The sequence below is a fragment of the Salmo salar genome, chromosome ssa18 (assembly GCF_905237065.1).
Source record: "Salmo salar chromosome ssa18, Ssal_v3.1, whole genome shotgun sequence".
Classification (NCBI taxonomy): Eukaryota; Metazoa; Chordata; class Actinopteri; order Salmoniformes; family Salmonidae; genus Salmo; species Salmo salar.
In genome coordinates this window covers 7,566,595-7,854,952 of record NC_059459.1, presented here as the reverse complement: position 1 = coordinate 7,854,952, position 288,358 = coordinate 7,566,595, and the positions used below count along the sequence as shown (strand labels likewise).

Sequence of the window (288,358 nt, the reverse complement as noted above, 5' to 3'; positions counted from 1 at the left end):
GCTCTAAACAGAATAGAACGAGGAGTGGGAGGCCCCGGTGCACAACTGAGCAAGAGGACAAGTACATTAGAGTGTCTAGTATGAGAAACAGACGCCTCACAAATCCTCAACTGGCAGCTTCATTAAATAGTACCCGCAAAACATCAGTCTCAACGTCAACAGTGAAGAGGTGACTTCGGATGCTGGCCTTCTAGGCAGAGTTCCTCTGTCCAGTGTCTGTTCTTTCGACCATCTTAATCTTTTATTGGCCAGTCTGAGATATGGCTTTTTCTTTGCAATTCTGCCTAGAAGGCCAGCCTCCTCACTGTTGACGTTGAGACTGGTGTTTTGTGGGTACTATTTAATGAAGCTGCCAGTTGAAGACCTGTGAGGCGTCTTGGCAATTTCTCGCATGGCATAGCGTTCATTTCTCAGAACAAGAATAGACTGAGGAGTTTCAGAAGAAAGTTCTTTGTTTCTGGCCATTTTGAGCCTGTAATCAAACCCACAAATGCTGATGCTCCAGATACTCAACTAGTCTAAAGAAGGACAGTTTCATTGCTTCTTTAATCAGAACAAAAGTTTTCAGCTGTGCTAACATAATTGCAAAAGGGTTTTCTAATGATTAATTAGCCTTTTAAAATGATAAACTTGGAGTAGTGTAACTGAATGGAGCTGCTTTATTTTGAAGAAATTAGTAGAGTGGGGACCAAAAACAGTTTCAGTGTCCGACACATTTCCCTGTGGAATAGCCACAACCATTATGTATTAAAAAAATGACTAGGGTAAAATGTCTGTGGTGGAACCCCCCAATTTCACTTCAAATAAATCCACAGGCCACGTCATTGGAAGCTTTTTGCCTCCCTGAAAATGCATATTAGAGGCTACCCAGACCCCTCTTTAACGGTGCTGCTACTCTCTGTTTATTATCTATGCAGTCACTTTAACTCCACCTACATGTACATATTACCTAAATTACCTCGACTAACTTGTGCCCCCGCACATTGACTCTGTACCGGTACCCCCTGTATATAGCCTCGCTATTGTTATTTTACTGCTGCTGTTTAATTATTTGTTACTTTTATTTTCTATTTAACACTTACTTTTCTTAAAACTCGTTAAAGCATTGTTGGTTAAGGGCTTATAAGTAAGCATTTCACTGTAAGGTCTACAGCTGCTGTTTTCGGCGCATGTGACAAATAAAACGTGATTTGATATGAGGGATAAACATAATTCCCTGCAAACTGTGATGGTCTGAATCTCGAAAAGAATGTTGAATAATATTGTTCGTCGAGGCCATTCTGCTCCTGTTTGTTTAACCTCTTTGCTTCGCCTGCTGGAAGTAATACGATTGATGCCTTCGCTGTGAGAAAAAGGGGTGACATTTGCACAAATCTGGCCTTTGTTCAGAACTGCTATGACAAGCAATTGGGAAATTACAAAGGCAATGGTGCAAGACAACCACGCAACTCATACATGCTAATGAGAATGACGGCTTCTCCGTATCCTAGGCCTAGTTCATACAAACCAAGGGTATGTTGATTGCAGAAATGTAGAACTAAGAAGAAACCTCACTCAAAATACAAAGTCAACATTTAAACCACCTCTCAAACAGCATAGGTGTTCTGGCAAATTCCACAATTCCTTAATGAGCACCACCTCTGACTGTCCAAGCTTTAGCCTACTTCTGTCATGGGAAAAGTGGACAGAAGGTGGACAGGGATTATATTTTTTGCCCTAAACTGTCCTCAGACTGAGTGGCCAAAGAACCGCCATGGCATGGGCCTCTCTTGGTCGAGCTAGTCTAATTCCCATAGTAGTGGTCTCTGTCCTCCGGAGCATGATCTAAGAGCCACACAGCATGCTGCTGAGAGGGGGCCAGCCCTGTACTTCACATGGGTGTCAAGGCCAAGATAAACCTCCCTCTGCCTGGAACCACAATACTCCCACTCTACCCAGACCGCTGGGAAACTCCTCACAATCAACAAACACAGGTGTGCGATAATTAGGGGCTGCCTACTCCGATGTCAAGATGGACTCTCCTCCCCATGCGTCTGCTTGAAAACACAGCGAACGGACACAGCTAGCTAGCAAACCTGGAACTGCTCCAGTATATGGATATGGTAGCACAAGAGTAGGCTTAGGCCTCTGGCTCATTCTATGCAAGTCAGTTGTGTTGATGACTAAATTCCAGTCCATTGACATCTCCACAACAGCTCTGTACTTGAATAACTGCAAACCCTGGAGGTGCATCAGCTCTGGCACCTTAAATAAATACAACCATCAACAGTTGATTATGACATATCGCAATTCACCCCAACTAGCGGGTAAAGAGGAAGTGTGGTAATGTGTTTGCGTGATGAAATGTACTGATGGCTAATTGACACCAGATCCTCCAAACTATGTTCCTGTTCCTCTGAGCAGAACGTAGGCTTAGGCTTCTCATCATGTAGGCCTAGCTAACTACAACAATTTGTGCAATGGTAATTCTACACAGCCAAAAATAACTTTATGTAGCGGCCTGGATTGGGTGGAGCTGGTGTAGTGTTTTTCTCCATACATTCACACCACTGGAAAAACGATTATAATTTGAATCAGAATTAGTAACAAGACATGTCTGGCCAGCTCCACCACATTCATTTAACATAAGCTAATACCCAAAGGGACACACCACAACATTCAGCCGATGCCATGTCCGTAAATGCCAGTTTACCATCAATTCCAGTATAAGGCAAGAATAAGCAAGGACATTTGTTAATTGTGTGATTACTGGAATTGAGGTGGAACAGTTTGCTGTATTAGCACCTCCGCTGTGACAAGACACAGAAATAATCTGATAGCCTGTTCACTGCTGTTCTCGCTGGACTAGTTCACCAACTACAAAGACTGCACCCAAGTCAACTCAATTACACCATGAATGGCAGCCTATTCTCAAAAGACTAACCTCTTGATTCATTATCAACAAAGCCCATTTTTCAACGAACACAATGGCGTAGCCTATGTCACAACAAGACAGATGTACTGGCAACCTCTGTTTGGGGCCAAACTTTGGACCTAGGCTAAAGTGGCGAAATGGAGGTGGTTTTGAATTTAAGAATCTTTATTTGTACAATTATGCCCGCATAAAAACATGTGGAAAGCTGACCACATACTCTCTGTGTGTGACCATTTTCCCCACAACATCAGGTGATCTAGGCTAGTCTACCCTACTCTCTGAATCATATTCCGAAATATGAACATGTTCAATGGTATTTCTGCAGTTTAGCCACATAACATGAACGAACAAGACCGTTCTGCAAATCCACCCTCTTTCCTACTCTTTGCTGTTCCTGAAACATCAAACAGAGAAGTAGGGAACCAAAGGCCTAGCACTGTTCAATGTGACTAGGGCATCTTTGTGGCCGGTGTGTTTGTGAGTGTGGGGTTGAGATCAGAGCAGAAGACAAATTTCCTATTTAACAGTTATACAGTTGTACTGTACTCAGGGTATCTGCAGGGTCCATGAAATTGAATTTAAGACTTTTTAAGACCTTTAATGCCACTTGGAATGCAATTTAATACCAATTTTGAGGTCTGTGCACGCCACACACCTGCTAATATTTCCCTCCAGAAATGAGCCCATGTTGGGAAAAAGTTGTATTTTCAGGGCTGGTTCCTTCCCCATAGGCTATAGCCTAGATGGCTCATATTATCAGGCAGGTGCGCTATTTTAGCAATGTGCGTTCTCCTGTAGCTTAACGGATTTGTGGCATAGTGGCTAGGCTATAATTGACTGAAGGATGGGGTGGCTCATCTGCATTTGTTTAGGCTACCCCAATGGGCTAATCATTAGCTAGATCACAAACTCTAAGCGTTTTAGAATTTTGCCTTCGATACCATTACAATACCACAAAAATGTCTTAAAGTAAGATATACAGCACTGTTACTGTATAAAACAGTGCCAACTCTCCATGAAGATGGCTCTTTTTCTTTCATTTTTTCTTAAAACTGCATTGTTAAGGGCTTGTAAGTAAGCATTTCATTGTAAGGCCTATACCGGTTGTATTCGGCGCATGTGACAAATAAAATTTGATTTGATCTAGAGAGCCTCGCCACTGGGTGTGCAGGTTTTTGATCCAGCACTGCTCAAACACCTGAGTCAGCTCAATAAGGTCCTTCTCTCAATCAGTGAATCAGATATCAAATGGCTATCCTTCAAACCGAGGTAGCTAAGCGGGAGGGCTTTTTTTTTTTTTAACAATACAAAACATACACATAAAAAAACAGCAGCATACAGATGTGCACAAACATCAATGACATTACACCTGCCCAGACCCACCTGCTCACACCCCCATCTATAGCACCCGCATTACTCTCCGCCACATGGCCTCAAAGTGCACCATTTTGTCACCCACCTACTTTCAACATTTAGATAATAAAGCATTTGACCTTTCCATTGTCGTAACAATGGAGGATTGGTGGATTTCCTGTTAAGTATCATTTTCTCCAAGATGATTGACGAGAAAAGGATCGTCCAACCCATTGGGTATCTCACTGCACCCTCATGTGCCATGTCTTGAAATAAATATGCAGACAGACGGATTAAAATTAAATGTACATTGTAATACTTCTGACAGCCAACATTGTAACTCTGCCCATAACATTTGTTTTATAGCATTCCCAGAAGGCATAGATTATTGAGTCACTGCTAGTTTTACACTTAAGACATGACTCTGCCGCTGTGCTGTAGAATTTGTCTCTTGTATAACACATTTTCTACATTAGTTTATACTGGATTAAGCGCAAACTTTCGTTAACTGTAATTTCATTACTTATGTTCCAACATTCCCTTCATCTTGTGCCAATATCAGTTCTTTTTAAGTCTTGGTTCCAATAGTTCTCTCTTTTCTTTTTTTCTAAGAGATTGTCAGTTGGATAGGCTCTCTGCGAGGTTTTGTATATCTTATCATCATATACATATAATTTTCTGACTCAAATAGTATTCCCTCCAGACTGCTCTGATGTCCAAAATATTTCAAATCATAATTTCGTGATATGAAACTTTTAAGTTGCATGTATTGGAAAATATCTACATTGGTCTGTCCAAAATTGCTTTTTAATTCTGTCATAGAAATAAATGCATTTCCTATTACCAAGTAATTTATGGTTTCTATGCCTAGACTGACTTTTTGCAGTGCAAAGTAAGACATAAAAAAGTCAGCTAGTCCATCTGAAATGGCGCACAGAGGTGGAAAGCTTTAACATCTTGAAAGTGTGCCTCGAGTATTATTTGATGTTCAATTGTTTTTATTTTTACCACGGTGGCAACAATTACGCAGCAGCGCAACATAACGGGAACACTGTAGTCAGTTCTGTCACATTTAAGACTCTTGAAACAGAATTTAAGACATTTAAAGACTCAAGGCCTTTAAATCAGATAAATTCATTGAAGTTTAAGACTTTTTAAGGATCTACGGACACCCTGTGTACTTTTGTTCTGAAACTTCCTTGAAAGGGAAAAACATTATTTAGTTTGATTAGTTGGTGATACTTACTCTGTTTTCCTTCGCTCCTTGTTATCAAAAATATCATTGAGATTGATGGTACTCTGGCCCAGGAATTTATCCATCCCCACCAGGGACCTGTGCATCACGATAAGGCATAATTCATAGATTTCTGGATTGCCCTCCAGAAGCAGACCAGGCAGTTCAAAGGAGGCTTCTTCTCTCCACACTGGATTGAGTGTTTTCTCTGCCACAGATGTCGAGTACTTCTCTTTGCCCAGCTGGATGATAGCGTAGGCGTCGTTGGTGCCATGTTTACCCTTAGCTTGTAGGTCAGTTGCTTGGAGAACAGTGGCTTGGACATGAGTTGGGAACCACGTTTGTGACTGCTTTGCTAGCGACATGATCAGCTCTGTTTATGTGTGGTTAGTCATTCAAATGTATGTGCAGGTGAATTGACCTTAAAAAGTGATGACAGAGCATGCAAATATTAACAACTTATTTGTAGGGCCATGTTGATTAGTGATATGTAGGTGTAGATAACTTACAGTGCTTTTTGGTCATATATTTACATGTACAGCTAGTAACATCTCAAAAGTCTGCAGCTAACTAATTCCTTCAGTCCATCTTACACACTTGTCTTTTGTGATTAACGTTAACATATCACAAATGTCCAGGCCACTGTAAGGCAAGTCATCTGAAAGCAAAATGGGAGATAAGAGTTACACATTGTAAGAGGTCGTGCAGGTTGACTAGATAACTTATCTACTACAGATGTGCTAGCTAGCTATGATTGAAGCTAAACAGGCTAGCTAGTTAACGAGCTAAACTGCTGACGTCAATCACCATTTCCAGCTTGGCTGAAGTAAACTAAATAACTATGCAGCAGGGCTCTCCAACCCTGTTCCTCGAGACCTACCGCCCTTTAGGGTTTCGCTCAACCCTAATCTAGCACACCTAGCTAATTCTAACAATTAGCTAACGTTAGCTGATTAATAACTGGGCTGAAGCGAAAACAAACAGGAGGGCAGCTTTACAGGGAAAGGTTTGAATAACTCTTGATATACAGCAACAACAAAAAAGCATGTTCTTCAGTTCTGTTGCATTTGTCATATTGTGACACACCACCGGTTATTATACAATAATAACGTTGCAAAGTAGTGGTATTGATTACTAGACGTTCATTAGATTGAACATTGATGTTGGCAAGCGAGCGAAACAAGCTTCCTCACTACTGTACCTCGTCATTTTCTCAGAACTTGTGACATGTTGCCATCCTGTAAATCCACTCGATTGTTGTTGGACATATTTCACAAATAACACATTACAAAATGATTTATTGAAGCTTAATTTCGTTATTTTACAGCCTGCTAGCTAGCGGTACCAGCCCAAACTAGCTAACTTCCTTGTTGGTCTACTACATCCGCCACAATCACAGGTGAAAGTTCAAGCTCCTCCTCTGTTGCTGTGGAAACTAAATGTTTCAGGAGCACGCGCCTTATCTTTAATGTGTCATACAAGTTGTGCCTGCCCTACGTACACAGTAGATTACACAGACTTTGTTCATAACCAGAAAAAAGTCCAAACCATGGAAGAAGAATGTGTATTTTTTGAAAAAGCAGGTAAAACATATCCGTGTGATACTCATGTAGGCACAGTATATAGGCACTTGATTCAGTGATTCAGTTTTCTAAATTTGGAGAGTTTGTTCATGCTGAAAACGCTAAATGAATGCGAAATTGCTCTACAAATCAAGTTTTTGGTTAGAGGAGTGAAGCCTAAGCATATAGTAATTTGCAGTAATTAATTAAAACGAGGTAGATGTAGAAGGTTGAAATTATGTCTTTATGATTCACACCCCCAAATCTCTGCAATGTAAATATCTGGTTGGTTTTGCTCCCATAAAATTAAAGGAGAAAAGGAGGCCCTGGCCAATGGCATTCCATGGGGTTCAAACGCCTCCTCCCTCTCACCTGTGAGGTTTGTGGGTGTCTGGGGGGTGGAGGGGAAAGAGGGTGCACTGTAAAGAGGTAAATCACAAGAACATGGGAACTGCTTTGTCTCCTGAGTGGCTGCATGTAGGTGCAGATAAGAGAGTTCATTTGAATGAATATAGACATGCATGTCACCCCACTTGACAAGTACATCTTAACCAAACACACCTGCCTATGTTGGTTTTATCGTCCTGCCATGAAAAGTGCAGTGTGTACATACCACAATCCCAGGGATGGGGCTGGGCCATCCATCACAGAGAGATTATTACTCTTATCTAGAGTGCATCTCTAAATGAAATGCAATGGCTTAGTGAAATATTGGGCTGTAGCCCAATAAAATGTGCTTTAGGCAGCTTTAAATAAGGAGGCACCATTTCAACTTGCAATTTTGTGTCAAGTCTGACTGCGAACACCAGAAAACAGCAGGGGAACCATTGGAGTAAAATGTAAGATGGTGTCCAGAATGACAAGGTGAGGGATAACGCGTAGTATGCAACTTGTTGAGTAATAAAAGCTAGCAGAAGACCATACACTACAAACATACAGTATAATGTTACACCCAGTATAAGAAATCAATGTTTCTGAGGACTAGGCGAAGATCTTCTTGACTTGAAACTCAATACACGTAGGCATATAAACTACATGATTTACCAACCAGCTGCTTTCCCCTGATCGATTCTGTTCTATGTTCATGCTTGCTCCAAGTGTATTATATATAATATATAATATATACAGTGCATTCGGAAAGTATTCAGACCCAAGATTGCTTATTCATAGTCCAAGATGGTGCAGCAGTGCAGAGGTGGTTTGTCGTTCTCCCGTGTACATTTTGTATTTTTTTTGTATACATTTCAATTTCTTTTCAATATCTTTTCCATTTTTAAATTAAATATACCTTCCGGCAACCCGCCCAATGTGATACGGATCCTCTATTTTTAGACCTTATAGCCAGAACCTCCATCAGAAGCTAGCCATCAGAAGCTAACAAGCTAATTAGCTACTAGCTATTTAGTCATTGTCAGCCACTGCAATCGACCTTTACCTTTTGCACAGACACCAGCCGCTTTTAGCCTGGATAATACTTGCCAACCTGCCAGTATCGGACTGTTTTCTCCACTACAACGCCAGATTCCTGCCATAAGCCCTGGACCATTACTCCTGATCATCACAGCTAGCTAGCTGCCACCGAGTGGCCCAGCCCCGAAGCTAGCTTTGAGCCAGGCCCACCTCCCGGACTGCTCAGTGATCACTCGGCTACACAGCTGACGCCTCCGGGACTCTTCATCAACGCGACTAGAATCCACTACTCCACCGGATTCTTGCCGTAAGCTCTGGACCTTTGCATCGGATCATCGCTGCTAGCTAGCTGCTACCGAGTGCTTATAATGGCAAAAGCCTCTGTCCCGAAGCTAGCACCAGTTAGCCACGAGCCAGGCGCATCTCCCGGCTAGCAAACAAAATTACTCCAGCTACAATACCTCTTTTGCCAACTGGCCTTGACCCTTTGTCAACACGGATCCCCGCCGTTCCATCAGGACTGGTATGCCGACGTAACTCCATCCGTTGAGCCCTAACCCAGCCTTTGCCGGACGTCGGAGCAAATGCTTTTACTAGCCCCGGCCTGCTAACTTTTTATTTTATTTTTTATTTTATTATTATAAAAAAAATAATTGGAACGCCATGTCTCTCGCTTGCTAGTGTAGTAACGACCACCCAGCGGCTTCCCTGTTTCATCTATTGCTGTTCACTGGACCCTATGATCACTTGGCTACATAGCTGATGCCTGCTGGACTGTTCATTAATCACGGTACTCCATTTTGTTTATTTTTTGTTTGTCGGCCCCAGCCTCGAACTCAGGCCCTGTGTGTAGTTAACTGACCCTCTCTGCCCATTCATCGCCATTTTACCTCTTCTTGTTGTCTTAGCTGATTAGCTGTTGTTGTCTTACCCATTGTTGTCTTAGCTAGCTCTCCCAATCAACACCTGTGATTGCTTTATGCCTCGCTTTATGTGTCTCTCTAATGTCAATATGCCTTGTATATTGTTGTTTAGGATAGTTATCATTGTTTTAGTTTACTGCGAAGCCCCTAGTCCCATTCAACATGCCTCAGATACCTCCTTTGTCCCACCTTCCACACATGCGGTGACCTCACCCAGCATAACTAGTGTGTCCAGAGATGCAATCTGTCTTATCGCCACTCAATGCCTGGGTTTACCTCCACTGTACCCACACCCTACCATACCCCTGTCTGTACATTATCCCCTGAAATCTGCTCCTTTTATTCTCTGTCCCCAACGCACTAGAAGACGCACTAGAAGACCAGTTTTGATAGCCTTTAGCCGTACCCTCATCCTACTCCTCCTCTGTTCCTCGGGTGATGTGGAGGTTAACCCAGGCTTTGCGTGTCCCCAGGTGCTCTAATTTTTTGACTTCTGTAACCGAAAAAGCCTTGGTTTCATGCATGTTAACATCAGAATCCTCCTCCCTAATTTTGTTTTACTCACTGCTTTAGCACACTCCGCCAACCCTGATGTCCTTGCCGTGTCTGAATCCTGGCTTAGGAAGGCCACCAAAAATTCAGAGATTTCCATCCCCAACTACAACATTTTCCGTCAAGATAAAACTGCCAAAGGGGGATGAGTTTCAGTCTACAGCAGAGATAGCCTGCAAAGTTCTGTCATACTTTCCAGGTCAATGCTCAAACAGTTCGAGCTTCTAATTAAAAAAATTAATCTCTCCAGAAATAAGTCTCACTGTTGCCGCCTGTTATAGACCCCCCTCAGCTCCCAGCTGTGCCCTAGACACCATATGTGAATTGATTGCCCCCCATCTATCTTCAGAGTTCGTTCTGTTAGGTGACCTAAACTGGGATATGCTTAACAAACTGTTATAGACCTATATCCATCCTGCCCTGCCTTTCTAAAGTCTTCGAAAGCCAAGTTAATAAACAGATCACTGACCATTTCGAATCCCACCGTACCTTCTCCGCTGTGAAATCCGGTTTCCGAGCTGGTCATGGGTGCACCTCAGCCACGCTCAAGGTCCTAAATGAAATCATAACCGCCATCGATAAAAGACAGTACTGTGCAGCCTTCTTCATCGACCTGGCCAAGGCTTTCGACTATGTCAATCATAGGTTTCTCTCAATCATTGGTTTCTCAACTGACTGCCTCGCCTGGTTCACCAACTACTTCTCAGATAGAGTTCAGTGTGTCAAATCGAAGGGCCAGTTGTCCGGACCTCTGGCAGTCTCTATGGGGGTGCCACAGGGTTCAATTCTCGGGCCGACTCTTTTCTCTGTATATATCAACGATGTCGCTCTTGCTGCGGGTGATTCCCTGATCCACCTCTACGCAGACGACACCATTCTGTATACATCTGGCCCTTCTTTGGACACTGTGTTAACAGACCTCCAAACGAGCTTCAATGCCATACAACACTCCTTCCGTGGCCTCCAACTGCTCTTAAACGCTAGTAAAACTAAATGCATGCTTTTCAATCGTTCGCTGCCCGCACCCACCCGCCCGACTAGCATCACTACTCTGGACGGTTCTGACTTAGAATATGTGGTAAACTACAAATACCTAGGTGTCTGGCTAGACTGTAAACTCTCCTTCCAGACTCATATTAAACATCTCCAATACAAAATGAAATCTAGAATCGGCTTCCTATTTCGCAACAAAGCCTCCTTCACTCACGCCGCCAAACATACCCTCGTAAAACTGACTATCCTACCGATCCTCGACTTCGGTAATGTCATTTACAAAATAGCCTCCAACACTCTACTCAGCAAACTGGATGCAGTCTATCACAGTGCCATCCGTTTTGTCACCAAAGCCCCATATACTACCCACCTGTCACGTTCTGACCTGTAAAGATGTTATTTGTTAGTGTTTAGTATGGTCAGGATGTGGCAGGGGGTATTTTGTTTATATGTTTCGGGGATTGTTAGTCTATGTGTATAGACAAGGGGTGTTTGATTAGAGTGGTCTAGAGTTTTGGTATATGTTCTATGTTAGGGCATTTTCTATGTTTATTCTAGTCACTCTGTTTCTATGTGCAGTTTTGTTCTTGACCTTCAATTGGAAGCAGCGGCTCCTCGTTGCTTCTGATTGAAGGTCCTATAATTAGGGGTTTGTTTGTATTGTGGATTGTGGGTAGTTGTATTCTGTTTTGTGCTTATCACCTGACAGAACTGTTAGTGTCGTTTCCGTTAATTGTATACGTGTTTCATTTGTTTCTCCTTCTTCAATATTAAAAAAAGAAGATGAGTATACACTTCCCTGTTGCGTCTTGGTCCTCCACACACAACACGCGTTACACCACCACTGCGACCTGTATGCTCTCGTCGGCTGGCCCTCGCCAGATATTCGTCGCCAATGCTGCAGACATTTTTTGGACCCTTCCCTAGATCTGTGCCTCGACACAATCCTGTCTCGGATCTCTACGGACAATTCCTTCGACCTCATGGCTTGGTTTTTGCTCTGACATGCATTGTCAACTGTGGGACGTTATATAGACAGGTGTGTGCCTTTCCAAATCATGTCCAATCAATTGAATTTATCACAGGTGGACTCCGATCAAGTTGTATAAACATTTTAAGGATGATCAATGGAAACAGGATGCACCTGAGCTCAATTTTGAGTCTCATAGCAAATGGTCTGAATACTTATATAAATAAGATATTTCTGTTTTATATTTTTGGTTAATTTTACACAAATTTCAAAAAACCTGTTTTCGCTTTGTCATTATGTGGTATTGTGTGTAGATTGGGGGGGGGGGAACTATTTCATCCATTTTAGAATAAGGCTGTAACGTAACAACATTTGGAAAAAGTCAAGGGGTCTGAATACTTTCCAAATGCACTGTGTGTGTGTGTGTATATATATATATATATATAAAAACAACATGTAAGCATGTAAGGTGTTGGTTTCATGAGTAGAAATTAAAGATCCCTGAAATTTTCCATATGCACAAAAAGCTTATTTCTCTCAAATTTGGTGCACACATTTGTTTACATCTCCGTTAGTGAGCATTTCTCCTTTGCCAAGATAATCCATCTACCTGACAGGTGTGGCATATCAAGAAGCTGATTAAACAGCATTATCGTTACACAGGTGCACCTTGTGCTGGGGACAATAAAATGCCACTCTAAAATGTGCAGTTTTGTTACACAACACAACAAGACAGTGTGCAATTGGCATGCTGACTGCAAGAATGTCCACCAGAGCTGTTGCCAGAGAATTTAATGTTCATTTCTCTACCATACGCTGCCTCCAACATCGTTTCAGAGAATTTGGCACCAGCCTCACAACTGCAGACCCCGTGTATGGCGTTGTGTGGGCGAGCGGTTTGCTGATGTCAACGTTGTGAACAGTGTGCCCCATGGTGGCGGTGGGATTATGGTATGGGCAGGCATAAGCTACGGACAATGAACACAATAGCATTTTATTGATGGCAATTTGAATGCACAGAGATACTATGACGAGATCCTGAGGCCCATTGTCATGCCATTCATCCGCCGCAATCACCTCATTTTTCAGCATGATAGTGCACGGCCCCATGACGCAAGTATCTGTACACAATTCCTGAAAGCTGAAAATGTCCCAGTTCTTCAACCGCCTGCATACTCACCAGACATGTCACCCATTGAGCATGTTTGGGATGCTCTGGATCAACAAGTACGACAGCGTGTTCCAGTTCCTGCCAATATTCAGCAACTTCGCACAGCCATTGAAGAAGAGTGAGACAACATTCCACAGGCCACAATCAACAGCCTGATCAACTCTATGTGAAGGAGATGTGTCACACTGCATGAGGCAAATGGTGGTCACATCAGTTACTGACTGGTTTTCTGATCCACACCCCTACCTTTATTTTAAGGTAGCTGTGACCAACAGATGCATATCTGTATTCCCAGTCATGTGAAATTCATAGATTAGGGCCTAATGAATTTATTTCAATTGGCTGATTTCCTTATATGTACTGTAACTAAGTAAAATCTTAGAAATTGTTGCATGTTGCGTTTATATTTTTGGTTAGTATATATGTGTGTGTATATATATATATATATATATACACACACACACACACACAGTGGGGGGAAAAAGTATTTGATCCCCTGCTGATTTTGTACGTTTGCCCACTGACAAAGAAATGATCAGTCTATAATTTTAATAGTAGGTTTATTTGAACAGTGAGAGACAGAATAACATCAAAAAAATCCAGAAAAACGCATGTCAAAAATTTTATAAAAAGATTTGCATTTTAATGAGGGAAATAAGTATTTGACCCCTCTGCAAAACATGACTTAGTACTTGGTGGCAAAACCCTTGTTGGCAATCACGGAGTTCAGACGTTTCTTGTAGTTGGCCACCAGGTTTGCACACACCTCAGGAGGGATTTTGTCCCACTCCTCTTTGCAGATCTTCTCCAAGTCATTAAGGTTTCGAGGCTGACGTTTGGCAACTCGAACCTTCAGCTCCCTCCACAGATTTTCTATGGGATTAAGGTCTGGAGACTGGCTAGGCCACTCCAGGACCTTAATGTGCTTCTTCTTGAGCCACTCCTTTGTTGCCTTGGCCGTGTGTTTTGGGTCATTGTCATGCTGGAATACCCATCCATGACCCATTTTCAATGCCCTGGCTGAGGGAAGGAGGTTCTCACCCAAGATTTGACGGTACATGGCCCTGTCCATCGTCCCTTTGATACGGTGAAGTTGTCCTGTCCCCTTAGCAGAAAAACACCCCCAAAGCATAATGTTTCCACCTCCATATTTGACGGTGGAGATGGTGTTCTTGGGGTCATAGGCAGCATTCACAGGTGCACCTTCAAACACGGCGAGTTGAGTTGATGTCAAAGAGCTCCATGCTCCATTTGGTCTCATCTGACCACAACACTTTCACCAGTTGTCCTCTGAGTCATTCAGATGTTCATTGGCAAACTTCAGACGGGCATGTATATGTATTCTTGAGCAGGGGGACCTTGCGGGTGCTGCAGGATTTCAGTCCTTCATGGTGTAGTGTGTTACCAATTGTTTTCTTGGTGACTATGGTCCTAGCTGCCTTGAGATCATTGACAAGATCCTCCCGTGTAGTTCTGGGCTGATTCCTCACCGTTCTCATGATCATTGCAACCCCACAAGGTGAGATCTTGCATGGAGCCCCAGGCCGATGGATACTGACAGTTCTTTTGTGTTTCTTCCATTTGCGAATAATCGCACCAAATGTTGTCACCTTCTCACCAAGCTGCTTGGTGATGGTCTTGTAGCCCATTCCAGCCTTGTGTAGGTCTACAATCTTGTCCCTGACATCCTTGGAGAGCTCTTTGGTCTTGGCCATGGTGGAGAGTTAGGAGCACACCCTTTAAACGTGTGCTCCTAGTCTCAGCTCGTTACCTGTATAAAAGACACCTGGGAGCCAGAAATCTTTCTGATTGAGAGGGGGTCAAATACTTATTTCCCTCATTAAAATGCAAATCAATTTATAACATTTCTGACATGCGTTTTTCTGGATATTTTTGTTGTTATTCTGTCTCTCACTGTTCAAATAAACCTACCATTAAAATTATAGACTGATCCTTTCTTTGTCAGTGGGCAAACGTACAAAATTGTGTTGAGCTTTGTCAGTTTGTACTTAGTGAAAAAGCATGATGTTGCATCCAATGGTATCCACTAGGGTCATGACACAGATCCTCAATTTGACAATTTGTCAAACACTTTCATGTATTACCCTATTGGAAACAGTACCTCAATCTCTCCATCTTGTGCGGGACGTAAACATGAAAGGCATTGCATTCCAACATCACCTGTATCCTTTTATTATTTTCCTCTGATAGAGTAAAAACCGGCATATATATATATATATATATATATATAAAAAAAACATCAAGTCATAAATTAAAGAACAGTAACGTATGGCCTCCGTCTATACTTTCCAGGGGAACAACACTGAAGCCCCATAAACTGTCCAACATGTAAAGGGAACCTCTATTGCATGGCAGCCAGGTCCACATGTTGAGCCATATTAGGCATCCCCTTTAAAGGCCACAGTCTACCAAGGATCTCTCGCCACAGTCAGGCAGATGGTTCTGGTTTAGCCTCCTTTCTTCAACACTATATAGGTTGTATTACATTTATTAAACACTTTAAAAAAATCTCTGGCTGCAAGATTGTCCATCTGTTGGGGGCAACACAATATACTATGAAGGAGGGTATGAAGACCGGTGGGGGGAGGGGTAATCATTGTGATGTCAGTGCTGCTCTTAATGTGGTGCAGGTCTAAGTTCGGGATGGATGATTGATTTAAAAGGGCCCGCTTTTAGCTGAGCGAACATTTAGATCACAGATGAAAATTTAATAAAAAAAGGAGAAAGGCACACAAATCACCCCTAGCTTTACTCTCTGGAATGTTTTTGCGCACAGATTTGATATATAGTGGTGCAGATGTGCGACTGGTGCGTGACGGAAAGAGCTAAAAGAGTTGCTAAACCAGCGGAATGTGTCAGCCTGGTGGTTCCCAAAAATGCATTTTCTTAATAACCCCTGATTCAATCGTGTTTATCGGGGAGGCATCCCTATTCTATTTCACCTTAAAATGCACCTTTGGTGTGGTGGCAGAAATCGGTGCAATAAAGGCCAACAAAATGATGTTGATGCACATAGAGTAGCTTTGGTCATGCACAATTCTTTTTTTAAATCCCATGAAAGGCTGAAAATGTCCACTGTCATGTTGTATATTCCCATGTGCAAGCACACACACATTAAACAACTATTTAACAATTTTGAAAATGCATCAAAAACATAATTTAATACATATGGGAAACTGACCAATGTTAGGTCTAGTTGAGGTAAGAATAAGGAAAGAAGAGTTATAGGACAAGTTTTTCTGTAACCAGTTTTAACATGAGGGCTTCCACCATTTTAAAGTAGTCAACTGGGCAGGGATTCCTATGAGTTGGGAGCAATCAGCCAATGAAGACGAAGAATATTGACAACGTCAAAATGGAGATGGCCTCAATGGCACTGCCCATGTTGTCACAGACGCTATAATGGCACAGACACAAAGATGAGTCCTATGTCTATCTATATGGCCTGTTGTTCATATCTGCCCTCTCATTGGCTAGAATGGTCCCACCTGATCTCGCCTCCTCCCGCCTGCCTTCCATCTTTGAGGACATATATTTCCATTGTTAGAGCAGTCAATCGACTATCTTGTCAATATAATACACAATCTTTGCTTTAGTTCCGTTTGTAACACAGCATAATGAGGTTTCCTTGAGTTTCTACCCAGTAAGTTTCTATAATTTGCAGGAAATGCATTTACCAGTCATCTAATTTATTGTGCAATAGGTCTTTTCTGGACATAAACAGAATACTTAAATATGTGTGTTAGTGTACTAATAGTGGTATCTGTAAATAGTTCACAAAGGTTTTCTGCATCATACTGGCCGCCTACTTGTTGAATTTTTCGATTACCTACCATTTAGGGGCTTACCTTCCACTGCCCTCATCTCACTAATAGTGGCATACCTGGAACTCCCTGGTGTTAGGCTGTGTCTCAGTATCTCTGTGTTATCTTATCTCTGCCATGATTAGCATGGACCATGTTGTGTGTTCAGGACTTGAGTAGCCTATGCTGTCAACAGAGCACTGTTAAATTCCAATGTACCAATAGTTTTCAGTGTTCAGAAATTTGTCAGAAGGTATTATGCAATGGAATCCATTTCATTGGTCCTGATTGAGAAATTAGCAGTGATAACATAGTTGTTGACATATGCTATATATTGTGTGTCTTGAATTAGTTTGCGTTGTCTTCATCATTGTTGCAGGTATTTTCCCCATGCATCAATGTGTGCAGATTTGAATTTGTGTAATTCAGATTCCAAACTCCAGTGGATTACACGCAGTCTAGGCGTTATTAGAATGGTGAAGTTATGGCATGGCTTGGCATTTTATTTCCATGGCAATTTCCAACCGTCAAGTAGGGGCAACGTAAATGCCTGTTACCATCTAGTAGGCTTGCAAGGAGCTAGGGCGTTGGGGTTGGGGTTGATCCCAGTGCTAGGCTCAGGTCATCGCAGGTTCAATCCCAGTGCTTGGCACTTGTTTTGTCATTTTGTTGGTTTGTTTTTATCCTAACCCAAACCTTAACCAGTCAAAATTATATGTGTGATATGCATACATTTAAACCTACATTTAACTCTGCGTTCAAATTCGGTTTCACTTTTGCACAGTTTGACTGACAGCTACAGTAACAGATAGCAACACACTCCATAATCTACAGACGGCACCACACTCCGTAATTGAAAGGCAACACACGCCATAATCTCTGTTGCCTGCAGTTACTACAAATGTCTCGATTTGCCTTAGAGGTTATATTGATCTTTTTTTTATACTGCAATTACTGTACTTCAGTTCTGTATACATTAAATATCTTAGCATCCATTTAGGCTAGTTGTAAAGAGAGATATGTAAAGATATGAGAGATAAAAGATTTTGTCAACAAATTACACAAGTTACTTATTTTATTCTCAATATCAATGACAAGTGTATTTCTGAGTGATTTGTAACAGAAACGTGTCTAAACATATGGTCATTAATGTACTCATACATATGGTCAAGACTGCAAATCTGGTTGAAGGAGAATATCACTGACATGGCCCTGGACTGGAGGTCTGGATGATTGAGTTTATAGTGAAACGGCTGCTCAGGATCTGACACAAAGAATGGATAAGCATCAAGCCTGAATATACAATTCATGTAATGTGCTTTTTGTTCTCTTGCCACCTTACTGACAGCATTGCTTGCTGTCTTATTGTGGGATATCTTACACAGTCAGTCTGAAAATGGCGATCCGCTGTACTGTACCATTGCATATCTGAGTTGGGCAGAATGTCTCCAGCTCTACAGTCAGCCATGTGTTAAACAGCCACGATGCCTAGAGATTGACAGAGCTCTGAGGTCATGTCTTGTGGGGGCAGGAACAGGTGTCCTTCCTGCTCCAGTTTAAAGAAGAAAATCTACCAGGGCCTAAAGGAAGCTAGCAGGCAGGCCCACATGTGTGTGCCCCACGGTCTCTCCCAGCCTCTTACAGGATGAAATGATCCTTCAGTACAGTGCTGAGGAGGTATTTGAGGTGTAGAGTTCAGAAGCATGCTAATGACAAGTACATGTTCGGAGAGAGACGAAAAACTGCCAGCTTTGAATAAATTGGGGAAGGCATCAAGGGAGGTCATGTCATTAGGCCCAAAAAAAATTGCTGTACTAGAGGGCGCTTGCAAAATAACCCGCTGAGATTGGTCGAAATAGCCTATGCCTCAAAGACTTCAGGATGGCTGTTGTCCCCTGTCTGTTGTTGTGCGTCGCTACACTACTGTTGCATGGTGGATATATGCTTCATACAGTATTTATGTCAAGAGACTAGCTCTCAAGCACAAGTATATTTGTTGTGATGAATAGCTAATTACATCCTACACTAATCACTTACATTCAATACACACTGTGGTAAGAACAGACATTTTTCCTATTTGTTCTTTATATCCTTACAATCTGAAAAAATAAATATGCATTTTTTTAAGAAAATGGCTCATTTTCACATAGCTTTTAAATGTTCAACATTATTATTCCATCGGATTCTACATAGCCTCAAGTGGAAGATGTAACACGTTGAATGAGTCGTTCGAAATTACCATTGGAGAAGAAAAAAGGTAGGGACCACATTTGCATACTATTGACATATTTGAAGCTATGCCTACATGCAAGAGAGAATATATTTATATGAAAGCAAGTATACATTTAAGGTGATCATGTATTTTTAAAAAACAACAACATAGTATTACCTTGGCATGAAAAACCAGGAGTGGGATGTATCATTACGTCTCCTCAGCTTCAAAGCGGTAAAGCAGAATTGAATAAACTTATTACCAGTCACTGTAGGGATGAACATCCCACTCAACAACTTAGTCTGTACATGTAGTAATTTGCTTACATTAAAGCAGTCAAAAACGTGATTTCCTGTGTTTTGTATATATTTCCACACTGAGGTTGGAATAATTCTGTGAAATGGTGAAAAGCATGATAATGCCCTTTTAGTGTAAGAACTGTTTGAAAAGATAGCCTGACATTTCAGCCTGTTTTGGTGGGATGGAGACCACTCCCAGACAGTCTTAGCTAAATTCTTGCTTGAGAAATTGCTCTAGCTAAGAAGCTATTTTTGTTGATTTTTGACCATTTTAATTGAAAACAATCACAGCTGCAATGGGCCTTTTAAGCATTGCATTTGTATCATATACAACATCTAAAAAATAAATGCTTGACAAAAATGCAAATATTCCAAAATGATAGTGGATAGTCAGGTAAGTGAAGAGATTATTTGAAAGGAGAAAGAGAGAGAGAGAGAGTTTATTTCCCACAAGTCATTGTTGCATTAATGTCACTCGATAGAGCAATTGGATACAAAAAGGTTGATATTTGGCCATTAAACACTATCTACTGTAGAGTAATGTCAGTAAGGTCACCTGAGATAAGATAATAATGCTCCTCCTATTGCTAACGCTTTACCAAATTCATAGCCTTGAGCCAGAGTCTAAGTCTCGCTCTAGCTAGCTAATGAAAGTCGGCCGAGAGAGATTACCAAATTGATGACCTTTGCATGCACGCTTATGCTAAAGGCCATGCACGTGTGTTCACGACCTTGAAGGATATGTTTCACAGATAACACCATGGGATGACTTGACGTGCACTTCCAGTGTTACGTCATAGTTTAGGTAGTGTCAGAAGCACAGACCTGGATGTTTTTAGTAACTACAATGGTTACACAGTATGTCACAATTTTTTCATATTGTAATGAGAGTATGTTGATCTTGTGAAATATAGTGGATTAATAAAACATAATCATGCAGAATGCTGTTTATTCCACTCAATGCAAACACATTTTTAGAGGTGTATGTTTTTATGTTTACAAAACTATAAACGCAACATGCAACAATTTCAAATGTTTTACTGAGTTACAGTTCATATAAGGAAATCAGTCAACTGAAATAAATTCATTAGGCCCTAATCTATGGATTTCACATGACTCTCCCGAGTCTGTACGGGAGTTGCAGCGATGGGACAAGACTGTAACTACCAATTGGACACCACGAAATTAGGGAGAAAAAGGGGTAAAAAAATAAAATAAACAATAAATGCAATTGTGTTCGTTGTCCATAGCTTATGCTTGCCCATACCATAACCCCACCACCATGGGGCACTCTGTTCACAATGTTGACATCAGTAAACCACTCACCCACACAATGCCATACACGTGGTCTGCGGTTGTGAGGCCGGTTGGACGCACTGCCAAATTCACTAAAACGACGTATGGTAGAGAAATTAACATTCAATTATCTGGCAATAGCTCTGGGGGACATTCCTGTAGTCAGCATGACAATTGCACACTCCCTCAAAACTTAAGACATCTGTGGCATTGTGTTGTGTGACAAAACTGCAAATTTTTAGAGTGGCCTTTTATTGTCCCCAGCACAAGGTGCATCTGTGTAATGTTCATGCCGTTTAATTAATCAGCTTCTTGATATGCCACACATGTCAGGTGGATGGATTATCTTGGCAAAGGAGAAATACTCACTAACAGGGATGTTAACAAATTTGTGCATAACATTTGAGAGAAATATTCTTAGGATCTTTTATTTCAGCTCATGAAACATGGGACCAGCACTTTACATGTTGCGTTTATATTTTTGTTCAGTGTAGTATATATTTGAAATGTTTTTATGATCAAACTCAACCTGCATGTCCCATTATATTTAGCAAAGAACAAAACTGATATTGGATATATAAAAATTGTACCAATAAGTGGGAGATGTGTGTACATTCAATACGAACCTAATGTTTGCAGTCTTTGTACATGCCTCTTGTATACATGAGGTATCTGGTCATTGCTCCCTAGAGCCGTACCTTGTGCAGGTCATAGAGACATACAGGTCTCTGCTGGTCTGTCACCATCACTCTTACTCTCCCACTCTGGGACACGTCAGTGGTTCACTGTAAACTTACATGACCATAGTACAGCAATAATGGATTTTCCAGATGTTGTTATCAGGTGTCTATGTGACTAATGTACTTTTATACTACTATCTCTTAGAATGATCTTCACTGTACTGTATACCTTTTATTTTATATGTACATGTATGTTAGTGAGTTTTGCTAGCCTGGGTGCCAGTCTGTTTCTCTGAATTTTCATGCCAAAAATGTTTTTAGCTTGACAATGACAATGGAGTTGGCAAAAGCACAAACTGATCTGGGACCAGGCGGAGTTTTGCATGCAAATGGTAAAAAATATATAGATATTGACACAGTATTACAGATCTGCATTGCATGACAGGCGAGGTGACAAAACATGATGCAGTTACTAAGGAAATTATTCTCAAAAATAGTGATGTTTCTTGTATCCTTTCAGTAAAAAGGGCATGCCCTATTAGAGTAGCATGATGATGAAGTAATTATGCAGTATTGTCTGATTCTAAAGTTGGAAACAACAATTATCAAGCTGAAACTCAAAAAAGACTGAATGTAAGCGCCGCGCATAATACAACCCAGAAGACAAAGACTATATTGCAGATGTTTTCAGAAAGAAAACATTTTATGCCCAACGTCATTGACGAAATCAGTGACGTTGTGGAAAAACATGTGTCCTCTGTAGACCATCCCAGTAACATACCAAGCCCAGCACACAGCACCCACTGTTCCTTTAGTTTAGTATAGCGTTTTTTAAATTCCATCTTCACATCAGCTATAGGGCTGTGAACTCTAAGCTTTGTCGTCAGTGTGCTCGTAAATAAATCAAATAGGATTATAATTAAATCTTTTCTTATTGGACCAAATCATAGTCCCTGCTACCCAAAGAAACGTTTTCAATTATAAAACGTTTAAATCTCAGCCTTATACGGAAAATTCACCCCAAAATAAGCCCTTTGCCATACATGTGCAACATTCCATTAGAAAGGCCCATTTGATGCTGATCATGTGACCTTGTTGTGTGATACCTCGAGCAGTTCAAAGAAAATCAATGCAAAGAGGGATTACATATTTCAATATTTTGCTAATCATTTATGAAATGCTTAATTATCTCACCCACACGTTGAGTGGATTAGACTACATTGATTTTTTTTCTTTCTCTGTAAATAGTACTGTACCTAAACCTGACAAACTATGTAATAGATATTCTTGTGTATGATAAACATAGTTGGCAGAGCGTCATTGAGGTTCATATTGCATGCAATGGGAATGTCTAATCCTTGAAATGTGTGGGTGGGGTGATTAAAACAGACAGCAGCACTGGAAATATGTTTGCTTTGAAACTCTGAATATGATATGACTATGTCACTATGAATAATTGGCAGAGAATGGGAGCTCACTTAGATTTAGAACTCAAATGCAGTTTATGACTAATTGTGTTAAGTGAAAATAAAGTGCACTTTTGTTCTTGGGATAATTGGCTGTTTTTAATGTTACACGAGTGATTGTGGCACACTTGGGCTCCAGTGCTTTTGGAGTGAACCCTAGCTCCCCCAACGGGTAACATCGCTTGTTGCACACCACTTAGAAGACAGGAGTTCAGCATCATATTATAGTAAACATTATGGAGGTATTGCTGTGACAAAATGTGTGTATCCAAATAAAACAATTCTAATTTTCACAAATTAATTCAAATGTTCTTACCACAACATTTTAAAGCTGCAGGGTATTGTTCATGCTCCCAAAGTGAACATGTAGTGGGCTCATACACTATGTTTATTGATTGTACTAGTTTTATAGTGTTTGGATACATGTTCTATGGATAATACCTAGCATCCATGGAAATGATCTCTTGTTACCAGTTTCCATAACTTTTAAGGGAGCTACTAATTTCTGAACCAGTCTCCTTTGGACGTCGTCATATAACCATTCGTTTACGTGTTTGAAAAGTACTTTGCACATTTGTCATTTCATTCACCACTGTGTTATTAGATCCCCACTGGCGACCAACGTAATATACAGCTTTGATGCTTGTATATTTTAGTACCCATCATGAGCAGAGAAGGTGGATAACGCCGAAGGTCTGCAGAGTTTTTTTTCTCATGTTCTCCACACACCCCATGCTCGATCCCAAAAGTTTGGGCCAGAGCTGGCCTGCTCTACCTGCCTGCCGACCGACCACTCGGAGCCTGGGCACTGGATAATTGGAATCAGTTATTCAAAACATCTCTAAATGTGATTTAAATGGTGAGGATTTCATGAACGTAGAAGGAAACCATTAAAGCAGGAAGGCAAATTCCGATTTAGGAGCAGAAGACGACGAGGAACGAGGAACGAGAAAAGAGTTGGGGGGGTGGGGAGTGAAGTAAGGGGGAGAAAGCAATTACTCGATGTAAAGGCCACGAACAGAGCTCCTGCCGTCACTGAGAAATCAAATCTGTCAGCAATTAGGAGGATCTGAGGAGGCCAAGCTGCACTCACCAGTGGACAATGGGGCAACGGGAGAGGGGGTTAGCAATTATGAGAACTGATAGAATAGCTTTATTTATCTAAACAGCAGGTTAGTCGCCCAATCGCCTCTTTTGTCACTTGCTGCACACATGGGAAAGGGGCACCACTTAATCCGAATGGTGTTCCTTGTCGCAGCCAATCGGTATTGTACGTGGGGGTAAGAGCTGGAGAGGAGATGCTATTTCTTTTCAACGCTGGGTCAGAGTAACCCATTGGGTTGATCTAATGCTCTTGCAATGCTTCCTTCACTCCCAAGAGCTGATCCGGGATCCTTTACATTGGAAGCTATTTATTAAAGGGTTGGGAAGAGGGGGCACACTCCTCTAAAACATGTACTCAGTATCAAAGACTGCTGCTCCTTGAAGAGGCCAAAAGCCTCACGTTGAGGACAAGTCTTAGGAGGGGTATTGAAGGTCTGCGGTGCTTACCTTGCACTTGAGACCCTACTGCAGACAGGGCACACTAATAACTACTCAGCAGCTCGCAGCATATAGGATGAGCTCACAAGCTCGGGGAGATTTCCCTTTCTTTAACACAACAAAAGCTTGCGAGAATCTTTGCACAAATGTAGCATCATGCACGTAAAAGCATCAGCATAGCTATTTTCAGTCTAGATCATTTCCCTTCTTTTATGTTCTAATTTGGTAAGGAAGTTGGTGTCTATAAATATACCAAGTTTGTATTGGTATTGACAAAGGTAAAGGTCTTAACCTAGCCTAATAGTGTCAGTTGTGTCAGATTCAATAGGACCCTCACTAGATTCCAAGATATTGGTATTTAAATCCTAAATGCAGTGTACACTTTCTGACATTTACCATGCACCATTGGTATGTTCAGTAAAGTATGGTCTTGTAATGAATGAAAGGATTGAAAGTTATTTATGGTAAGACATACAGTATGCCTTTGGGTGTCATCTGTTGCTAATGGTTGAAATCTAAGAGGAGAACATCAGAATGATTGGGAAAACTGAGAGGAGACCTACACCTGCACTCGTACATCAAGGATCTTTTATAGTGACTCAAAATCAATGACACGTGCTTTCTTACAATGCCGGCTATCTGCTTTGACACGGGAGAAAAGAGAACGCGAGGGAACAAGTCTATAAAGTGTCAGGAGATTTGTTCTGAAGTTTATGGAACTTCTTTTCTTCTCTCAAATCAGTCCACGAAATGGAGAAATATGTCATTTGCTGATGATGTGGATTCATTTCAGTAATGACGTACAATTGTAATTGAATCCAATTAATATTTCTCTGGTTTGAGTACAGCTGTATTATCCAAAGAAAATGAAACATCTAGACTGATGCACACAATCGGGCGTCATAACTTCATTATCCTGATGCTGACACAGGCACAATTCTAGAAATAGCCCCAGATAGAAGAAAATAAACTTTTCATTTAATGGAGCTCATATCAACATCATTCTTCAAGTGTTGCATTACACGAGGAGGTTCATTAAAAGTCCAATTGGAATTCTATACATTTTAACTAAGTTTATAAATATCAGGAATAATTTACATTTGTAACTTTGAAGTTTTAGTAAGGCGTTTCAGCTACTCGATTCATTTCTTAAAATTGGTCCAAATCAATCTATTCATTGATAATAACATCGTACCGCAAGAAGTCCATGGAAAATGCTTGATGCAGCATAAGCCTAATGCATTACATACAATCTATGTTATTAAGTAAGTCTTCGGTGCCACGGATACTTACAAATACTTCGCAAAGCAAACACATGTCGACTGCTGCTTCTCCAGAGGAACCTGGACCTGCAAGTGAGGTCTGTGAAAATAACTTCTTGATTACAGTACAAGACATGATCCCTTATTGCAATACCTAAAACAAACCAAATGGAAGAAGCATATGAACTCAACAGATCCTCTTGGCAAGTGTGAATATCTCAAACTTACATTTCTGGTTAAGTACATGCTTCACAGTATATTTACCTAGTTGAAATTGACACCATATACTTTTTGAAGTTCACAACTGCGTAAAACTTTATGATTTCACCATATACCAGCCTATTACTTCTGATATATTTTATTACGTAATTACAAGGTACAATTTGTCATCCACATGCTTGACTCTGCAGCACACCTTGCAATGATACAGTACAATTGTCAATAAAGTATGTGGACGGTCCAGTACCGCAGCAGGCAATATCTTAAAATGGGATTCATAAATGGGAACCAGATGTCCAAAAATGAAATCCCATAAATTATCTAAGGTTGATTATCCTTCTTCATTTCTCAATTGAAAAATGTACCAGGGCATCACTCATGGCTCTAAGCAGATTTCCAAAGATTACAGGGCTGCATATTTTCTAAATGGTGCAAGTTTTTACTGTGGTTTAGAACAGAGAACTCCACGGAGCAGGCCTAATAAGCTGCAGAGACCAGTGTCCCATTCTTTAAGTAGACATTTAGGTATTTGCAAGTCTCTCACACATGCTCACATGTGTTCCCCAACTACAACGCTATCATGGTGACATACAGGCCATCCGAGTGAGTATTCATTTGCGTTCGACCTTATGCATGATGGACTCCTTTTCTTATAAACAATATATTACAATGTTGTGTTGGTACACTGTTATGTGTTCTATTTATTTAGATATAGAATTGGAAAGAAAGAGTATCTATTCAGGTCTATTCAGAAACGCCATTACATGAAGTCATATGCTACCCTTTCAAATGTACGCAAACAAAATACAATACTCTTTTCAGCATTCATGTCAAGAGAAATGTGTCTGATTGACAGGCTCGTCAGGGAGAAATAGGTGGGCAAGGAGAACACACAAAGAACATTGTTACCTTTCTTCAAAATGCTTTCACAGCTTAAACAAATTTAATAAGACTCTTTCGATTGACAGGAGCGAGGTCTCCCACAATGTCTTCTTTTTGCTCTCACATTCCTCCGCAGCAGCTGTGTGCTGTTTTGATCCGGCACAGCTCACGTACTAAAGGAACCATTAACTACGAACCATTTCTTCATATGTGACTGTGCAGTTCAGTTGACTGCATGCTAGTCATGCCTTGTATTTTTGGGGGTATTGTTTTGGGGGTGTGCAATCTTTTATCAAAGTGCTCTTTTCTACAACAACATAAAGGAGCCCTCCAATTGAGAGGGAAAAGATTTTATAGAGTAAAATTCCAAACCGAGTCATTTGCGCGTATCTTTGTGTTGATGTACATTTATCCGGGAGCTATCTAACCATGTATTTGTGTCGTGTCAGACGGAGTTTCCAGCTCTGTGCTGAAGCCAGGCTGAGGGAGTGTGAGTCAGAGGCACTGCAGAGGTCTGTACAGGTGGCATAGCTGCAGAGCCCGCCGGGGCTTCCTCTGCTCCCTCTCCACAGGTGCTTATTAGCACATAGGAGCTGCCATATGTTCCTAGCCAAAACCTGAGGGGGCACAATCAGTCTTTGCCCATAACCTGACCAGGCCTTACTAACAGCGGTACATGATGTAGCATTTATGTTAGCGAGGCAAAAATATAGCTCAAATATTATTATTATTATTATTATTATTTTTGATTTTTTTGAGGTACAGGACAATCTTTCTCTGCATCTCCCGTCTATTTCCATATTCGCCCTGTTCGAGTCAAAAGTCAACTGTGTACCGAACAAACGAATAAAACAACACCTCACAGTACGCCTCTCCACTGTCTGACCTGAATAACTCTTAGGCGTATGTAAAGTATATGTACTGATGTGTGGGTGACTGAATAACTCTTAGGCGTATGTAAAGTATATGTACTGATGTGTGGGTGACTGAATAACTCTTAGGCGTATGTAAAGTATATGTACTGATGTGTGGGTGACTGAATAACTCTTAGGCGTATGTAAAGTATATGTACTGATGTGTGGGTGACTGAATAACTCTTAGGCGGGCGTATGTAAAGTATATGTACTGATGTGTGGGTGACTGAATAACTCTTAGGCGTATGTAAAGTATATGTACTGATGTGTGGGTGACTGAATAACTCTTAGGCGTATGTAAAGTATATGTACTGATGTGTGGGTGACTGAATAACTCTTAGGCGTATGTAAAGTATATGTACTGATGTGTGGGTGATTGTTTCTGGTTCTATTGTTCTTACTTAAAATGTGTGTAGTTCAGCCCTTGACCTCTTCTTGCCTATTGATGTCCTGTATTATGTCACGTTTTATGTTTTGTGTGGACCCCAGGAAGAGATCCGAATAAAATACTAAGAACAGGTAAGAGATATCTATTCTCAGAGGCCCAAAAATGATTCAGGTTCGGCACATTTCATTGCAAAAAAAAATGTTCTTTTAACAGATATCAAACAGCTTTCAACTTGTCTCACACCTGGTCAGCATGACAGAAACCCATTGTCATCTTAACAGCCCCGCCACTTTGTGAAATCTGAATGGCTCCGCTGTTAATATGTGCGAGAGCAAGAGTGTGTGTGGGGGGGGTGGTGGGGAGGATGGGAGCTGTCCGTGTTTGAAGTGGGCATATGGTCGTCGCATTTGCATTTAATGCCCTTCAGATTACTTGTTTTAACTCGTGCTAAACACCTCACTCGGTTGAGGCTAATTTGATGAGGTCATGGTGTGACCCGATGACCCCCCCCTCTCCATGTTCTCTAAGTGAAACCAGCTGAGCCAGAGAGGGCCTCTGCCCCACTGACCATGTGTGTATAGCCCAGGCTACCCCAATCCCCAAACCAACAATCTGGAGCTCTGTGCTCACTTAGCTGCACAGTGGAGCTCTGTGCTGTGTCCCCATGGTGTAGACTTAGACCCTATTCCAACCCCCTAACAGCTATAGAGCTTCACTATCCTCTCGGCCAGCAAAAAAAAGAAAAGAATAGTCAAGCGTAGTCAAAACACATACAATTGATTCTCGAAAAAAATCCTGAAAGCCTCATATCACACACTTTCCACTTTGAAGATGTTTGCAAGAGAGGATTGAGGCTATATACTATATGAGAGGTGGAGAGGCTTGCAGACTTTGCAGAGGAAAATGAGTCCTTTTGAATTGTTTCTAGTCCTCATTCTCAAAGCGGATAACTACTTCAACGGTGACGTTGAAAATGAAAAGCAGTTAATGACTTGTTTGCTATTAAAAGTTGAGCGTGTTCAGGATGTAAAAAGTGTCGATGTTTAGGCATTTGTACAATATGATTTGACAGAACACTTGCATGATGTTTTGTTACAAAACACTAATGTCCTTTCAAAATAACAAATCAAGCAGAATTGACAATATAGTAATTATAATGTTAATTTGACTGTAGAAGTTAAAATAAACATGAATTACGATTTTCATTTTATTCTACTCGAAAGGTGTTTGACTGATGCAGTATATCTAAAAAGAAACTTACAGTACAATAACACTCTGCTTGTGTATTTGCTTTAGATCACAATGTCATCTAAAACACAACACACAGATACACTCGCATGAATGTACACGGACACACATATGAGCATGCACACTCACACACATACATGCCCACCCACACGCACGCACACACACACACACACACAAGCAGGCACACACACACGCACACCACAACATGAAAGTCGCCACATACAGTATAGAAACATGAAAAGCCCTCTTATAGAATTTCAAGGTTGTTGAGGACACCGATATGCAGTGAAAGAGCGACTCCATGTTGCCGGAGAGTAGGCTCAACTGCTGTCCAGAGAACAGTCTGAGGGGCTACGTTTTTCTAACCTCCAAGGCCACCGCCGCGAGGCCGCCTCAAGGGAGTCCCTCTTGTGTCAGAAGGGGAAAGCCGTGCAGTCTGAAGACGGCCTTAGCCTTTTGATCAGTTCACAAGTTACGGGTTTGCTCAGACCTTTTTTCATGCAAATGGGAGTTCATCAAACACAGTGCCGAAAAACATCTCTTTCTTCTGTGCCTTAATAGGACGTGCTCTTAACATGGGGAGTTTTCACAGCCAAGGACTTGCCTCAAGAGTGTACTCAGACTACTGAAAAATAGCCTCAACTTAGGCTACAGGTGTAGACTGGTCCCTTCTAAGAACTTTCTTTGGTCCAAAGTTCTTTCCAATCGTTTCCTTTGTGTCCTTAGCAGACCACATTGACTCTCAATTAAGGGATTAGGTCAGGATAAAGATTATTAGGACACACTGCATTCAAAGACTTTCCCACAGTATCGATAATGATCATTAGGTCAAATTCTTTCCCTTTTGTAAACTTTTTTTTGTCAATGTTTAATAGTGCGACTCTGTTTCTGAATATTCATTTTGTAACCAGTATTTCGTTAATCTTTTTTTGTTTTATTTTTACAATCAATTAATTTTATAGTTTGAGCAACAACTACATTCTATTGGACGATCAGTTCCGGATTTTTATTGGGTGTGTATGTGTTTCATATCATGTGTGTGCATTGGCTCTCCAAAGCTTTCAATTATGCCCCTCTTAAAGTTCATGGTGATGTAAATTGGGAAGGGGTGAGTCGAAACTCTTGTCAAGGTCATGTTCCGACGGAAAGCGCCAACAATGCCACAGCTAATCCCCCCTCCAACGCGGTCTGACCCGGGTCCCTCTGCTTGGAGGACTCAGAGGCTGGTGAAGCCTGGAGGACAAGAGGCCCGGCTCGCTCCTAGTCATCCTCGCATTAGGCATCCGAGAGCCCCTGGATTATCTGACAATTAGCACCAATTGTGGTGGATGGTATTAATGTAATGTTCTATATTTTTTAATACTGTTTCATTTCTGCCCCTCTTTTCTTCCACTCCTTCTCTTCAGCACAATTGAGATTGTCAGCACTCTCCCTCTGCCTTTTCTCATTTAAAATAAAAGAGTTGGGCTTTAATTTGGTATTAAAGAGCGTTGAAAATGCCCTGCCAGTGCTTGTTGGAGAGAGAGAGAGAGAGAGAGTTTGCGTGGAAGGGGAGAGAGAGAGAAGGGAGTAAATCATTTTATGGGGGATACTGTGAAGGACTTGTTTGAACAGGCCCCAAGCCTTCCAGTGTTCCCTAATATTGGTGGAAAAGCCTGCTTTGTGTTGGAAGAACGTGTTGCCTAACTATTGTGCCCCATGTGGTGGTAGGGTTTGGTGAGTTTGGATTAGGAGACTCCATTAATTTACCCTAATAACTGGATCAAGCTGCCTCGTCCTGTGAAACTGATCCTCACGTTTTAGTGCTCATGGCTCGTTAAGGCATTTCAGTAGTTGATCTGAGGACTATTATTACAGAAAGGAAATGTTTGAAACCTACTGAGTTAGCTAGTCATTCTTTGTCTCTCTCTAATAGATGTTGACATATATTGGTATTTTCCATATAAAGTTATGAGTCATATTTCGCCTTTACCCTTAACTTTTCATTTACAAAAAACGATGAATCTCAATATCTGTAACTCCTCTGCATGCTAACACTCAAAACCACTATAAGAACACAATTCATGAACACACATGTACAGTAATTGTCATTTTCGAGACTAATGTAAGAGCATCTCAAGTCATTTTCAACATCCTAAAGTGAGATTGTGGTGCAAATTGACAGCCTTTTTCCCCCACACCTCCGTGATTACTGTGGCAAAATGACAAGAATAGTCGGCTATGTGGGGATTTCCAGATGGGTTGGAACTCTATGCTGCAATTGACTTCATCCTAACTTTAGTGCTACCTCAGAGTATTTACAAAGGACATCACAGTCAAGTACCACCCTAATGCCTCACTACCCAGATATTTTGGCAGCAGTGTGCTGTAAGAGGGAAAATCCTCCTTATGATTGCAAGTCTTTCTGTCTGTGTTTATGGGTCGTTACAGACAACTATAGTTTAGTCTAGTGAGCAAATATCCTTCTGTGTATACTTCTTGATTATGGAAAACTGTACATTTGTGCCACATTCATTCATTACCATATTAATGCTTGCACATTTAAATAGATCAGCATATGATTTTTAAGCAGAATATATTTTTGCTATTTTAAATTAATATTTTAGTTTCTTGGATCACAATTGCATTACTAGGACACAACACACAGGGTACTTAACAAGCTACGGGACATTTACAAAACGTATGCTATACACCATAGTGTAGGTTTGGGTATCATTTAAATATGTCAAATCACATTTTACTGGTCACATACACATGGTTAGCAGATGTTAATGTGAGTGTAGCAAAATGCTTGTGCTTCTAGTTCCGACAGTGCAGTAATATCTAACAAGTAATCGAACAAATTCACAACGACTACCTTATACACACAAATGTAAAGGGATGAATAAGAATATGTACATATAAATATATGGATTAGCGAGATACAGTAGATGCTAAAGAATCCAGTGTATACATATGAGATGAGTAATGTAGGATATGTAGACATTATTAAAGTGGCGTTATTTAAAGTGAGTAGTAATAGCAAATTGGAGTGGGTCTAGGGTGGCAGGTGGGGTGGGGTGGAGGTGATATGATCCTTGACTAGTCTCTCAAAGCACTTCATGATGACAGAAGTGAGTGCTACGGGGCGATAGTCATTTAGTTCAGTGGTGGCCATCTTGAAGCATGTGGGCACAGCGGACTGGGATAGGGATTGATTGAATATGTCCGTAAACACACCAGCTAGCTGGTCTGCGCATACTCTGAGGACGCAGCTAGGGATGCCGTCCGGGCCAGCAGCCTTGCGAGGGTTAAAACGTTTAAATGTTTTACTCACATTGGCCACGGTAAAGGAGAGCCCACAGGCTTTGGTAGTGGGCCGTGTCAGTGGCACTGTATTTTCCTCAAAGTGAGCAAAGAAGATGTTTAATTTGTCTGGGAGCAAGACGTCGATGTCCGCGACTGGGCTGGTTTTCTTTTAGTAATCCGGGATTGACTGTAGACCCTGCCACATACGTCTTGTGTTCGAGCTGTTGAATTGTGACTCTACTTTCTCTCTATACTGATTGCCTTGCGGAGGGAATAGCTACACTGTTTGTATTCAGTCTTGTTTCCAGTCACCTTGCCATGATTAAAAGCAATGGTTCAGGCTTTCAGCTTTCAGCTGCCATCAATCCATGGTTTCTGGTTAGGGAGTGGGTACAACATCACCGATGCACTTGCTAATAAACTCGCTCACTGAGTTAGCGTATACATCAATGTTATTGTCTGAGGCTACCCGGAACATATCCCAGTCAACGTGATCGAAGCAATCTTGAAGCGTGGAATCCAATTGGTCAGACCAGCGTTGGATAGACCTGAGCATGGGCGTTTCCTGTTTTAGTTTCTGTTTATAGGCTGGGAGCAACAAAATGGAGTCATGGTCAAATTTGCCAAAGGGAGGGCGGGGGAGGGCTTTGTATGCATCGCGGAAGTTAGAGTAGCAATGGTCTAGAATGCTACCAGCCCGTGTCGTGCATTCGATATGCTGATAGAATTTAGGAAGCCTTGCTCTCAGATTAGCTTTGCTAAAATCCACAGCTACATTAAATGCAGTCTCAGGATATATGGTTTCCAGTTTACATATTGTCCAGTGAAGTTCTTTCAGGGCTGTCGAGGAATCTGCTTGGGGCGGGGGGGGCATACACGACTGTGACTATAATCAAAGAGAATTCTCCTGGTAGATAATGAGATCGGCATTTGATTGTAAGGAATTCTAGGTCAGGTGAACAAAAGGACTTTAGTTCCTGTATGTTGATATGATCACCCCATGAGTCGAATCATAAGGCATACACCCGCCCTTCTTTTTACCAGACAGTTGTTTGTTTCGGTCGGCACGATGTATGAAGAAACCAGGTGGCTGTACCAACTCTGACAACATATCCCGAGTGATCCATGTTTCTGTGAAACAGAGAATATTACAATCTCTGATGTCTCTCTGGAAGGCAACTCGTGCCCTAATTTCGTCCACCTTGTTGTCTAGAGATTGAACATTGGCAAGTAATATGCTCGGAAGTGGTGGATGGTGTGCTCGCCTTCTAAGTCCGACCAGTAGGCCGCTCCGTCTGCCTCTCCTGCGGAGACCGTGTTGTTTTGGATCGGCCTCTGGGATAAGATCCCACGTCCAGGGTGGAGGTCCGAACAAAGGATCCGCTTCGGGAGAGTCGTGTTCCTGGTCGTAATGTTGGTAATTTGACGTCACTTTTATATCCAATAGTTCTTCCCGGCTGTATGTAATAACACTTGAGATTTTCTTGGCTAACAATGTAAGAAATAATACATAAAAAAACTGCATAGTTTCCTAAGGACCTGAAGCGAGGCGACCATCTCTGTCGGCACGATCTTGATGTCCTGGATATATGTAAAGTAATTGCTTTAGGGAAGGTCAAACGATTTGTTTCTATGCGTTATGGTGTTCTTCTAATGGTCCCAATTGCTTACAGTAGCAGTAGTTCTACATAGCGTCAAATGTATATTTTCTTTGTGTACTGTATGTGTCTGTGTGTCTGTGTGTGGGGGTGGGTGGGTGTAGAGTAAAGGATTCTTATTAAAATGCTAAACTTAGTGCATCTACATCAAAGCAAATTGATGGAGAATGACCTTCATTACAATGTTTGAATATATATTTTTAAATGGTCTGTATGAGAATGCAGTACAGGCATGAATGGATTACGTATAAAGCCCATCTCCTTTGATGTTAACTGTCCAGACCAATTAGGCCTGAGGAAATCAGTGATTTCTGACTGTTTCACGGTTTCAGGTTGCAGCACGAGCTTTCACTGTGCTCATCTGCGCCGTAAAACCAACCAATCTACTGAGGTTTGGCTGAAATCAAAGCAAATATCAATCGCGTTTTTTTATAGAGTTCACCTACTCAATGGAAATCTTGTAAAAGTTGCTATTACAGTAAATCAAAGCAAATCAAATTTGAATTGTCACATGCTTTGTAAACAACAGGTGTAGAGTAACAGTGAAATGCTTCCTTACGGGCCCTTCCAAACAAAGCAGAATACAAAAACAAATAACAATAATAATAATTGAAAAAAAAAAATGGAACACGAGGAATAAATACACAATGAGCAATGATAGCTTGACTATATACACGGGGTCAAAAAGAGTTAGTGAAAAAAAGGGTAAATGCAGCTATTTGGTTAACTATTTAGTGGTCTTGGGGGTAGAAGCTGTTCAGGAGCCTTTTGGTCCCAGACGTAGCGCTCTGGTACCGTTTGCAATGCGTCAGCAGAGAGATCAGTCTATGATTTGGGTGGCTGGAGTCTTTGACCCTTTTTAGGGGCTTCCTCTGACACCGCCTGGCATAGAGGTCCTGCATGTCAGGGAGTTCAACCCCATTGATGTACTGAGACGATGGGGGTCTGGGGGTCTGCTTGAAACATGTAGGTATTGGTAGGATTAGTAGCTGTATTGACACTTTGCTGTTGGATGGTTCGTCAGCAGCCTATAAAACATTGGCTATGCATCCCAGTGCCTTTGTAACTTGTTTTCTGTTCCTATGTTTATGCAACGGATCATGTCTACAATGGAATAGCTCATAAATGTTCAAATAAAACTTGACTGTAAGCAGGTGTAAAGCAATAAAAAGCTGACAATTAAGGGATATCCTCACTTTGCAAGTTGTACGGTCTAAAAGGAATTGTAGTATGTGCATCCACTGTACATCCCTGAATCAAGTTTGAACTTTTGCTCTTTTTTTGTTGCTCTTTCCCAAAGTTATTATTACCAACCTGTCGCTGTATGGCCGGGGTGTTTTGCTCAGGTGCAGCCAGAGGCCAGTGGTGCTATGGGGCGGTAGTCATTTAGACAATCCAGCTTCCCTTTATAGTGTTAATATGGTGTCAGTCTGTGGGCTAAAAAGCCTCGACCACAGCTGGCACATGCAGTGTCTCCATGGCCGGTGTTTTCACTACGTGAGAGAAAACAATCCACCCGCTGTTCCCCCTGGTCCGCTGGCTGACCTTGCCCTTGGGCCACACCACCATACCCAGCTGCTGTCGCTCTGTGGCAAGGGAAAACGGACCAGCGTGTCCCACTTGCAGGGACGTTCTCTTGTCTATGCTGTGGGCCCTTCCCGCAGGTGTGCTAGGGCCCTCTACCTCCCCTCTGTTTGATTACCTCGCAGGCCCAACGCTTAGGACATCTTAGGGCTTCCCTCCACCCCAATCCTCTGACTGATTCAGGACCTCCAAATACCTTTTAGAGCCCTAATCCCAAACACTTAAGCCCTTCCTGATAGGTTTGACTCCAGGTCCTGCTGGTTTAACCAATCCAAAGAAAGCACAGGGGCTACGAGTTCTACCTACCTTTAACATTTTTGTATTATTATTTGCTCTCATAACTTAGTTCTGTAGGGAAACAACCTCTAGGTAGTTACTGTTATAGCGCTCTTATGAAAGTGTCTGTGTGTGTGTGTGCGTGCGTGCGTGTTAGCGCATGTGTATGTATATGGGTGCACTTGTGTGTTTGTGTGTGTGTGTGTACAGAATGTGAATATACAGGTACATTCTGTAAACATATAGTAGTACATGCTTGGACAGCACAGGTTTAAACATGCAAACATAAGAATACAAACATAATACAAATTAACATTTGGCTACCCCTGACATGTCTGCAGACAGGAACACCTGGAAATGTCAGATGCCTTGGACTAAAAGTAAACAATATGTTTTGAACGAATAGTGTGACAGTGTGGAGTTGCCGCATCTACACAAATGAAAATGTAATAGATGCGAAAATGTAAAACAGCGTAACAGCTTTTATAACTTTTTTAAACATGCGAAGTAACCGTCATTTTTTTGTTTGTTTTTTACATTCTTTATTTTCTTTACATATGCATATTTTACCTGTAAGTGCTGCACTCACTGTTTCACACAAGAGGTCCGAGAAATGTTACTGTTTCTTGTGTATACTTGTGTACAGGAGCACCCAAACTGCCACTATCTTATTGTTAAACACTATTCAAGAGTGGTATTTCTTCAGCAGTGCTTCCACCTTTCTCATTTAGTTTGGGTAAATAGAGGTGTCCAGGCCTGCACCTGTTTTGGACTGCTTGAGAAATGGACTTTTCCTGAAAAGTCCCTCGACCTCTGATCTCTGAGGAGCAGGAAGGGGCTGCCAGCGAACCAGTGAGCCAGTGCCCTCCTGTGTGGCCAGCTGCCATTTAACCCCCTAATTGTTACAAGGCAGCTCCTGGCCCTCAAAAACTTGGTTTCCGGAAATCGCTCTTAAACAATCAAATAAACGCACATGCACGGAATTCGCTATGCCCAAGGCTTGAGAGAGAGAGAGAGAGAGAGTTTGTGTGGGCACATTCACTGATTTTCTCAGTGGTTTAACCAGCGAAACAACATATGACAAATTATGGGGGATTTTCTAAAATCTCGAGGCCATTTTGGACAGAATATACAAAATATATTTTGACAGCTTAGTATTGCCGTCCATTTGAAAAACAAATATACAGTTGTCGTGTTCACTAGGCATAGCAACCATCAAGAGTCAGGCTAAAAAAGATTAAGCATAGTTCTAGAATTCACTAGGTGGCACCCAATGTAATGGTCTACTCAGCGTTCAGTTGCCATTTCACACAAATCCTGTCAAGGCTATGAAAACAGGGTTATTACAGTCCTAATGATACATAAATTCAAGGTCAAATAGGGTGCAGTAATATTAAGTTCAAACACAGTGCAGTAGTAGAATTCATACCTTAGGAAAGTGATCAGTTGAATGTTTATCTTCCTTTGTTTGCATTACACCAGAGAAGATGTCTCAAGATGTTGTTGTGAGTTTAGTACTATTGACTCACACCAGGCATCAGAAAGTGTTGTCGATTTCCTCAGTACTTTTTATCATGCTATGTGCTGGGGCTCATCAGGCTCTCTATGTGGTTGGCTGCACTGGGCAATTTTTTTCCATCCCTACACATTTGCTTTTTGCTTTGGCATTCACCTCCGGTGTCAGGCTTAGAGTGTTTCCCAGCAGCCTTTCTGATAGCAGTCCTCATCGTGATTGCTTCCCAGGATCAGAGCAGCGAACGCCAAGAGCAGGCGGCTCAGCATACCACACATGCTGCGAGATCAAAGGTCATTCTTGGAAGCCTAGGATTATGGGGGAGGTAAAAAAATATTTTTTATCCTTCTGCTTTGTTTTTGATCACCCTAGCTGACCCGCCTCAACCTGTACTCCCACGCCACCTCATCTCAGACCTTAGACTCAGGTGTTATTTCTCAAGAGGGGCTCCTGCGGGGCGTAGGGGTTGAGGTTCGGTAACGTAAACAACAGACAAATGCAACGCAACCTTGAGCACCGGCAAATGAGATTCGGAGAGAGTTCTAAAGAGACGCCAAGGTCAGTTGATGTGGGAACTGGTGTTCTGTCCCGAGTCTCCCGGAAATAGAGACCGAATCAAAGGCAGCTCATGACTGATACTTCCACGGAGGTCACATCTCTTCTATTACTGCAAGCAGAAAGTATCAAATATACATTACAGTAGCTAGCATATCCACATTGACAGATTCTGTACATGATACCCTCTTCTTTATTACGGTCTGTAAATGATTGGGTTATCATGCTAGTTACTGTGCAAGTAGCTACTAATGTTTCCACAATTGTTTCAGCAGAATTGTTATTGTAATGTAAAATGTTTCACTTTGTCCCACACTTTTTATCCTAAAAAGTTTTCAAGAATTTACTGTGAAATGCTTGAATATAATGCAATAGCTTAAATCCTTCATGAAATCTATCCAGCCTGTAACTTTAAATGAAATGTTTGAAGCTAAAGAAAGATACTGTTTTTATATTAAAAAGCAATAAAGATAATTGCACGCTGGTAGGAACCCTAAAAGATGATACTTTTTGTGCAAATTGCAAAATGACTTGTTCAAAATGATAAACAATACGATGAGACGTACTTTCTCACAAGACATTCTTATCGCTTACTGTAACTCAGCCTTTACATGTTTGCACATTAGAAATACCCATTATTACTTACAGTATTTACACTAACAATTACGTCGTAATGTTGCATTATTATTATGAAGCCTGAATACTCATACAAAATACATTGTGAAAACAATGTCTGAAATGGTGGTGGATTAATGAAATGCCACGAACAACAGATCTAGTTGTTTTAACATATTAACACCCGTCATATTACCTGCATTGATCAGTCATATAGGCTATCTTTAATTCAAAATGTGCAAGGAACTGTATTAAATGCATATGAAAATGGATTACATAGTATCGCTGTCATCACGACTTACAGTTAATAACAATTATAAGTAATGAGCATGACAAGTGGTAAGTATAGAGTCACATTCTATGCTGACATAAGCCATTTTGAAATAGTTAGCCGTAGGTTTGGATAAGATTTTCTTTGTGTCTTCTTCATTAAAACAGCCCTCACCAACCATAAATCTGTATTGACTAATGTGTATTCAAACAGTATGACTGAGTTGTGAAACGTTACACATGTGGTACATATCTTCATTTGCTGAATGAACATGTTCCGTTCACTATGTACAGTGCCTTCAGAAAGTATTTACACACCTTGACATTTTCCACATTTTGTTGTGTTACAGCCTGAATTTAAAATAGATTCATTTTAGATATTTTTGGTCACTGGCCGACACACAATACCCCATAATGTCAAAGTGGAATTATGTTTTTAGGGATTTTTACAAATTCATTGAAAATGAAAAGCTGAAAAGTATTGAGTCGGTAAGTATTCAACCCCTTTGTTATGGCAAGCCTAAAATAAGTTCAGGTGTAAAAATGTGCTTAACAAGTCACATAATAAGTTGCATGGACTCTGTGTGCAATAATAATGTTTAACCTGATTTCTGAATGACTACCTCATCTCTGTACCCTAGACATACAATTATCTGTAAGGTCCCTCAGTTGAGCAGTGATTCAACCTCACAGATTCAACCTCAAAGACCAGGGAGGTTTTACAATGCCTCACAAAGAAGGGCACCTATTGGTAGATGGGTAAAAAAAGCAGACATTGAATATCACTTTGAGCATGGTGAAGTTATTCATTACACTTTGGATGGTGCATTAACACAACCAGTCACTTCAAAGATACAGGTGTCGTTCCTTACTCAGTTGCCGGAGAGGAAGTAAACCGCTCAGGGATTTCACCATGAGGCCAATAGTGACTTTAAAACAGTTAGAGTTTAATGGCTGTGATAGGAGAAAACTGAGGAAGGATGATCAACAACATTGCACTTACTCCACAATAATAACCTAAATGACAGTGTGAAAAGAAGGAAGACTGTTCAAAATAAAAAATATTCCAAAACATGTGTCCTGTTTGCAACAAGACACTAAAGTAAAAATACAAAACATTTGGGAAAACAATATACTTTTTGTCCTGAATAAAAAGTATTATGTTTGGGGGAAATCCAATACAACACATTACTGAGTACCACTCTATATTTTCAAGCATAGTGGTGGCTGCATCATGTTATGGGTATGCTTGTAATCATTAAGGACTGGGGAGTTTTTCAGGATAAAAATGAAACGGAAAGGAGCTAAGCACAGGCAAAATCCTAGAAGAAAAACTTGTTCAGTCTGCTTTCCACCAGACACTGGGAGATTACTTTACCTTTCAGCAGGACAATAACCTAAAACACAAGGCCAAATCTACAGCGGAGTTGCTTACCAAGAAGACAGTGAATGTTCCTGAGTGGCCGAGTTAGAGTTTTGACTTAAATCTACTTGAAAATCTATGGCAAGACCTGAAAATGATTGTCTAGCAATTATCAACAACCTATTTGACAGAGTTGAATGATTTTTAAAAGAATAGTGGCAAATGTTGCACAATCCAGGTATGGAAAGCTCTTAGAGACTTACTCAGAAGACTCAGAGCTGTAATCGTTGCCAAAGGTGTTTCTACAAAGTATTGACTCAGGTGTGTTAATACTTACAGTACCAGTCAAAATTTTGGACACACCTACTCATTCCAGGGTTTTTCTTTATTTTTACTATTTTCAACATTGTAGAATAATAGTGAAGACATCAAAACTATGCAATAACACATATGGAATCATGTAGTAATCAAAAAAGGGTTAAACAAATGTTCATATATTTTAGATTTTAGATTCTTCAAAGTAGCCACCCTTTGCCTTGATGACAGCTTGTACACTCTTGGCATTCTCTCAACCAGCTTCATGAGGAATGCTTTTCCAACAGTCTTGAAGGAGTTCCCACTTGTTGGCTGCTTTTCCTTCACCCTGTGGTCCAACTTGAATCTCAAATATAAAATGTATTTTAGTGTGTTTAACACTTTTTTGGTTACTACATGATTCCATATTTGTTATTTCATAGTTTTGATGTCTTCACTATTATCCTGCAATGTAGAAAATTGGGAAAATAAAGAAAAACCCTTGAATGAGTAGGTGTGTTCAAACGTTTGACTGGTACTGTATGTAGCAAGGCAGCAACACATGACAACACAGCATGGTAGCATCATAACATGACAACAACATGGTAGCAACACAACAAGGTAGCAGAACAAAACATGGTACAAACATTATTGGGCACAGACAACAGTGCAAAGGGCAAGAAGGTAGGGACGACAATACATCGCACAAAGCAGCCTCAACTGTCAGTAAGAGTGTCCATGTCTTTGAATGAAGAGACTGAGATAAAACTGTCCAGTTTGAGTGTTTGTTGCAGCTCGTTCCAGTCGCTAGCTGCAGCGAACTGAAAACAGGAGCGAGAGTGTACTGTTCTGGAGTGTACTGCACTAACTACATGTGTGCTACAGTACTACTACAGTACTACTAAATCAGAATAGCTATGATGAGCCGGAGCGCAAAGTCATAAAAAGCTATTGTTTTAAAAGGTAAAAAATCCTCTTTGTACAGCTTTCAAAGTAACAATACATTTGAAAAGTAAAAATGTTCATGCCCATTTTAGCTTTCATAAGAAGATCCTCTTCAATATTTCAAGCGAAGATAAAGGAACCTTTCTGTGCTTTCTTCTCAAATTCATTGAAATAACAGTCTATATTTGAAAGACAAATAATGATTTTTCATTATTGAAATGATTTACAATATCACGCTGGTTGTGAGTCCTCGCTGGTAACATAGGATTTCCTGCTGTTTGTTAAGGTCAACAGGAGTAATGGTATAGAGGAGGGGAGGCTCTGGAGTCAGGACTGCGGTAGAAGACAGACACTGTCCCAAAGAACTATGTGTTTCTCTCCCTCTCCTTCTCCATGGCCCCTGTGATTCCAATGCTATCTCAGCGTGCTAGACGGGAGTTGTCAGGCCTGAGAGTGCTATTAAGTGGTGTGTTATTTACACATCATAAGCCATTCTATTACATTGACATCCAGAGGGCCTTTTCACCACTGTTCTCAGTGTGCCAGGGCCTTGCTGCTCTCTGTTTGCTCTCGGCCCCGCATGCTGATTGGGTGATTTTGTGTTATGACATTCCAATACTGTGGACCATGCGTAAGGTCGTTCCTCTGATATAGTCTGAAAGCATTCATTATTTTGGGAAGAAAATAGACAAAAGGTCAGTGATGGGGTGGGATGGGGTGGGGCGTTATGGAGTGGAGGTGGGATTTACAATTGGGTGGGGGATTAAGTTTTCCCTCTTATATCTCTTACTTACAATAAATCCACACGTTTCCATCCAAAAGATCTTGTTTAAACTGGGGAAGTGCATGAAGAAAATCTTTGACTTATTTCAAATTCATTGAGTTCAGCATAACATCGCTGGTCAGGGTGAGCCCTGAGACTCTAAAGGTGACCAGTATAGGGAATATCTCTGATCCAAAATATTGGAATTGTCTTCTCATTGTCGTCCCCAAAAACCATCCTGCCATTTACCGAAAGCATCAAAATATTTGACGTCTTATAATAGGATCTGTAACTAGTGTTGACATAGGTGCCCCCAGGAAAATAAATCTGGTTTAGCTATTGGTGAGAGTGACCCTTGACTGAACCCATAGAAAGCCTTAATTGAGTTGATGGGTTATTGAGTTCCCCAACTACATGTACTCTAGTACCTGGCCACAGATATATTAGTGTAGCACAAATCGGTATGACACAGTATGCAGTGGCGGCAGGTATCCTAGCGGTTAAGAGCGTTGGGCCAGTGACCAAAAGGTCGCTGGTTTGAATCCACAAACTGACTGGGTGACAAATCTGTCGATGTGCCCTTGAGCAAGGCACTTAACCCTAATTGCTCTTGTAAATTGTTCTGGATAAGAGCGTATGTAAAATGTATAACGAATGTCGATACATTCACTTTTATGTATGTGTTGAAAAGCTGCAGAATTTACTCAGCAACACAAGAAGCACGACAATACAAGAACGCACTCTCTCAATGAACTTATGCTGTATTACGCATTATGTATTTACAAAAACAAAAATGACATCCGGCATACACGGGACAGTATCTCCCAGCACCACAAAGGAGACACGCTTGGTAGTGTGTGTATTAACCCTCTTCTAAAGTACTATGTACGTATTTAGCCCATGTGATTTTGCATTATATTTTGCAGTTTATAACAGGTTAATAATATTACTATTATTATTAATAATAATAATAATAATAATACAATTTCAACCTCAAAGCTTTGAGCATTCAGTGTAACTAAAAGTTACAGGTAAATCGAGGGTAATATGCTGTACCACATATGAGACAAAGCTGTCTATATAACTGTAAATGATACGTTTGCAGTTCATTATGGGGAATACACAGTGGTCCCACAGAACCTTAACACCAAATGTGTCACTAGTGTGATGAAAGAGCTCACAGCTCAGACGTAACGCAACAGTTGTGAGCCAAAATTAAAGGACGTGTCAAGTTCCTCTTCTACACCGAGAGTACAGTATGAGTCATTTGAAATCGATAGGCCAACTCCAACAATCTGGTGTTAGGGACAGAAAATGTGCACCAGCCAGCATGTTGTTAAAGTCATTTACAACTGACTTTTATTGGTCTGTCCCTAACAATGACATTTCCCATCTGTAAAGACAGCCATAAAAATGATAACAGTGTACAGCAAGTGCAACGTTTTCATTTGCGGGGGGAAGAAAAAGAGACAATAAATCATGTACGGAACCACGTGAGAAGGCAGATTGGAATCTATCGTAAAGTCTCTAGACTGTTCTCCACTCCTGTCTCTCATCCCCAGGTCTCTCCTCTAGCGAGCAGTACCTCATCAGAAAGTTGGAGTCAGCCCCAGTGGGATGAGTCTCTGTGGTTATCATACACCATCTAGTGGCTACAGCGGGTTAGAGGAGATGCAGCAGGCCACTGTGACCAGCACCTCTCTGTCTTAACGTTGCCGTGTGGAGAGGAGCCGCCATTCATTGAAAAGGAATGAACAGAGCTGGCGAGGACGCACTGCCAAGCCCAACATTACAGCCAGTTGCAGTATTAGGTTCTGTGTTCTAGTTCTATGTTAGTCAAGTGATAGCTAAGAAAACATGTGGTTGTAGAAAACAATTGTTTGGGAAATATTATAAATCACAATAATAGTTATTCACAATTAGGATAAAAGTACAGTTAATCGCCTAAACGATTCACAATTATTTATTTCACAAATGCATGATCAAATTTCTCATGCCATATGGCTATGCCATGCAATACCATGTGCTATTGAGATTATACTGAATTCATTTAGGACTAAAATACAGACATGAAAGGCATTTGTTGCTATAGACACAGTAATGATGTACATATAGGCACTCAGTGAGCATAACTCTCCTAACCCCTCAGCCTGATCACTGTAATCCTAATCTCAACATGGGTTTACAGAATTATAGGTCACCTTGAGTTCAAAGGGGCAAAGGTGATTGAGATACTGTATTAGTTGAGGAGATGAATACAAGGATTCAGTATAGTTTAATGGTGTACGCAGAACGTTGCCTACAGGTTCAAGGGGAATGGTATAAACATGTCAAATGAATGTTATACTTATCATTTTAGAAGTGTTGAGATATGAGATTCAGGTTGTCCAGTCTAGGTTGCTTTGAAGCATGATGTGTGAATTGAACGTGAGCTCTAAAAAGGATACAGAGGAATTGAGATTTGAGCAGAATGTGGTTCACATTACAGAGACACGTTACAGAGATATATAAGAATGTGTGAAAGCAACGCACTCGCAATCCCCTCATTTCACAAGCCTATTATCCAATTGAAAACTGATCCTCAGTGAACTCCCATTGTGTGCCTCTCAAAGAAGAAATGTACAAAATAGATCTCAGGTCTCAAAAGTGGAGGCTGTGGAGTTTGAGTTACAGATGTGACCATTTTTTTCAATGTCTTTTTTTACTAAGAGTTCTTGCACAGATACCCTGTGAGCCAGAAGTGCTCCACCTGTTTCATAACCTTGTTGAAGCTGGAGCACCATTTTATCTGACTACTCTGCCCCGAGAGAAAATGTCTCAGTGTGACAACGTCAAACAGGGTAGGCTAATGATTCATCCCTGTACAGTAAGCATGTCATGGTAAAAGAGCCCCCACTTGGTCGATCTCCCAATGGGTTGTGACTTCTGCTGTCAACGGCTCAGCTACGTGCTCTCTTCCTGTAATTTCCACCCATCTTCACTGTTGACTGATGTGCTTTCAAAAAACGTGTTTACAATAGTTTATGTCAAACCAAGGAAGGGAAATCTATGGTGTTTGTAACAGCAGCTTCATAGAGTGTATGGATCAACTTTTATAGGAGAACCTCTGGCTGATAACTCAACAAACATATTCCCATTTTATGGCCCATTTATGTCACATACTGGGGAAGAGAAATAAAAAAAAGGGTCACAGGACACCTCGTTTTATAGCTGAGAAAAAGAAAACTCGCCACTATTTTTCAAAGGATTTATTTTAATCAGGCCGGAACCTCCATTCCATTTGTTCCTCTGACTGGTGATGCAATCCCTGCAGTCCAAAACCCTCCATTCATTAAATTGTTTTAATGTGACTGAAAGCACTTGTGCAAATAAACAGACAGTTACAGTGGATAGAAAGGTATCCCTGTGTCCACGCATGAACCAACAGTGACTAATTCCAAGTTGTGCCTTTTATCTTATTAATCCCATGCAACGCCGTTTGCAGGTCGTAGAAAATACTTATGAATTACATCTAATAGGCTTCAAATCAAGTACTAATTAAAACTGCATTAACCTTAATGAATCTGAAAAATGGAGACACCAATTTATTGGAGTTGTGTTTATACAACAGCTGGCTTCAATAATACATGACGCAACCTGCTCTTTGGGATGAACTCCCCTTCTTAATGTGAACCTCCTGTGTGTGTGTGTGTGTGTGTGTGTGTGTGTGTGTGCGTGCGTGCGTGCGTGCGTGCGTGCGTGCGCGTGTGTGTGTGTGTGTGTGTGTGCGTGTGTGCGTGCGTGCGTGTGTGTGTGTGTGTGAATGCGGTGTGTTTGTCCCTCCTCATTATAACAAGCCTCGTTAGAGGTTAACTTAGCAACATTAAGGCATCTTTAGAATCAGGAAAACAGACGAAGCAGCATTGTGCCAATCAGCGTCACAGGTGTTCATAATTGTCTGACTAATTGCTTCATTACTTATTTCAAGGCCTGAGCCCCGTTGAGCGCCGTCTGTGGTTCCATCACATCTGCATTTTGTGAAGCCCACTTCAGCTTCCATGGGAAGTCTCTCCAGAGTTTTAACATGTATCTGCTTGTTGCCTTGATTTCCCACGAGGACATCCTTTATTTATTCGCTGATTCCAACTCAAACGCCTTTAATGGAAATTCCCATGGTAGTATATGAGCTATGGGCGATGTGCTTATGACAATTTGTTGTCGGCTATCCCATTAGTAATTGAGAGAAGAGTGTTGTAAAAAGACCACGTAAATGACGCCATTCAAGTCATTGTTTTAGCCCTATTGTTTAGGGTGCAGTGTCCTAGCGGGCTGTAGGCTAATATTGGCAGATCTTTCATGACTGCTGTGAGTTACAGCCTCAGTCTGTTGCTGAGGGGACCCAGAAGAGACCTGCCATCCACTGAGACCTGCCATCCTAATGAATCAGGGACCACAAATGAGTGGAGGACCTGGGGAAACACAGATTTTCTATCACTGAGGCATCAGCATAACCGCCAGCTAATCAGGGATCTGATTTCAACCTATGATATTATCTCGGTCATGTCAAGATGTGTGTAAATGACACAACAAAGCTACTAACTTGTCACCCTTTTGAACTAGAGTGTCTGTGGCCGTCAAAGTATGCTATTCCTTTACGGTCATTATATTTGGAAGTATGAACAGAGCAGAGGTCCTCAATATTAATGAGACATTGAACATGCTGTAAACAGGAAGTACAGTGAGAAATCCCATCTCCTAGACCAATAGGACCCCCCCCCCCCCCTCCAGGCATATGGATACCCATGTGAAATTACTTGAAAAAAGACCCGTCCAACCCGAGCCACCTTTTCCCACCCACATAGGCAATGAGGCAGTTATGGATCCATGCTCATGTCTTCAAGTCTTCAAGTCTGGACTTGTGCCGACCAATTATCTCCTAATCATCAATGGATGTGACCTGTGGCTTATGGCAGATGTTTGTCAATGCCCTTGTGTATCTGTCTGTATTTCAGAGGGATTTGAAGCGATGGCGGGAATGTAAAATCTATACTAACCTCTGATATATCAGTCTCTTCCCAGCATGAAATGCTTCTGGTCAAATGTCATTCATGTAATCTTTGTCTATGCTGGTTATCCCATTGAGATAGCATCGATGTATCCCAAAATGGCAAAAATCTTCAAATTCAAAATGACAATAGCGGCACAATGGCAACGGGTACAATAATGTTCACTTGAAATTGACTCCCATGAAAATACATAAATCACAATAAGTATTCTATATATCCTGCAAACCATCAAATAATGAACTACTGTGGATATTGAATATCTCTAGCAGTTTGCATGGCAATGTTACTATAGTATTAGACCTATCATACAACAAGCCTTGTTCCTCTACATATAGCCCCTTCTATTTATAGGTTATCAATAATAATAGTCAGATAATAATGGCCTGTCATTTCTATGACTTTTGCTTAAGAGATTGAACTGGAAGTTCAAGTTTCAAAAACAGTAAACACATTCATCAAGACCTGAATGCAAAACTTGAAACGTTATGCACATAGGGGCTCACAAAGACAGGCACCGTCCATATTTACATCATCTACACCATCCTCTGAAATAGCCATTTCCAGAGGAAAGAGTTAATTCAATTACAAATCATTTTAAAGTAGAATATCTTTCTTCTCCTTGCCAGATGATGGTGGGCATGTCCAAACTTGATTCTCCCTGACAACACAGCTAATGCTTGTTATAGTCATTCAGGCATGCTTAAGCCTTTAGAGAATTCAGGAGTGTCTCATGTAATGTCAACATTCTAGCCAAAACATGCTATACATGATTTAAATCAGGGATCAAATCATTACAATTATTGTTACGTAGGGGATAATCGTGGTGGAGTCGTAAAGAAACATCAGACAGATTAGACTGAGGCCCTACGAAGTGGAGAGCAAGAGGTTCGAAAAAGAAAAGTCGTTTGACTTTAAATATATTAGATGAAATAATATCATGATCAGTAAGTCAAAGCGTTGTCCATGGTGCTCCTTCAACAATGGATATTTCAAAAACAAGTGGCGAAATATTTCATGTTCTGTGCAGCTTATGTGCAATAGACTTGGCATCAATACAATAGCTATGGGAAGTGATTTATTTTCTTAAAGCAATTAAATGCCTACTTGATCATTTTTCTGGGAAAATATTATGAGAATGTGGCAAACAAATTAAAAGAGCACTCCATGACTAAACCTATCCCTAGGATTGGGTTGAAACATCGCATTTATATGGAAGCCAAACCTTTTAATCTACATTGGCGGGGGGAGGGCGGGACGGGACGGGGGGGGACGGGTAGAGAAAACAATTCTGAAATGTGCATTCTATTTATGTATGCAGACGATTATTAATTTCAATTTATGTAACCCCACTTACTCCCACAGTTTAATTAATGATGCTTGTTATCAGCTGTGTTTAAGAGGTAATGGACAATGTTGAATTTTGAGTGTTTACAGTGTTGGTGAAATATCCTGCTTTGCCCCCTTTGTAATGTATTGCCAGCGAGCAAGGAGATTAACAGTGTTTGTCATTCTTCCTGCAGCTATGTTATAATGCAAACCAAGGAGGGTAGAGGGGAAAAAGTGACGAGCGTACAACTTTGAAATGGTAACTAGAAATATCTACCATGGTCAGAAGAACAGGCATCCCACTCCATCACCTGATCCACACCGTAATTCCTGTTCTAATTGGAGGGAGGCTTTGCGCCAGCTAGGTTCCCGCAAAAACACAAGAGGAGGAATGGATTGTGAGAGGGGAGGAGGGAAAGAAGGAAGGGAAAGGAGAGGGGGGGGGGGTTGAGGAAAACACAGCTGTGTCAAGGCCTTGCAAACCATCGCTGGGGACAAGCTCCGTGGCTGCTACATTGATCTATCATCTTTACCATGAGAGATCATCATGATTCATCTCGTCTCATCTCACTGCAACTTCCACTCAGTGGACAGCAGGTGGACATGAAACCTGATTTCAATTGGCCTCTGTAGTACCACCATGTAGTCTCTTGACACCAACTTGCCTGTACCACTGCTATGGAGCTTATCATATACTGTACAAGTACATTGCAGAAGATTTCATCAGTCAGCACAAAAGTTATGGAAGGCAAAGGAAATAGACAGACAACCCAATAGTGTATATTACCAAGCAATTTTGTTCCCCATCACTTACAGGAATGCAATAGATGCAGGATTGGAGGCCTATCAATCCGAGAATGAACATAATTCAAAGGCAGTGCTGCTGGAATAAAGAACAGCTGGTAAAACAGGATTATTGAATAATCATCAATCACTTCACCAGGGCATAATCATATTATGACCCACTTAGCTCTTGAGTAAAGTATTTTATGGGTACTTTACAAAAACGAACTAATCCTTTATATGCCATTTTTCATTTATCCCATCAAAAATGATTATTTTAACATTAACATCATACAGAGCACACTATATCGATAACAGCACATCGTGAAAGTTGAGATCCTTTCAGTTTACGTCAGTTTACATCCTTTCAATTGACTGGATTGAGAGTATTTAGTCTATTTAGGGTTGAAAAGCATCTGAACAAAGTCAAAATAAGACAAACGTGCTTCCCCAATGATGCAACGACAAAACAATGGAACATTTTTATGACTGAATGAATCTGTAAGCAGTGTAAAGTTTATATTGGATTTCTTCAGCAAAGAAAATCTCATCTAAAGTAATGTTCTTTAACAAATTTAATTAAGTAAGAAATTAGAATAATGTATATTGATTTATACCCCCCCCCCATTCTTCAAAAAAGGCAAAAACACTACATATTAAAAGAGGTAAATGGAAGGTCTAAGAAGCTATCCATATAGATAGCTCTATTCTAGTTTTTCATACTAAGAGATGGCAGTTTACCACTTTCATCCTTTCAGACCTATGTAACACAAATACTATTACAAAGACTAGCCCTTCTTGGCTTCAAAGTGTCTGTCTACTAAAAAAAGATAAGACAGGGGCACTTGCTGAAGGTGCTTTATTAGAATGTGGATGCAACATAGGATGAGGCTTGGTACATATCTATATAGAGGTATTTTATATCCATAACGTGTAGTCTTAGGAAGAAAGAGTCATAGGAATTTAGATGATAAGGTTAACAGTACACGCGTTCATTAAAAACTCAGCAAAAAAAGAAACGTCCTCTCACTGTCAACTGCGTTTCTTTTCAGCAAACTTAACATGTGTAAATATTTGTATGAACATAACAAGATTTAACAACTGTAACATAAACTGAACAGGTTCCACAGACATGTGACTAACAGAAATGGAATAAAGTGTCCCTGAACAAAAGGGGGGTCAAAATCAAAAGCAACAGTCAGTATATGGTGTGGCCACCAGCTGCATTAAGTACTGCTGTGCATCTCCTCCTCATGGACTGCACCAGATTTTCCAGTTCTTGCTGTGAGATGTTACCCCACTCTTCCTGCAAGTTCCCGGACATTTCTGGGTGGAATGGCCCTAGCCCTCACCCTCCGATCCAACAGGTCCAAGACGTGCTCAATGGGATTGAGATCCGGGCTCTTCGCTGGCCATGGCAGAACACTGACATTCCTGTCTTGCAGGAAATCACTCACAGAACGAGCAGTATGGTTGGTGGCATTGTCATGCTGGAGGGTCGTGTCAGGATGAGCCTGCAGGAAGGGTACCAGATGAGGGAGAAGGATGTCTTCCCTGTAACGCACAGCATTGACGTGGCTGCAATGACAACAAGCTCAGTCCGATGACGCCCCAGACCATGACGGACCCTCCACCTCCAAAATCAATCCCGCTCCAGAGTACACGCCTCGGTGTAACGCTCATTCTTTCGGTGATAAACGCGAATCCGACCATCACCCCTGGTGAGACAAAACCGCAACTCGTCAGTGAAGAGCACTTTTTGCCAGTCCTGTCTGGTCCAGCGACGGTGGATTTGTGACCATAGGCAACGTTGTTGCCAGTGATGTCTGGTGAGGACCTGCCTTACAACAGGCCTACAAGCCCTCAGTCCAGCCTCTCTCAGCCTATTGCAGACAGTCTGAGCACTGATGGAGGGATTGTGCATTCCTGGTGTAACTCGGGCAGTTGTTGTTGTCATCCTGTACCTGTCCCGCAGATGTGATGTTTGGATGTACTGATCCTGTGCAGGTGTTGTTACACGTGGTCTGCAAGGACGATCAGCTGTCCGTCCTGTCTGCCTGTAGCGCTGTCTTAGGCGTCTCACAGTACGGACATTGCAATTTATTGCCCTGGCCACATATGGAGTCCTCATGCCTCCTTGCAGCATGCCTAAGGCACATTCACGCAGATGAGCAGGGACCCTGGGCATCTTTCTTTTGGTGTTTTTCAGAGTCAGTAGAAAGGCCTCTTTAGTGTCCTAAGGTTTCATAACTGTAACCTTAATTGCCTACCATCTGTAAGCTGTTAGTGTCTTATTGACCGTTCCACAGGTGCACGTTCATTAATTGTTTATGGTTCATTGAACAAGCATAGGAAACAGTGTTTAAACTCTTTACAATGAAGATCTGTGAAGTTATTTGGATTTTTATGAATTATCTTTGAAAGACAGGGTCCTGAAGAAGGGACGTTTCTTTTTTTACTGAGTTTAGTTTGGCCAACCTTGTGCAAAATTCATCAATTCATCTAATCAGTTTTTTGTTTGTTTACTGAGTTACAATTCATACAAAATGTTTTTTCTTTCAAAGGAAGTTTATTACAATACTATTACGTATATATCATAAAAATAAAGGGCTATTTGCTGGTGGAATTGTTGCATAGAGCATTTTGATATATTGGACAGCTTATCATTTACAACAGGATAATTTGTGCATGCTAGCTGATCCTTTAAACTTCCAGTTATTGCGCTAAAGCTAGTTAGCAATGGCTCCAGAAACTACCTTCAATTTCTTCCAAACTGCATACAGAGACAAAAGGAGGGTATCAATGAATTTATTGACAAAATGTCACACCATCCCTTTTATATAAACTAGAAATATTAAGAGGTCCAAGAATCAATCCCTGTGGAACATTTGATCTCGGAGGAAGTTTACTCTTTTGAAAGTGACAGCTTGCATTCTTCCTTTTAGATTGCTGGAGAACCACAACAAGGACACCGCAAAAAAATCACTCACAATAATAGTATTAAGCTTTTCCAGTAAAATATCATAATAAATGGTGTCAAATGATATGGTAATACTATGTTACAAATGGTATTGTTAGTTATGCTGCCACTTACACTTATTATTACATGGGACCTTCCTCGCTGGTTAGATCCAGTAAACTCCCTGGTGATAACTCCTTGCATTAACAATATAATACTGTACACTGATCCAGGAATAAGATAGACAATGCTTACCAAGGTCAAGGAAGCTCCCAAGCATAATTACTAATACGGCAAACACAAAGGCATTGTTATTGGACAAGTATAATGCCAGACATTACCAGAGCAAAACGGCAGTCTCTATCAGGGAACAGCCTAGGAAGACATAGGGCGGGCATCAATTTAGCCTACTTATCTAAAGTCTCTAATTACTTGGTTTATTTGATAAACAGAACAAGAAAAATCCTTAAATGATTCCGCAAGATCCAAAGGGGATTAATTTCTCACTCCTTGAAAAAACAAATCACGGGTAGAATCCCTTATTTCACTCTTTAATCACACATTAATTAGGAGCAATAGGGGCACCAGTTACACTTGGCATTTTGGAAGATTGGGGGAGAAAAAAAAGCCTCTATTAGCCTCTCCAGAGGAAAAGGCAAACACATCAGGCTAAGACAAAGGCTCCACAATCATACAGAACAGCAGGAAGTGAGGATTGGGGGAAAGAGGATCTGGGCTCATGAAAGTCCCACACAATGCTGATATTTCCTCAATGCAGAGCCACAGTAGAAACCATCAATGACACGGTCTAGAACACTGTTCTATTAAAAATAACGAGCCCAAACTCCAGTGGATTACACGCTGCCCAGCCATTATTAGAATGGTGAAGTTACGGCATGGCTTGGAATTTTATTTCCATGGCAATTTTCAACCGTCCACTAGGGTCAAAGTGAGTGCCTGGTACCATCCAGGGTGTTGGGGATGGGTTTGAGGATGAGCTTAAAACATGAACTACGGCTCTGGGCATTGCAGGTTCAATCCCAGTGCTAGGCATTGTTTTGTAAAAAAACCAACTAAACAATGGTTTTAACCCTATCCCAAACCTCAACCCTAACCACTCCTAAGCTTAAGTTTCGGTTTCAGTTTCAGTTTGACTGACAGCTAACAGATGGCAAAACACTCCGTAGTTAAAGGGGCGACACACTCCGTAATCTCTTTTGCCTGCAGTTATGTCAAATGTCTCCATATGCCTTGAAGGTTGCGTTGAAAATATCTATTTGATTGTGTATATTATGGCCATTCAATTAAATGTATGAATTACTGACTTAATGAATTCATTGATTACCAAGTCACGGATTAGTGAAATGTCTACTCAAAACGTAATTTCTGGTGCAGGAAGGTACGTTATGTGTTCTTGTTCCCTTCACTGACATCACCTTGTGCCTCAATCAGCAACATTTACTTAAATAATTGTAAATGTGCTCCTATTAGCAACTTGTACTGAAAGACCATGTGAGAGTGATCATCTACACCTCTGAAATTCACAAGAGGGTTAATATTATCTTCATTGTATATCGCGCTTGAATATCATATATCGTATACGATATATATATGACTATCGTATAGTATATCGTGATATATTAATTTATCAACTGGGTGGTTCGAGCCCTGAATGCTGGCTGGCTGACAGCCGTGCTATATCGGACCGTATATCACGGGTATGACAAAACATTTTATTTTTACAGCTCTAATTTCATTGGTAACCAGTTTATAATAGCAATAAGGCACCTCGGGAGTTTGTGGTATATGGCCAATATACCACGGCTAAGGGCTGTATCCAGGCACTCCGCGTTGCATCGTGCTTAAGAACAGTCCTTAGGCGTGGTATATTGGCCATTTACCACACCTCCTTGTGCCTTATTGCTTAAGTATATCGCATTTAAGCACATATCGCACTAAACTAGAGTTGATAGAGTTTACAATGGTGGCCACCCTTCTATTCAGCATTTACCTTCATTTTTTACCACTACATCCCTGAATATAGCGTTGTAGAGATGAATACCCAATCTAGACAGGGGAGAACAGTGGACTGCTTTCCCCCAACACCTGGCCAAGCTTCAAACGATAGATGGCTTAGTGATGTCTGTTGACTTGTCATTAGAATCTTTAGTTTGTTCCTTTACAGAAATGAAAAATTGTAAGGGACGGAGCGAAAAACAAGGCTCTTAAGTGCGTTTTGAAATCCTTATGCTCTCGCTCCATTTTCTTATTTCACCAGCTTCAATAAAGAGGTAGCTTTACAAGCAATTTTGGCCTTGTTTGTTTAAGGTAATTACTACTTGTCCTCCCATCCTTCCAGCCCAGATGATGCAAGAAAATTACTGTTCCTCTACTTCAATCAATGCTGAGAAAAGAAAAGGGAGAAAGGGGAACAGAAGAAAGCAGATGGGAGTGGGGTGTTACTGAGAGAGGGAAACTCTGTGAGACACACACAGCTCCCTCCCTGCATGACAAGAAAGGGCACTGTCTCTGATTAATTAGCTGGAGTTGGTAATCAATTGAATAAGTCTGAAGTTGATGGTGAGAGGTCCCGTTTGGCGGGGCCTGGCTAAGCTTAGCGCTCTGTTCGGGGCCCTCTCTTTCTTCCACTGAGTAAACAAACTGTCTCTATTTACCTAAACAGTTGTTTCTTTGCCAAAACTGCCTGAAAGCCTCACACCACTGCATATAAGTCACTTCCAAACTAATATAATTGCAGCCTTTTGAAATATGTATAGGGTGAAGGCACCTCTGGTCACTGGTCCTATAAAGGAAGTAATAGCTTCTTAGTATTCAGTTCAGTTCTCTCCCAATCCAAACTCCAGAAATGCTCAGTCTTTTTCACTCAGTCTGGATGGCAAATCTCATTAAAAGACTTTTGTCAGCTGAACATTGTGGAAAACATTACTTCAATGATCTGCCACAAAGTCTTACACTGCCGTAAGCATAGCATTACACTTGATAGAGCACATTAGGACTGTTATTTTCTTGTTATAAAAAAATTGCCAGTGTGTACTTTGGTATCTGCACTCATCATCATAGATGAGTGTGACGTGGGCATCAAACATGTTCAGAAAGTCTAAGACCACCCAGGACAGCATTATCTCATCCTTTTAAAGATGATTGATCTTCTCTCACGCTCGCTCTCTCTGTCTCTTTGTCTCTGCACTGCATTTTCAAGCAGCAAACCTTGAAATGTCACAAAAGCAAGAGATGGGATGCAGGTCTCTACACCATTTAAGGAAGAAAAATAAACAATTTCTATAAATGTGACAACTTCTTCTAAATGAACGACTTTCAGATCAATCTTGTTCAGACAGGACATAATGCCATAAATCTGTCTTTGAAATATTTTACAATCTAATGTGGGTTCTTGTCTTTATTTACAAAGTGTTGGTAGCGTACATTAACCCTACCATGTCTACTATGCCATGGGCACTTGCCATAAACGTAAATCAGGTTAAATTACATGTTATGTCCTACCCCACGTGGTCTTACATGACAGTAATGTAGGCCTTATGATGGAGAGTTTAAACCATTTTATATTTTGAATAAAAACATCCAAGAAAATCTAACAAAAAAGGATAAAGTGAAAGATGTACTTATATTACTTGTACAACTTTGTGTTGGTTTGAAAAAGTTGTTTATGACATGGTACAGCAGTTGGTTCCAAATCAAACTCACAGCCCCTGATAAGGGACGGCCACATAACCCATGCAGTTAATGATAGTCCGTTGTTACAACACAAAGCCAGTCAAGTAGCTGATAGTGCACAGAAATTATTTAAGCGGTGTTAAGTGGCCTATTGTCATTCAAATGATAAATATGCTTGGCAGAGGTTATAGAATGGCTTTTACAAAGCATAGCTATTGTTTGTGTCGAGACAAGGTTTTAGGAAGTCAGAATTGAGGGAATTACTTTGGAGAGTTTCACGAAGTTCCTTGGGGTTTGAAGACAAATTGGTTCCATGCTCATTAGGCCTTCCCCTAACAGTCAGATGAGCCTTAAACATCACAACCTTCTGCCTTGACAACAGCAGCAAGGACAGGAGTGTCACAAAGCTGCAGACGAGAGTGACGAATGGTTCAATGAAGCACTACATTTTGCACACATTTATTTTCTCCAAGCAGTTCAAGACTACCATAATAGGAACATTTACTTGTGTGTACATTACATCAGTGCTAAGCTAACATTTTAAGGTACACATGTTAGCCTCTAATTTGTAGTTTATAAGTATGTATATAACCAGCTTATAAGGCCTTTATGATGTCTTATTAACCAAATATTAGGCCTTAACTAAGTAATTTGTTAGTCAAACATTAGAAGTCATGTAGTACTGGCCAATCCTTAATAACCTCATCATTAGCTATAATAAAGGTATATTTATAGTTAATAAAGAGCTAGTTAAACAAGAAACAGACTCTTAGTAAGCTTTTCTCAGTGCGGGACTAATATGGGCATAGGACCTCAATATGTGTTCCCTATTCTGAAGTGTGATCATATTTTTGCTTGCAGAAAAATTGTCCAGAAATGACCTCATTGGACAGAAAGGAGCACACCTCCCCTCATATATGCCTTTCAGACAACATTTAATTACAACATTTGATGTGAACAACAAAAGGTCCATATATACTGTACTTCCATATGAATGTCGGCTGCATAAGATTATATTATGAATAGCAAAGCGGCACACCTGCCCACCCCTTGAGCAAAACCATATGATTGGCTGAAACTGAGGATGTGTGTAGTTTGATAAAGGATAAATGGATTCATACAGTATATTCGTCATATAGCCAACACTCAAATCTGATGTAAACAATTGATGCAAACACATTGAGGTACTACGCCCTTATTAGTTCCACATTGAGACAGCTTACGAAAGAGTCTGTTTCTTGTGTAACTCGCTCTTTATCAACTATACACAAAGTGTACAAAACATTAAGAACACCTGCTCTTTCCATGGCAGACTGACTAGGTGCACCAGGGGGTTGCAACTGAATATTAGGAAGGTGTTCCTAATGTTTTGTACACTCAGTGTAATAAACCTTTATTATAGCTAATAATGAGGTTATTAAGGATTGTCCAGTACTACATGACTTCTTCTGTTTGGCTAACAAAGCCAACATGTGTACCTTAAATAGATAATCTGCTTCATCCAATGTTACATTTTTTTTTTCAACGAAACGGTGAAAGACGATACATAGTATTCTTTCAGCAGTACTTGAACAACTCTTGACTGTAGCTGGTTGTTTTCAATCAATCAAAGTTCTATAATTACGCAGCTTGATGCAGGTGGTGATTCTTTCTTTAGGAAGTAGACAACGAATGGCCGCAAACACCAGGCTCACTGTGCTCATTCACGAGACAAATCAAGGTAACGTTAATTGCGTCACTTAAGTTCATTTGAGCAAATCCCCCGGGGCGATTTCTGATCCCTTTTTTTGCTCATTTGTAAGACAAAATAATACTTTTTGCTCTGTCAGTTGCTGCATTGACCTCAAGGTTAGGGTGATGCAGGTGTGTTTTTACTGTAAATGGCTCTTTCTAAGCAATTTATTCTACTCAGTAACTCTGGCCCAATTTCCTGGATGCGTGGTCACTTGACTCTCCCGTTTCCAGTCACAGCATTTCCCAGTAAAAGTCATGTTACATGTTGTTGGATAAGTTTTTCTAAAAGTGGCAAATTAAAGTACATGGTTTCAGTAGAGGTACTAAACAGAACCAATGGGTAAAACATACATATTGCATTATGTTGCATACTACTGACTGTAAAACAAAGCGGGCAGGCAGATCCATGTTTTTTTTTTAAAGCAGGTATTGCTCTGGTGTTGCTTATGATGTAATTACCTTTGTGGGCATTGTTAGATAGTTATTTGAAGAAAAACACAATATTCATACAGATAAAAGGCAATATGCCGTTTGCTTAGTGAAGATGAATGCATAATGACTGCGTGCTCAGCATATTTGTTCTTGAGAGTATTTTATTCCATTTCCAGATAGCAGACAAATTAATTGAAAGTTCATTTTCATTTTGTGTTCTTTAAGTTATGTAAAATGATAATACATGATTTCAAATGCTTTTGCAATTTGCAGCTCATCTAATGTAATAACTAACCCACATAATAACTAACCCACAGTCTTATTTTTAATTATTGTGAAATTGTATTTAAGCATTCCTTTTTTTTTTATCAGATTATAAATGTTATGTCTACTTGACCTCATTCCCATAGCTTGAAAAAGTTGCTGTTTGAAAAAAACTTAGGAAAGTGTTAAAAACAGCTAATCGAAGTATGATACAGTGGGTATATTTGCTTGGTACTTGGCAGCTTGGGTACTGGAATTTATCATGAGTTCCAAACTTCATTTAGTGAAAGAAATAACATACATTCATAATTTGATGTGAAGCTTTGTGGTCACCCAAGAGAACATCTTTTCTTGCTCTGGATTTTACTTGAAAACAGTCATATGAATCTGAGGTCCTCAATAATTACTCTGAGTTAGACAGATAGCATTAAAAAGATAACAGTTTGTATATTTGCAATGTTGTTGCAAGGTATGTACTGGTTTTCTCCATTTTACTTCCACATCCTTATTATGTAGACAATAGACACAGTAAGTGCTAATATGGTCTATATAGACACTGTATAGACCATATTAACACTTACTAATTCCATTGTCTCTCTGATACAGCCTGCAATGGTGTTAAATTCTTTGAGAATGATCTTCATTCTTCTAAAGTAAGCCATTGATTGCTGTTCAATACAGTTCCTTATAGCAGTTTCGAGATTACTATTCCCATGCAGTGAACGAGACATAATAACCTTATTGTAACATAGGTTAAAAGCTGATACAGACTAATAATACGTTAAAAAGCATTATACCTAGTCTTTAAATAAGGCCACTCCATTGGACTGAAAAAGAACAAACAGCCAAACACTGTCAAACAAATCTTTTCAAAGGAAAAAGGGTTATTTTGGCTCAAAGACAAATCTATTTTGGTGTGATTATTAATTGTGACAGATCCATAATCATTTAATGATTGTTGCATTAGAATAAACGGCATGTCTTTTGTGTTATAATTCCGCGCATCTTGACAAACAAGACCCATTAAACAGCCCTATGGCCTTTTTCAAGAGCGATGATTACGCTAATTAAAACGGCAAAACATCTGTGAGGTGCCGTGGACGTGCCAGAATTAAACAGGTCATTAAATCAGCCGGGGGAAATGTCAACATCCACACCGCCTGTCGCTCTGAGACTAGTTCACATTCATCAGGAATGAACGTACTGAATATAAAACACAACCGAACTCCTTCAATAAAGGAAGGGGCAGCATTGACACAAAACGCAACAAAATGTTTTTTATTCGACTACAATTTGAGATAGTAGTCAAATTCAAAAGCCAATGTTCTGTACATCCATCCATCTATGGATGTGCGTGAGCCTACGAGAGATTCTTCTGTTCTTAGAGACCAGTCTATGGTCAAGATATTTTGAAGATTTCCCCTTATCTGTAGCATCTCAGTTGAGACATGGAGATATTTTCCTGGGGTCATATCCCGGAGCTTCTGGAGTTGCGTCCGTTTTTCATATTTGTTTGTTTTTAAATCTAGTGAAACCAGCTAGTGATCCCATTGATATGCTATTACAAGGTACACGTGTCCCTGTTCACGGCAGAACCTTCACAACAATGCACGACGACTACTTTTCAACCATTTAATAGGATTGTTGTTGTTGTTATTCCACTCCTGACAACAACTGCTTTCCCCCGTAAGTGTTTCAACATGTGCCCGAGGAATTTGTCGATGCATTTCACAACAAATCAACATAGGTCAGAGGCCAAGCTTGGCCTGCAGTAAAAACCCACTGAAAAGGACTCCTTAACATGGAGAGAAGGAAACAGGATTTTCCTGCTTAAAAAACAGTATCTTCTCCGCTCAAGGCATTATGTTCAAAGAGATTAATAAACGGAGATGCTATTGATACGGTGGCTACGCCGCTCTAGGCTGTACGCTGGTCATGTTCAATGAAAACACTCGTCTTGCTAACATTTAAATGGCTATATGCAGGCTAAATATTTTTTCTTTACATACAGCAAAAGCATATTCACAGATGCGAATTGCTTCAAGCCATTGTTTTGAGTCCACTGGTTCAACAGCATTATGCCAAGGACACAGGATGAGATGATGTACATATAAAAGGGTCTTTCCAAGAGAAGTTAAACATAATCTGAGAACAGGCCAAATGGAATATCACCCTCATAAAAATCTGTCATTTTCTTTGAGCGTTGGGGGGGTCGTGCAATGTTTAAGAAATGATCCACAATAACCACACAGTGCTAGCAGTGCAAGTTCATTGTGAAACCATTTCAAATTACAGGAAGTAGTTTAAGTTATGATCATCCAGAGTGTTTCGATGCCACTCTTGTGGAAACACTGTGTTGTCATGTCACCAATGTCTAGTGTCAGGAGCCTAACACTTAAGTTATCTTGATTGAATGACTTGCTTTTAAAAATGTATTTCCAACACCCAAAGTGTTGTGAGCTCAACACTGTCAAGTGTTCTTGATTGAATGACTGTTAGTTTTAAAATACCAGTTTCCAAAACAGTGTTGGAAGCCTAACACTAAAAAAAAAGGGGTCAATTTAAGGGTCAACTTAAAATTATAATTTTTTTTTAAGTGGGTGTTAAAATGCTAAGGAGATTTTGCTTAGGTTGCACCCAAACCTTTGAAACAGCTAGGCTTCAGTATTATTGAAAATCAACATAATTAACAATAGTAAATACTGCTTGATAAATTACAAATGTTACATGTTAAAGCAATGTTTTTAGAATGATTTGTCCAATTTGATCTTAGTTTTAGGCACCAGAAATGAACAGTCTAATGTTTTGTGTATGAAAACCATTCCAATCTTTTGCTCTGGTCTCAATCAATATGCATTTTTTAAATAATCGCAATCAAAGTGAGCACAATAACCCATATAGAGCACTTTGAAGTGATTAACATTGTTAAACTCTTTCTCACTAAAGGACTGTTAAATAGATTAATTAGCTCATCTTCATATCTGACAGCCTCTCACACACACAGAGTCCTATATAGTAGGCTCCAGCGTGCAAATTATTAGTAAGTCTTCGCACATTCAGACAATCGTCATCTGGATGGTCTCAGAAACTCAATGAAAACATATACTGTAGAGCAAATGTCTTTTTTCCACAGCAAAATGTCCACCCACAAATAAACAATAGTATCATGTAAAAGTGATTACGAAAACTATTGCCAATGATAATGCCACTTATACACTTAACACTAAAAGGGCCAGTGCAGTCAAAAACATGCATTTCCTGTGTTTTATACATATTTCCACACTATGAGGTTGGAATAATACTGTGAAATTGTGAAAAGATGATGCCCTTTTAGTGTAAGAGCTGATTGAAAAGTTTTTGTGGGATGGAGTTTTGGCCTGACATCACCAGGCAGTGAATTAGTTAATATACCATAAGAGAGTTCCCAAACCCCTCTGCCAATAACAGTTCGTTTTCAGACCACTCCCAGACAGTCCAAGCTAAATTGTTGCTTGAGACATTTCTCTTCGATATGAAGCTATTTTTGTTTCTTTTAGACAAATGTTTATTGAAAATAATCACAGTAAGGTACTTAATTGTTACTCAGAAATGAAAAACAGCTCGTTCTCTTGTCTGTGGAATTCATTGTAGTTCTCTGCTTTTTCAGATGCTCAACGTTTTAAGCCGTTTCGGTCAAGTAAACTTTTTATGCCAGTGAGTGACTGATTCAGCAAGACTATGAGAATAGGATACAGCGTTTGGGAGTGGGTGCACAAATGGGTGAAAAGCAAACAACGGAGGTGGATAAATCCAGATTACCTTGGAGCAAAGCAATCATTTTGCATTGTTAACATAATAATGTAAGGTTATGAATAACGGCAATTAACAGACTTGCTATTTTTCCGCATTAAATTTGAAACGACAATAATGAATATTGCAATCGGCATTATTGGGGGGGGGGGGCATTTGGGAGAGAGGTCATTGCAGATCAAAATATGATCAAAGTGCAAAGAAACTACAAAAGACTGGCATCAAATCTACTGGGTACACAACAACATTGTTAATCATCGCTCAGACTCTTTACAGCCATAGAGTAGGCTTCTCAGAAATATCCTGTGCTTCTTGTTTAAGCCGAGGAACAATGGCATCTTTCTCAGCATGGGTGAAGGCCAACACCAAAGCCTCCGTTTCATGTCTCATACCCTCTCTGTTGACACAATTTACAGTTTATGACTGCTCAGAACAGTTTACAGCAGCCAAATTTCATTTTGCACTGGCAAATCCTATCGCACATTATCCTGTACATTGCATTAGGACCCTAATCTCTTCTTTCTCTACCTCCTCAGAAGAAAGGAGCGCCTTCATGATTAACCCACTTTACAGCAATAAATAAACGCATCATCCAGTAATGTACACCAGATTTAATTGGAAGGAAAAAGGCCCAGAAATGCTCAAATCACAGAAATGTAATGGAAAATAGCACACACAGCAGCCACCATGGAGTGCTCAGAGAATTAATTTGAACATTCCATAATTCTCATCTTATACAGGCTTTGTTTTTTTATTGTTATGTACAGTATCCTGACATTTCCTTTCAAAATTGTACAGGTACAAACATCTTCTCTAACAAACTTTATGAAATTAACTGAGAAATTACACAAATCTTTACAAAAATGTAATTTTCTTTCTCTTCTGGGTTTATGTCACATATATCCCATGTTGCTTTTGGTTTCCCATCTTTGTTTGGCTTCAAACCTGAAACAATATTAAAATACTGATTTAGCAAAAAACCTATTTTGAGTACTTGGAATAAAATTCCTGCAAAATGTATTCTCTTTTACAGAAAAGACAACAATTAATTTCTGTATGAAATATACATATTTCCAAGTTCTTGAGAGCTTGAAATGACAGTAAGTTGAGTGTAGTTCTTATACATTGGCATAACACATTTTACACATGTTCTACCCATGACATCCACTGTGACAGTTCAAAATGGCGTCTATCTAATTTTACGAGACGGCTACAGAACACGCTTTCTCTGTATAGGCGAAACGTAGCATGTACGCATACCTGTGTATGAAATAAGTGGGAAAGAAGCTGGCAAGCTAGGCAAATATGCATAATAAAATGTATGTCACTAACAAACTGCGATGTAATGTAAATTCAGGAGATAATTGTGGGGAGGAGAGCAAAAAGACAACACACCCCCAAGCGATTTGCGTCTTCCTTTTCTGGGCTGCCCGAGAAGCCTCCGCTTCCTGTTTGCTTTGCACAAAGTCACGGCAATCGGCGGCTTGAGCGATTTTCACGGCCAGCTATTGAGAGGGAGACAAAGACAAGGCCCATTAGAGGATGTAAATCAGTCTCTCTGGCAAGCAGAGCTCTTCCGACTGATGTGTCAGGGTGGCTTCCCATGAGTGCCTCCGGTCTCCGTTTTGTCTCACCCCGACCATGATGCAACGACAGTCATGATGGCATAAAGATCCCTGGGTTGGTGAAGAAAAAAAAACATGGTACATACACACAGACAACTGCTTAACAGTAATAAGACAGTCAACCATTTACCACGAACGTGCAAAAATAAAATGTCATGACCTTTACTAAATCGTTTGAATGTACACTAAAAGGAGACCTTGCGCAGTTCTTTAAATGAAAAGTTTAAGGAATGACTGTGACTGCAAGTGGCAAACACATTTTGTTCAAATCCCAGGGAGGAAGTGCATGTACTGTAGAGCAGAATAATCCCAATAACCCCAGTCACATAGAAGTACGAGTAACAAAAGGGAAAAATCCTGTCACTCCCGAGATAGGTTTATTATTCGACCGAAGGAAAAGTTTGATAAACACTTAGAACAAATCACCCTTTCTAAAATGCATAGAGTACAATCAGGGGAAAGAAGGAAAAAAAGTCTTAAGGTAATGAAGAAATGTGCCACCATTTCTTAACTGGAAAAAAAAAACCTGCTGGTGATTTTTTTTCTTTCAATTATAATTAAGTGGGATAAACTTTATTAGAAAGACTAAAACTAAAATATCTCCTAATGCATGCTGGGATTAAGCAGGTCAGAGCGAGCAGCCAGGACAAATGTAACTCTAAAGGCTTTTTATCACCATATTTCAGGAACCAAGGGTGTAAAATGTTCTAATTTGGGATACATTAAAAGCCATAAAGGTCTTTCAAAAAGATTAATGGTACTTTGCTTGGATTTAAGATAAGGGCTTCAGCTGGCTGCAAGTACTGGGCTCTGGCTGGGCCCTCGAGGCATTAATCTATACAGTCACTTGGAAGATTTGTAAAAGCGTCTGCATAACCTGAAGCTAACATACTATGACAGTTTTCTAATTCCTTGCCATTTTTTATAGGTTTTATAGCCAATAAATTATGTTTTCTAGTCGGAATGCTGGAGAAAGGGAAAGTTACAATGGGTGATCATTCTCCTGTTGGGAGTAGATTTGCCAGCAGATAATTCTCATCAGGGCGTTTTGAGCACCATGTTTAAGTGGTGTAGGTACTAAATGCATTTGCTTGGCTGTGGCACACGCTGGGATTGTACATCTAAAGGTTTATTAAATTATTGGTTTATTAAATCTCAGAAAGGCTCCTGTGTTCACACATTTTCCAAAAATAAAGTAATTGGGTAAAAGGCATAGTGTTGAGAGAAAATAAAATGAAATCGGAGGATGCTAAATGGCTCCTTTTGAAGTTTACACCCAGAGATGTATACTCTTTACAACACAAGGATTACCCACATTAACCTGCTCTCCTGTGTGGATCATTTGAAATGCAAAGGTGTAGAAACCACGCCTTCCTAAACATTCTTCCGAAACCAAAATGAAAACCCTCACATTCCCCCCTATTCTCTTCCAAATGAAGCCACTGAGCGGTTACTATATTTAAAGCGTTAAAGGTCTTTAATTTTTTTATCAGTTCAGTCTACAATCCCTGATTGTCTTTACTGGGGCTCAACATTAATGTCAACCAAGTTACCTAGGCGACAGAACAGATCAAAGAGACAAAAAAGCCCTCAAATGTCTGATTAATCAAGCCTGCAAACAGCTTATTTCTTTTAGCCTGCATGCAAGTATGAAAATGAGATTCCGAGAGCAGTACATTGTGCAGATTTGTTCATTCTTATCTGAACAAAGCCAGCGGCAGCTTATTTCATGGATCACTGGCACTGTCAGCGCTGTGGCGCCGAGCAGGTGACGGCTCCTCTTTCTGTGGCGAGAACAAAATTAGCAAAAAGTCGGCACAAATTAGCCTCTCATATTTTCAGTAATATGACATTATTTTTCATTTACTTTTTTGATCCACTTTTCAGGATTTTTTTCTCCCCCTCCTTCTTGCGTCTTAGTGCCAAATCCTTTCACATCACAAGCCAGCAGAAATTAAAAAATGTGCTGCCAGAATAAAAAATACAAAGCTAGAAAAAAAAGGAGACATGAGCCTACACAACAGGAAAAAAACTCATGTGTTCTTTGTTTAAGGCAGTCACACAAGCCAATCCATGTTTCCTTAAAACCCATATTAAAAAAAGATTTAGTGTCCGATACCATCAATTTTCCCCCCAAACCATTGTCTTTCCTTGAAAGTCTGCCCTGAGCACAGCCTCTGTTTAACACAAGGTTTATTCAAAGGATTAATACTGTGACCTTTGGAAGGTTTGCAGGCAGAATATTCATGCTGCATTATACCGCTGCAGCAGCAGCAGCACCTTAGGACCACTAGGCGGGTTAAGACAATAGTAACGCTTTCTGTTGTCACTCATGTTTGGGTCATCATAGAGATTCAAGTGGACCTCCAAATATGGGTCCTCGTTATACTATCTGTCACTTCAGCACAGACCATGTTAAAGATAAGGCTGTGATAAGACATGTCCATTGTATGGACACAAAATAGTACTGAGTAACACGAGGTATTGTCATAGTCCCCCCCCTTGAGCTGACTTGTATACTACAGCATAGCCTACTGCATGGATGTGTCTTCAGTCAATGACATCCCTTCCAAAATAATCAAGACATAGGGGATCATGCCGGTAGTACTACCAGTTTACCAACATGACCGCATACGGTCTTCAGAATGCATAGTTATCAGTAACTTCTGGATCCCTGGATATCCCAAGATACACATTACAAACAACAGCAGCTTCAAAAGACAAATGGTAGGGAGAGAGACGATTCAACTTAAAAACATGACTGCTTTTCTATATGGATAAAATGTTCAAGCTGGTATTAAGAATATGAAATAAATGATGGCTTTAAAGGGAGAAATGGCCTTAAACCCATTCATAAATGTCCTATCCAGGGAAGCCTCTTCCAATTAAAACGAGTGAGAGGTGGATTAACAGGGGCTATGTGGCTTTGCCTCGCTAAATCACCACCCCGAGCTGCTCCGCTGCATTTGACGTGTAAACGATTAATGACCAGCCTAATTCCCTTATCACACTACCTTAATGCCTAAATAATGTGGCCTTAGTCAACTTTGGGAAGCAGGGCTATATAAGAATGGAATGAATATCAGATTAGCAGCTCATATGTAATTTCAATCTAATTTCGAAGAATCGAGGTAGGGAGGAAAAAAGGAAAATGGATTTCTAGTCTGAAAAGTCAGATTGTTATGCTTCAAATTGATCTTGTTGATGTCATGTAAAAGCATTACTGCGACAATGAAGCATAAAGCAGTTTGTCCACTAAATTGCTTTGATGTCATTCAATCTATTTCCAATTATTGGTTGTCCTATCTGTGCAGGTTAAACAAAGAAATGCCTATGCTGATAAGAAGAATTAGGTCTAGTTCAACCCCCTGAAAAAGCCAGGGAGGAAACATGACAGTTAATATTCTGTGTATCTGTGGAAAATATAACATCTGTGATCAAAGTGATAATGGATAACCGAAAGTCTTGACAATGATTTGAGTGAAGTCTTGCTCAAATGGAATGCCTAGGCCTAAAGCTTCACCTCTACGAGTGTTAGATTATGCTGATGTGCTCTTATTTCACTGTGAGCCAAATGGTGTGTAGGGCCATGCAATAGAATGTAGCTAGAAGCTACCTTAAACCAACACCTAGCTACGGTACACCATCAAGAGGTTCGGAGTTTTCTTCTCTGCATAACGGCTACAAAAGGGTTGGGATGACAATCCCATGACCCAAGTCTGAGACCAGGTCAAGGCAACACATGAATTTGGGAATTGGTGTCAGAAGTGTGATGGCGCTACCGTGAGACCATCGAAAGTGTGCCCAGGCATTAGGAACTTGACAAGGAGAAGGAAAGGGTAGAAGAAAGGTAAGTGTAGCAACTTTAACCCAACATCTATTAACTTCGTCAAGAGGTTTGGATCCCTTTGGTAAGCTAAGGTGTTGGCCGCTGGAACCGGTTGAGTCCTGGACGGGGGGTGAAACCTGGTCAATAGGAATGTAACGATTCACCGATACGCATCGGTCCACGGTTCAAATGTTTACGATATGAGTGCATCATTTATTTAGTTATTTAACCTTTATTTAAGAACTAGGCAAGTCAGTTAAGAACAAATTCTTATTTACAATGACGGCCTACAAAAAGGCAAAAGACCTCCTACGGGGACGGGGGCTGGGATTAAAATTAAGAATAAATTAAATAAAAATATAGGACAAAAACAAACATCACGACAAGAGAGACAACACTACCTAGAGAGACCTACGACAACAACATAGCATGGCAGCAACACATGACAACACAGCATGGCAGCAACACAACATGACAACATGGTAGCAGCGCAAACCAGGGTACAGACATTATTGGGCACAGACAACAGGGCAAGAAGGTAGAGACAACAATACATCAAGCAAAGTAGCCAGAACTGTCAGTAAGGGTGGCCATTATTGAGTCTTTGAATGAAGAGACTGAGATAAAACTGTCCAGTTTGAGTGTTTGTTGAAGCTCATTCCAGTCGCTAGCTGCAGCGAACTGAAAAGACGAGCGACCCAGGGATGTGTGTGCTTTGGGGACCTTTAACAGAATGTGACTGGCAGAACAGGTGTTGTATGTGGAGGATTAGGGCTGCAGTAGATATCTCAGATAGGGGGGAGTGTCCATGGGAAGTCCATGGGAACCCAAACTGATCCAAATGTAGCATGCATCAAGGTCAGAAAATCAATTCAAACGTCACGAATTGCCGGTTCACAAAAATGTTTTGCACAAATGACTTTCTATACCTTCGGAAAATACCTCTCATCTTTGGTGACAACTGCGTCTTCTCCTTCAGTGTTGAACTAAGCAAGTCATTAAGTTGACAGTCATTGATCTACAAGTCATTTTGCATGACGAATAACCCCAGGCAATATCAGTGGCCTAGTTGAACTGTGCGCAACTGTGCGTGCTAAACAACGAGAGGTAGCTCTATTCCTGATCTGGCACATGTGCACGTCACCTTCATCATTCACATGTTTGTGAAATGGCTTGCACGATATTAGGCTTTATTAGTTGAGTCACAACCAATGTAATTTGCCAGGTAATTTTTTTCATCAAATGCGCTGTTGAAAAAGGTGTTTTACCAGAAGAAAAATGGCCTAAGCTGCCGCCGGAGAGACAACTCTCATCTGGCTATAGGTAGGATACATGCTGATCGGGGTTTAGCCTAGATTCGATTTCATTTTGATTGTTCAGGTTCACCATCAGTAATAGTTTTGCTTGAAATAATCAGTATATATAGACATTTTTTGGATATAAAGGGTAATCATTTCATAATGAGGACAACAATCACTTTTGCTACCCGCACTGCATGGTCGAAAAGCAGGAGAAGAAGAGTCCATCAAAACTTACAAAAACTGTCTAAACCACTTGATTATGAGATGGGGTGAAATTCAAAGTTGTGCTATACACTTAGTGGTCATTTTATTAGGTACACCCATCTAGTACTGGTTCGGATCCCCCCCTTTGCCTCCAAAACAGCATGAATTCCTAGGGGCATGTAAACATTGCTCAATTGGTATGAATGGACCTAAGGTGTTCCAGGAAAACAATCCCCACACCAATACACCACCAGCCTGTACCATTGACACCAGGAAGGTTAGGGCCATGGACTCATGCTGCATACGCCAAATCCTGACTCTGCATGAAGCAATGTCCGGACCAGGCAATGTTCTTCCACTCCTCAATTGTCCAGTCTTGGTGATCTCGGTGCCCACTGAAGCCACTTGTTCTTGTTTTTAGCTGATAGAAATGGATCCCGAGGTGGTCGTCTGCTACAATAGCCCATCCGTGACAAGAACCGACAAGTTGTTGGTTCTGAGATGCCGTTCTGCACACCACTGTTTTCAAGTAATCCTTGACCTAGAGCGGAAATTCTTGTTACGGTTCCACCTCGAAGACTGACGCAGGCTGCTAATGCATATTCAGGACTTGGGGTGGGAACATTGTGGTGATTTCCACGTGTAGCAGAGAAATAACATATAGGGCACTGACTGACAGCTCTCAGTGTAACTAGCTAGCATGCTAACCTTAGCTAGCTAATGAAAGTTTATGAAGACATTTCAGTTAAGACAGGCAATACTGTAAGTCAGGTGAATATAATTATTTCAGAAAAATAAATACCTGTCAAGCATTGCCGGTTCTAGACCATTTCAACTGGGGGGGCCAAGCTGGGGCCAGTTGTACTGTTAGAGGGGCCAGTTACATTAATAACGGATGTAAAAAAAAAAGAACGATAGCAAAAATTAGTTATGTAAAAATGATTTCATACTCCACATTTAGGGGGGCCACAAGGGGGTCCAAAATTGTTGTCACAGGGGCTTCCTTCCCCCCAGAACCGCTAGTGCTGTCAAGAGATGAGTCTCAGCTAAACCGTGCCTAAACGAGCTGTTGACATATTTTCGGGTTGATGTTTGTCTGACTCTTGCCATTTGATAACTCCAGTGAAACAGTGTCAGATTCCAGACGTCATTCCTATTTGGAAACGCACACCGACATGGTCAAATAGCTACATTCTTTGTTCTCTCTGTTATCATGTCAGCAAGCTAGCTAGCTAGCTAGCTATATATCAATGCATTATCTAAATTGCGACTGCAAATCCACAATAGAAATAGAACGAATATAAGCTCCGGTAATATGGTTAGCCTAACTATTGAACGTTTTGGAGGGAGTATTGAAGCAATGGGCGAGTTCGTTTTGTATGGCCAGGTGCCCCGGGTGGGTTGAGATTTCTCTTTAGGATCAATGAAATAGTAGAAAATAAGCAAACCCTGCACACCTGGCCATGCAAAATTAATTGGCCTAAAACATTATTGCTCAAAACCATTCATCTTGTGGCGACTGGGGGAGCGGGGTTCTAAAATGCAATCATATGACGCAATTTGACATTTATAAAATTATCATTTTTTTAATGCAGACTGGCAACAAAAAAAATGTATTCAACAAATTTCCAAATAGATTACGATAATTTGCTGGTAAAAAAAGGGTAGGTGCGAAAACATTAGTTTGGACAACATTTTTAAATTTGCTCCATGGCAAGGCGGCCAAGTGTAGGTCGTCACTAGTTAACACATTTTAACTACATTTTCTCTACTTAAAATCAGATTTGAAACCTAACTCTCACCATAACCCTAACTACACTGCTAACCTTAGCCTAACCTTAAATTAAGACCAAAAAGCTCATTTTTGTTTTCATGAATTTGTACAATATAACCAATTTGGACTTTGTGGCTGTTTTATCTAGTGGAAACCCAAGAGTAGGCTACAGAGAAAAGCTGTTTGGCTCTCATACGCCTCGCAAATAGGAAGAACTTATCAGCAGGTATTTCTGACTAATAAACATTTCCAGGTTGGATGGTGGTCAACATTTAAATAAAACACAGGCCTGAAAAGAAATGTAGGCTAAAAATAATTTGCACGTCATCTCATAGGAAAAGACAAGTAAGACTTCAAGGCGAAATATATCATACTTTGACAACGATGATGACTTATTGACTTATTGTGCATTCAAAAGTATTCAGACCACTTTACTTTTTCCACATTTTGTTAAGTTACAGCCTTATTCAAAAATGTATTAAATAGTTTTTTCCCCTCATCAATCTACACACAATACCCCATAATGACAAAGCAAAAACAGGTTTGTAGAAATTCCCACATTTATAAAAAAAAACTGAAATATTACATTTACATAAGAACTCAGACCCTTTACTCAGTATTTTGTTGCAGCTCCTTTGGCAGCGATTACAGCCTCAAGTATTCTTGGGTATGATGCTACAAGCTTGGCACAACTGTATTTGGGGAGTTTCTCCCATTATTCTCTGCAGATCCTCTCAAGCTCTGTCAGGTTGGATGGGGAGTGTCGCTGCACAGCTATTTTCACGTCTGTCCAGAGATGTTCGATCGGGTTCAAGTCTGGGCTCTGGCTTGGCCACTCAAGGACATTGAGACTTATCCCGAAGCCACTCGTGCGTTGTCTTGGCTGTGTGCTTAGGGTCTTCGTCCTGTTGGAAAGTGAACCTTCACCCCAGTCTGAGGTCCTGAGCACTCTGGAGCAGGTTTTCATCAAGGATCTCTGCACTTTGCTCCATTCATCTTTCCTTCGATACTGACTAGTCTCCCAGTCCCTGCCGCTGAAAAACATCCCCACAGCATGATGCTGCCACCACCACCATGCGTCACCGTAGGGATGGTGCCAGGTTTCCTCCAGACGTGACGCTTGGCATTCAGGCCAAAGAGTTCAATCTTTTTTTTTTTTTTTTGGTCTTTAGGTGCCTTTTGGCAAACTCCAAGCGGGCTATCAATTTATTTTAGTAGGCAATTATTTTTTCATGATTGCCATTTTATTGCCAGTCTGTCATTAATTAATTAAACTGTTTTTCTTATTAGCTTATAAAACTGTTGATGGTTCATTATTGTAAGTGTGAGTTCAAAGCTTGCTAATAAGCCTTCCCTACTCAGAAGAGGCAAGATAATGGAATATGTACAAAGCGGGCAAACTTTCAGACTCTTTTTCAGTCCCTAAAGATGACAGTATCTAGCATCAGATTATTAGGGAACAGAAAAATAGAGACATGCGTTATACCACTGGCTGTTCGGCAGCATCTTCCCAGGAGTGGCTCTCTTTTTGCATGTCATGTAACGCTGTTTGTCAAATTGGCAGCAAGATTACATAAACCTCTTACACGACTGCCCCCTGAACGACAGTAATGATCATCTTTATTGAGAGAATATGACTCAGGAAATCCTTTTACAGAGGAGTGGCTTCTGTCTGGCCACTCTACCATAAAGGCCTGATTGGTGAAGTGCTGCAGAGATGGGAGGACCTTCCAGAAGGACAACCATCTCCACAGAGGAACTCTGGAGCTCTGTCAGAGTCACCTTCCTGACCAAGGCCCTTCTCCCCCGATTGTTCAGTTTGGCCCGGCGGCCAGCTCTAGGAAGAGTTTTGGTGGTTCCAAACTTCTTCCATTTAAGAATGATGGAGGCCACTGTGTTCTTGGGGACTTTCAATGCTGCATAAATGTTTTGGTACCCTTACCCAGATCTGTGCCTCGACACAATCCTGTCTCGGAGCACTACGGACAATTTATTCGACCTAATGGCTTGGTTTTTGCTCTGACCTTATATAAACAGGTGTGTGCCTTTCCAAACATGTCCAATCAATTGAATTTACCACAAGTGGACTCTAATGAAGTTGTAGAAACATCTCTGGGATGATCAATGGAAACAGGATGCACCTGAGCTTGATTTCGCACCGAATCGTTTCAAACTACAACGTATTGTTCCTGTATCGTATCGGAGCCCATGTATCTAGATATGTATCAAATCGTCTTGATAGGAAAAGATGCACATCCCTATTGGTCAATATACAATTTCAGTCAAATGTTTTCTGATGACAAATAGTCTTTATTCTGTAGGTGTAAAAAAACAAGTCCAAGTACATGAAAGCATAACTGGCATTGGTTGTCTGGTGAGACTATTTGACTGCTTATCTAATCAAAGCCATGAGCTGTATATCCTCACCATATTATGTTCTATTCAATATGCATTGTCATATTCTCTCAATAAAGATGATCATTACTGTCGTTCAGGGGGCAGTCGTGTAAGAGGTTTATGTAATCTTGCTGCCAATTTGACAAACAGCGTTACATGACATGCAAAAAGAGAGCCACTCCTGGGAAGATGCTGCCGAACAGCCAGTGGTATAACGCATGTCTCTATTTTTCTGCTCCCTAATAATCTGATGCTAGATACTGTCATCTTTAGGGACTGAAAAAGAGTCTGAAAGTTTGCCCGCTTTGTACATATTCCATTATCTTGCCTCTTCTGAGTAGGGAAGGCTTATTAGCAAGCTTTGAACTCACACTTACAATAATGTACCATCAACAGTTTTATAAGCTAATTAGAAAAACAGTTTAATTAATGACTGACTGGCAATAAAATGGCAATCATGAAAAAAGAAACCGAGGGTGCTAAGCTTCCACTACCACCAATTAAGGCCTAATTACAAACAAATTATATATGTGTTTTGCTGTGGGCTTTAATTTAAAAAATGGCTTTAATTAAAAGAGAAAACATGCTAATTAATTAAACAGCACAAAAAATCTACATTGAAAAGTATGCTTTGTCTATCAAGTAATTAATGAAATACAATAATCCAAATGAGATTCCCAAGCATTTGATAAAAGCTTAGTACCCATTTCAAAATTAATGGGTGAAAATTTAATGTGAGTCATACAGAGATACAATAAAAGTTCATTCTGTGATAAATTGCTTATGGTGCAGGGAAAACGAACAAAGAAAATACTTTCCTTAACTGTTTCTCAGTCGCCCGGGGGCCTAGCATGGGTAGAGGAAGAGAGCCTCGTGTTCTGATGTGGGGCGGGGACAGCGAAAATCTGATAACGAGTGTTTTCCACAAAAGCAATGCTCATTACATTTTTATTACAAACACGTGGCGTCTTAGGCGAAGGCACTGAGAAGGGAGAACACACAAATAACATTAACAACATGAAAACACTTAGTTCAGCTCTTTGTCTCGCCTAACAAAAGCCTGTTTGTGCCACTTTTGTCTCACAATACTTTAAACAGTGCTTTCTAAAGGGTTTTTGTCAAGGGTGGTTTGGTATTCTTTCGTATATAGCTCTAGTTTCATTGAAATGGTAGAAGTAACGAGGGTTATAATAATCTCAAACCGTTTTGATTGGTATAAGAAGTAGTGATAACCCTACGCAAGTTAGCAACCACAATTTACATGGCTCTAGATCTATATCTCAGACCAACAATGATCTAATGTCAAGTGACTATTAAGTTGGTCCTTTACACCTTATTTAGATATCCAGAGTTACTGTAAGAATCTGGATTGCCACGAGCAGCACCTGGAGATAATTTGGCTTGGATTCCTGTATTCAACTATCTATGGTATATGTTTAATAGTGTCATTTCTCTGGGATCTGTACATTAGTCTACCAGTGTTTAGCCAAGTGGTTATTGTGAACCATGCAGGTGTTTCTTTCCAGAATTGTCTTATTCTTTCGCTTCTGGAATTCATGAAAAGGACATGCGCCTCCCCCCATTGTGTCAAGACTAGAGAGTTTCTGTTTTGAAGTGGTAATGCTACGCTAATAGCTGTGATCAGTGCTAGGGGGAAACTGGTAGCACTAACATGGTGTGACATTTCTTTTTGTCTTGTATTATTCTCTCTTACTCTATAAAGTACTGCCGCGGAGTATTTCAAAGGGGAGCTTACTGCTTGGTTTGTACAGGAAAGGGAAATTAGCAAGTGTTGCAGGACGGATGTCCGCTGAAGAGGCAGTGATTTACAATAAGCATTGGATTAAGTAGTGCATAGCTATTTAACCTACCTACATCTATGGTTGGGGGTAATCTGTTAAACTCTTTAAACCACGTGTGTAATGCATTGTGAATGAATCATAGGCATTTATGAACTTGTGCAGGCAGTTATAAGGAGCCATGAGCTGTTATGAGCAGTTGCTGTACCACTGAATTTCAGTCTTAACTGAATACAGCCTTCGTTTCATTTTCAGGAATGCTTCCTGGAATTCATCTTTCAAATAGAGCTGCTGAATCCTATTAACTCTCTTGACAAAAGGGTGTGCGAGTTATATATAGCACTTAATATTATGCTAATTACGGAAATTAATTACGCTATATGTAACCTACAGCTGTGTAAAATAATGTTCAATAATCAAAGGATGGAGTCGCAAGTGCCCATATTGGAAGACATGCACCACTTAATATACTGAACTAATATTAAGAAGTACTTTAGGGACCAGAAGCTATTCCTAGTATTTTGTGACTTCTATGCCCGGCCTTTGAGAAACAACAAGAAAAGAACGGCTCGGCAAAAGATCAACAAACAAAACTGCACGTGAGAAAAGAAGAAACACTGCCAATCCTATCTGCAAACAATGGTTTTCTAAAATGTAAAAGGTATTAGGGATGAAAACTGAAGGCTTCCTTCAAAACAGGCTCAGTAAGGTACCAGTTAATAATATGAACAGATACCTATGAAGGAAAGTGATTGCTTTGTATCACCTTTTTTTTGGACTTAATACTTAACTTCCAACTTTAAAGAAGAACATAGCTTTTAAAAAGAAGTACTAAAAACAAAGAATTGCAGTCTCTGGAGAATATATTTAAATATATCCTTTAATGAGAACACAATCTCAAAGCAACCGGACAGATGAAAGCGCATGTATCAGAGAATTTTGTAAGGAGCCTTCAAAAAAAAAAAAAAAAGGTTTTACCAAATTGTTTTCATATTCAGATTAAAAAGAAGAAAGCAAAGGCAACAAAAAAAAACATTAATTGATTGCGCTAGCTCAAAACACGGCAGAAACAAACAATTCCTTTATTGGGAGGAACCTTATGACAGGCTTTCTTTCAATCTTCAGCCATTTCACTGTGGTTCAAAGAGATACGTGCAATGCTGGTAGATTGAGTATGAAAATGCTGTGATACATAGTTGTTCACAGTGTACTAGGTTTTCTTTACAAATAATGCCTTGGGGGACAGACACACCCTCTTGAGTACTTCACAGCTGTCTATTCCTTTTCCGTTCTTTCCGTGTTAAAAACCTATTCCTGCACTAAAAGGCCTGCCATAATGTCTCTCAAGTGTTATGACCGTAAACAAATGAAACATATAAGCCATTACATACAGTATCAAATGAGACTCTTCAATAATAACCTTGAAATTGATTCTGGCCCCAGTTGAGAATATTGATGCTGTAAATGTTTTTCACCATAGGACTGTCCTGAATCAACGCTAGTGACTCAAACATCATTGCAATGATGTTGAACTCAAGACAGATTAGACATGTGGGTGTAGAATTCTCCACTTAGATGCACTTTTCTCCCGAGCATGTTTCATACACCCCATGACATTATTTATCAATAATAAGGCCACGTAGCCACCACTTTTAGCCAAAGCGATTTACATTTAGACGTTCGGTTCGAATGCAGGAATTTAAGCTGCAACCTAGGTGCTTCCAGCAGCCACTTGAGCCATTTGTAACAAACTCCACTACTCTCAAGTTTATCCACTCTTTAGATACAGTATATTTGGTCCAACATCCACTACTGAGACTGAGCAAAACATCTTTGAAAAGGGACATTGTAGCAGTAACACATAAGTAGGGTTGGGAAACTACCGGTAATTAACAAGTAATCTATGGCAACTTTGGTCATTTATACTTGAATAACTTAAAAAAATATATATTCATAAATAGTACAATTTATTTATATCTGTGTCCATATTGTCCATTAATTTCTAGTGGATAGACCATATGGTTCAAGAGAAAATATCCTAATGAATTAAAAACATCTAGACAACACGGACATGATTTTTAATTAACTCCGCAACTCTTCCAACTATTGACTTTTTTCACAACTGCCACCAGCTTGGCACCAAAACAACAAAGAAATATCCTTTATATAAAAATATAAAACATATATTTTATGCTGTAAGTCATATTAAACACCAGTGGGATTCATTAAGTTGATGGTTTACATTTAGGATAATGTTTTACAGCTTTGTCTTTCTGTTTTTATTTCTTTATTATTTCATATATTTGCATGTGATAAGGCCACACAAAGGGCCAGAAATAATTAGACACCTGTGATCATTTGAAGTACCCAAAAAGGACACTGTGCTAAAATTCCCTCCAAAACTTGAAAGTTACAACAATTCTGGTAGTTTACAGGTAAAAGTTACCAGTAATATACCCTCTCTTTGCCACCATGAAAACATCAGTAGGCTTGGGTGGTATACCGTATACGGGGATATTTGGAAATAGACACATTTTTCAATACCGTCTAATACATTTGAATTTAAATAGCTACTTTTTAAGTAAACACCTGCAGTGAACTTGTGCAATATGTTAGGGGATAAAGATCACGTTCTTCATTTCACCTGTCACATAATTATTTATTATGAAGCTTACTAGTAGTACCCAGTCACTTGGTGTTTATTTACAAGCACACAACGACGATAGACTGGAGCCTTGTGAGTCACTCACTGTTGTGCAGCACGCCCAGTTGATCAAGTTCGAGTATGGAATTCACAACTAAATGTTTGCCAGCTAGATATCGTATAACTATTAAGTGAACTGTCTAAAATGTGCTAAATGCTTTGCAGTTGTGCATTTGGTTCGCTAATTTAGTAGCTGGTTAGCTATCTAGCGAAGGTTAGCTTTTTCAAAAGTCTGGTTTTGCTTGCCGGTAACGCTGAGAATCCCCTCCTGGATCAAGAGCCTTGCTGTCTAATATTTGTTTTGTACGTGCAGCGAACTGTGAGTAGCATTTTTGAGTTCGGTGTATAACTTTATGAGCTGGGTTGTTTGTTCTGAAAATAGTTTAGGTCAGAGACTGTATAAAATGTTCATAATGCGATTGTTAGCATTCAATATGGGATTTTACATGTACTTGTGCCGGTATTACCGAATATCCCGGTATGGCACAAGGTCGGTATGATAATCTGGATACCGCCCAAGCCTACACATCCGTATCCACTTCTGTACAACATTGTTAACATGCTACAGTAGAATTAATGGTGAAATCTCTATCAATGTCCTACTCATTCACGGTACTGTATGCTGCTTTATTTTCACAAGAAGTAGGTGGAATTTGTAGGTCAGTTGTCATCAGCTCTCATTATCATGTAGAAAACATTTCCCTAAAAAAGCAAGTAATACAGAATAATGAACACAGTCTCTGTCTCACCAATTCTGTTGTACGTGATAGTTCCTTCTGATACTTTGTCCCCCCAAAACTTCAGTCAATTCACTGTTCTCATCATGAGGTAAACACAGCTACAGAGTGAGCTATGGCTGCCAGACTGCTGTCATGCCCATCCTTCATGTTCCTGGCAAGCCACAAGGGAGGTGACAGATAGGCGAAGAACCTCCGCTAAGTCTACCCAAATCCACTAGTGCTCTAAGAGGCTTTCTGGAACTACAGGTGCCACTTTGTCATCCACAAAGCAAGCCATTCAATTTTTCCTTTGGCCACTTGCATTATCGTATTTTATAGTCCATTTTTATATTATGCTGGGTACAAGAATCAGCCTTCAACAAACCGTCTGCTTGCATGTAAAATCAAATCCTTTACTGTGCGTGTCCCCCTTCAACATTTTTAATAGACAACCAGGTTAATGTTACGAGTACAAAGAGCATAACGATTTGCGTGCATGGCCTAACTTTTGTTGAAGTTCATATGTTTAGCTGAACGAAGGTTTAGGTACAGTGCCTTCAGCAAATATTCACACCCCTTTACTTTTCCCACATGTTGTTGTGTTACAGACGGAATTGAAAACGGATTCAATTTAGATTTTTCCTTTGTCACTGGCCTACACATGATACCCCATAATGTCAGTGGAATTATGTTTTCAAAATGTTTACAAATTAATAAAAAAAAGAAAGAAAAGTATTCAACCCCTTTTATGGCAAGCCTAAATAACTTCAGGAGTAATAATAATAAGTTGCATGAACTCACTCGGTGTGCAATAATAGTGTTTAACAAGATTTTTTGAATGACTACCTCATCTATGTACCCAACACATACAGATAATTGTAAGGTCCCTCATTCGAGCAGTGAATTTCAAACACAGATTCAACCAAAAGACCAGGTAGGTTTTTCAATGCCTCACCAAGAAGGGTACCTATTGGTAGATGGGTAAAAATATCAATAAACAGACATTGAATATCCCTTTTAGCATGGTGAAGTTATTAATTACACGTTGGATGGTGTATCAGTACACCCAGTCACTACAAAGATACAGGCTTCCTTCCTAACTCAGCTGCTGGGGAGGAAGGAAACTGCTCAGGGATTTCACCCTGAGGCCAATGGTGACTTTAAAACAGTTACAGAGTTCAATGGCTATTTTTTTATTTCACCTTTATGAAATAATGGGAGATGGGGAAAAAACTAAGGATGGATCAACAACATTGTAAATACTCCATAATACTAACCTTATTGACAGAGTGAAAAGGAGGAAGCCTGTACATAATAAAAAATCTTCCAAAACATCCTGTTTATGACAAGGCACTAAAGTAATACTGCAAAAAACGTAGCAATTAACTTTTTGTCCTGAATACAGCATTATGTATGGGGAAAATCCAATACAACACATTACTGAAGCATAGTGGTGGTTGCATCATGTTATGGGTATGCTTGTAATTAGGGATGCACGATATATCGATGAAGATATCGGAATCGGATGATATTAGCTAAAAATGCCAACATTGACATCGGCCCAATGTCTAGTTTAACCTGTTGGGTCTAGGGGGCAGCATTTGCACGTCTGGATAAAAAAAATGTACCCGATTTAATCTGGTTACTAATCCTACCCAGTAACTAGAATATGCATATACTTATTATATATGGATAGAAAACACTCTAAAGTTTCTAAAACTGTTTGAATGGTGTCTGTGAGTATAACAGAACTCATTTGGCAGGCAAAACCCTGAGACATTTTCTGACAGGAAGTGGATACCTGATGTGTTGTATTGACTTTAAACCTATCCCATTGAAAAACACAGGGGCTTAGGAATATTTTGGCACTTCCTATTGCTTCCACTAGATGTCACCAGCCTTTACAAAGTGTTTTGAGTCTTCTGGAGGGAGATCTGACCGAACAAGAGCCATGGAACGATGATGTCCCATTAGACACCTGGCGCGCGAGTTCATGTTGGGTACCCTCGTTCCAATACATTATAAAAGAGTATGCATTCGTCCACCTTGAATATTATTCATGTTCTGGTTAAAAAAGGCCCTAATGATTTATGCTATACAACGTTTGACATGTTTGAACGAACGGAAATATATTTTTTCCCCTCGTTCATGACGAGAAGTCCGGCTGGCTTACATCATGTGCTAACGAGACGGAGATTTTTGGACATAAATGATGAGCTTTTTTGAACAAAACTACATTCGTTATGGACCTGTGATACCTGGAAGTGACATCTGATGAAGAGAATCAAAGGTAATGGATTATTTACATAGTATTTTCGATTTTAGATCTCCCCAACATGACGTCTAGTCTGTATCGCAACGCGTATTTTTCTGGGCGCAGTGCTCAGATTATTGCAAAGTGTGATTTCCCAGTAAGGTTATTTTTAAATCTGGCAAGTTGATTGAGTTCAAGAGATGTAAATCTATAATTCTTTAAATGACAATATAATATTTTACCAATTTTTTTTAATTTTTTAGTGAAAATCAAAAGTCGATTTAAAAGGTTTGTTTTTATTTAATATGTTTTTAATTGTAATAAAAAAGCCTTCTTTTCCAAAATAAAATTCTAGGAGAGTCTTGTAATGGGGATTGTAAAGGTTAGTGCATCATTTGTATCTTTAATCTAATACTCTAAATACACTTTTTTTTAAAAAATAGTTGTTTTTAAAATTTGAATTTTGACATTTATTTGATTCAAATTTGCCGTCCTCTTGAGATGCACGTGCTGTTGATGGGGCACCGGGCCGCGTCCCACCTAGCCCCAAGAGGTTAACGCTGATGTGCAAAATCGATGTCAAAGCTGACGTGCATACCTATATAACGTAGGTAGTTGACGTAATGACGACACGTAAAATTTGGTGCTACGCGTGCAACACAGCATTCCTAACCTAGCCCACAACGTCTGCTGTGTGGATCGAGCAGTCAACAAGTTGAGCAGGCATTTGAAAGAGTAAGAACATTTCAGCGAGACAACTCGGAAGGCGAAATCCATTAATGCCAAGATAATGGAATTCATTGCCCATGACAATCAACCGTTCTCCGTCGTGGGTGATGTTGGCTTTCGCCGACTGGTCGAGCACCGGTACACACTACCAAGTGTGCTATTTTTCAGATGTTGCCCTACTGGAGTTACACAGTAATAGCATCACTGCTATTAGCCTTCACGACTGACATTTGGACCAGCGACATCAGCCCCATGAGCATGCTGACAGCACAGTGGGTTGTTGAGGATTTTGTACTGAGGAAAGTCATATTTCATGCTCATGAATGTGCTGGTTGTCATACCGCTGCTACCATTTCAATGGCATTTGAGAACATGTTTGAAACATGAACACACTAGCAAGCTCCATTCGAACAACTGACACGACAAATAAGCTCGTCAACTCCGCCTGTAGCAGACACGATACCCTCTGTCATGGCGTTGAAATGCCTGCTCAACAAAACTGCCGACTCAGGCTGTGAACAAGCGATTCGGTGGCATTCTCTTTACTGTGTCGCTACCATGCTCGATGCTATGTACAAGGACCGTTACTTCGATGCAGACAAGAAACAGGGTTTACGAGAAATGTTACATACACAGCTGGACAAAATGGAAACGGACACAGTGACAGTGCGCACCGACGAAGAGGACCCATGACAGAAGAGGCCACGGACAGACAGAGCTGAAACGTCACTGCTTGACATGTATGATGAAATCCCTGTTGAGAACGAAACGACTGAACAAATGAAAAACGAAACACAGCAAGTAAGTGAAAGAAATAGGTTTTGATTATGTTTCACTTGTAATGGGGACATACATAAATGCCAACAAAATAACTTTTTGGTCAGTGTGGTGTGTGTAACCTTTATTTAACTAGGCAAGACAGTTATGAACAAATTCTTATTTACAATGACGGCCTACCCCGGCCAAACCTGGACGACGCTGGGCCAATTGTGCGCCGCCCTATGGGAGTCCCAATCACGGCCGGATGCGATATAGCCTGGATTCGAACCAGAGACTGCAGTGACGCCTTTTGCACGGAAATGCAGTGCCTTAGACTGCTACGTCCATGTGTGTGTTAACTATTTAACTGTACTAGAATGCTTAAAAAGGACACACAATTTTTTATATCGGTTATCAGTATCGTTTTTTGGGCGGGGCAAGGAAAATATCGGATATCGGCCCAAAAATGTCATATCGGTGCATCACTACTTGTAATCGTTAAGGACTGGGGAGTTTTTCAGGATAAAAAAAAGAAACAGAAAGGAGCTAAGCACAGGCAAAATCCTGGATCAGTCTGCTTTCCGCCAAACACTGGGAGATGAATTCACCTTTCAGCAGGACAATAACCTAAAACACAAGGCCAAATCTACACTGGAGTTGCTTACCAAGAAGACAATGAATGTCCTGAGTGGCCGAGTTACAGTTTTGAATTAAATCTACTTGAAAATCTATGGCAAGACCTGAAAATGGTTGTCTAGGAATGATCAACAACCAATTTGACAGAGATTGAAGAATTTTGAAAATAATAAATGGGAAAATGTTGCACAATCCAAGTGTGGAGAGCTTAGAAATTTACCCAGAAAGACTCACAGCTGAAATTGCTCAGTGTGAATGCTTATGTGAATTACATATTTTTGCATTTCATTTTTTATTTACCCATCTACACACAATACCCCATAATGACAAAGTGAAAACACATGTTTCAAATATTTAAATCATGCATTTTGAATTCTGGCTGTAACACAACAAAATGTGGAGTAAGTCAAGGGATATGAATACTTTCTGAAGACACTGTACATGGCTGACAGACTGAAAAGTGTATGCTGTAATGATCAGGGTTGGGTAGGTTACTTTCTAAATGTAATCCAAAATTGTAATCAGTAACGTAACTTTTGAATTACCCAAACTCAGTAACGTAATCTGATTACATTCCGTTATTTTTAGATTACTTTCCCCTTAAGAGGCATTAGAAGACAGAAATGTTACCAATTGAACAACATCTATTGCAGGATAAATCAATGTTAAAGTTTACATAGCTGGCCATATATGATGTTAAATTTTACTTTATGGGTTGGTTATGTAGGCTTCTTCTTACCCATCGCTTTCGACTACATATAATAAATAACAAGATTAAATTATATCTTTACATTAAAAACCAAAGTTAACAGAAATCTAGTCATTCCAATCAATGTTATACCCCTTGATCTTCAAGAATAGGACTTGTAAATATGGAAGTATAAATTAGCCAAATTGTTTTACCTGAGCATGATCCTAAATATAAGGACTTATTAGCCAGCCCTACACTGTTGTTTATGATTTTGTTTTCATGGAGGACTGATTGGGGTCATTGATTCAAGTTGAAAAATAAATGATGCGCTCATGAAATGGCATGCTTTGAGCACTACTGAAAAGTGCTATTTACATGTGAAAAATGTATGCCATATGCTGCATTTGCTATAGGCCTATGGTTTACCTCTTTGTTGGTGACACTTTGATATCTTGATAATACAGTGAGGGGAAAAAGTATTTGATCCCCTGCTGATTTTGTACGTTTGCCCACTGACAAAGAAATGATCAGTCTATAATTTTAATGGTAGGTTTATTTGAACAGTGAGAGACAGAATAACAACAACACATCCAGAAAAAAGCATGTCAAAAATGTTATAAATTGATTTGCATTTTAAATGAGGGAAATTAGTATTTGACCCCCTCTCAATCAGAAAGATTTCTGGCTCCCAGGTGTCTTTTATACAGGTAACGAGCTGAGATTAGGAGCACACTCTAAAGGGAGTGCTCCTAATCTCAGTTTGTTACCTGTATAAAAGACAGCTGTCCACAGAAGCAATCAATCAGATTCCAAACTCTCCACCATGGCCAAGACCAAAGAGCTCTCCAAGGATGTCAGGGACAAGATTGTAGAACTACACAAGGCTGGAATGGGCTACAAGACCATCGCCAAGCAGCTTGGTGAGAAGGTGACAACAGTTGGTGTGATTATTCGCAAATGGAAGAAACGCAAAAGAACTGTCAATCTCCCTCGGCCTGGGGCTCCATGCAACTCCATCTCACCTCATGGAGTTGCAATGATCATGAGAACGGTGAGGAATCAGCCCAGAACTACACGGGAGGATCTTGTCAATGATCTCAAGGCAGCTGGGACCATAGTCAACAAGAAAACAATTGGTAACACACTACGCCGTGAAGGACTGAAATCCTGCAGTGCCCGCAAGGTCCCCCTGCTCAAGAAAGCACATATACATGCCTGTCTGAAGTTTGAATCATTCAGATGTTCATTGGCAGAGGACAACTGGGTGAAAGTGTTGTGGTCAGATGAGACCAAAATGGAGCTCTTTGGCATCAACTCAACTCGCCGTGTTTGGAGGAGGAATGCTGCCTATGACCCCAAGAACACCATCCCCACGGTCAAACATGGAGGTGGAAACATTATGCTTTGGGGGTGTTTTTCTGCTAAGGGGACAGGACAACTTCACTGCATCAAAGGGACGATGGACTGAGCCATGTACCGTCAAATCTTGGGTGAGAACCTCCTTCCCTCAGCCAGGGCATTGAAAATGGGTTGTGGATGGGTATTCCAGCATGACAATGACCCAAAACACACGGCCAAGGCAACAAAGGAGTGGCTCAAGAAGAAGCACATTAAGGTCCTGGAGTGGCCTAGCCAGTCTCCAGACCTTAATCCCATAGAAAATCTGTGGAGGGAGCTGAAGGTTCGAGTTGCCAAACGTCAGCCTCGAAACCTTAATGACTTGGAGAAGATCTGCAAAGAGGAGTGGGACAAAATCCTTCCTGAGATGTGTGCAAACCTGGTGGCCAACTACAAGAAACGTCTGACCTCTGATTGCAAACAAGGGTTTTGCCACCAAGTACTAAGTCATGTTTTGCAGAGGGGTCAAATACTTATTTCGGTCATTAAAATGCAAATCATTTTATAACATTTTTGACATGTGTTTTTCTGGATTTTTTGTTGTTATTCTGTCTCTCACTGTTCAAATAAACCTACCATTAAAATTATAGACTGATCATTTCTTTGTCAGTGGGCAAATGTACAAAATCGGCAGGGGATCAAATACTTTTTTCCCCTCACTGTATGGAGCTGTTTAAAGGGCAAATCCACAAATGAAACATTAACAAAACGGTAGCCCTGCCTCTGTTTTGTTAAAAAGCTGAGGGATGGGCCTGGAGAAATGTAACTACTCTCAGAATAATAGACAGAGCTGTAGACGCAAGGACTGACCATCCATTATATATTTTTTTGTTGTTGGTTTTAACCATGTTATGAGGCTATACAGTGTTCGTTTACATTTACAATATTTAAAACATTGGAGTAAAACAAGCCTATATTTTGGCTTCCCATGGAGTGTGACAGTTGAACTAAGCACATGAGGAATTTATAAGTTATATTCTTCAAGAATCAATGGATATATACACTACCAGTCAAACGTTTGGACACCTACTCACTCATTCAAGGGTTTTTCTTAATTTTGACTATTTTCTGCATTGTAGAATAATAGTGAAGACAAACTATGACATAACACATATTGAATCATGTAGTAACCATGATGAAGGGAGTAGTACACAGCGTTGTACGAGATCTTCAGTTTCTTAGCAATTTCTCGCATGGAATAGCCTTCATTCCTCAGAACAAAAATAGACTGAGTTTCAGAAGAAAGCTCTTTATTTCTGGCCATTTTGAGCCTGTAATCAAACCCACAAATGCTGATGCTCCAGATACTCAACTAGTTTAAAGAAGGCCAGTTTTATTGCTTCTTTAATCAGCTGTGCTAACACAATTGCAAAAGGGTTTTCTAATGATCAGTTCGTCTTTTAAAATGATAAACTTGGATTAGCTAACACAACATGCCATTGGAACACAGGAGTGATGGTTGCTGATAATGGGCCTCTGTAGATATTCCATTAAATAATCAGCCGTTTTAAACTACAATAGTCATTTACAACATTAACAATGTCTACACTGTGTTTCGGATCAATTTGATGTTATTTTAATGGATACATTTCTAAGTGATCCCAAACTTTTGAACAGTAGCATATTATTATATATACATTTATAAATCCAAAAATGGATGTAGCAACTACAGATTAAAACCCTTTAAGTCTATCAAACTTGTGCAAGTTTGAGCATGTGCCCATTAGGCGTATGGATTTTATTTATTAGTATCAATTAGATTGAGCAATAAAAGCCCTACTTTTAATTCATAGGCTGGGATCCACACTATACAGCTGTTGCAAGAGCGGATTTTCCCTGGCTGTCTGTTGGTTACAAAAACAATGATTGATAGGCAGCTTAAACTTCTTGAATTCAACCATTATTGGGTTCAAATACACATTTAGATTTGTGAACAACCGTCCACAACAACCACAATCCGTAAGGCACAAATAGCTAAATGAGAGAGCAGCAGTGTGATTCACATCAATGCGCTATGTAGATATCAATAATAAGTGATATCTGTATCGCCGTAGACTATACCACTGCTGTCATCCTTACCTCCAAGCGTTTATTAAAATTGGATAATCTTTGGATGCCGACAACAGGCACACTCCTCCTTTGGCCATCTCTCCTTCCAGTTCTCTGCTGCCAATGACTGGAACGAACTACAAAAATCTCTGAAACTGGAAACACTTATCTCCCTCACTAGCTTTAAGCACCAGCTGTCAGAGCAGCTCACAGATCACTGCACCTGTACATAGCCCATCTATAATTTAGCCCAAACAACTACCTCTTCCCCTACTGTATTTATTTATTTATTTTGTTCCTTTGCACCCCATTATTTCTATTTCTAATTTGCACTTTCTTCCACTACAAATCTACCATTCCAGTGTTTTACTTGCTATATTGTATTTACTTTGCCACCATGGCCTTTTTTGCCTTTACTTCCCTTATCTCACCTCATTTGCTCACATTGTATATAGACTTATTTTTCTACTGTATTATTGACTGTATGTTTGTTTTACTCCATGTGTAACTCTGTGTTGTTGTATGTGTCGAACTGCTTTGCTTTATCTTGGCCAGGTCGCAATTGTAAATGAAAACTTGTTCTCAACTTGCCTACCTGGTTAAATAAAGGTAAAATAAAAATAAACACGGTTGGCTTCGACTGCAACCTACAAAAGCCTATTCCTGTTCTTTTCCCACAATCCATCAAACACATTTGGTGTGTCATCATAATGGTCTCTGACTTGCGGTCAGATTCGCTCAGGCGGAACAAACTTAAACTTGCGCCTTTTTTCAACGCTGATTTAAATGTCATTGAGAAAACAGAGAAGTGTCAAAGATTCCCCCCCCCAAACATCCTTTCTGAATTCGAAAGTAATCCTCAAAGTAATCATCTAGTTTTTCAAAAGTATCATTAATATCAGTGGTTCTATAAGAGCATCACATCTCTCACTTAATACAATTCAAGTTGTGACAATTGAACATACTGTAATCGCCAACTATGAAAAGTAGTAGCGGTGTCTTCTTAAGCGCAATTATGGGTGTGCGGGCAACTTTTTCTGCTAAATTAGCTTCAAACCGCTTGATCCCCGATGCCTGCCAAGACGAGTGGTTTCGAAACTGCAGGCAGTGCATTTAGGGACGTGTGCACTTCAAAGGTATGAAACTCACACCTTGAGAATGTTTTAACAGTTGGCTTGAAAGCAATGTAGCCCTTCATTAAAAAGCTGAGCCAAAAGTGCTTTTGACACTGCCGAACTCCAAAACTAAGGGGGAGGGCTTTCCATTAACTCAATGGGAAAGGGCTGCAGGACTTCTCAATTGCGGGTGCCTGTGTGTGTTTTTGTTCCCCTATGTCTTGGCAGGAAGAAATGGCCACAGATCCATTAGTTCAATTTGTCACAGCAGGAGCGCCCCAAAGATCTCTTATCCGTACATACCTCTCGAGTGGCGAGTCTGTCGCTCATCTCCTCCGCCTTCCCAAAGTCCCCTTCAGCGATGGCGCTCTCTATGCTCTTTTCTAAGCTGGACTGGAGAGAAGGGGAAAATGTAGTGATTTTAGAAATAGAAAAGGGGGAGAAAAAAAAATCAAAGAGTAACTTCAAAAGTCCCCTGGGCCTTATTTTTAATATGATTGCTATTACTACAAATATGTAGATTTTCCTTCACAAATGAAAACCTTTTTGATTGGATATTAGTGGGGAAATCTTCAAAAATTCTACTGGAGATTACCAAACATAAATGTGACTCTTTAATTACACATTTCCATTACAGGCTGGAGCAGAGGAGGGAGCAAAGATGCCCCTGGTTACTGACGGCAGGGGTGGGTCTCCAAAAAAAAGGAGACTATCCGAAGAAGTAGAGTTAAGATAATTTCTTCAATAATTTCACAGAACACATGAAAGCAAGATGTTGTCATTTTAAATTAGGGGAGCCCTCTCGGAAGCATCTTCATACGAATGATTCAAGGACTCAAGTTGTTTATAGACGCACACTCATCCCTCAAATTAATTTGGACAAAGACAGCAAGCTGAGTCTAATAATGATATGGCAATATAGTAATAATTACAGAAAAACAAATAAGAAATCTACCTCTACTACACCACAACTGTACATTGGTCAATTTGCTGGCAATGTTCAAAATAAAATATTTTGTAAATGGGATTTCAATGTGTGACATTGGGATCAACATTTCAAAATGGTTAAAACATTTTCTTTTAAATGCAGTTCCACATGTGTCCTTACAGGAATAAAAGTGAATATGCCAAATTGGCAAATCACTTTGCCTAACAACAGCATAGATCTAGGACTAGCAGTTATATCCTTTAAAATTGCAGGAGTAGGGTAATATGGACACCAAACTGTATTTGTCATGTCATTTCATAACCTGATCACCAGTTCATATTGTGAATAAGCCCTCCAGGCTACTATTTGTTATTCTAGGTAACACTTCCCTTGACACCCAGCGCCATGACACGGTCAAAACCATGTCATAATACGTCATAACAGCTGACATAACATGGTCATAACACTGTCATGACACATATTTAGACCTGTTGTGAAAATTATGGCTGGTTATGACAGTGTCAAAACCCACAAAGCCTACCACACAAGGCAAAACATTCCATTACACCATAAACACACTGTTGACAAGTAGTCCATGTTATATTAAACTGTCTGAAATGTACCATATTAAATTATCATTGTAATTGCGCACACATTGATGTCAGACATGCAACTAGCCCAATAAAATTGGAACGAACTACAAAAATCTCTAAAACTGGAAACACTTATCTCCCTCACTAGCTTTAAGCACCAGCTGTCAGAGCAGCTCACAGATTACTGCACCTGTACATAGCCCATCTATAATTTAGCCCAAACAACTACCACTTCCCCTACTGTATGTATTTATTTATTTATTTAGCTCCTTTGCACCCCATTATTTCTATTTCTACTTTGCACTTTCTTCCACTGCAAATCTACCATTCCAGTGTTTTACTTGCTATATTGTATTTACCTCGCCACCATGGCCTTTTTTGCCTTTACCTCCCTTATCACCTCATTTGCTCACTTTGTATATAGACTTATTTTTCTACTATATTATTGACTGTATGTTTGTTTTACTCCATGTGTAACGCTGTGTTGTTGTATGTGTCAAACTGCTTTGCTTTATCTTGGCCAGGTCACAATTGTAAATGAGAACTTGTTCTCAACTTGCCTACCTGGTTAAATAAAGGTGAAAAAAAATATAAAAAAAATCTAACTTTATTTGTCACATGCGCCGAATACAACAAGTGTAGACCTTACCGTGAAATGCTTACTTACAAGCCCTTAACTTCTTATGGATGGTGGCAGTATTGAGTAGCTTGGATGACTGACGTGCCCAGAGTAAACTGCCTGCTACTCACTCCCAGAAACTAAGACATGCATATTATTAGTAGATTTGGATAGAAAACACTCTGAAGTTTCTAAAACGGTTTGAATGATGTCTGTGAATATAACAGAACTCATATGGCAGGCAAAAACCTGAGAGAAAATCCAAACAGGAAGTGGTCTGTTGGACTTCAATTAATTCCCTATCCAAACTACAGTGTCTGTGGGGTCATTTTGCACTTCCTAAGGCTTCCACTAGATGTCAACAGTCTTTAGAACCTTGTTTGAGGCTTCTACTGTAAAGTGATGATGAATAAGAGCTACTGGAGTCAGAACACTGCCAGCCTCAGGCATGCGCGCTCACGTGAGAGGTACCTCAGTTCCATAGCATTTTTTGAAGACAAAGGATTTCTCCGGTTGAAACTTTATTGCGGATTTACGATAAAAACATCCTAAAGATTGATTCTATACATCGTTTGACATGTTTCTAAGAAATGTAATGGAAATTTGAGTTTCTGACCTGCGCGTCCTGAATTTGTATTTGTGAACTGAAGGCGCGAACAAAAAGGTGGTATTTGGACATAAACGATGGACTTTATCAAACAAAACAAACATTTATTGTGGACCTGGGATTTCTGGGAGTGCATTCTGATGAAGATCATCAAAGGTAAGTGAATATTTATAATGCTATTTCTGACTATTGTTGACTCCAACATGGCGGATATATTTCTTGGCATGTTTTTGTGTCTGAGCGCCGTACTCAGATTATTGCTTTTTCTAAATCTGACACAGCGGTTGTATTAAGGAGAAGTTTATCTGAAGTTCCATGTATAACACTTGTATTTTCATGAGGCTCTCTGCAAAATCACCGGATATTTTGGAAAATGGCGGGTATCTGTATTGCCTGATGTTTTCTGAGCACCGTACTCAGATCATTGCAAAGTGTGCTTTCCCCGTGAAGCTTTTTTCAAATCTGTCACAGCGGTTGCATTAACCTCTATGGGCTAGCGTCCCACCTACTCAACAGCCAGTGTAATCCCGTGGCGTGATATTCAAATACCTCAAATGCAAAAACTTCAATTTTTCAAACATATGACTATTTTACACCATTTTAAAGACAAGACTCTCGTTAATCTAACCACACTGTCCGATTTCAAAAAGGCTTTACAACGAAAGTAAAACATTAGATTATGTCAGCAGAGTACCCAGCCAGAAATAATCAGACACCCATTTTTCAAGCTAGCATATAATGTCACATAAACCCAAACCACAGCTAAATGCAGCACTGACCTTTGATGATCTTCATCAGATGACAACCCTAGGACATTATGTTATACAATACATGCATGTTTTGTTCAATCAAGTTCATATTTATATCAAAAACCAGCTTTTTACATTAGCATGTGACTAGCATGTGACTAGCATTCCCACCGAACACTGCCGGTGAATATACTAAATTAGTCACGATACACGTTCACAAAAAACAGAATTATTTTAAGAATTATAGATACAGAGCTCCTCTATGCACTCGCTATGTCCAATTTTAAAATAGCTTTTCGGTGAAAGCACATTTTGCAATATTCTCAGTAGATAGCCCGGCATCACAGGGCTAGCTATTTAGACACCCAGCAAGTTTAGCACTCAAAGTCAGATTTACTATAAGAAAAATGTTATTACCTTTGCTGTTCTTCGTCAGAATGCACTCCCAGGACTTCTACTTCAATAACAAATGATGGTTTGGTCCCAAATAATCCATTGTTATATCCAAATAGCGGCGTTTTGTTCGTGCGTTCAAGACACTATCCGAAAGGGTAAATAAGGGTGACGAGCATGGCGCATTTCGTGACAAAAAAATTCTAAATATTCCATTACCGTACTTCCAAGCATGTCAACCGCTGTTTAAAATAAATTTTTATGCCATTTTTCTCGTAAAAAAGCGATAATATTCCGACCGGGAAAGCGTGTATACGTACAAAGAGAGAGAAAATAAAAACATCTCGTGCCCTCGTGCACGAGCCTGAGTCTCAGAGTACTCTGATCGGCCACTATCCAAACGCGATAATGTGTTTCAGCATGGGGCTGAATCGATATCATTCAGCTTTTTCCCGGGCTCTGAGAGCCTATGGGAGCCGTAGGAAGTGTCACGTTACAGCAAAGATCCTCAGTCTTCAATAAAAAGACCAAAGATGAACAACAACTTGTCAGACAGGCCACTTCCTGTTCAGAATCTTCTCAGGTTTTTGCCTGCCATATGAGTTCTGTTATACTCACAGACACCATTCAAACAGTTTTAGAAACTTTAGGGTGTTTTCTATCCAAAGACAATAATTATATGCATATTCTAGTTACTGGGCAGGAGTAGTAACCAGATTAAATCGGGTACGTTTTTTATCCGGCCGTGTCAATACTGCCCCATAGCCCTAACAGGTTAAGGAGATGTTTATCTTTGAATAACAGTTTAATATTTTCTCAACGTTTATGATGAGTATTTCTATAAATTGATGTGCTCATTCACCGGAAGTTTTTGGAGGAAAAATATTTCTGAACATTACGGGCCAATGTAAAATGGGGGTTTTGGATATAAATATGAACTTTATCGAGCAAAACATACATGTATTGTGTAACATGAAGTCCTATGAGTGCCATCTGAAGAAGATCATCAAAGGTTAGTGCTTAATTTTAGCTGTATTTCTGTTTTTTGTGACGCCTCTCCTTGCTTGGAAAATGGCTGTGTGGTTTTTCTTGTCAAGGTGATGTGCTAATATAATCTAATGCTATGCTTTTGCCGTAAAGCATTTTTGAAATCGGACAATGTGGTTGGATTAACCAGAATGTTATCTTTAAAATGGGATATAATAGTTGTATGTTTGAGAAATTTAAATTATAAGATTTTTGTCGTTTTGAATTTGGCGCCCTGCAATTTCACTGGCTGTTGAATAGTGTGTCCCGCAGGTGGGACGGTCACGTCCCACATACCCAAGAGAGGTTAACCTGTTAGGGCTAGGGGGCAGTATTGACACGGCTGGATAGAAAACGTACCCGATTTAATCTGGTTACTACTCCTGCCCAGTAACTAGAATATGCATATAATTATTGGCTTTGGATAGAAAACACTCCAAAGTTTCTAAAACTGTTTGAATGGTGTCTGTGAGTATAACAGAACTCAAATGGCAGGTCAAAACCTGAGAAGATTCTGTACAGGAAGTACCCTGTCTGACCATTTCTTGTCCTTCTTTGCCATCTCTATCCATTACAAAGGATCTCTGCGGTTACGTGACACTTCCTACGGCTGCCATGGGCTCTCAGAAGGCGGCAAAAAGCTGAATCGTGGCTTTGCAGGCTCTGGCTGAAACAAACTAGCGCGTTTGGGTAGTGGCTGGTTACAGTACTGTGAGACTCAAGCTCGTGCCCGCGTCGACCGAAAGCTTTGTTTTCTTTCCTCTGTTTACCTAAAAGGAGATTCCCGGTCGGAATATTATCGCTTTTTTACGAGAAAAATGGCATAAAAATGGATTTTAAACAGCGGTTGACATGCTTCGAAGTACGGTAATGGAATATGTAAAAAAAAATTGTCACGAATTGCGCCATGCTCGCGACCCTGATTTACCATTTCGGATAGTGTCTGGAACGCACGAACAAAACGCCGCTATTTGGATATAACGATGGATTATTTTGGACCAAACCAACATTTGTTATTGAAGTAGCAGTCCTGGGAGTGCATTCTGACGAAGACAACAAAGGTAATCAAACTTTTGTAATAGTAAATCTGATTTTGGTGAAGGCTAAACTTGCTGGGTGTCTAAATAGCTAGCCCGTGATGGCTGGGCTATGTACTTAGAATATTGAAAAATGTGCTTTCACCAGAAAGCTATTTTAAAATCGGACATATCGAGTGCATAGAGGAGTTCTGTATCTATAATTCTTAAAATAATTGTTATGCTTTTTTGTGAACGTTTATCGTGAGTAATTTAGTAAATTGTTAGTAAATTCCCCGGAAGTTTGCGGGGGTTATGCTAGTTCTGAACGTCACATGCTAATGTAAAAAGCTGGTTTTTGATATAAATATGAACTTGATTGAACAAAACATGCATGTATTGTATAACATAATGTCCTAGGGTTGTCATCTGATGAAGATCATCAAAGGTTAGTGCTGCATTTAGCTGTGGTTTGGGTTTTTGTGACATTATATGCTAGCTTGAAAAATGGGTGTCTGATTATTTCTGGCTGGGTACTCTGCTGACATAATCTAATGTTTTGCTTTCATTGTAAAGCCTTTTTGAAATCGGACAGTGTGGTTAGATTAACGAGAGTCTTGTCTTTAAAATGCTGTAAAATAGTCATATGTTTGAGAAATTGAAGTAATAGTATTTCTAAGGTATTTGAAAATCGTGCCACGGGATTCAACTGGCTGTTGCGTAGGTGGGACGAATTCGTCCCGCCTAGCCCAGAGAGGTTAATCGGAATGGCCGATTTAATTAGGGCCGATTTCAAGTTTTCATAACAATCGGTAAATTGGTATTTTTTTGCCACCGATTTGCCAATTTAAAAAAATATATATTTTTTACACCTTTATTTAACTAGGCAAGTCAGATTAAGAACACATTCTTATTTTCAATGACGGCCTAGGAACGGGGGTTAACTGCCTTGTTCAGGGGGGGGATTCGTTTTTGCAACCTTCTGGTTACTAGTCCAACACTCTAACCACCTGCCTTACATTGCACTCCACGAGGAGCCTGCATGGCAGGCTGACTATCTGTTACGCGAGGGCAGCAAGAAGCCAAGGTAAGTTGCTAGCTAGCATTAAACTTATCTTATAAAAAAACTATAAATCTTAACATAATCACTAGTTAACTACACATGGTTGATATTACTAGTTTATCCTGTTAGGGCTAGGGGGCAGTATTGACACGGCTGGATAAAAAACATACCCGATTTAATCTGGTTACCACTCCTACCCAGTAACTAGAATATGCATATACTTATTACATATGGATAGAAAACACCCTAAAGTTTCTAAAACTGTTTGAATGGTGTCTGTGAGTAAAACAGAACTCAAATGGCAGGTCAAAACCTGAGAGATTCCTTTACAGGAAGTGGCCTGTCTGACCATTTCTTGAACTTCTTTTCCATCTCTATCTTTTACTAAGGATCTCTGCTCTAACGTGACACTTCCTACGTCGTCCATAGGCGCTTAGAGCCCGGGAAAAAACAGAATGTCGTCATCCCAGCCCCAGGCTGAAACACATTATCGCCTTTCTCAAGTGGCCGATCAAGGGACTCTGGGCTTAGGCGCGTGACCCGACCGCCCCCGCCTTTGTGATTTTTTTTCCTCTGTTTGCCGAAAAGGAGATTCCCTGTCGGAATATTATCGCTTTCTACGAGAAAAATGGCGTAAAAATTGATTTTAAACAGCGGTTGACATGCTTCGAAGTACGGTAATGGAATATTTCGAATTTTTTTTGTCACGAATTGCGCCATGCGCGCGACCCTTCCTTTACCATTTCGGATAGTGTCTGGAACGCACGAACAAAACGCCGCTATTCGGATATAACGATGGATTATTTTGGACCAAACCAACATTTGTTATTGAAGTAGCAGTCCTGGGAGTGCATTCTGACGAAGACAACAAAAGGTAATCAAACTTTTATAATGGTAAATATGATTATGGTGAGTGCTAAACTTGCCGGGTGTCTAAATAGCTAGCCCGTGATGCCTGGGCTATGTACTTAGAATATTGCAAAATGTGCTTTCACCAAAAAGCTATTTTAAAATCGGACACATCGAGTGCATAGAGGAGGTCTGTATCTATAATTCTTAAAATAATTGTTATGCTTTTTGTGAACGTTTATCGTGAGTAATTTAGTAAAATGTTAGCGAATTCCCCGGAAGTTCTGAACGTCACATGCTAATGTAAAAAGCTGGTTTTTGATATAAATATGAACTTGATTGAACAAAACATGCATGTATTGTATAACATAATGTCCTAGGGTTGTCATCTGATGAAGATCATCAAAGGTGAGTGCTGCATTTAGCTGTCTTCTGGGTTTTGGTGACATTATATGCTAGCTTGAAAAATGGGTGTCTGATTATTTCTGGCTTGGTACTCTGCTGACATAATCTAATGTTTTGCTTTCGTTGTAAAGCCTTTTTGAAATCGGACAGTGTGGTTAGATTAACGAGAGTCTTGTCTTTAAATAGCTGTAAAATAGTCATATGTTTGAGAAATTGAAGTAATAGGATTTTTAAGGTTTTGAAAATCGCGCCACAGGCTTCAAGTGGCTGTTACGTAGGTGGGACGAATTCGTCCCGCCTAGCCCATAGAGGTTAACTAACGTGTCCTGCGTTGCATGTAATTGATGCGGTGCCTGTTAATTTCTCATCGAATCACAGCCTACTTCGACAAACGGGTGATGATTTAACAAGCGCATTTGCCTTTCTTTTTCAATGCCTTTCTTTAAAACCTGTTGGGGCTAGGGGGCAGTATTGAGAATTTTGAAAAAAATATGTGCCCATTTTTAACTGCCTCCTACACCAACTCAGAAGCTAGAATATGCATATTATTGTTCAGGTTTGGATAGAAAACACTCTGAATTTTCTAAAACTGTTTGAATGGTGTCTGTAAGTATAACAGAACTCATATGGCAGTCAAAACCCTGAGACAAATTCTGACAGGAAGTGGATACCTGATGTGTTGAATTACCTTTAAGCCTATGCCATTGAAACACACAGGGGCTTATTAATCGTTGAGCACTTCCTATGGCTTCCACTAGATGTCACCAGTCTTTACAAAGTGTTTTGAGTCTTATACTGTGAGATCTGACCGAACAAGAGCCTTGGAACGGTGGTGGCCGATTAGACTCTGGCGCGCGAGTTCATGTTGGGTACTCTCGTTCCAATACGTTTTAAAAGAGAATGCAATTGTCCGCCTTGAATATTATTCATGTTCTGGTTAATGATTTATGCTATACAACGTTTGACATGTTTGAACGAACGTAAATATATTTTTCCCCCTCGTTCATGAAGAGAAGTCCGGCGGGCATAGATCATGTGCTAACAACACAGAGCTTTTTGGACATAAATTATGAGCTTTTTCGAACAAAACTACATTTGTTATGGACCTGGGATTCCTGGAAGTGACATCTGATGAAGAGAATCAAAGGTAATGGATTATTTACATAGTATTTTCGATTTTAGATCTCTCCAACATGGCGGTTAGTCTGTATCGCAAAGCGTATTTTTCTGGGCGCAGTGCTCAGATTATTGCAAATTGTGATTTCCCAGTAAGGTTATTTTTAAATCTGGCAATCCGGTTGCGTTCAAGAGATGTAAATCTATAATTCTTTGAATGACAATATAATATTTTACCAATGTTTTCGAATAGTAATTATTTAATTTGTTGTGCTGATTGGCTGGCGGTTATTGGAGGGAAACGATTTCCTCAACATCAACGCCATAGTAAAACGCTGTTTTTGGATATAAATATGAACTTGATAGAACAAGAAATGCATGTATTGTCTAACATAATGTCCTAGGAGTGTCATCTGATGGAGATTGTCAAAGGTTAGTGCATAATTCTAGCTGTTTTTCTGCTTTTGGTGACGCCTGTCTTTGAATTGACAAAACATTACACACAGCTATTGTCAATGTACTCTCCTAACATAATCTAACTTTATGCTTTCGCCGTAAAGCCTTTTTGAAATCGGACAACGTGGTTAGATTAAGGAGATGTTTATCTTTCAAAGGGTGTAAGATAGTTGTATGTTTGAGAAATTTGAATTATGACATTTAATTGTTTTCAAATTTGGCGCTCTTGATATTTCACCTGTTGTTGATAGGGTGTACCAGGGGTGGGACGCTTGCGTCCCACATAGCCCATAGAGGTTAAAATCAATACACAAGTATATATTTTTAAACCTGCATATTTAGTTAATATTGCCCGCTAACATGAAATTGTGTCACTGCTCTTGCGAACTAATCTGCCAGAATTTTACGTAATTATGACATACCATTGAAGGTTGTGCAATGTAACAGGAATATTTAGACTTAGGGATGCCACCCGTTAGATAAAATACGGACCAGTTCCGTATTTCACTGAAAGAAAAAAAACGTTTTGTTCTCGAGATGATAGTTTCCGGATTCGACCATATTAATGACCTAAGGCTCGTATTTCTGTGTGTTTATTATATTATAATTAAGTCTATGATTTGATAGAGCAGTCTGACTGAGCGGTGGTAGGCACCAGCAGGCTCGCAAGCATTCATTCAAACAGCACTTTTGTGCATTTTGCCAGCAGCTCTTCGCAATGCATTGCGCTGTTTATGACTTCAAGCCTGTCAACTTCCAAGATTACGCTGGTGTAACCGATGTGAAATGGCTAGCTAGTTAGCGGGTGCGCGCTAATAGCGTTTCAAACGTCACTCGCTCTGAGACTTGGAGTAGTTGTTCCCCTTGCTCTACATGGGTAACGCTGCTTCAAGGGTGGCTGTTGTCGATGTGTTTCTGGTTCGAGCCCAGGTAGGAGCGAGGAGAGGGACGGAAGCTATACTGTTACACTGGCAATACTAAAGTGCCTATAAGAACATCCAATAGTCAAAGGTATATGAAATACAAATCGTATAGAGAGAAATAGTCCTATAATTACTATAATAACTACAACCTAAAACTTCTTACCTGGGAATATTGAAGACTCATGTTAAAAGGAACCACCAGCTTTCATATGTTCCCATGTTCTGAGCACGGCACTTAAACGTTAGCTTTCTTACATGGCACATATTGCACTTTTACTTTCTTCTCCAACACTTTGGTTTTGCATTATTTAAACCAAATTGAACATGTTTCATTATTTATTTGAGGCTAAATTGATTTTATTGATGTATTATATTAAGTTCAAATAATTTATTCTGTATTGTTGTAATTGTCATTATTACAAAAAAATGTTTAAGTTATTTTTTTTGTTATTTAATTTATTAAATCGGCTGAGTAATCGGTATCGGCTTTTTTGGTCCTCCAATAATCGGTATCGGGGTTGAAAAATCATAATCGGTCGACCTCTAACCACAACAGTCACGGGCTTCATCAATAAGTGCATAGACGATGTCATCCCCACAGTGACTATAAGAACGTATCTAAACCAAAAACCAAGGATTACAGGCAATATCTGCGCTGGACTAAAGAACAAACGGCTTACAAGGAAGGGGACAAGGACAGATACAAGAAAGCCCAATACAACCTCCGACGAGACATTAAACATGCGAAAGGACAATATAGGAAGAAGGTGGAATCCTATTACACCAGTTCCGACGCTCGTCGTATGTGTCAGGGCTTGCAGACGATAACGCATTAGAAAAGGGAAACCCAGCCATGAGTTGCCCTGCGATGCAGAACTACCAAACGAGCTAAATGCCTTATGCTCAATTCGAAGAATTTAACACTGTTACTTGAGTGAAAGCCCCTGTTGTTAAGGATGACTGTGTGATCTAGCTCTCCGTGGCCGACTTGAGCAAAACATTTAAACAGGTTAACAAATCACAAGGCTGCCGGGCTAGATGGAACAACAGGGCACGTTGTCAAAGCATGCGCAGACCAGCTGGCAAGTGTCTTCACAGACATTTTCAATCTATCCTTGTCCCACTCTGTAATCCCAAAATGTTTCAAGCTGACCACGATTGTCCCTCTTCCCAAGAGCTCCAAGGTAACCTGCCTAAATGGCTAGCGCCCTGTAGCACTCGCGTCTGTAACTATGAAGTGCTTTGAAAAGGCTGGTCACGACACACATCAATACTATCGTTCAAGACCCCCCCCCCAAACCCACTCCAATTCGCATTCTGCCCCAACAGATCCACAGATGACGCAATCGAATTGCACTTCACACTACCCTCTCCCACCTGGACAAGAGGGGAAATAACTGAGAATATTGTTCAGACTACTGCTCAGCGATCAACACCATAGTCCCCTCCAAGCTCGAGACCCTGGGACTGAACCCCTCCATCTGCAACTGGATCCTGGACTTTGACGGGCCGGCCCCAGGTGGTGACGTTAGGCAACAACACCTCCGCCACGCTGACCCTCAAGATGGGGGCCCCTCAGGGGTGTGTGCTTAGTCCCCTCCTGTACTACCTGTTCACCCACGACCAACACCACCATCAAGTCTGCTGACGATACGACGGCGGTAGGCCTGAGGGAGTTGGTCTTAGCAGTGTGGTGACAGGACAACAACCCCTGCATCAACATCAGTAAGACCAAGGAGCTGATTGTGAACTATAGGAGAAAAGAGGAGGGCACGACCCCATCCAGATCGACGGGGCTGTTGTGAAGCGGGTCGAGAGCTTCAATTCCTTGGCGTACACATGACTAAATACCTAACATAGTCCACACACACCCACACAGAGGGTCGTAAAGAGGGTACGGCAGCATCTCTTCCCCCTAAGGAGGCTGAAAAGATTTGGCATGGGCTCTCGTATTCTCAAAAAGTTATACAGCTGCACCATTGAGAGCATCTTGACTGGCTACATCACCGCTTGGTATGGCAAATATATCGCCCTTGACCACAAAGTGCTACGGAGGGTGGTGCAGACAGCCCAGTACATCACTGGGGCCGAGCTGCCAGCCGTCCCGGAACTCTATATCAGGCGGTGTCAGACACTCCAGCCACCCAAGCCATAGACTGTTCACTCTTTTACCGTCCAGTAAACGGTACCGGAGCATCAGCTCTCGACCCAACAGGCCCAGGGACAGCTTCTACCCACAAGCCATAAGACTGCTAAAAAGCCAGACTGCTAAATAGTTCAGGTACCATTAATTGACTATCTGTACTGACCCTACGCACACTCACTATTTGACCTAGACAATTTGTGTGTATGTATTGTTATGTAGGATACATGTGCCTTTTTTAAATATGACGTAGTTGTGTCCTTGTCTATTAATGTTCTGTATTATGTCATGTTTCATGTGGACCCCAGGAAGAGTAGCTGCTGCTTTTGCAACAACTAATGGGGATCCTAATAAAATAACAGACTATATAAACCAACCATATACACACTCACACTACATTGACACTCCCACACACACAATCAAATCAAAGTTTATTTGTCGCGCGTGCCGAATGCAACAGGTGTAGACCTTACAGTGAAATGCTTACTTACAGGCCCTAACCAACAGTGGAATTATTAGGTGAACAATAGATAAGTAAAGAAATAAAAACAGTAAAAAAAGACAGTGAGAAATAACAGTAACGAGGCTATATACAGTAGCGAGGCTATATACAGTAGCGAGGCTATATACAGTAGCGAGGCTACATACAGGCACCGGTTAGTCGGGCTAATTGAGATAGTATGTACATGTAGGTATGGTTAAAGTGACTATGCATATATGTTAAACAGAAAGTAACAGTAGCGTAAAAGAGGGGTTGGCGGGTGGGACACAATGCAGATAGTCTGGGTAGCCAATGTGCGGGGGCACCGGTTAGTCGGGCTAATTGAGGTAGTATGTGCATGAATGTATAGTTAAAGTGACTATGCATATATGATAAACAGAGAGTAGCAGCAGCGTAAAATGGGGTGGGGGGGGGGGGCGGGACAATGCAAATAGTCCGGGTAGCCATTTGATTACCTGTTCAGGAGTCTTATGGCTTGGGGGTAAAAGCTGTTGAGAAGCCTTTTGGTCCTAGACTTGGTGTTCCGGTATCGCTTGCCATGCGGTAGTAGAGAGAAGAGTCTATGACTGGGGTGGTTGGGGTTTTTGACAATTTTTAGGACCTTCCTCTGATAATGTTGAGGGATAGGTTGTTATTCTGGCACCGCTCCACCAGGGCTCTCACCTCCTCCCTGTAGGCTGTCTCACCGTTGTTGGTAATCAGGCCTACCACTGTTGTGTCATCAGAAAACTTGATGATTGAGTTGGAGACGTGCGTAGCCACACAGTCATGGGTGAACAGGGAGTACTGGAGGGAGCTGAGCACGCACCACTGTAGGGCCCCCATGTTGAATATAAGCGTGGCATAGGTGTTGTTGCCTACCCTTACCACCTGGGGTCAGCCCATCAGGAAGTCAAGGACCCAGGGGCTCAGACCCAGGGCCCTGAGCTTAGTGATGAGCTTGGAGGGCACTATGGTGTTGAACGCTGAGGTAGTCCTCTTGTCCAGGTGGGATAGGGAAGTGTGCAGTGTAATGGTGATTGGATTTGGAAGTGTGCAGTGTAATGGTGATTGGATTTGGAAGTGTGCAGTGTAATGGTGATTGGATTTGGAAGTGTGCAGTGTAATGGTGATTGGATTTGGAAGTGTGCAGTGTAATGGTGATTGGATTTGGAAGTGTGCAGTGTAATGGTGATTGGATTTGGAAGTGTGCAGTGTAATGGTGATTGGATTTGGAAGTGTGCAGTGTAATGGTGATTGGATTTGGAAGTGTGCAGTGTAATGGTGATTGGATTTGGAAGTGTGCAGTGTAATGGTGATTGGATTTGGAAGTGTGCAGTGTAATGGTGATTGGATTTGGAAGTGTGCAGTGTAATGGTGATTGGATTTGGAAGTGTGCAGTGTAATGGTGATTGGATTTGGAAGTGTGCAGTGAAATGGTGATTGGATTTGGAAGTGTGCAGTGTAATGGTGATTGCGTCATCCGTGGATCTGTTGGGGCAGTATGCAAATTGTGGTGAGTCTAGGGTCGGGTAAGGTGATATGCTCTTTAACTATCCACTCAAAGTACTTCATGATGACAGAAGTGAGTGCTACGGGGCACTGCTCATTAAGTTCAGTTACCTTCGCTTTCTTGGGTACAGGAATAATGGAGAGATTGAATATGTCCGTAAACACTACAGCCAGCTGGTCTGCACACGTCAGAGGACGCGGCTTGGCATGCCGTCTGGATCGGCAGCCTTGCGAAGGTTAAGACGCTTGAATGTCTTACTCATGTCGGTCACGGAGATCAGGAGCACACAGTCCTCGTGAGCGGCGGGCGCCCACGTCAGCGGCTAAAGTGTTGTTTTCCTCAAAGCGGGCGAAGAAGATGCTTAGCTTGTCCAGGAGTGAGGCATTGGTGTCCACGACATGGCTGGCTTTCCCTTTATTTATTTATTTATTTCTTTACCCCTTTTCGTGGTATCCAATTGGTAGTTACAGTCTTGTTCCATCGCTGCAACTCCCGTACGGACTCGGGACTGGTGAAGGTCGAGAGCCGTACGTCCTCAAAAACACAACCCTGCCAAGCCGCACTGCTTATTGACACAATGCCCGCTTAATCTGGAAGCCAGCTGCACCAATGTGTCGGAGGAAACACCATACACCTGGCGACCGTGTCAACGTGCACTGAGCCCTGGCCCGCCACAGGAGTCGCTAGTGCGCGATGGGACAAGTAAATCCCTGCCGGCCAAACCCTCCCCTAACCCGGACGACGCTGGGCCAATTGTGCGCCGCCCCATGGGTCTCCCGGTCGTGGCCGGCTGCGACAGAGCCCGGACTTGAACTAGGATCTCTAGTGGCACTGCGATGCTTTAGACCACTGCGCCACTCGGGAGGCCTCGCATTCCCTTTATAATCCATGATTGTCTGGAGTCTCTGCCACATGCTTCTTGTGTCTGAGCCATTGAATTGCGACTCCACTTTGTCCCTGTAATGTGGTTTTGCCTCTGATTGCCTTACGTTGGTTGGATTAGTTTTAATCATCACAGTAGGAACAACATCCTCTATGGACTTTCTGATGAACCAAGTCACAGAGTCAGTGTGTCGACACCATTCACAGAGGCAACCGTGATCAAAACAGTCCTGAAGCATAGATTCCGATTGGTCAGACCAGCGTGAATTTGATTGAACATAGCTATGTTCCCCCCTATATCTTAATGTACTCACATGAAATTGTTTTGCAGATTATTATCAATGACTTATTAACAGCTGTAACAAGTTGTCCGCCGCAGGAAATTCTCACTGGTACCGTAGTTTATAGAAAGACCCAAATAGATTCTAAATGTCTAGCGTGTAATTGACTTAGGCCTAACATCTTTTTAATGTAATGTCAATGACATTGATCATTAATGAGAATGTTTGAAAATGGAGGAGCAAGGCCTTCTCGTTATGTTGACTTCACAAGTTCTGTTTAATTTAGCTTCTTGTTAAATATATCTTGTCCATTCAAAGTAGACTGTTTTTGCTGCAAAACACAGAGCAAAAACTAAATTTGATGGTACTTTCAGATAAACGGAATTTCAGATAAACAGAATTTAAATAACACACAAATAAGCATTACGAGAACTTCCAATTGAATTAGGACAAATTATACACTAATAATAATAAATAAATAAATAAATAAATATATATATATAAACTCATTTGTCCAAGAGTTTCTTATTAGGGTTATTATTAGGACACACACACACACAACAGCTATTCACATGCGCTTTCCTTCACAAAGACGCAAGGCTGAGAGACACTAAAACAAAAGCAGGCGAGTGTCTGATGCCATTTTCTATACACCTTTTCATCAAAATGTAGGCTAGTGCTATGTAGGCTAGATCCATAGGTCTGACAATTAGCTTCTCACACTTTGAATAGCCTATGTTATTGTGCATGTACTGAGTGCACTCTGAGCTTTCCACATACAGTAACACGGTGAGCAGGAGCTGTCAGGTTTCTGTATAGACATTCCGTACAGACACTTCTCTCTAGAGCAAATCTACATCTTACTTTAATCTCAACCAAAAAAAAGTGGAATGGAGAATCATCCCAATGTCAAGATTAAGGTAATCTCATCATTAAAATGTAACACAATCTTTTATATTTTACACAATGTCAGGTTTGAGTCTAGAAACCTCTTAAGCCGCCTGTCATATTTAATAAAACAATGAGAAGTTACACAGGCATGGATACAGAAAGACAGAACATGTTCAATGCTTTTGCCATAACTTGATGGCATTAGACACAGGCAGACTTTTTTTTTTTACCTTGGGAGCAGGCTTGTAACAGGCAGGGGGTTGAAATCTATCATTGACGCCAAAGTACTGCGTCAGCCCATCCCAACGCTTGTCATGCTCTGCTTGAGGCTCTCTGGTGAAGAAGAAAAATGAGTGTTCATGTTTATTATCGGTTCAGGACAAGACTACAGCATATGTTAAGGCTATAAATGGGTGCTAAGTACCAATCAAATTTTTGGAATGCCCGGGTAGAATAGGCTTTCAGTTAGGCCTACACCAACAACAAGGCTATGTCCCGATTCTCCACCCTTTTCCATAAGTGTGGACTTGGACACTCCCTGTCATGGATTTAAAGCATAGGATTGGTGTAGCCTAAGCATTGGCTGGAGGGAATTTCCATACAAGAAAGTGTGCAAGCTCTAATGCGTACTTTGGGAGAATGGTGGAAAAATCGGGACAACGCCTTTGAAGACTCTTTAGTAGTTAGTGAAATACTGTATAGAACTATGTTTGAACAGATGTTGTGATACATTGAGGCCTACGTTACCTTTCATTGTTTGATTCCATGTTCTTAGTCCCTGATTCATCATCTGTTTAGTGACATGAAACAAAGAAATTAATATTGTAAACTCCAAAATCACCCAATTTTACAGTCCGTCGTATTGTGTCATATCTCATGACCTCAGAAATATTAACGTACACTGTGATCATATCCAAAACAGTGAAAAGAGGTAGACTGGCTGACTATTTCTTTCAGTGACATTCAATGAAATTGTATATTATTTAATTATGTTCCACTCAGATCCATTCCAGTTCAGCTTTTATAGGCAAAAGACTAACTCAATTATAATACCATTTTGAATTTAACAAGGACAAAGGACTTTAACGTTAGGGTCATGAGACACTTAGAATTTGGACACGGGATGAACCCTCTTCTTTTCCCATTTCCATTATTTCTGGGATAGGTCAAGTAGGTTACATCTGACCAGGGCAAAGACGTCCTGGATCGTCATCTTTTCAGTGGCTGTGTGGTTACAAAGAAGTGCAATTGACCTTTCTTATGTCGTCGTCTTCCCCGCTGTCTTTTTTGGGGGAGCTTCATTGTCTTGATCTCATCTTTTTTCTTCTGTAGCTCTTTGAATCTCTAAAGAACATGAAGTGTAACCATTCATTTTAGCAATAACAATGTATACAACAAAAGCATTTACCCGAATCATGAAAATCTCCCTTTCAACAGTTGATGAATTGTGTGTAATGTGTATATGGTAGAATAACATACAATGTAGCTTTACAAAGATGAGTATCTTATCCACATTTGACTTGCTTTTGAAAGTGGCGCTGATCCTGGGAAACGGGAATATGTGGTATAGCCAAGCAATGCAGCCATTTTGTTATAACACGTTATTGTTTTCCATGCAGGTTTCATCATTCATGGACTGCCTATCCAAAATTAGTAGGGGATGCTATAGAGTATATAGGCAACATCGCTAACTAGCTAGCTAGCTAACGCTAGCTTGATATGCAACACCTGACTGGGAAGCATAACATGTGTGACATACTTGCCACTTCTCCTCGGAAACCCCGGGTAAGCAGTCCAACGACTTGTCATGTTCTATGACGGGCTGTGCATGAGAAGAACTTGTGTCTACAAGTGTCCCACAGTTTTCCTTAAGACCACGCGAAAGTCCAACTGCACGACATTTGTTTGAGGCTAACGTTTTTTCTTGATTTGCAACTACACTTTGTCCTTGGTCGTCCTCATCATCTGAACTAATTTCTGCATCGCTCAGACCTTTCGGTAAAAGTCCACTATACATCTTGAGAATGGCAAACCAACAGCAACTCGGTTTATAACGTGTTAGTCATAATCCAAAACAAACTGATATCTTAAAAAATGCATCGAAAACTACTTGAAGCGTTGTCAACATTTTCACTTCCTGGTGGACATTGTGACTCTTGCAAAACAACTGCTCCGATTGGGAAAAACAATATAGTCTCTACCAATGAAAACTGTTCTATCGCTGCACTAAAGCCGATGGTTGCGTTTCAGGTCGTCTTTATTACAGTCGCGCTGCGCAGCTCAGATTATTGCTGGGATGTTGAACGATTGTCCCTCTCAGAGTTAACATAATTATAGAGAGATAACCACCATAAATGTGTTGGTATTCCATGATTAGTTTTAAAAGACCACAACCACCATAAATGTGTTGGTATTCCATGATTTTAAAAGACATATCCTATTGCTGCTATTGTATTTTTCAAAAGGTCGGTACATAACATTTTTTTAAAGTAGTTTAGCAGACGCTCATATCCAAAGTGACTTACAGTTAGTGGATTCAAATAAAGATAGCAAGGTGGGACAACCACATATCACAGTCATAGTAAGTACATTTTTCCTCAAAATATCTGTCAGCAAAGTCAGAGCTAGTAAGGTGGAAAAAAGGAAAGTGCAAGTGTTAGGTCACAGAAGGCCTCATTTTTTTATTATTGGGGTGGGGGTTCAGATGATAGGGTGAAGAGTTAGGGTTACAGATGTTTTCTGAAGATGGGCAGGGACTCTGCTGTCCTAGATTTAGGGGGAAGCTGGTTCCACCATTGGGGTGCCAGGACAGAGAAGAGCTTCGAGAGACCAGAGGTGGCAGAAAGGAGTGCTCGGGTTGGAGTGTCGGGTTTGACCATAGCCTGAAAGTAGGGAGGAAAGTTCCTCTTGCTGCTCCGTAGACAAGTACCATGGTCTTGTAGTGGATGCGAGCTTCAACTGGAAGCCAGTGGAGTGTGCGGAAGAGCAGGGTGACATGGGAGAACTTGGGAAGGTTGAACACAGGCGGGCTGCAGCGTTCTGGATAAGTTGCAGGGGTTTGATTGCACAAACGGGGAGCCCTGCCAACAGCAAGTTGCAGCAGCCTACACTATGTTTAAGACACTAGGTTTATTCTATTCAGATTTTTTACTGTTTAACAAAAGCATAGGCTACACTCACTGGTTTGCCAATAATAACTATTTGGCTTTCCCGATCTAGAAATTCAGGTAAAAATAATTTTGATTCGGCCAACAGTATCACCAAGGAAGTTATACAGTGTTAGTAATTGTAGATAAGTGGATTGTTACAACTGGCAAGTAAATCTGTTATTTATGCCATGTTCTCAGGAAGATAAGTATTCTATTTTGTGACCAATGGTTCACAATTTATTCAAACAGCTGAAGGCATTGCATTATCATTAGAATGATTAGCATGCAAATCTTGTATAGCCCTTGGCATTGGCAAAGGAACATCTACCCTTAAATTGCTAATTCAGTAAATCACATCAGTCTTTTTTAGTTGCAAGTGATTGCCAAACCAATAATCTACATGAATTATGTCTATATGAAAAATGTTGCCTACGATGGAGTGTATATGCCTGTTTGTTTCAATTGTATGGAAGGATGTGGCTGACAACAATAAATGTGTGCATATTCTCTCTGGACTATATTGATTGGTAGACAGCGAACATTATTGTTTACAGATGTCCAAATATGCATAACAGGGTGAAAGTCACAACTAATGACCCAGATCTTCCTTAAAGGTGACCCTCAATCAAAACAAAGGTGAATGACCAAGTAATCTCCTTGACCTCCCTGCGCCCTTTGTGGGAAATATTCTCTACTCTACTTTAAATAGAAATGTAATATGCTAAATAAACCAGGGTGATAGAGCTTATGCTATCCTAGTATATTAAAATGTCATTCTGAAAATGTGAAATCTCTATGTTATCCCTTTAAATATGTTACCATTAGCTGATATCACTCACTCAGAATTATTACCCATTGAATTACTTATGTGACAATGTGATGGAAAAAAAGCAGGGTGAACTCTGAAGGTAAACGAGGAACCACAAAGTCAGGGTAAATATTATTTAATAACATGGTGGCAGTAGAAGCTTGAATTATTTTGTATTGATTACCTGACTTTGTGTTCACAGTTGAATTATTGTCTCTCTGAGCTGTCTCTCTCCTTGGCATGTACTCCAGCTCATTATTTCCATAATTTCTTGGTAATTTGGAGTTGGCTGTTTTAAACTTGTAGTCTCTTATTAAGTTTTGGCCATGGTGGATAAGAGGCAGCAGTACTGTAAGTGCAGAGAGATAAACTAATCATCTTAAACCCCTAATTATTAGTATCTTAGTGTGACAGACTGTTTTTGCGAGCTCACCAAATTGAGCCTCAAATGAGGAAAGGCATATCTGTGGAAGTGGTAATAATTTTAAGTAATCTCGATCTGGCTTGGGGTGGCAGAATTCATTAGTGCAGATTAGCACTGTGTGTACAAAGTAAATGATATATCTAATAGCAAACGTGGAGGTCCAGGGATTCATCATTTCCTACCAAAGATGAGGGATGATGTTAAGAGGCGATTATATATATTTTAATATTCTGACTTACCCTATATGGATCCGTGTGTGCCGTTAGCCAGTCAGTTATACTTTATCACCTAACCTTTGACCTTCCACACATAGCAGTCAGCCACTTTGATCGTTGTATCTAAAACGGAAAAATATGAGGCAGGAATCAGATTATGCAGTGTTATCCGACAGGGTATTAAGAAGAATTGTTTTCTGCAAGGATACGGAGTAAGCTAATTTTGTGTGTAAGGAGAAGGTTGTGGGAAAATTATAAGATTACAAAGAATAATTTGCTGATATAATTACACCAAAATTGGGTACACACAATCATCAAATACATGTATTGCTTGACCTGGGTTAGCCAGTGAAATAAATCTTCCTTCTATAGCCTTTGTTAATTTGTTTTTATCATCTCCAAGTGGTGTTTGTGCAGGCAGTTCAATTTGCATGTGTAATTCCACTGTGCAAATTGACAACAAGTAGATAATTCTAGGAAATAGGCTGGTTGCTGGCCCCAGCTATCTTCCCAAGCCTATTCATTTTGAGGAACCGCTGAGGCATGAAACTCATACATCAACTATTTCCTGACAACGCTCAGGCTTATTGTCCCCTAAAATGTCATTACAGACATTATTTATGAAGCTAATTCATTTATTAAACCATATTTACTCTGACGGAATTTGTCACATTTTATCCATATCCCACGCATAGCTTTTGAACAATGGTGTTTTTATGAGTAAAGTCAAATTTCACAAAGTTTTAATTCATCTTAATGGGTTCACACATGGCATTGTTAAAAAATATAAACATGTAAATGGATCACGGTTTTCGAGAGTCTGTTGATGAAAGGTGCGTGCAATCTAACGTCATCCTCAGATAATATCATTATGTTGGTTCTCTGCTACTGTAGTCTGGTCTCAGATCTGTATATGCTGTAGAAAACTCCTCTGACTATCATCGACAATGATATAGTTGAACAAGTTGGCTAAAAGCACATACCGATAAGGCCACCACATGCAAACTTGAGGCCACCATTGAATATAACATTGTTATGTTTGATATGTAGCCCCTGGGAGTTGTTGTTGTGTTCCTTTTGACTCACCGTAGATGTTCTACGGGAGCCACTGTACCTTGGCTGAACAGCTGTTGTTATGCTTGTTCACGAATGTGAGGATCTTAGAGTTGTGGCTAATAAATCCGAGCCGTTTCGAGAGAACTAAGTCTCATTCTTCATCCACCGGTCATTCCCTCTGCCTCCTCCGGACTCGTTTCTGCTTCACCCAGGCGATCCTGTCATTCCCTGGGAGCAATGGAAAGGCTTGTTTGAAACGTACCTCGCAATTATAGGACTGTTTTGTTTGCGACTTGCTGTAACTCTCCATGGTTCTAAATCAATAGTTGTTTAGGTGTCCGAAAATGTCAGAAACATTTTTTTTTAAAGGGGTAGATCAGCTTTAATATTGCAGATAGATTGTAGCTTCCATCAATGTAATTGTCTGCATCACTTCCAATCCTCCATACATTTGTTTGCAAATATATACACTACCGGTGAAAAGTTTTAGAACACCTACTAATTCAAGGGTTTTTCTTTATTTTTACTATTTTCTACATTGTAGAGTAATAGTGAAGACAAACTAAAAAATAACACATGTAGTAACCAAAAAAGTGGTAAACAAATCAAAATATAGTTTATATTTGAGATTCTTCAAATAGCCACCTTTAGCCTTTAGGTATTTTATTAGGATCCCCATTAGATGTTGCAAAAGCAGCAGCTACTCTTCCTGGGGTCCACACAAAACATGAAACATAATACAGAATGACATAATACAGAACATCAATAGACAAGAACAGCTCAAAGACAGAACAACATAAACATTTTGAAAAGGCACACGTAGCCTACATATCAATGCATACACACAAACTATCTAGGTCAAATAGGGGAGAGGCGTTGTGCCGCGAGGTGTTGGTTTATCTGTTCAGTAAAACCAGGTTTCCTGTTTATTTGAGCATTATGAGATGGAAGAAAGTTCCACGCAATTAGGTCTCTATATAATACTGTACACTTTCTTGAATTTGTTCTGGATTTGGGGACTGTGAAAAGACCCCTGGTGGCATGTCTGGTGGGATAAGTGTGTGTGTCAGAGCTGTGTGTCAGTGACTATGCAAACAATTTGGGTTTTTTAACACATTAATGTTTCTTATAAAAAGAAGAAGTGATGCATTCAGTCTCTCCTCAACACTTAGCTAAGAGAGACTGGCATGCATATTATTTATATCAGCCTGTAATTGGTCTGTGTGTAGCTGGTGTGGAGGAGTCAGGCGCAGGACAGCAGATATGAGTAATTTACGTAATTTACTCAAGAAAACAACAAATACACCACAATGAACTAGCCCACAAAAACGGAACGTAAATACATACAAACAATTACTCACAAACAAACATGGGGGAACAGAGGGTTAAATAATGAACAAGTAATTGGGGGATTGAAACCAGGTGTGTAAAACAAAGACAAAACAAATGGAAAATGAAAAGTCGATCGGCTTTGGCTAGAAGGCCGGTGACGTCGACCGCCGAAAGCCGCCCGAACAAGGAGAGGGACCGACTTCGGCGGAAGTCGTGACACAGCCCTCTGATTAGAATTAAAAGCAAAACATGCGCTCTGTTTTGGGACAGCTGCAGCTTAACTAGGTCTTCCCTTGCAGCATTGGACCACACGACTGGACAATAATCAAGATTAGACAAAACAATAGCCTGCAGAACTTGCTTTTTGGAGTGTGGTGTCAAAAAAGTAGAGCATCTCTTTATTACGGCCAGACCTCTCACCGTCTTTACAACCATTGAATCTATATGTTTTGACCATGATAGTATACAATCTAAAGTAACACCAAGTAATTTAGTCTCCTAAACATGTTCAACAGCCACACCATTCATTATCAGATTCATCTGAGGTCTAGAACTTAAGGAATGATTTGTACCAAATACAATGCTCTTACTTTTAGAGATGTTCAAGACGAGTTTATTACTGGCCACTCATTCCAAAACAGACTGCAACTCTTTGTTAAGGGTTTCAGTGACTTCATTAGCTGTGGTTGCTGATGCATATATGGTTGAATCGTCAGCATACATTTACATTTTAGTCATTTAGCAGACGCTCTTATCCAGAGCGACTTACAGTAGTGAATGCATACATTTCATACATTTTTTTCCCCCGTACTGGTCCCCCATGGGAATCGAACCCACAACCCTGGCGTTGCAAACACCATGCTCTACCAACTGAGCCACACGGGACATGGACACACATGCTTTGTTTAATGCCAGTGGCAGGTCATTGGTAAAAATAGAAAAGAGTAGAGAGCGTTGAGAGCTGCCCTTTGGTACACCACACTTTACATGTTTGACATTAGAGAAGCTTCCATTGAGAAGCTTCCTTGATGACAGCGTTGCACACTCCTGGAATTCTCTCAACCAGCTTTATGAGGTAGTAACCTGGATTGCATTTCAATTAACAGGTGTGCCTTCTTAAAAGTTAATTTGTGGAATTTATTTCCTTCTTAATGTGTTTGAGCCAATCAGTTGTGTTGTGACAAGGTAGGGGTGATATACACAAACTAGCCCTATTTTGGTAAAAGACCAAGTCCATATTATGGCAAGAACAGCAGAGCAAAGAGAAACAGCAGTCCATCATTACTTTAAGACATGAAGGTCGGTCAATACAGAACATTTCAACAACTTTTGTTTTTTCAAGTGCAGTCGCAAAAACCATCAAGCACTATGATGGAACTGGCTCTCAAGAGGACTGCCACTGGAAAGGAAGACCTAGAGCCCAAATAAATGCTTCACAGAGTTCAAGTAACAGACACACTTCAACATCAACTGTTCAAGGAGACTGTGTGAATCAGGCCTTCATGGTCGAATTCCTGCAAACAAACCACTACTAAAGGACACCAATAAGAAGAAACTTACTTGGACCAAGAAACACGAGCAATGGACATTAGACCTGTGGAAATGTGTCCTTTGGTCTTTAGTCCAAATTGGAGATTTTTGTTTCCAACTGCCGTGTCTTTGTGAGACGTGGTGTGGGTGAACGGATGCTCTCTGCATGTGCATTTCCCACCGTAAAGCATGGAGGAGGTGGTGTTATGGTGTGGGGGTGCTTTGCTGGTGACACTGTCTGTGATTTATTTAGAATTCAAGGCACACTTAACCAGCATGGCTACCACAGCAACACACCATCCCATCTGGTTTGGGCTTAGTGGGATTATGATTTGTTTTTCAACAGGACAATGACCCAACACACCTCTAGGCTGTGTAAGGGCTATTTTACCAATAATTATAGTGATGGAGTGCTGCATCAGATTACCTGGCCTCCACAATCCCCCAACCTCAACCAAATTGAGATGGTTTGGGATGAGTCGGACCGCAGAGTGAAGGAAAAGCAGCCTACAAGTGCTCAGCATGTGTGGGAACTCCTTCAAGACTGTTGGAAAAGCATTCCAGGTGAAGCTGGGTGAGAGAATTCCAAGAGTGTGCAAAGCTGTCATCAAGACAAAGGGTGGCTACTTTGAAGAATCTCCAAATATAAACTATATTTATCATGATACAAGGCGAGACCCAGATGCAGACACAGGAGGCAGATGGTTGGAGTCTTACAATATTTATTAATACAATAGGGTAAGGCAAGAGAATGGTCGTGGACAGGCAAAAGGGTCAAAACCAGTTCAGAGTCCAAAAGGTACCGAAGGGCAGGCAGAATCAAGGTCAGGGCAGGCAGGATGATCAGGCAGGCGGGAAAGTAGTCCAGAGTCAGGCAGGGGTCAAAACCGGGAGGACTATCAAAAAGAGAATAGCAAAAGGAGTACGGGAAAAACACGCTGGTTCACTTGGCTAATATACAAGACGAACTGGCACAGACAGACAGAATACACTGGGGAAAATAAGTGACACCTGGAGGGGGTGGAGACAATCACAGGAACAGGTGAAACAGATCAGGGCCTGACAATATTTTGATTTGTTTAACCCTTGAATGAGTAGGTGTTCTAAAACTTTTGACCGGTAGTGTGTATATATATATATATACAGTACCAGTCAAAAGTTTGGACACACCTACTCATTCAAGGGTTTTTAATTATTTGTACTATTTCCTACATTATAGAATAATAGTGAAGACATCAAAACTATGAAATAACACTTATTGAATCATGTAGTAACCAAAAAAGTTTTAACATATCAAAATATATTTTATATTTCAGATTCTTCAAAGTAGCCACCCTTTGACTTGATGACAGCTCTGCACACTTTGTGTAACATAGACGCTGGGAGTCGAGAAGCACGTGGTAAGTTTAATATAACAAAGACCGTGGAACAATACATAGGAGTAGTGTCTTGACATGAAACACAGAAACAATACTGCCTGGGGAAAGAACCTAAGGGAGTGCTGGATAAAGGGGAGGTAATGAGTGAGCTAATGGAGTCCAGGTGTGCCTCATGATGAAGCACAGGTGCGCGTAATGATTGATGCCAGGACCGGTGGTTACTAAACCGGCAACGTCAAATGATAGAGCTAAAGTTCTTGATAAAACGGCGGTAGAAGTTGGCAAACCTCAAAAACCATTCTATCCCCTTTTTGGACCAGATGCTGGAGTGCGTAGTCGTGCTGTACTTCGCTCCGTGGGTAATATTACATTACAACGGAACGATTTGATTAGTGTAATGTTAGCTAGCTAGCTACATAGTTGTCTTTGCATCAAGGATAAAGGTGTAACTAAAGGTGTAGGTGTAGCTTTGAGAAACTAACAAAGTTAGCTAGCCAGCTGTATTCGTTCGTTCGCGCCGTTTTCTAAACGGTGTCAACACCACAGCCACTGCTAGCTAGCCAACTTTACCAACTAGCAGTACTGTAGAAACTAAATACATTACAACGGAATGATTTGATTAGTGTAATGTTAGCTAGCTACATAGTTGTCTTTATATTAAAGGTAAACGCAGCCACTGCTAGCTAGCCAACTCTACCAGCTAGCAGTACTGTATCATTTTTAGTCAAGATTTTTGCAACGTAAGCTTAACTTTCTGAACTTTTGAGTTGTGTAGTCCACTTGTGTAACTAGCAGGACTGACTTTGTGTTAGCTAGCCAATGTTTAATTACTTCTGCGTTATGAAAGGAACTAGACACGAATGATCCATTGGTAGTTTGTTGTAAGCAAGTATTGGTGCTAACCGTGTGTTATTGGATGCTAGCATGCTAGTTAGCTACGGCGTCATAGGACACGGTGCACTGGGTGGGTTTCATGGAAGAATTGACCTGTACCACGTTATCTAGCTGAATAAACTAAGTTTGAGCCTATTCCTGGAAACATTGAACCACTGTAGTTTACATCAATTATAATTTCTAAGTGGATGTTGGAAAAGTTATATTTGAGTGTTTCAGTGAATGGTTAGTGAGGGAGGCCCTGCTCTCTCGCTTCCCCGTTGTTTAGTTCATTTTCATTCCAATATCCTTTGCATTAGTGTAGCCTCTCCTGTAGTCTGTCAACTATGTCTGTCTATCCCTGTTCTCTCCTCTCTGCACAGGCCACACAAACGCTTCACACCGCATGGCCGCTGCCCCTCTAACCTGGTGGTCCCAGCACGCACGACCCATGTGGAATTCCAGGTCTCTAGCAGCCTCTGGAACTGCCGGTCTGCGGCCAACAAGGCAGAGTTCATCTCAGCCTATGCTACCCTCCAGTCCCTCGACTTCTTGGCACTGATGGAAACATGGATTACCACAGAAAACACTGCTACTCCTACTGCTCTCTCCTCGTCTGACCACGTGTTCTCGCATACCCCGAGAGCATCTGGTCAGTGGGGTGGTGGCACTGGAATCCTCATCTCTCCCAAGTGGACATTCTCTCTCTCTCCCCTGACCCATCTGTCTATCTCCTCCTTTGAATTACATGCTGTCACAGTCACTAGCCCATTCAAGCTTAACATCCTTATCATTTATTGCCCTCCAGGTTCCCTTGGAGAGTTCATCAATGAGCTTGACGCCTTGATAAGTTCCATTCCTGAGGATGGCTCACCCCTCACAATTCTGGGTGACTAACCTCCCTACATCTACCTTTGACTCATTTCTCTCTGCCTCCTTCTTTCCACTCCTCTCTTTTGACCTCAACCTCTCACCGTCCCCCCTACGAACAAGGCAGGCAATACGCTTGACCTCATCTTTACTAGATGCTGTTCTACTAATCTCACTGCAACTCCCCTCCAAGTCTCCGACCACTACCTTGTATCCTTTTCCCTCTCGCTCTCCTCCAACACTACTCACTCTGCCCTTACTCAGATGGTATTGCGCCGTCGCAACCTTCGCTCTCTCTCTCTCCTGTTACTCTCTCCTCTTCCATCCTATCATCTCTTCCCTCTGCTCAATCTTTCTCCAACCAATCTCCTGATTCTGCCTGCTCAACCCTCCTCTCCTCCCTTTCTGCATCCTTTGACTCGCTATGTCCCCTATCCTCCCGGCTGGCTCGGTCCTCCCCTCCTGCTCCGTGGCTTGACGACTCATTGCGAGCTCACAGAACAGGGCTCCGGGCAGCTGAGCGGAAATGGAGGAAAACTAGCCTCCCTGCGGACCTGGCATCTTTTCACTCCCTCCTCTCCACATTTTCTTCCTCTGTTTCTGCTGCTAAAGCCACTTTCTACCACTCTAAATTCCAAGCATCTACCTCTAACCCTAGGAAGCTCTTTGCCACTTTCTCCTCCATCCTGAATCCTCCCCCCCTCCTCCCTCTCTGCGGATGACTTTGTCAACCATTTTGAGAAGGTTGACGACATCCGATCCTCGTTTGTTAAGTCGAAACGACACCGCTGGTCCTGCTCACATTGCCCTACCCTATGCTTTGACCTCTTTCTCCCCTCTCTCTCCAGATGAAATCTTGCGACTTGTGACGGCCGGCCGCCCAACAACCTGCCCGCTTGACCCTATCCCCTCTCTTCTCCAGACCATTTCCGGAGACCTTCTCCCTTACCTCACCTCACTCATCAACTCATCCTTGACCGCTGGCTACGTCCCTTCCGTCTTCAAGAGAGTGAGAGTTGCACCCCTTCTCAAAACCTACACTCGATCCCTCCGATGTCAACAACTACAGACCAGTATCCCTTTCTTTTCTCTCCAACTCTTGAGCGTGCCGTCCTTGGCCAGCTCTCTTGCTATCTCTCTGAATGACCTTCTTGATCCAAATCAGTCAGGTTTCAAGACTGGTCATTCAACTGAGACTGCTCTTCTCTGTGTTACGGAGGCCTTCCGCACTGCTAAAGCTAACTCTCTCTCCTCTGCTCTCATCCTTCTAGACCTATCTGCTGCCTTTGATACTGTGAACCATCAGATCCTCCTCTCCACCCTCTCCGAATTGGGCATCTCCGGCGCAGCTCACTCTTGGATTGCGTCCTACCTGACAGGTCGCTCCTACCAGGTGGCGTGGCGAGAATCCGTCTCCGCACCACGTGGTCTCACCACTGGTGTCCCCCAGGGCTCAGTTCTAGGCCCTCTCCTATTCTCGCTATACACCAAGTCACTTGGCTCTGTCATAACCTCACATGGTCTCTCCTATCATTGCTACACAGACGACGCACAATTAATCTTCTCCTTTCCCCCTTCTGATAACCAGGTGGCGAATTGCATGTCTGGCAGACATCAGTGTGGATGATGGATCACCACCTCAAGCTGAACCTCGGCAAGACGGAGCTGCTCTTCCTCCCGGGGAAGGACTGCCCGTTCCATGATCTCGCCATCACGGTTGACAACTCCATTGTGTCCTCCTCCCAGAGTGCTAAGAGCCTTGGCGTGACCCTGGACAACACCCTGTCGTTCTCCGCTAACATCAAGGCAGTGACCCGATCCTGTAGGTTCATGCTCTACAACATTCGCAGAGTACGACCCTGCCTCACACAGGAAGCGGCGCAGGTCCTAATCCAGGCACTTGTCATCTCCCGTCTGGATTACTGCAACTCGCTGTTGGCGGGGCTCCCTGCCTGTGCCATTAAACCCCTACAACTCATTCAGAACGCCGCAGCCCGTCTGTTGTTCAACCTTCCCAAGTTCTCTCACGTCACCCCGCTCCTCCGTACACTGGCTTCCAGTTGAAGCTCGCATCTGCTACAAGACCATGGTGCTTGCCTATGGAGCTGTGAGGGGAACGGCACCTCCGTACCTTCAGGCTCTGATCAGTCCCTACACCCAAAGAAGGGCACTGCGTTCATCCACCTCTGGCCTGCTCGCCTCCCTACCTCTGCAGAAGCACAGTTCCCGCTCAGCCCAGTCAAAACTGTTCGCTGCTCTGGCACCCCAATGGTGGAACAAGCTCCCTCACGACACCAGGACAGTGGAGTCAATCACCCCCTTCCAGAGACACCTGAAACCCCGCCTCTTTAAGGAATACCTGGGATATGATTAAGTAATCCTTCTAACCCCCCCCCAAAAAAAATAAAAATAAATATAGATGTACTATTGTAAAGTGGTTGTTCCACTGGATATCATAAGGTGAATGCACCAATTTGTAAGTCGCTCTGGATAAGAGCATCTGCTAAATGACGTAAATGTAATGGTGGTTGGGACTAGCCATGACCTGCCCGCATCTACCTTCTTGACATCCATCTTCACTCCTTGCGGGCTGATTTAGTATCCTAGGAAGGAGACAGCTTCCAGATGAAATTGATACTTCTCAGCCTTGACAAACAGTTGGTTAGTCAGGAGGCGTTCCAGGGCTACTTGGACGTGAGTGATGTGATCCTCCAAGGTAGCCGAGTAGACCAGGATGTCGTCATACCTCATTGACGAATGCCTGGAACACTGACAAAGCATTGGCTAAGCCAGTGATGATGACGAGGGGATGCTCACACCTGCCCCAGAGGTGAAAGATCACGTTACTGTCCCTCGGCTCTCGTGGATCCTGACTTGAGACGTACCGGATACTGCTGGAGTTGGTGCCCTCCTTGACTAGGGTTTGGCTGGAGTAGGCCATCATTGGAAATGAGAATTTGTTCTTAACTGACTTGCCTAGTTAAATAAAATATTTAATAAAAAAATACAATAGAGAGCCCCAGCTGTGTCCGTCTGCGTCGCTCTGCCGCGGGGAGGTAGGAGTCATACACTTCCATGGGTTCAGGCTCTGATCCAAAGTGTCCACTGAGGAAGGGAGAGAAGCGATGAGTGCCGACGCTCCCGAAGTAGGTTATCCAGACAGATGGCCATCGCGATGAGTGTGTCCAAGGAGAGCTTGTTGTCTCGACAGGCCAGTTCTGTCTGGACCTCCTCGCAGTCCTCTTCTGAATAACGTACGATGCACCGGCTCATTCCATCCGCCAAATGCGTATCATAATTTGTTTGTAATCCAGAGAGGCTAGAAAAAGTATCTAGATCCTCTATGAGGCTGTGGAGGGATCCAAATGGTTGATTTAAAATAAATCATCAGTGTACAATGACTCCTTTGTTTTTAAGCCCTGGATTTCTAACCCCTTGATGTTATTGTTGGATCTGATTTTAATAGCTAACATTTCGATGGCCATAATAAATAAATATGCCGATAGTGGACGTCCTTGTTTTACTCCTCTTGACAGTTTAAAACTCTGAGAAGTAGCCATTATTTACAATTTTACACAAGGTTACTATACATGACGTTAACCCACTTTATAAGAGATTCTCCTAAATTGAAATGTTCCAGGCATTTATATATAAACTTCAGTCATACTTTATCCGAAGTCTTTTCAAAGTCAGCTATGAATAGCAGGCCTGGTTTCCCAGATTCTTCAGTGTTCTATTGTTTCCAGTACTTGTCCTATATTATCCCCAATGTAAAAAAAACCTGTCTTATTAGCATGAATAATATCCGACAATACCTTTTTTAAATTCTATGCGCTATACATTTAGCTAGAATTTATGCATCACAACATGGAAGTGTAAGGGGCCTGTAATGGAAATTTTAATGTTTGTGCTTTTCTTACAACCAATGTCTGTGTTCTATTTATGTGCTGCTCTGTCTAACTGTACAAATCACCTATCAGTAGCTGCAATTTGGCAGTACGACCAGGCCATGTTTTGTGAATGAACGACCGTGTTTTGAGAACAAACGAAAGATATATCAGTTTCAAGGTCTCAGCTTAGAGAGGAAAAAATCATTGTGAGGTGTTGGAATGTCACCTGTTATGTAACAGTATTGGTTGGTCACATGAATGAAACAAAACAGTAATGATTAATTAATTATGCTAAATCAAGCAAATATAACTTGTCTGTGTATCGCCTGTGTATAACTGCTGGGTCTGCCCAGGGAGAGCTCCTGATTGACATGTGTACTATGGTGCATTGAGTGGTTGGAACCTCTCTAGCGCACTGACAATAAACAATGATTCATTTAAGATTGACTTCGTGTGTCCCTATGTAAGAATTTTTCCACAACAATTTGGCGTCAACGAACAGAATGATTGATTCTGTCTTCGGAGCTTTCCAATGGTTTCCGATAGTTTTGTCAAAAAAATGTAGTTACAGTGCCTTCGGGAATGTATTCTCACCCCTTGACTTTTTCCACATTTTGATATGATACAACCTTAGTCTAAAATTGATATTTTTTTCCCTCATATTTACACACAACAATCCATAATGACAAAGCAAAAAGCTTTTTTTTGTTTGTTGCTCATTTATAATTAAAATAAATATCACATTTACATAATTATTCACACCCTTTATTCAGTACTTTTTTGAAGCACCTTTGGCAGCGACTACAACCTTGACTCTTCTTGGGTATGATGCTACAAGCTTGCCACACCTGTATTTTTGGGGGAGTTTCTCCCATTCTCCTCTGCATATCCTCTCAAGCTCTGTCAGGTTGGATGGGGAGCATTGCTTCACAGCTATTTTTCAGGTCTCTCCAGAAATGTTTGATCGGGTTCAAGTCCGGGCTCTGGCTGGGCCACTCAAGGACATTCAGAGACTTGTCCCAAAGCCACTCCTGCATTGTCTTGGCTCTGTGCTTAGGGTCGTTGTCCACTTGGAAGGTGAACCTTCACCCCAGTCGGAAGTCCTGAGCACTCTGGAGTAAGTTTTCATCAAGGATCTCTCTGTACTTTGCTCTGTTCATCTTTCCCTCGATCCTGACTAGTCTCCCAGTCCCTGCCGCTGAAAAACATCCCCACAGCATAATGCTGCCACCACCATGCTTCACCATAGGGATGGTGCAAGATTTCCTCCAGATGTGACGCATGGCATTCAGGCCAAAAACTTCAATCTTGGTTTCATCAGACCAGAGAATATTGTTTGTCATGGTCTGATAGTCTTTGTGTTTTTTGGCAAACTCCAAGCGGGCTGTCATGTGCTTTTTACTGAGGAGTGGCTTCCGTCTGGCCACTCTACCATAAAGGCCTGATTTGTGGAGTGCTACAGAGACGGTTGTCCTTCTGGAATGTTCTCCCATCTCAACAAAGGAGCTCTGGAGCTCTGTCAGAGTGACCATTGGGTTCTTTGACACCTCCCTGACCAAGGCCCGTCTCCCCCAATTGCTCAGTGCCTGGTGGCCAGCTCTAGGAAGAGTCTTGGTGGTTCTAAACTTCTTACATTTAAGAATGATGGAGGCCACTATGTTCTTGGGGAACTTCAAACCTTTGGAAATGTTTTGGTACCCTTCCCCATATCTGTGCCTTGACACAATCCTGTCTCGGAGCTCTACGGATAATTCCGTCGACTTCATGGCTTGGTTTTTGCTCTGACATGCACTGTCAACTGTGGGACCTTTTTTTATAGACAGTTGTGTGCCTTTCCAAAACATCTCAAGGATGATCAATGGAAAAAGGATGCACCTGAGCTCAATTTCGAGTCTCAAAGCAAAAGGGTCTGAATACTTATATAAATAAGGTATTTCTGTTTTTTATTTTTGATGAATTAAAAAAAATGTCTAAACCTGTTTTCGTTACATCATTATGGGGTATTGGGTGTAGATTGCTGAATATATATTTTAGAAAGAGGCTGTAACGTAACAAAATATGGAAAAAGGGAAGGGATCTGAATACTTTCCAAAGGCACTGTAAATAGTAAATGTACTCTGGTCTTGGCACGTGCGCTCTAGCCAACAGCTCGCAGATACATTGCAGGTAGGCAGTTAGGCTAGTCTACATGAGATTATTAGAGCGAGAATATTTTTGTCAAACGGCAGTCAAGCATCGATCATCATGTCACCAGAATAAGACCCTCATTATTTAGTTGAAAGGAGAATCAATATCACTGTGCACTTTCACCACCCTGTGAAGTTCGTCATGTCTTATTTCATCTGTAGCCTAATAAACTGCATGGTTTCCCGAGTCGTAGTGGGAGGACCGCACACCATATCATCATGTGACTCAACCGCCATTTCTTGAATAATGAACTTTACCTACACAAAAATATCCCCCATGTAGAACAAATTTTCGGACATTTATAAAATTGTATACGGTATGACTTTACTCACATGGAAACGTGATTAGACATCATGGCTTTCTCGTGTCCCTCTGCAGCTGACATATAGTGCCTTGCAAAATTATTCATCCCCCTTGGCATTTTTCCTATTTTGTTGCATTACAACCTGTAATTTAAATAGATTTTTATTTGGATTTCATGTAATGGACATCCACAAAATAGTCCAAATTGGTGAGGTGAAATGAAAAAAAATTACTTGTTTCAAAAAATTCAAAAAAATTTAAAACTGAAAAGTGGTGCGTGCATATGTATTCACCCCCTTTGCTATGAAGCCCCTAAATAAGATCTGGTGCAACCAATTACCTTCAGAAGTCACATAATTCATTGTGTCACATGATCTCAGTTTATACACCTGTTCTGAAAGGCCTCAGAGTCTGCAAAACCACTAAGCGAGGAGCACCACCAAGCAAGCGGCCCATGAAGACCAAGGAGCTCTCCAAACAGGCCAGGGACAAAGTTGTAGAGAAGTACAGATCAGGGTTAGGTTATAAAAAAATATCAGAAACTTTGAACATCCCATGGAGCACCATTTAAATCCATTATTAAAAAATGGAAAGAATATGGCACCACAAGAAACCTGCCAAGAGAGGGCCGCCCACCAAAACTCACAGACCAGGCAAGGAGGGCATTAAAGACAACAAAGAGACCAAAGATAACCCTGAAGGAGTAAGCAAACACGTTTGTTGCTTGCCAAAAGGCATGTGGGAGACTCCCAAACATATGGAAGAAGGTACTCTGGTCAGATGAGACTAAAATTGATCCCAAGAATATTGCTAAAACAACACTTGGGTGGTTAAAGGGGAAACATTTAAATGTCTTGGAATGGCCTAGTCAAATTCTAGATGCCAATCCAATTGAGAATTTGTGATATAACTTAAAGATTGCTGTACACCAGCGGAACCCATCCAACTTGATGGAGATGGAGCAGTTTTGCCTTGAAGAATGGGCAAAAATATCACACCCTGATCTGTTTCACCTGTCCTCATTATTGTCTCCACCCCCTCCAGGTGTCGCTTGTTTTCCCCAGTGTATTTATCCCTGTGTTTCCTGTCTCTCTGTGCCAGTTCGTCTAGTATGTCCAAGCCTACCAGCGGTTTTTCCCGTTTTCCTGCTTTGCCTTTTCTCCTTTTTCTAGTCCTCATGGTTTTGACCCTTGCCTGTTCTGGACTCATTACCCACCTGCCTGTCCATTCTGCCTGCACTGACCTCGAGCCTGCCTGCCACTCTGTACCTCCTGGACTCTGATCTGGTTATGACCTTTTGCCTGTCCATGACCATTCTCTTGCCTATTCCCTTTGGATTTATTAAACATCTTAAACTCGAACCATCTGCCTCCTGTGTCTGCATTTGGGTCTCGCCCAGTGTCATGATAACAAATCCCAGTGGCTAGATGTGCCAAGCTTATAGAGACATACCCAAAGAGACTTGAATTTGTAATTGCTGCAAAAGGTGGCTCTACAAAGTATTGACTTTTTTTGGGGGGGGGGGGGGATATTTATGTATGCTCAAGTTTTCTTTTTTTTTGTCATACTTTTTGTCATACTGTATGGTGAGCAATATGTTTGCAACATCGAATCACAATAAAATCACAGTATTGAATCACATTACATATAGAATCGTGAGTATTGCTATACATACTGTGTCGTATTTGTACCGTATAATGATGATATCGTATCTGTCACGACTCCCGCCGAAGTCGGTCCCTCTCCTTGTTCGGGCGGCGTTCGGCGGTCGACGTCACCGGTCTTCTAACCATCGCCACTCCACCTTTCACATTCCATTTGTTTTGTTTTGTTTTCCCGCACACCTGGTTTACATCCCCTCATTACTCTATGTGTATATTATCCTCTGTTCCCCCCATGTCTGTGTGTGGTATTGTTTGGTCGTTACGTGTGTGACGCTTAAGGCTGGTTTTGCGCCAGGTATTATTGTAACCCGTGGTTTTGTATTTTGTACTAGTTTGTGTATTTGTGCTCATTTGTTTTCTCCTTTGGGCCGGAGTGTTGTGACGCAGTTGCGTCCAGCTGTTTTCCTATGCCTGATTAAAGTGTGCCTGTTCACTCATCTCTGCTCTCCTGCACCTGACTTCTTTTGACCAGTTGCGCACACGCTGACAATATCGTTAGCATAAGAATAGCATAATAGCATAAAAATAGCATAAGAGGTATGCTTAGATATGCAGGAAAATACACATTTCTTTACATAGAATTAAGCATAATGATTGTCTCTAGACTGCAAGAAAAAGCTGTTTCAAGTGTTTGAAAAAGTCAAAATTCTCCAACTTTTGGCATAGCCCCCCTACAGACCACCCCCCAGCCATTCTTGCTTACTTTGTGCCCCCTCAGATTTTTCGGGTGCATGACGCCCCTGGCAGTATGCCATCTAGACAAAACTGTTTCATACAAAATGGTGGTACATTTCCTGGAGCCAGAGATGGAAGGACAGGGGAAAGAAGCATTGACGTGGTGAGGGTTGAGCTCAGTATTTTGGAACTATTGGTGCTGTGTTTTTTTTATTCTCAGGGTTTAGGGCATGGATGGGCAACTATTTGCCTGGGATCAATTTCCAAAAACAGGGCCCCTGACCCCAAAAATATACTTTTAATTTAGTTTAAATAAAAATGGAATCCAGTCGAATTCACTAACTCTCAACTTACTGTTGAAATGTAGAATGCACAAGGGGCAATTTCAAAAATTGGTTGTGCATCAGCAGTGTTTCTCTTATGTCAGTCACTGACAGTCAATCAGCCATGTCAGCTAACAACTTTTTATTGGTAATTAAGGCAGCCGGATTGGTAAATGAGTTAGCCAGCCATCTAAACTTGTAGTTGTCAAGGCACAGGAGAAGACCCAGATGCAGACAGTTTCGAAGTAACAAAAGTTTATTACAAAAACAGGGAGGCAGGCAAACGACAGGTCAAAAGCAGGCAGAGTTCAGTAGTCCAGAGCAGAGTACAGAACGGCAGGCAGGCTCAGGGTAGGCAGAGGTCAGTAATCCAGGGTGGTGTGACAAGGTACAGAATGACAAGCAGGCTCAGGATCAGGGCAGGCAAAATGGTCAAAAACCGGGAAAGCATGAAAACAGGAACTAGAGACAGAAACGTGCACGGGAAAAAATGCTGGTAGGCTTGACGAAGCAAAAAACTGGCAATAGACAGCACAGGTATAAATACGCTGGTGAACACTCGAAAGGTGAGAGCCAAGAGATTCCCAATACCACTGGAACCTGAGGAGACTTAATTAGCATGAATTGGATAGCCTCGCTGTGGTTCCATGAGACTTGTAGGTTGATGGGAGTGGTATTGTGGGTAACCCAGCCTATAGAGTGCCCATTCAGCACTCTAACGTCCATGGGAATGGAGAGGGGCTGAGTGGGGATGCCCACCTCGGACACCAGGGTAGCATCCATAAAACTCTCATTTGCCCCAGAGTCGATGAGTACCCGGAGAGATTTCGACTGGTTCCCCTCAGCAGGATGGCATGGAAAGTTGTGTGAGTAATGGGAGAGGAAAAGTTCTCCATATGGAGAGTACTCGCCCCTACTGGTGAGCCTGGTATTTTAGTGGACACAAGCATTTCGCTACACTCACAATAACATCTGCTAACCATGTGTATGTGACCAATAACATTTGATTTGATAGGAGGACACAAAATTACCAGTAGTCCCGCAATACAGGCAACTCTTCGTGTGAAGCCGGTGTAGATGCTCGGCTGGGGACAGCCTAGCTCTGCCTAGTTGCATCGGCTGAGGAAGAGGTGATTCGGCAAACTACTGAGACTCTTGGGGGAACAGGGACATCGGGGACTTCCGGGATGCCACGGTGGCAAGATGGAATCCTTGGGCGGGTGAGTGGAATCGGACCCCCTCTCCTTCCTGCATTCCTGTAGCCGCCCATTGATTCCATCTTGCCACCGTGGCATCCCGGAAGTCCCCGATGTCCCTGTTCCGTAGCCGCCCAATGAGCAAGTCGAGATCCATCGGTAGTTCCCAGGCTGCTAGTTCGTCCGTAACCTCCTCCGATTGTGATTCCGGGTTCCAGGCATTCTCAGCTGCCAACGTGCGGAAATCCACTGCATAGTCTGCCACACTGCCGGAGTCTTGCCGAAGCTTGAGTAACTTCCAGACAACCACTCTCCCGGACAATGGAGAATCAAAACCCTTCTTCACCTCTGCACAAACTCCTCCAGACTGAAGCATACGGCCAACTGTTGTAGCCCTGGCGAGAGCCCTCGCAGACATCAGCATGATGACACTACCTTCTAGCGGTTCGAGGGGAAGGAGGAGGGCTGCAGCTTGATGATGAGCGAACACTGTGTGAGAAATGCCCGACAGGTTCCCGACTCTCCAGTGAAGCGTTACGGGGGAGGTAAGCGTGGCTCTCAGGAAACCGGGGTGGCCGGGGAGGCCGCGCTGCTAACAGCCGGGTTACTAAGGGGCTGGGAGGTTACCGTTGTGGTAGGCTGCCTGACAGACAACCTGCGGAATTGCTCCAGCAAAGTGTTCAACGAGCAGTCATGGTGTTCGGTCGAGGTCTGGAACCCTTCCATAAGACCACGAAGCAACTCCTTGTGCCTTCCAATGGTGACTCCTCGAGAGAAGACAGTGTTGCGGAGCTGGTCCGAGTCTGCTGGGTCCGTCATAGCCAGTTCGTACTGTCAAGGCTCAGGAAAAGACCCAGATGCAGACAGTTTCGAAGTAAAGTTTATTATAAAAACAGGGCGTCAGGCAAACAACAGGTCAAGGGCAGGCAGATGTCAGTAGTCCAGAGCAGAGTCCGAAAGGTACAGAACTGCAGGCAGGCTCAGGGTCAGGGCAGGGAGAGGTCAGTAATCCAGGGTGGTGTGACAAGGTACAGAACTACAAGCAGGCTCAGGGTATGGGCAGGCAGAAGGGTCAAAAACCGGGAAAGCAAGAAAACAGGAACTAGAGACAGAAAAGAGCAAGGGAAAAAATGCTGGGAGGCTTGACGAAACAAAACTAACTGGCAACAGACAAACATAGAACAGAGGTATCAATACACAGGGGATAATGAAGAAGATGGGTGACACCTTGAGGGGGTTGCAGACAAGCACAAAGACAGGTGAAACGGATCAGGGTGTGACAGTAGTAATCATGGCTGAATACTGACCAGGCACACATGGCATGTACCCAGGGGCCCTGACCTCCAGGGGGCCCCCATTGATTTTGTTGGTCTCCCTCAGATATCATATTAAGGTGGCAGAAGTCATAGCAAAAAAAATTGAATTTCAAGAAATTAGCGTTAAAACTGCAAATATTTCTCTCCACCGTGTAGAAAAAATTATATAATTGCAGGAAATTAGCCACTAAACAACAACAAAAATGTACTTTTGCCCTGTGGTAAAATGAGTAGAATTTCATGAAATGTTTTATAAAATTGAACAATTTTCTCTCCGCCGCATGGCAAAATGTTTAGAATTGCACAAAACATGTCTTAAAACTGCAACATTTTCTCTACGCCCCATGGCAAAATGTTTAGAATTGCATGAAATTTACTTTAAAACTTAAAATGTTCTCTCTGCTGTCAAAAAGAGTGTGGGTGGGGGGGGCTCCCAACCAATTCTAGCTTAGGGCCCCCAAAAGGCTAGGGCCGGCCCTGGCTACTGGTGTAAGGAATTTAATTAAGTAGTGTAACTGCACAAGTTGATTGATTACACAAATCAGTTGACTGCATGTGTGGGTATAGATGTAGGTACGCAGACCCGCGAGCCACTGCAAATTTTTTGTGGTCCCAAGCCCCATCAAAGTTGCCCATCCCTGGTTTAGAGTTCAATATGTCTAATGTTATGAACCCAGGAGTAGATGTGGCAGGTAGCCTAGTGGTTAGAGCTTTGGACTAGTAACAGAAAGGTTGCTGGATGGAATCCCAGAGCTGACAAGGTAAGAATCTGTCGTTCTTCCCCTGAACAAGGCACTGTTCACTGGTAGGCCGTCATTGTAAATAAGAATTTGTTCTTAACCGACTTGCCTAGTAAAATAAAGATTGCTTACTGCTCTAGAAATAGCATGGCCTTCACACTGACAACATGAATAAATATAAAAACACAAATGGGTAAATCCTATTTTAATAAGGACTCTGATCTATTCCGTTCCGTCAGCCACCTTTCCAAATGAGTGTCTAGTCAATGTTACACACAGACAGCAGTTAAATAAGTGAAGCTAGATGTTTCTTGCACCTAGCTCCCTGGCCTGTTTCTGCTGACTTATGGATATGTCAGTTTAGCAGAGCACATGGCAGTGTGAATAATTTGCAATTGTGAGACATGAAGTAACACATAAGGGGTCACACATTTTTTGTTACATGTTCTCTGGATAATTCCATCATGCCATTCTCCAACACTTCCTTCTTTCAACTCACCTGTCACCCAAAAGCACTTATCACAGCAGCTATGTTGAGTTGTGTCTGAACTGTTTTACAATATTGATTTGGAGGCATGACATTTTAATTAATACCGGGTCTTAGCTGCTGTAGGCAGTGCTATTGGTATGCGTATGAGGGAGATGAGGGGAGCAATGGAGATAAGAATAAAGCACTTACTGTGAAAAGTTAGTAAAAGGGATAATGTAGATGGGAAAGACACATTGATTAACTGTATATAAGGTGTAAAAAAAATAGATATTGCTATCTGTCTGTGTACATCTGTCTGTCCATCCATCAGTATGTCTGTCAGTCAAAGTTTATTCTGTGATGCACAAAAGTCATTGAGACTTAACCAATCAATCTGTGTTTTCTCTCCACAGGTTGCATTTAATGTCTGTTTAAGCAGGGAACTTGGCTGGCCAAGAGAGGGAGAGGAGTGAGAGAGGACTGGGGGAGCTGAGGTAACTTTGCAGCACTCCACTGAACAGCAATAAGCTTTGAGGGCTTAGCCAGCATAAACACATTAAACAGATGAGATTCATCAGCACTCTAGTGTCAAATCCATAATGCCCACAGGCAAATCTCAACAACAGCCAACTGCAGATACAGGGCTCTCCTCAACACACAGGAAAGCTGCCTTCAATTCTGCATGAAGCAAGAAATATATATTTTTTAAAGAAATCGTAAGTAAAGTAAGGCCTAGGCACAGTGACGTTTATGCAGTATTTTTATTTACCAAGTACACTAGCTATACTTATTACAGGAAAATGCGATAGGTTAGGCATGCATGCTAGCAACTGGTTAGGGGTAAGTTTAAGTTTAGGCATGCTAGGGAGGGGTTAGGGTTAGGTTTCAAGGTTAAGGTTAGGTACTGGTACTCCCTGTATGTAGCTCCATTCTTGTGTATTTTATTTTATTCCTCGTGTGTTACTATTGTGTTACTATTTTATAAATATTTTTAAACTCTGCATCTTTGGGAAAGGTTCGTAAGCAAGCATTTCACAGTAAAGTCTACACCAGTTGTATTCGGCGCATGTGACACATAGATTTTATTTAACCATGGCAAAACAAAAACGCCATTGGATTATATCCCCGTAATCCTGTTCCCAGACACTTCAGCCCAAATGAGCGAAGAGTCTAGTGGACCAACGAGTCGCACTCAGCCATCGTTAGCCTATACAGAGGGCCAATTAAATTGGCTTAATCTTCCAACCAATCATCTCCCACAACACCTTCCCCCTAAACCTCCCTCGTATGACAGCAGAGCCACGCACAGAGCCACGCCTCGCAGTAGCGTGATTCGCTAAAATTGAATTATGACAAATACTTTACTCGGTATGTTCCGCCCATACAATTCTGTGGTCACTCCCACTAAGGCCAACTTTGAGTGGTCGATATCCCAGGCTTATATGCGTAGTGCGCAATAGCCTGGAGACAAGGATATATCCCCTGCCACCCCCAATTTGCTTGAAATTGCAAGCCCCGTACAGTAAAACACATGTTTGTCGATTTGCTGAAAGTTCAACACATTTAATCTTTAATTAGTTTAATCGCTGAGCTGCACAGCTGGAGCAGTATATCATACCCTGATAAAATTATACATTTAAATTGAAATATTTATCCTCTGAGGTACTGTAAGGGGGCCCTTCAACTTTATTTCACCATTTATCTGTTGTCTCATTTTTTCCCCAAGTCATTATAGCCCTTTTGGATAGTTTCACTGGAGGCAGCCAGATCAGCATAAAATTAAGCTCAGTTTGAATCTTTACATGCTCCTATAAGATGGGCTGAGATTCAATCATCAGCTGCTTGCCCTACCGGAGTGAGTCCCCTCTGATGAAATGGACAACATATTCCTAGGTTCACTTACATGGTTGATTATAGCAGCAGAGATAGGAGGTACAACCTTTCTTACATGTATACATTTTTTTACATTTCCTAATGTGAAAATGAAGATTTATAATGGCCCTCGTTGATTGAGTCTGGAAGTGTATGAGCGAAAGGGAGGAGAACTCATCTCACATGGTGGATAAATACAATGTGAACAAAGCATCTTGTCTTCAGTTAGTTTACTCCTATACTCTCTGACGTGTTAATGCATAGAACAGTCCTGTTCATTAATTTCCAGTTGCTTAATGTATCATTTACAGCAGAGAGAATGTTGTGTTTTGCTGCTAATTTGTGTTCATGCCCTTGTAGTCATTCCATTGCCTTGTCTGACATAAAATAATGGGAAATATTACCTGATGAATTAATTTACGCGATAGCATCAGGGGTAAGAAGCTTAAATGCCATCTTAAATTACATGCAGGCATACATGCGTAAGAGGAGCACTAAGTGGAGCCTTGCTTCTCAGAGAGGCCGGCCCACTCCCGGTGAAGGCTAATTGATGAAAAAAATTGTAATAAATTATAAATCATATAATTAGTGAGCAGAAAATATTATCCACACTTGTTTTTCTCTCCATGACAGAGGTATCCCTCTCTGTTGTTTGGTCATACTTAAATATACTGCCAACAATTAAGCTATTACTCATTAGCACCAAACTGTTAGCATCGAACTGTGTCACTGGTCCACATCACATGGAGTGCATCATTGTGTACCAATCATCATAAATGGTTATGTTTGTCATGTCTTTTTTCTGTATAACCTCTGACAGGTGAAAATACTCCTTTCAAAAGTGGATTATACAGTATGTGCAACAAGTCACTTTAAGACTTCATAAAGGCATACCAGTGTAAAAGGAGTTGGGTTGTTGTGTTTGGAAAGTGTTTCAGAAATATATCGAGAATCAATTGGGCCTTGTCTTAATACTAACAAAACATAATATGTCTAGTATGGCTGGAATCTTTTCACACAACCAAGTTGAACCTTACCAAACTGGCTGGTTTTACAGCTTGGCTAGGCTTCATAGTGTGAAAAGAGTACAAGTTGGTACCAGTCTTGATAGTGGTTCTCATACATAGGTCACCAAATCACAATGTAAAGCACACAGCACTGAGATTGTATTCCTGCAATAGATAACTGGAAACAAGGCAATTATTAATAAACACATTTACAATGTTCTACTAAATAGCATAAGTGTTATAATGAAATAACTCCTGCCCAGTTTACACCAAATAGTACGTCGAAGGCTTCACCCTATTCATTTAAACCTCGTTTATTTTCCCAACGAAAGTATTGGTACAACAACTTGTTTCATTTCATTTTAATGTCTGATGACATTCTGTTTGAAAATTACTCTCTACAGTCATTTTAATTGACTAACATTAGGGAGGGAATGTCAATTTAGAGAGTGGAAATAAAAAAAGGCTCAGCTGGCTGATATCATCTTTTTAATTTTGGTCAATGGAAATGTTCATCGTCATTCAAATGCCTTACCGCTGGAAAAAGCAGCTATGACAATAATGCTTCTGAGTCTAGCCGTCCTCTTCGTTTTAACTAGGAAATCACAAACAGTTTATGGGGTTGGGAGCCAGAATGTCACTCAGGTGTGTCCATCTTGAAATGGCAAAACCTGCTGAAGTGTATTGGTGTTCAAAAGTATTGTCCCACTGGGAAAATATTTCAGTTATACGTTTAGTTTTGATTTACATTTGATTGAGTTGTCAACTAACATTAATTCAATGTGAAATCAACAAAAATTTGAGCCACGTCATTGGATTTAGGTTTAAATTGCTTAATGTTGACGTTTGCAAATCCAATCAGTTTCCACGTTAATTCAATGTCATGATATTATTTTGAAATGGATTCAACGAGTTTGTGCCCAGTGGGGTACCAATTGTTACTGTATTACCCCTAAGGTATGGTATAATAGCAGCATCCCCAAATGCCTTTCCCTGAGCATTTCCTATTTATAAATTCAAATGTTCTATTTGCCATTTGCTATTCTCAAGTTTTTCATTTGAAGTCCACCCACAAAAGGCAGCCATTCATTCTGTACTCAGAGATGGACAGTTTGGTCAGAGTTTAGACGTCCTACATTTCCTCATTACAACTAGTAGGTGTAATAAATGTTATACATGTACTGTATGTCTTTAGTGATCAACAACAGATCCACAATTGATCCCCGACATTGTTAGCAACATCCTTTGTTCAGAAAAATGAATTATTTCTCTACTGGGGATTCATATTGTAGCTGTTAGTTAGATCCATTGTTGTCGTTTTGAATGGAAACAGAACCTCAGAAGTAGTATCATAGTTTTCAAGTGTTTTGTCGTTGGGAACACTTTCAAAGTGTTTGCTGAAGGATTTTCCGTTTCATTTTTTGTTTAAAAGATCTCTCTGCTAATTTTTCTCACCTGTAGCAAAGTGCTCAGGTAAGCTCTCCGTCATAGCACAGGGAGACAGAGAAAAAAAGCCCCCAGATTGTGAAAATCTCCTGCCTTTAGAGGAAGAGAGGGAGAGGAATGCCTTGCCTTCCTCATTACACTGCTGTCATTTACTCTTCATCCCCCGTACTCTTTAGTGGCATTAAGACGGGATGTAAATTTGACAGTTAACGCTGTTAGAAAATGGCTGGTTCAAGAAGGGCAGGAATTAGAGATGGGCATTAGGCACTGATAAGCTCCTTTCCTCCGCCGTGGCGGCTGCTTAACATTCATGGGAAAGTCATCATCAAACAACGTTATCGCAGCTCTGTTGACGGCCGAGGAACATCATCACTATGATAATTTTTTTTTATAGCTGTGAGCAAAAAAAGCACTCTTTTATTTCAGCGGTTTGTTAATGAGATAGGAGCTTGTTGGTATGGGCAATGCAAACTTGCCACTCTCCAGCATTTGTTTGAGTCCCCCAGTCTCCCGTCCCCCTCTCCAGCATCCCCACTCCTCCCCCTCCACGCTGTTTAATGTTGCACGGAGACATTTTTATGTACTCCAATAGAAGTGTTCTGTGTACATTGACGAAGGAGGGCCTTTATGTGTACCTTCACAGATCAGTTGCTCAAAGTGATATCAGCAAACACTCTAAGCAGCAAGGTACCTGGCATGTGGCACCTGTCAATCACTTACTAGCATATAGTCACGGGTGCAAGGGTGTGTTGTACTATAGGTAACAAGATATACACTGAGTGTACAACACATTAGGAACACTGACCAGGTGAATCCAGATGAAAGCTATGATCCCTTATTAAATCCACTTCAATCATAGTAGATGAAGGGGAGGAGACAGGTTAAAGAAGGATTTTTAAGCCTTGAGAAAATTGAGACATGGATTGTGAATGTGTGCCGTTCAGAGGGTGAATGGGCAAGACAAAAGACTTAAGTGCCTTTGAATGGAGTATGGTAGTAGGTGCCAGCCGCACCGGTTTGTGTCAAGAACTGCAACACTGGTGAATTTTTTACACACAGCAGTTTCCCATGTTTCCCATGTGTATCAAGGGGAGGGGGGGGGGTGCAATTCAATATTAGGACGGTGTTCCTAATGTTTGGTGTACTTAGTGTACTTGTTTGGCCTATAGATATTTTATTTATGGTATATTTCTGGGATGACCAACATAAAGCCTCATTCCCATGTCCCTCACCAACAAAAGTGGTTATTATGATATCTCAGGCCTTTGTTCCGTAGTTAATGCTCCTTTGCTGGATTTCAAAGAGTAAAATGTTATTTAATTGATATTTTGTTTGTTTAGTGCTGATTTTAATTTTACTAGGATCATATCACCTCTGCCTCACCTGCCACCCTAGACCCACTTCAATTTGCATACCGCCCCAATAGGTCCACAGACGATGCAATCGCCGTCACACTACACACTGCCCTATCCCATCTGGACAAGAGGAATACCTATGTAAGAATGCTGTTCATCGACTACAGCTCAGCATTCAACACCATAGTACCCTCAAAGCTTATCATTAAGCTTGAGGCCTTGGGTCTCAACCCCGCCCTGTGCAACTGGGTCCTGGACTTCCTGACGGGCCGCCCCCAGGTGGTGAAGGTAGGACACAACATCTCCACTTTGCTGATCCTCAACACTGGGGCCCCACAAGGGTGCATTCTCAGCCCCCTCCTGTACTCCCTGTTCACCCATGACTGCGTGGCCTTGCACACCTCCAACTCAATCATCAAGTTTGCAGACGACACAACAGTAGTGGGCTTGATTACCAACAACGATGAGACAGCCTACAGGAAGGAGGTGAGGGCCCTCGGAGTGTGGTGTCAGGAAAACAACCTCTCACTCAACGTCAACAAAAAAAAGGAGATGATCGTGGACTTCAGGAAACAGCAGAGGGAACACCCCCCAGCAGCAGTAGAGAAGGTGGAAAGTTTTAAGTTCCTCAGAGTACACATCACGGACAAGCTGAAATGTTCCACCCACATAGCCAGTGTTGTGAAGAAGGCGCAACAGTGCCTCTTCAACCTCAGGAGGCTGAATAAATTTGTCTTGTCACCTAAAACTCGCACCAACTTTTACAGATGCACAATTGAGAGCATCCTGTCGGGCTGTATCACCGCCTGGTACGGCAACTGCACCGCCCACAACCGCAAGACTCTCCAGAGGGTGGTGTGATCTGCACAATGCATCACCGGGGGCAAACTACCTGCCCTCCATGACACCTACAGCACCCGATGTCACAGGAAGGTCAAAAAGATCATCAAGGACAACAACCACCCAAGCCACTGCCTGTTCACCCCACTACCATCCAGAAAGCGAGGTCAGTACAGGTGCATCAAAGCTGGAAAACAGATTCTATCTCAAGGCCATCAGACTGTTAAACAGCCATCACTAACACAGAGAGGCTGCTGCCTACATACAGACTTGAAATCATTGACCACTTTAATAAATGGATCACTAGTCACTTTAAATAATGCCACTTTAATAATGTTTACATATCATATGTATATACTGTATTCTATACCATCTATTGCGTCTTGCCTATTCCGTTCGATCATCGCTCATCCTTATATTTATATGTACATACTCTTTATTCCATCCCTTTACTTAGATTTGTGTGTGTTAGGTATTTGTTGTGGAATTGTTAGATTACTTGTTAGATATTACTGCACTGTCGGAACTAGAAGCACAAGCATTTCGCTGCACTCGCATTAACATCTGCGAACCATGTGTATGTGTCCAATAAAATTTGATTTGATTTGATTAATGGTGGAATTGCAGAATAGACCCTCTTACGTTGCCCATTATTTGTTTTCACTTGCTAGGCCAACCAGATGAGTAACCCACTGGGCACAGACGTAAATTCAATGAATATTCCACGTTGGTTGAACGTAATTTAATTGAAATGACGTGGAAACAATGTTGTTTCAGCCAGTGCCCAGTGGGATGTGAGTGATTTCTGCTGCACATCACTATTGGATTGTCATCCTTGGTGCATCAGATCCTGTATTTTGCCCTATAATTGCCCAGAGCAGAGTTTTTACAGCATTGGAAACCATTACAAGTTGAGCGATGCATAGAGTGTTGTTGCTGCCAGCACAAAGAAGCTCTGTTTTGGATGGGGATGCATACACTGTGGACTGTAGATACCCCAAATCAGATTTTGGATTTATGACTTAGCTTTTGTTTGTTGAATGGTTTAGCAGATATTTGATCTTTTGAGATCCCTACCAAGGGAGCCTACCAAGCATATCTAACTTGCTTTAATTAGTTCAAACATTTTCTGAATGTGAACTGTACTGAAAATTGTGATATGTTATTCGTTCATTCTCATTTCAGATATTCCATAAATCATAAACAATGGACATCTTTTTCGGTATACAGCAATATGCCCTAGTATATACTTTTTACTGTTTGGAACATTACTTCGCAACATTTCCTGCTTTGAACTCAGACTAACAGAGCTGTTATAGCCTAACTGAATGTCTTGCTGGGTAGAGTTGTTTTTTTTATCCATCCCCATGACCTGTTAATTTCCCACCATAAGGTCATTCTATTGCTTTGAAAATAAAAGCATTTCCTCATGGCCTCCAAGTCCACGGCACAAAGCGGCGGGTTTGTAAATTCTCTATTGGTTTTTAGTGCTTTCCTGCTTTTACATTTATTGAACTTTGTAAATCAATTGATGTTTATTTCTTACCAGTTTGTACCCTAGGCATATTTCATAAGAAATACTCTTGAGTGCACCCATGACAAAAGTAGGCTACAATATTTATAAATATTGCTATTCATTTTCTTAAAATGTGCTACATGGCGTTTGTGTCTCATTGCTTTGAAAACATTGACCAGCCAAGAAGAGATTACAAACCAATTTCAATTGGCATTCCCTCTTTAGTGTATCTTAATCTATGTACTGAGTAGAGACTTTTAAACCGAAGACAACTGTTTTAGTACCTGGTTTTATTAGTGTCTGGCATGCCTACTGTAGTTAGGTTTCTTCAATACATGTAACCCTTTGTAAACCAAAAGTCTTTATGCCCAACTCTCCCAATAAGGAAATATTTCAGTAATGCCCTTCTGTTTACAGAGAGCTTGCATTAGAGACCAAGTAGGGTGTTTGGGGGGTTAATGTGGCTTCCACATGTCATGAGACCAATAGGGGAGTGTTTGCCTGGGTTTGGGGGTGAAAAAACAAGCTTTGTTCCACTTGTGTAAAGTCATAAATACCTACCAAAGTGGACTGATAGACTAATGTAGAGGGTTATGATGGGGTTTAAAATTGTTATTTAATGAAAAGTGAAAATGAAGATAAACCCTTTATGAAGCCTAGCTCAGTTGGTAGAGCATGGTGTTTGCAACGCCAGGGTTGTGGGTTCGATTCCCACGGGGGGCCAGCACAGAAAAAAAAATGTATGAAATGTATGAAATTGTATGAAATGTATGCATTCACTACTGTAAGTCGCTCTGGATAAGAGCGTCTGCTAAAATGACTAAACTGTATATACATAATCCATAGTTCAGTAAATGTTGTGATATACAAAGCGGGACAAAGAGATAATGACACATTTAGAGACGTATCAGATCTGAGGGCCTTTTATGTCCTTTATGCTGTGTGCTTATAAATGATTTGTGAAGCATCTATGTAGTGCTTATGAAGACTAAGCCTTACAAGTTGTTTGTTTAAAGAGGGTCCGGTCAACCTTTTCTGAGTACATTTACTTAATTGAATTACTGTTTCTCTACAGTACCCGTATGTTTCAGTAGCCCATTACTTAGTAATCACATTGTCAGAAATCCTCTGTGCCTTTCATCCATCCCACACCCTGCTGCTGTATTTGTGGTCCCTTCTTTCACTCTCTCCCTCTCCCCTGTTCACTCTCGCTGTTTCCCTCTTTCACTTCCCTTGCGTTGGTGTTCAAATTCTGAGGGAATGAATGGATTACTCTTACTGAAATAGCTGTAACTCACATTTGAGGGCAACAGCAAATCCATTTCGAGAAAAAAAAACACACAAATAACCCCACTTTTCTCTCTCGTCCACAGTGACCTGCTTTTCAACAGTTCCTCATCGTGTGGAGCTGAGCCAAGAGCTTAGTGCCACATTGATAGGAGGTAATCTGCAACACTATTTCTTCCCTAATATATTTACATTATAGTATTAGACTAAAATAAGCACCGTATGAGGGTGAGAGGTCGAGTGTTGTTGAATGATTACCTACAAGACTGACAACAAACAGACCCCAAATGAAAATGGGAAGCAATGGGTAACGGTGGAAACATACTGTGATGCAATTCTTCACATTCTGGATTCTAAAGAAAGCCTTGGTTTTGTGGCTTCACAATAATGTGTCTCAACCCTTTCATCAAAAAGCATGCTATAATGCTTTAATTAACTTACAGCAAAACGACAACTTATTCTTGGGACGAGAGGCTAAGGCTATTAGCTGATGCTAATTATGGATGTCTAAACTAGAAGGATGTGATAATAGGGAAAGGGGGATACCTAGTCAGTTGTACAACTGAATGCCTTCAACTGAAATGTGTCTTCCGCATTTAACCCAACTCCTCTGAATCAGAGGTGCGGGGGCTGCCTTAATCAACATCCATGTCTTCAGCACCCGGGGAACAGTGGGTTAACTGCCTTGCTCATAGCCAGAACGACAGATTTTTACCTTGTCAGCTCGGAGATTCGATCCAGCAACCTTTCGGTTACTGGCCCAACTCTCTAACCACTAGGCGAATCACATGTGTTCTTGAAAATGGTTGAGCATAGATCAATAACAGATGAGGTCAATAGGGCAGAATGGCGACTGATATCTGATGGAGGAGTACAATGCCATAGCATGGTATTTAGGGTTTTAAACAGATTTTAGAGGTAAGACACAGGGGATTTGAAATAAGCAGAGAAGGTATAAAAACTTTAGTGAAAGTGCCATTAGTTTAGGGTTATATAGTAGAGACTGTGTCCCTGCATAACTGAATATGATGAAGAGTACATACATAAAGACTTTCTAACACATTCATAATCCATACATAACCCATTCATAAGAAGTGCATCATTCTTATGTCAACAGCTAATGTATTGGTTATATCACAGTAATGGACCTTATTAAATTGCTACAATTATGAACTGCTGCTAATGAATGTGTTATGTATGGTTATGAATGTGTTATGAAGTCCTTATGTAGGCTAGCCTACCATTAAAAGTGTTACCGGTTTTTCTAGGTTATTTATTTGGCATGGCTGAATTATTAATCTATTACAAATGCTACTTTCTAAGAAAAAGACTCCGAATTTGCGTCAGTTCTTGTGATGCACGGGTTCCCAATTAATGTGTAATTAGCAGGCAATACTTCTTAATTGAAACTGATACTGTTTTAATAGTTTTTAGGAGTACAGTTTCAACAGAAACAAATCCACTCATTCAATACAATCAAACTGGTTGCATGAAAGAAAGAAAGTGAAAAAGCAAAGAGCTTGGAAGCCAACGAAGTGTATTACACACATATTAAAGTAATTTTCTCTTTGCCTCCCAGACCTGGCCAAAACACTTTTAAGTTCCCATTGTACTCCAAGGTATGTCATTTTTTTTTTTTTTACTTGTTAACTTTGAAGTAAGCTGGAAAACGCATATAGGTAGAGAGGGGATGGCATCAAATAATCAGCAACTTCAAAAAGCATGCTGCCACTTAGCTCTCCCAAAGCTAATGTCCTCGAGACATTCCGAATGGAAATTATTCAAACTCATTTAGTGGCAGCAAATTGGTCTAAGTTCAATCAGAAAACAGACTGACACTGAACAAGAAGTGCAGCCTAATTATACTTGTTTGTCAAATGAAAATTTCATTTGGGCAGAAATGAAACCTCCCAGCAACTTCTTTTAAGGTGAGCTCCTAGTTGTATTATCAGCTAAATGCAGTAAAATCCATAATCATATGGTGATAATGAAAATGAAGCCAATGTTAACATTCAGGCTTCCATTGCCCCAGGCACACGGCGATAAAAAATTAAGTACCATAGTCCTCTGGCAGGCACGTTGACACCCGGGCTGGTCTTTAGCCGCTTAGATGCGTTTTTTGCATTTTAAAAACTTTATCAAAGCACTGTTGCCTTGTGGAAAATGTCAATGTGAAATGCACTGAAGGCAAATTGGAATTTCATTAATTGTAAAATTATTGCTTTTGACTGATGTATTACTATGCTTGTTAAGAGCTCGAGAGTGGAACGCTCGTCTGTCTGCTCGGCAGTCTCGCCTCCTCTTGTTCCGTGTCATTTGCTGAAAGTTAGAGATCTACTTTCTGACCAAAATGGAAACAGAAAATAGTTGTACTGAAGGGTAAGTATGGCAGATCTAGTCGGGGGACATTCATTTCTGACATATTAGCATTATCTTTGTCTATTTGGATCTAAAGGTTGCCATACAGAGAACAATTACGGGGAAAGAGGAAAGACAATGGACACATGATCAGATATATTGTCTATTTGGATAGAAGTTATGCCATACAGAGAACAATTATGGGGAAAGAGGAAAGACAATGGACACATGATCAGATATATTGTCTATTTGGATAGAAATGATGCCATACAGAGAACAATTATGGGGAAAGATGAAAGACAATGGACACATGATCAGAGATTTGTAGAAACTTACTTACATTAGAAACGTACTGTTGGAGTATATTTTTCTAAATCTTAAACTATTGTGCAGTCAGTTACAGCGTGAGCTACAATACATCACATACATATGGCATTAGACACAAGGGTTGGTCCTAGATTAACCAATGTTATTATACAGAGAGGTGACCTTCCATGGTCTAGTTGGTAATGACCCATATGGTTCACCATGAAGATAGGAGCTCTCTGAATACAGTCTATCAACCAGTGCTACAAAGAGTATTGAGCTGCAATTACAACAAGGCTTAAGAGATGCCCTTGTGTGCAGGTATCAGAGAGTCCACAGAGTGTAGGTATCAGCTGATGTACCTGCCCTCACAGAGCTTGTGTGTATTGATTTACCTCTTAATCCCCTGTATTTCAATGTTGTCAATGATGTAGGAGTGAAGGAGTCAATGAGTTGACTGATCAAGTCCATGAGATTTATCAACAGCAAATGGAGACTAAACATTTTCAGTAAATTGGGTGTAAAAGAATGTTTTGTATGACACATTGACTCTTGATGGATTCGAAACCCGACTCTCTATAAAGTAGTTACAGTACCATGACACAAGTTTGGAAGCCGCATTTATCTTTCATTTGTTCTTCCACAATCTCTGCTTTCTTCTCTCACCTCAAGTTTGCTATTTACCATACACTAGCACAATTGCAAAAGCAATATGCTGCATAGAATATCAACTAAACATAATAAAAATAAAAATAAATATATATGTTTAAACTATACATACAGAATTGTCACACGGCTCATCTCGATTATTCACATCCTTAATTGGATTTGTAATGACGTTTTATGCCAACTTATTTCAAAATACACTTTTTCCAGCATTGGCCTTTAGGATAGACAGAGCTGCACCCAATACATTTCTTGCATCGTTGAGAACAGTTGCAAATGTATTTGCAGTGGAACTCTGACCTCTTGTGAACCAACCAAGTAGTGCACTAGTGTGCTACTTAATCGAGAAATACAGAATGAACTATGAATCATTTTGCCACTGAGAAAACCATCAAAACTCTTTTTGGCAGTTTTTTATGCATCTACACTTTGTGTGAATGCAATGTATGATAGACTATATTTTACTGTATGTGGCAAGATCATTTAACCCATGACTACCCATGTGAAACATTGAAGTCAATTTAGGACTTCACATTATGTGCAATTGGATAGTTTGCTGTTTGACCATGTTTTATCCCCCAAAAAACTGCTTATGTATGTAAAATCATACGTTTCCGACCTATTATCCAGCACTGAGAGCTGAGATTCTGTTTCATGAGATCTCTACAGTACACAAAATACTATTATTCAACACCAACAAATGTTGCTGACAACTACAATATATTCCATACGACAGCGGGGATAATCAATGGATGAAAAGCATACCGCATGCCAGACACGGTTTTATTTTCTCACCTCTGTGGTGCAGTTAGGTATTCTTTACGTTGTCACATGTCAATCTGTTACTCCTTGACATCATTTAATTAGATACTGGATTAAGCAAAAAAAATAAGGCTGTATATAGTTCCGCTTCATGGTCACGAGTTCAAACTGGTGGCCATGAGCTAATGCATTTAATCATACACCTGCCATGGGTGGCACCTTGCTAAACATCTAGTCACTATTTACCCTATTTATAAAAATATACCTCTGATGTACCACATTGTCAAGGATTGCACAAAACGTCAGTACGTATACAGAATATTATGTAGCATTAATCCATTTTCTGCCGTAAACTCTGTACTTTGGAATCGGCTACACTATAACTGAATGTGGACTACCTGTCCACAGTATTCTGCCATCTTTCTATATTGAGATGGGCACGAACAATATAAACACTGTTACCTTTACAATGAGGCCACCCTACAAAACGTTCTATTCAAAATGAAACAATTATCTCCAACTAGACACGCACCGTGCCCAATATAAATAAATAAAGCAGGAATAATCTGCTGGACAGCATGATTAGTGTAGGCCAAGGCTGACATCCAAATTGGCTGTCTTATCATGTCCAAGTGATTCCAGCAGAGCAGAAACAGTAGATGAAAGCCAAATGATCTTTAAATAGTAGTTTAAGATGGTGGCTCGATAAGTTGTTCCACAACAGTTTTGATCAATGAAGCATGCATTCAGTATATTGCCTATTTAGATACTCCAGATTAGGCTAACTGGTCCTTTTAATGGTTCACAAATCATATTTTTTCTCAGTGGTAATCTCTTCACAACTTCGTATTATCAATGTTACTGACAGTAGCATGCAGCAGCTCAAACCTGTAGGAAGTGGTGGAAAATATAGAAATTGTAGACTTGTAGTCTTTATTTTTCTGCTGTTACCAGACCAAAATATACAATATTAGCAGAAACAATTTGTCATAAATTACTGTCAATAGCAGCCACCACTCATTTGTTTTAGTAAAAAAGGTAGTAGAATTGATAGTTTACTTTTCTTTAGGTTTGAGTTTATTTTTAATTTACCTAGGGGTGTTATCATTTCATCCAAACTGTTTTCTAGTTAGTTTGCAGGTTGTTACTAAGCAACATCCAGAATCTCCTGGCTAGCCAAATCTGTCTAGGAAAGGCACAGAGATACTAAAACCTGAACTGAAAAGTGAACTGTGCCTTTAAGGAAGACTTTTGAAATCTAGCTAATTATAATAGCGCAAAATGACTTGGCTAAAACGTCAAACGAAGACAACAGTCAAACGACAACAGTTTAGGAACCACCCCTATGTATTTTGACAATGACAAATTGAAATAGGACCCTTCAGTGGCACACTTATCTTTGTATGACTCTGCCAATGACTACCTAATGTCTAAAAGTCCATGAATAGGATTTGTTGTGGTCTCTTATGAGTAAGCCTCTCAATAGAATGTCCCTGCTGAGGGAAATGTCAATGCTATCCTCCGTGCTAGACAATGCAATGTTTGTTTAAATAATAATTGGAATCTTATCCTGCTGTTTGCTCATCATTTCCCGTGTGTGGTTATTCTCAACCTAAACTCCATTTAAGTTTATAATAACATTTTAGAATACTTCCAGTTCACGTAAACAGAAGGTCTGACGGAGGTAAATTTGATTTATTTCTGGGCTACAAATGGAGCAGTTTTATCAAGGGAAACAAAACTTTGCTCAGGTACTCAAGCACAACATACGGTATAATCTACCTATACGCATGAAAACACTGGGGGAATATAGGAGTGACATACGCTGAGTGTACAAAACATTATGAACACCTGCCCTTTCCATGACATAGACGCATGAAAACACTGGGGGAATATAGGAGTGACATACACTGAGTGTACAAAACATTATGAACACCTGCCCTTTCCATGACATAGACTCCTATATTCCCCCAGGTGAATCCAGGGGAAAGCTATGATCCCGTATTGATGTCACTTTTTACATCCACTTCAATCAGTGTAGATGAAGGGGAGGAGACAGGTTAAAGAAGGATTTCTAAGCCTTGAGACAACTGAGACATGGATTGTGTTTGTGTGCCATTCAGAGGGTGAATGGGCAAGACAAAAGATGGTAGTAGCAACGCTGATGGGTTTTTCACGCTCAACAGTTTGCATGTGTATCAAGACTAGTCCACCACCCAAAGGACATGCAGCCAACTTGACACAACATTGGAGTCAACATGGACCAGCATCCCTGTGGAACGCTTCTGACACCTTGCTTATACATACACTACCGTTCAAAAGTTTCGGGTCACTTGGAAATGTCCTTGTTTTTGAAAGAAAAGAAAATGTTTTGTCCATTAAAAGAACATCACATTGATCAGAAATACAGTGTAGACATTGTTAATGTTGTAAATGACTATTGTAGCTGGAAACGGCTGATTTCTTTATGGAATATCTACAGTACATAGGTGTACAGAGGCCCATTATCAGCAACCATCACTCCTGTGTTCCAATGGCATGTTGTGTTAGCTAATCGAAGTTTACCATTTTAAAAGGCTAATTGATCATTAAAAAACCCTTTTGCAATTATGTTAGCACAGCTGAAAACTGTTGTACTAATTAAAGAAGCAACAAAACTGGCCTTCTTTAGACTAGTTGAGTATCTGGAGCATCAGCATTTGTGGGTTCGATTACAGGCTCATCCCGGAGTCGCCTCTTCACTGTTGACGTTGAGACTGGTGTTTTGCGGGTACTATTTAATGAATCTGCAGGTTGAGGACTTGTGACGCGTCTGTTTTTCAAACTAGACACTAATGTACTTGTCCTCTTGCTCAGTTGTGCACAGGGGCCTCCCACTCCTCTTTCTATTCTGGTAAGGGCCAGTTTGCGCTGTTCTGTGAAGGGAGTAGTACACAGCCTTGTACGAGATCTTCAGTTTCTTGGCAATTTCTCACATGGGATAGCCTTCATTTCTCAGAACAAGAATAGACTGACAAGTTTCAGAAGAAAGTACTTTGTTTTTGGACATTTTGAGCCTGTAATCAAACCCACAAATGCTGATGCTCCAGATACTCAACTAGTCTATGTCACGTCCTGACCAGTAAAGGGGTTATTTGTTATTGTAGTTTGGTCAGGACGTGGCAGGGGGTGTTTGTTTAGAGTGTTTCGGGGTTTAGTGTACTATGTTATTATGTAAGAGGGCTGTTTGTTTAGAGTGTTCCGGGGTTTTTTGGTCTATGTTCTAGGTTAGTGTTTTTCTATGTTCAGTCTAGTTTTTCTACTTCTATGTTTAGGGTTTGTTGATTGACCTTCAATTGGAGGCAGCTGTTCCTCGTTGCCTCTGATTGAAGGTCCTATGTATAGGGGTGTTTGTGCTATGGGGGTTTGTGGGTAGTTGTCTCCTGTTTTGTGTCTGTGCACCTGACAGGACTGTTTAGTGTCGTTTTTTGTTTTGTATACGTGTTTCTTTTGTTTTTCCTTCTTTTAATAAAAATAAAGAAGATGAGTATACATGTTCCCACTGCACCTTGGTCTACTCAATACGACACTCGTGACAGTCTAAAGAAGGACAGTTTTATTGCTTATTTTCCAGCTACAATAGTCATTTACAACATTAACAATGTCTACACTGTATTTCTGATCAATTTGATGTTATTTTAATGTACAAAAAAAATAGCTTTTCTTTCAAAAACAAGGACATTTCTAAGTGACCCCAAACTTTTGAACGGTAGTGTATGTTGATAGTTTGTCATCATTTGTATTACTGTGTTGTATCTAATGATTTATGGAAAACCAGAACAAATAACTGGTATGTCTTATAATGACATACCTAATATCTCGCTGCAAATTACATATCACTTTTGGTGACATATTGGTACAATGATTAAATATCACTATTTTTACATTTTCTAATGAGACCATATTGGGAAATCCTAATTTAAACTCTCTCACCCTGATTGGGTTGAAGAAGTGCGATACTGATCTCAAACTTGAATTTTTTTTTCTGTTCTCGACTCATTGAAGAGTTTATTGTTAGTAGGCACAGAAACATACAGTGTGATCATCCAAATTGAACTACCAATTAAAATAATTTCAAATATGTTATCATATTTTGTACAGCAACCTCTGACGGCAAAACAGATCTCAAAGACAGAAGTTCATTTCTGAAGATGTATCTGTGTGGCCTAATGTGAGTATGTAAATACAATTACCTGAATATATTTTCATTAGGTATAAGACTCCATATGCAGTGCCTAAAACTATTCTCAGATCGTTTTAGATTTCTTTCCATTAGCGTCTCATTGTGTCTGAGGGACTGCTTTCCACAAGTGCTGGCTAGCTGCTTACCAAATGAGGTTATAGTGTTTCCCCTACCAACTGTACATTTCAATAATTTGTTGGAGGGGCCTCTCACTGTCACTTTTTATCATATTATCAATGACGACTCAATTTCGCTCCGGCCACTCCAAATGGAGCGCTGACCCCGGCCCTATTACAGTCCTGTAATGAAGTGCAATGGAGTGGTAATTGGTCCACATTATACCAGATCAGGTAACATTAGACGTATTTCCTTATCACAATGAGCCCTGCTGCTGACTCTCAATGAGAAACGAAACACAGTCCCTTTCTTATGCAGGCTATCATCCAAATAACATTTTAGCTACTAGGCTATACCACCCCTTTCTATTTCAGTTTTGCATTTCAAGATTGCGCTCCACATACTTAGGTTGCAACTTGTTTCTGGTTTCCCTCTCTTCTAAAACTCCTGAAAAACTCCCTTATTACTAATGCAGATATGTGGGAGATGTCTCCAAGGATGGGGAAGTACAGTGAGTGAGCTGGTAACATGAACGTCTTCCTGTAATGTGAGATGTACAGTCCTGGTCTGGCCCATTGTGCCTCTGTGGCTCCATCCATGTCTCCACGCCATGCATTGCAATATTGTTCTCTTATGTCCTGGTGTAAGTAAAATGAATCGGCATAGTCACACTCCACCTTTTTGAAATGATATCTCACTCTACTCTAAGAAGTGTTTTTTGAACAGAAATCCCAACCCATTATGGCACATTTCTGGAAAAGTTCATTCATTTGAGGATATTTCAAGATATCACTTGAAATCCCAATCATATCTTTGAGATGAGAACATATCTCAGGGAAATTCTAGTAAGAGTGAACATGCAGATATTGCTCTACATTTGTTGAGAATGACAGTGGCCTGGGTTCTAATTCTATGAGTCATACATATGTTTAACTTTTCTATTATTTTGTTAAATTATGAATCATGCAATTTCCAAGTTTCCGTCTGCTGGAAAAACTGAGCTGAATAGCACATTTCCCTAGCGTTGCAGTACTAGCGTTACAGTACATGAAACAAGTTTTCCAAATCTCAAACGTTCAACCTTTAGATTATTTCTCCTCTAAATAGCGGCAGGTGGCAGGTAGCCTAGTGGTTAGAGCGTTGGACTAGTAATCGGAAGGTTGCAAGATCGAATCCCCGAGCTGACAATGTAAAAATCTGTCGTTCTGCCCCTGAACAAGGCAGTTAACCCACTCTTCCTAGCCTGTCATTGAAAATAAGAATTTGTTTGTAACTGACTTGCCTAGTTAAATAAAAAAATATATAGAAATGTGACACTGCAAGGTCAGTTACTGCATATCATGTATAGTAGGGTTGAGATCAATACAGTGGAAGGGACAAGATAAATGGAAAGCAGTGACAATGTCTATTATTGTTTCATGTACTGTAATGCTAGTGTGTACAAAGTGAGCATAGAATTGACAGAACAATGGTCCAGACGAACAATGAACTTGCGATTCTGAAATACTGCAGTGCAGCTCCCTGGTCTGAACTGAGTCTGGTTCTCTGGTAAGGTCAAAGCCATGTGCTGAACACTCACTGAGGAATAAAATATAGGAGCAAAATATGCTCTTATCAATCTCAGGCTACAGGGATTTGACTTGAGCCACTTATTAATAGACAGTGGTTTTGAGGGAGTCCAAACAAAAGATAAAGGTACAGCCATGCTAATGGCAGAGTTAAAAGAAATAAGGATATTTCCACAGGAAATTGAACTTGGAGACAGGTCATGGGTCACCAGACTCTTCAGAGAGAGTTACAGAAGTCAGGGGTGAGCGTTTTATTAGAACTATTAAAAAGACAACAGAAGGGGATCAAAACAAAACACATAAAATCTGTTATTAAGCCCCTAGAGTCGATTAACGCACCGCTACGTCAATCTAAGTAACATGATACAAAATCCCCATCAAAATCCGTCCAGTTTAAACTAGAGATGGGGGGGGGTTGCATTGGATGTGTCTCATTCCACTGCATCCGCCGATGAGGTGAAAGGTGGCAGAGCTAAAGTGATTTTGGTCTTTGACAGACCATGAGAAATCTCGAAAAAAATCGGTCTACTCACAAAAACGTCTGTAGCGTCCGAAAGGTTTGACCTACACAACTATTATCACGAACACAATGATGGTCTCCGTTTTTCTCTACGACCCCCACAAGTGTCAGGGGACTTGTCTGAAGTCGATACAGTCGACGTGCCAACTTCTGTTTGTAGCATCCGAACATTTGTGCTACAAACTAATGTGACCCAATCGTGAAAAGGGGAGATTCTCACAAACACAATGACCCCCACAAGTGTCACGGGACTCATCTGAAGGTAACTGGTACCGGTAAAAGAAAAATGGAAGTATTAAGTATATTTCCTGAGCTTTCTTATATTTCCTAGATATAGGACAAACACTTAAAAACCTTGTTTCTTATGATATTTTTTTTTTACTGTATTTTTGGCCATTTATGAATGTGTTATTCAATGTGTTTCTCTGGGCTACAGTAGTAAAGGCCAAATTCAATATTTTATCAAATGCAAATATCCATAGAATCTTAAAACAATTCCATATGTCAGCTTAGAACCCCTCAACGGCTTAGAGTTTTACGAATTAAAGAGAAAAGAGAAGTGCAGAGTGATTCCATGCCTGGGGGCACCAACATTATTTCATATTTAGATAATTCAATAATATGTATCATATAGCTCTAGAATTGTAATTGTGGAACCGTCCGATATTAGGTAATAGAGTAAACATTTTAAAATCGATGATGGGTATGTGCACACTAGCTGGCCAGAAGTATGTGGACACCTGCTCGTCAAACATCTCATTCCAAAATCATGGGCATTAATATGGAGTTGGTCCCCCCTTTACTGCTATAGCAGCCTCCACTCTTCTGGGAAGGCTTTCCAATAGATGTTGGAACTTTGCTGTGGGGACTTGCTTCCATTCAGCCACAAGAGCATTCGGGAGGTCAGGCATTGATGTTGGGTGATTAGGCCTGGCTCGCGGTTGGCGTTCCAATTCATCCCAAAGGTGTTCGATGGGGTTGAGGTCAGGGCTCTGTGCCGGCCAGTCAAGTTCTTCTACACCGATCTTGACAAACCATTTCTGTATGGACCTCGCTTTGTGCATGGGGGCATTGTCACTGTTGCCACAAAGTTTGGTGCACAGAATCGTCTAGAATGTCATTGTATAGCGTTAAGATTTCCCTTCACTGGAACTAAGGGGCCTAGCCAAAACCATGAAAAACAGCCCCAGACCATTATTCTTCCTCCACCAAACTTTACAGTTGGCACTATGCATTTGGGCAGGTAGCGTTCTCCTGGCAGCCGCCAAACCAGATTCGTCCATCGGACTGCCAGATGGTGAAGCGTGATTCATCACTCCAGAGAACACGTTTCCACTGCTCCAGAGTCCAATGGCGGCCAGCTTTACACTACTCCTGCCAACGCTTGGCATTGCACATGGTGATCTTAGGCTTGTGTGCGGCTGCTTGGCCATGGAAACCCATTTCATGAAACTCCAGACAAAGAGTTCTTGTGCTTACGTTGCTTCCTGAGGCAGTTTGTAGTGTATGTAGAGTTGTAGCTGGAGTTTGTCTTTGTATTCAGTGATGACATGCTGCCCTCTGGTGGGCCTGTATTACTGGACTGCAAGGGTAGGCAACCCTGGTCCTGGAGTGCTGCAGGCACGTCATGTTTTTGATTTAACTGACCTGGAAGACCAGGTGTGTTGAATTTAGGAAATCACTGAACTAATCAATTAGCTCAGTTGGTCAGGTGTGGTGCCTAGTTGAAACAAAATCCTGCCTTAACTGCAACACTCCAGGAACAGGGTTGCCTACCCCCGCCGTACAGCATATACAGTTCTGGAATGCCTCTCAGATGTGCTTATGATGGTTGTATGGGTTTGGTATGAGTACGTGATGCCGATACAGTCCCATCCATAGAAATGTATAACAATACAAACTGGTTTTGAAATAAATGCTGTACTGAATAGGCTATTTGAAGCTATGAGATGAGTTGCATGTAAGTGATGTGTGAACGCAAGATGCCTATGACAATATGTAAACTCACACTGTCCTCTCAGTCTCTGACATGCTTTTTGTGATGTTTTCAGGTTGACATTGAAAATCACACACACACACACACACACACACACACACACACACACACACACACACACACACACACACACACACACACACACACACACACACACACACTATGTAAGGAAGTGAAAAAAGGATAATGTGACAACTATCAGGTGTGTGGGTGTGTGGGTGTCTGGGTGGGTGGAAGATACAATGACTGCTTTGTTGTCTTGGTATGTTTGCTCTGTCATTATTGGTTTGACTTGAGGTTTGTTTTAGTTTTAGTTGTCAGAAACCAAACTTTGTGAGAAGAGAGAACTCATGTAAAACATGTCACAAGCACTAGATTATGTCGACACAAATGATAATGTGATACAATAAACTGCATTTCCCTCACACTTATCGCAGGGGCAGGTCTCACACGTCACATCTGTTTTAGGAAGTGACAGAGTGTCACCCAATAGCAGGAAACAAACTGTTTCTATTAATATGACAGTGCAGGGGAGTTATTTGGTGAAAGCTGTTCATGAGAAGAGTCTAAATTCTGTGGGGTAGAAAGAAATGCTTGACTCCAAAAAGTAAGAGCCATTCACAAGGGCAGATGTTTTGTGCTGTGGGGGTGAGTTGATGCAACTGTTCTCAAACTTCACAATTATGGATGGAGTTGTCTCACCCTCAGAATCAGGTAAGCGGTGGTCCTGTTTGACGTCTTACACTTCTTTATTTTTTGTCTGACGTTAGCCTGACAATAAAATACAAATGTTTCAAATTCTACAAACTAAAACAATACTATAAGCATTCACTGCACACTCATGGCTTTAAATAATTGAACGTTTTCATTAAGAAACTTCAATATGATATCTACCTAAAACTGCAATGGCTTTTTTTTGTTTGACTGACATATAATGTAAGACCATTGACAGATTTGGTTTAGAAATAAGGAAGTTAGTGTTTTACTCTTCCTGTAGTTATAGTTGGCAGCTGCATTGGTGACATGTTTTTGCATGTCATCTCAGCAATATCTTTGCAAAACAATGTCTGTACAGTATGATTGAAGCACATTTAGGATTGGGGTTAACCCACTTTTTTTTTTAAATACTACATTTTACTACAGAATACTATAGTACATACTATAAAATTCTATAGAATTCTGTAGAAAACTGTAATATACCATAGAATCCTACACTATACACTGTAATATTCCTTGATCATATAGTGCTTACTTTAGAATTTCGTAGTATACTGGAGAATACTGTACTACACACTGTATTATCGCCCTCCTATTAGGTTTTACAAGGGTGAACTTGGCTTGATTAAGTAAAGTAATGAGTTACAACAAATTACCCGGACCAATGTTGACTCTGGTCAGTGTTTGCTCAGCTACTTATTGACTGTACTCAGTGCTGACATCTCAAACAGCACGCCTATTCATTCTTTAACCACAGCAACCTTGAAATCGCATAGCTCGGGCTGTTGTGGACACCTGGTATCGTGTACAGTTTCTGTGCAACATTAAGCATAATCTCAGCATTAATACCTTGACTTTTCTTTTTCTCAAATAATTGAAGAGAGAAAAAAATATATCTATGAATATAATTTGATATATGAATTTAGGTGTTAAGTACAGTTATACACTGTCCTAAATTATTGACACCCTTGATAAAGATAGGCGAAAACTAAGGATATCAAGGATCTGGAAGGATTCTGTACGGAGAAATGGTCTAAGCTCCTTCCCAATGTGTTCTCCAACTCATAAAACATTTGTGACTGAATTCAGGAAGGTGAGCTTATGTCAAATTTTCAAGATTGGCTTTTTATATTTTTTATTTTATAAAAGTACAGACAGCTTCAAAATGGTAAATGATACACAGTTGGGAGGACTGCATGAGGAAATTATGCTTATTTGAAATTTGATAAACTTGTTATCCCACTATGGGGACAAGTAGCAGAAAAAGGACCATGAATGACTTTCACACTTTCTGGAGAAATCTTCTTTGTTTACTCATATTCATCAACGTTCACACCCTCTTAAGCCCTAGCATTTTCCACCTCTTTAAGAATTCACATGTAAACACATGAGTCGGCATGGCATTGTCCTCCAGAAAGTAGTCCCTCTATTATCACCCTCCATTGTCTCAGCCAATCACGGATCCTGCCTTTCTCCCTACATAGCTCGGTGCTTTCTCCTTGGCTAAACTAGGCTCATAATTGAACATTTGTATTCATATTTGTAATTAAGGCATATGAAAGTTCACATGTTCAAGAAGGTATTTCTGAAAAAATGTCAGTAAAAAAGGCCCTATAACGGCCCTACTGTGAAGTAGGAAATGGCGTCAAACGCCTACATTTTAAGAAAAGGCTTGGTGCTAAAAATGTATTACTTGTTAAACAAAATCTCTTTCTCTGAGCAATTGTATGAGTATAAAATAATTACATTTAAAAAAAAAAAATTGCATACAATAAAGCTCAGTATTTGAAATATTTATCTTAGTCATTTTTGCTTATCTTTATCAAGGGTGTCAATAATTTCAGACCCCACTGTACATAAATAATTAAATTGTTTTTGATAATTAATTGATAAGATATTAAATCCCATAATTTTCTGTCTTCCAGCAATGTCTGGATTCCACTACACGTGTGAGCTGTTGATTGTCCATTCTTGCGAGGCTCAGGAATGGGCTACATATCTGCAGAAAATCTTGAAGTCTTCACGCAAATTTCCCAAGAGGTCTATCGTATTGTATGCAGTTGACCGTGTTGAACAACTACATGGATGCGAATTGAACATTTTCTATAATAGTAAATGCATCGTGCTGCTGCTGACAACGGCAATCCTGGACATTCTAAATGACCCTGAAGTCCTGGGAACTTTTCAGAGACTCCTTCATCCTCCACACAGAGTGGTGGCGCTGTTGTGTGGGATGTCGGAGGATGACATACCCACTGAATGGTTTGAAAACTGGCAGAGCTGGAGAAAACTGTATGCTGAAGACGAACCTGCTCTTTACATCTCCACCATTCTAGAATCCATCGCTGACTGTATGTTCGCTTTATAATATCCATGTTGTTTTTCTGCCTAACGTTGTTTCAAGTTTCAAGTTTTAATGTCACATGCACAAGTACAGTGAAATTCCTGTCTTGCAAACTCAAAACCCAACAATGCAATAATCAATAACAGTCTATTACTAGAAGAAGAAAAAACACACGATAAATAAGAATATGATAAGTAAATTAACTATAACTACTAACTATTAATTATCCCACTTTTGACACCAATGTAATGAAACAACAGGCAGGGAGCAGGTCTCGAACCCTCGACCTTCAAGCCCGAAGTCCGGCATGCTCAAACGGCAGTCGATTTCCGCGCTTATAAACCCAGGGTCGTTACACTACTATATACTGGAAATATTTAAAAAGTCAGTGTCAATACCATTTTTACATGTGCAGGGATACTGGAGTGATGGAGGTTGATATGTAGAGGAGTAAGGTGAATAGGCAACAGGATATAAGATAAACAGATGTCGTGACATTATATTAGTTAATGTGACGACTGTTATTAACTCATCAACCTGGGGCACCATGGGAAAATTAGTTTTATTGAGTTTCTATTTCCCAAATTAACTCAAAGAATATCAGAATATCGATTTTACAACAGTCGCTAATGAATCAATTTCCTCTACAGTCTCATTCTGAACGTCGCATAATCCGGGAATCTGCACAGACCCGGGTCCCACCAATGAGTTCGTACCACACCAATCTTAGTTGATTATTTATTTACTAGAAAGCTAAAATGATGATAAAAGATACACATACACAAAACACAGTCTAGGCTATTGATTAGGACTTAGTATAACGGGCCAACACACTATGGCGCGTGTTACCCAAAATGGGGATTTAAAAGACAGAGAAAAAGAGAAAGTACACGAGAAATATACATTTGGGTGCATTTGTCAGCTATGCTTATTTTAACCCTAGCCTTGCCCCGAACTGCCGCTCTTATGGGTCAGAATATAATGATGTAATTGCGTGTTGGAGGTCTCAGATGGGAAGCTCCGCGTGGGTCGTTTAGGCTTCTCAATGACACACTTCTCCGGCGCAACTCTCTGGTTGTCCTCACGATGTCAGTGTCCTTTTGGCTTAGTGGTCCCATTCCTAGCCCTTGCTCTGATAGGGTTGTCTGAGGACAGACAGCTCAGTAGCTCAGAGCTCACGGCGTAGGAATGAAACAGCGTAGATACCACGATTCGAAGGGGAGTGTAGGCCAGGTGTTCCGGCTTGAGTTCACTCGCTTAGACACGGCTACTCATCCATAGCATGGGTAGAAAAATATTTCTTTGGCTTGTTCCTTGTGTTGCGTTTTGGGGTTCGTTGACCTTTTAGACCTTGGCTGCAGCCTGGGGTCACTTAGTCTGATCTGTTCATTCTTCACTCCCCTGTCTTATACCTTTGGATCAGAAGTGGGCGTAACCGCCTTTAGGGCAATTCTCTGGGCGTACCAAGTTAACCTCTCTAGGGGAGGTGGGATGAAATCGTCCCACACTATTCAACAGCCAGTGACAAATCAGAGCGCCAAATTTAAAACCACAAAATATCATAATTCAAAGTTCTCAAACATAGGACTATTTTACACCATTTTATAGATACACTTCTCCTGAATCAAACCACGTTGTCCGATTTCCAAAAGGCTTTACAGCGAAAGCAAAACATTAGATTATGTTAGGAGAGTACATAGACACAAATAATCACACAGCCATTTTCCAAGCAAGCATTAATGTCACATAAACCCAAACCACAGCTAAATGCAGCACTAACCTTTGATGATCTTCATCAGATGACACTCCTAGGACATTATGTTATACAATACATGCATGTTTTGTTCAATCAAGTTCATATTTATATCAAAAACCAGCTTTTTACATTAGCATGTGATGTTCAGAACTAGCATACCCACCTAAAACTTCAGGTGAATTTACTAAATTACTCACGATAAACGTTGACAGAATACATAACAATTATTTTAAGAATTATAGATACAGAACTCCTTTATGCAATCGCTATGTCCGATTTTAAAATAGCTTTTCGGCGAAAGCACATTTTGCAATATTCTGAGTACATAGCTCGGCCATCACGGCTAGCTAATTTGACACCCACCAAGTTTGGGGCTCACTAAACTCAGAATTACTATTAGAAAAATTGGATTAACTTTGCTGTTCTTCGTCAGAATGCACTCCCAGGACTTCTACTTCAACAACAAATGTTGTTTTGGTTCCAAATAATCCATAGTTATATCCAAATATCTCTGTTTTGTTCGTGCGGTAAGGTCACTATCCGAAAGGTAACGCGCGAGCGCATTTCGTGACAAAAAAATTCAAAATATTCCATTACCGTACTTAGAAGGATGTGAAACGCTGTTTAAAAGCAATTTTTATGCTATTTTTCTCGTAAAATAGCGATAATATTCCAACCGGGCAACGTTGTATTCATTCAAAGGCTGAAAGAAAAAAAATGGAGAAGTCTCGTGAACGCACATCTCAGTCTCACTGTCCCTAGGCTGACCACTTACAAACTCTGCTGTTGTACTTTGTCCAGAGACAGCAGACACCCCATTCCACTTTCTGGCGGCTTTAGAGAGCCAATGGAAGCCTTAGAAAGTGTCACGTTACAGCACAGATGCTGTAATGTCGATAGAGATACAACAGAAGGACAACAAATTGTCAGACAGGGCACTTCCTGTATGGAATCTTCTCAGGTTTTGGCCTGCCATATGAATTCTGTTATACTCACAGACACCATTCAAACAGTTTTAGAAACTTTATAGTGTTTTCTATCCAAATCTACTAATTATATGCATATTCTAGTTTCTGGGCAGGAGTAGTAACCAGATTAAATCGGGTACGTTTTTTATCCGGCCGTGAAAATACTGCCCCCTATCCCAAAGAAGTTATGAGGCAAGGCCTAGATTTTACTCAAATCCAATTTTAGACAACTAACTTCACATTTCATCTTTACCAAAACATTCTCTTTGATTTGGACATTTTCCACACAACGTACAATGTATAAACATCAGGCATATACTGGGAAAACTATTAAAGGTACAATGTTTTCGTAATAACATCATCTATTAACCTTTAATATCAAGACAAATATTACATACATTTTCATATTTCATCTATCGTCATGACCACCATTGTGGCTGACGGAAACCATTGTTCCAAAGTCCCTTTATTGCATGTTTAATGTTCTGAGGCCAGTTCTCCATAGTGAGAGGACAAAGAAATTTGTCTGTGGCCTAAGATTTATCATGGGCGTGAGGGGTCATAAAACCCCCACATCTTCAGACCCCTAGATCTCTCCTCCTCTGTTGGGGGAGAGAGATAATCTGTAGGGTTGTGGTCTCCTGTAGCCTGACCTGATCAGGACAGTCATGACACAGAGTAGCAGCAGCTTGTATGTGAGTGGGTATGCGGGTGTGTAGAGTCAGTATAAATGTATGTGCATATTATTTGTAAGTGAGCAAATTATAGAGTTTGTTTGTGTTGGAGTGACAGTGTGTGTGAGTGTGTAGGGCTCTGTGAGTGTGCATACTGAAATAAAAGATTGATAAAGACACAAGGTAAACTCGGTCCGTGTAGCTATTTTATTAGCTATTTATCAGTCGTATTACTTGGGGATACCTCTTGCCGTGTGGCAGAAAATAAAATAGTCTATGGCTTTGGTGATTGGTGTCTGTAGATTTTCTGGGACTTCTTTTCCCACTGCCTGATATAGATGTCCTGGATGGCAGGGAGCTCAGCCCCAGTGATGTATTGGGCTGTCTGCACAACCCTCTGTAGCACCATGCGATTGAGGGTGGTGCTATTGCCATACCAAGCAGTGACGCAGCCAGTCAATATTCTCTCAATGGTACAGCTGTAGAACCATTACAGGATTTGAGGGCCCATGCCAAACTTTTTCAACCTCCAGAGGGGCAAGAGGTGCTGTTGTGTCTTCTTTGCGACTGTGTGTGTGTATTTGGAACATTTTAAGTCTTTAGTGATTTGGAAACCGAGGAACTTGAAGCTGTCTACATGCTGCACTGCCGCCACGTCGATGTGGATGGGGTCGTGCTCCCCCCCCCCGTTTCCTGTAGTCCACGATCAGCTCATTGGTCTTGCTGACGTTGAGGGAGATGTTGTTGCTCCGGCACCACACTGTCAGATCACTGACCTCCTCCCTGTATGCTGACTCATCATCGCCGGTGATCTGGCTTACCACCGTGGTTTCGTCATTGAACTTGATAATGGTGTTGGAGCTGTGCGTGGTCACACAGTCGTGGGTGAACAGGGAGTACAGGAGGGGACTAAACACACACCCCTGTGGGGCCCCTGTGTTAAGGGTCAGCGTGGTGGAGGTGATGTTGCCTACTCTCACCACCTGGGGTAGGCCCGTCAGGAAGTACAGGGTCCAGTTGCAGAGGGAGGTGTTCAGACCCAGAGTCCTAAGCTTTGTGACGAGCTTGGAGGGGATAATGGTGTTGATCGCTGAGCTGTAGTCAATGAACAGCATTCTCACATAGGTATTCCTCTTATCTAGGTGGGTGAGGGTAGTGTGGAGAGACATTGAGATTGCAGGTCACGGTTGGGTCTTCCTCTGTAATCCGTAATAGACTTTAGCTCCTGCCACATGCCGCGAGCGGTAGAACCTGTGTAATATGATTCCACCTTATTCCTATATTGTCCTTTTGTTCATTTGATGACTCTGCGGAGGTCATAGCAGGCCTTCTTGTGCTTATTCCTGCCTTCGGCCGTAGCATCAGGGTTTTCTACAATAGCTCTGTGTGCGGTAGCCCTGCTCTTTGTCCCGTGTGGCTCAGTTGGTAGAGCATTGTGTTTGCAACGCCAGGGTTGTGGGTTCAATTCCCACGGGGGGCCAGTACGAAAAAAAAAGATTTAAAAAATGTATGAAATGTATGCATTCACTACTGTAAGTCGCTCTGGATAAGAGTGTCTGCTAAATGACTAAAATGTAAATATCTTTAGTTTAGCGCCAACCTAAGTGCTAATCCAGGGCTTTTGATTGGGGAAGCAGCAAACCTTCACCGTGGGTACAACGTGAAAGTATATAGCCAGATTCTCATAACATTCAGAGCTACCATAACTTGATGAGTTTATGTTTATGAGATTTTGTGTCTTTGTTTAAAGTGCAAGAGTCATTTACCATTAGTGTATTATACTCACAAAGGATCACATACCCTCTAGTTGTGAACTTAGTCTTGTTAATTCAATTCACACATTTACCCATATTCAACTGAGAACAAGTGATGATATGCTTTTATTTTGACTTTGTATTCAAAGGTAATACAGAAGAGGCTGAACATGAGGCGGAAGCTACAGAAAAAACAGGAGCAAAAACAGAGCATGAAATCACAGTGGTTATGAACCCCAAAGCTGAGGGGACAGAGGAAGAGTCAGTGACAGAACCAGAGTGTGTCCAGGACGACGATGACGATGTGAGAACAGAGATCCACTCAAACCAGGCAATGAGCCCCACACATCCCACCTGCCTCACTGTTCAACCAAACAAAGTTTTATGCGGGGTAAGAATTGCTTAAACATACATATAGACAACTCTGAAATGGTACTGAACAATGTTCAAATATTTCATCTGGAAAGCACCACATAAGGAAAGATGAATGTTACATAACAGGTACATGATACTGTCATAAGTATTCAAGTTTGTGGAGTGGATAGTGTCGGACAACCATGCCTCTTGGTTACTTCATTTATTTTGTGTTCATTTCTTAAAAAATGATTCATTGATTAATATCAAGGCACAACTTTAAAATCACCCTCAAATTGTAATCAGCCCAGGACAACTTTATTCGCAATGGCAGTTTTTTGAGGAAACAACTATTAAGCATAGAATGCCATTTTCTTTTACCTGTTTTACAGGACCATGCAACTATTTTTATAATCTTTTCTAATAAACTGAACAATCAGTTGAAAATGGAGGTGGTGTTTGCCTCTGAAGATTCAACTGCAAAACGGGTTCTAGGGATTTTGGAGAATGAATACACTATCAGTATTAATGCACCTGGTAAGTAAACTACCTTTAGAGGCCTTCGATCACAAATCTAAAGAGGAACTTTTAGACCACTTACCTCAGTCTTCTATTTCCCTTTTACTTATTATTTTATTTCATTTTCACATTCATATTGTGGACATTTTTTCCACCAATGTGAATAATTTGAAGTGATTTGATAAGCCAATATGCCATACAGTAGAAATACAGGACACTAACTCAGATAACATTTATCTTTCCCAGATATGCCAGCAGGAGAGGTGTCACTCACTCTGTATAGCAACGACTCGCCAGTCTGTTTGAGGCCTGTAACATACTACACAGCCATGGGAGAAATCAGCAGTTACCTTGAACATGCAGCTGCTCCCCTGAACTTTATGTGTCAGGTGAGAGTCAGCTCAGTATAGAGTAAAAATAGGTCACACTTTATTTGGATAGTCCATCTGTAGATGGTCTACAGATGGTCATACTATCAATAAACTATCTGTTGATAAGCAACTGCTTGCTAAGGTTACGGTTAGGGTTAGGTTTAGAATAAGGATTAGGGTAAGGGTTAAGGTTAGAGCTATGGTTAAGGTAAGGGTTAAATTTAGGGTTAACATAAGGGTTAAGGTTAGGGTTAGGGCTAGGGTAGGGTTAGGGTTCGTAGAGAGTTAGTTGAACTGTTACTGCAATTAGTCTGTTAAGCATCTACAGATGGACTGTCCAAATAAAGTGTTACCTAAAAATACAATACTGAATACTGACAAATTCACTTTTCATCAACTCTATATAAATGTATTTTTATTAAGACATTGTTCAATGACATTGAAGGTGTGATCTCACACAGACCAAAGCCTCAAGAAAGCCCCAAAAATATTTGATTAAATTCTTCAGGCTGGACGTATAATATTTTCTTTAATAGTGTGATATTCATTTCTGTGTTTCTAGGCATTCAATTTAACATCCAATACCACAGAGTCACTTGACAATTTGCTGACAGACTCATTACAATGCAGGATCCCTGCAAGTGGACTTCATGTGTTTGGAATCAGACAGCTAGAGGAAGACAATATTGCTGCATGTAAGTGTTAACATGTTTTACAGAAATTATAATGGAATGATACATTTGCTTGTCTACACATCAACAGTTCTACAGCGATGGGACAAGACTGTAACTACCAATTGGATATCACGAAATTGGGGAGAAAAAGGGGGTAAAAAAATAAGTAAATAAATGTCATATTTACATAAGAATTCAGACCCTTCACTCAGTACTTTGTTTAAGCACCTTTGGAAGCGATTACAGCCTCAAGTCTTCTTGGGTGTCATGCTACAAGCACAACTGTATTTGGAAAGTTTCTCCCATTCGTCTCTGCAGATCATCTCAAGCTCTGTCAGGTTGGATGGGGAGCGTTGCTGCATAGCTATTTTCAGGTCTCTCAAGAGATGTTCGATCGGGTTCAAGTCCGGGCTCTGGCCGGGCCACTCAAGGACATTCAGAGACTTGTCCCGAAGCCACTCCTGCGTTCTCTTGGCTGTGTGCTTAGGGTCATTGTCCTGTTGGAAGGTGAACATTCACCCCAGTCTGAGATCCTGAGCACTTCGGAGCAGGTTTTCATCAAGGATCTCTCTGCACTTTGCTCCGTTCATCTTTCCCTCGATCCTTACTAGTCTCCCACTCCCTGCTGCTGAAAAACATCCCCACAGCATGATGGTGCCACAACCATGCTTCACCGTAGGGATGGTATTCACCAGGTGATGAGCAATGCCTTGTTTCCTCCAGACGTGACACTTGGCATTCAGGCCAAAGAGTTCAATCTTGGTTTCATCAGACTAGAGAATCTTGTTTCTCGTTGTCTGAGAGTCCTTTAGGTGTCTTATGGCAAACTCCCAGTGGCTGTCATTTGCCTTTTACTGAGGAGTGGCTTCAGTCTGGCCACTCAACCATAAAGGCCTGATTGGTGGAGTGCTGCAGAGATGATTGTCCTTTGGGAAGGTTTTCCCATCTCGACAGAGGAACTCTGGAGCTCTGTGACCATTGGGTTCTTGGTCACCTTCCTGAACCCTTTAACTGAACTGAACTCTCGTTTTAATATGGTAAATCTAGTCATTTTTAAGTTTCTAAAGAAACATTGAACATCTAAAAGTCAAGAAATAGTGTATTCTTTCTGATCGTTTCCTGGTGTTTTGTGGACGAAAACGAAGCATTTCGAGCATAACACGTCAACCCTGTTACCCATAGATAGTTAGGCTAGGAATGTTTTAACAAGTTCAAATGTTTTGTTAAGCTTGCATTCAATTGCCCCTCCTTATTGCACACAACAAGCTTCCATTCCCCCGGTCACAGGGGGATTTATGGCTGATTTAAGATGAAGTCGTCAACCCTGTTACGGTCAACCTTGTTACGGTCAACCCTGTTACTTTAATTGTCACCTTTTATAGTCATTTTATTTATTTTTTTACCTCTTGAGATGGGAAAACATGGTTATTATGAAGTTGAACATGTGCTCTTTATGATAGTGACATTTTTTGGGGACAAAATTACACTATCCAAAAGGCGCTCGATTAGTGCAAAATTAAGTTATATCTAGTACCTAAAAGGGTTCTTCGACTCTCCCCATAGGATAACCCTTTGACGAACCATTTTTGGTTACAGGTAGAACCCTTTATGGTTCTTGATAGAACCCTTTCAGGTTCCAATGTAGAACCCTTCCACAGAGGGTTCTAAAATGGAACCCCAAAACGTTCTACCTGGAACCAAAAAGGTTATACCTGGAACCAAAAAGGGTTCGTCAAAGGGTTATCCTATGGGGACAGCCGAATAGCCCCTATGGAACAATGTTTTTTTATAAGAGTGTGGAACGATCCATCTAATCATGTACAAAAATCTTATCTGGAGGTCCAAAAATGTTGTTCACACCCATTGACATACTGTATGTTGACATGCAGGGATGTGATCCAAGTTCCAAAAGATCAATAAATGATGTGTACTAGATGAATTGGAAACATTTCACTTTTTTGCAAGTTCAACTTATATCCTGATAGTTTTCAAGTCCTCAAGAATGTTCAGAAAAAGTGGGATAGATTACATTGGTTAATTAGACTTTTTGTGTCACTCAGATCAGCGAAAGGAGGAGCTTCCCACTCTGCTTCATTTTGCCGCAAAGTATGGGCTGAAGAAGCTGACAACAGTCCTGCTCCAGTGTCCAGGTGCCGTACAGGCCTACAGCGTGATGAATAAGAATGGAGACTACCCAAATACACTGGCAGAGAGGAGCGGCTTCTCTGAACTGAGACAGTTCATAGATTACTTTGTGGTAAGTCCATTGTTAGTATTTTCATTCCGTGATGTATTTTTCTTTTATCTCTGAAGTGTGATCTCAATTATGTCAATGGCCACAGCCAGCTGACTGTCACCTATACCAAATGGAATTGCATTATGCTTATACTATGAATTGCACAAGAAGGAATGAAAAGCTACTGGTAAATGTTGTTGTAGCTTTCTGAAAAACATATCTTTAGTGAAGACTATGTTCACGATATCTACTCTGTAGGAGAAAGCTGACACGGCTGAAGAAGATGAGGAGGTGTACGAGTCCATGTCCAACTCCTCTCAAGACATCATGAACGACTCCCTAAACCCTGGGTGTCAAGAAGACATCTATGAGACCATGATCGGGTTAAACCACGACTCCATGGAAGACCTATGTATGACTAATTATGACTAATCACATTAAGTACCATTTATCTTTGATGATGATGATGTTAATGATGATGATGATGTTGAAGATCTTTGAATATTTTATTTCCCTCAGATGAGGACATGGAGAAGGCATTAGGAGAGTCTCATAACCCGGAGGAAGCCATACTTAGACATTTTTTTCAAGGTAAATTTGCTAAATACTGCATTGTACTGTACTGTAATTGGACTTGTGGACTTAAGTATGGTTTATAGTCTAGATATTCAGATCCTAAAATGCCTTTCTCTTTTTTACAAATGATGTGGCTTTTCTTTTTAGGTAAACCTGATGCAGGTGTGCCCCAAGTTGGGGAGCATACAACTAATGAAGAGGTGGGAGACCAGGTGGAAGAACCAGAGGGGTTTGAGGAAGAAGAACTTTACAACATGTGTGTTTCTGATCAAATCTATGACACGGTGGACGAGAATGCAAGCTATCTCCCGGAAATTGTCAACCGTCCACCAGCCCCCATTCCGAGACCTGTAACATTTTCCGAGCCTGAGGAGTCCAAGACCTACATCTCAAGAGGTAGATGGCTAAAGTGTTCTCTAAATATATTAGCTAGTGCATGAGCTGTCAAACCAGTGTAAAGTATTTTAGGTTGAGGTGAATAACAATGATTTTTGATTCACAGTGTTTTCAGCAAAAGAAGAATCAAATCCACAGACGGACCTCAGAGAAACAGAGTCATCCACTGGTATGTATCAAATTGAAAAGCAGATTAGATTATTTTATTTGTCCTGAATCACATCTTCTCCACTAGTTAGTAAACAATGTATGTGCCTCCAAAACCTCCAGTGAGGCCTGTGAGAGATGGAGCCTCCACCTCCTCATCCCACGACCCCTATGCTGAGGTGAAGACCCAAGGCCAGAGGCAGCTCATAGCTTTGCAGGAGAAGGTGAAGGTGGGGGTCCTGAGTGTGGATGATGCTGTCAAGGAATTCAAGGCCTGGCAGTTTGATGAGGATAGGAGATCTCAGTCTCTGCGTAATCAACAGGTACAGTAGTAGATTATAGTTCATACTCAAATCTCTTGGCAGAACACAATAAACATATACTTTCTCTGGCCCAAGCCTAGCCTCTGGGGGTACAATGACAACCTGAAACACTACTTCCATGAGTAAAGAAAAACTTTTTTGTTACAGGACAATTTGAAGAGATTACGAGGCAGCATTACCAGACGCCAAAAAGAGAGGGAGAAGATTGGGAAGGAGATCAGTAAGAAAATTTGGAGACTACTAGCTATACTTTGTCTCTACATGTGATGAGCATAGTTTGTACTTCAATTGCAATTACATTTCATTTGTCAGTTACTGAAAAGTGTTTATTTTGATATTTGACTATGCCTACAATTCTGTAGGTCACAAGACAGCATCAAAGGTCATATTTGATACAAAACATGATAATGTCTTAGCAGTTGCTGTAAAACACTGAATTTGGCTATTTCAGCCACACACGTTGCTGACAGGTGTATAAAATCGAGCACACAGCCATGCAATCTCCATAGACAAACACTGGCAGTATAATGGCCTTACTGAAGAGCTAAGTGACTTTCAACGTGGCACCGTCATAGGATGACACTTTCAGTTCGTCAAATTCGTCAAATTTCGGCCCTGCTAGAGCTTCCCCGGTCAACTGTAAGTGCTGTTATTGTGAAGTAGAAACATCTAGGAGCAACAATGGCTCAACCGAGAAGTGCTAGGCCACACAATCTCACAAAACGTGACCGCCGAGTGCTGAAGAGCGTAGAGCATAAAAATAATTTGTCCTCGGTTGCAACACTCACTTTCCGAGTTCCAAACTGTCTCTGGAAGCAACGTCAGCACAAGAACTGTTCGTCAGGAGCTTCATGAAATGGGTTTCCATGGCCGAGCACCCGCACACAAGCCTAAGATCACCATGTGCAATGCCAAGCGTCAGCTGGAGTGGTATAAAGCTCATCGACATTGAATTATAGAAATGCGTTCTCTGGAGTGATGAATCACGCTTCACCATCTGGCAGTCCAACGGACAAATCTGGTTTTGGAGGATCCCAGGAGAACGCTATCTGCCCGAATGCATAGTGGCAACTGTCAAGTTTGGTGGAGGATGAATAATGGTCTGGGGTTGTTTTTTCATGGTTGATAATGTTACAGCATACATTGACATTCTAGACGATTCTGTGCTTCCAACTTTGTGGCAACAGTTTGGGGAAGGCCTGTTCCTGTTTCAGCATGACAATGTCCCTGTGCACAAAGCGAGGTATATACAGAAATGGTTTGTCGAGATCGGTGTGGAAGAACTTGACTGGCCTGTACACAGCCCTGACCTCAACCCCATCGAACACCTTTGGGATGAATTGGAATGGCGACTGCGAGCCAGGCGTAATCGCCCAACATCAGTACCGGACCTCACTAATGCTCTTGTGGCTGAACGGAACCAAGTCCCTGCAGCAATGTTCCAATATCTAGTGGAAAGCCTTCCCAGAAGAGTGGAGGCTATTATAGCAGCAAAGGGGGGACCAACTCCATATTAATGACCACAGACCATTAGGCTAAATTATGAGGGGGAAATGAACCAAATTATTAGGGTGGGGCACATGGGCTACTAACAGCTTACTACACAACATACACTTAGTATTACTTTCTTAGCTATAGTATGCATATCTCCCCGGCATATTACATCATTTATGCAGCACCATACAAGACAGTTTTGGACACCTTGTTGTGCTGTGCTCACTTGAACAGGACGGTCCTTCATGGCAGTCCTTGTGTGCAAATTTTGTCATTAAAGTCTGGCATTCTCTGGATTTATGGTATTTTCAAGACAACTGAGAACTCTGAAAAAACAAGGTTGAATCATGATGTCAATGATCTTCAGGTCGGAACTCTAGAAAGAGGCCCGAGTACCCGACTTGGAATTCCGAGTTGGATGATTGTATTTTCCCAGTCAGGGCGTGTTTTTTCCCCGAGTTCCCAGCTGTCTTGAACTCACTGAAGTCTGAGAACGTGGCAGAAATCATGCTGGATTGACAGTATGGCCAATGTATTTAACCTTTTATTGCCCATGGTGTTGAATGTTTATCTTTTTAACCTTGGAAAAGATACCTTTATACGCAGACTTGTACCACAAACCCACTCCACTGAATAGCATGCTAGTGATTGCTTTGCAAAGCTTCCAGTTAGCTACTGATTCCTTCCAAACCACTCATTGTTGAATTTGCGATTTCCAACTTGTTGTGTAATGTTTATGTCCAATGGCCCGATGAGCAACGATATGTTTTATGTATAATTTCTCTTTATATGACAAGGATTGAAAAGGATTTGCCAGTAGATTGTTAACTTCATTCATGATGATGACTGCTAGCTTGCTAGCTAAGATTTTGAAAATATGATGTTGAATAAAACATTTTTTATTTAACCTTTATTTAAGTAGGCAAGTCAGTTTAGAACAAATTCTTATTTACAATGACGGCCTACTCCGGCAAAACCCTAACCCGGACGACGCTGGACCAATTGTGCGCCGCCTTATGGGACTCCCAATCACGGCCGGTTGTCATACAGCCTGGAATTAAACCAGGGTCTGTAGTGATACCTCTAGCACTGAGATGCCATGCCTTAAACCGCTGTGCCACTCGGGAGCCCAATCACACATGATCAGTCCAATCAAAGCTACGGTAGATATAGCATGATTTGACGTCATTTTATCTGTAGCCAATGACCTTTAGGCTTCTTGGATGGGCACTAATGTAACTCTATGGCAGCACCCAAGGGGCTGGAAATTTCGAGCTCTACCCGTAGGTTTTGCAGTGATGTAGTGTCTCCATGAGTGACATGGGCGCAACTAGAGAACATTACCAACACCTACTCTCCATATTTTCCGCTAGCTTCCCCACCACTACAGAAAGCACTTAGCAAGGCTGAAACACCTGCATTTTGGTGCTGCCTTACTCAAGAAAGCAAAAAAGAGACCATGTTTGCAAACTGATATGTGACACGTATTAATGCCAAAATAACATGCAAAACAGGCAACAACAATGTTTTTTATTTTTTATTTTATTTTTTATTTTATAGCTAAACAGTTGGAGCTCAGAACCACCTGCCCTGAATGACAGGTCACCACTGGTACTTTGTAACATCTATGAAGGTATGATATTTAGCTTATTGTTGATGAGTGATGCTTATTGTTGATCTGGCCTCTACCCTGTGAGGTCTGGAGATAACCGCCCCACTGCAGAGGAACCTTCCCTGGGCCTCCAACATGGCTGTTGAGTGTTCTGTGTACGAGCCCACCCCTCGGGTCATTGCCCAACCCCCTCCTGTGACCCGGTCAAGCCAGAGAGGCACCTGGAAAACTGGCAGTACCTCCAGCACATCCAGTGAGTACAATCTCTGTCGTTTGAATGTCACTATGAGCCTAAATGGTAGTACAAAATGACAACTGATGTAATTATTAAGTCTGTATTTTTTTTGTCGTTTTGATGTTGTTTATGTTATTGTTATTATCAAAAATCTGTATTAGTACCAAGATAGTGATTTTGGAAATATACTTTTGGTTTGGAGAAGTGATGAAATCTGAAACGCAATTGGCCGTTTGTTTTGCTGATCAACTCTGATTATTTACATATCCCGTATGGTCATTATGTCTAAAAGATGAAAACCTGTAGCACATTACTCTCCCCATTATTGTTGCTCTATTCAGCTCCTCTCTCTAAGTGGCTTTCATCTCTAGCTATTAATGTGCACTCTTGGCTGTTCGTAGCAACCCACCACAAGTTCTTGTTGAAGAAACTGTTTCACAATTACTTGTAGTGTTTCTTCCTTTCCTGAGCTTACATTTTTGACTTTTACTTTCCCCAGGTAGTGGCAGTAACAGACTCAGCACAAATAGTACGATTAGCTACAGCAGCGGAACTGAGCCCGACTTTGAGGTGAGACCAAACTGTTCTTTAAAGTCTTTTCAAGGCCCAGTTCCCGCGGTTCAGTAAACAAGGCTAAATAGCTTATTCGTATTCATACACGTTGTTGCTGGAGAGATATTCAATCCGATGGAATCGACTCACCACAAAAGAAACCTTTCAGTTATACAGTATATTTGTGATTGACATATTGCGGAAAAAAAACAAGCATACTTATGAAGGCACAATGTACTTATTTACTATGTACTCTTGTCAATGTATTTACAATCAGTGCTTTTGTAGATTCCCTGATTATTACTTATGCTGTGTATTGATTTGATCCATGGAAAGGATACATCAGACTTCCTCCCTTTACCCACACGGCCCGCTGAGGCCGCACCTCTACCTCCTCCCCCCAGAATCCCACCACGACTCCCAGACAGGTAAGCCCTCTCTCTGGATAAGAGAGGCCCTTTTATATGTTCCTGTGTCAGGATCACTGAAACTAGCTGTAACTTGATTACAGAATGTTATGTTACATGTAATGCAATATGGAATTCCAGAAAGGCAACATTGAATCAGTAATATGACATCATCATAGATAGCAAGGTGACTTCCTCCTCACAGAAATCAACAACAAAATGCAACTTAAACATGCAATTTATAGTATTACAGCAATATGATTATTATAAAAATTAAGGATCACAGAGGGTCTAATATTGCAGTATAACAACCAATGTTACAATATTACAATGTGATTTATTAATGCTGTAGATAACAGCTCAACAAAGAGTAATGTGCAAACCAATAGTTTCATTTCAGAATATGACATATTGAAAAGGCAAGCACACTTAAGAAACATATCAGTGAGTATTCTACACTGTAGGCTACACACAGTGGTAAAGGTTTGATGACAGAAGCGATAAAGAGGAAATATTGGCCCACCACTGACTGTGCGTTCACAGAGGAAACCTGAAGTGTGAAGATAGCCTATATACAAGTTCAACATTTTCTTCATGAGCTAACATAAAAACGTGTCACATGGTTGAGAGAGGGATAGATGTTGAGTAAGAGTTTAACATAACAACGCTTATATTATTCTACTCATAAATAATTTTAAATGTCTAGTTTCATGTTCACTGTATTCATATGAACATTTGCGTTATAGAGCCTTGGTCAAAATGCAGTATGAATGTAGTCATAGATGTCTATAAGCAGTTATTAGCACCTAAGTTGTCCATTATAATACATGATGCACTGCTCATAAGGAGTTAAACAGGCATTTTGAAGAGGGTATTCAAAAGCAGTGTTACCATTTATTCTTCCTAATTGTAATGAAACTGCCCAGAATATATTTATGTTCATAGTTATGTGCAACTTGCATCACAAATAAAACCACGTGGGTAAACCGAGTTGATAAGCATCACAAATTGACGACCACAAAACCAACCCCAACCCTAATGATTACATTAAACAGTCTAAAGTTGAGGCTATATTTTGAAATGTAAAAATAATATATGCATATCCAGTCACTGCAGCTGAAACATACTGGACTAACTGTGAGAAAGACAATCAGCTACACTACATGACCAAAAGTATGTGAAAACCTTCTCGTTGAACATCTCATTCCAAAATCATGGGCATTAATATGGAGTTGGTCCCGGCTTTGCTGCTGTAACAGCCTCCACTCTTCTGGGAGGGCTTTCCACTAGATGTTGGAACATTTCTCATGGGACTTGCTTCCATTCAACCACTAGTGAGGTCGGGCATTTATGTTGGACGATTAGGCCTGACTCGCAGTCTGCGTTCCAATTCATCCCAAAGGTGTTTGATGGTTTTGAGGTTAGGGCTGTGTGCAGGCCAGTCAAGTTCTTCCACACCGATCTCGACAAACCATTTCTGTATGTACCTCTCTTTGTGCACGGGGACATTGTCTTGCTGAAACAGGAAAGGGCCTTCCCCAAAATGTTGCCACAAAGTTGTAAGCACAGAATCGTCTAGAATGTCATTGTATGCTGTGGCGTTAAGACTTCCTTTCACTGGAACTAAGGGCCTAGCCCCAAACATTAAAAACAGCCCTAGACCATTATTCCTCCTCCACCAAACTTTACAGTTGGCACTATGCATTGGGGCAGGTAACGTTCTCCTGGCATCCCCCAAACCCAGATTCGTCGACTGCCAGATGGTGTAGTGTGATTAATCACTCCAGAGAACATGTTTCCACTGCTCCAGAGTCCAATGGCGGCGAGCTTTACACCACTCCAGCCGAAGCTTGGCATTGCGCATGGTGATCTTAGGCTTGTGTGCGGCCGCTCGGCCATGGACACCCATTTCATGAAGCTGATGACGAACAGTTCTTGCGCTGACATTGCTTCCATAGGCAGTTTGGAACTCTGTAGTGAGTGTTGCAACCGAGGACAGACAATTTGTACGCACTACACACTGCCGCATTCGGCCGTCCCGTTCTGTGAGCTTGTGTGGCCTGCCACTTTGCGGATGAGCCATTGTTGCTCCTAGATGTTTCCACTTCACAATAACAGCACTTTCAGTTGACTGTAAGTTGACCCTCTTTTGAAATGACTGGAAATACTGTGTAACGCTGGGACGTCGTGGGTGTGGAGTCGGGCGCAGGAAACAGAAGCGTTTAGTACAGTGCTTTTTATTACGCACCACCAAAAGAGTATTCGCCCAACACAACAGGGCGTATCAAAATACAAAGTCCCAAAAAACACGATCCACTACACAACACACAGTGTAAATGAATGAAACAAGCCCGCACACAGAACAGGTGGGGAGACGGGCTTAAATAGCTCAGCTAATGACCTAATTGAAACAGGTGCAACAAATAAAGGCATAACCAACAGAAAAGGGAAAAGGGATCGGTGGCAGCTAGTAGGCCGGTGACGACGACCGCCAAGCGCCACCCGAACAGGAAGAGGAGTCACCCTCGGCAGGAGTCGTGACAGTACCCCCCCCCCCGATGCGTGGCTCCCGCAGCGTGCCGACACCAACCTCGGGGGCGACCTGGAGGGCGAGGCGCAGGGCGATCCGGGTGGAGGCGATGGAAATCCCTCAACAGTGACGGATCCAGTATGTCCCCCACAGGCACCCAGCACCTCTCCTCCGGGCCGTACCCATCCCAGTCCACGAGGTACTGCAGGCCCCTCACCCGGCATCTTGAGTCCAGAATGGTACGTACTGTATACGCCGGAGACCCCTTGATGTCCAGAGGGGGTGGAGGGACCTCCGGCACCTCACCTTCTTGTAAGGGACCAGCTACCACCGGCCTGAGGAGAGACACATGAAACGAGGGGTTAATACGATAATAAGAAGTGAGTTTTAATCTGTAACACACCTCGTTTATTCTCCTAAGGACTTTGAAGGCCCCTTCACGCTGCGGACCCAGCTTCCGGCAGGGCAAGCGGAGGGGCAGGTTTCGGGTCGAGAGCCAGACCCTGTCCCCCGGTTGGAATACGGGGGCCTCACTGTGGTGGCGGTCAGCGCTCCTCTTCTGCCGTCCACCTGCTTGCTTAAGGGATTCCTGGACAGCCATCCAGGTCTCCTTGGAGCGCTGCACCCAATCCTCCACCGCAGGAGCCTCGGTCTGACTCTGATGACATGGTGCCAGGACCGGCTGGTAGCCTAACACACACTGAAATGGCGACATGTTAGTGGATGAGTGGCGGAGTGAGTTTTGTGCCAGCTCGGCCCATGGTATGTACCTGGACCACTCCCTTGGCCGGTCCTGGCAGTACGACTGCAGAAACCTACCCACCTCCTGGTTCACTCTCTCCACCTGCCCATTGCTCTCAGGGTGATAACCGGAGGTCAAGCTGACCGAGACCCCCAGGCCCTCCATAAACGCCCTCCATACACGGGACGTGAACTGGGGACCCCAATCAGAAACGATGTCCTCCGGCACCCCGTAGTGCCGGAAGACATGGGTGAATAGAGCTTCCGCAGTCTGTAGGGCCGTAGGGAGACCGGGCAACAGGAGGAGACAGCAGAACCGATCCACAACCACCAGAACCGTGGTATTCCCCTGAGACGGGGGAAGATCGGTAAGGAAGTCCACTGACAGGTGAGACCACGGCCTTTGTGGAACGGGGAGGGGTTGTAACTTCCCTCTAGGAAAGTGCCTAGGAGCCTTACTCTGGGCGCATACCGAACAGGAAGAGACATAAAACCTCACGTCCTTAGCCAAGGTGGGCCACCAGTACTTCCCCCTAAGGCCTCGCACTGTCCTCGCCATCCCAGGATGACCCGACAAGGGTAGTGTATGAGTAGTGTATGAGCCCATCGAACCTGTAGCGCCCGCTCAATGTCCGCGTCCACCTCCCATACCACTGGTGCTACCAGCTTAGAGGCTGGAAGGATGGGAGTAGGATCGATGGGCCGATCCTCAGTGTCATAGAGACGGGACAGCACATCAGCCTTGGTGTTCATGGAACCTGGTCTATACGAAATAGTGAACTGAAATCGGGTAAAGAACATGGCCCACCATGCCTGACGCGGATTCAGTCTCCTGGCTGCCCGGATATACTCCAGGTGCCGGTGGTCAGTCCAGATGAGAAAAGGGTGTCTCGCCCCCTCAAGCCAGTGTCTCCACGCGGTCAGAGCCTTGACCACAGCCAACAGCTCCAGGTCCCCCACATCATAGTTGCGCTCCGCCGGACTGAGCTTCCTAGAAAAGAAAGCGCAGGGGCGGAGTTTCGGTGGCGTACCCGAGCGCTGTGATAGCACGGCACCCACCCCAGCCTCGGACGCGTCCACCTCCACCATGAATGGTAAGGAGGGGTCCGGGTGCGCCAACACAGGCGCATCAGTGAACAGTGCCTTCAACTGGTTGAAAGCTCTGTCTGCCTCTGTCGACCACCATAAACGCACCGGCCCCCCCCTTCAGCAGTGAGGTAATGGGAGCCGCTACCTGGCCAAAACCCCAGATAAACCTCCGGTAGTAATTGGCAAATCCCAAAAACCGCTGCACTGCTTTCACCGTGGTTGGAGTCGGCCAATTACGCACAGCATTAACGCGGTCACACTCCATCACCACCCCCGAGGTGGAAATGCGATAACCCAGGAAGGAGACGGCTCATTTGGAGAACTCACACTTCTCAGCCTTGACGTATAGGTCATGCGCCAGCAGTCTACCAAGCACCCTGCGCACCAGAAACACATGCAGGTCCCTGAGAATCTCATCCACAAAGGATTGAAAGACGGCTGGAGCATTCTTCAACCCATACGGCATGACGAGGTACTCATAGTGGCCCAATGTGGTACTAAACGCAGTTTTCCACTCATCTCCCTCCCGAATACGCACCAGATTATACGCGCTCCTGAGATCCAGTTTCGTGAAAAAACGCGCTCCATGAAATGATTCCACTGCCCTAGCGATGAGAGGTAGTGGGTAACTGAACCCCACTGTAATGGAATTGAGACATCTATAATCAATGCACGGACGCAGACCTCCCCCCTTTTTCTTCACGAAAAAGAAACTCGAGGAGACGGGTGAAATGGAGGGCCGAATGTACATTTACATTTACATTTACATTTAAGTCATTTAGCAGACGCTCTTATCCAGAGCGACTTACAAATTGGTGCATTCACCTTATGATATCCAGTGGAACAACCACTTTACAATAGTGCATCTAAATCTTTTAAGGGGGAGGGGGGTTAGAAGGATTACTTTATCCTATCCTAGGTATTCCTTAAAGAGGTGGGGTTTCAGGTGTCTCCGGAAGGTGGTGATTGACTCCGCTGTCCTGGCGTCGTGAGGGAGCTTGTTCCACCATTGGGGTGCCAGAGCAGCGAACAGTTTTGACTGGGCTGAGCGGGAACTGTGCTTCCTCAGAGGTAGGGGGGCCAGCAGGCCAGAGGTGGATGAACGCAGTGTCCTTGTTTGGGTGTAGGGCCTGATCAGAGCCTGAAGGTATGGAGGTGCCCGTTCCCTTCACAGCTCCGTAGGCAATCACCATGGTCTTGTAGCGGATGCGAGCTTCAACTGGAAGCCAGTGGAGAGAGCGGAGGAGCGGGGTGACGTGAGAGAACTTGGGAAGGTTGAACACCAGACGGGCTGCGGCGTTCTGGATGAGTTGTAGGGGTTTAATGGCACAGGCAGGGAGCCCAGCCAACAGCGAGTTGCAGTAATCCAGACGGGAGATGACAAGTGCCTGGATTAGGACCTGCGCCGCTTCCTGTGTGAGGCAGGGTCGTACGAATGTTGTAGAGCATGAACCTACAGGATCGGGTCACCACCTTGATGTTAGTGGAGAACGACAGGGTGTTGTCCAGGATCACGCCAAGGTTCTTAGCACTCTGGGAGGAGGACACAAGGGAGTTGTCAACCGTGATGGCGAGATCATGGAACGGGCAGTCCTTCCCCGGGAGGAAGAGCAGCTCCGTCTTGCCGAGGTTCAGCTTGAGGTGGTGATCCGTCATCCACACTGATATGTCTGACAGACATGCAGAGATGCGAAATGTATGTACCCCTGTCTCAGAGATTCCGTGACATATGTCTCCATAGCCAACGTCTCCTCCTGGGACAATGGGTACACGTGACTCTTGGGAAGCGCAGCATTTACCTGGAGGTTTATCGCACAATCCCCCTGTCGATGAGGTGGTAATTTAGTCGCCTTCTTCTTACAGAAGGCGAAAGCCAAATCGGCATACTCAGGGGGAATGCGCACAGTGGAAACCTGGTCTGGACTCTCCATCGACGTGGCACCGATGGAAACTCCCAGACACCTACCTGAACACTCCTCTCCTCTCCCCTGGAGAACCCCCTGTTTCCACAAAATCCTGGGATTGTGACTGGCCAGCCAAGGCACCCCCAGCACCACTGGAAACGCAGGTGAATCAATAAGGAAGTAACTAATTTGCTCCGTATGATTCCCCTGCGTTACCATGTCCAGTGGCACCATGGCCTCCTTGACCAGCCCTGACCCTAATGGCCGGCTATCTAAGGAGTGCACGGGGAAGGGGGAATCTAACGGCACCAGCGGAACTCCCAGCTTAAGGGTGAGTCCGCGATCCATAAAGTTCCCAGCTGCGCCTGAATCGACTAGTGCCTTATGCTGGGAGAAGGGAGAAAAATCAAGAAAAAAAATTAAAACAAACATGTGACCAACAGAGGGTTCTGGGTGAGTTTGATGCTGACTCACCTGGGGTGAACAAGGAGTGTTCTGCCTGCCCTCTCGACTCCCAGAGGGACCCCCCCAGCACCGGTCGGTCGTGTGTCCTCGTCGACCACAATTGGTGCAGGAGGAGCGCCCTCCTCCGGTTCCCCTTGACGCGGCCCCTCCTAGCTCCATGGGAATGGGCGCGGGAGGCCTAGGAGGTGGAACTGACAGGACCCTTTCTGAACGCCCGCGGGCAGCCAGCAGATTGTCCAGTCGGATGGACATGTCGATCAGTTCATCTAGGGAGAGTGTAGTGTCCCGACACGCTAGCTCCCTGCGGACGTCCTCCCGGAGGCTACACCGGTAGTGATCCATTAGGGCCCTGTCGTCCACCCGGCCCCAGCAGCCAAGGTCCGGAACTCCAGAGCAAAGTCTTGCGCACTCCTCGTCTCCTGCCTAAGATGAAACAGTCGCTCACCCGCCACTCGGCCTTCTGGGGGGTGGTCGAATACGGCCCGGAAACGACGGGTGAACTCAGGGTAGTTCTCCCTCGCTGAGTCTGGGCCATTCCATACAGCGTTGGCCTATTCCAACGCTCGGCCCGTCAGGCAGGAGACGAGGAGGCTCATACTCTCCTCCCCCGAGGGAGTCGGCCTCACGGTAGCCAGGTATAAATCGATCTGTAACAGAAACCCCTGGCACCCTGCCGCTGCTCCATCGTACTCCCTCGGGGGCGCAAGACGAAGTGCGCCAGATCCAGACAGAGAAGGGAGCGGAGTAGGTGGACTCGTCGGGTGAGCCGGAGGTGAAGAGAGGAGACCACCTCTCCCCCTCGCATACCCCGGAGAACACGATGACACACAGCTCTGCTGTTATAGCATTTTAAATGACTGCCCTCTAAAATATCTGTCAAGAACTAATCAGGCAGTGTTACTTACAGTATTCTCACATGAATATATGGAATTGTTTTAAGAAGGTCATACCAAGGATAATTTAGCTATTTGAATTTGAATGATAACAAAAAATATGTAAAACATGATTTGATGAAAATGTGTATTTGGCTATTAGCCCATACAAACGCATTGAATAACATTCACTACATTGAACAACAGACGCTTGTTCTGAAGTGTCGGCCCTATAGCTAAACGGTGACCATATATAGTTCCATTCATTTGTCAACTGGTACCTTCAGACGAGTGTTGTGAGGCCTGTTGGAGTCCTAGAGCAAAACAATCGACATGTAAGTGTTTGTGAGTGTATCACCTTTCCACAGTTAGTTCGGATGCTACAGACAGAAGTTGGCAGATCAGCTGTTCAGACAAGTCCCAAGACGCTTGTCCCAAGACAAAACGTAATTGTGTTCGTAAGAGTCTCATCTTTCCATAGAGGGGTCATAATAGTTTGTAAGCCAAACCGTTCGGACGCTACAGACGATTTTGTGAGAAGACCCATTTTCGAGATGTCTCATGGTCTGACAAACACCTCTCTAGCTCTGTCACCTTCCGCCGCAGATAAGGAAGGGCGACGTAGACAGATGCGGTGGAATGAGACGCATCCAATGAAGAAAAACGGATATCTGTAGTTTAAACTGACGTATTGTTGTGTTTTGTATTATTATGCTAATTAGGGGGTTTCATCTCTGTTTCATTTGTCATGCCAAGTGTAACTATGTGGTTATCTGTTATACATTTTAGGGCTGCGGAGAGTTTGCTGGAGGAGCGTTACGTATCATACCCCTCTCGAGCTCTCCCTCAGAGACCACCTCAGAGGACCACCTCTCCCCCTCGCATACCCCGGAGAACACGATGACACACAGCTCTGCTGTTATAGCATTTCAAATGACTGCCCTCTAAAATATCTGTCAAGAACTAATCAGGCAGTGTTACTTACAGTATTCATACCCCTTGACTTATTCCACATGTTGTGTTACAGCCTGAATTCAAAATGGATCAAATCTTTTTTTAAACCATCACATACAATACCCCATAGTGACAAAGTGAAAACAGGTTTTTCGAAATGTTTGAACATTTATTGAAAAGGAAATACAGAAATATCTAATTTACATAAGTATTCACACCCCTGAGTCAATATTTTGTAGAAGAACCTTTGGCAGCAATTACAGCTGTGAGTATTTCTGGGTAAGTCTCTAAGTCTCTTAATACCATGCTCAAAGGGATATTCAATGTCTGCTTTTTTTTTACCCATCTACCAATAGGTGCCCTTCTTTGAGAGGCATTGGAAAACCTCCCTGGTCTTTGTGGTTGAATCGGTGTTTGAAATTCACTGCTTGACTGAGGGTCCTTACAGATCATTGGTATGTGTAGGGTACAGGGATGAGGTAGTCATTTAGAAATCATGTTAACCACTATTATTGCACACAGAGTGGGTCCATGCAACTTATTATGTGACTTGTTAAGGACATTCTTGCTCCTGAACTTATTTAGGCTTGCCATAACAAGGGGGTTGAATACTTATTGACTCAAAACATTTCAGCTTTTCATTTACCTAAAAACCTACTTTGACATTATGTGGTATTGTGTTTAGGCCAGTGACACAAAATATAAATTGAATCAATTTTAAACTCAGGCTGTAGCAAAACAAAATGTGGGAAAAGTCAATGGGTGTGAATAGTTTCTGAAGGCACTGTATATGAACATCATGCAGGAAGATTTGAGTGTGTAGAACAGAACCACATAGAACATCATCCTCAAGTCAGTCAATTCAGTAACTAACCTGAAATTCATATTTAGAAGGGAAATCTTGGATTCAAACAATAACAAAGCGGCACCCTGTCAATTTTTTGGTGAACAGTTGAGGGATGGGACTGTATAAGCATAATAAAAAAAGGCATCTATTTTCAATTACTTCTAAATAAACTAAAATGGAGAAGCTATTCATTTCAAATGTTTTTAAATTTTTAAAATGTTAAATTCAAATCACTTTCTGAATTGAATTCTAATGACTCCAACCCTACAACAGACGCAGTGGTAGTGTAAATGATTTCGTATTAACTTCCTGCGTTAGAATTGTAAAGGGTTTTCAACAAATTGATCAAATAAGGATTGTGTTTGTTTGTCACGCTTGTTCGTGGATAGTGTACTACTGTATTATTATACAACCGATCACACAATGAACTTGGATCTTACAAATGCAAAGATTAACCATTTATGTAATCTGTTTTAAAATAAATGTCTTGAGTTAATGTTTGGTACGCACCACAAGACATGGACATGAACATTCATTTCCTTGAAAGGAGTGCCATCAGCAGACACGCATTTTACACTGCACACTGTACATAGTGTATGTAACGTACAATATGAGCCACTTGATGGCGCTCGGTACATGATTTACTCCGTTTTTTGTATGAAATGAGAGTGATGTTTGGCATGTTAGAAAGAAATATACTGCAATATAGCCTTTCTTTCTTTTGTAAAACTATCAATCATCTATTGTCTGATGCTTTGATGTATATTTCATTGTCAACCTGCACAACACAACATTTGAGTGTATTTCATGCACTTCCATATAGCTTAATTGACAAGTGAGCCCAAGATGGATCCAATAAGCTAAACTTATGGTGTATTCATTTATCACATTTGCACCTGTTCCTGAGTCACTATGCATAGTGGTCCACAGTGGTCCTTCAACCAGAAATACACTTTAAAAACACCAATTAATCACACAATTAATCAAATGCATTCAATTAATCTTAAATGAATTACGCATTTTACAAGAGTTTACTTAATCAAATGATCCGTCAACATTCTAATGATGATACATGTGTAAGAAGCCTGTAATGCAAGAGCGATGACGATATCCCATAATAGGACATAATGAGTCCTGACGCCACCTCCATCCTTTCCCCTGTCCTCAAGGAGGGAAAGACGCATGTATGTGAGCAAGGAGTGAGATGCAAACCGTGTCGGGGAGATTGGTGGGGGTGTGTGCCTGTGTGCTCGCTGTGGCGACTGTATTTACTGTAGCAGAGACCTCACTGCCGCGTGTGGCAGCGATATTGATAAGGAACACTGGATTGCCACTCTACAAAGGTAAACATTTGTCATTTTATTGTCTGCCTTTCTCATATGCTTAATTTTGCTCGTCAGATAAATATCGGACATAAGACAATTTGGATTGCCACTCTACAAAGGTAAACGTGTCATTTTATTGTCTGCCTTTCTCATATGCTTAATTTTGCTCGTCAGATAAATATCGTACATAAGACAATTTGCATCATGCCCACGTTGGATAATTTCTCTCCCTTGACAACATAAACGCTGACAAATGTGTCTTTCATTTTATGGCTCGAGTGACTTGCGTTAATATCACGAGTGTTTGATTGTAATTCTAGCACTTACCTATTACCTGCATTGATGCGCTAAATACCGCAGTAGAGACACATCCATCTGTTATCTGCAACCACACGACTGACTATATTGAGTATGTTTTTCATAATAGCAGAAATAACATGGCAACATGATATGTAGGTAAATACATGAATGACGTGTATACAGAGCTCCTAAATTCCCCATTGTTATTATCTTCTCTTTGCATTGCATTCCCCTGTACAGTATAGGCCTACCTGGTTCTCTGTGTAATCTGTGTGGATGTGTAAAAATGACACAATGAATAACTTAAGTCTGTCTGAAACTCCATACTGTGTTCTGCAGTTGGACTTAATATGGTTACTGCATAACTCAGTGAATGAGCTACAGTATTAAACAGGCAAACCAAGAAACAAACAATAACAACTCATGGTCACTTAATGGGAGATGAAAACCTCAACCTCTGGACGCTGTTCCTTGATAATACATTTTTTTGTATGTTTACATTTTTTTTAATGAACATTCTGGATTATGATATTTTGGATTATCTTCACAAACCCACACTTCACCCATAGAGATGAAAGCAACTGAATGCCCCATAGGGACTGAATGCACAATAGTTATTGACACAGTGAATGGCTACCTCCATGTTCAGACAGTTTCTTTGACGAATAGGCGGGCTTCCTGATTAAGTGCATGTGGCATGAACTTTCACATAACGGGGAGGGGCATGGAGGCGTTCAGTAACCACTGAATGACTGACCTCAGGATTGACCTGGTGACCTCTCTCAGGATGGAGAGCACGACAACTCTGCCTCATTCACGTGTCTACACTAAAGTGTTTTCGTGTCAACATCTACACCCATTCAGCCCGTGTGTACCATGACTCTGCCCTGTCCTGCAAGACAAATTTGAGTACTCCTGTGAACCAGTAAAACCTCGAATCCAGGGGGATAGGTCCGCTCAGGACTGACACTGCAAACCATGCTGCCATGTGAGCCAGCACACCTTTCAGGCAACCGAGCATAAATCAACACTTTGTACAATGGAGGACTGTCGTCTATTGTCTAAGGAAATCTCTCTTGACCAGAAACATTTAACATGAACGTGACATGCTGATCAACATGCTGAATGGGTGACACGTTCTTTAACAGTTGGCGAAGGATCTATAGTGCCAAGAAACCCTATGTGCTACGTCATTTAGAATGAACGTGTCCCCCCCACATACCGTATTAATGCACTCTCTTTAAACCTTCACATCAGACCTGTGCTCTTTATCAGGCATCGCTCAAACCTTGGTGCTAACTTTTATCCATCCAGAATATTTCCTCATGTATGGCCGTATTCTGCCTCACTGTTCCTGTGTTGACATGTCCAATGGCACAGGTGCATTGCAAACTCAAATGTCACCCCAAAACATGTGAACAGTACGGAATTGTATGCACCAACTGCTGTAAGTCGCTCTGGGTAAGAGCGTCTGATAAATGACTAAAATGGAGATGTAAGTACACTGAATAGTTATTTTTTTAGAGAATTGTCTATGGCTAGTTGTTTCTGTCTTCCCAGGCGGATGATTCATGTCTTCTCAGGCTAATGATGAATTATTTGTGTTGAGTGGTAAATATTTGATAAATCCTTTAGAATCATGTTACTTGGACCCCTTTGAAGTGAGAAGAACAACCGCGAGACACGAATCAAAACTGAATTTCAGATTTGTCTCAAGAGGTGCTTTATATGCCCATTATAAGGTTATTTAACATCTTTAGGATCTTAGTCTGAAGGGAGAATTTTCTATTGAAACCTAAGCCAGTTTATGGCATTTAGTCTCTAAATGCATTTATCCAACTTGCATGTATTTTTTCAGTGCAAATGGAAACCAAGGCAGGGTTAAAGCCAGCATATTAATCTAGGAGTTGTTGTCAATTATTATACATGAAATACCCAAATCAAGAGCTTTTGTTATGTCATATTGCTTGATGGCATATGATTTGTTTACAGATCCTAGACAGTATCAGATCGTGAGTGCATTTGAAAACAACATTCTCTTTATTCTAAATAACTGATGTTTCTCTGGGCAGGCCGGATGTTTCTGCCAGACACACCAGAAAGGTTTCTGTTTCCATTCTGTGTTAATGTTACTGCATGTTGCTTAGCAACCTCCCTCCCCCTTTTCTCCATCTGCTCCCATTGGCCAAAGTGGATAGTGCTACATGAAGTGTTATGCTTTGGCTTTTCGAGGTCTGAGCACACAAAGAGAAGCCCACCAATGGAAGTGAGTAAACAAGAAAGTGAATAGAGAATTTATGGTTTGGTGATTGATTTCTTGTCACCCTCTCGCTGGCACTGCAAGCTGTGGTGGAAAAACAAGGGAAAACAAAACACTTGTTGACAACTGTTTCGACAAAAGCATCCAGTCTTGCCATATGCCTCACTCTGCACCATGCAGGCACAGTAGAATATCAAATTAAAATGTAAAAGCCAAGCATTTATTTATTTACATTTTTTATTTTACCGTTATTTTACCAGGTAAGTTAACTGAGAACACATTCTCATTTACAGCAACGACCTGGGGAATAGTTACAGGGGAGAGGAGGGGGATGAATGAGCCAGTTGTAAGCTGTACACTGAGTGTACAAAACATTAGGAACACCTGCTCTTTCCATGACAGACTGACCAGGGGAATCCAGGTAAAAATTATGATCCCTTATGTCACTTGTTAAATCCACTTCAATCAGTGTAGATGAAGGGGAGGAAACAGGTTAAGAAGGATTTTTAAGCCTTGAGACAATTGAGACGTGGATTGTGTGTGTGTGCCATTCAGAGGGTGAATGGGCAAGACAAAAGATTTAAGTTCCTTTGAACGGGGTATGGTAGTAGGTGCCAGGTACACTGGTATGAGCGTGTCAAGAACTGCAACACTGCTGGGTTTTTCACACTCAACAGTTTCCTGTGTGTATCACCCAAAGGACACCCAGCCAATTTGACACAACTGTGGGAAGCATTGGAGTCAACATGGGCCAGCATCCCTGTGGAACACTTTCGACAGCTTGTCGAGTCCATACCCCAACGAATTGCGGTTGTTCTGAGGGAATTTCACACAGGTTGACCTCCTCCTTCTCTGCAGAAACCCCAGCAGCTGTGCAGAGCCCAACTGAGTGATCCGGGACAACAGCATCAATGTAACAGTCTTGCTTCCGTCCCTCTCCTTGCCCCAACCTGGGCTTGAACCAGGGACCCTCTGAACAAGCATCGTTAGCTATCGCTCGAAGAAAGCCAGGGTTCTTGCAGGGCAAGGGAAACAACTGCTTCAAGGTCTCAGAGCGAGTGATGTCACCGATTGAAATGTTACCAGCGTGCACAGCTAACTAGCTACCCATTTCACACCAGTTACATATAGTACTGTCGTGATGAAGCTGAGTGCCTGCTTATCCAAATGAAAGATAAAGCTATCATTCTTGGAGCTGCCAGATAATAGGCTATTAGTGCCCTTTAGTGTTTGTGTCACGGTAAGAGGATAGACAGACATGGGGTGGCACACTTAAAAATCGGCAGATATTGAGACATTTTTAGAGACCTACGTTGTTACTTTTGTCTAAGTACTTGAAATGACTGGATTGTCACATTGCTCTTTTTAGATATGTGCAGCTACTGTATCCTATGACAAAATAATCAAGTAGTCAGGTCACACAACCACTCAGGGAGTTATAACAGGTAGGACACTCAACAGTAAGCCTGCATTCCATGTCTGAGTCAAAACACCACCCTGAAATAAGGTGAAACATTCCACACTCTCTCAGGAAATGACCTGAAAATGAATCAACGCTCCCATAAACATGTTAGGGTTCCCCATTGTCTAAGCCAACAGGAATCCACATCTTAGGTTGTGGCTTGTCCTCTGGCGGTGACAGTGTAGATGAGGTCTTCCAGTTACAGAATCATCAAATCTTATACTCTATGTCAGTGAAATGGCATCTGATCTATATCTATATTGTATGTAAAAAAGGAATAATCCCAGTTTCATATTTGTATTGTTTTGTACTTTTTGCCAGGTGCCTAACAATAAGTATAATTGTTTATCCTCTCTCTATCTGTGATTCTTTGTGTATTCTCTACCAAGAGATCTTGGAGGACAGCCTAGAGTCCTTGTGAGGCAACCGTATCGTCCTTGGTAAACTTTCAGCTCAGTGACATTCTTATTACACTGGCTCTAAAAGCTGAGCTGCCAGGTTGTGCCCAGACTGGCTCTCTAAAAATGTCCATGTGAGACATTGTGTCCATGTGGTGAGCCAGCGCCTTCCCCAGGACCTTCACACGTGCCAAGCCCACTCTGTCCTCAGGATCTGGTCATTGTCTATGCCCAATAACTGTCAGGGATTTTCATGGCCATGCTAGCTAGCCGCAGCACCAACAACAACTAACCTCCAATCTCAGAAGCACTGACCTTTCATTAGCCAGGTCAACACACTGGGTGGATGTTTTTCCTCCCGTGAAAAGAGTGACACCTCACTTGTTTTTCACTTTATTTTGTAAGAAGTTGTAGGATTATCAGAATACTTCAGTCCAGTAGGTATGTGTTGGCCATATTTTCCCTCTCGACAATCACTTATGGTCTTTCCTGAAAGACTAGAAACCCAGAAAACTAGAATATGTAAAAATGGCATGCATTTCCTTTTATATTGCAGTTGTTTAAAACTGCTAGCCCTTGAACATCCAATGGCTCTTGTGTGGAATGTGTAGAACCCTCTGGCTCACAGCCAGTGTGGAAGCTGTTTAGGGAAGAGAGGGGTCCTCACAATTAGAAGACTAAACTGTTTCTCTGGCCCGGGCCTTTTCGAGCCATGTTTGGAGATGTTTGGTGAGATCCACGCTGAGCACTGGACAGCTTTTCTCCTCTCTGCCATTTGTTGAGAAAGAAAAAGTCAAACTATATTGCGTAACAGCTCCCGCTATTTTTCTCTGTAGTACACCAGACCTTGTGGTGAGAGCTATTTTATATATGAACACAGCTCACTCGAAGTCTCAGAATTAGAGTAGGGATCCCTGGCTGTGTGAGGTTTATCATAGTTCAGCAATTTTTTTTAAGCAAGCAGAGAGCAGTTCTCGAACATGTGGAGCCTAAGGGATTGCTACAGCACACAACAGCTGTTCTCATTCACTGGCAGTGACACTGAGTTACAGGAGTTGAAATTAGACCATTTTACTGAAAAAATATACACTTAGGGAAATGTTTTCCACCATACCAGTATCACATTCCTCTCATTTGTTTTTTTCATTAGCTTTATTTGTTTTTTTTATAGTGTTTATATCTCTTCTCGTACTTCTGAGATAGACAGTTGGAAGCTGGATGAAAAAAATCACAAAGCACATATGACTGTGAACCATGCAGTTTTACGAAGACCATAATTCATGAAGACCATAATTACATTTCAGTATGTCAATGTTATGCATACATGTTGTTAATGAACTTAGTGAAATGGATTGACTGACCAATGTATGTTATCAACACAGTAAGAGCGCTTGTGAGTCAAGCCCCAGGGTTGTCCTGTAGCTAATTCCAGACATCTTGTAATGTCCAGTCTATTCTGCATGGGCTGGGTTTTGGATGGGGGGCCAAATGTTTTGATATGATCTGCTGCAGTTATTGAGTGGGTGCCACATTCCCAGGAGACATGTGGTGACATGTCCATCTGGGCACGCCTTGTGCTGAAAGCAATCAGAACCCCAGACTCCCTTGTTGGTCTGAGGGTGAAGGGCCCAGTCCATACCACCTCACCCAGTTAGTCTCAGATGTCAGAAGACTGAGGAGAAAGAGATCTTAAAGAGGGTCTGTCCAGAGTCGTAGGCTTGCTGACTATCTGAGAGAGCTTCCTACTCCAGGCTGGTTGATCTGGTTTACAAAGAATCTTGTAAGTAAAGTGTGATCTTTAATGTGATGTATAGAGGGAATTTAGTGTCTAATGGGAAGTGAATCAGAGGACGTGTTTTTCCTGCATGTATACATATTACATTCACAGTAAAATGTCCGCCACAAGAAAGTTGTGTTGGACTCCTCAAATATTACACATGAGTTTGTCACATGACATCTGTCAAGCCTCAGAACAAACAACTTGCTCTGGCTTTGAGGTGATCCTTGATTTTGAAGCTGTGCTGAAGGGAAGGCTACATTTCTGTAGCTATCTGTGCTGTGGAGCCTCAGCGGATGCATATCTACAATGAATATGCGTTTCTCTGTTAGTCCTGAATCACACATTCAGGGAGAGTGAGCTTTCTTTAAAAAGAATTGTACACTTACAGTTGAAGTAGGACATTTACATATACTTCGGTTTGAGTCAATAAAACTCGTTTTTCAACCACTCCACAAATTTCTTATTAACAAACTATAGTTTTGGCAAGTCGGTTAGGACATCGACTTTGTGCATGACACAAGTCATTTTTCCAGCAATTGTTTACAGACAGATTATTTCACTTTTAATTCACTGTATCACAATTCCAGTGGGTCAGAAGTTTCCATACACTAAGTTGACTGTGCCTTTAAACAGCTTGGAAAATTCCAGAAAATGCTTTAGAAGCTTCTGATGGGCTAATTGACATAATTTGAGTCAATTGGAGGTGTACCTGTGGATGTATTTCAAGACCTACCTTCAAACTCAGTGCCTCTTTGTTTGACATCATGGGAAAATCAAAAGAAATCAGCCAAGACCTCAATCCTATAGAACATTGGTGGGCCGAACTGAAAAAGCGTGTGCGAGCAAGGAGGCCTACAAACCTGACTCAGTTACAACAGCTCTGTCAGGAGGAAAGGGCCAAAATTCATCCAACTTATTGTGGGAAGCTTGTGGAAGGCTACCCAAAGCGTTTGACCCAAGTTAAACAATTTAAAGGCAATGCTACCGAATACTAATTGAGTGTATGTAAAATTCTGATCCATTGGGAATAAAAGATGAAATAAATAATTCTCTCTACTATTATTCTGACATTTCGCATTCTTAAAATAATGTGGTGATCCTAACTGACCTAAGACAGGGATTTTTTACTAAGATTAAATATCAGGAATTGTGGAAAACTGAGTTTAAATGTATTTGGCTAAGGTGTATGTAAACTTCTGACTTCAACTGTATTTGTTATCCTGTCTGGGCAGTATTTTCACGGCCGGATGAAAAACGTACCCAATTTAAACAGGTTACTACTCTGGCCCAGAAACTAGAATATGCATACTATTAGTAGATTTGGATAGAAAACACTCTGAAGTTTCTAAAACTGTTTGAATGGTGTCTGTGAGTATAACAGAACTCATATGGCAGGCCAAAACCTGAGAAAAATCCAAGCAGGAAGTGAAACGTCTGGGAATTGTAGTTCTTCTTTTGATTCTCTATCAAAGCTCCAGTGTCTGTGGGGTGACGTTGCACTTCCTAAGGCTTCCATTGGCTGTCTAAAGCCTTCAGTAAGTGGTTTGAGCATTTTCCTGTCACTGGGCAGAGTATAGGAGCTCAGTTACTGAGTGGTCTGCCTGGCAACAAAGGGATTGGATATGCTCGGTCCCGCGAGCGCAACCCCTCCTTCTTTTTCTTCTTGAATGAATATGCTATTGTCCGGTTGGAGTATTATCGCAATTTTACGTTAAAAATACCACAAAGAATGATTTTAAACAGCGTTTGACATGCTTCTAAGTACGGTAATGGAACATTTTGACTTTTCGTCTCTCGCTCCGCGCTCGCTATGTCTTTGGATAAGTGATCTGTACGCACGAACAAAACGGAGGTATTTGGACATAAATATGGATTATTTGGAACAAAAACAAAATTTATTGTGGAAGTAGCAGTCCTGGGAGTGCATTCTTATGAAGATCAGCAAAGGTAATACAATATTTCTAATACTAATTCTGAGTTTAGGTTGCCCCGAATTTGGCGGGTGTCTGAATAGCTCGCCGTGATGGCTGAGCTATGTAGTCAGAATATTGAAAAATGTGCTTTCTCCGTAAAGCTATTTTAAAATCTGACACAGCGGTTGCATAAAGGAGTAGTCTATCTATAATTCTTAAAATAATTGTTATGTATTTTGTCAACGTTTATGATGAGTATTTTTGTAAATTGATGTGCACATTCACCGGACGTTTTGGTGGGAATACATTTTCTGAATATCACGCGCCAATGTAAAATGCTGTTTTTGGATATAAATATGAACTTTATCGAACAAAACATACATGTATTGTGTAACATAATGTCCTAGGAGTGTCATCTGATGAAGACCGTCAAAGGTTAGTGCTTCATTTCGCTGTGTTTTGGGTTTTATTGACACATGTCCTTGCTTGGAAAATGGCTGTGTGATTATTTTTGTCTATGTACTCTCCTAACATAATCTAATGTTTTGCTTTCGCTGTAAAGCCTTTTTGAAATCGGACAATGTGGTTAGATTAACGAGAAGTGTAAAATAATCGTATGTTTGAGAAAGTTGAATTATGACATTTTGTTGTTTTTGAATTTTCCGCCCTGATATTTCACTGGCTGTGAAACTTCTATGGGCGACAGCCAGTGGAATCGTGTGGCGCGAAATACAAATACCTCAAAAATGCTATAACTTCAATTTCTCAAACATATGACTATTATACACCATTTTAAAGACAAGACTCTCGTTAATCTAACCACATTGTCCAATTTCAAAAAGGCTTTACAGCGAAAGCAAAACAATAGATTTATGTCAGGAGAGTACCCTGCCAAAAATAATCACACAAAAACGCCAAAAACGTACCCGATTTAATCTGATGATTACTCCTGCCCAGAAACTAGAATATGCATATAATTATTAGCTTTGGATAGAAAACACTCCAAAGTTTCTAAAACTGTTTGAATGGTGTCTGTGAGTATAACAGAACTCATTTGGCAGGCCAAAACCTGAGAAGATTCCAAACAGGAAGCGCCCTCTCTGACTATTTCTTGGCCTTCTTGATCATCTCTATCCAAAACAGGGGATCTCTGCTGTAACGTGACATTTTCTAACGCTCCCATAGGCTCTCAGATGGCGCCAGAACGTTGAATGATGACTTTGCAGGCCATGGCTGAAAAACAGTAGCGCATTTGGATAGTGGTCGATCTGAGAACAATGAGACTGGGGGCGCGTGCACGAGACGACTCCATGTTTTTATTTTTTCGTCTTTGAACGAAAACAAGTTTTCCCGGTCGGAATATTATCGCTTTTTTACGAGAAAAATTGCATAAAAATTGATTTTAAACAGCGTTTGACATGCTTCGAAGTACGGTAATGGAATATTTTACATTTTTTTGTCACGAAACGCGCCGGGCGCGTCACCCTTCGTTACCCTTCGGATAGTGTCTTGAACGCACGAACAAAACGCCGCTATTTGGATATAACTATGGATTATTTGGAACCAAACCAACATTTGTTATTTAAGTAGAAGTCCTGGGAGTGCATTCTGACGAAGAACAGCAAAGGTAATCCAATTTTTCTTATAGTAAATCTGAGTTTGGTGAGTACCAAACTTGGTGGGTGTCAAAATAGCTAGCCATGATGGCCAGGCTATCTACTCAGAATATTGCAAAATGTGCTTTCACCGAAAAGCTATTTTAAAATCGGACATAGCGATTGCATAAAGGAGTTATGTATCTATAATTCTTAAAATAATTGTTATGTTTTTTGTGAACGTTTATCGTGAGTAATTTAGTAAATTCACCGGAAGTGTTCGGTCGGAATGCTAGTTCTGAACGTCACATGCTAATGTAAAAAGCTGGTTTTTGATATAAATATGAACTTGATTGAACAAAACATGCATGTATTGTATAACATAATGTCCTAGGAGTGTCATCTGATGAAGATCATCAAAGGTTAGTGCTGCATTTAGCTGTGGTTTTGTTTTTTGTGACATTATATGCTAGCTTGAAAAATGAGTGTCTGATTATTTCTGGCTGGGTACTCTGCTGACATAATCTAATGTTTTGCTTTCGCTGTAAAGCCTTTTTGAAATCGGACAGTGTGGTTAGATAAAGGAGAGTCTTGTCTTTAAAATGGTGTAAAATAGTCATATTTTAGAAAAATTGAAGTTTTGGGATTTTTGAGGAATTTGTAATTCGCGCCACGCCTATCATTGGATATTGGAGCAGGTGTTCCGCTAGCGGAACGTCTAGATGTAAGATTAACTAGCTAACGTTGCCCATGAATGAAAGTTAGACTAACGAGCAAGCATTTTAGCCCGGTAGCCTAGGACAACAAAAAATAAAATGCATGTACTGTATGACAGATTGATAGACCGTTTCGTTAACATGAAAGAGAGGAGGATGGCACTGCCGTTTCTCTACAAGTAGGGTGACATGCTGACCACACCGCCCGCGTCATTGCACCCACACGCGCCAACGAGCGTCTGCTTTGACAGGTGCTAAAATAGAACTTGGTTCTATTTGTGACGCTTGAAGCGCTGCAAGTCTCAGCTCTCCCATCTCCTCATTGGTTTTTAGGAGGATATACCCACATGGGTGATTGAAAGATGAACTGAGGTCCACACTCCAATCCAGTAGCTAGCTAAATTGCCACGAATGTTAAATGCTTTTCGACCTGTCCCGAAATTAATATAGTTGGTTCAGAGTTCGTTTTGATATTTCAACCTATGTGTCCTGACCGTGTCTAGTGTGGATGGACAAAATCAACTTGCGCGTGCCGGTCTCGTCAGCATGTGAGTCAACATGTTTTTCTACTTGCACGAACAAACCCACGCACTGTAAGGGTGCGTGCTGGTGGCAGGGAAGTCAGGTGCAGGAGATCGAACTTGGTATAAAACGGAGCAGTATAATAAGTGCTCGAAACTCCGAAAATCTAAATATACAAAATAATACAAATGGGTAAAAAACCCATCGCACACCAGAACATACCTTGCACATAGCTTACAAAACAAACAATCACCGACAAAGACAATGAGGGGGAACAGAGGGTTAAATACACAACATGTAATGAATGGGATTGGAAACAGGTGTGATACAAGACAAGACAAAACCAAAGGAAAATGAAAAGAGGATCAGCAATGGCTAGAAGGTCGGCGACTTTGACCGCCGAACGCCGCCTGAACAAGGAGAGGGACCAACTTCGGCGGAAGTCGGGACACGCACAAACACACACACACGCACGCAGAAATCAGAACCATGCAAAGCCACATCATATTTAGCTTACGTTGATTGGATTTAATGATTTTTGGTATCTTTTAGTTGTCACTATATTAGACGAAGCAGAGGTGATTTGCTGATGTTGAAGTTGAAATGGTGCTGGAATAGTGGAGGCAGCTGTCATGTTGTATAAAGGATTGGAGACAGGCGCAGGAATTCGTAATAGGGTGTTTAATACTCCACCCAAAAATACAACATGTCATGAAAGGCACGGGGACGAAGCCCAAAACAAACACGTATACAAAAACACAGGGATGTAACCCAAACAAAAGATCGAGGTTAAACCTCTAATAAATACACGGGACAAGACCCGTAATACCAATACACGGGACGAGTTCCAAACTGCCTCAAGAAGCAACTTCAGCACAATAACTGTTAGTCTGGAGCTTCATGAAATGGGTTTCCATGGCCAAGCAGGTGTGGAAGAACTTGACTGGCCTGCACAGAGCCCTGACTTCAACCCCATCGAACACCTTTGAGATGAATTGGAAAGCTGACTACGAGCCAGGCCTAATCGCCCAACATCAGTGCACAACCTCACTAATGCTCTTGTGTTTGAATGGAAGCAAGTCCCCACAGCAATTTTCCAACATCTAGTGGAAGGACTTCCCAGAAGAGTGGAGGCTGTTATAGGAGCAAAGGGGGACAAACTCCATATTAATGCCTATGATTTTGGAATGAGATGTTCGACGAGCAAGGTAGCTAAGGAATTATTAGCAACGTTACCTGCTTAGCTATGCTATTCTAAATCTCTTAAAAAGCACTTGAACACACGCATCACGCATGTTGTATAAACGACTTCACCAACTGGGATATACGAGATTCCGAAGAGCACTTGAAGGCAGCATATGACTGCCATTGATGACATGTTTTTAATGGTATACCATGATATTGTAGTGGCAACCTTGTGTTGCGTAATTGTAAATTGGAGCTAAAGTTTTGTTAATGTCCTGTATTGAAGGACATTAACGCTTGGGGCGGCAGCGTAGCCTAGTGGTTAGAGTGTTGGACTAGTAACCAAAAGGTTGCAAGATCAAATTCCCGAGCTGACAAGGTACAAATCTGTCGTTCTGCTCCTGAACAAGGCAGTTAACCCACTGTTCCTAGGCCATCATTGAAAATAAGAATTAGTTCTTAACTGATGTGCCTAGTTAAATAAAAATAAATTGAAGAGAGAGCTTGTTCTATTTCTGCAATTTGATAACACACACACACGTGAGATGTATGCAGACTCCTACTTTGCAGAGAGCTCCACCCCTGTATTATCTGTCAACCAGGAAATAAAGTTCACAACGGAACCACACTGTAGCATGTAGCTATTCAGTAATGCTCGCAACATCTAAATTATTTATTTGCTTTATCTATGGACTTATAATTGTTGGAAATAATCAACATTCAAATAACCATTGAAGATGGTTGAAGAAACAGCATAATCTACTATACACTGCGATTTCCAAGTTCTACTGACCTCACTGCTGTAAGTTTTCAAAAGTGAAAGTAAACCTTAATTCCAGAAGCCATCACAGAAGAGAGACGGTGGTGGTGAGAAAATGGCATCTCAACCTTCCTTCCCAGAGGAGGATCTTTGCTGTACTGTGTGCTGTGACATCTTCAGGGATCCAGTTTTCCTGTCATGTACCCACAGCATCTGCAAAGCCTGTCTAAAGGAATTCTGGAAACAGAAGGGATCTCGAGAATGTCCAATGTGCCGGAAAAGATGTTCAATGGATAACCCCCCATGTAACCTGGCTTTAAAGAACCTGTGTGATGCCTACTTACAGGAGAAAGGTCAGAGATATTCAGCAGGGTCAGAAGTTCATTGCAGTCTGCACAGTGAGAAACTCAAACTGTTCTGTCTGGATGATAAGCAGTCAATTTGTGTAGTGTGCCGGGATTCAAAAAACCATAAAAAGCACGACTGCATCCCCATAGATGAAGCTGCACTGGATCATAAGGAGGAAGTTAAGACTGCACTGAAGCCCCTAAAGGAGATGCTGGAGGTCTTAAATGAAGTTAAACTGACCTGTGATCAAACAGCAGAGCACATTAAGACCCAGGCCCAGCACACAGAGAAGCAGATTAAGGAGGAGTTTGGGAAGCTTCACCAGTTTTTACAGGATGAAGAGGAAGCCAGGATTGCTGCCCTGAGGAAGGAAGAGAAGCAAAAGAGTCAGACGATGACGAAAAAGATTGAAGAGATGAGCAGGGAGATATCATCACTTTCAGACACAATCAGAGTCATAGAGAAAGAGCTGGGAGCCGACGATATCTCATTCCTGCAGAACTTCAAGGCGACGGTCAAAAAAGCAAAGTGCACCCTGTCAAATCCACAGAAGGTTTCAGGATCATTGATCCACGTGGCAAAGTACCTGGGCAACCTGCAGTTCAGAGTCTGGGAGAAGATGCAGGAGATAGTTAAATACACTCCTGTGATTCTGGACCCCAACACTGCCCATCCGCATCTCATCCTGTCCGAGGATCTGATGAGTGTGACATACAGCAAAGACGCACAGCAGCTTCCTGATAACCCAGAGAGGTATGATGACATCTTTGTGGTCCTGGGCTCTAAGGGCTTTAACTCGGGGACACATAGTTGGGACATTGAGGTTGGAGGAAATAAAGCCTGGGCTCTGGGTGTAGCATTAGAGTCTGTCCAGAGGAAGCAAACGATTGGCTTTAGACATGGATCCTCTGGTGTGCAGTGTAAAGATGGGGAATATACTACACATTCCTTATCGGACGAATGTACTCCATCCACTCCCCTCAAAGTGAGAAAGCCCCAGAGAATCAGAATGCAGCTGAACTGGAAAAAGGGAGAGCTTTCATTTGTTGACCCAGTTGATGACACAGAACTTCACAAATTCACACATCCTTTCAAAGAGAGAGTTTTTCCATACATGTCTACTTTACGTTTTAATCCTCTGAGGATCTTGCCAGGGAAGGTCTCTATATCAATCGATTCCACCTCTGTCTAAACCAGGTGTTAACATGCTGTAAATGAGTCAGTAAAATGTAATCTTATTCGGTAATGGACAGCACTTCTAGCTACTTAAGTCTTTGTGAATACAGGTCTTGATATTATATATATTTTTCTACATGAGTGTGTTTTTTTTTAAATTGTGGGTGACATGGGTTCATGGTTTGCCTGTCAAATCATTGAAAGAAACAAGTACCATTAACCCATGGGGAAATGTGGGACTTAAGAATGCTATAGCATCCAGAGACCCAATAGCTGAAGAAATACGAACATCATGATTTACCTCCCGTAAGGGTGGGGTCCTGCTACTGTAAATATGTTGCATTACTTTTATCGTTATCGGTGGGGATTTACATTGGCTGTGTGTTTTTAAAATGTTTTACATTTTATTTCACCTTTATTTAACCAGGTAGGCCAGTTGAGAACAAGTTCTCATTAACAACTACGACCTGGTCAAGATAATGCAAAGCAGTGCGACACATACAACAACACAGAGTTATAGGACATACATTGTAGATTTGACATCATGACATTGTGACAGTGTGTGGCATTGTTCAAGCCTAATTGATCTATTCACAGTAATACTTATGGTATGCTGGTATTAATATATCCTTAAAAGTTTTTTATTCATTATTTTCTTCTTATATATATATATATATATAAACAAATCTGTCCATACTTTATTTAGCACCTGATGTTTATGTCCCAATAAACAGTGCCTTCCTAATAAATTTAAAATAATAAACAGAGCTTTGTGTTTTCATTCTCTTACAAGAGGCAGTAAGAGTTGGCAATGGTTTTTAAGAGATTAATGTTGATGGGAAATGTACAGATTAATGAGTGATCAGTGGCAACCCGTCATTCAGGGCAGATGGGGCACAGCTTTTAAGCTGTTTTGCATGTTTTTTTTACATTAATACATGTCACATATCAGTTTGCAAACAATGTAGAAAATGCATAAAATAATCATTGCTTTCTTGAGTAAGGCGGCTCCAAAACACAGGTGTTTCAGCCTAGCTCAGTACTTTCTGTGTTGACGGGGTAGCCAGCAGAAAATACGGAGTGTAAGGATTGGTAATGTTCTCTAGTTCCACCGTGATTGGGTAATGTTCTCTAGTTGCGCCGTGATTGGCTCAGTGTTCTGTCACTCATAGGGACACTACGTCACCGCCAAATCTAAGGGTAGAGCAAAAAAATTCAAGCCCTTTGGGTGCTGACATGGAGTTACATTAGAAGTGCCCATCCAAGAAAGCTTAAGGTCATTGGCCACAGATAAAATGACGTCAAATCACATTATACAGTGCCTTCGGAGAGTATTCAGACCCCTAGACTTTTCCCACATTTTGTTATGTTACAGCCTTATTCTAAAATTGATTAAAATAAAATAAAATCCTCAGCAATTTGCAAACAATACCCCATAATGACGAAGCAACAACAGTGTTTTAGATTTTTTTGACAATTTATAAAATTAAAAAACAGAAATACCTTAATTATTCAGACCCTTTGCTAAGAGACTCGAAATGGAGCTCAAGTGCATCCTGTGTCCATTGATCATCCTTGATGTTTCTACAATTTTATTGGAGTCCACCTGTGATAAATTCAATTGATTGGTCATGATTTGGAAAGGCACAGTTTTTATTTATTTAACCTTTATTTAACAGTTAAGAACAAATTATTATTTACAGTGACGGCCTACACCGGCCAAACCCTAACCAAGACGACGCTGGGCCAATTGTGCTCTGCCCTATGGGACTCCCGATCATGGCCAGTTGTGATACAGCCCGGGATCAAACCAGGGTCTGTAGTGACGCCTTTAGCACTGTGATACAGTGCCTTAGACCGCTGCGCCACTCGGGAGCCCACCGGGATCCCACATGTCTATATAAGGTCCCACAGTTGACAGTGCATGTCAGAGCAGAAACCAAGCCATGAGGTTGAAGGAATTGTCCGTAGAGCTCCGAGACAGGATAGCGTCGAGGCACATATCTATGGAAGGGTACAAAAAAAATTCTGCAGCATTGAAGATCCCCAAGAACACAGTGGCCTCCAAACGACCACCCCTCATCACTGTCAAACGCTCCCTAAAACACATCAGCAAGCAGGCCTTTCTAATCAACCTGGCCCGGGTATCCTGGAAGGATATTGACCTCATCCCATCAGTAGAGGATGCCTGGTTATTCTTTAAAAGTGCCTTCCTCACCATCTTAAATAAGCATGACCCATTCAAAAAAATGTAGAACCAGGAACAGATATAGCCCTTGGTTCACTCCAGACCTGACTGCCCTTGACCAGCACAAAAACATCCTGTGGCGTATTGCATTAGCATCAAATAGCACCCATGATATGCAACTTTTCAGGGACGTTAGGAACAATATACACAAGCAGTTAGGAAAGCTAAGGCTAGCTTTTTCAAACAGAAATTTGCATCTTGTACCACAAACTCAAAAAAAAGTGTTGGGACACTGTAAAGTCCATGGAGAATAAGAGCACCTCCTCCCAGCTGCCCACTGCACTGAGGCTAGGAAACACTGTCACCACTGATAAATCCACGATAATTGCGAATTTCAATAAGCATTTTTCCACGGCTGGCCATGCTTTCCACCTGGCTACCCCTACCCCGGTCAACTGCCCTGCACCCTCCACAGCAACTCACCAAAGCCTCCCCCATTTCTCCTTCACCCAAATCCAGATAGCTGATGTTCTGAAAGAGCTGCAAAATCTCGACCCATACAAATCAGCCGGGCTAGACAATCTGGACCCTCTCTTTCTAAAATGATCTGCCAAAATTGTTGCAAACCCTGTTACTAGCCTGTTCAACCTTTCTTTCGTATCATCTGAGATCCCCAAAGATTGGAAAGCTGCCGCGGTCATCTCCCTCTTCAAAGGGGGAGACACTAGACCCAAACTGCTACAGACCTATATCTATCCTACCCTGCCTTTCTAAGGTCTTCGGAAGCCGAATTAACAAACAGATCACCGACCATTTCCAATCCCACTGTACCTTCTCCGCTATGCAATCTGGCTTCCGAGCTGGTCATGGGTGCACCTCAGCCACGCTCAAGGTCCTAAACGATATCATAACTGCCATCGATAAGAGACAATACTGTGCAGCCGTATTCATCGACCTGGCCAAGGCTTTCGACTCTGTCAATCACCACATTCTTATTGGCAGACTCAGCAGCCTTGGTTTCTCAAATGACTGTCTCGCCTGGTTCACCAACTACTTCTCTGATAGAGTTCAGTGTGTCAAATCGGAGGGCCTGTTGTCCAGACCTCTGGCAGTCTCTATGGGGGTGCCACAGGGTTCAATTCTCGATCCCACTCTCTTCTCTGTATACGTCAATGATGTCGCTCTTTCTGCTGGTGATTCTCTGATCCACCTCTACGCAGACAACACCATTATGTATACTTCTGGCCCTTCTTTGGACACTGTGCTAACTAACCTGCAGACGAGCTTCAATGCCATACAACTCTCCTTCTGTGGTCTCCAACTGCTCTTAAATGCAAGTAAAACTAAATGCATGCTCTTCAACCGATCGCTGCCCACAGCTGCCCGCCATCCAGCATCACTACTCTGAACGGTTCTGACCTAGAATATGTGGACAACTACAAATACCTAGGTGTCTGGTTAGACTGTAAACTCTCCTTTCAGACCCACATTAAGCATCTCCAATCCAAAATTAAATCTAGAATCGGCTTCCTATTTCACAAACAAAGCATCCTTCACTCATGCTGCCAAACATACCCTCGTAAAACTGAATCTCCTACCGATCCTCGACTTTGGCAAAATGTAATTTACAAAATAGCCTCCAACACTCTACTCCAAAATTGGATGCAGTCTATCACAGTGCCATCCGTTTTGTCACCAAAGCCCCATATACTACCCACCACTGTGACCTGTACGCTCTCGTTGGCTGGCCCTCGCTTCATACTCGTCGCCAAACCAACTGATTCCATGTCATCTACAAGAATTTCCTAGGTAAAGCCCTACCTTATCCCACTACCCTGGTCACCATAGCAGCACCCGCTCGCAGCACGCGCTCCAGCAGGTATATTTCACTGGTCAACCCCAAAGCCAATTCCTCCTTTGGCCGCCTTTCCTTCCAGTTGTCTGCTGCCAATGACTGGAACGAACTGCAAAAATCGCTGAAGCTGGAGACTCTTATCTCCTTCACTAACTTCAAGCACCAGCTGTCAGAGCAGCTCACAGATCATTGCACCTGTACATAGCTCATCTGTAAATAGCCCATCCAACTACCTCATCCCCATACTGTTATTTATTTATTTATTTTGCTCCTTTGCAGCCCAGTATCTCTACTTGCACATTCATCTTCTGCACATCTATCACTCCAGTGTTTAATTGCGATATCGTAACTACCTCACCACTATGGCCTATTTTATTGCCTTACCTCCCTTATCTTACCTCATTTGCACACACTCTATATATACTTTTTTTTCTACTGTATTATTGACTGTATGTTTGTTTATTCCATGTGTAACTCTGTGTTGTTGTATGTGTCGAACTTCTTTGCTTTATCTCAGGTCGCAGTTGTAAATGAGAACTTGTTCTCAACTAGCCTACCTGGTTAAATAAAGGTGAAATAACAAATAAAATAAAAAAATTCTTAAATGGAAGAAGTTTGGAAACACCAAGACTCTTCCTAGAGCTGGCCGCCTTGCCAAACTGAGCAATATGGGGAGAAGGGCCTTGGTCAGGGAGGTAACCAAGAACCCGATTTTCACTCTGACAGAGCTCTAGAGTTCCTCTGTGGAGATGGGAGAACCTTAAAGAAAGGACAACCATCTCTGCAGCACTCCACCAATCAGGCCTTTATGGTAGAGTGGCCAGACAGAAACCACTCCTCTGTAAAATGCACATGACAGCCCTCTTGGCGTTTACCAAAAGGCACCTAAAGACTCTCAGACCATGGGAAACAAGATTCTCTGGTCTGATAAAACCAAGATTGAACTCTTTGTCCTGAATGCCAAGCGTCACGTCTGGAGGATACCTGGCACCATCACTGCGGTGAAGCATGGTGGTGGCAGCATCATGCTGTGGAGATGTTTTTCAGCTGCAGGTACTGGGAGACTAGTCAGGATCGAGAGAAAGATAAACAGAGCAAAGTACAGAGAGATCCTTGATGAAAACCTGCTCCAGAGCGCTCAGGACCTCAGACTGAGGCTAAGGTTCACCTTTCAACAGGACAGTGACCCTAAGCACACAGCCAAGACAACGCAGGAGTGGCTTCAGGAAAAGTCTCTGAATGTCCTTGAGTGGCCCAGCCAGAGCCTGGACTTGAACCCGATCGAACATCTCTGGAGAGACCAGAAAATAGCTGTGCAGCAACGCTCCCCATCCAACCTGACAGAGCTTGAGAGGATCTGCAGAGAATAATGGGGAAAAACTCCTCAAATACAGGTTTATCTGAATGCACTGTATCTACAGTAGCTTTGATTGGACATCATACTTTCAAAATCTTAGCTAGCAAGCTAGCAGTCATCATCATGAACCAAGTCGACAATCTACTGGCAAATGCTTTTTAATCCTTGTCATATGAAGAGAAATAATGAAGAGGAATTATAGATAGAATGTATCGGTGATCATCGGCCATTGGACAAACGTTGCACAAAATCGCAAATTCAACAATGAGTGGTTTGGAAGGAATCAGTGGTTAACTGCAAGCATTGCAAAGCAATCACTAGCCTGCTATTCAGTGGACTGGGTGTGTGGTATCAAGTCTGGGTTTAAGGGTCTTTTTTCCAAGCTTAAAAGGATAAACATTCAACATTAGCCGTGCTGCCAATCCAGCATGACTTCTGCCACACTGAAACAACTGGAAACTCAGAACTGGGAAATCTCACTTCAGTGAGTTCAAGACAACTAGGAACTCTGAAGAAAACGTGCTCCGACTGGGAAAATACATTTGGAATGGTCATCCAACTCGGAATTGTAAGTCGGGAACTCTGGGCTCTTTCTAGACCTCCGACCTGAAGATCACTGACATCATCATGATTCAACCTTGTTTTTTTCAGAGTTCCCAGTTAACTTGAAAGCACCATAAATCCTGAGAATGCCAGACTTTTGACGACCGCACCATCTTCCTGTTCAAGTGAGCACAGCACAACAAGTTGAGTCCAAAAATGTACTGTATGCTGCTGCATAAATGATATGCCAGGGAATATGTATACTGTAGTTTAGAAAGTTATACCAAGTGTATGTTGTGTAGTAAGTTGTTAGTAGCCCATGTGCCTCACCCTAATAATTTGGTTCCTTTACCGCTCTTAATTTCGCCTACTGTTCTGACTTGATGGTGCACTTGTTGCCTATAGCCTGTTTTAGAGAAATGTAATCATTGACTATTGTAAGAGCTTTTGTTGTCTGCTTATATGCCCCTTTTATTTATGCTACGATTATGACTTGGTGTACAGTGAGAATACTGTAAGAACGGCCCATGTTCTGAATTCTGTCGCTGTACATTTCAAAAGTGCTGAACAAATAGTCCTAGCTCACTCATGAATGTCTTAATTGAAATTACGGCTTGCCTCTTATTCGCTTGTCGTCCCCTTATGCCACCATTTTTGCATCTCAATTGTCCGTAGAAACAACATTTGTTTAAGCAAGTCAGCCATATCAGCTATGTTTTTTTTAAAGGCAGTAAATGAATGAATTGTTTCGCTGCCAGACAAAGCTCCGCTGATAACCAGGTGTTGCAGTGGTAAGGTGTTGGGACAGCTTTATGTAGGCCCTAACAGTTTGTGGGAAGAGTTTGTCATCATTATAGTGCAATTAATGTATTGTTTAGTGTTGTGTTGTGTTGTGTTGTGTTGTGTAGTGGCTTTTGCTGGCATGCATCTAAAAAAAAATATATATATATACTTTGCCCCACCAATATTTACATGCTAAAATCGCCACTGTAAGTGATGAATTCCATGTGGTTACAGACCGAATTGAAAGTTACCTCATTATAGAAATAAATTGAAATTCCTGGACACAGGTTACCTCTGCTAGTTTACTGTCAACATTTCAGTCTGAGACTTTTTTAAAGACCTAAGTATTGGCAGGGTTCATCATAATTTATTTTCAGAAGAATTGTCCATGCACTGATGCTGTCATTCATTGTCTATTGTCAGGTTTCAGCCTCTGTCTCTCTTCCAGACCCAACCCCTCCCCATGTTTAGCTAATGAATGACCAATGACCAGAGGCCACTGAGAGGCGGGAAACAGTTGCCAGGCAGCCACCTCATGGCCTTATAAGTTTATGACCTACAGCAGCCCTCTCATTAGATATCTGAGAGCAGAGAGCAGATACAGTATATAATCATCCAAACAGAATGCCAAAATGAATTTGGTTATGAATGTGGGTTTTGAGTTTCTCAATTTAGCACAGTATCTGTTTGTTCTTCAGTGTGTGTGCCACTGAGCCAAATTGACCTGTATTTGTTAAGGTAAATGAGCTCTAAAGTCATCTCAGATTGTCCAGATCAAGAGAATGTGTATTTAGGTAGAGACTTTAGTACTGGAGGTTTACTTGATTACAGTGTATCTCAGTCTCCTGTTTGTCTTGGCTGGAGCACTGCTGGCTGATGAGCCAGACCTGTCCCCCCACCCTCTCTCTCTGGTCAGACTACTGACGATCTCAGTTTGGAGGCATCTCTCTTCCTAATAAAGACTGAAGCAATCTTTGCCCTGATGTGTTTACCTAGTGTACTGTATGGTGTTAGCTGTTACGTCTTCTCTATTGTCGGCAAGGTAAATGTATGATTCAGTGTTTGAAAACACTTGGGGACGGTTTCCCGGTTACAGATTAAGCCTAGTCCTGGATTTAAAAGTGCTGTCAATGGAAAATCTCCATTGAAAATGATTTTTAGTTCAGGATTAGGCATACTCTATGTCTGGGATACCGGCCCTGTAAATTGACCATCTGTACTGTATCTTTCAATAGATTGTTTTCTGGTTTCTGGTTCCAAAAAATGCTGTTCTGAAGCAAACATAATCTTCACGTCAAATAGTCTTGGAGTGTGTTCAGACTGGTCACGAATTATCACATGTAGTTCTTAAAATGACATCTTAGCTGACCTCTTGTGGACACTTGGGGTCAGGAAATTAGTCTGTTCATTGCACTACTGTAAGAGGAAGAAATGTGTCTCAAAGACATGTAGGTGTTTTATGATCTGGTTGTACCCTTGGGTTTTGTCTGGAAACTCACTCAAATCTCTTTTTAGGCTTCATTTCAGGAGGTTGTCATCGAACCACAACTGTGTGCTGTGGAGAGAGAGAGAGAGAGAGAGAGAGAGAGAGAGAGAGAGAGAGAGAGAGAGAGAGAGAGAGAAGACTGTCTGCGTCTTAACAGAATTCCAGTCTTCTCTACGGCCGGGTAATATAAATGGGAGTGTTCTGAGTGTCTCTTAAATCAGTCCTCGGGGCGATATACAATGGAGGACTCCCTGGAAGTGTTTCACTGCCTCTTTTATGTGGCCTTGGTGTTGTTCTGCATGCTCCAATGATGCAGCTCGGATCAGCATACTGTATGTCCTGTTCTCCTTTCTTTCAACCAGTCCTGGAGGACACATTTAGCTGTCGCACAAGGGACTCGTTTGATGTGTTCCCTTGCATTGAGTATCAATAGCAGCACTGTCTTCAGTGGTAGTACGCATCACTATAGTATTGTTTGTCTACTTAATCATACCGCTGCCGACTAATGAGGTGAACACCCCTATGTGATGAACACACACCTTCCTTGGCTGCTCATTGTTCTGTGAGAATTGGATATGCAGTTTCACATGTGAAAATCTCACTTTCACATGTGGAATTGCAAGTATATGTATAGCCAAAAACATGGTTAAATCTATAATATTGATTTCATGGATGGTCAGTCCGTGCATCCATAGCGAATCGATGGATTTGAGGGTGGTTGTATCTCTAGCCCCATCCCTCATCTTTTTAGCGAAACTGTGGCGGGGAACACCTTCTTAATGTTTCAATTAAGGATTCCGGCTTTAAACACCTTTTAATAGAGTCATAGAGTTATTGTATGGTGCAATCCTCTATTGAGTGAGTTACTTTTGTGCCATTTAATGTCAAGCAAAACTTCTGAAGTCGAGAACAACATTCTTAGTATTGCAAACAAAAATAATGATATTGAAAGCAAAACATGAACCCAAAAGTATTGATCGCAAAACAAAATATTTTGAGGAAATATTTTCTTCTTTGTGAAAATAGTTTTTGTTTATGATAATGCAGTTTAATAAAATGCTTCCCTCTTTCCTGCAATTTTCCCTATCTTTGGTTACGTTACCCTGGCTTTCTCTGCCTTTTTTTCATTTGCAAGGTTTGGCACATTACTTCCTGCAACATAGCACCCTGCATCGCACTTCTGGTTTGCTTCTGAAGCTAAGCAGAGTCTGTCCTGATCGTTCCCTGAATGGGAGACCAGACGTGGTGAAAAATAAACGTGTAAAAAGAATTATGTGAAACGTCACGTGTCTGAAAACCACATGTCTGACTCGTGAAAATTTGACATGTGAATGATATTTTATGCATCAGTACCAGCAGCACATATTGGCCTACAGTTCGTCATGTTAAAGTGATTCATTCAAGTAATTAAATAAGTATGGTCACTTTCTCCATCCATGTTGGCCTATACAATGTTTGCAAATGTTTTTTTCTTCATCTTCAAATGCATTAATACTTGTTCCCACCATACCCCAGCCTATTCCTGCCAATAAACACACTGCTGCTCAGACTTCCTGCTCTCTCATGATGGCCCTAAAAGAGCTGACCACTATGCTGTAAATTAATACATTTTGCTCAAATCTGCTTCGCTTTACAATAACTCACTCCCTCTGGCTTTCTTTTGTTCCAGGACTGTCCAACAGAGGGCAGTGTGAGATTTGACCAATCCCACAGTAAGTTTCAGCCACTTCTTTTCCTCATACTGTATCTCTCATTATACTGCATAGCTCCGCTCTGCTTCCAGGAAGTGCACTGTAAGGATGAACGAGGTCGAAATAGCAAGAATCAGGGCTGTCCAGCAGGTCTCCTATATGGAAGCAGTGCAAATGGTTGGAGGGAGTGGAAATGAAGAAGAAATGGCAGTGGATGCCCCGCAGCCTGCAGAAAATGTTGTTCATCAGTTAACAGATCCAGAAATACTATAGTGAAGAAGGTAGATTGGTTGCGTTTATTACGCGGGTGATACTGTACAGGCCGCCAAACAAACAAGAAGTCAAAGACAATGGATATAGTTGTAAATGCATCTAAAATGTTTTTGGATCTCCAGGGCTTCGTAGCCGAAACATTACAGGGAATATTGTCTGAAGATGTTTTTTCCCTTTCATGCCACAGAGCCTGTAGGGATCTGAGTAGACATTTGAATCTTACTAAAGGAGTAAAAATATATTAAAATATAAGTTTGCGGACCGCCATAATACCATAAAAGAGAAAAATAAGCACAGCTCTGCTGTTGCAGAAGGCTCTAGTGATGTTTAGGATATATGATAATAATGCCTGTTCATTTTGTTGAGTGTAATTGTTTTTATTTAACTAGGCAAGTTGGTTAAGAACAAATTCTTATTTACGGTGACGGCCTACCCCGGCCAAACCCTAACGACGCTGGCCCAATTGTGCACCACCCTATGGGACTCCCAATCACGGCCGGTTGTAATACAGCCTGGAATCAAACCAGGGTCTGTAGTGACGCCTGTAGCACTGAGTTGCAGTGTCTTCGACCGCTGCGCCACTCGGGAGCCCTCACTGATTAAGTTAATTTGTATCATTGCAGCAGCTTACTCATACAGGAAATAGACCTATCAAATGTTACACCACTCTAACCATACATTCCAGTAAATCAGCTAAGCATTGAGAAACAAGCAAAAGCAGTGAACAACAACGAAAGTGCTTATTTATGATGGAGGGCTGACATACAGTAGGCTACATGTTAGCATGGGCAGAGTTTGTGATTGCATGCGTTGGCGGCATTGACAGCTTAGGTGGAGGGGACACATATACTGTATTCACCCACTACTCATCATCAGAGGGAAAGTTGCATGGCAACATGCAAGATTTCATCACAATTCTGTGTGTGATGTAGCTACATGGTTGATATTCCAGCAAAGTAATCATCGACAACGTCTGTTACTGTACACTTGTAGTTCTGTTCTCTGTAGTCAAAAGTACAGTGGCCTACTGTCTTGTATGTTTCCAAAGGTCATTGTTACAGCAGTGTGTCCCTATCTGTCACTATCATCTCCTTCCTGCAATCTGTCATCCAGTTCCACTTTTCTCACTGTGTCAACACTTCTCCTCGCTGTTATCTGTCAACCCGTGGGTGTTATTTATTTCATCAGGATGTCGCGTATGGCGGTAACATACAATGTTAAGTAGTACAGTGTTCATCAGCTAATGTCCCAAAATATGTTGTTATAGAAAAAGAGACAGGTGTACTGTAGCTCTAGTTTGCTGACCATTCCTTGGTGAGGTTCACTTACACCCAGGGGTTCAGTTGAAGTGTGAACCAAAAGACATCCGCCTTGTTTTGCCCCTTAATACATTGAACACCCCTCCCTGCCAATACAACTACCATTCCCAATGTTCACTTTGGAGAATTTGCCCCCAGCTTACACTTGTACACTGTGTCCGTCTGTTGTTTTGGCAGCTCCTCCGGTCCCCTCAGGTCCTCGCTGTGTGTCTGCAGTTAGAATCACCCCTCTGACAAGCATGAAAGGCTCTCCTGATCTGATTCCGTCTGCAGGTGAACACACTCATTAACTCCTCTTCCCCCCCTTCCTCCACTTGTCTCATCTATCTTTCATCAGCCTGAACTCTAGGACACCTTCGACACACTGGATATGCCGAGGAGGATCACTTGTTAACAATCTGCATCCATTTTAAACAACAATAAGCTACTATAGTTTCTCTGCCAGTGTTACAACACAGTTGTACTAATTGGATATAATGACTGACTCAAATCAAATCCATTTTTTTTGGACACATACACATGGTTAGCAGATGTTATTGCGAGTGTAGAGAAATGCTTGGGCTTCTATTTCCGACAGTGCAGCAATATCTAGCAAGTAATAATCTAACAATTCCACAGCAAATACCTAATACACACAAATCTAAGTAAAGGAATGGAATTAAGAATATATAAATATATGGATGAGCAATGTCAGAGCGGCATAGGCTAAGATGCAATAGATAGTATAGAATACAGTATATACACTACCGTTCAAAACTTTGGGGTCACTTAGAAATGTCCTTGTTTTTGAAAGAAAATCTAGTTTTTTTTGTCCATTAAAAAAACATCAAATTGATCAGAAATACAGTGTAGACATTGTTAATGTTGTAAATGACTATTGTAGCTGAAAACGGTAGATTTTTAATGGAATATCTACAGAGGCCCATTATCAGCAACCATCCCTCCTGTGTTCCAATGGCACGTTGTGTTAGCTAATCCAAGTTTATCATTTTAAAAGGCTAATTGATCATTAGAAAATCCTTTTGCAATTATGTTAGCACAGCTGAAAACTAGAAGGCCAGCATCCCGGAGTCGCCTCCTGTCTCGACTTCCGCCGAAGTCGGTCCCTCTCCTTGCTCGGGCGGCGTTCGGCGGTCGACATCACCGGCCTTCTAGCCATCCACCTTTTTCCTTTTGTTTTGTCTTTGTTGTACACACATGGTTTCAATTCCCCAATTACATGTTCATTATTTAACCCTCTGTTTTCCCTATGGTGTTTGTGCGTGTTTGTTCGTTGTTAAGTGGTCGGTATTTCTGTGAGCCGTTGTGTTTCCCAGCATGGAATATATTGTTGGTTTATTTTCGAGTAAAGTTACATTTGTACTCAGTTCTGTGTCCTGCGCCTGACTTCGTCCGACCCGCCACACACTGACACTTGACACCTCTTCACTGTTGACGTTGAGACTGATGTTTTGCGGGTACTATTTAATGAAGCTGCCAAACTAGACACTCTAATGTACTTGTCCTCTTTCTCAGTTGTGTACCGGGGCCTCCCACTCCTCTTTCTATTCTGGTTAGAGCCAGTTTGCGCTGTTCTGTGAAGGGAGTAGTACACAGCGTTATATGAGATCGTCAGTTTCTTGGCAATTTCTCGCATGGAATAGCCTTAATTTCTCAGAACAAGAATAGACTGAGGAGTTTCAGAAGAAAGTCTTTGTTTCTGGCCATTTTGAGCCTGTAATTGAACCTACAAATGCCGATGCTCCAGATACTCAACTAGTCTAAAGAAGGACAGTTTTAATTGCTTCTTTAAATAGCACAACAGTTTTCAGCTGTGCTAACATAATTGCAAAAGGGTTTTCTAATGATCATTTAGCCTTTTAAGATGATGAACTTGGATTAGCTAACACAACGTGCCATTGGAACACAGGAGTGATGGTTGCTGATAATGGGCCCCTGTACGCCTATGTAGATATTCCATAAAAAATCTGCCGTTTCCAGCTACAATAGTCATTTACAACATTAACAATGTCTACACTGCGTTTCTGATCAATTTGATGTTATGTTAATGGACAATTGTTTTTGCTTTTTTTTTCAAAAACAAGGACATTTCTAAGTCACCCCAAAATGTTGAACAGTAGTGTACATATGAGATGAGTAATGAAAGATATGTAAACATGATTAAAGTGGCATTATTAAAGTGACTAGTGTTCCATTTATTAAAGTGGCCAATGATTTCAGCAGCCTCTCTTTGCTAGTGATGGCTGTTTAACAGTCTGATGGCCTTGAGATAGAAGCTGTTTTTCAGTCTCTCGGTCCCAGCTTTGATGCACCTGTACTGACCTCGCCTTCTGGATGGTAGCGTGGTGAACAGGCAGTGGCTCGGGTGGTTGTTGTCCTTGATGATCTTTTTGCCCATCCTGTGACATCGGGTGCTGTAGGTGTCCTGGAGGGGAGATAGTTTGCCCCCGGTGATGCGTTGTGCAGACCGCACCACCCTCTGGAGAACCCTGCGGTTGTGGGCGGTGCAGTTGCCGTACCAGGAGGTGATACAGCTCGACAGGATGCTCTCAATTGTGCATCTGTAGAAATTTGTGAGGGTTTTAGGTGACAAGCCACATTTCTTCAGCCTCCTGAGGTTGAAGAGGCGCTGTTGCGCCTTCTTCACCACACTGTCTGTGTGGGTGGACCATTTCAGTTTGTCTAATGGTGTTAGTGCGTAATTAATTATATGGATGAGGGGAGTATTAAAGTGTTGGCCTGGATTTGACATTTACATTCTATTTTTATAATTTGGGGCGTGAAGTAACATGGATTCCCTCAGGACCCGAGGCAATAGAACTATGTCTCATGGTGATTATTGAAGCTCACTCTGAGAATAGAGTCAAACAATGTGTGTCTGTGAGGATGTTTCACACATCTTTTGCCTCTGAACAATGAGTGACTGTGAAGATCAAATGAAAGTCTGGTGCTAACATCATTGTGTGTACCTGTCTATCTAGCTATAGAGCTGGACCCTACAAGGGTGTGTAAAGGGAAGGGGGTCGTGACTCTGAGGGCCACTCTGGTCCACATAGACGACGAGGACTGCGTCAGTGAAGAATCGAATGTTGACACAGCACCAAGTAAGTCAAAGAGAATGCTGAAGCTGCTCTCTAAAATCTTAGATTTTACAGCATATGTACATATGTGCAGTATATCTAATATCTCTGTTATTATGTAGAGTTTTCCTTCTAATACAGAGTCGAGTGAAATGCCAGCATAGCTCTGTGAAAGGGACAAGTTAGAGGCCAGATGTATAGCTGGAGTAATATAGCTGATGAGGCAAACTGGAAGGAAATGTTCCCGTTAACAAAATAGCACATTGTAATATCTTATGTCATAGTATGAATCACTAGCAATAATCACTATTTAGTCATTTGTTTTGCTATCTTGATGCATATGGAGGAAAATCCCCTGTATTGCCAAGCTTTTCTGTTCACAGAAGTCTTAAAATCCTTGAGATACTGTACTTCAAGTACAGCTGGATTCACTTGTGCACATATTTCTGTTGTTTTGATATTAAAGTGAGATAACTTGTCACATTTGAAAGTGTGTTTATATTTGGTTGCCCAGCACAACAGAGAATCGTTGACAATGATTGCTCATATTTTCCTGTGTTTTGTCAAAAAAAAAACGTTCGTTTGGACCTGCCCACGCTGCACTTTGGAAACAGGGCCTTGACTGTGAACTTGTTTGTTGCATTCAGCACGTTACAACTGGGCTTTAAACTGCCCAAGGCTTTGGGGGAGATGCTTTAATTGTTGGTGAGACTGAATATAAAGGCCATTGGAACAAACAGCCTTTACAGACCACTGAATAGGCGCCTTGTTCTGATGACAAAGTTCACAGATTGTGGGAGAATCATTGGGTTTCTTTCTCCATGGAGATATTAGCATCTCTGTCCGGGAAAAAGCGCTATAGGAAGCGTTTGGTCACCGCAAGATCAGCCAGAGATTTATTCAATTGAGGATGAATTGTTTCCTGTTTGTAGTTTAGTGTTAATCTCTGAAACGTGTTAATTGCCAAGAGACAAAGATTGCCAAGAGTACAGTGGTTTGTTTGTGTATCTTTCAGTATTGTTAGGTTTCTGGTCGTCTTGCACTGTTATTCACTGGCCAAACTGAGATTGTTTTGGGATCATTTCAGGTGGTTGGATCGGCCAGATCAATGGAGACAGCTCTCAAACGGGATTGGCTGATGGAGGCTTCCACGACATCACAGCTGATTTACCTACAGTCAACAGAACTCAAGCCCAGGTGCGTTTTCATCTAACATTTTTGTTAATTGCCCCTATTTTGGGCATTTATGGGATAATACATTTGATAATTGCATGCTTGTTTTAATGTGAATAAAACCACATTTCAGTGTGATTTAAATAGCCGTATTTGGTGTATTTTTGCTGTTTATTATGTGTCAATTGAAGTTATTGCCTAAAAGCTGTGTTTTTCTTAGCAAACCAGAATATGTTCCTGCTCAACTACTCTCAACTACTCCAGTTTATTATTATTATCAAAAATGTATATATAATAGAGGAACAGCATCACTCACAAGTGTTATTCACTCATTACCAGGGAAGTTCACCTTTGAAGACAGAAGAACCCCAGATTCCTGCCTCTTTTGACATTCAGAACTATATATCGTCGACAAAGGCCACCTCTGCCTACCCATCCACCACTAACACTGTCAACCCAACCATAGTTCTGCTACAACACAACAGAGGTAAGCACCCCTGATTCTGGGTAGTTCCGTATGTGGGTTATGGATGAAATTGCCATGAAATCCGTTGACCACACTGTGAAGTGTGGACTAAATTCTGAATGTATGTGTCTGGAATAGAGAGTCAAGTGACACTGGCTGGAAGGCTGATTGGGCTTTTACTGTATGTTTGCCAGCATGGATTGACCAGCTCAAAGCAGCTCAGACTTGACCCCTTTGATTAGCATTGTTTCATTGTCCTTTGTCCATCTCTGTCCTCTCCTCACAACAGAGCAACAAAAGCAGCTTTCTAATATGGAAGGTATGCGCTGGGGTCTTGTGTCTTGTCCGCTGCTTCCTCTTTTCAATCTTAGTTCCTGCTGCTGGCTGGACAGCATTTAGTTTCATTACCTGATAATATGGTCGATTTAGCTAATTTGTTGGTTGAAAATCGTCCCTACCTGTTTCAGTCCATTTTCTTCTGTGTAGTGTCGAATGAGCAGGATCCATCTACTACCTTCACCCTTTACTGCCTGAACGGTGCCTAAATATGTTTGCTGTCAGCCTCATGTCGGCCCAATGTGACGTGTTTTCATGCTCCTGCTCTGAGATAGTGGACCATTTCTCATACTTACATAAGAAGAGTACTTCCTAACAATACCAAGCTATCTTATAAATTACTGCACTTATTATATGTTTTGGGGGGGGTTACATTTTTCATTGTAAAGCATTTTGTAATTAGTTATCTCAATTGCTGTGGTATTTTTGTGGCATCTGTTTATCATGTTTTACCATTGAAATGACTCTATATCGTTTGCATAGTCTGCTTGTGGATCATATGGGGTACGTAGAGCTATTTGCCAGGACAGATTTTGACTGGTAGGACCCACTGTAGCACTTCTCTTCCCTTTGACACAGCAATGTTGGCATTTTCAGACCCCACCCCAGAGAGGGACAAATCGCCTGATCCAGGACCTGTAGTTGGAACAGAGAGAGAACTGAGACAACACCCAGATATGGACGGCAAGAGGATGAGGTACTCTCAATCCCATATCTTGGGCCCACTGAACCAGCCCATCGTGCCAGTACGGGTAAGAAAACAATATGAAGTTACTGTATAAAGAGAGGAGAGTAGCCTGCCTGGTCCCAGATCTGTTTGAGCTGTATAGCCAACTCCTATGGTCGTGGTCATGCCAAACAATGACTACAACCATAGGAGTTAGTTATACAGCACAAACAGATCTGGAATCAGGCTAAGAAGACACACCTATGAGTGTACAGTCCAGATGTTATGAGTTGTGCGTAATAGTGTAAGTTCCTTTCTTTTTCTTGTGCCTTTTTTAAATAATCTGTAGCCTTTTAATTCTTTTTTTATTTAACCTTTATTTAACTAGGCAAGTCAGGTAAGAACAAATTCTTATTTACATTGACGGCCTACCCCAGCCAAACCCTAACCCGGACGACGCTGGGCCAATTGTGCAGCACCCTATGGGACTCCCAATCATTGTGATACAGCCTGAAATCAAACCAGGGTCTGTAGTGACGCCTCTAGCACTGAACTGCAGTGCCTTAGACAGCTGTGCCACTCGGGAGCCCCCTTCACAGGGCATTTTTCATTTAATGCTTAGCTAGGGAGTACAGTGGTGAAAAAACGATATGAATGGATTGCCAAATGCCAGTCCATTTATATATTTTTGTCAGAACCCCTGTTTGTTTTTAAATATGTTAAAAAACATGAATATGTTTTTTTTCAGAACACAGATAAGTCCAAGGACTGGTACAAGAACATGTTTAAAAAGATACACAGAATTCCAGGTAAGGGGATCATGACAAATATCGAACTCACTGTTCTCATGTGTGGGTTTGATTTGATGTTGACCCACGTGTCTGTTGTTTCTGTCAAGCCGTTGTCGTTGTGAGTCTGTGAGTGTGTTCGCTGTTGTCACGTTTGTGTGTGTTTTTTGTCTCCGTTGCCTCGCTCAGAACCTGTTGAGGAAAACCCATATCGCCCCACCTACATATTCCCTGAATCCTATGATCCTATGCAGATGAAAACAACAGGTACCCAATAGCAATCATGGCTCCACTTCCTGACTTTACTAATCATGTATAATCCCTTCATTATAATGCCCTTATGACTGTGTTGACTCTCCTTTTGTTACTTACCATTGCCTTGATAGAATTGAAAACGGGTCAGTAATTGGAGCACTGGTTTGCTCAGTAAAACTAAGAGTGAGAGTAATACAAGACTACGCCATGAATTCACTTGAACTAATGTTTAACATGAATACCGTTTTGCATTACCTAATTCATGGACCATATATTGTAAGCTCTGCTCATCTTTTAATATGAATATCTTCATGAACAGACATTTCCTGGCCTTTCAATTCTTCCTGATCAAAAGATGCAGTACTGGAGATAGATTAGGAACATTTCAGTCACTAGATCAGTGATGGGCAACTGGCAGCCCTTTTTTGTAGGCCCGTGGATCAATTTAAAATGGAACTCAATCAGGGTCCCAACTTACATTGGTTTGTACGTCACTTTCACTCAGATATCATATTAACATGGCATAAGTCAAGGCAAAATGTGTAGAATTGCAGGAAATTAGCTGTAAAACTAAAAATGTTCTCTCCGCCGCATGGCAAAATCAGTAGAATCGCATGTAATGAATTACAAAATTGCTAAATTTTCTCTAAGCCCCATTGCAAAATGTGTAGAATTGCAGGAAAGTAATTCTAAAACGTAATATTTTTCTCTCCACTGTCAAGAAGGGGGCCGCTAAAGTGTTTTGCCCGTAAGGTGTGTGTGGCCCCCCCCCAACAAAAATGTGCTTAGGGCCCCCAAAACCCTAAGGCAGGCTCTGACTGCATGTGTAGGTAAGAATGTGGGTACGCAGAACCGCGAGCCACTGCGGCCCCTCATGATGACTTCAGATTTTTTGTGGCCCCTACCCCAATAAAGTTGCCCATCCCTGCACTAGATGGTGCTCAAGTGCTATGTATTACAACAACTAAGCATGACAGAGAGGCCCTGTATGTACTATACAGGCGGTAGTAGATCACACTGTCTGTGTTCCATGTACAGTATATCAGCATTTTTACACTACACTAGATGTAAACCGGTCTAGTTGGTGCAAAGCCCTCTATTTGTGTGTGCATGTGTATTCACTTATTCTGTATTCTGTATGAAATCATAGTTATTTAGCTGTTTGTACTATCAACAGTTGACAGTTGTTTTTAAATCATGAATGTCAAGCATGTCTAATGTAGGCCTACACCCCTTTGCATGCAGTTTTGTACAGTATACACTGAGTAAACAAAACATTAGGAACTGCTCTATCCATGACATAGACTGACCAGGGGAAAGCTATGATACCTTATTGTTGTCGCTCGTTAAATCCACATCAATCAGTGTCGATGAAGTGGAGACGTGGATTGTGTATGTGTGCCATTCCGAGGGTGAATGGGTAAGACAAAAGATTTAAGTGCCTTTGAATGAGGTATGGAAGTAGGTGCCAGGCGCACCGGTTTGTGTCAAGAACTGCAACGCTGCTGGGTTTTTCATGCTCGACCGTTTCCCATGTGGATTAAGAATGGTCCACCACCCAAAGGACTCAGCTAACTTGACACAACTGTGGGAAGCGTTGGAGTCAACATGGGCCAGCATCCCAACTCAAAATTAGGAAAGTGTTCCTTATGTTTGGTATACTCAGTGTATGTGCTGTGTACAGATCTACTTATTTTCCCTTTGTTTCTGCTCATGTCTGCTCCCAAGCAAACTGATGTCTGGTTATTTACTGAGTCAATCAATTTATCAATCGATCAATACATCGAATAATTGATCAAAGAAAGTGTGTACGAAAATTGTACGCAATTCCAAGATTTCCAAGAACAGCATTACTTATTCATGAAGATATGTTATGCTTCTTCCAAAGTGCTTTGACTGACAACCTCTGAAAAGCACTCTGTTTACGGTGTGTTTGAAGAAATGTTTAGCTAACCTGATGGAGTAAAGGACATACTGTACTGTGCAATTACAGAGGAGGAAGAGACGCTTACTGTGCCCTTTGAAGAGCTGTACCTGGCCTTGTAGCCTTATATTTGGATATATTATATACGGCTCTGGCTGTACGCTGTGTTACAGCAGAAATGCATGGAATACATACAGTTGAAGTCGGATGTTTACATACACTTAGGTTTGAATAATTAAAACTCGTTTTTTCAACCACTCCACAAATTTCTTGTTAACAAACTATAGTTTTGGCAAGTCAGGAATTGTGAAAAACTGAGTTTAAATGTATTTGGCTAAGGTGTATGTAAACTTCCGACTTCAACTGTATACATTTAAACTCAGTTTTTCACAATTCCTGACATTTAATCCTAGTAACAATTCCCTGTCTTAGGTCAGTTAGGATCACCACTTTATTTTAAGAATGTGAAATGTCAGAATAATAGTAGAGAGAATGATTTATTTCAGCTTTTATTTCTTTCATCACATTTCCAGTGGGTCAGAAGTTTACATACAGTCAATTAGTATTTGGTAGAATTGCCTTTAAATTGTTTAACTTGGGTCAAATGTTTTGGGTAGCCTTCCACAAGGTTCCCACAATAAGTTGGGTGAATTTTGGCCCATTCCTCCTGACAGAGCTGGTGTAACTGAGTCAGGTTTGTAGGTCTCCTTGCTTGCCCACGCTTTTTCAGTTCTGCCCACACATTTTCTATAAGATTGAGGTCAGGGCTTTGTGATGGCCACTCCAATACCTTGACTTTGTTGTCCTTAAGCCATTTTGCCACAACTTTGGAAGTATGCTTAGGGTCATTGTCCATTTGGAAGACTCAATTGTGACCAAGCTTTAACTTCCTGACTGATGTCTTGAGATGTTGCTTCAATATATCCACATCATTTTCCTCCTCGTGATGCCATGTATTTTGTGAAGTGCACCAGTCCTTCCTGCAGCAAAGCACCCCCACAACATGATGCTCCCAACCCCGTGCTTCACAGTTGGGATGGTGTTCTTCGGCTTGCAAGCCTCCCCATTTTTCCTCCAAACATAACAATGGTCATTATGGCCAAACAGTTATATTTTAGTTTCATCAGATCAGAGGACATTTCTCCAAAAAGTATGATCTTTGTCCCCATGTGCAGTTGCAAACCGTAGTCTGGCTTTTTTATGGGGTTTTGGAACAGTGGCTTCTTCCTTGCTGAGCAGCTTTCAGGTTATGTCGATATAGGACTCGTTTTACTGTGGATATAGATACTTTTGTATCTGTTTCCTCCAGCATCTTCACAAGGTCCTTTGTTGTTATTCTGGGATTGATTTGCACTTTTCACACCAAAGTACGTTCATCTCTAGGAGACAGAGCGCGTCTCCTTCCTGAGCAGTATGACAGCTGCGTGGTCCCATGGTGTTTATACTTGTGTACTATTGTTTGTACAGATGAACATGGTACCTTCAGGCCTTTGGAAATTGCTCACAAGGATGAATCACACTTGTGGAGGTCTACAATTTCTTTTCTGAGGTCTTGGCTGATTTCTTTTGATTTTCCCATGATGTCAAGCAAAGAGGCACCGAGTTTGAAGGTAGGCCTTGAAATACATCCACAGGTACATCTCCAATTGACTCAACTGATGTCAATTAGCCTATCAGAAGCTTCTAAAGCCATGACATCATTTTCTGGAATTTTCCAAGCTGTTTAAAGTCACAGTCAATTTATGTAAACTTCTGACCCACTGGAATTTCGATACAGTGAATTATAAGTGAAATAATCGGTCTGTAAACAATTGTTGAAAAAATTACTTGTGTCACGCACAAAGTAGATGTCCTAACCGACTTGCCAAAACTATAGTTTGTTAACAAGAAATTTGTGGAGTGGTTGAAAAACTAGTTTTAATGACTCCAACATAAGTGTATGTTAACTTCCGACTTCAACTGTATGTCAGCGTAATGTATTTGAATTAACAATGAATATTGATTTTCAGGCATCGTGATTAGATGTTTTTAAAAACTATGGCCTCTCCTGGAAAGCTATTGTTGTAGATGCAGGCTATAACATGTCTTTTTGGTCTACATTTAAAAAACATTTAATTGCTATTATTAATCTCACTTCTGTTTTAGATATCTTCGACGATGCGTTAAGGTGTCCGTCTTGAACAGTTGATTAATGTAGTAAACACATACTTGACCTTGGCATTCTACAAATTCACTGCTTGTAACATTGCTATAGTAAGCAGTTCACAGAATTCTGTCGTTATAGTGTGGCACTGCTGCTATCAAAGCGACCTCTACTGGTTGTACTGAGGATCTAAATATGTAGCACAACTATATCAAGCCTATTAACAGACAATAGATGGGGTCACCCACCCTTGGTTAACGTTGCATAGCAAAGACGTATACAAGTGGAACTGCCAGTGGAGCAGGCTAGTATGTGCATGTTTATAGTGTATTTATAATAATGATGTTTCTCTCTGTTACAGATGACGGTCACTCCCCCTATGGTTATGTGGAAGATGGTGCGTTTTGTCATCCTCTTAGATTCAGAAATTAATCATAATAATTTATTTCACTTGTATAGCGCTTTTTATTACAGAAAATAATCTGAAAGTGCATTAAAAAGCAAAAAACAAACAAGCAACATATTTAAATTGAGATGGTAGAGATTGAATGTCTCTATATGACTTTGGATGAAAGGCTGGGAGTTGAGGCAATTTGGATTGGATATTCTATTTTATATATATATATATACACACACACACATACATACAGTATCTCACAAAAGTGAGTACACCCCTCACATTTTTGTAAATATTTGAGTATATCTTTTCATGTGACAACACTGAAGAAATGACACTTTGCTACAATGTAAAGTAGTAAGTGTACAGCTTGTATAACAGTGTAAATTTGCTGTCCCCTCAAAATAACACAACACACAGCCATTAATGTCTAAACCGCTGGCAACAAAAGTGAGTACACCCCTAAGTGAAAATGTCCAAATTGGGCCCAACGTGTCAATATTTTGTGTGGCCACCATCATTTTCCAGCACTGCCTTCACCCTCTTGGGCATGGAGTTCACCAGAGCTTCACAGGTTGCCACTGGAGTCCTCTTCCACTCCTCCATGACGACATCACGGAGCTGGTGGATGTTAGAGACCTTGCACTCCTCCACCTTCCGTTTGAGGATGCCCCACAGATGCTCAATAGGGTTTAGATCTGGAGACATGCTTGGCCAGTCCATCACCTTTACCCTCAGCTTCTTTAGCAAGGCAGTGGTCGTCTTGGAGGCGTGTTTGGGGTCATTATCATGTTGGAATACTGCCCTGCGGCCCAGTCTCCGAAGGGAGGGGATCATGCTCTGCTTCAGTATGTCACAGTACATGTTGGCATTCATGGTTCCCTCAATGAACTGTAGCTCCCCAGTGCCGGCAGCACTCATGCAGCCCCAGACCATGACACTCCCACCACCATGCTTGACTGTAGGCAAGACACACTTGTCTTTGTACTCCTCACCTGGTTGCCGCCACACACGCTTGACACCATCTGAACAAAATAAGTTTATCTTGGTCTCATCAGACCACAGGACATGGTTCCAGTAATCCATGTCCTTAGTCTGCTTGTCTTCAGCAAACTGTTTGTGGGCTTTTTTGTGCATCATCTTTAGAAGAGGCTTCCTTCTGGGATGACAGCCATGCAGACCAATTTGATGCAGTGTGCGGCGTATGGTCTGAGCACTGACAGGCTGACCCCCCACCCCTTCAACCTCCGCAGCAATGCTGGCAGCACTCATACGTCTATTTCCCAAAGACAACCTCTGGATATGACGCTGAGCACGTGCACTCAACTTCTTTGGTCGACCATGGCGCGGCCTGTTTAGAGTGGAACCTGTCCTGTTAAACCGCTATATGGTCTTGGCCACCGTGCTGCAGCTCAGTTTCAGGGTCTTGGCAATCTTTATGTAGAGCAACAATTCTTTTTTTCAGATCCTCAGAGAGTTCTTTGTCATGAGGTGCCATGTTGAACTTCCAGTGACCAGTCAGTATGAGGGAGTGTGAGAGTGATGACACCGAATTTAACACACCTGCTCCCCATTCACACCTGAGACCTTGTAACACTAACGATTCACATGACACCGGGGAGGGAAAATGACTAATTGGGCCCAATTTGGACATTTTCACTTAGGGGTGTACTCACTTTTGTTGCCAGCGGTTTAGACATTAATGGCTGTGTGTTGAGTTATTTTGAGGGGACAGCAAATTTACACTGTTATACAAGCTGTACACTCACTACTTTACATTGTAGCAAAGTGTCATTTCTTCAGTGTTGTCACATGAAAAGATATACTCAAATATTTACAAAAATGTGAGGGGTATACTCACTTTTGTGAGATACTATATATATATATATATATATATGTCTTGTATTCAAGATCCTAAATGGCCTAGCTCCCCCTCCACTCAATATTTTTGTAAAACAGAAAACCCAAACATATGGCAGCAGATCCACAAGGTCTGCCATGAGAGGTGACTGTATAGTTCCCTTAAGGAAAAGCACCTTTAGTAAATCTGCTTTCTCTGTGAGAGCTTCCCATGTCTGGAATACACTGCCATCAGACACACATAACTGCACCACATATCACACTTTCACAAAATGCATGACGACATGGCTAAAGGTCAATCAGACTTGTGAACATAATCCCTAGCTGTGTATTGCCGCTTTCCATGTTGTCTGTTGTCTGTAGCTTGTGAGGTGTGGAAACACTTTGTTGTTTTTATGGATTTTGTCTTGTTGCTTTTTGTCCTATGTTGCTCTGTCTGTATGCTACATCTTGCTTGTCCTATGTTGCTCTGTCTGTATGCTATGTCTTGCTTGTCCTATGTTACTCTGCGTGTGCTCACTGTTCAATGATTGTCTATATTGTAATTGTTTTTAATAACCTGCCCAGGGACTGCGGTTGAAAATTAGCCGGCTGGCTAAAACCGGCACTTTTACTGAAACGTTGATTAATGTGCACTGTCCCTGTAAAAATAAAATAAACTCAAATATATATAATAGAATATCTATAATGTGATCTCAATAGCATGGTTTTTGGATCTTGTTTAAATTGACTGTACAACCAAATTGTGAGAACGAGCCCCTACACGAAGACTTTAGACACTGAGAAAGATTTCAGTTTATTTCAGTTTAAGCAAAACATTACAAGCCGCTTTCAGAGCAGGATCTGATGTTCTTTTGTGTTTATTTTCAGTGAAAGCGGTCCCACGATCAAAAAGTGCTGCTGAAGTTGACCATAGGTCGTCTATGCCTGTGCCAACACGGTCCTCTTCCCTCAAACCTGCCAAAAGGTAAGTCTTTTTCTATTGCCGTTCCTTTAAATATGGACAGTAGTATAGTGTGTCCTCGAAGACCTCTTAACCCAATGAACTTACTCTTCATTATAAATGAATTGCCTTTGCCGAGCTGTTCACAAGGGGATGCATTTTTGGTAGCACTTTTAGATGAGGGACTGTAATGAGATACAATAAGAGGAAAACGATTATATTCATTTTAGCTAACATGTTTGGTGTGGTACTGAAAATGTAATCACGTAAAATGTAACCTACACACTTGACTACACACTTGTCATGGATTCAAGTATTCTACTTTTCTGGTTATATTCAATTTTTTTGAGGAATCAGAAGGGCATCTACAGTAGATGAGTACCGAGCAGTAGGAACAGTATTTTGTTCCTCACGTTTGACATTGACTCATGCTAACCTCATAATCATTTCAAAACGTATTTTCATTTGTATACGATCACATATTATACGTGGTAATATTTTGGAACAGATTTCCAAAATTAAAATCACTTGGAGCTGATTTGCTGGTGTTTTAAATATATATATATTGTTTTTTGTTTATGCTCCGAAAACTTGTGGGGTCAAATTTGGGGAACCCTGCTCTAAAACGTGTGGAGGAATGAGTGATGAAGAGAAAGAAGGAAGACAGGTGATGGAGGATAAACTGTTGCTCACGGAAGCTGCAGATGGCATGCCATATTAGCTCAAGCCCTTTCCTTGGTGTATACAGTGCTTCGACTTTTTCAACAACAAAAAATTACGTTACAGACTTATTTTAAAATGGATTCCCCCCCCCAAAAAAATGCTCATCAATCTACACACAATACCCCATAATGACAAGTCAAAAACTGGTTTTTAGACATTTTTGCAAATATATTACAAATAAAAAACGGAAATATCACATTTACATAAGTATCCAGAGCCTTTACTCAGTACTTTGTGTGAAGCACCTTTGACAGCGATTACAGCCTTGAGTCTTCTTGGATATGACACTACAGGCTTGGCACAGCTGTATTTCGGGAGTTTCTCCCATTCTTCTCTGCAGATCCTCTCATGCTCTGTCAGTTTGGATGGGGAGAGTCGCTGGACAGCTATTTTCAGGTCTCTCCAGAGATGTTAATTCGGGTTCAAGTCCGGGCTCTGGCTGGGCCACTCAAGGACATTCAGAGACTTGTCCCGAATCCACTCCTGCGTTGTCTTGGCTGTGTGCTTAGGGTTGTTGTCCTGTTGGAAGGTGAACCTTCATCCCAGTCTGAGGTCCTGTGCGCTCTGGAGCAGGATTTCATCAAGGTTCTCTCTGTACTTTGCTTCGTTCGTCTTTCCCTCGATCCTGACTAGTCTCCCAGTCCCAGCCGCTGAAAAACATCCCCACAGCATGATGCTGCCACCACCATGCTTCACCGTAGGGATGCTGCCAGGTTTCCTCCAGACGGGACACTTAGCATTCAGGTCAAAGAGTTCAATCTTGGTTTCATCAAACCAGAGAATCTTGTTTCTCATGGTCTGAGTCCTTTAGGTAACAATTGGCAAACTCCAAGCAGGCTGTCATGTGCCTTTTACTGAGGATTGGCTTTAGTCTGGCCACTCTACCATAACGGCCTGATTGGTGGAGTGCTGCAGAGATGGTTATCCTTCTGTAAGGTTCTCCCATCTCCACAGAGGAACTCTGGAGCTCTGTCAGAGTGACCATCAGGTTCTTGGTCACCTCCCTGACCAAGGCCCTTCTCCCCCGATTGCTCAGTTTGTCCAGGCGGCCAGCTCTAGGAAGAGTCTTGGTGGTTCCAAACGTCTTCCATTTAAGAATGATGGAGGACACTGTGTTCTTGAGGACTTTTAGTGCTGCAGAAATGTTTTGGTACCCTTCCCCAGATCTGTGCCTCGACACAATCCTGTCTCGGAGCTCTACGGACAATTCCTTCGACCTCATGGCTTGGTTTTTGCTCTGACATGCACTGTCAACTGTGGGACCTTATAGAGACAGGTGTTTGCCTTTCCAAATCAATACATTCCAAATGCACTGTACATGTTACATCTAGTTACCTCTAGCGTGTAACCCTGCTGAGACTGCATTTGTGATGGCTATCCATTTGTGGAACACTCTCTGCTCTTTGACAATGACGTTTGCAACATTTTTGCCACTACAATAAGCAGTTTGATCCATAAGTAATGGGGGTAATAGCCTCCTGAGGCCTCCCCAAAAAGTGTAGATTCATTTTATTTATTTTATCACATTGTTACATAACATAAAGTAAGTGTTTGGGGTATAAAAAAATCATTTAACCAAGAAAACAATGTGAAAAAATATTGTTATTTATCTTTTATTGTAAGTGTAAAATTAGGACGTAAATATGAAAAACGTGACATTACAGTCAATGGGTACAGGAGATTTAAAAAATAGTGTGTCCTTCACAGAGGACATTTCTTGATAAGCTCTTATTTAGCTCTTATTTAATGTGAACAATATTATTACACAGTCCTGACAACTCACTTAACTATTCCTGAGATATTCACTTACTAGAAACCATTTGAATATCAAAAAATTATCATGAATAATTACACACACTTCTTTTAAAATGTCCATAAAATGTGCTAATTTTGACGGCATACATTTTCTTTAGAACCAGGAAGATAAAGTTGTCCCTCTCAAAAGGACAACAGGACTTAATACAGTGGCTTGCATGGCCTCAGAGATACAGACCAAGAACTGATGTCCACTAGACAGGAAAACATTTTATTGCTGGGTCTCAGTGTGATAGAAAGCATTTGTTTCCGTAAAAGTATTTAATGCAACACTAGGGCCAGTTGTTTTAATCTGAAACACAACCAAAAAAACTGCAAATGCATCCACCAAGTTTGTAGAGTCACAACCTTGATGTAATCATTGCAAACTAGGATTATGGGACCAAATAGTAAACTTTTGACTACTTTAATCCACATATAAGTGAATTTCTCCCAATACTTTTGGTCCTCTAAATTGCGGGGACTATGTACAAAAAGTGCTGTAATTTCTAAGCAGTTCACCCGATATGGATGAAAATACCCTCAAATGAAAACTGACAGTCTGCACTTTAATCCCATACTCATTGTATCATTTCAAATCCCGAGTACAGAGCTAAAACCCACAACAAAATTGTCACTAACCCAGTACTTTTGGAGCTCACTGTATATTCTGAAGCAGAATACATTAACCACACTTTTTTATATATATATTTTTTTAAAATATTTATTTAACTAGAACAAGAACAAATTCTTATTTACAATGACAGCCTACCGGGGAACAGTGGGTTACCTGCCTTGTCCAGGAGCAAAACAACAGATTTTTACCTTGTCAGCTCAGGGATTCGATCCAGCAACCTTTCAGTTACTAGCCCAACCCTCTAACCACTAGGCTATCTGCCGCCCCTACCTTGTGGTCTATTCTCTCAGGAAATGCAGCTAGGGTCTTTGGTTCAATCTAGTTAGGTAGCATGATTTGATTCGTGCCTTGACATGACCGTACATTTTGTTCTTTATTAAATAATCTGTTAAAACAGCTCTGATAGAGAGAGAGAAAGAGAGAGAGGGAGACTAAAAGAGATGGAGAGTGGGAGGGGCACGAGCTTTACTGTACGGGAAAACACTATTGATGATGGAGCTGTCACCCAAAAAACTAGCCCCAGCTAGTTGCCATGGAGACTGCTTGACTTAATAGGGATTTGCTCTCTCCTCCCCTCCCCCCTACAGGAACGACTGGGAGCCCCCTGACAAAAAGGTAGACACCAGGAAGTACCGTGCCGAGCCCAAGAGCATCTTCGAGTACGAGCCGGGAAAATCGTCGGTGCTGAAACTGGAAAGAAAGGTACGACAGCCATGCTCCCAATGCCACGCATGTGATTCTGTGTTTGCCTCTTTAGTCTCTATTCTACGCATGTTGTGTAAGCTGTTTCCCTCTAAGAGCTTAGGTGGCTGCTTCATTAACTAGGGCAGCTCTAGTAGGTAACGTATGTGTAGACTGAATTGCCATGTGTACAACATTCCTAAAGGATGATACTATTACAATGACAGATGACCTAGCTGGTGGTATGGAGGTATCACTTACAAGCCATGGCCATTGTCTTGCAGTGTTTCAACAGCAAATATTGTCTTGAATCTGCTTGGAAAGGAGTCTGACACAGTACACAGTTTATGGACAAAAAATGCTATGGATATTTTTCATTCTTTGACAGTATGAATACCTGTAGGTCAGTGTCCCAATACAGTGTATGCCACCCGGGTTCAACTGAAAGGACTGAATCCGGGCAGCATTAATGGCCCACTGTGATAGGGGCATTAATAGCCCACTGTGATAGGGGCGTTAAAGACCCACTGTGATAGGGGCATTAATAGCCCACTGTGATAGGGGCATTAAAGGCCCACTGTGATAGGGGCATTAAAGGCCCACTGTGATAGGGGCATTACTAGCCCACTGTGATAGGGGCATTAAAGGCCCACTGTGATAGGGGCATTAAAGGCCCACTGTGATAGGGGCATTAATAGCCCACTGTGATAGGGGCATTAAAGGCACACTGTGATTTTTACAGTACATTTTTTTGATGACATAAACAGTATCACTTATTAATGTGTCATGAGATTCATTAGTGAGTGGGCCTTTAAACAAATGCTGCATATGGGTTTTAGCTGACAGTTGGTTTAGTTGATAGCCTCTTTGTGTGGCTCATACAGAAGAGAATAGAGATGCTTCTCTACAGTACAATAGTTATTTGATTATATCATAATGTAATCATTGTTTGTCTGGAGCTCAGTTATGGTGAGCTGTTATGGGTTAGGACCCATGCCAGTGGCAGCACATACTGAACAGTAGAGATCAAGGCCTTGTTAATGCTTTCCACCATTGTCAGACAGACACTGTGTATGATGTGACAATTTCTTTAATTACAGGACACGGTCTGTGGTTCTGTGGCAGGTTCCTGGCAGCATTAGCAGAAGGCTATTCGGTCTCTTATTTTCATCTAGCCTAGTATATCTGTTGTTCTGTGAAGTATGGGCTTCCTTATTGTCATTGTGGCTCAATGATTGAAATATACTATACATAAACATGTTAGGAGATATATTCACATTAAGAGAAGTAGAATAATACGATTTCAGTAGGAATACAATCATAAGAAGCAGATGGGACCTATGAAAGCACACTTCTGTTTCTTCTCTTACACATGTGCACAGACTGCATACTGTAGTTGAGTACAATTCTGATGACTGCTTTATATTATTTATTGATGTCACACGTAATATGCGTTCTATGTCTTTATACATTTGAGAACAAATCTGACATCTGTATGAGATCCACGTTTCAGAAATGTCCATTTGTTTTTTCGCCTTGGATAACTCACCTGTCATCAAGACCAATCTTCAGGAATTCCTTTGGATTAGGAAATGTTTTGTTTAGAAATTCAGCATGTCGGGAATGTGGGAGTGTTGTTTGGATCACATCAAGAATGTGTCATAGCCTCATTGCCTGTGTCTGTAAATTCTGTGCTGTCTGAACTGTCTTCTCTTTGTCTTTCTCCTCCTTTCCTTTTTGCCATGCCCCTGTAGACTCAGCACATTAGTCCAGAAGATGTAGATTTAGAGAATGAGCCTTGGTATAGATTCTTTTCAGAGATGGAGTTTGATAAAGCGGTAAGTGGTTGCTGTCTTAAAGTGACAGTGTATTTAAACAATGCATGTGGTAATAACATCCAAGTTTAAATGCTTAAACAAACTACTGAACAAAAATATAAAAGCAACATGCAACAATTTCAACGATTTTACTGAGTTACAGTTCATATAAGGAAATCAATCAATTGAAATAAATTCATTAGGACCTAATCTATGGATTTCACATGACTGGGCAGGGGCGCAGCCATGGGTGCGCCTGGAAGGGCATAAGCCCACCCACTGGGGAGCCAGTGGGTGGACAAAAGGGCTTTATTATGGACAGAAATGCTCTTCAATTTCATCTGCTGTCTGGGTGTCTGGTCTCAGATGATCCCGCAGGTGAAGAAGCCGGATGTGAAGGTCCTGGGCTGGCATGGTTACACGTGGTCTGCGGTTGGACGCACTGCCAAATTCTCTAAAATGATGTTTGAGGCGGCTTATGGTAGAGAAATTAGCATTAAATTATCTGGCAACAGCTCTGTTGGGCATTCCTGCAGTCAGCATGCTAATTGTACGCTCCCTCAACACTTGAGACATCTGTTGCATTGTGTTGTGTGACAAAACTGCACATTTTAGAGTGGCCTTTTATTTTCCCCAGCACAAGATGCACCTTTGTAATGATCATGCTGTTTAATCAGTTTCTTGATATGCTACACCCGTCCGGTGGATAGATTATTTTGGCAAAGGAAAAATGCTCACTAACAGGGATGTAAGAAAATGTGTGCACAAAATTGAAGAGAAATAAGCTTTTTGTGCATATGGAAGATTTCTGGGATCTTTTATTTCAGCTCGTGAAACATGGGACCAACACTTTACATGTTGCGTTTATATTTTTGTTCAGTATATGTCTGTCTGTAAGGACTACTCCAACAACTTTACCTCACATCTGCAAACCTTTACTGAATATAAACAAGCTGTTATGAATATAAATATAAACAAGCTGTTATTGCCTGCGATCACTTTTCCCAGCTCTATAGTTACTCAATGAACTCTAGATATAGCGCTATCATTGTATATACAACGCTTTTTTACGTTTTTCTTTCTACTCTCAGTCAGAAGTGTGAAAGACAAGTGGGTCTGTGGCAAAGCAATGCAGTTAATGGTTATGAGGTGGTTTGCAATGCTCATGCCGTCATCGCTATCATTGCTTGTTATTTTATTTTGCACGTTTTATACATTCTGGAACAACTCCCGTCTTTTGACTTCAGTAACACCCGAAAGTGGGCTGTCTTTTTAAAACGTTGTTCTACTTTCATCCTGTAAATATTGGCACCTGCTCTTCATCTGTGAGGCTTGCTGAGTTTGGATTGTAACTTAGCTATATCAACTATGTTGGCAGCTGAGCATTGTATGACGACCTACAGTAGCAATGGGCCCTTATCCGGTGATTAGATGATTTGCAATTTTACACATTGTCTATTTGGGAGGCTAATTATATATCCAATACAGTTAGGTGTCCTACTGCCACTGTATACGATAATGAAGAATACATGTAAGTGATAAATCCCACAGCTGTTATGGCTGTATCAGGCAGAAAGCCATCTTTGCATTTTGTCCCTTACAACGGGATCCTCACAGCTATGTCGACACTGGCACCATGCCCTCTGTATCATGTCATTAACTCAGCACCCATGTGGAACTTTTTTGTTGTCGCATTGATGGGAACCCTACAAATGAGGACACATAGCAAACGCCAGAGGACTGGGCAAGGTGATTCAACTGTGGTAACACCCTCAGATCAAAACTGTTATACCCTTTTCATACTAACATGCTGACCCGAACTGTATTGTGCTGTCTCTGATATTTTTCTTTCACATGGTCCTTTCCAGTACAGTGTCTGACAACTATGGTAGTATATAAAACCAGGCCAGCACAAAATGGCTTGGCTCAGCCCTGTAGCCTGTAAAGGGTCCAACAGTGCCCATGCAAGCATTACACGGCAGCCCCTATTGAATCAAGGAGTGCTGTCTAGACTGGTATATTTACTATAGTAACTTTTCCAAGTGAGGGCATGTTGTCAAGGTTGATTCAGAAGTTTGAGATACGGTGGGTAGCTTTGATAAATACTGATAGGCTACATGCCTCGGGCATCAGTTGGCACCAGACAAGTACTCAGACTCACTGGCTGCCCACAAACAGATGTTCCGTCTCCTTGCCGTCTGCTCTGTCAGTCAGTCAGTCAGTCAGACAGTCAGGGCCAACCTCCACCTTGGAGTCTGCCTGGAAACCACACCTTCTCCTCTTCCCAACCTTCTCTTTGAGTCACAGTGGCATCCATGGAAAGTCTTGTCCGTCTCAGACTCCAGCAACTCCTGTCCGGCAACTCCTGGTTGGTTATATTAGGGTAAAGAGTGGGTAGTACTAGAAACTTTGGCCTCCAAGTGAGATGTCTCAGGGCGCGTGGATGGTTGCCAGATTAGCTCAATTTGATGACCAACTGACTCAACGCTCCAGATACACCTGGTATGTGTAGTATTTGACCCTCAAGGGGTGGGCTGGACACCTTGGCACATTGGGTTTAAATTGGCATATCTCGTCTGGATTATGGTGACTCAATCTATGAGTTCTTAGAGTGCTCGTGGGATGATGGCTTCTTCTTGGAAGGTCTAGCTAGTCTAGACTCCATGTATGTCCATGTAACACATGATGATCAACCTAAGGAGGAAACCTGAGTATTCTTTCACAATATTTGTTCTTAATATTTTTCCCGAAGTTAAGTCCAAGAGCTGAATGGTTTCTTGACAGCATAATGATCTAACAATAGATAAAGTGATTTTCTGACCTCTTATACTTGTAGTGCATTGTCTTATAATCACAATCCCTGTTGCTCCAAAAGCCTGGTCATAACCAGTATGGTTGGGAATTGCCAGGGACCTGATGAGCTGACATTATCACGATACTTAGGTGCAGATGCGATATGTATTGCGATTCTCATGATCCTATACTGAACAAATGTATAAACGCGACGTGCAACAATTTTTTGTGTGTATGAAAAATGTCAGGGATTTTTTTATTTCAGCTCATGAAACATGGGGCCAACACTTTTAATGTTGCATTTATATTTTTGTTCAGTTTATATGTATTGTGATTCGATACTGTGATTTTATTGCGATTCGATGTTCCAAACAAACGTTGAAAACAAATTGGCTCCCTATTTAAAAAGAAGATGGAGAACAAGCTAGGAAGGAAAAATACTGGAATTTTGGTGCAGGTACAGCAAACTACCGCAAAAAGAATATTGAAATATTGTCAAAACGACACGATATACCGTCAAAAATATTATCCCGATATGTGTTCCCCCCCATCACTAATAACCAGATAGATGCAGTGATATTGTTTAATCACATCAACCATTAATACAACTCAAAGGTCACAACTTATGTATGAGGTCACAGTCAGAGATCTGGACATTCGTATGATCACAGTTACGTTCAGTCACAGCTCCATGGATATACAAGGCGGAACGGAAGCCAAAATGCCATGCATATTTACGGTTAGGAAGAACATTTTGGCCTTCTGTGTTCCGACTGAGTGACTCCGTCAGTGGCTAGTCTGTCTAGTGTACGCTGTCACTGAGGGGGCAGCTGCGTGTGGGACCACTGATAAAGTGTCTGACTAACCACAGTCTTTGCACTTAGTCATACCCTGACGGATGGGTTGCGTCCCAGATGACACCCTATTCCCCATATAGTGCACTACTTTGGACCAGGGCCCTATAAGCCCAGGTGGAAAGTAGTGCACTATAATGGGAATAGGGTGCCATGCCATTATGATACTCCATCACAACCTTAATGTTCGCCCGGAAGTAAACCATAATCCCATCAGCTCATTGTGTTTTCATATATAACCTCTGTTACATACCTAAGCAATAAGGCACGAGGGGGTGTGGTATATGGCCAATATACCACGGCTAAGGGCTGTTCTTAGGCTCAATGGCTGGATACAGAGGTGCCTTATTACTATTATAAACTGGTTACCAACGTAATTAGAACAGTAAAAATAAATGTTCGGTCATACATGTGGTATACGGTCTGATATACCACGGCTTTCAGCCAATCAGCATTCAGGGTTTGAGCCACCCGGTTTATAATTAACCTTTATCTCTAAGCACTTTATGTGGAGAGGGTTAAGGATACAGCTATAACAACATGCTAGGTTAGCCAGTGTTTTTATAAGAACTTGTCTAAATGAGGATTCGCTTTTCTAAGGAAAGGCTCCCATTACATAGTGATACACTCATGATTCCTATTTTTGAATATAAATAAACAAAGCCCATAGCACCCCAACCTGCAATGTTGGCCAAATATATCCCCCACCAGCAAAGTAGTACATTTCTTTGAGTCATCACAGACACCTGTTTGGAAACAGGCGTATGAAATTGGGCAAACAATGTTAAAACAGTGTTCCTCAGGGGAAAGGAATTCACGGTACCTTCATCCGCCCAGATTGGTAAACAGCTTCTAAAATGTTGTGTCCCATAATTTCCATTGAAACCACACATTACACAAAGAGACGTCAGATGTCTGCAATAATCTGTCTGAAATCACTGTTTGACTTCAGGGATCTTGGCATGCTAGTGACAGTTGTTCATGCACATGAACTTTCCATCTTTAGTAGTCCACTTTATATGGAATGTTTCTGATTGAAGGGTTAATCATATTCGGCATCCAACATATGGGTGAACCTTTGCAAAGCATGTCTGTTTAACGTTTTATTGTTATGTCAACCTGCCATAGACTACATTTACATTTTAGTAATTTAGCAGATGCTCTTATCCAGAGCGACTTACAGTAGTGTATGCATACATTTCATACATTTTTTCCCCCCATACTGGTCCCCCGTGGGAATCGAACCCACAACCCTGGCGTTGCAAACACCATGCTCTACCAACTGAGCCACACGGGACCACTGTATCAGTGCCGATTAAGATGAGGGAGGACAATTATATGTTTAATGATCATGGCCTTATTTCTATTACAGCATATTGGATGACTGTCATTCATAATCCATTTACCCATCTCAATGTAACATTGATAGGTTTAGGCTACTACATGATACTCAAATTTTCCCTATACCCATCATGAGGTTGCTATAACCTAGCCTATGAATGAAATATCCATTATTTTGTAATCAAGGTGACAGACAGTGACACATTCAATACCGCCTTGCACACTCTTGCCTGCATCTAGCTGATCTAGAGTGTAATCATTAGTCCAACAGTTGCAAACAAGAGTTTCTATTGGACAAATTCTGCTATATTTATTCCCGCTTCGTTCCGTTTGCTTCCATTTAAGAAAGGTTTTTCAACAGAATCGGCGGAATGAATACACCCCTGATCACAAACAAACACAGTTCACTTTCATAGCAGCCACATACAAACAGCATGATCACTTTGCTCGTTAATTCCTTCTCGCATCTACGCGCTCTCCTCCTCTCACCTTCTCTCTTCACTTGTGGACTTCAGTGTACAACACATCAGCTGTCTGTGACCAGGCGAAAAAACCCTTCAAAGCCAAACCTTCATATCATAACCTCTAACCGCTACACACAGCCTACATCATTGTCACCATATTAGCTAACATCATAGTCAACATAGCTGCTAGAACTAATGCATTAGTGAACCCGCTAAAATCAGGCAGTACTGTGTACAGTCAGCAAGCAGTTTAGAAGTTACACAGGCGAGTCCCGGTGGCAATAAATTAATAAAAACAAAAGCTTACCTTGACTTGGAAAAGTTCCAGTACTGGATAGCCAGAACCAGCTAGCTAACATGGCATCTCTCTCTGTTTGAGCCAGGTGTTTGAGTAGGCTAAACTATCTAGCTGTATTCGCTAGCTAAAACGTGAAAGAGAAAGTGAAATATAGCTCTCTCTCGTTTCTCCTTCATTTTTGAAGAAATGTATTTGTTTAAAACTGTTCAACTATTGTCTTTCTCTCTCTTTGAGTCAACTACTCACCACATTTTAGTACTGTAGCTTATGCTTTCAGTACTAGGTGGACAAAATGTCAGCTCATGCTGCAAGAGCTCTGCTAGGTTGGAGGACATCCTCTGGAAGTTGTCAAAATTACTGTGTAAGTCTATGGAAGGGGTTGAGAATCATGAGCCTCCTAGGTTTTGTATTGAAGTCAATGTACCCACAGGAGGACGGAAACTAGCTGTCCTCAGGCTTCACCACGGTGCTACCCCACAGAGTGCTGTTGAGGCTACTGTAGACTTTAATTGCAAAACATTGTGTTTTAATCAATTATTGGGTTACGTGAATATATTTAGCATAGATTTATCTGAAAAGGATAACTCCTCACTGCCGCTTGCTTTTTAAAGAAATCTCTGCACCATTTCCTGGTTGCTAAAACTCGAATAGTTTGCCTAATTTCAGTTTATGGGACAAAATAAGCTAGTATAGTGTAGAGAATCACTGCTGTGAAATATATTTCCCATAACGAAAAATATTGTTTCAGCTGTTTGAAGCTGTAGTAAAACCGAAAGTAAAAGACCCAAAAACCTAGCATATAGATAGCACATATTGAACAGATCTACCGCTTCTTAGACTTACTTTCACTAGAATTATAGATCTGTAACTCACATTTCTATGTGAATTTGGTCGGGTTGCCCAAAAAGTTACATATTGCACTATCACTATTTACATTTTTCTGAAATTCACTGAGGAGGATGGTCTTCCCCTTGCTCCTCTGAGGAACCTCCACTGGTATCTATACATCTAACGTACATTGCTGAGAATCCCCAGGCTTGTAAATCTCTTGTAAATAAGTTCAGATAAGCCTCTCACCTCTATTTTCTGTTTATTTTCCATCAGAGCAGCGTAGTGTCATCTCAATTACCCACAAGTAGCACAAGAAACCATTCATTTCATCCTGTGTTGAGAGGGACTGGGAGTTCAGTCAGCAGACCTGAGCATTTACTTTAGCCAGCTTGGAGTGCCAGATGGGTGGGGTTTGCAGATTTGCAACTATTCTATTGGCTCCATTGTGCCAGGCAAGCTCAATCAAGTCCAGCTAAAGTATTTGAAATGATTATAAATAGTGTTTGAACCCAATTCTGTCAGACAGAGTGGGATATAAGGACAAGAAAGTGAGAAGACAGAAAATGATGTGGCAGTGGCATGTTCTCGAAGAGGGGGGTGAAGTGCCCGTGGAACATTTGGCTTTATAAATAGATTAGTCTATAGACCTTCCAGGCTGAATGCTGGTCTTATAAAGATAGGCATTTATTTTGAAAGGTTATTAATGATCCTCCTCCCCTGGCAACCAGAGGGAATGCATGTTGTGGGAAATAAGCCTGTGCCGTATGCTACTGGTCTGGTCGTCTGTTTGAGATGGGGCGGGTGTGAAAACGTGTGGTGCTACAAGAAGGGCCAGGCTGGCGCTTGGGATTGTGCAATATTATTTGCAAACAACACTTGTGCTTTTATTCATAGCCCGCATATCATGTCTGTTATTTTGACACTCTGTGACGTCGCATGGAGAAAAGCAACAGAAACAGTGGGCTAAAATTAGCGAGCTCTAAACCATTCAAAATGCTAGCGGGTGCTACACCCCACCCCCCCAGCGAATGGCTCTCCCTGTGTTTTGGGGTTAGTAACCTCCCCAGAATAACATCAAATAAGATAACGCGTGTTGTTAGCTCACACGGCGCAGTCCTATAAACAAACTTATTCACTCACCCTTCCTTGTTTGTTTATGTATGTATGCTTGTGCTTATACTATATGTCTTTGTGCTAGTTTGACTTTATTTGTGTGTTACTGTAAATGTCTGACTCCGTTTCTAATTGCTTTTACTGTATTCAGGAATTGTTGTTATTTGCATTATACTGTGACGATATTTGTGTGTGTGTGTGTGTGTGTGTATGTATGTGGGTGCACGTGTGCGCGCAAGTGTGTGTAATTTGGCCTGCTTGCACCACCAGCTGGTTAATTGTCCCCCGGTCTGGTCCAGTGGTAATGAGAGTGACTCAATACCAGACAAAAGAGAGGCCCTCTGTGAGAGACACCAGCCTATTGGCTGAGCCTAGTGAGAGCCCCCTCCACGCATGGGCCCCCTCCCCTGACTGATGCACGCCCACCCCCCTGCACCCCTCCTCACTCCCGCTTGTTCTCCAACTTGCATGCCGGCCAAAACACACGCTTGCTCCTCCATGTAAAAGCGTCGTCCAGCAGAGCTAAGAATCGCAGGCTTTGGAGACACTACAGACAGACACAGGAGAGCGAGAGAAGAGAACCTCACGACAGCTAATGCTCCTGCATCTGTTTTAGCTGGAAGAGACCTTCCTGTGGATTTATCAATGACTTCTTTGTTTGGTCTGTTGCAGAGTGCCCCCTCTTTCAGCCCTCTGGAAACAGCCTCCGACCTACAGAAGTAGTAAGTCCATGCTTGTCTTACCTCTATGTTTCTGTCTTATTGCTTATCCATTCCCAAACGTGTGTTTGTCTGTGTTTAGGGTGCGTTTTTAGGAGTGCTGTCAGCAGGGATTTTTTTGTGTGCGTTTGAACACCCTGTGAAGATTTCCCCAGAGAGAGAGAGAGAGAGAGAGAGAGAGAGAGAGAGAGAGAGAGAGAGAGAGAGAGAGAGAGAGAGAGAGAGAGAGAGAGAGAGAGAGAGAGAGAGAGAGAGAGAGAGAGAGAGAGAGAGAGAGAGAGAGAGAGAGAGAGAGAGAGGCTCCTATTAACAAGGGTAAAATCTACCAGTACAGTGTGTCCTCTGTCTGCTTTGGAGAGATTTGGGGGGGGGTTAGTGAAGGAGGTGGTGGTGGGGACATGGTTACTATGTGGCGATTTATTTAAAGCTGAAAGCAAACAGCCCCTGAGTCAAACCTGGATGTCATTTGTGAGTGGAGAGAGACAGGGAACTGCGCTCTACTCCACCCCTACAGCTACGTAACTTTACAGAAAACGTTATCCCCCCAGAGTGGGTGTGTGAAGCGCCTGCATCGTATAACAAGAATAACTTTTATATGAAAGAGGGTGTTTGGTCATTAAGCAAACCAGCAGCATTACGACTTGGATCACTTTGTTTTTGTCAGCAGAGATTTATGTGCGCTATTTTTGTTTTCGCAATAAAATGTAAGGAATTCTAGCCTTCGCCATGGTGACTTTCTTGAGGTCCATTGGCTGAAAGTTGTCCCTCCATTTCAACATGGAATTTTCCATCTCTCTCCAAACTTCAAGTGCATCCGGAAAGTATTCAGACACCTTGACTTTTTCTACATTTTGTTATGTTACAGCCTTATTCTAAAATTGATTTAATCGTTTTTTCTCCCTCATCAATCTACACACAATACCCCATAACGACATTGTAAAAACAAGTTTTTAGACATTTTTGCTAACTTATTACAAATAAAAAACAGAAATATCACATTTACATAAGTATTCAGACCCTTTACTCAGTACTTTGTTGAAGCACCTTTGGCAACGATTACAGACTCGAGTCTTCTTGGGTATGACGCTACAAGCTTGGCACTCCTGTATTTGGGGAGTTTCTCCCATTCTTCTCTGCAGATCCTCTCATGCTCTGTCAGGTTGGATGGGAAACGTTGCTTCACAGCTATTTTCTGGTCTCTCCAGCGATGTTCGATTGGGTTCAAGTCTGGGCTCTGGCTGGGCCACTCAAGGACATTCAGAGACTTGTCCCGAAGTCACTCCTGCGCTGTCTTGGTTGTGTGCTTAGGGTCGTTGTCCTGTTAGAAGGTGAACCTTCGCCCCAGTCTGAGGTCCTGAGCACTCTGGAGCAGGTTTTCATCAAGGATCTCTCTGTACTTTGCGTCGTTTATCTTTCCCTCGATCCTGACTACTCTCCCAGTCCCAGCCGCTGAAAAACATCCCCACAGCATGATGCTGCAACCACCATGCTTCACCATATGGATGGTGCCAGGTTTCCTCCAGATGTGACGCTTGGCATTCAGGACAAAGAGTTCAATCTTGGTTTCATCAGACCAGAGAATTTAATTTCTTATGGTCTGAGTCCTTTAGGTGCCTTTTGACAAACTCCAAGCGGCTTGTCATGTGCCTTTTACTGAGGAGTGGCTTCCGTCTGGCCACTCTACCATAACGGCCTGATTGGTGGAGTACTGCAGAGATGCTTGTCCTTCTGTAAGGTTCTCCCATCTCCACAGAGGAATTCTGGAGCTCTGTCAGAGTGACCATCAGGTTCATGGTCACCTCCCTGACCAAGGTCCTTCTCCCCTGGTTGCTCAGTTTGGCCAGGCGGCCAGCTCTAGGAAGATCCTTGGTGGTTCCAAACTTCTTCCATTTAAGAGTGATGTAGGCCACTGTGTTCTTGTGTTCAATACTGCAGAAATGTTTTGGTACCTTTCCCCAGATATGTGCCTCGACACAATCCTGTCTTGGAACTCTACGGACAATTCCTTCGATCTCACGGCTTGGTTTTTTCTCTGACATGCACCATCAACTGTGGGACCTTATAAAGACAGGTGTGTGCTTTTCCAAATCAAGTTGTAGATACGTCTCAAGGACGATCAATGGAAGCAGAATGCACCTGAGCTCAATTTCGAGTCTCATAGCAAGAACCTGTTTTTGCATTGTCATTATGGGGTAGATTGATGAGGAAAAACAATAATTTTATGCATTTTAGAATAATGCACTATCGTAACAAAATGTGGAAAAAGTCAAGGGGTCTGAACACTTTCCGAATGCACTGTATATTAGGATTTCACAGCATGATATTCCCTAACTCTTTTGTTTACTGTCGTCCTAAATCTTTGACGTCATTCATTGTCGTCAGCTCATAGGATATTAAGTAGCACAGCTTATTGATATTGCCATGCACTGTATTGCAATAACTTAATTAACAGAGACATCTCTTTGTACTTATTATATTATATGTCATTTTATGAATACTACATGTTTTAACTAATGTCTACAGTCTAGATGGATTGCTTAAAGCATTGGTTCAGTCTAAAGCCTTTCTTTTTAAATAAATAAACATGTATTTGCAAAGCTCTAACAAATATGTAAAGTAACTTGTTGCGTCAACTATCTGCCCCCAAGATCTGAAAATTCCCATTTAAAATGAGCAAAAACTATTTGTTTCTGGTCAATAGCTAATCATAATTGCACATTACTTTGATGAACAAAATTATTAATAATAACTTTCAGACCACTGGCTTCGTTGGCCCAAACCGCTTTGATTCGCTAATGTTTAATAATGTTTGTGATGCGTCAAAACAGTTTGTGCTGTGAACCCTATCTATCGCCTGTTCAAGAAATGTGTTTAAAATAGCCATAAACTGCTGAGATGAAGCTGTACGTCCCACATGCTTTCCTCAAGCGGATACGAGACACATGTTTAGGGCGTGAGAGTTTACTGGGGTTTCTTTGAATTTAGAGGCCTAGCCTATATTCAAGAACTTTCAAGTGCACATTTACCTCGTTGTTGTATACCATGTTGCTTACTGTATACAGACGTGTGTGTATAAAACACGGGACTCAAACAGATATTTTTTCGCTTTGAGTGCAGTATAGGTCAGCAACGGACATGTGTGCAGACAGTATTCAGTCGTTAGACTGTTCACGATTGATTGAGATGCTATCGGCTGTAGGCTTATATTTCAAATGTTGCCATTTTTCAAACAGGGTAAGCTCCTATCAATCTATTCTTAGCCTTGCAATTTTATTCATCATCAAACAATCAAGCTCTCTGAGCTCGATGCCTGCTGGTTAGATGTTATTGGGTCAGAACATCTTCAGTCGCATGACAGATGTTATGTTGGTTCCAAGGAGTTGTAGAGCCAATGTAGCCTGCTAAGGGGTATTTATATGAATAGTTGCATGTGCCCTATAAAGTCAAGTAATTTTTTTATTGAACATGAAGGCAGTATCCCAAATGGTTGGTTCTTCTGAGAACTATGAAATAGGTTCTTTATTAAGGGGGTTGAATTTAAAAAAGGAGGTATTTATAATCCAACATTTGGTTCTTCCTGTTGAACTGTAATCAAGCACCATGTCAGAGTGCCTAACTCATTTGGGCAAAACCTGTTACTCTCCTCACGCCTCACTTCACTTCTGCCCTCAAATGTGTGTCTATTGTGTCTCCAAATGTTTTCTTGATTGTTCATTTACAGCATAGGAAGGTAGAATATCCGGCAATGGGAATGAAACTACCGTTGTGTTACCTTGTAAAGATACTGTCGGTGGAGCGATTCCTTATGCTGAAAAAAAAGTTGTCAGGCTTTGTTTTCTTTTTCTACGTTACTGGAAAATTGTTGTCAGTTTAATGGCCTCCACTCGTACATGGCAGCACAAATAGAAAGGCAGGGAGGCGTCAAGTTCTCTCCTCTCCTCAGAACAATCCTGAGAAAAGTACAGGTGCGTAGCAGAAGAGAGGCAGGAGCAACATGTGGTAACGTTCAGGCAATATTTTTTTCGAAAGCTCTCCAATTGGCCCCTGTGGAATGCTAAGATAAGGGTGGTGAGCACAAGTAGTGAGTGTTTTAACGTCAAGGTCCAAATTCCAAGCATTCTTATATGAGAGCGTCTTTATACTCTTCATGTTCCCATAATACAAGTAAACAAAAAGGCTGAATCAACAAGGAATCAACCACAGAATGTTCAAAATAAGTCGCACCATATTGCGACTCGCAAAAATTGCGTAAATACAAATGCAATGCTTCTTTATCCTTTCATAAAATGCATTTTATGCAACATTTTTAACTCAGTTAGACTGCACTTAATTGCCCACACTGGTACGTACTCAGGCATGCTCCTTTCTAGCTACAGTAGCTGGTTGTGTAAACATGTAGTCCTGTTCTAATCAGGCTTTCTGAGTAAAGCTGCTTTTCAGGTTGAATCACTCTTTACTCCCTGTTTTTCTCACCCCTATCTAGCTCCGGGTGTAAGGCCGGACACAGCGAGGTGGAGAAGGACGAAGTATCGTCTGGCAGCGAGCCAGCGGCTCCAGAATGCGACCGCTATGTTTACAAGAGCATCCTGGAGGGCGGTGATATTCCCCTGCAAGGTCTGCGGGCCCTCAACAAGCGCCATGCCAGCACCTCCTCTAAAGGTAGGATTCCACCACTCAACACATGCTGCCAGTAAATCGGGGGGAACTGAACTAGCTTCACAGTGTGACTCTGAAAGATTTCTTTTACCACTCAGACAGAACTGAATGACTTATGGGGATGATGAACCATAAAAGTGTCTGTCAGGGATACATGTGTTTCCTTTTAACTCTGAATGTCCTTCAGTGGCGCACATATTCTTTTCACACCAGAGGCCAATCATCTTGCAGCATTTATTTTTTTCTCAGATGTTTATTTTATTTATTATTGATATCATGGATCTTTCACCAAACTGTCCATATCCGCTTGGAAATCCATTGAGAGTTCGGCTGTTGAAGGTTTTCCTGCGAAATCAATGAATGAAGGCGATTAGGCTAACCTTGGGTTTTCCCCTCGTCTTCAGTTATTTGCCTCTGCAGGCCAGGCGGTCGTTGGAGAGGCTTAGGGGCAGGGCTCCGAAGTGTACTTAAGCCAGGGAGCAAAGGTCCAGGCGAGGGGACGGATGGGGAGGAAAGGGGGAGATAAACAGGACTCTGGTTTTCACGGCTGGGCCAGACAGGGGTGAGATAAACAAGAAGGACGTAGCAGGGTGGTCAGGAATGAGGAAGTCAGCTGTCAGAGGGAGTAATTCCTGCGCACATGACCAGGGGAGAGAAATGTGATGGGGAGAGGGAGAGGAAAGGAGGGAAGGGGACGAGAAAGGAAGGGGCACAGCTAGGTGAAGTCACCATCACGCCAGTCCATTTGGAGTTTGTTTTAGTTTTTTGCCAGATGCACAAATGTATTCTTTATATTCTTATTGTATGTGAGCCTTCTGCCCTTCTCAATTAATAAGAAATATTTGTTCTCAACAGAATGATTTTAGATGGCTAGTTGGCCTACTGTATTGGGGAAACAAAGTTACCAGATGACTTGACTGCAGTTCAAGTCCCTATACTATAAAAGTCTTGACTGAAGTTCCTTTTCCATAAAATAGTGGAAACTGCTGTAAAGAGAATTCCACCCAGAGTTATCTTGAGCAAACTTAGTCAACTGACTAGCACGCTTTCTCGTTATGGCTAGCCAGAGACACACCACCGTAGCTCTGTGGACACTCAGTTACAGTACAACAGAGCAAGATAAAGTGCAGACAGAGACAAAGAAGCAACTCATCATGTGGTTCTGCTTCGTGCTCTTTCAAACAATAATGGAACACTTTGTTTGTCACCAAACTTTGCTTCCTGCAGGCTGTTCTAGTGGCTAAGATTGTAACGTCCCCTTACAATGTCATTTCCATGTAAATAACAGTAGCGTTCAACTTATTCAGTGTGTGGAGCTCAAACAGGACACCGAGGATATTGCAGGTCTGCCATATATGACTGAGCCAAAATGACAGACTCATAAGAATACTGCTATTTAGAATTTGGAATACTTGTAGAGTTACTTTCACGACAGCTGATGGCAGTTATGTGTCATCATTCCCTACTGTGATATGTCATTCCTTACTGTGGTAGAAACAGCACATGCAGTACTTGGCATTACTAGCACATTGCTTACTTAGGTGAGAGTCAACCATAGCTTACTCATCACAGCAGGTGTGTCTTGCTGAATATTATGCTGTAGTTGCTCACAGGGGTGTGAACGACCTTGTCGTTTTTTAACCGTTTTATTTGAGACTGTGTCCCGTGATGGTCCCTGAGAAGGAAGGGCTTTTTGGGTTTAATTCCTCAACGCTGAGGCTTATTTCGTAAGTATTGTGTTTAGTAGTGCGTAGATAGGCAAGTAGCTTATAGAGTCATTTGTATTTCTTATGAACACGTACGGTATGAACTGTTTACGGGATCATTTTTTTTAAATACACATTTTCAAAGCTAGCTCTCTGTTGTGAGGTTCAAGAGGCAAATATTAGAAAATGAAGTCCAGTGTTTCACTCGAACAACAAGCTTACCAACATTACATCACATAGCATTTCATGCATGCCATACTTCCCTGCTCTTTGCCCTTTCTGTTCTTTCATTTATTTTATGTTGCTGCTTACGATCACTACTAATTTAATTCTGAATGATTGTGATTGAATAAGCATATCAGATCCAATGAAAATACTACACACTTAGTCAAAATCAACATTTTCACTGCTCCACTAAAAACAAAGCATTTTACAAGTGTCATTACTAATTGTATAACAAAGTAATTTGTTGTATAACAGTCATTTGTACTATAGCAAAGTCATTTGTTACTTGATGTGAAATGAATCAAGTTTTTTTCTCCCTCCCATCAACTTTTGATGGAACCTTAGAAATGTGTTGACCCTGTATGTTTTTCAGTGTGTGTGAATTTGTGACCATTGTAACCTAACACGCTGTTTATTCTGTTGTTCTGCATGCTTGCCAGTGGATTATCAAGGTGGGAATGGCTATATAATTTCACCCTGCTCTTCTGTAAATAGTCGATCAGTTCTTGCCAGTAATGCCCTAGGTTACCAGTGTAAAAATAAGAAGCCCTTATCTGCCGCCAAAGCCTGCATACCCCAAATCCTCCCCTCTAAGTTCAAACCTAAGCTGATGGCCCCTAGTGGTGACAGACAGGACAGGAGGACTGTGCCTGCCAGGCACCCAAAGGCACACAGCTGTGAGGATATATACACAGGGAGCACAGGCGCAGAGGCCCAGGAGAGCGGACTACACTCAAACACAGACTCAGACTCCAATGATCTCCCCCTTGACTCTGAGACTGGTTTTCAAAATGGCAACCCTGAGACTAGAAGGTGCACAGCAGAGTTCTCCACCCTGTACCGGAACATGCACAGCATCCAGAGGCCTTCCTACTCGGCGGGCTCCAGCCCCCACGGGAGTGTCCGTAGCCTGACTTCCCTGTTTGAAAAGGTGGGGATCAATGAAACTGATGGGGAGGGGGACGAGGCAGGGGGGAACATTCCCCGGCGGGACGCTGTGTCGTCAAGGGTGTCGGCGTTTGAACTGATCATCCAGCGCTCCAGCCCGACTCCCACACGCTCCTCCTCCATGCCAACGCTACCCACTGGCCCCACCCACAACCACGGCGCCGCCAACCTCTTCATGGTGTCTGCCGTCTCGGCTGAGATGCTGCTGGTCACTGAGCCTGGGCAGACAGAGGGCTGCCCTCTGGAGGGCACGGAGGGCAAGGCAGCCCAAGACGAGGCCTCTCTATCAGGCAGCGAGATAGTGGAGGAGGTGGCATCCTCGGAGTACAGTGACACCCTACGAGCCGAGTCTCTCTCTGGGACTGAGGTAGAGATAGAGCAGCACGGCTCCACAGAGAAAGCACCAGTACCAAAAGTGAAACCCCCAGTGGTCACTTTCTCCAGAACCTCAAACAGTCCCCCAGCACCAGTCAATCCATCTGCTCCCCCACACAACTACCACCTCCACAACCACCACCACCTTAAACCCAGCAGCAAATGCAAAGGCTCCTGCCCAGCCTCCTATACCCGGTTCACCACCATCCGGCGGCATGAGAGGCAGCAGCAGGCCTCAGCTCAGCAGGACAAACTCTCCAACCGGGAGAAAATAAAGAACTCCTCCTCTCCCCCCGCGAACCTCTTGCTCATGGGCCCTGCACCATTCATGGTGAAGAGGTCTCTCCAGTCTCACCGGGCCAAACATTATTTCTCAGCCACTAAGGTGATGGCAGGTCAAAGGTCACAGACCCATTCTAGTGAGCCCAGGCCCCTCATCCCACAGCGTCTCTCTTCCTTGGAGGTGCTGGAGAGGCTTGGCACTGGGGAGGGTGCGCCGACCGACAGTGACAACAACCTGACTAATGGGGGAGGCATGGACGCCAATGGGAATCTTCTGCAGCCGCTGGCAGCTCATCGCAGAGGTGGCTATGTCCTCCCCATACTTTCACCTGAGTGTCACCCTTCCTACACACCCGTGCCGATCTCTATGGCCACTCATTTTGTTTATTCTCCAAACTTTTCTTCCTCACATTGTGTCTGTTTTTTTCACAACGTGATGCTACCACCTTCCATCTTTTTATTCTCTGTGGTTCGTGACAAAGTGACAATGCAGCCTCTCCATTTCAGTTTTTGGTGTTTTGGTTTTGGTGGTTCTTCCATTTTCATTTTCTTGCCTGACGAAATTGTTTTCCCACCAACCCATCACAAGACACTTGAGTAACTTTGCATGACACCTTCATTTTGATTAAAATATATTGGATTTCATGTAAAATGCCATGCAATGTTGGTGTGGGCTATTGTTATGGCATTGCATACTGTATACACCCTCAAGTAATGTGTTACCATGTATTTTTATAAGGCTTTGTGGATTTGGTTTTTGTCAACTTTGAGGTAAATAAATGTGCATCCTCCATTCTATCATTCTGAGAGGACTGGTATTTCAATTAGAGACTATGTGCTTCCCTCTTATGTCTTCAGAGCTGGTATTGGCATTTCCTGTGTTTATTCTGTGTGATAAAACATGGATTTCTGTCTCAGAGGTTGGGAGTTATAGGGGTTTACTATGGCGCTTGCTTGGAGGCACTGTGCAATGTCTATTGGTAAAGGCTGGGTGGGAAGCAAGATGAGTAACGTAGTAGAGTTAGTGATGACTGGGATGAAGCACTAAACATGTCAGTGTGGAATTTAGATCACTCATTGGTGATGGGTGATATGTATTCACATTGTACAACAACCATATCATAGTCACATTATTGTATCTGAATGTTTTGTACAGTATTTGTTGCCTCTATAGCTGTCAACCCCTCTCTCTCTCTGCCTTTTTTCATCGACAACGCCCTAAAGCTTAGTCATAGTGTGTTACTGTGTTTGTTGTTGTTTCGTGCATGTGGGAATATACACTGAGTGTACAAAACATGAAGAACATCTTCCTTATAGTGATTTGCCCCCCCCCCATGATGAATAACAGCTCATATTTGTCTAGCTCATCAACAACAACACATTTGAGCCCTCCTGATCCATCATGGAAGTTATAAGATCCACTCTCTAGATCCATGAACTGCTCTGCTGCTGACCTCTCCCATATCCTGTAGATAGACATTCATGTGCTTCAAAAATACTTTGTATAGTAGTTAACAATCACAATGACACAGCGCAGCTACTATATATACTGTACAAGAATACAGACTGAGTGTACAAAACATTCAGAACACCCACAGTTGTGTCAAGTTGGCTGGATGTCCTTTGGGTGGTGGACCATTCTTGATAAACACGGGAAACTGATAAGCATGAAAAACCCCAGCAGCATTGCAGTTCTCGACACCAACCGGTGTGCCTGGCACCTACTACCAAACCCTGTTCAAAGGCACTTAAGTCTTGTCCATTCACCCTCTGAATGGCACTCGAACACAATCTATGTCTCAATTGTCTCAAGGCTTAAAAATCCTTCTTTAACCGATCTCCTCCACTTCATCTACACGGATTGAAGTGGATTTAACAAGTGACATCAATAAGGCTTTCACCTCAATTCACCTGGTCAGTATGTGCCATGGAAAGAGCAGGTATTCTTAATGTTTTTGTACATTTAGTGTATGTTTTTTCATTATTTTTTGGGTGTGTGTGTATTTTTCCTTTATCATACTGAAAATGACACCTTTTCTTTGGAGCATGACTAGTTTTATATGGGACAATGTTACAAGTTCCCTTGCTTTGTCAAACTATGCTTTATACATCTATTGGAATTGTGGTATTGCAATGCGTTAGGGTTATCTAAAAACAAAAATATATACACTATCGTTCAAAAGTTTGGGGCCACTTAGAAATGTCCTTGTTTTTGAAGGAGAATCAAAGAAAATTGTCCATTAAAATAACATCTAAATTGATCAGAAATACAGTGTAGACATTGTTAATGTTGTAAATGACTATTGTAGCTGGAAACGGCAGATTTTTTATGGAATATCTACATAGGCGTACAGAGGCCCATTATCAGCAACCATCATTCCTGTGTTCAAATGGCACATTGTGTTAGCTAATCCAAGTTTATCATTTTAAAAGGCTAATTGATCATTAGTAAACCCTTTTGCAATTGTGTTAGCACAGCTGAAAACGGTTGTTCTGATTAAAGAAGCAATAAAACTGTCCTTCTTTAGACTAGTTGAGTATCTGGAGCACCAGCATTTGTGGGTTCGATTACAGGCTCAAAATGGCCAGAAACAAAGTACATTCTTCTGAAACTTGTCAGTCAGTTCTTGTTCTGAGAAATGAAGGCTATTCCATGCGAGAAATTGCCAAGAAACTGAAGATCTCGTACAACGCTGTGTACTACTCCCTTCATAGAACAGCGCAAACTGGCTCTAACCAGAATAGAAAGAGGAGTGGGAGGCCCCTGTGCACAACTGAGCAAGAGGACAAGTACATTAGAGTGTCTAGTTTGAGAAACAGACACCTCACAAGTCCTCAACTGGCAGCTTCATTGAATAGTACCCGCAAAACACCAGTCTCAACGTCAACAGTGAAGAGGCGACTCCGGGATCCTGGACTTCTAGGCAGAGTTGCAAAGAAAAAGCCATATCTCAGACTGGCCAATAAAAATAAAAGATTAAGATGGGCAAAAGAACACAGACACTGGACAGAGGAACTCTGCCTAGAAGGCCAGCATCCCGGAGTCACCTCTTCACTGTTCATTTCTCAGAACAAGAATAGACTGACTAGTTTCAGAAGAAAGTTCTTTGTTTCTGGCCGTTTTGAGCCTGTAATCGAACCCACAAATGCTGATGCTCCAGATACTCAACTAGTCAAAAGAAGGACAGTTTTATTGCTTCTTTAATCAGAACAACCTTTTTCAGCTGTGCTAACATAACTGCAAAAGGGTTTTCTAATGATCAATTAGCCTTTTAAAATGGTAAACTTGGATTAGCTAACACAACGTGCCTTTGGAACACAGGAGTGATGGTTGCTGATAATGGGCCTCTGTACGCCTACATGTATGTAGATATTCCATACAAAAATCAGCCGTTTCCAGCTACAATAGTCATTTAAAACATTAACAATTTCTACACTGTATTTCTGATCAATTTGATGTTATTTCTTTCAAAAACAAGGACATTTCTAAGTGACCCCAAACTTTTGAACGATAGTGTATATTATAGATATTGAGAGCAGCATTATTGATGAATTTTGTTATGTGAAAATGTTCAATCACTTCTAAGATTTTCAGAACATAATGAATGTATTTTTCGTACTAGATTCAGACTCGTCCCAGGCTTTGACCCAAGGAGACCTTGGTGACGGCCAGGATGAGGTGGTTAGGAGACGCCATGGAGACAAAGAGGTAACATTTCTTTATAGCTTTTAATCATTTCTGAAATGTTTAGTTTCTAGTCATCTCAACAAAACCGGATAGGGCTTCACTCTCTTTTTGAACAAGAAATAGAACTCAAAACGTTTCAGTGTAAACTAAAACGGTGAAATATTTTAACAATTTTAAAATTGTTTTTGTACCCTCATCTTGAAAATGTCTGTGGTCCTCAGAACTATTAATGTGGCATACAAGAACAAGTGAAATACAAAAAATGTACTAGCAGATTATGGTATGTTTCCCTAACAGAAAATCTTAGAAGAGCAGCGGCGGCTGAAGAGGGAGCAGGAGGAGGCTGACACAGCATCGAGGCGACACACAGGAATCGTTCCCACCCACCACCAGTTCATCACTAACGAACGCTTCGGAGACCTGCTCAACATCAACATCAACGACACAGACAAGAGGAAATCCGGATCAGAGGTACAGTACAGTACCATCCCTCTCATTGTGCAAAATGACAGCTATTTTGGTGGTGTGTGTGCGTTAGTGGTGCGTCAGCTGTTTGTTCACACACACCCGCCCGCAAATGCCAGTAACCCATCGGCAACCTTCCGACTACTGTATGTACTGTATATTAAAAAATATATATATTTATTCTTTCTTCATAAAGAATGTGTACTGAGGCCTTTATTAGTCCTGTATTAGCGGGCCAATATAACCCCCCCGTCCATCCCCCCTCGTCCCCCCCTCGTCCCAACATAGGTAAGCAGATCATAAGCTAGCATTACTTGCTTGCACAACACAGTTTTGATCCCTCCCCCGTTATGTTTCTGTGATTTACCATTTCAACATACCTCACTACAATACCATCCACTACTCTATTTTCAGTGACCAGCTAAATAGATCTGCCAAACATATATTATCATCATGATAAACCTGCTGTTCACTGTGTATTCCCTGGCACACATTTAAAAGGGAAAGGGGGATACCTAGTCAGTTGTACAACTGAATGCATTCAACTGAAATGTGTCTTCCGTATTTAACACAACGCTGTCTTAATCGACATCCATTTCTTCGGTGCCCGGGGAACAGTAGGTTAACTGCCTTGCTCAGGGACGGAACGGCCAATTTTTACCTTGTCAGCTCGGGGATTCGATCCAGCAACCTTTCAGTTACTTGGCCAGCTCTCTAACCACTAGGCACTACGTTTTAATCAGTCAGCTTCCTCTGTTGGCAGTGCTCTATCGGTTTGACTTTAGCCCACAGTAGCCCAGTATTTACCACTGGACAGAAACACAGTCACAAGAGCTGTTTCATTCAGATCATTGCTAGAATATTCTCAGTGGATCAGGGACACTGAAAGGGCACAAGTAACAACCAGCTGAGCTCAGAGATTAAATCAAGCACTCAAAAACATTTATGCATTTGAACTAATTACCATTGTACGTAACCAGTACAAATTAGTACTCTGGATTATATTTGTTTATGTTTTTATTCAGTTTTGGAAGCATATAATAACAAAGTTAGTGTTCATTTGCAGTGCATTATAAGCGGTGGAGAAGAAAACAAATGTATATTGTATTTTTTTTCTTCATGTGCCTCTACTTTTATGAATCAACAATGTCTTACTACAGGGCAGTGGTGGGAAAAGTACCCAGTTGTCATACTTGAGTAAAAGTAAAGATACCTTCATAGAAAATGATTCAAGTAAAAGTTAAAGTCACCCACTAAAATACTACTGGAGTAAAAGTCTAAAAGTATTTGATTTTAAATATACTTAAGTATCAAAAGTAAATCATATGTGTTTTAGTGAGTCCGCCCGATCAGAGGCAGTATGGATGACCAGAGATGTTTCTCCTGATAAATATGTGAATTGGACCATTTTCTGTCCAACTAAACATTCAAACTGTAATGAGTACTTTTGGGTGTCAGTGAAAGTGTATGGGGTAAAGAGTAAATTATTTTCAATAGGAATGTAGTAAAGTACAAGTTGTCAAAAATATAAATAGTAAAGTGAAGTACAGATACCCCAAAAAACGACTTAAGTAGTACTTTAAATTCTTTTTACTTAAGTACTTTACACCACTGTTAAAGGGTATGAAGATGAGGGTTTTAATTGACTGTGAACATAAAGCAGAAGATAGTCTTGTGTGAATCTCGCAACCCAGCACGAAAGACCAGCCTGAACTGAATAACCAACGTTCCGTACATGTCACAGGGCGTTGGAGTCCAGTCTCCTTTATTCATGTTTATTTTCTAACAGTCCTTGCCTTGTTTGTTTACAGAGAACTCCAGCCCTGGCTCGGTTTGACTTCAGAGCAGAGACTCTAAAGTGGGTCAAATTCATTTGCACACATACCATAAGTGATTTCAAGAGCATGCACAAAATACTTTTAAGCTGCAGTGAAATATAAACACTGGTGTGTTGTAATCATCACGTGACTGTAACATGTAGGCCTATGTATCATTTGTGTGACTGATGGTGGTTTAGATGAATCTCCATTCTCACATAGCAATTTACACGTGGGGAGACGTCATTCTAAGTCTTTGAGTGAAATATTTAAAGTGGGTGATATGTGGTCATATTTCTGCCGTACTTTGTCATATTGCTCAGATGCCTTTGACATTATGCTCATATTGCATTTTGAAATGAATGCAAATTGTTGAATCCAATAGCTAACCTCTGTTTGTTGTTGCCCTTCTTTTCAGGGAGTTACCATTTCAAAAGGGAGACATTGTGTACATCATTCGACAGGTGGATAATAATTGGTTCGAAGGGGAGCATCACGGCAGAGTCGGCATCTTCCCACGGAGTTATGTTGAGGTACAACCACTTCCTGTATTTTGACTCAAAATGAACTCTGACCTTTTCTTACTAGATGGAACTCACTATAGTACGGTACAGACTGATGTGCCAAATAGATTAGTCAGTGCAGGGTTATTATGATACCAGTCAGTTCAGAAGTTTAAGTAAGAGTCCCAGTAATGATATTCACCGGAGTCATGTTCAGTAAGAAGAAACTGTTCTGAAACAGGGAGGTGCTACCTGAACATGTCCGTTAAAAACACAGATATTTGTTTCCTGTCGCAAAGCGGTTTTACTATAGTGTGCCCTCCTGAATGTGACACTGGTACCTTGCATTGACTTTAACTGATACCCTCCTAAACTTGACACTTGTTTCTAGCATTGAAATTGACTGTTGTATTTTGGGCTTTGTGTGTATGTTTGCTCCAGCTCCTTCCTCCCACAGAGAAGGCCCAGCCAAAGAAGAGTGCCCCAGTGCAGGTGCTGGAGTATGGAGAGGCCATAGCACGTTTCAACTTCACAGGGGACACGGTGGTGGAGATGTCATTTAGAAAGGTAAAAAGAAGAACAAGGTTTTAAAGGTATTGAGTTTAGGAGCAGTTGTAACATTTGTTCCTCTTTTTGCGTAATACAAAATGGAAATCGCAAAGTATTACAACATAGTAACACCATAGTGTTATGATACAGGGAATACAGTATGTTTAACAGAAATCTTGTTCATGCTGGTGTTTAGTTTGTGCTTGATGTTATGTTATTCAATGCTATGCATCGAAATGTGCGATCATATGAGCTAACGTGATACCAATGTGTCTACAGGGAGAGAGAATCATCCTAATTCGCAGGGTCGATGAGAACTGGTACGAGGGCAAGGTCTCCGGGTCCAATCGCCAGGGTATCTTCCCCGTCACCTACATAGAGGTGCACAAACGACCCAGAGTCAAGAATGGATTGGATTATCCAGACCCACCCATTGGCCAATCACCTCACCGCAGCCTCAATGCTTCCCCTCAGGTAATGGCACACTCTTGTAGAGTTCAGTCTGTCTAGGAATACAACAATCCCATACTCTCCAAGTTTGTCTCTGTTTTTTTTTGTTTACTTCGACACTGTAATATTCCCGGTTTTTTTTTCTTTATTATTTGTGTTCATTCTTTCTCATGCCTAATGTATCATCTTTCCTTTACGTTTCTGTTCCTCGTCCTCCCCTCTTTCTCTCTGGATGGTCATTTTGGTCTATAAGCTGAACCGTGTCCGTAGCAACCGGCTCATCACGTCCCCCCTGCCCCTCCCCCGCTCCCCCCGCCGCTCTGTGTCCCCCGAGGTCCACGCAATCTCCTCCGAGTGGATCTCCCTGACCATAGGGGGTGTCAGCCCCCCTGCTGCCCCAACCCCTCCTCTACCCCCACTCCCCTCCGTGTCTTATCGCTGGGGCGAGTACCTGCCCCCTTCCATGTCCGCCAGCCCCGTGCCCCCCATCTGCGGCAGCCCCTACTGCATCTCCCCAATGGCCTCCCCTTCCGCCTCCCCCTGCCCCCACTCTACCCACCCCGCCCTGGCTCGGCCACCCCTTACCTCACCTTCACCCCGCCCCAGGGGGATGACTTCCTGCTCTCCCCTCCCTCTCCTCGTCTGTCCCGCAGTCTGAGCCCCTGTGGGGGGGTGGGCCTGGAGAGCTGGCTGACAGGGGCCAGTCCCTTGCGCATCCTGGAGAGGGATTTGATGGAGGGGGAGGGGGCCGAGGGAGACAGGGGCACTGGACGCGAAGCCCTGGGCTGCTGGCGAAATAGCCCTGCAGAGGTATCTGGCCTACTGCATGGTGTTGCATCTCAGACTCACTGTGGCTGGAACTGGAGATCTCACCTCCATGAGCCACAATAAGAGGATGTTTCCGTTGATGATGCCTCTAGATAGATAATTGTGCAATAGATAGAGAATGATGACTAACTGTCATGTTGAACTAAAGTTGACCCTCCTCCAATGCAGTCAGCAGAGCTTACATGACTCCTGTGTCATATTTTAGTCCGCATGTGTTTCTGTGTGTTCCCTACTCACATGCACATGTTTGAGTGGTAAATGATCTCCTCAGGTGTTTGGAATGAAAACCATGTGCATGATTTGTATTTTTGAAATGCGTTGAATGATTCAGAGAGTCGATGCAGAATCTTGACCCCCACCACTATAGCATCATCTCACTGGGCACAGACATCAATTCAACCTCTATTCCACGTTCATTGAAATGACGTGGAAACAACATTGATTCAACCAGTGTGTACCCAGTGGGATGTTGTAAAATATTGTCATAGAGGAGCCAATTTGGCGATCAAGTTTGATTTGAGAACAATATGAAACAAGTGTATGAATGTTTTTATAGAACATATAAATGTTGTGATTGTTTTTTATTATAGAAAATTACTTTTGTTCGAAAGACACACTACATGACCAAAAGTATGTGGACACCTGCTTGTCGAACATCTCATTCCAAAATGAAGGGAAATTAATATGGAGTTGGTCCCCCCTTTGCTGCTATAACAGCCTCCACTCTTCTGGGAAGGCTTTCTACTAGATGTTGGAACATTGCTACGGGGTCTTGCTTCCATTCAGCCACAAGAGCATTAGTGAGGTCAGGCACTAACGTTGGGCATTTAGGCCTGGCTCACAGTCGGCGTTCCAATTCATCCCAAAGGTGTTCGATGGAGTTGAGGTCAGGGGTCTGAACAGGCAAGTCAAGTTCTTCCACACCGATCTCGACAACCATTTCTGTATGGATCTCGCTTTGTGCACGGGGCATTGTCATATTGAAACAGGAAAGGGCCTTCCCCAAACTCCAGGCATCCGCCAAATCCATATTCATCTGTCGGACTGCCAGATGGTGAAGCGTGGTTCATCACTCCAGAGAACGCGTTTCCACTGCTCCAGAGTCCAAAGGACGGTGAGCTTTACACCACTCCAGCCGATACTTGGCATTGCGCATGGTGATCTTAGGCTTATGTGCGGCTGCTCAGTCATGGAAACCCATTTCATGAAGCTCCTGATGAACAGTTATTGTGCTGATGTTGCTTCCAGAAGCAGTTTGGAACTCGGTAGTGAGTGTTGCAACCGAGCATAGTACATTTTTATGCGCTTCAGCACTCGGCGGTCCCGATCTGTGAGTTTGTGTGGCCTACCACTTTGCACCTGAACCAATGTTGCTCCTAGAAATTTGATGAACTGGCATCCTATGACGGTGCCACGTTGAAAGTCACTGAGCTCTTCAGTAAAGTAATTCTACTGTGAATATTTGTCTATGGAGATTGCATGGCTGTGTGCTCGATTTTATACACCTGTCAACAACGGGTGTGGCTGAAATAGCCGAATCCACTAATTTGAAGGGGTGTCCACATACTTTTGTATGTCTAACCAAGAGTGTGAATTGACTTCCACTGCAATTCTGTTTACAGCACACGCTGTTGAAAATGAATTGCATCCTGTAGACATGAACTCCTATTTGCGATCCATGCATGAGTCTAATGTGTGTGTTGTTCCTCTTACAGCTGGTGAAGAATGAGATTGACTACCATGGTAGAACCTCCAGGAGCCCTGTCATGTTGTTTGACATCCAGGACAACAACATGAATGCTAACTCATTTGCGGTAAGGTGCTTATTTGCATGTCGTGGGCTGACGATACTATTATAAAATGTATATGTTTGTTATTTCTGGATTATCGTTTTTCGAGGATCTATGGTGATCATTTCCTTTAACTCATCAATGTCAAGATATTAATTTAACTTAACATCATCACTTAATTAATAATTTATCCTAAACTGCATCACTCAGCTTCCGACTTTTATTTTGATTTTCTGTTAAAAAAAAGAAAGAAAGAACAAGTCAATAAGATTAATATGACAGGATTCTTACATGACCTTGCTGCCATCTTTTCCTCTCCATTGGTTGTGCATGTCTTCTTTTGAATGGTATCAGACGTTCACTAATATTTCATTGTGACTGTGTACATTCTACATGCCACTCACTCTAGTGTCTTGCTCTTCCATGCGTACCCCTTTTCCGGACTCCAACACGATCACTCCTGGTGTTTCACGGCTTTCCTGGTTTTTCCTGGTTTCTAACGGACCCCTCTCTTTCTGCCTTGCTACTCACCGGACCTCCTACCTTCCTTCTTCCTGTACGTCCTCTAACTCCCTGCCCTGCCCCGCCCCTCTCCCCAACTCCATAATCCCTCCTCTCCTTCTGGGCTGACTGGGAATTCTGGGAATTCTGCCTCTGACCTGACCACTGTCACTAGGAAGCGGTTTGTAATGAGATCATGAATATAGCTGAGACCTCGGTGAGGTACTGCAGCACTCTCTCCCCCCACCCCCATGACTCTGTCCTTCACAGACTCCTGCCCCCCCTTCACCCCAGTAAACAATCTCTCATCATTTCCCAGCAACCCCAGTCCCACAGCAGCAGCCCGGAGCCGAGTCGTCTCAGTTGTGGAATGTGAGTATGGCCGTCTGAAGTCTGTCCCTACGTCAAGTCTTAGCTCTAGATACACTGATTACTGTTATACTCTGACTAAAGGATTCAAAGCCCCAGTCCAAGAGTCATGTTCATTAGGCATGCAACGGAAAAAGTTTTTGAAAGCTTTGCAACGGAAAAACTAAAATTAGCATTTTGGGGGGGGGGATAAGTCCCAGTAGTCCCTCTGTTTCAGTTGGTTTCAATCCGTTTGGTGCCTAATGAACACGGCCCTGGTCTGGTAAATACATTTCTTATATCGTTTTTGATATTATGTCTCTCAAGTCCTTTTATGGTTGTATTTCTGACTTTATGTAGTGTTACCCTACAGTTTCCAGGCTTTGTACTGTTACGTGCCACAGAATGAGGATGAGCTGGAGCTGCAGGAGGGAGATCTTGTCAGCGTAATGGAGAAGTGCGACGACGGCTGGTTTGTTGGTATGTGCCTGGGGCCTCAGGATAGATTGCCCGAAGATATAGTCATAATCACTGTGTCACAGCATGTCACATCCATCCATATAGGGTTACAGCAGAGTGACAGCAGAGGGTTAATCTTCCATGTTGGTAATTTCTCAGAAATTCTCACATGGATGTTCAAACACATAGAGTTCAATAGAGTGCACAACTTACATTTGTTCTGCCTGAGTAGGCACATTTGAGTGCAAAGGCTAACAAATATTGTTGTTGTTTTTCATTCTCAGGTACCTCAAAGAGGACCAAACAGTTTGGCACGTTTCCAGGAAATTACGTGAAAGAGGTCAACTTGTAACCTGTCAACAAACATTTATAGTGTGAGGAGAACCCAGCTCTAACCCTTGGTTACTGTTCAAGTTTTGGGAAGGCATTACTATTGCGCTTGATTGTGTAAATTAGGATAGTCATTCAGCCAGGTGAATACGTTTGTCTGGTGTAAGTGATCAGTTTGGTGTGAGGTATGTTAATGTACATGAGGCGAAGACAGGAAGAAGCTTTGCTGTTGACTCACTGCCCAAACGTCAGTGTGGTGTATACGTACTCCAACCATATCCTACACAGTACATGGCTGAATTTATAATATCATATTCTGACAATGGAACTTTTAGTTGAAAAAAAACTCCTCCCAAAATGTCAGCACATACAGACTATGTTATACAATGAGTTTACAAAACATTATGAACACCAGATTGTTCCATGACATAGACTGATCAGGTGAATCCAGGTGAAAGCTATGATCCCTTATTGATGTCACTTGTTAAATCCACTTCAAATCTGTGTAGATGAAGGGGAGGAGACGGGTTAAAGAAGCATTTTTAATCCTTGAGACAATTGAGACATGGATTGTGTATGTGTGTCATTCAGAGGGAGAATGGGCAAGACAAAAGATTTAAGTGCCTTTGAACGGGGTATGGTAGTAGGTGCCAGGCGCACCGGTTTGTGTTAAGAACTGCAACGCTGCTGGGATTTTTAATGCTCAGTCTGTTTCCCGTGTGTTTCACGAATGGTCTACCACCCAAAGGACATCCAGCCAACTTAGCACAACTGTGGGAAGCATTGGAGTCAATATGGGCCAGCATCCCTGTGGAACGCTTTCAACATGCCCCAACTCAATATTAGGAAGGTGTTCTTAATGTTTTGTACACTCAGTCTGTATTCTTGTACAGTATATATAGTAGCTGTGGTGTGTCATTGTGATTGTTAACTACTATACAAAGTATTTTTGAAGCACATGAATGTCTATCTACAGTATATGGGAGAGGTCAGCAGCAGAGCAGTTCATGGATCAAGAGAGTGGATCGTATAACTACCATGATGGATCAGGAGGGCTCAAATGAGTTGTTGTTGATGAGCTAGACAAATATGAGCTGTAATTCATCAGCTGCCTTTCAGGACCTTTTTTGGCGAAAGCCTTTTTCATTAACTTAGAATGCGGATACATACATCTGAAGGTTGACATGACATGCTAAGTCGTCTAGAAGATGAGGAAAACCCAGTAACTAGGAAAACCCAGTAACTAGTAGTGTTTGGTTAGACATACCATGGAGCTAGCAGGCTGTATGTGATGGCACATACTTGGACAGTGACCAACAAACCCTATTCCTTGATTAGTATTTTGAAAACCCTTTGACCTGACAGTGAACTTCGAGAAACAAATTTGTAGAATTGTGGAATGGCTTGGTTTTATTAGCTCAGAATGCACTGAAAACTATAAAGCTATGTTTGTGACAATGTAGTCAATGTAGGCTTGTAGTCTTCATAAAATAGCAGAGCGTTCTTACCTCAGTGTAGTCCAAATGCTTCCAATGCCATTTTAGTATTGCCTTCGTTTTCGAACCAATGTTTGTACTAGAATTCGAGCATGTTCATGTGCATGATAGAAATCCGGAAATGCTCAAACACGTTAGCTAATATTAGCTCAGCGTTCTGTCAGTTGAAGTGATTAATACAATCAGGAAGACTGGCTGTGCTTTGTACATACCTGATTAAGACAGATCATGCATGTGTATGCAGGAGTGTACGTGCAAGCAAGAGTGTATGCCTATGTGTCACACCTATGTGTCACACATCTCTTATCAATTCTTTTTTTCTGTCATCCTGTACAGCATATCTGTCCCTTAAAATTAGAAGTAACATTAGCTGTCTGATCTTTTGTGATTCCTGTGAGGTAGCTGGTGGCAGACAGCTGCCTAAGCTATACTGGCTCCAGTGAAACCACAGGACAGGCGTGGTATGCCACTCTTTTTAAAGCACTTAACTTCCGCCCGTGGTAATTTTGGGGCTTTCTCCTCACACTAATTGTATACTAATTCATTTGAAGTTTAAAAAAAGCCTTTCGTGAACTAACACTCGCACTTTACTTTTTTCCCCCCTTACTAGCTCTGACTTTGCTAATAGCTACTTTATTGAGGAAAAATGTACTTACTATGACTGTGATATGTGGTTGACCCACCTAGCTATCTTAAGATGAATGCACTAACTGTAAGTCGCTCTGGATAAGAGTGTCTGCTAAATGATTAAAATGTACATGTAACTCTTTGTTTGAGTAACGATTGATTTTAATTTGTGAGCATTTTACTTTTTACATTTGACAAATGATATATACCAATATTGTTGGATACAGGGGCCTTTTATACACAGTAGACTACGTGTAGCCTCAGTGTAGCATCTGAGAGTGCTAAGCTATTTAAGAGCATTAAACTATATCAATGCCATTATTATTTTGAGGCCAGCACGTACAACCAGAAAAACATTACTCATTATCTTTGAACTGGATTGCTCCCTCAGGGAAGATTGCTTTGAATTCGGATATCAACGCATCGAAACAGTCTTCCTGTGAGGACAGACTGGTCCTCAGTCTGAGAGCCACATCAGATCACCACGCCGGTAACAGCCACCATACGTCAGAATATATCCTGAAAACGTAGCAGATTGAAATAAGAATGTATTGTGTTGTGGCAGCTCTACTTTCTTCTCTCTTACTTTGTTCATATCAAATTCTTTCTCCTTATGACTCACTGCTATGCTTTCTTCAAAGGAATCCTCAATGTCATGAGTGACATTAGTCTGGGTTCACTAGGCAATAGAATTGAAATGTGTTTCTACGACAAAAAAAAGTATATCTGTCATAAGACTATCAACATCTAACTAGTATTATTACCTTTATAGTAATACTTCATCTACTTAATGATGACTTATGTTAAATATCGTTTAAAGCTATTACTGCCATGTTCACATTGTCAGTTTGAAGTGACTCAAATCCTATTTATTTGCATATCCGATTCAAATCTTTTCTTTGTCCTGCAGTCTGAACAGCCAAAAACCACATGGAATCTGATATTTCAAGCCACATTTCAAACCACCTTCGTAGGTGGCTTGAAGTCAGATACATATCTGATTCCTGGCCATGTGACTTGTGTCTTAATGGTCGAATCTGATTTATTTGCCCTCAAGTGGTTTTTAGACTGTTGTTTGGCATATCTTGTTGCTTGCTAGCTACTTTGTTGACCGTTTGACAAGAACATGTGGTAACTTACTAGCTTCTTAATTGTTTACAAACAAATGAGTGAATGTTCTAGAAAGCCTAAACAGCTACCTAGCTAGCTAGTTGGCTGCTGTGGCGAGCCAAAAAAATAATTTGTTTTGAAAGTTGGATCATCTTATCCGTTGAGGTTTTAAAAGTGTTCTTACACTGTGACTTTGAGCATTCAAAGCAACTGGGAAACGTCCATGGCAGGAATTGTTATCAACTTAGCTTGCTACATAACTTCTGAGTGATGGGAAGCACGAGCACCAACACCAATCAGCCTACACCACTGAGCGCACACCAGTCGTTACTATGACAACTAGCGTAGCCATGTCAGCAAATGACTGCCGTCTGAACACACACACATCCGATTTGGTCACTCACTTGTAACCTGCTGTTTGGACAGTCAGTGTTCCAAAACTGATTTGAGCATTAAGGCTTAGGTGGCTGCCACCTATCATGTTACCTTGTGAGATATTTAAGTACAGTTCTGCCTGTTTACTCATCTGTCAGTTGTACTTGAAAGGAATAGAAAGCTTCATTCTGTCAAGCTGTTACAGTGTTTGTCATTGACATGAGACAATACAACACCCAAACATTCAACATCATTGTTTTTCCCTAGCTTGTTAACAGCCAACAGCCAACATTGATGAGAATATAGTCTTGTGTAACAGTTGTTTTAACGAAACCAGTTACATTGTACTAAATTGCTGAGTTTGTCTCTACATCATTCGTATGACTATCAAGAAGTATTTTGCGGCACTAGGAGAACATAGATGAGGGTTTCTACTGTATGGTCATTCATGTGTTTGTAAATTTCAGTATTTCTCCCCTTGGTTTGCTGTACATAACTTCCTTAACTTGTTTCTGAAGGATAATCCGAGTGGTTGTATTGTGACTCAGCTGTGAGCTGTTTACCCCATAGAGATACAGTATTACACAGTGTGTTCTATTTCATTCTGTGGTTTCCACCATGCTAGCACTTGCACTATAGCTATTATTACCCCATCTCCAACACAGAGACAATGACATCCAAAGTCAAAGCAAAGCTTACAGAATAAGGTCCAGAGACAACTGAATACGGAAATGTCTGTTCCATGTCAAACTGACTGTATGATAGACTTTGGCAACAAGCAATCACTCTTCTTGTGGTATCATATCATAGCCTCACAAGTCAGTGTAAAATGTTGATGGGATAATGTGCTCCGTGAAACATCGCAGGATGTATGAATGTATGATTGTGGAGTACTGTATAACACTCATTATGTAACAAGGATCAGTCAGCTTGAATTAACATGTAAAACATTAAACAGCCTGGCACAATAAGAATTGTAAATATGTATAATAAAGAAGTATGGAATGCAAGCGATGGGAAAAGTCACATGAAGCTCTCTGTTGTTTTTTTTGGGGTGGGGGGGCAAAGCACAGAGTGAAGAGTTATTGAGCACAGACCGTTTGATGCATACGAAGTAAAGTTACGTTGCCATTTGATGAGGATCGTAATGCCTGATGTCAGATGCAAATTGTGCCTCATTTTCATGAGCTTTTATTGATTATCACAGAAATGTATCCATATGTCATGTTTAAGGATATTACTATTGTTTTCCCCTGTTGTTTTTTAGTATTTGTGATGGGAGAAGACATGTACTAAAGAACATGATAGCGACTGGACTAAAGTGTGACACAACGCTTCAAATAAATGATTAATCATCATAAGTATGTGTTCATTAGTTTTCCCGAGACGCACAACCTGCAGCAGGTTTTGTATGTTTGCTTATTTTTTTGCGGTGCTGTTACAATGTCAATATTAAAATGAAGACAACACTATTTACTGCTGTGATATTACTATTGATATTTCGGTATTATGCAATATTTAATAAACTATATAAAGCATCCTGAAGTACCATGTGTCTTAATGTCCTGTAAAAGGTCTAACTTTGAAACAACTGAAGGGTTAAGAAACTGTTTTACAACTATTTGTGCACATTGTTTGACTCAGCTTATTCTGCTCATTTTTTCACAAACACATGCACACCACAGACTCACAGAGCAAGTATACTCCAAAAAAAGACATGCTGTAACCTAAGATGTCCTGAATAACACTGATCATATAATGAATTATGGAGGTGGCAGCACAGTCAGTAATGAACAGATGTTTGTTTAAATGATCATGGAAAAGTAAACAATTTTGGCTACAGTGAGGCCGACACCACCAACGACATCCCAATTTAACATCTGAGTGAAAGTGATCAATGCAGTCCAAAGGTTTTGTATTGCTATGAAGAAGGTAGCTAGCAAATTGTTCAATCAGCAGTTGAAACAACAATAAAGCGTACTCCACAGCCGTCTTTCGGTATAAAGCTGAGGGATGTGGCTGGAGAAATGTAACCACTCTCAAATTCATAGACAGAGCTAACGATGCAAGGACTGACAATCCATGATATCACAATTGTAGTTTCAACTGTGTTTTGAGGCTATCTAGTATTTGTTTACAAACATTGGCATAAAATAAGCTTATATTTTGGGTTCTGATGGGGTACGCCAGCTGAACTATAAATGAATTAGAATCAATGGGTACATATCATTAATTCATTAATCATCATTAAAGTCCAAAAATTTATGTAGCAACTGCAGATTGCCCCTTTAATGGTATTTTGTCCGTTTTTTTGCATTTGTAACTTATGTTTTAATTTATTTTGTACATAATGTTGCTGCTACCGACTCTTATGACCGAAAATAACTTCTGGGCATCAGAACAGCGACTACTCACCTCGAACTGGAAGAAGCTTTTTCCTTTAACGAGGAGAAGGATATTCCAATGAGAAGGATATACTGCTTTCCCGGGAACAGGCCAAAATCCCCATCATTTGCGTGAAGAAAAGACAGAGGAAAAGGGGGCGGAGGTCAGCTGCCTTCTGAGAATTCATAGGCGAGCGAGTAAACTCCCACTGCCATCCGTTCTATTGGCCAACGTGCAATCATTGGAAAATAAAATCAACGACCTATGATCAAGATTATCCTACCAATGGGACATTAAAAACTGTAATATCTTATGTTTCACCGAGTCGTGGCTGAACGACGACACGGATAATATAAAACTGGCACGATTTTCCATGCACCGGCAGAACAGAGAAGCTACATCTGGTAAGACGAGGGGTTGGAGTGTGTATCTATTTGTCAATAACAGCTGGTGCGCGATGTCTAATATTAAAGAAGTCTCAAGGTATTTCTCACCTGAGGTACAGTACCTTATAATAAGCTGTAGACCACACTATCTACCAAGAGAGTTCTCATCTATATTATTCGTAGCCGTCTATTTACCACCACAAACCGATGCTGGCACTAAGACCACACTCAACCAACACTATAAGGCCATAAGCAAACAAGAAAATGCTCATCCAGAAGCGGCGCACCTAGTTGCCGGGGACTTTAACGCAAGTAAATATAAATCCGTTTTACCTCATTTCTACCAGAATGTCACGTGCAACCAGAGGAAGAACTCTAGACCACCTTTACTCCACACACAGAGATGCATACAAAGCTCTCCCCCGCCCTCGATTTGGCAAATCTGACCATAATTCTATCCTCCTGATTCCTGCTTTACAAGCAAAAACTAAAGCAGGAAGTACCAGTGACTCGCTCAATACAGAAGTGGTCAGATGACGCGGATGCTATGCTACAGGACTGTTTTGCTAGCACAGAGTGGAATATGTTCCGGGATTCATCCAATGGCATTGAGGAGTATACCACCTCAGTCATTGGCTTCATCAATATGTGTATTGACGATGTCGTCTCCACAGTGACCGTACATACATATCCAAACCAGAAGCTATGGATTACAGGCAACATCCGCATTGAGCTAAAAGCTAGAGCTGTGGTTTTCAAGGAGTGGGAGACTAATCCGGATGTTTATAAGAAATCCCGCAATGCCCTCAGACGAACCATCAAACAAGCAAAGCTTCAGAACAGCATTAAGATTGAATCCTACTACACCGGCTCTGATGCTCATCGATTTGAAAACTACTACGGACTACAAAGGGAAACCCAGACGCGAGCTGCCCAGATTACCAGACGAGCTAAATGCCTTTTATGTTCGTTTCGAGGCAAGCAACACTGAAGCATGCACGAGAGCACCAGCTGTTCTGGACGACTGTGTGACAATGCTCTCTGTAGTCGATGTGAGCAAGACCTTTAAACAGGTCAACATTCACAAAGCCACGGGCCAGATGGATTACCAGGACATGTACTCAAAGCATGCGCAGATCAACTGTCAAGTGTCTTCACTGACATTTTCAACCTCTCCCTGACTGAGTCTGTAATACCTACATGTTTCAAGCAGACCACCATAGTCCCTGTGCCCAAGGAAGCGAAGGTAACCTACCTAAATGATTACCACCCTGTAGCACTCACGTCGGTAGCCATGAAGTGCTTTGAAAGGCTGGTCATGGCTCACATCAACAGCATCCTCCCGTATACCCTAGACTCACTCCAATTTGCATACCGCCCCAACAGATCCACAGATGACGCAATCTCAATCGCACTCCACACTGCCCTTTCCCACCTGGCAGTGGCGGTTCTGGACCATTTCAACTGGGGGGGCCAAGCTGGGGCCAGTTGTACTGTTAGAGGGGCCAGTTACATTAGACGTTATTGTTGTCATATCGTTTTCTTCACTGCATTGCAGGCATTAGCAGGCAAAAGACTATGTTCATAATCATTAGTGTTCCGCGTTGCCACTGTCTAATAACGGATGTAAAAAAAGAACGATAGCAAAAATTTGTTATGTAAAAAAATGTTCATACTCCACATTTAGGGGGGCCACAAGGGGTCCAAAATTGTTGTCACAGGGGCACTGCCCCCCCCCCGATGAAAGGAACACATGTGTGAGAATGCTGTTCATTGACTACAGCTCAGTGTTCAACACTATAGTGCCCACAAAGCTCATCACTAAGCTAAGGACCCTGGGACTAAACACCTCCCTCTGCAACTGGATCCTGGACTTCCTGATGGGCCGACCCCAGGTGGTAAGGGTAGGCAACAACATGTCTGCCACGCTGATCCTCAACACTGGGACCCCTCAGGGGTGTGTACTTAGTCCCCTCCTGTACTCCCTGTTCACCCACGAGTGCGTGGCCAAACACGACTCCAACACCATCATTAAGTTTGCTGACGACACAACAGTGGTAGGCCTGATCACGGACAACAATGACACAATATATAGGGAGGAGGTCAGAGACCTCAACCTCTCCCTCAATGTGAGCAAGACAAAGGAGCTGATCGTGGACTACAGGAAAAGGCAGGCCGAACAGGCCCCCCATTAACATCGACAAGGCTATAGTGAAGCAGGTTGAGAGTTTCAAGTTCCTTGGTGTCCACATCACCAACGAACTATCATGGTCCAAACACACCAAGACAGTCGTAAAAGGGCACGACAACACCTCTTCCCCCTCAGGAGACTGAAAAGATTTAGCATGGGTCCCCAGAAGCTCAAAAGGTTCTTCAGCTGCACCATCGAAAACATCTTGACAGGTTGCATCACCGCCTGGTATGGCAACTGCTCGGCATCTGACCGTAGGGCGCTACAGAGGGTAGTGCGTATGGCCCAGTACATCACTGTGGCCAAGCTTCCTGCCATTCGGGACCTATATAATAGGCGGTGTCAGAGGAAAGCCCAAAAACTTGTCAGATACTCCAGTCACCCAAGTCATAGACTGTTTTCTCTGCTAACGCACAACAAGCGGTACCCGGAGTGCCAAGTCTAAAACCCAGATATCCCTCTAGTGGTGTGGGGGCTGTGCTTTGGCAAAGTGGGTGGGGTTATATCCTACCTGTTTGGCCCTGTCTGGGGGTATCGTCGGACAGGGCCACAGTGTCTCCTGACCCCTCCTGTCTCAGCCTCCAGTATTTATGCTGCAATAGTTTATATGTCAGGGGGCTAGGGTCAGTCTGTTATATCTGGAGTATTTCTCCTGTCTTATCCAGTGTCCTGTGTGAATTTAAGTATGCTCTAACCCCTAACCCTAATCCGTAGCCTAGCTAATGTTAGCCAGCTAGCTAATTTAGCGTTAGCCACCTAGCTAACATAAGCAACAACAAATTGGAAAAATTAACATTCCATCCATTTTGCAAATTTGGAACATATTGTATGTTTTTCAAATTTGTAACATATGTAACATCATACGAATTGTAAGCACAAATGAATAATACCATACAAAAAGTAATATATCATAAGGAGCGTATCGGATTTTCATACAGAATAATACGAAATTCTCTGACACCAGGTTGGCTGTGAAGGCCCTACATTCATTTGCTTGTCTCCTATCTAACTCCTATAATAGAATTGTTGTCACATTGTTATTATTTACCATTCGTTTTGCAATGCATATTAAAAAATAGAGAATTTAGGCCTACACACACAATGGGACGATTCAGTTTTGTCGGCTGTAGCCTACTTTATGGAGCAAATGGCAGGAATTCAAGGTTTGGGAGCGGCACATTCCACATCCTGGGAAATGGGTCTTCCATAAATGGTAAGCTTGCATATAATATGGTGACGTAACGGTACATCCTTGAACTAACATAGGAAATCGATCTTATCAGAGTGAAAACATCTAAAACTATTCGCTCCGCTTTGCCACGGGAACCGCCTCTTTGCTTCTAGCTACACAATAGCCTCATCGAAGTTTGTTCACACATGTCATATTTGTCAGGACAAACAAAGGCTGTCTAAGAATTATACTTTTTTAAGCTCGGATTCGGTAAATTTGGAAGTAGGCTATGCCTCTACGAGTTGTCGTGCAAGGTCCTGGACCTTGGGGATTCCGTCTAGTTGGTGGGAAGGATTTTGAACAACCTTTGACTATCTCGCGGGTAAGTGTTGTTTCAGAGAGTCTGTCACTTTTTATAATCTTATTTTTTACAATGTAACCGCATCTGGCCTTGTCCGGTGGCGGAACGTTCACTTGCTGACTCGAACACACCTTTTCCGTGAGGCACGAGGGGAAGTTCACGTTCTCGCTGCTGTAAAGAACAATATTTTAATTACCTCACCAATAATCTATTTCCATTTGAGGGTCCGGAGAAAGTGACTTTTCGGGTCATTATGCCAGATGGCCATTCAATAAAACGTAATTGACTCTAAACAGCCTTTTCAGAGAAACTAGCTTCACCGTTTGTGTTTTGCAAAGTGTGCTACCATGTGCTACTGTTAAATTCGTCCATGAATTGGCCTAGTCTAGTTTTAGATGACAATCTTCCATTGTTTGGCCAATACATCCATCCAAGTCTGTATAGGTCTATGCGTTGTTTAGTTTATCTAGAGAGCATTAACAACCAATTATATAGTGTTATTTTCTCAGACATGGGCCTACAGTACAGCACATTTTGTGGTGGGTATGCAAGACCACATCCCTTGAGACAGTGTTTCACCTACATTGTCTTAGGTGGGGCACTGAACCTCACTCTGTCTTCACCAACATAACATTTGCCCACAATGTTTAGCCCTCCAACATTTTCCCAGAAGTACATATTGAGGAAAAACTGGCAAGGTGTATTGAGGGTTTCGGTGCAAATGAACCTTTTGAAGTGTTGTAGATGTAACTGAATGAATGACTGCCATACACACTCTTTGACGACAAACTATATTGTTAAGTGTGTTTGAAGCTGATTCTTGTTATTTGTTAAATTTCTTTAAGACCTCCCTTTCAATCCTTAGTCACCATCATACTTTTCTAGTGTTACTAATCCTTTCTGTCAACTGAGACTGCACCCATATTTACCACATAACAACCTGCCATGGGACACTCAAGAGTTTAGCCAAAAGATCCTTGTCCTCCTGAAATGTCATAGAAGAATCCCCAGATTACTCGGTCCCAAATGTGATAAGAAAGTTGAATATGTTGATGTACTGAATATTTCAGATCACCCCTGGCAGTAAGGCTGCCCAGGCCAATCTGAGTGTCGGTGATCAGATCCTGGCCATTGATGGCGAACCCACTGAGAGCATGACTCACCTGCAGGCACAGAACAAGATCAAGGGCTGCCTAGAGGAAATGATCCTCTCTATCGACAGGTAGGGAGGGAGTTGCAGTTTTCCATAGACTCGGGATGGGTTCAAAAAGCACTGAGTCATGGAACAATTCAGCAAATATGCACAAAAGTAGAGTATCTCTGACACCTGATGTGGTTATATGTAAGGGATACTAAATTGTATGGTTCAAATGGTGGGGGGGGGGGCAAGGACGTTGGATTTGTTTGTCTGAGGTTAAACGCCCACACCAGTAGAAATTCACTTTTCCGAGCTGAAAGACGATGGCCAGAGCTTACCCATGATGTTGCACAACAATTTAACTCATTGTTTTAGTCAAAGTAGGACATATTTGAGCTTGAAGTGATAAACTGCCCACTTCGTGTGAATGTGGTGTCTCTTCCTGTGATATGACATACAAATTCTTTTCAGCTTACGTTTTGTTTCAGGGCTGGGTTTTATTTGAATGTTACCACACACCCGCATGGCATTGTTTATTAATCAGAAACAGCTGAAAAGTTATTCCTCTTCGTGACAGAGATGAGCCAAACTGCCGCGTGTCCACTTGGCCGCCTGAGCCATGGAGCAAATTTAAATATTTTTGCACCTCAGCTTTTTTCCCTCCTGAAAATCACCATAATCCATTGGTTAATTTGTCAATATTCACTTATTTTTTAACTAGTCAGTATAAAAAAAAAAGATTTAAAAAAAGGTGTCTGTGTGTATATACACTACCGTTCAAAAGTTTGGGGTCACTTAGAAATGTCCTTGTTATTGAAAGAAAAGCAACAACAAAATCCATTAAAATAATATCAAATTGATCAGAAATACAGTGTAGACATTGTTAATGTTGTAAATGACTTTGGTAGCTGGAACTGCAGATTTTTTTATGGAATATCTACGTAGGCGTACAGAGGCCCATTATCAGCAACCATCACTCCTGTGTTCCAATGGCACGTTGTGTTAGCTAATCCAAGTTAATCATCTTAAAAGGCTAATTGATCATTAGAAAACCCTTTTGCAATTGTTAGCACAGCTGAAAACTGGATCATCAGCATTTGTGGGTTTGATTACAGGCTCAAAATGGCCAGAAACAAATATTTTTCTTCTGGAGCTCATCAGTCTAGTCTTGTTCTGAGAAATGAAGGCTATTCCATGCGAGAAATTGCCAAGAAACTGAAGATCTCATACAACGCTGTGTACTACTCCCTTCACAGAACAGCGCAAACTGGCTCTAACCAGATTAGAAAGACTGGGAGGCCCAGGTGCACATTTGAGCAAAAGGACAAGTACATTAGTGTTTAGTTTGAGAAACAGACACCTCACAAGTCCTCAACAGGCAGATTCATTAAATAGTACCCGCAAAACACCAGTCTCAACGTCAACAGTGAAGAGGCGACTCCGGGATGCTGGCATTCTAGGCAGAGTTGCAAAGAAAAAGCCATATCTCAGACGGGCCAATAAAAAGATAAGATGGGCAAAAGAACAGACACTGGACAGAGGAAGATCGAAAAAAAAAAGTGTTGGACAGACATCTAAGTTTGAGGTGTTCGGATCACAAAGAAGAACTTTCGTGAGATGCTGGAGGAGTGCTTGACGCTATCTGTCAAGCATGGTGGAGGCAATGTTATGGTCTGGGGGTGCTTTGGCAATGGTAAAGTGGGAGATTTGTACAGGGTAAAGGGGACCTTGAAGGAAGGCTCTCACTCCATTTTGCAACGCAATGCCATACCCTGTGGACGGCGTGTAATTGGAGCCAATTTCCTCCTACAACAGCACAATGACCCAAAGCACAGGTCCAAACTATGCAAGAACTATTTTGGGAAGAATCAGTCAGCTGGTATTCTGTCTATAATGGAGTGGCCAGCACAGTCACCGGATCTCAACCCTCTTGAGCTGTTGATGGAGCAGCTTGAGCGTATGGTATATAAGAAGTGCCCATCAAGCCAATCCAACTTGTGGGAGGTGCTTCAGGAAGCATGGGGTTAAATCTCTTCAGATTACCTCAACAAATTGACAACTAGAATGCCAAAGGTCTGCAAGGCTGTAATTGCTGCAAATGGAGGATTCTTTGACAAAAGTAAAGTTTGATGGACACTTATTTCTATTAAAAATCATTATTTTTAACCTTGTTAATGTCTTGACTATATTTCCTATTCATTTTGCAACTCATGTATGTTTTCATAGAAATGTCCATGTTTTCCAAGTGACCCCAAACTTCTGTGTGTGTACATACAGTGCATTTGGAAAGTATTCAGACCCATAGACTTTTTCAGAATTTTGTTACGTTACCCAAGAAGGGCCTTAGTCAGGGAGGTAACCAAGAACCCGCTGGTCACTCTGACAGAGCTCCAGAGTTCCTCTGTGGAGATGGTTGTCCTTCTGGAAGATTCTCCCATCTCTGCAGCAATCACCAATCAGGACTTTATGGTCGAGTGGCCTGACGGAAGCCACTCTTCAGTAAAAAGCACATGACAACACGCTTGCAGTTTGCCAAACGGCACCTGAAGGACTCTCACACCATGAGAAACAAGATTCTCAAGTCTGACGAAACCAAGATCGCTGTACATAAATTGAAAAATCTTTCTTTTCTATTGTTATTGACTGTACATTTTATGTGTAACTGTGTTGTTTTTGTTGCACTGCTTTGCTTTTTCTTGGCCAGGTCGCAGTTGTAAATGAGAACTTGTTCTCAACTGGCCTACCTGGTGAAATAAAATAAATTGAACTCTTTGGCCTGAATCAAGACAAGTCTCTGAATGTTCTTGAGTGGCCCAGCCAGAGCCCGGACTCGATCGAACATCTCTGGAGAGACCTGAAAATAGCTGTGCAGTGGCACACCCCATTCAACCTGACCGAGCTTGAGAGGATCTGCAGAGAAGAATGGGAGAAACTCCCCAAATACAGGAGTGCCAAGCTTGTAGCGTCATACCCACCAAGACTTGAGGCTGTAATTGCTGCCAAAGGTGCTTCAACAAAGTACTGATTAAAGGGTCTGAATACTTATGTATATTCATGTATATTTAACTTTATTTTTCTAAAACCAGTTTTTGCTTTGTCACTATGGGATATTGTTTGTAGATATGAGGGAAACATTTTTTAAATCAATTTTAGAAGAAGGTTCTAACATAACAAAATGTGGAATAAGTCAAGGGGTCTGAATTCTTTCCGAAGGCATTGTAGAGACTGGTGTTATTTCCGATATTTTTATTAGTTGCAAACATTTCTAAAAACCTGTTTTTGCTTTGTCGTTTATGGGGTATTGTGTGTAGATTGAGTATAACATGGTTAAATTAATTTTAGAATAAGTTTGTAATAATGTGGGAAAAGTCAAGGGGTCTGAATACTTTCCGAATGCGCTGTATAGTTGGTTACATGTCAATTGCGGCGTGCATGATCATGAACAAAGTCATTGTAGCCTGTCAATTCACTTCCCTGTGAGAACCATGAGCACGGGCTGACTTGACTTTCCTACCAATGGCCAAAGCCTGCCAGCAGCCTGCCTACCAATGGTTGTGAAGTCAAAGTTAGGCCAGGTCATTCTTCGGAGGTGGAACTGTGTGTGTTGATGTACCAACTTGGGCAGGACACTTGATGTGAGTGGTGCTTTCCTTTAAGGGGCAATCTGTGTTTTCTACATACTTTTTCAGTTAATGATTATATATATATATATATATATATATATAGCCATTGATTCTTGAAGAATATAACTTTTATAAGTGCCTCCATGAGCTTAGATCTGTCTAACCACCCCAGAACACAAAATATAAGCTTGTTTTACTTCCGTTTGTAAATTATGTAATTTTATGTATGTATGTATGGTTTAATGTTGGACATTGATATCATGGATGGACAGTCCTTGCATTCATAGCTCTGTATATTAATTTAAGACTGGCTACATTTCTCCAACCCATCCCTTTAGCTTTTTACCAAAATGGTGGTGGGGTGTCGCTTTGTTTTGAACTGCAGATTACCCCTATAAAATATGTTCTTTAGAAATGGTTGTTGTCCAATCAACAGGTTCTGAGGCCTGCTCTGTACATCTTTGTATTCTCTTTTGGGAATTTCATGTTTATTGCATGTCTGAATATTTTTTTTTATTGCAAGTTTGTGTATTGTCTTTGACTCTTTTTAGATCAGAAACTAAAATCTGGTCACCGCTCTCTTCTGAGGATGGAAAGACCAACCCTTACAAGATGAATCTTGCATCTGAGCCGCAGGTGTGTCTGTCTTTATATCCTACTTCGCTCATACCAAAGATATTAGGAAATGAGGCATTCATAAGGTGACTTCGAGGTATGTCCCTGCTCTGTCATGGCGTATTAACTGGAAAATCCCTTACTCACAGATAGGAAAGGGTCCAGTATCTGCAATCTTTCACATCCCCACTGCACAAACAAAGGCTTGGGTTTTGATACTGCAAACCATGAGGTCGTTGTTTACTTCCCAACAGGAGATCTCCTAGGAGACCATGGTTTTATCAGCCAAGCTCTGACGTAAGACTCGGTTCCTGCCTAGTGAATGGGAAATTGAGGCCAAAGTGTGAATTAATGTAGGAAGCGTGTGATTTGTCAGTCCTCCACAGCTTTCAGGGATGTGTCACGAGCATAGTGCATTTTGGTCGCAGAATACATAGAAAATATGTTTTGCGCATTTATTATTTTTTTTCACTTGAGCTTTTAATGCTTTGCACGTCACTGTATTTTGTCTTAGTCGGCCCTGTGTTTACCTGTTATTATGAAGGACGTACCGAAATAACCTTTTGACTATGCTATTCTTTACCTCCATCCACATATTAGTCAAGTAACTGTCATACTGTTTCTATCAAGGCATGTGTGAGAGATGGCATTGAAAGTATTTATATTTGTAATATAACTGATTTTTGTCCAGTACTCATTACTTTATCGCTGGCTACACCCACCTTGCAGGAGGTGAAACCCATAGGTTCCGCCCACAACAGGAGCGCCCTGCCATTCGCTGGGTTTGGCCCCAAGGTGGTAACCAATCAGTACAACAACCCTGCCGGTCTGTACTCCTCCGAGAACATCAAGGACTTTAACACGGCCGTGGATGACGTGAAAACCATTGCCACTGCTGCTAACGAGCCCAGCAACATGTAAGGATCTATCCCAGCTGGTTGCAATAATGTCATTGCATCTGTTACTCGCTGGGTATCATTCTTCAATTTACGATGTCTTACTAGAGCAGAATGTACTGCATTTTCACTTGTTAAATGCTTACAGGATGTGTTTGTTACATGTCAAACTCGACCTCAGCTGTGGCCCAAGGAAACATAGCAATGTTTTGAGGCCCTATCATTTGTTTGTGCTCGATTTGACCTCACCTTTGTACTATACGACTCATTGTATGTAAACTGGCATTGATTTGAAGTGTGTTCATTTGTTTTTGCAGCCCAACAGTGGCAGACTCGGAGGTCTACAAAATGCTGCAGGAAAACCAAGAGGCTGATGAGCCTCCTCGACAGTCCGCTTCATTCAAGGTGCTGCAGGAGATTCTGGAGTCAGGTACTTATTCACACATGTATGCAGTTGATATTTATGTGGTGTTTAAGCAATGTGGCGTTTACTTCAACATGGGTTTGTAATGCAACCATTTTGGGTTGCATCACATGTGTTGCGCATCCATTTGGGTTGGATTATAACCCTGCATAAATTGCCACCGTTGCAATGATGTTGCAACATTTAGAGACTGATAAATGAGTGCCTGTTTTGACACTAGCACTTATGTTTCGCATTATCCAACTGGGTTATAACTTTGTCATGCTTGGAGTTTTAACATTGTTATTGGCAATTATTTTTGAATAGATTTGGTTCAGCTAAGTAGTGTTTAAATGATCATTTTGATTCTATAGTTGGTAAGACTGGTGACACAATGTATTTTATCTCTGTGTGACACGAAGAGCCTTTGCTATATTTTACAAGGTTTTCCAAATATTTAATGGCAATTGGTAAGTGGCTTAACAAACCACGATGGGATGTCTCCTCTTGATTGCAGATCCTGATAAGCCCTCTGGGTTTAGGAGTGTGAAAGCACCCGCCGCAAAAATGGTCTCAACAGTGGGAAATGCAAACAAGTTACCAATCTGTGACAAATGTGGATCAGGGATTGTGTAAGTACAACATATGATTATTCAAACAGTTGTGAACTTTGCATTTTGCTCACAGTGATTTGATGAGGAGATCCACACTTACTCTGATACGATTTATGAATACAGGCCCAGTCTCATAGGCTACGTTAACACAGGCAGACTAATTTCGATGGCATATTTGATACCTATAGTATTTTTTTCCCAGAATGTATAAACAGCAAAAAACACATAGAATCTGATCTTTTGAGTTCTGATGTATTCCGCATTTGTGGTTCTCAATCCTGATAGTTACGATATGCGACCTCAATCTGGATGAACAGATCAGATTTTTAATTTTTTTTTGCTCTGGTGTTGATTTGCACATGACCTACCATTAACATGACAAGCATCCAAAAAATGAAAAGGTGGCTGAATTTTCTGGATGCCTCTTCAATAGCTTAACAATCTTACCTTCTGCGCATGTATGGGATTCTCTACTCCACGCACACATTTATTTACCTCGCTGCTGCTCCCTGCACTGCCGCTTTCCCCTCCCTCGTCGATGATCAGACGTCTTTGTCTACAAACTTCGACGTGTTGTACGAACGGCATGATCGACGTGTTGTACAAACGGCATGATCGACGTGTTGTTTGACGAACTTCTTTGTTCATTGTAACAGTAGGCCATTACAAACATAAGCAGGACACCGAAAGGCAGTGGAAGTAGCAATTTAAAAAGAATTTCAGGTTGGGAGTTATATGCCGCTATCTAGGCAGCAAATCAAACATACGCAGGACACAGATGGGCTACCCTGGTGAATTGTAATATGCTGTCCATCAAAACATAGTGTTGCATGGTCATTGAGAAGCGAAATATCAGTTGATGGTTTAAAAGACAATTTTAATATAGATATATATTTATTTATTTTATAATTATTTATTTTATTTTTTTGCCCCAATGTAATGTGTAGACTGCATCCTGCTTATGTTTGTGCTGCTTTAATATCCTAATTACAACAGACAGAAGGTTGAAGCTAACAATCATGAGCTTTATTAAAGCTCATGGTCTTTGCGTGTCAAAAAATATACACGTCAAATAACACAATTCCATTGTAGAATGTTGTGTGCGCTGAATTTGCACGTGCAAGCCAAGTGCCACCATTACGATCGCAAATAATAAGGCATTATTTGTTCGACTGAATTTGAAAACGTCTGTGTGAGCATTTGAAATTAGATCAGGATCAAAAATGTTTGCAAATATCTTTGATACAGATGTTATAAGCAACTTCTGGGGTAACTAGTTAGGTTTAGCTTGGGACCTAGCTAGCGCCAATGCAACCAGCCTGAAAACAATGAACAGTAGAAAATGCAGGAATTTTCAATATTCTTAGCAATGATTTAGGAATCCATATGTGTAAGTATTAGCTAGGTAGCCACTTGTTCTCCTATTGAAATAAGCCTGCTACTTAACCCTGTTGCCCAAAACTAACGTTATAAGCAGCCAGCTAGCTTCATCTGACTACTATGGCTTGACCGGGTTATGTGTTGTGACGCTAGCCAAAATAAGGATTAGCCACCATAGTGGAATTTGCGGTTCCGCCTTTAAAATAAGTCTCTCTTTGAAAGTGATGCAGAAGGTTTCAATTGGTGAAATCATGCCATATTTATACTTGATGTTAAACATGTTTGGAATGTGGAGCAACTGGTCCCGTGTGGCTCAGTTGGTAGAGCATGGTGTTTGCAACGCCAGGGTTGTGGGTTCGATTCCCACGGGGGACCAGTACGGAGAAAAAAATGTATGAAATGTATGCATTCACTACTGTAAGTCGCTCTGGATAAGAGCGTCTGCTAAATGACTAAAATGTAAATGGGGTATCGGTCTACTCGGTGACACCCAGAGAACACAACTGCGAAGAGTTTGAGGAAATATTAGCGTTGTAGGTCTTATTGTGGGACTTTGACTGTGGGAAATCACCTCTCCAGTCAGCGTATTGACGTTCATATTGCACTGTACAGCCTTACCCCATTTAATTGATCCCCAATCGTTAGGCATTAGCCTACTCAGTACCCAAGTGCTTTTTTCCCCCAAAAAAACTCAGTTATCAGGCTCCAAAACATCCACGTTGTATTGTTTTTCCTCTGGAATCGTGTTCAATACACATAGTAGGTTGACTGGTACAATATATGTGGCTCAATTCACAGTGGTTTCAGAGTCCCGCAATAAGAGCTATGACGCTAAAGTTCTCTGGGTGTCACAGAGTAGACCGATACCCCATGTAATTGATCCACAATCCATAGGTAAGGCTTTACAGTGAAGTAAGTATGCCCCCAATGCAAGTCTAAAGTTTAATACGGTGGTCACCAACCGACTTGTCGATCTCCAAGGCATTTCTAGTCGATCGCCAAACATTTCTGTAAAAAAAAACACAACGATAAAGCCTTGTGTTCCTATTTTTTTGTATTCGTCTCGGGCTGTTGTTGGTAGGTGCAACCAATTCAGCTGCCCTGCGCGCCGGGTAGACAAACGGCTGCCATTTCATGTGTCTGAAGGTACAAACTCTGCATTCCCGGTAGGCCTGGAGAGGAAATGAAGTGCACTAGGCTACCGCTGGCCAATCAGATTGCTCAGATGACGGAGTCTGCAGTAACGTAGCAGGCGTAGAAGAAAGCTACGGCAAAATTGATACTTTGAGATTTCAAAACTTTTAAAAACATGACTAGAGAGAGACTCAACGAATACAACAAAGAGCTGCTGTTCAAGTTCTTACTCAGCACTGTCAACACTTTGTATTCAACACTTTTATAAGCCATAAAATGCGCGTTCTTCCTATTTCCACTCAGTGCTACAACAAGAAGTGCAGCAGTAATGAGTAGAAAAGTGTATCTATAGGCGTTGTTGTTATTATTAGCGGCTTGGGTCTTTTTTAATATCAAGGAATATTTCACTTTCTCTGTTCATAGGAGTAACAGAATAATGCGGTACGATTCGAGTTTCGACATCAGCTGTCCCTTTTTGGTCAGTGTCAGTGGAGGAAAGGGAGAGCGGATGGATGTTGAGAGACGGACCCTCAGTCTGCTGCGCTCTCCCTCCACTGAGACTGACCATCAGATGCAGGCACCATCAGCCCAGTAAAATAAAAAGCGAATTAACAAGTAATACAACAATGGATCGATTACCGGTGTGATTATATAGCCTACCTCAAATGTTGATGTGTTGGCAGGTAAATTAAAGCAAAGCCAGTATGCAGTGATAATGTATTGGGCCTATAGCTTACTGCTCAAACCTCATTACTACAGTACTGTTTTTAATTGGTTAATGTTGCGTAGACTTACATTTTTTAAGTCATGTTAATAAAAAAAACAGAGCGGTAGATCTCAGCTTGCATTTTGACTCAACGTGATCTTGACTCAGAAAAGGTTGCTGACCACTGATCTAATACATCCAGTGTGATTTCAGCAGATTTTTGTCAAATGAACAAACTGTCTTTTTGTTGAATTTAAGGACATTCCAACCTCGTGATCGATTCTATTATGGCATGATTCCACTATTTGTATTATTTGCATGACTTTCATTGAGAGACCTTTTTTATTTTGAAGGTGAAGCGCAAATTCCACCATTGTGGCTAATCCTTATTGTGGCTAGCATCACATAGGTGGGTCCGACCACCATTAATCAAACAAGAACTGTCTTATAAGTTAGGGGTGTTTTTTAGATGACACTTAGCTAGCTAACCATAGCTACTGAAACAGATTGTTCTTCCCCAAAAACATAGCAAAATGACATTGTTTGCATCCATCAGCTAGCTAGATATTTTACGACCAGCACTGTCTCTAAAGCTTGGAAGTGTGTCTGCGTTCGTGCGGCATAGGCACCTTTACCAGCGTCATAGCATGCGTATCGTTGTGACATATGACCGACGAGTGATAGTGTAATCAATGTGTAATAACTGTCAAATTAATGAACGTGTTACATTATTGTGACGTGCAGTCATATTCGCGTCCTGATTGGGCAACAAGCTTATTTGACACGTCAAATAGTGTTATTTGACACAACATTGTTATTTGACGTACTTTTTTGACACGCAAAGACCCAAACGGCGTTCCATAGTAATTACCTCTGGCCCTCTGTGTGGCCTTTATCACATGTAAAATTGAATGGCAAAGCTGTAAAACATTAGCCTAAATATAAACAAACTTAGTGAATACCATTTGTGTTTTAATATGAGGGTTTCAGCATGAAATATCATTTAGTTTTTTTACACTTAGTCAAATAAATTGTCAATATGTCTTGAATTTGCTATTTTTCATTATTTAGGCTATTTTCTCTTGAACCAAATGGTCTATCCACTAGGAACTAATTGGCTACATTGACACGGATATAAACAAAGAATACTATATATGAATACCTTTTGACGTTATTAAAGTATAAATTACCACAGTTTCTATAGATTGTCATGTTTTACCTGTTAATTACTGAAGATTCCGATTGAACTTTTGTAAATTAGTGGTACCTTTGCCACCCTAGTCGCATGAGAAACAGTGTGGACAGTCAGAAGAAAAAAAAATTGTACATAAAAATTCTGCATTGGGTTCCTAGGATGGCTGTGTAAAGGCAGCCTCAGTTGTTACACTAAGATGAAATACTGTATCTTAGTCTTTTACTTTTTTTCCTTATTTGTCTCAATTTTTTTTTTTTAATTGAATGTCACAGGAGAAGTGTTTTGTGTCACATGTCAATTAAATTGGCTGATATACAGCCATGCTGTGAGCATGCTGCCAACAGCTGTGTACTTCAGGTGTTGTTAACACTTGGTAATAAAGTATTAAGACTTAAAGGGCAATTCCGCCACGTTTCAACCTCCTATTCATTATCTACAGCACCAAACCAGTGTCTGTATATGTGAAAACAGCGGGGTTTTTTCTATTATCTGTGGTTGAAAAGATAAGGTCACAGGGTAGGATTAAAAGTAAGAAAATCTGCAACGAGTTTCTAGCAAGAGGGAGGGTGTTTTCTGTCACCGCAAATCTGTGTTTGAAAATCACTGTTTTTAAAATGTTTAAACTTTTGATTTCATCGGGTATAACTCTTTAACTAGATTTTCTTTCCCTACAAAACGTACAAATACGCCGTATTCGCATATGTCAGAGGAGGACGGCTCATAATAATGGCTGGAATGGAGCGAATGGAATTGGAAACGCATGTGTTTGACTTATTTGATACCATTCCGCTCCAGCCATTAACACAAGCCTGTCCTCGCCAATTAATGTGGCACCAACCTCCTGTGGCATATGTAGACGCTGGTATTGTCCTGGACATAATTAAAATTAGGTTGAAAAGTGGTGGAGTTACCCTTTTTTAAGAGATGCTCTAAGTGTGCTTGGACATACCAACTCTGTGACCTCCACGGTGGATTGGGTGGCAAGATGAGGTGTTTTGTCTATCATGATGAGAGAAGATGGAACAGTGTTAGAGGTGTGTGTGTGTGGAAAACCTACATCTCAGTTTCTAATTGTCTTACTATTTTTTTTGCTTCTAGGGACACTTGCAGTTTTACTTTACTATCTTCCTACAAAGGCAGAAATGGTTCTGTTTTTAGAATGTATTTTAGACAATTTGTCTAACAATTTAGATGTACGTTATAAAGAGGGTATGAAATGTTATCTCCTTATGCTCTATACATTATAAGTCGCTACATAGATGTTTATAAGCAGTTATTAAAGCCTATGACATTCATAGAGCATTATGACAAAGCCTGTAAAATGAGTTATGCCTTATGTGCAAAGCTCATTAGGAAATATTATGTTCTTGTCAAGGGGTATATTCAAATTCCCCTGCGCACCCTCTAACACATGTAACTCTGTCTTGCACACCAAACATGATTGTAGAACCCCCTCATGACACAAATTCCCAATGAGCTTTTTATTTTGGGCATTAAGACTTTGCTACATGGGATATTATGCTGCCTGCTCATAATGCTTAATGAATGTTAGGTGCTAAGAGGTGCTCATAAATATCTACGTAATGCATTATAACTGGGCGAATAATGCATTATGAAGAGTGGTTTTCATAGGAAGTTTTACAGATTTTTGATTTATTTTACCTAACCTTTTTAGTTTGATTTCTTCTTTCCCAAACTCAGAGGGATGGTTGTCAAGTTGCGGGACAAGTTTCGTCACCCCGAGTGCTACACCTGCTCCAATTGTGACGTCAACCTGAAACAGAAGGGACATTTCTTCGTGGAGGACCAGATCTACTGCGAGAAACATGCACGCGAGCGAGTGACTCCACCCGAAGGCTATGACGTGGTCACAGTCTTCCCCAAGTAGAGCTGTCTCGTTGAACACTGCACATGACCACATTAGTGTCTCCAAGACTCTGTGAAAACCATCCCCAAGACATTCCAGCGGTTTTAAAGATGTCACATTCTAGACTGTAAAATGGTATATTGTTTTATGCCTGGATAATGTTACTACCAGGCACGACATGTTACGCTTCAATCAAGGTTTGCTATTCGTCAAATGATAATTTGCACATTATGCGTATACATTTAGGAACCAAAGAAGGCTATGAATTGGTTGTTTACATGGTGTAGTCTGGGTTCAACCAATCTCTAAGAGGAATCCAAAACATTTGTATTTTTAATCAGTAGACTAATGTTTTGGGTTTCTGTTTTTACCATAAATCTTTCACAAACATGCTTTGACCACGGATAGTCAAGGGACGGGCAGTAGCTACTTCACTTGGGTTTGACTTTATCATGGTGGTTAGATCCAGGCTACTGGTGGCCCTGCTTCTGGGTGGATGTTCATAAACAAAAACTCTCTAACAAAATGATTGCTGAGCTCCATCTTTTCGTTGTTAAAAATGCTGTATTGGTGTTCCAAATTACTCTTGTCAATATAATTATTATGACTTAATAAATGTTTTCTCAAACAATGTTTCTTTGTTTAGTTAGTTCATCAAGTTATCTGCATAAAGGTTGGGTTTTAAGGACGATTAACGTTCTTCGCGGCTGTCTTTTTTCAGTATTGGTAAAAGTGCGCTCGGCGTTATTTCAACATGCAACGGAGCAACATGTCTTGCTGTAGCCTCTTCAGGCACCCAAAGAGCAAAAAGAAGACCATTGAGGATGGAGACAAGAAGATGAATTGGATGACCAAAAAGGATGGCGTAAGAGTCTGATCGAGGAGAAGTTGAGGGCCCATGGAGACCAAGAGAGACTTCTTGCCTTGGGGCACCAGGGGTTGGCACTGTGAGCAGGGTAGAGAGGAGACACTCGGAGCCCCTCCAGGACCTCTAGGCCAGGGAGCTCATTAGAGGCGTTTAGAATGAGATTGCGCTTCTCCTGGATGGATGGGTGGGAGTCTTCCCACCCCTGGGGCTACCTGCCCTTTGGACCCAGCAGGAGATGGCACTGCCCTGGTAAGTAGGCCCATATATGCTTCAAACTTCAGTTTTGTTTTAACGCCCGTAAAGTACTGTACGGTAATTGACCATTTTCGTCCCTGTCACTCTGCTGGTCAGGCGCCGTGTCTTCATGTTATTCTGGTTTGGGGCACCACCTGCTGTTTTGCATGGTGACCAGCAGAGTGGAGAGCTGGATGCTAGTGGTGACCCTGCTGCTCTACGTCTTTAATCTACGCTCTCGCCGAGGAGTCTTTCTAGTTTCAAGCATTACCACCTTTCATGAGACCAGCTATTATGTTTGATGTTATACAGTATTACAAATGACAAGTGACACCCTGCCCTACGGGCGATAAAACATTGGATCTGATGAATTAGATTCAATACAATTTTGTTTTAAGGAATACAACCAGTCTTCAACTCAATAACCCCCCCCCCAAAGCACACATGATACTAATAAGCTGTTCTCAACATCCCATGTAATTTGAATTATTTTGGTTATTGTACTCAACTGTCAATTTGTCTAAAATGTCACCATATGAGTGAATGTTTAATGTGCACCGATGAATAATTTGGTTGCAAATAAAATTGGGGTATTGTAAATAATTGTAAGGCTACTCAAGGGTCCACCGTGTGTGACCGGACACAGTAAAATCATTTGGTTGCAGTTACTGCCTCCCTTACATTATAGAAGACCCGCTTTCGCCAAAGAAGTATAGTTACTATTGTGATGCATAGCCTAATTGCCATGGTAATTTTGAATGTTTAGTCAATTAGCATTATGGGTAATGTAGAGGTTCTACAGTTTCCAAATTGTCCTACAAATGCGTAGGCCTACATCATATGCATTGTGACAGAACAGTATCCCATGGAATACTGAAACATTCCCAACACAAAAACACAGCGGAAATAAAGTGGCCAATGGCAGGACGTGCTTATTTTGAGTTTAAATTAGGGAAATCTGAAAATTGTAGGAGATTCCCCAACAGTTAAGTGGTTTACGGTAAACAACATGTACAGGCGGTAAATCTTTGGAAATTAGTAATTTGATTAAATGCCATTCCCACTTCCTGCAAATCAAAAATGTGTATCTGTTTTGGTTTGTTTTTATTTGGGTAATATCTGTTATACCCTCATTCTACGTGTCATGCCACTAAGAACTAATTTGTCTTTCAGGTCTATCTTCATGGATGTTACACCTGGATGTGTGCACGTCTGCAGATGGGCTCAGCTACATACGTGGAAGACACAAGCCATAATCACTTTCGCTATTTTCTGTGGCTTATAGGTATTTAGTTGAGTTTTTTTTTTTAAATGTATGTGCTAATGCCAAAAGTAGTATGTTTGCATGAGAGACCTTGTTCAAGTGGTATTACTGTAATCTGTTCATCACATAAGTATGTCTTCCAAGATGATGTTTGCTAGTTATTCGCAGTCAGCTCAATTGCAAAGCCTACCATTAACTACTATTAAAATGATCGTTGTAAAAAAAAATGCCAGGCCTCTTATCCCGACTGGCTTTCAGACCTGTCAATCACCTCTCTGTTTCAACCAATCAGGGCGCTCGAACGCACTCCAGGGGTCCAACCCGCACTCCTCAGTTAGAGCACGTTCACCTGCCGTTTCAAGAAGATGCACGTTATGTTTGAGGGACGCACAACACTTCAAGATAGAAAACAGCATGTGGGAGTCCGTCATTACACAACTTGCATCTACTTGAGACTGCAGGTGAACACGCTCTAACTTGAGGTGTGCGGGTCGGAGCCCTGGAGTGTATCAATACTAAAAGAATAAATTCCACATTCCTTATAATAATCAAACCAGACAACACGATTTTCTTGTTTAACAAAATACATATTTACGGATAGCCAGGGGCACATTCCAATACTCAGACGTAATTTACAAATGAAGCATTTGTGTTTAGTTAGTCCGCCAGATCAGAAGTAGTACGAATGAAGAGAGATGTTCTCTTGACAAGTGCATGAATTTAACCATTTTCCTGTCCTACTAAGCGTTCAAAATGTAACGAGTACTTTTGGGTGTCAGGGGAAAATGTATGGAGTAAAAAGTACAATATTTTCTTTAGGAATGTAGTGGAGTAAAAGTAAAAGTTGTCAAAAACAGAAATGGTAAAGTACAGATACCTCAAACTACTTAAGTAATACTATTAAGTATTTTTACTCAAGTACTTTACACCACTGCGTGTGACGAAAGCAAGCAGAGTCAAGGGTGCTGTATGTAGTCGCCCTATGAGGAAGGTACACAAAGGGCACAGCATTACTCTGCCCCATGCAGGGCCACAGGTATGTCGAAAGCCCAGTTCGACATAATTAATTTCATTCAATGCATTTATGAGGACTGACAGTCAATCACCAGAGAAACTACAACTTAATAAACCCTACTGCAAATAAAACATGTGTTTTCTCTTTTTGGTCTCTGGATATGCTGCTACTATTCTCAACTTCAGAGTATTGTGCTTATTATATTAATAAGAAACCTTGCTTTGTTTGAAAGGATTTAAGGGTTAGTTTAGGAGTTGGGAGAAACATGGCAGCTCACCATGGGGTCATGAGATATGCAGTTATTATGGGACGCACACCTTTTACCTTCGACAACTGTTTTGTACAACAATAGAGGTTTATACCAAAAGTATTATTAACGATTTTTTTTTTATAACTATCTGTGGCATTGTGATGCATGTACATGACACCACAATGGAAGCAGATGTGATTGTGATGGGTATTCTATCCCCATGGCAATGATGATATCATCACCATTATGACATCAGCCCAAGCTTGCGTGCCCAAGTCATTCACCATTATGATCCACTCGCTACGATTTTATGATATGCATAAAATCAATACTTCAATCAATACTTTAATACTACCAATACAACGTGTTTTAAATATAAATAAACAGTGCTACTTCTGACCTCATTAATGATCTTACTAAGGTACTTACCAAAGTAAGGCGCTTACATGCATTATTAAAAAGCATTCTGCCACGATGAAATTCTAGACTAGCCTACTCGTATTGATAAAACTATTTTACCTTTCCAAAGTGCGTGTGATTAGCATGAACAAGTACAAGAAAATTGTACGTGCTGATCAACATATCGTTTAAATGAAATCAACATTTAAATATTCCAACGAAAGATGAAATCAAGCTTTGGTTTGATTCGATGCCATTGTCTTTCATCGATCATTGTTGATTGTGAGATAAAATGCAAAAAGAAAAGCGTTTCATTCCTCCTTTGTAAAAACCGTTTGACTCATCCCAAGATTGCTTCTTATGTTCTCCGTGGTTGAAATCCACCCACGTGTCTGCTGGCTTCCCGTGCCAAGAGGATGAGGTGGATGTCGAGTCCCACTCAGGGGAGATCACACTTGTTGGACTCCCATTGCAACCCTGTGATGCGGGTAAGTAGTGTTGTTGAAGGTAGTCAGGAATTTGACCGAAGCTGTCAGCCATGCGCAAAGTCTCAGTCAGTAACCAAATGTAATTGTGCGCAAAGCGCAGCGTTTCAATCTTGGTCAGTTGGGCATCGTCGGGCAGAGCAGGAAGGACGCTTCTCAGAACATCCAATGCTGAGTTGAGATTGTGCATGCGATGCCTTTCCCTGTCGTTTGCCTTCGTCCTACGATTTTCTCTCTGTTTGGGCAGTTTTAACCCCGTTTTTGGTTTCATTCGATTTGTGTATTTGTCCCCATGATGTGTCGTTTTTTTTCTGTAATTGCTGATGTTGATCATAGTGAATTCTTCTCCTGCCTTGACACTGACCTCTGAAGTATTTATGTCAGCCATCACTCCGTCTTTGGTTACGCTCTGCTCAACAGAGGTGCACAGCAACGTGGGTGACATTCTGCAAAATAAAAATTAGACAGTGGCATTGAGACGAAATCATGAAAATAGTGAGATTACATGAAATGATTACCAAAATAAATGGATGTCTTCATGAACAATATCCCAAATACCCTTTACAAATATATATGGAGGAAAAATGACTGTGTGCTCTGATGCACAACATCACTTACCTATGACCGATGCAGCTTGGGTTGAGTGGGAAGGAGTCGCGAGTCTTTTTGCTCCACTTTGTTGATGCACTGCCTGGCTGCATTAATTGGTGACAGGCGGCTAGTCTCACGTCTCTCAGGGCTCTGTAGCCTATATAAGTGCTGCGAACAATGGAGAGTTGATGCGCACCTCTGCCATTTTATGTACCCTTTATCTTAACTGTCTGTATGGAGTGCGCATGGATCAACAGCACCTGCCAAGTGGCCAATCAGTGTTTAGGCAGCTCATTTTGGCCCCTCTGCGCTCTCTTCGGTCACTTATTGCAGTTGTGTCTTATTATCAATCAATACCTGCACATAATTCCGTTCTATTGATCGAGGTTCAAGAGATCCCCATACTGTAAAAAATATTTTATTCTGTGCTGAAATGATTTGTGATTATATTTATTGTGGAATGATAAAATGCAAAATCCAAATATAAGTGAGGAAATGATATGGCAAAATATGAACGTATTTTGCTGTCATGAGGCGAGTTCTATTGGTTGGTTAAAGTAACTAGAGTAGACATACTAATCGAGTTCTATTGGTTGGTTAAAGTAACTAGAGTAGACATACTAATCGAAGGGCCTCATTTCTTTTCCTTGGAGATTTATAAGCAATCCCCTAATAATACGTTTAAAAATAGTTCATACAGGTATATAGCAACGTTTTCGGATGGTTCTTAATGAATCTAAAACCAGTGAATGATGTACGTTTCAACCCATCTACACCCAGTGTAAATTGGCAAATGGTGAAATGCACAAGTCCTTTGGCCACGATTCTTGACCCTTTACATAAGTGGTAGCAAATAACTACAACACAGACGCTCTAGTATATATTTAATTCCGTCACTTGGATAAAACCTGATGATAGGCATTCCCCCCCCCCCCAATACACACACACAACCGAAGCAAAATAAGAGTATTCACTCTGCAATGCCATCGTTTTTGGTGTTTTCATCTGTGAGTTCAGATCAGAATTATTATTCAAATATCACCATCATCCCTTATCCTTTCATTCAGTTTGGATAAATTAGACACAGATGGGCTTGTATGGGGAATTATTAATAATGATTTGTTTCATAGTTAATATGTAGCCTTTCTCAAATACACGAAATTACAGTGAACATAATTCCCCCAAAATCTCAGACATAATTAACACTTCATTATTTGAACATTGGAGTGCTTGGATACTCTGTAGGGGCCATGCGCCAAACTATTTGGCGCTTTAGTTGAACCGTGACGAATAACAACTTTCCTCTAGCAGTTTGATTATTTTATTTTTAACAATTTGTCGCTTACCGTTAATGCAAAAATCCACATCCACAAAAATCCATATGACACGGTATACAAATGATTAATGCACACATTTGCTTTCTAATATTTACTTTTTGAAGGAGATTGCGCTTGAAACATGTGTTGTGATGCGCGACATTACGCAGGGGCCCACCTCACAAACAATTAATGAAGTAGTGAAACGTTTGGTCTGTGGTGAAAAGACAAAGGGTCTAGCTCTTTGTCTAGTCCATAAAAGCTCTGTGTATGCTGTGACGTGGGAGTGATTCTGTGCGCTATGCCATCTCCAAAATAACCAGTAACACCAGGAAGTCAAGAGCGCATTACATTTTTTTTTTAAATAAAACATTTCATTAAAACATACTTCAATTGTATCTTCATTATCAACATATATTGTTCCAAATGTTGTGAATAATGTCGAGAGAGCGTGTGGTACGCCTGTAAAACAAACAGTAGGCCTATAGGCTAACATTTTAGATTGCCTATAAGTGAACACAAAAGCACCCCTTAACCTTCTATCTAAATATGTATTTTGGGAGCCCTCTGATAACCATATGCTTTCAATAAAAAGGAAAAATATGCCAAGCAGATAGAAGATGTTGCCTTGCTGTTATAAAAGACACGAAAAGTCCAAAGTAAACTAAATATTACTGCTTTACAAATCATGCAAAATCGATATCCATATTCCATATTCGGATACCATGGACAGATGAGTTTATAGCTGTCAGTCTTATCCCTTGATTTGTATCAGTGTCGTGTACAGTGGCGGTTCTAGACCATTTCAACTGGGGGGGCCAAGCTGGGGCCAGTTGTACTGTTAGAGGGGTCAGTTACATTAGACGTTATTGTTGTCATATCGTTTCCTTCAATGTATTAGCAGGCAAAAGACCATGTTCATAATCATTTAACAATTTATTTGCATTTTCTGTCTAATAACGGATGTAAAAAAGAACGATAGCAAAAATTAGTTATGTAAAAATTATTTCATACTCCACATTTAGGGGGGCCACAAGGGGGTCCAAAATTGTTGTCACAGGGGCACTGCCCCCCCCCCCTCGCTAGTGGTCGTGTAGTGTCTTGCTTGTTATGCAAAATTTAGACTAACATAGACAGCCCAGTTGCTGTGGAAATGGGAGATATCGGGAAAGAGTAGGTACGAAAGTGATTGAACAATATTCAACAATAAACTACGCTAGCTCTAGAGCAGGTGATACCTGCCCCAGTCTCGTGATTAACACTTCCTCTACTACTTCGCTTTACAATCTGTTGTAATTATTTATTAAACCAAATCTATGTATTATTATTTTAGCAAACAGAAGTACCAGGTGGGGCTTTATTTTCGTCTTAAGCTGTTGTTTGAAGGACTTTTGGAGAGGGCAATCAAAGTCTAAAAACTCGCTGACCAGATTGTTGCCATCCATTTGTTACAAACTAGCGGCGAACCTATTGAATTTGTCCCCTCTTGTTCAGACACGAAAAAGGGCTGCATACAAAGAAAAAAGGGAAACATCTCTAAGAAAGAAAAACAACTTAAAAAAACATTTAATTACAGCCCGGAGGCCATATGTACAGCTTTTGTGTATATTCTAACAATGTCTCTCCTTTAGAAAGTAGTAGGTGCGCCATTGGAGACGCGTGCGCTTTTGGAGAGGTGTGCGTATCTTGACCAGAATGACCCCTGAGCACACTTATCGCAAGAAGTAATTCGGTTTTGATGTGCTTTAGAGTTTTCTTTTCACATGCTATGTATTGTGTTCCAATACCTTAGCTTTTGATGAGAATATACACCAATTATAAAGGAATAGCAAACAGACTCGTGCTTGAACAATGTTCCTTGTGGTCTCAGGGTCTAATGAATACAGTTATTTTGTCCTCTTGTACAGGTTTAAGGCCCTGCGGTTTGAAACACAAATTGCACAGTATGACGATTGCTGCTCGACCTCGCTCAATAATCAAGAAAACTGGACAGGTTCGTCAACCATTATTATAATGACCTTTGTGATTTCATCAAGTGTTTTTGTCCATCGTCGATTGACAAAAACATACAATTTGAATAAAACAACGATTTTCTTAGTTTTTCTGTACAACAAAAGTGTTCCATTACAGTGTTTTGGATTTTTTAATCCGATAAACATTATTCTTACCTGTCAGTATTGGATTCCTATACTAGGTACAGTGGAATTAATCATACTCTTTGTAATAAGGAGCTGTAATAATAGTCTCTATTTGATTTATACCTGAATGTTTATGGATTATGCTTGACATGCATGAAAAAGACTGAGCTGTATGTAGGTCTACCAGTCCTTAAAAATAATCCATAATCCAACCATGAGTAAGGGTCACTGTGAATAGGATTGAATAACGATGACTGTCAAATACCAACTTTTGTTGCTTTTGTAACCAAATCTGGCTAAATTAAATAACTAGAAAGAAAATAAAAAATATATGTGAGGTAATTAAATGTATTGTTATTGCTAAGGATTTGGGGTGGAATCAATAGCCTAAACTTCTCTTCATCTCTAACATTGAGCTGGGCTTGGTTTACAGTCATGGGAGACTATTTACGGTCAAGTTGCTGTAATGGCGTTGGTAAGGCCAGTAGGTGGCATTATTGTTCTCCCTCATTAATCATGAGTCAAATAGGATGTCAACGTCTCAGAGCAGTGGCAGATAGCCTGCATTGGGATGGCACACATTGAACGGTCATGTATTGTGTCCTTTAAATGCTTATATTAGACCAATAGGCCTACTATTCAGGGAATAGTATAAAAAATATAAAAAATTAAAGAGAGCGTGAAAGCAGGGTCAAATGCGTGTGTCTCATGGCCAATGCTTCCGAGTTGGAAGCTCTGATTAAAGTACTATTCTTCCACGATCAATTCCATTATTTGGTGTTTTGTTGTTGGTGGTGGAAAACGTTGTTTCAGGCATCGCATTAGAATCTCCCATGAGTGTTCAATTGGTTTGAGATCAGGTGACTGAGACGGCCATGGCACACGCTTATCTAACCATTCAGTGAGCACTCATGTCCTGTGGATGGGTTGCCTGGCTAATCAAATTCCTTGCGAACGCTACGCCTTGCCCACGAACGTTAGTTTCTTCTCTGCAATAGAGCCCGCCAGATTGTAGTCGTAAAAAACAGAAATGTGTTACCTCTGGTTCATTCAGCCATTCATTCATTCAGCTATGTGGAAAATTAATGGGGAAATAATATGATTTTGGGATAAACGCCCCAAATAAGTTCTGATGTTAACACAGGCTTAGGAGATCTTATATGTTTTGTTCTATGAGATAATATTTCAGTTAACATGACCTTTATGCAGTGGTGACCCGTCATTCAGGGCAGGTGGGTCAGAGCCCCACCTGTTTTGAGCCCCACCTGTTTAGCAAAATATATATACAGTATATACAGTGTATGTTTTATTTTTTTGTGTGCCTGTTTTGCATGTTATTTTGGCATTAATACATGTCACATATCAGTTTGCAAACAATGTCAAATAATAATAATTGAGTTAAGCAGGTCAGCTATATCAGCTATGGTTTTTTAAAAGGCAGTAAATGAGGCTGAGTGAACTGTTTCACTGCCAGACAAGGGTTAGCTGTTAGCCAGGTGTAGCGGTGGTAAAGATTCACCACATGGTTCTGAAAAGAAAGCTGTTAGGCCCTAACAGTTTGTAGGCACCGTTTGCCACCGTTATAGAGCAACTACATGTACATATTACCTCAATTACCTCGACACCGGTGACCCCGCACATTGACTCTGTACCAATTGCGTTGTTGGTTAAGGGCTTGTAAGTAAGCATTTCACTGTAAGGTCTACACCTTTTGTATTCGGCACATGTGACAAATACAAATTGAT

General features: G+C 41.4%; 6 protein-coding genes across 18 annotated transcripts in view; 4 read left to right on the top strand and 2 right to left on the bottom strand.

The window, feature by feature from the left end:
- LOC106576815 (rab11 family-interacting protein 2) overlaps positions 1-6,913 on the bottom strand; it is a 15,027-nt gene extending 8,114 nt beyond the window's left edge. Inside the window, exons 1-2 of the mRNA XM_014154254.2 lie at positions 6,703-6,913; positions 5,514-6,159 (exon numbers count right to left, since the gene is read on the bottom strand). Coding sequence (XP_014009729.1) covers positions 5,514-5,866 — 353 coding nt within the window. The 5' untranslated portion in view covers positions 5,867-6,159; positions 6,703-6,913. The remainder of the gene's footprint in view (positions 1-5,513; positions 6,160-6,702) is intronic.
- A 56,146-nt stretch (positions 6,914-63,059) lies between these two features.
- Positions 63,060-107,576, bottom strand: fam204a (family with sequence similarity 204 member A). Its single transcript, XM_014154255.2, has 7 exons — positions 107,140-107,576; positions 106,634-106,724; positions 106,128-106,170; positions 105,611-105,713; positions 88,750-88,839; positions 63,859-63,968; positions 63,060-63,408 (listed from the first exon to the last, which is right to left on the bottom strand). The coding sequence occupies exons 1-7, from the start codon at positions 107,395-107,397 to the stop codon at positions 63,357-63,359; spliced, it is 747 nt and encodes a 248-aa protein (XP_014009730.1). The 5' UTR covers positions 107,398-107,576; the 3' UTR covers positions 63,060-63,356.
- Positions 107,577-152,112: 44,536 nt separating this feature from the next.
- LOC106576817 (phosphoinositide 3-kinase adapter protein 1) lies at positions 152,113-179,637 on the top strand. Of its 2 annotated transcripts, XM_014154256.2 has the most exons (17): positions 152,113-152,331; positions 154,260-154,685; positions 159,980-160,221; positions 160,577-160,721; positions 160,950-161,092; positions 161,637-161,769; positions 163,809-164,005; positions 164,243-164,396; positions 164,504-164,575; positions 164,708-164,956; positions 165,063-165,125; positions 165,227-165,426; positions 165,574-165,646; positions 168,618-168,785; positions 169,267-169,337; positions 169,656-169,747; positions 178,117-179,637. In XM_014154256.2, exons 1-17 carry the CDS (start codon positions 152,274-152,276, stop codon positions 178,229-178,231), a joined length of 2,601 nt encoding a protein of 866 aa, XP_014009731.1. In that variant the 5' UTR covers positions 152,113-152,273; the 3' UTR covers positions 178,232-179,637. The 2 variants fall into 2 exon arrangements, with proteins under 2 accessions (XP_014009731.1, XP_014009732.1); XM_014154257.2 differs by lacking the exon at positions 154,260-154,685 and having other exon boundaries at positions 152,131-152,331.
- A 385-nt stretch (positions 179,638-180,022) lies between these two features.
- Positions 180,023-259,528, top strand: LOC106576818 (sorbin and SH3 domain-containing protein 1). Of its 12 annotated transcripts, none has more exons than XM_045700702.1 (26): positions 180,140-180,471; positions 204,750-204,792; positions 206,541-206,636; positions 209,345-209,467; positions 210,531-210,640; positions 210,956-211,103; positions 211,998-212,170; positions 212,834-212,894; positions 213,063-213,140; positions 217,557-217,592; positions 220,323-220,419; positions 224,137-224,251; positions 225,985-226,068; positions 234,414-234,463; positions 238,944-239,119; positions 241,488-242,954; positions 246,276-246,361; positions 246,638-246,811; positions 248,617-248,663; positions 249,041-249,155; positions 249,567-249,692; positions 249,954-250,148; positions 252,668-252,766; positions 253,419-253,615; positions 253,965-254,071; positions 254,335-259,528. In XM_045700702.1, exons 3-26 carry the CDS (start codon positions 206,603-206,605, stop codon positions 254,400-254,402), a joined length of 3,966 nt encoding a protein of 1,321 aa, XP_045556658.1. In that variant the 5' UTR covers positions 180,140-180,471; positions 204,750-204,792; positions 206,541-206,602; the 3' UTR covers positions 254,403-259,528. The 12 variants fall into 12 exon arrangements, with proteins under 12 accessions (XP_045556661.1, XP_045556658.1, XP_045556662.1 ...); XM_045700704.1 differs by having other exon boundaries at positions 180,144-180,471; positions 212,016-212,170; XM_045700709.1 differs by having other exon boundaries at positions 180,154-180,471; positions 253,563-253,615.
- On the top strand, positions 193,107-195,747 carry LOC106576819 (E3 ubiquitin-protein ligase TRIM35-like). Its single transcript, XM_014154259.2, has one exon. The coding sequence runs from the start codon at positions 193,460-193,462 to the stop codon at positions 194,882-194,884; it is 1,425 nt and encodes a 474-aa protein (XP_014009734.2). The 5' UTR covers positions 193,107-193,459; the 3' UTR covers positions 194,885-195,747.
- Positions 259,529-264,268: 4,740 nt separating the features above from the next.
- On the top strand, positions 264,269-278,686 carry pdlim1 (PDZ and LIM domain 1 (elfin)). The gene is given in 7 exon segments (NM_001140222.1): positions 264,269-264,503; positions 265,553-265,704; positions 269,795-269,879; positions 270,588-270,775; positions 271,072-271,184; positions 271,675-271,789; positions 277,888-278,686. Coding segments are annotated over 7 exon segments (933 nt in total). The 5' UTR covers positions 264,269-264,410; the 3' UTR covers positions 278,075-278,686.
- The last annotated feature ends 9,672 nt before the right edge of the window (positions 278,687-288,358 follow it).

What these genes read in the sequence shown, in the direction of transcription:
- LOC106576818 (XM_045700702.1), top strand. Translation starts at nt 206,603, where the DNA reads ATGAAAGGCTCTCCTGATCTGATTCCGTCTGCAG. An exon ending in TCAACAGAACTCAAGCCCAG is followed by an intron (nt 210,641 to 210,955) that starts GTGCGTTTTCAT and finishes ACTCATTACCAG; the next exon opens with GGAAGTTCACCTTTGAAGAC. An exon ending in TCCCTCAAACCTGCCAAAAG is followed by an intron (nt 220,420 to 224,136) that starts GTAAGTCTTTTT and finishes TCCCCCCTACAG; the next exon opens with GAACGACTGGGAGCCCCCTG.
- LOC106576817 (XM_014154256.2), top strand. Translation starts at nt 152,274, where the DNA reads ATGCAACTGTTCTCAAACTTCACAATTATGGATGGAGTTGTCTCACCC. An exon ending in AGAAACAGAGTCATCCACTG is followed by an intron (nt 165,126 to 165,226) that starts GTATGTATCAAA and finishes CAAAACCTCCAG; the next exon opens with TGAGGCCTGTGAGAGATGGA. An exon ending in AGTCTCTGCGTAATCAACAG is followed by an intron (nt 165,427 to 165,573) that starts GTACAGTAGTAG and finishes TTTTTGTTACAG; the next exon opens with GACAATTTGAAGAGATTACG.
- fam204a (XM_014154255.2), bottom strand. Translation starts at nt 107,397, where the DNA reads ATGTATAGTGGACTTTTACCGAAAGGTCTGAGCGATGCAGAAATTAGT. An exon ending in TTTCCGAGGAGAAGTGGCAA is followed by an intron (nt 106,725 to 107,139) that starts GTATGTCACACA and finishes CATGTTCTTTAG; the next exon opens with AGATTCAAAGAGCTACAGAA. An exon ending in AAGACGACGACATAAGAAAG is followed by an intron (nt 106,171 to 106,633) that starts GTCAATTGCACT and finishes GTCACTAAACAG; the next exon opens with ATGATGAATCAGGGACTAAG.
- LOC106576819 (XM_014154259.2), top strand. Translation starts at nt 193,460, where the DNA reads ATGGCATCTCAACCTTCCTTCCCAGAGGAGGATCTTTGCTGTACTGTG.